This window comes from Manduca sexta, chromosome 7 (genome assembly GCF_014839805.1).
Source record: "Manduca sexta isolate Smith_Timp_Sample1 chromosome 7, JHU_Msex_v1.0, whole genome shotgun sequence".
Classification (NCBI taxonomy): Eukaryota; Metazoa; Arthropoda; class Insecta; order Lepidoptera; family Sphingidae; genus Manduca; species Manduca sexta.
Window position 1 is genome coordinate 9905519 of NC_051121.1, and position 251684 is coordinate 10157202.

Sequence of the window (251684 nt, forward strand, 5' to 3'; positions counted from 1 at the left end):
CAAAACCTGTAACTGTATGTACTTGTGCCAAATATTTTTTTTATATTATATTAAAAAAGAAACGTAAAAAGTTGTTTAGTCATAAAGAGAATACAATATTAAAACTTGAAATATTATTTTCAGACAATTTCGCATTCGAAAGAACCGCACCAAGGTCAAGAAAGGTGAGAGATGTGAACAGCATCAGTGAGAACATAGCTTACTCTGCAAACGGACTGTACGCGGCCCTGGGTTCAGCTGCCTTCATGGTACTCTCTGTCACGCTAGCCGTTTACTTATACAAGAAATTTCATAGACAACAGAAATCAACTCCTCAAGCTAACAGCCCATGTTAAATGTTAAATTAATTTTGTAAAAGGAATAATTGTGATATTATATTTGTAAATGGTCACTTGCGTCACCATTGTTTTGCTATTTTTGTATAAAATGGCCGCGATATAATACGAAATCCTCACTGCCTTAGCTTAATATTTACAGTCGCTTTTAGAATATCTATTTTATACATGAAATAGTGCCATACGGATCAAATATATTATCAATGCATACTCACAAAATGTATATTTGTAATCCCTAGTCAATGTATGTATTTGAAATCATCACAAAAAATTATAAAATGTGTTTTTATATTTGTATAAAATTTTCTTGATAATGAAATGATATACTCATTTGTGATATTTTTGTTGTAAATATATTTGTCAGTACAATTATGTGGCCATTAAATGTATATAACTAACTAACGGTGATTTTATGTACATGTTGCGAATAAATACTAAGAAAATGATATAAATGGAGTATATTGTAGACACCTTTAAGGTATGTAGCATGTACGTAACATCACTAAAATCAATTTTCAATTTGTAATGTTAGTAAGATTACTTTCGAAGTCAATCTAAGTAAAACATTCTATGAATGTCATTGTTTTTTTATTTCCGCATACTTACAACATAGATAATCTATATATATAAAAATGAATCCCTATTTCCCTTGGTCACGCCATCACGCGTGAACGGCTGAACCGATTTCACTATTTTTTTTTTTTTGTTGTGTTTGTTATTGTCAGGAGACGGTTCTTGTGAAAGAAAAACTTCAAAAAATTGCGCAGAAAACTAGAGAATTTAAAAAAAACTTAACGAGAATATTAATTTTATATAACTGTCAGTTGTTTGAAATAACTGTTAGCGATTGACAGAATGCGCGCTGCAAATTCATAGTTAAGACGGGACAACGTCTGTCGGGTCAGCTAGTATATTATAGATATGCTTTGGGTTAATATAAGTTTCTACTGCTGTGCTCTGGCTTTGCTAATAAAGCGATCAAATCTTAGTCCACGCTAGCCTAGTGCGGGTTGCAATACACCACTATATAACGACATTAACATACACCCTCACGCCTTTAACCTGAAGGGGTAAGCAGAGATACAACCAGAACAGCTATTTTTCGCTAAATGTGTTTCATTCCATAATGAAATAGGAGACGAACCCATCGATATTGGACACAAATTCCAGACTCGGATTGATACTGAGTAGAAATATTTCATTTCTCGACCCGTGGATCAAACCCGAGACCTCAAAACTGAGTCTAGAATATTTCATCTAGATTCATATAAATATTTACTATAACTCACAAACAATACAATCTTATGTTTTACATTTAAGCAAAACCTCTCTTATTTGCGTTAAAAATATCACAACCTTCAATAGAAAGGTAGCATAAATAAAGACAAATTAATTTCTTCATTTTTTATTATCTTAACACTTAATTTTATAAGTACTTTATACAACACAATACATATTACATAAATCATCCGTACATTGGAAAAAAATATTATATTTCGCCCAAAAATTTACAATAACTACAACAAAACACCTGTCTATAGATATCTACCGTTCAATAAGCTTTAATCTGATTGGTCCATTCGGCGTATACATTGGATGGACGTGGTAATCCATGGACTCATGATGATACTCCATTTTGAAGGCTTGCACCATCTAAAAACAAAATAAAATTGTATTGCTTATATATATAATATTTATTTAAGGACCTCCAACGAAGGATACACGGCATATAGTAAAAACAATGTCGTATTTTTACAGCATTATTACAATCAACAATGTGACATGCCTGCATTCTGGCTTTCTAGGCTCAGGCTCTGGTCCACACATACTTAGCTTGTGTTGCAAAACACCAGGTCTTCAGAAATATCTTACACATATTATATTGTTGCAAGAATTTGCTAGTCCAAAATCTTTACAATCACTTCGAACAAGTACAAAACCTGAAGATACCTGACCAACATTGATGAATCTAAAGAAATAAATATCGTCTCAAAAGCCTCACAACACCCACCTTACAAATAATCGTGTGAATCTCAAGTTCAGCAAATCTCCTTCCGAGACACATTCTCTTCCCGAACCCGAAAGGTAGGGAGGCGAAGGGATGATGCCGCTGCGTGGGGGACCGCTGCAGCCACCGCTCGGGCCTGAACTGAGACGCGTCCGAGAAGTTATCCTCACAGTTGCCCATCACGTAGTGCTGGAATATCACTTGAGTCTGGAAGAAATTTAAACTTAATGTGTAAGAATGAAGGCTGCTTTTGCAATGCAACGATTACTTTTAAATTACGCTTTTACAATTGTACTTTGGCCTGTTCAAAATCGGATGAGGCTAATGTTATAAAAATTATTTAACAAATGTCTAAAGTTGTGCTAACATCAGTTATTACCTATAATTGTATTTGTTATTAATTATTTTAAATTTCTTTATTTCTGTTTTTTACATTTAATCTTGTATGCAATAATAATGGGGTTGACATTTCAATTTCGAAAAATACCCTTAAATAAATTTTAAAAAAAATGCGACGATAACCGTCACTGGTTACTTAGTGGCGAGGTGCTTAAACTTTTATATTTCTGAGATGTTCCTTAAGTTTTTATGAGTAATATAGTTGTTAGGATTTTATCAAGAACCTACCCTTTTGGATTACCTTTAGTTCTCTTCTTTCTTATGGCCATATAAATATAATATATTTACCAATCTACTTAAACAATATCATACTTATTGACAATAATTAGTGTCCAATATTACAAAATGATATTTATTTATTTAAGGACCTCCAACTAAGGATACACAGCATATAATAAATACAATGTCGTAATATTGGTACAATTAACAATATGACGTGCCTCTTCAATTATAGGAGACCACAGCAAGCAAATATTTATATTAGTGTGGGAAACGGAACGTGATTGTGGGAGTGAGAGGGATGTATGTTTTTGTCTCGGCATTATATCCCACATTAGTAATATTTATATATTAATTACTTACTCCTTTAGGTATGTTATAGCCGCTGATAACTGTGTCTTTGGTTAACTGACGTCCGTTTCCAATAACTACTGGATACATTCTGAAAAAACAAATACAAATAAAATTAACGATGTCCATCGATATTAGTTGCCGATCAGCGCCGCGTGAAAGATTTTCCTCTTAGATTGCTTCCCTTCTAGAATAAAGTTGCGCAAAATGTTAATTAAACTTCAAAATTTTATATCATATTCTATCCTTGATGTTAAAGGCTTTAAATTATGCGCAAAACATAAATTAAACATCATAATTCCATATATTCTATCCTTTATTCCTTTTAAGATACATCTATCAGATTGTTTCACTTTCGTTTTAAGGGATTTTATAAAATAAATAAAAAATAAATGTTATTTTAACTTTGGTAATTTCAAATATTTATAATGTGGATATTGTGTCATTCGTTTTACAATAAAAATGTCACAAAAATATTTGATTCTTTGCATCTCCTAGAGTAGGTACACATCATTTTAATTAGCAACCAACTCTATTAGCCAATTTAATAAGAAATATTTTGATAGTTAAAAATTTGAAAAAGACCTAAAGTAGATATTTTTATGAAACATTTCGTGTACGAAAATGTATGAATGAGATCCGGGCGGATATAAAATATATTCTACCACCAGCAAAAATTGAAAATTACAATAAATAATTGGTTGCATTATTATTCCTTAACACCCTGAGGTACCTACCTGAATACTTCCTTAACACATGCCTTCAAATACGGCATTTGGTTAATGTCGCCTGGCTTCATGGGTCTTCCTTGAAGTACTTTGGAAACTTCCTCATGAATCCTTTCTTGGACTTCAGGCCTCAAAGACAACTGATATAAAATCGATGCTACGGCGTTGGAGGTCTGGAAAGGAGAACATTATTATTAATAACTAGCTTTTGCTTGCAGCTCTGCCACGTGAAAACTGGTTTTCTCTTAATATACCATATTACATACAAACAAACAATAGACTTCATAATTATATAGGCTTTGCCACAATTTGCCGATACATTGTTGGCAGGCGTTCTTAAATATAAAATAGTTTTGTAAACATCCAAGATGTTATAACTTTAAAGCTACTTTACTGCTCTCGAAACGCTATAAATATTCCTACTGTTAAAAAAAGATTTTAATTATAAAAGAATAAATATTAGGCATTTTGAAAGGATTGTGAAAAAAATTGCGTGGTCATATGTAAAAATTCGCTGACTGAAGGACCTTACTTCCTCGTTTAAAAACAAACTCATCTTTTTATGACTTCCTTGTATTGAAAATCCTTGAAAGTTGGATAAAAGTGACAAAAACAGTCTCTCACCGTATCAATTCCAACAAGGAACATGTCCAAAGCCGCCACTGCCGCAACCCTCGGCCCGGCCGCCGTCACCAGATCCTGCAGCAGCGACTTACTGCTGCCGCGGGACCTGATCTCCTCCAGTGCCTTCTCTACGTGGCTCAGAGTTACACTGGCAAAGTTATGGAAACATGTTGGAATTAAGGATATTGTTAAGTAAGAAAGATATGAACTAAATTTTAAATGAAAATGGGATAAGAATTTTAGATACTATTCACAAAAGGTCCTAAAAAGCAGAAATTTTAGCTCTTGCCCAATGTTAGAAGTCTATAATATCAAGCCAACGAGTAGGCACCATTTTATATGAAAAACATTGAAACAATCCACTAAAGACTAGTTTTAAGCTATCTCTAACATACAGAGAGCAATTTTTGTTCTGCTATTTTAGCGGAAGAAGATAGGTTAACATTTTTAATTTAACTAGTATAATATGATAAAAAACGTAGGAAATCGTTGGCAGCGGGCAGCTTCCAACAAGTCGATCTGGAAATCTTTGGGAGAAGCCATGTTCAGCTACTGCTGTCTACTGACAGTCTGCGGCTGATGATAATAGTGGTGTTATGATAGTATCTAACAGTGGAAAAGGGTGATATTTTAAGTTACCCGGCACAACATGAAGGTACTAATGTGTATGAATGCGGTCTGCAAATAGTTTTTTTTTTTATTGCTTTGAATGACGAGACGAACGTTCCGTTCGCCTGATGGTAACCGATACGACCACCAACAAACAGTAGAAACACCATCCAATACTTTGAATTAAAAATATTGTTTGATATTGATAATTAGATTTTTATATAAATTTGAAAGGAAAGCCGATAGGAATCGAGTTATATGGACCCTTCGCCAGTGGTATCCAGATTCGAAAATTTATCGATGTGTAATATAATGTTATATTTACCTGAGGATAGTATCGAGCGCTGCTACATATCGTTTGAACATGGCCGTGGGGTACAGCCTCCACCACGGCGCGCGCAGTTCCAGCTCCCCAACGCATAAGAAGAACGTGTTCACAGCGTCTATCAGCCGCTGGCTCTCAGAGCCTTCGTTTGCATCAAAACAAGCCAGCCTTGTGTCGAGAGCTATCAGACCTAGAGCTAGAAGTAAATAACATATTGTTTACTAGCTGACCCGACAGACGTCGTCCCGTCTTAACTATGAATTTGCAGCGCGCATTCTGTCAATCGCTGACAATTATTTCAAACAATTGACAGTTTTATATAACTGTAAAGTAATAGTTTCGTTAAGTTTTCTTAAATTTTCTAATTTTCCGCGCAATTTTTTGGATTTTTTCTTTCATATAAACCTTCTCCTGACAATAACAAACACAACAAAAAAAAAAGTGAAATCGGTCCAGCCGTTCACGCGTGATGACGTGACCAGGGAAAATAGGGATTCCTTTTTATATACATAGATGAATTAAAAGTAATGTAATAAATATCATTAGTGCTAAAAAGGACGTCTACCCACGAGGTGGACAGATGGCCTATTAAAAGTTACAGGAGGTCGCTGGATGCAGACCGCTTTCATAGCTCAACTGGAAGTCTTTGGGGGGAGCCCATGTTCAGCAGCGGATATTCTGATGATTATGATGACTAAAAAGGCAACTCCTTTAAAGGCTTTTTTCGTGTTAAAAACTGTACATGTGTTAACCGGTTAACAATCGAGTAACATAAGGCAGATTTTAGCATAAACTATTTTGCTCTTCTATTTGGTAATGATTTAGATCAATTAGCAATATTTTATAATTAACGGTTATTATCCGGGTCTCTGCTTTTCATCTATAATTAAATAGCAAAAAGTGAATTTTCGTGAAATGGTAAGCGTAACGCCTGCCTATAAATAGTAGCAACATTATCTAAAACAGAGAATAAAATAAAGTGCCCTACAGGTACACAAGACATTTATGTTAAATACATTGTTTGTTCAGTCAGCCACAAAAGTATCTGTAAAAAATCAAAATATCAAACTTTTGTGTCCTTATCAACAATAGTTTTCTCTTTACTAATTTTAATTCAATAAAAAAAACATGATTGAATCATACTTACATTCTAATGACCATTTGTGAATTTCATTCAAAAAGTCGTCGGGCGTTTCGAATTTTTCATTTCTTATTTCACGGACTCTGTAACAAATTTAATATCTATCAATACCATACTGTAATATCAGCTCAGCAGTTTTCGCTGGTTATTAATTTACTTACTTTACTTTCCCTCTGACGAGGAAATATTTTTCAAATAATATTAATATCCCAGTAACAAGGGTGTGCCATACCTCTGTACAAAAGCATCTGCCACTTCTGAAACTGGCACGGTGTACTGTGCCGCGGCGCCTGCGCTTAATGCGACGCGCGACACCTTGGTTCTGAAGGCTGCCCAAGAGTCACCGTGACTGGAAAAATAAGATCAATTGTACGACTTTACCCTATATTACAACACGCATCCCTTGCCAGGTAAAGATGCTTTGAGCGACCCTTGAACTGATGACTAAAAGCAATAAAAGATTATGTACAGAAGTTTCCTGTGTAAAGTAGATAAACATCAGGAATCCGCCCTGTGGAATGGGGGCGTTTGGAGAATTCCACCACGGTATCCCCTGCCTGTCGTAAGAGGCGACTAATAGGGGCCACGAAGGGGGTCGTCGGCGGGCAGCAGGGGGCTGTCCACCCTAGTGCATTTCTGTGCATCTTTGCACATTTGTCGGTTGACCCCCGGGATGGACGGTAGTGTGTAGATGGCCTCACGCTGCCGTAGACGCCGAGGGCGTCCTTCGGTGCGCGGTAACAATAGGAGACGGACCGCAGGGCGGCACCGCGCAGGGGCGGCTGCGGTCGCAGACTAGACACTTCAACGTCAGAGGAAGCCCGCAGCCGTCCCTAATGCGCCGAAGAGGGCCACCGCGGAGTTTTAGCTGATAGGCCGTGCATAGGTTAAGTTGTACATAGGGTTAGGGACTCGGCCCGGCGGTCGCCCGAAGGTCGTCATCAAATCCGGGCGGCTCAACGCCGGGCCGTAAGGCACAGTTATCCCAGCATAACCGCTCAGTCGCCCCCCACGTAGGCTGGGCGGTAGTAATAAGGCACTTTTTCCGCGAAACCAAAAAAAAAAAAAAGATAAACATCAGGAAAATACTTTTGTTTTGGGCCGAAGGTTGCGTCAAAATGTGACGCACTTATATAAACCCGATAATTTACAACTTGGATAGATACATGCATTGCAACTTACACAGCAATAACTCCGGCACAATCTTCTTCGGCGCCGAAGAAATCTTTCCTCAATGTGTGTTTGTAGTAATTCAGAGACGGCATAGACGGTCTGTAATAAAAAAAAATATTTACTAATGTTACGTCATCATCATTATCATCAGCCTGTTGCAGACTACTGCTGAACATAGGTACTCCCTCCCTGAAGGTACACCACAAGGTTTATAATAATACAATAGTATCAGCCCTGTATTATATACTGTCCTACTGTTGGGCACGGGCCTCCTCTACTACTGAGAGGGATTAGGCCTTAGTCCACCACGCTGGCCTAGTGCGGATCGGTAGACTTCACACACCTTCGAAATGTCTATAGACTACTTCTCTGGTATGCAGGTTTCCTCACCGTTAAAGCAAGCGATAATTGACAAGTCTTGGTCTACTGCTTTATGCATCCAGTCGCTGCGGGCCCTCTTGTGCAAGACGTCCTGTCATCTTATGTTATATGTTGGAAATATAAATTTTAATTAACAAACTGGTCTATACATTGCGAAACCAAGGCCAATATGGAACATATTAGAATATTTGCAAGTTGTATATAAATTATTTCGGTGGACTTTACCTCTAAATAATCATCACACAAATATTTATCTCGAAAGAAGTAGGCAGAAGCGCATCTGGTGTTTCCAATTTCCACCGTGTGTATTCCGTATTATGATGTGATAGAAGGCAAACCTATCACCATGTCGAACACAAATTCCAGACTCCGGGCGGATACTGGGTACAAAAGCCCAATATCATTTTGCTCGACCCGGGGATTGAACCCGAGACTACAGTCGTGCCGTAATACAACTACGCCACAGAGGCAGTCTAAAATTACATCCAAATGCTCGTACTAAATTCAAACCCTTCTATTCACCCTATTCCTTTATTTCAAAGCCGACAGTGTAACCATGTTTCCTGATTGGTGAATGTTTTTTACTGCAGTTGAATCACGAGACTAGCATGCCGCTCGTCTAATGGTAAGAGATACGATCGGCCATAAACAATAGCAACACCATACAGTGCTATGTATAGGAGGTTAGAGTCTCTTGAGATCAAGTTCACTTGCACTCTAGGCTACGAATAAAGCATTAAAAATACAATCCATGCTTTTCAATCGTTTGGCACGAAAGGTGGTCGAAGATTTGATACAGCATTGAAGGCATGAATTGCCTACGCTAGGAATTGAACCAAGGGCTTTCTACTTCGCAGCCTTCGCTGTCACCAAACTCAAAAATCACCTATCACACCAAAACTAGCATATGAATTAAATGACGGAACGAATACACACATTAAATGTCTATATAAACTGATCCTTACCTATGTGGAGAGGAATCCTCTCCTCTAAACACCCTCTCGACCTCGCTAGCATCGAACACAAACAGCATGTCCGGTCTGCCCAGCAGGCCGGCCATCTTGACGCAGTTACCGTACTGCGCGCGCAGAGACATGCATGTCTTATCTATGTGTTCCACTGAGTAGCCTCCTGGAAAGAACATTATAATGTATTTTAGTTCATTATATAATATCAGCCCTGTATTTTATACTGTCCCACTGTTGGGCACGGGCCTCCTCTACTACTGAGGGAATAGGCCTTAGTCCAACACGCTGGCCTAGTGCGGATTGGCAGACTTCACACGCCCTCGAAAATTCCTAATAGAGAATTTCTCAGGTATGCAGGTTTCCTCAGGATGTTTTCCTTCACCGTTATAGCAAGCGATAATTCACAAAGAATACACACATAATTTTTTAGAAAAGTCAGAGGTGTGTGCCCTTAGGATTTGAACCTGCGGACATTCGTCTCGTCAGTCCGTTCCACAACCAACTAGGCTATCGCCGCTTTTTTAAGTTTATAATACAGCTCTATATGTTATAGGAACATAGTACTAAATATTATCAATGAAAAAAATATTTTAACCAGTATATATTTTTTTTGTACAAGATGACGAGAAGAGTTTGCCGATCGCCTGATGGTAAGCGATACGACCGCCCATAAACAGTAGAAACACGATCCAACACCTTGAATTACAAAGTATTGTTTAGTATTCCGCTGCCCTCGCCGTCCTGAGACATGAGATGTTAAGTCTTATTATGTCTAGTAGTTACACTTGCACTTGTTACTTACTAGTTAGAGTTAATGAAATAAAGTTTCAAAAATTAAAGTTAATATTTAGACTTTGCCTAACCTTTGAAGTATACAGGCGTGACCATATATTCATTTTTTATGTTACTGTCTCCAACAATATAATGTTATAATAAAAATAAGGAACCATAATATTAAACGATGTAGGAGTCTATTTTCTTAATATCAGTCTAGAGTAGACACTCAATACTGATTGAGATATTAAGCGTCTTGCGTAACAGTTTATAAATTGCCATATTTATATTTATAGCCTTCAAGCTATATACCTTCAAACCACATCCAACGACTTTGGAACAAATTTACATTGAACTCGTTTTATTTTCGATCTAATATAGATGTACAATTACAATCCATGTTTTCATTTCAAAAGAACGTGGGTAGATACCACCGCAATATCTATTTCTGCCACCAAGCAGCAGTATGTAGTCAATGTTATGTTACGATTTAAAGAACATTGTAGCCAATGTAACTACTGGACATAATAAGACTTAAAATCTCATGTCTTAGAATGGCGAGCGCAGTGAAATACCAAACAAAACTTAGTAATTCAATTTGTTGGATGGTGTTTCTACTGTTTATGGGCGGTCGTATCGCTTACCATCAGGCGAACAGCAAGCTCGTCTCGTCTTTCAAAGCAATAAAAAAACTGTATTCTATGGGTATTTTACCGATCTACAGTATCTGAGAGCCTACATTTATTTTTTTAATAAAATCTACAGTAACAGAGCATTTATTAATGATTAAAAAATTGTTATGCGATAACTTGCCAACCCTAGCAGGGACGCTTCGTAACCTTACGATTTCACTTTCATATCATGTTCACGACTCGTATCTTCCTATAATATTAAATTGAACACAGACACGACTTCGCGACTTTTCATTAGGTTTTACGAACTTCGTCCATGAGTTTTAAACACCTAAAATTTTGTAGCCGATATTAATGAAGACTTCAAGACTTTGAGCTCATTCTGCCTAGATCGGACTGTCAATAGCTAAAATAATTGAAATTTTTGTATAATTGTCAATGAAGATATTGTAACTTGGACTTTTCAATCGACTAATAACTCAGTCTCCCGTGACTTTAAAGACCGCAAAGTTTTCGAAAGATCGGCAGAAAATAATAATATAAAAACCGCAACAAAATCTGTAAAATAGTTTTAACTTAATAGCCGATAGGTTATCTATGAGCCGATATACCCATTGCAAAAAAAAATTATAAGGCGATTTTTTACACTCACATAATTTACTTCTAACATTCACAGAGCGTTATAGTTACCATTTCATTCTATATTTTTAAAATATATTCGTGCGTACTTACTTTTAGATTAACATAGATATATAGCCATACATGACATCATTCCATTTGTACAAACTTCGCATCATAATAATTAAAAACCCATCTACTTTCTGACCATTCGTGATATCCAGTTTAATAGACTCATTTCCTTTAATACACATTAAATATCCATTCCCTGTAATGTTACACCATGATCTAATGAAGTTCATTAAAACGCGCAATGGATATCGCGTCGAGTAGTCATGCATTTTCTCATTTCCCGTCAGAAGGTACTATTACATGAAAGTGTAATTCACGGTAATGAAAATTACACTTAAGGTAGATTGCGTTTTCACTCACTTTATAAGGGTTTCCTACGTTTAGCACTGCAAGGCGTATGTATTAAGGTTAATAAAAGCAGGTATATAAAAATTGCAGCATGATTTTTTTAGAAAGATAATCTGTACTAATATTATATAAAGGAATAGTCTGTGAGTTTGTTTGTTGGTAGGGGCTAATCTCTAGAACTACTGAACCGCTTTTGAAAATACTTTTACTAAAAGAAAGCTACCTTCATTGAGAGCTATATGGTATTTTATATCCGGGGAAAATATTTATCCCGGAAACAAAGTCACGCAAGCAGACCCGCAGGCCAAAGCTATCACACATAAAACACGTAAACAGAAAACACTTATCTAAAGTTATTAATAATTTGTTATTGCTCGCGATAACAAACCTGTAACTTTACTTCGTTAACACTAATTCCAACTCAATATCATATTTAAAACCTTATCTTGCGTAACAATATTGGCGTCCGTAAATAATACTATAAATTAATGCGTGTGTAACACGAGGATTGATACCAAGGGTAGTGAGAGGGAAACCAAAACCGTAAGTCGTAACATATGGCAACTAACAAATAAGTTCAGCGCAGCGCAGTCTAATTAGTAGATTTTGATACATACAGACTGCCTCGGTGGCGTTGTATTGCGGCACGACCACTGCTCAGAGGATACGAGTCGAATCCCGGGAAAGTGATGTTCGTGCAAAGTGATGTTCGAGTTTTCTTAAATATCAGCTCGGAGTCTGGAATTTGTTCCCAATGTGGCGATAGGCGAGACCTTATATGGGATAGAACACACTTGGCAAGTAGTGGCTGCCCTGGTTTCACCTCTACCTACCCTTTTCAGGGTATAGTCGGGATGAGTTTTTAAAAAAAAATATTGTTACGGTCAAATTCGCTTTGCCTATGAATTTTCTGTGTCTATGGGTCAGCCTTAAAGACTTTTTTTTTAATTTTCTCATTTTATTGGAAAGGCAAAGGGTTTTAGCCCATACAGGCTCGTCATTAACAGCTATAAAGATTGGTGACATCTGTACAACACAGAAGCAAATGGCAGCTAAAGTAGTAAACATTTTTTTTCTATGTCATACTGTCCTGCATCACAACATGTGTTTAGTCTTCCTTGCATGTAAGTATAGGGTGACCATATTTTAAAATATTTTTGAGAGAATTCTACTAAAATTTAAACTGCACCAGGTGTTAGGAGAAATTTTCATTTTATTTTGTAAATTGTCTATAAGAAAGCTTTTGTTGATTAACATAAAAATTGTATAGAAAGCGCCTTGTAAAACTGGTCAATATATTTTTGGAGGCAAAAACAACAAATTTGAATGTATTTGCATCATTTTACCATTTCAAAAGAGTTGGGACTTTCTTTTCCATAATATGTTAGGATCCGGTTCGCAAACTACTCAAGAACAGGAAACTGTTTTTAAGCAATTCGTCCATTTAAGTTACCATAATACTGTTCATGGGATAAAAATATATTGTAGCACTTAGTGATAATGAAGCTCCAGTAAAAAAAAATCATCTTAAAATACACACTCACGCCTTTTATCATCATCAGAGCCGCAATTGGTTTCCAACTTTTCACCGTGTGTGTTCCGTCCCATGATGTGATAGGAGACAAGCTTATTAAGTACCTTATCAGACACAAATTCCATACTCCGGTCTGTCCGAGTTGGAAAACCTGATATCACTTTGCTAGACCTGGAGGATCGAAATCGAGACCTCAGCACTGCAGTCGTAAGATAATACAACTACGCCACCTAGGCAATTCATCTTTAAGTAGTAGCTTAATATATTGTTCCTATATTGCTGTCAAATCATGCTTTTTCACTGATGGTTGGATATTCGTTAATAATAAACGCAGAAACTACTTAATGTATTTGGTTTAAATTTAGCACCCAAACAGAGCAACCATGTATTTCGGTAATCTTCCAAAAAAACTACACGGTTGTAGAGTTGTTTGTGTTTTTGCTGGTTATGTATGGGAGTCACAACTCTAGCTATAATGAAGCTCCAAAGATGGCACTGAATATAGTATGTATTTCAAAACTCCAGAGTACGTTTTATTAAACGTGGCGTACTTAGATGGTAATAATAACAAATCGTAAGACGTACTAATTAAACAAAGGCGCACATTGCTTTTATATGGGAGGTATGGTGTGACACAGCGTTCTCGCACAACTACGCACGTGCACTTACATAGCTGCGCAAGTGCGCAAGTATATTTATTCGGAAAATGGATATTCAAGCAATCACCGTTATAATTAAAAAAACTGAAGATATATTCGGCGAAAGAACATAGAGGCGAGCGCAATAACAATAAAAAATAGGATAAATAAAAATATCCCTTGTAAATAAAACGTGTAGCCACCGTGCCCTACGAACCGTAGTGTTGTTTCGTAATAAAGGAAACATGTTGCGTGCACCGGCTCCACTTAGATTCCACACTCATGCACATTCTTACAACCTAATTATAGTTTTGTAATTAACTAGTTTACTAGTTTCGTACTTAGCAAATATACCAGCTCTTATATACTGCCCTACTGTAGCGTGCGGGCTTCCTATCTTAGTCTAGCACATTGGCCTAGTGCAGTTTGACTAATCAATACAAACTAGAAATAACGTTATCATCCTCATTCTGATTCTATTCCAATATAACGTTAAGATAAAAAACTACGTATGTTGCAGTTTGTGTTAGATTTTTCGGTCGCCTATTTGACATAGATTTTCTGTTAGGACCAAATCGTGTCAAACGCAAACCTATAAAAAAAGGAAAAAATCCTCAACCTGGAAGTGAAACTTAAAACCTATCACTTCAAATTCTACCACCTATATGTTACAAAAAAGAAAAAATCGTCAACCTGGAAGTCAAACTTAGGAGTTTTCAGTTCACAATCGTACCAGGCCAAGGAGGCGCCACAGGTCATTAACATCAGCCGAAATTATATGCGCATTGAATCAAAACCACAGCCTTGTACCACATAGTTTTTCGTAACGCCGTGACGAGCATTAGTTATGCCGGCATCGTAACGGCACTTACGAAAACAATGGCATATGTTATTACAATGTAATTACTGATTGCCTTCTGTATGTCCTTGTGCTGTGTCGGTAAGCGATGCTCTGTTGTTTGTTTCATCATCATCATCATCTCAGCCACAGGACTGTTGTTTGTTTGGCTATTATTAAAGAGTTATAAGATTTCTAGTGCGATATTAGCCAGTTAGAAAAAAACAAAACACACATCAAGTATTTATCCCCGAAGAGGTATGCAGAGGCGCAACCAGGGCACCCACTTTTCGCTAAGTGTGTTCCGTCCGTGATTTGATGGGGGGCAAGCCTATCACCATATCGGACACAAATTCCAGACTCCGGGCTGATACTGAGCAGAAAAACCCAAATATAATTTTCTCGACCCGGGATTCTAACCTGGGACCTCAGAGCACTACCGTTACGTGCATGCAGTACAACTACCAACTGAGGCAGACAACACCTAAATATCGTCATTATATAATAAAGAGATATTAACGACATCTCAAATGATATCAGTCATAGTTATACATATAGACCGGATATTAGGAAGATAGAAGAAGATAGAAGAAGAATATATGTATTTTAAAGTTTAATCTATGATAAAAGCTTTTAGTAATAATTTCTTAAAAATAAATAACCTCTTGATCATGACTATAAAATATGAATATTAACTGACGTAAACTTACGAAATAATCAACACGAAAAAACAGCAATTAACCTTGAAGCATAACAACGAAATAAAAATAAATTTAGTTTATTTAATATGCTACCTTTGTTGAAAAAAAAATATTGGCAGAACAATCGCTTCTTACCCTTTCATTCACTCATAAAATGAACACAAAGAAATATTATGATGTTTTTTGAGTATCTCATTTTTATTTTTCATTTTGCAGCGATTTTTTTATTAGAATTTACAATTATATCGCCAAAAACCTTAACACATAATACGATGAAATTTGACGAAATATTGATTAGCTGCGTGATGCGTCTCTGCTCTACCAATGAAGGTTTCAGGCGTGAGCTCATGATATATTTACTTGACATGCAACCGAATACAAATCTGTTACGCATATTGCATAAATCGAGGTCTTATTCGTAATAAAATTGTAATATAATTACCCACAACAGTAGCTGAACAAATCCAAGAATCCAATTATTGTGCTGGTTAAAATTTTTTAAAGTGTTTAATTTTTTAGATAAAAAAAGAATATTTCAATTGATGTTAATGTTCAAATTTATTTAGGTACATTGCACGTATTGCTAGTGTACAACAAAGTGGTAGGTAAGCCGTTTACATACACAATGGGTACTTATCAAAACTATCTATTCATAAAACTTCAACATCTGGAAAATAATACCTAAAATTTAAATAATAGAGCTTAGTTTTCAACAATTTCTAAACTTGAATATTCTTTGCGCTTATGTAAAGACCGCTTAAATTATATTGACAAGGAAGAAGTTAAGGAAAAATTACTACTTTCTATATCTAAAACAAGTATCATAATGCCCGGTTTACTCTGCACTGGTCCTTCACACCGGAACATGGAAGATTTTTTATACGGACTCTTTAAAGTGATCCCGCTGCACCTGATGTTAAGTAGAGTGGGGTCAGATAGAATTTTGACTGACGAGAGATCACCCCACGGCAGTCGATACAATTATGCCGGTCTGTTGGAACCGGATTTATACAGGCTGATCCCGAAATGCACTTACGTGAGCCACTGTGGCGGTTTTTAACACCTTGTGTACGGTGGTCGCTATCCGGGCGGATATAATATTATCCTACCACCAGCCAAACCTAGTTACTTGCACTACCCTGCTTAGTGACTAAAATAGACTAAGCAATTGTGAAACTCTAGCATACAGGGGAGAATCCGTATCAAATAGCGGAACCTCGCCCCCCTCTGTCATTTTTATTACAATAACCTGTAGAATAATTATATTTAAGTAATTATTGCGGAAATACGTACATAATTTGTAACTATGTGGAAAGAAAAAAAAACTAGCATACCAAAGACCATATAGATCAGATTTACACCAGTCTTACCAAAGCTAAACACTATAAGCGAAAATAAGTACATCTTTTGTAACTCTTCGGAAAGAAAAAAAAACTTAGCATACCAAAGACCATATAGATCAGATTGACACCAGCATCGAAAGCAAAACCAACGCTAAAATGGTTTTAAAAATCGTGAATCATTAGATGCACAAATGTCTAGGCAATAGACCTTCACTCATGCAATTAGTCTCAAGATGGCGAGTATTTTTAACAACAAACTGAAAGGTCAACAACTCTTGCGCAATTCAAAATCTTACATCAGTCATTTCGAGAATCACGAACATTCAAACGCCAGTCTAAGTTCACATAATTTGAATCTTCAAAACCATTTACAAAAATAAGTAATTGCGTTTTCACTAGACACGTAATATTCTACATTGCTTTCATGTTTATTATAGTAATTTAAGTGTTGAAGAAGATTGTAACATGAAATACGGGAGATTGTGTCTAGGTGATATATGTAAACTGCCTTTTTGAAAATCGAAATTTTATACGTGCAAAGCGAACTGTCAATTTAGTGATAGAATTTACTAAAACTATATTGGTTATCAATTATATTTCAGTCAGCTTAACAGAAGTATAAATACAGGGTCGATACGGCCCGGCAGTCTCAAGTTCAATCCCTGAACAACCTTTCACTTTTTGAATTTACAAGCATTTATTATCGTTCGTTTTATCATTGTCGGTTGACCTCAAAGAATCCTGTTTACGTAAATACATGAGAAACATAAAACCTGCCATACCGGATACAAGCAGATGGGTAAAAGACCTAACCTTTTTTCATTGGGGTTCTCAAAAGTGGCAAATTTAATACAAGTTTTGGCGTATTTTATTTACCTACTATTATAAAAGGCACTTTGTGAAGATGTTTGTTATAAGTGAACGTAGGAACTGCTTAACGTATTTGGATGCAATTTGGCATATTGATAGAATATATCCTGGATTCATATAGGCTAAGAAAGGAAAGTATACTGTTCTCACAGAACAGTTTATAACGCGAGCGGATTCGCGGGTAAAATTTAGTTGTCATTAAAAACTTAAATGCATATAAACACATACATATTAATTTTGTTGCCTCGCCAAAATTACGGATTACAAGGTTTTCTGCGACAATACTTTCAAACAGTGACCCCAAAAAAAGATCGCGACTTCAATACAGAACTTTTAGCCTTATTTATTCGTAAAATTGTAAAATTTTGTTAAGAAAAAAAACATGCACTTTTTCCAGAAATTATCTCACCCGAAATACTTTATATATTAAAAAGTAGATATATGTCGTATGAAACTTACAAACTCTAACCTTCAATAAAATTCAGTAATGATAAACGGACACAAGTAAATTTCTCGCTGCGGTGAAGACTTCCGTAACACTTTTTCCGGAAATACCGGTATTTCTTCCGCATACTGGTCACCGTGACTTTAATGGGTAGGTAAAAACCCTGCACAAGGTCATATTGGCATTGCGTTAATAAATGATATTTAAGAATAAAGAACATTTTCGCCAAAAATTCCAGATTTACTTTTCTGACTTTTGTCATTTTATTGTTTAGTTCGAATGTGGCGTGTGCTTATATTTCTGACTAAAAGTGTGATGTTGCCGCTAAATTCTCTTAGAATATTAGTAATTACATTAGGACGCGTAAAATTAACATTACTTTTAATTAAATAGTATTTTGTTAAAAAACTTCCGCGTTTTTATTTTACATCTACTGTTGCAGTAAGTCATTGCGAAGTGTTACTTCCAAGAAGATCAGTATGTGGTGTCATTTAGTAACGGAATGTCAACATGATAGTACAACCCTCAGTACAACCTCTACGTTTAAAAATACGAATACTTAATCAAGAAATATCGAGTACTGTAATAAATAATATGCCTTTAATTTACGAATACTTAAAATTAACGATCTTTTAATTTAAACCCTGGTACTCAAAATACAAATATTTCTATGGGTTGTAACTCTTGTATCTGAAAAAAATGCTCTATTCACTTTTTTACTAAACTCATTAAATAAAGTTAATAAATGAAGATTTTTTTTAAACCGACCATTTGATTTGTCGTTTCGATTTCAAAATGACTATTAAAAGGCCTCTGCTGAAGTTGACAAATATACCTCTCTAGCACTTAATTCGCCAAACGTTAGTAATGAAGATAATAACAGATTTCCGGAAACGTTTAGATGCGCAAGCGCCGGCCTTTTTATTACGAAACGTACTCCGACCACGCACAATACTACATACGATTATCGTGTTAAATCACATATTTAATTAGAATTCGTATTTATTTTCTTTAATTCGCAAAGATTTTTTTTATTACTTACGTAGTCAGATCAACAGGGTTTTCTACAAATATTTCAAAAAGGACATAACACCAAAATTCTTGGTTCATAGCCAATAGGCGCCAGATAAATACTATTTTTTTTTAAATATGGCGATGAGTGAACAATCTCTTTATTTGAAGTTTATCAATACCCAAATGACAAACCCAAAAACTACTTAATACAAGATTTACTTGCAATAACTTTACCAAGCAATAAAATATCAGACTGCACCATCAAATTAAACTTACCAATATACGGTGTGAATCGCCACGTGTTCCCGAGAAACGGTAGAGGCTTCGGGCCAGGCACTTCTTCCCAAGACTTCACTGGCGGAGAGACAGTGTCAAATAACGATGTATCTATAGCATGAGTGGATCTTGAACGCTGCCCGTGGACTGGACACGAGCGGGATGGAAGTTTGTTACCTGACGAAGGAGATTCAGTTAAGTATATTATATACATATTGTTACAATAAAAAATATTGTGAGGATATTTGTGACACTCTTCTGCTATAAAATCACTGAGCGTTTTTTATATTCTCACCCAAAAGAATTTTATCATTTTTTCACGTGGAAAATATCCATCTTTTATTTCCTGTGTTTATCTCTCTATTACTTACTCTATGGTCTCTATGGTCTTCGTTCTTTACTTGTATGCGTCCTTTCCAAAAGATCAACAATATTTTTTCATTTGCTATCTTAAAAAAATATTACTTTTTATTTTTTCTTGCTTTTTATGTTTTCATTTCGGTATTTACTTATATAAAAAATGTAACAAAATACCACAGGTCGGATCTTTAGTTGCCATATGACATTCATAGAGTGCATTACATCTACATATTTTGACATTGGCAAAATTACCGATGTACAACGGTGGAGCCACAAACCCAAAAGAAGAAGAAGAAGACACTGAGCGTTTGACAGATCGGGCAGTTGGTCGTGGATAGTCGCATTGAGTAATATACTACGTAAGATAGTCGTAGCGATCGGTTGGATGGTGAATTATTGGCGAAAGTATTTCTGTAGCCAGCGATAGTAATTTTTATTTTTTTAATCTACTCGCTTCAGTTTCTAAGAATATATTCTTTTTTATATGTATGCGGCAAAGTGACTCCACTACACCTGATGGTAAGTGGAGTGGAGTCCAATAGAATGTCGATTGACGAGAGATGACTACCCCCTCCCTCTGTTGGAACAGGATATACACAGGCTGATCCCGGAACGCGACACACGTGGGCCACTATGGCGGGTTTTAACACCTTGTGTACGGTTGTCGCTATCCGGGCGAATATAAAATATATCCTATCACCAGCAGACTTATACTTCTTATATAGCAATGGATATTATAGCAAAACAAAAAGTAGGGATGAAAGGAATGGGTGGGTTGCCGTAGAAAAAAATATGTGTGTCTAAGCAAAAGGAATTAGATGTAAGATGACATTGCTTGACCTACAGTAAAGACCCACAAAAGTACTACAGTAATGCCAAAAATCATAAAACTATATTAGGTGTATGCCTCAGTGTTTTGTTTCATCTCACATATTACGTATTATTGAGGAGATTCCCTTTCTTAGAAGTCTCTTAGATTGATGATTTAAATTTGTTAGTAGAAATCATTTTTGAATCTTTAATATTGTGCTGGTTGTTGACTGTTACAAAATGTAAATAATAACAATGTATGCTAGGTCATAGATTATTAATGAAGTTATGACTGTTATAAAATTATTTCCTATCGATATTTCATCAGTTATTATCTCTGTTTACCCCTTCCATATCACAATAAAAATTCAAATCTCAGTAATATTCTTTACCTGGAATTACACTATATTTAAAATACTATCTTTAAATCACTGTATCTACTGTAGAAAATGATTCGAACAATCTAATGAACTAGAATTCCATAGATTTTATCAAAATTGGTCGATCGTGTTGATGGAACATTAGATTTCTAACATTGTACATTGATTACGAAGCAAAAAATACTGTTTAAATTTTAGATATGCTTTCTTTTTTGTACATTTGCCAGTAGGTACCAGAATGAGAACTGAACCAAAATTGAAATAATGATTAATCATATATTTAGTACTTTTAGTATATTCTCTCAAGAACTTTATTGTCCATGAATTACAGGAACTCTGCAGGGTCATATTGATTTTGCGTTAATAAAGGAATCTCATACTTCTCTTTACTTCTGCTAACACTGAGCCAAAAATCCATGAATAACGAATATTTTCACAAACATCCCGGTTGCACTTTTGAGATTCTTTTATCATTTTGTAGTTTAGTGAAAGTATGGTATTTGTGGGTGTATTTTTGACTGAAAGTCTGATATTGCTTTTTATTGATATTTATTTGTTCGACTCTTCGCTTTTTTATTTTACATCTAGTTCGAATAACTTATTATAAAGTGTTATTATAAAGCAAATAAGATTAAGGCTTTATTCCCTAACGCAATGTCAAGGACCTCGTATATTCAAAAGAGTACAGATATTCTAAAGCAGAAGTCATCATTAACTCAGTATTCTCATAGCAAATATTACCACCGAGGACGAATTCCGAGATTTGCAAATTTTCGATAATCGAATTCCTTTCCTAAAACCAACTCCCTTCCTTTAAGGGCAGTACGCAATCTGACTATTTTGTTTTAAGGGTGCTGATGGATGGCGAAGATCACTTTATTTGATCCACTTGATCATTTATCAGTTCATGCTATACAAGAGACATACTCCAGAGAAATCGTGTGAACGCTACCTACGAACGGATAGCAATGGTTATTGAGAAAGAGGGCATCGTTATGAACCTCCAACAATGAATTCTACAGGCAATCAATCGACATGCATTGTATACCTGTGAAGCGCACGAAACTTTTGCATCGCATACATTATTCATGAGAATGCACAATTTCACAAATTTTTGGCCAAAGAAATCAACTTGAATGAGGCCTTACTTTTGAAAAATTTAAAAACGATGTCGATTGAGGTCAAGGATCATTCGGACCTCGAATAATAATTTTTGATCTAATAAAAATCGTAACGAATTTATTAAGGACAATGTCGAAAACCCAAAGTTATGTTCAACACAAAGACTCGTAACTTTTAACAGCACGTCCGGAGAGAGTTTTTCGATGAAGTCATCATTTTTGTGACACACAAGTGCATTCTTATTTGACAAAACAGGTACAAAAATCAACCCGAATACATCGTTACGATCTGTTTATCTTATATTTAGCATAATTGATAGATCTAAACATTGATCATTCTAAAAAATTATCTATTTTTTTTATTTTTTTTATTCCCTGAAATAATTACACAGTCACTTTATAGTCTAGGTCTGTCTTCAAAAGCCCTGTCACTGTTTTAGAAATATAGGCATTTAAGTACCTTTTGTTTTTCATGGCAAAAATTCTCTTGAATCTCCTACCTGAAAGTACCTAACACTATTTCCCTACGCATGATATAATATGATGCGAATTATCTCTCATAGTTGATACACACTTCACTCACCATCAGGTGCAATTGAGGTATACTGCGTAAAGAAAATAAATCCTTATATCTTCGTCATCATTATACTATGCGAAACAAAATGGAATGAGGTGGATATTACATATAAATTTATTTTATTGTAGTTTATTTTAAAATGGAACGGACTGCCGAGTCCAAGGTCTGCAGGTTCGAAGCCCAATAACAGTAGCAGCAGTGAACAGAAAATAATACGAGGCAGGTATTATTGTAATTAAGCACTGTTAATTTTGAAAGTATTTTTTAATATATAAAAATATATTTTTAGAAATGAATGACCTCCGATGGCGAGGCTCAAGACCTGAACTACCGGTGATTAAGAATTTAAAGTGTGAAATCACCTTCCAATATTATTATTATTATCTTATTTCATACTCCCTCTCTCTACGAGTTTGCCATTGAAGATTATAGTTCCATTCATTTTTATCTGATTGTTTACCAAACTATTGTCTCAGAGTTTGTTCTCAGGCACTATTATTCTTTACGCCACCGCCATTCTCTTAGACTTCAATTCATTTATTTTATTTATACTAGCTTTAACCCGCGGCATGGCCTCGTGAGAGTTTTTCTAAAATAAAATTCCCGCTATATCTTTTCGCGGGATAAAAAGTATCCCAACTTAGTATGCCTACCTCCCTGGGTAGGCATACTTTTTATCCTGGTCGGGTCCCTACTCAAACTAACACCATCAAAAATTTCATTGAAATCCATTCGGTCGTTTTCAAATTTTAACTCTGCATTCGAGCTGACAGACGCGGCAGGAGGCTTTGTTTTATAATATGTAATGATTTCTGAGTTTCGACCTGAGAGACATGTCTCTTCTTCGAATAGCTTACTCAATGGGACTATGCTATTGGAAGTTATAAGTAATATTTCTACTCTTTATAGACGGTATTTACGCCTACATGACGTCGTTTTTAGGGCAGGTATGAGAATCTTTATTCATGTCCTTATTTATGGAAAAAAACCTGTCTGTAATATGCTATGCAAGTCCAGCCTTATCCATTCAGTGGAACTTTATAGTTGCTCTATAGTTGCTAACTATGCTAGCCTATCTCAATCAATATTCACCAACCCAGCTCTAGAAGTATTTTCAGACAATGTGACTTAAAACAAGTGTTATAACTAAAGGTATTTCTTACCAATTTCAATTCCATCTGATGCTTGATAGCAGGGAGGCGTTGTTGATATTGCTCTTGATGAGATATTCTTGATGGACCATTTCACCACGCTCACTCTACTTCTCATTCTGCTTCAAATATCTTCACCCTGAAAGGATCATTGCATTATGATACTTAACTCCTTTTCATGACAGCGAAAAATGCGTTAAATCTATCGTCACTGGAGGGATGAGTGGAACGGTTAATTTGGTTTTATCGGTCTTATAGCCTAATGGCGACCCTCAGGATTATAGCATCGTCAGAGCGAGCATGAGCCAAGACCTTTAAACTATATACACACAGGTATACCGAATAAAACCCTCGGTAACCTTATTCAGCGCATACGAGACCACAATGATATCCTGTTGCACTAAGGTAACTGCGCGGAGCCGTCTCTGCGCGATCTTGCCTTACGGCTAGTCCTACTTGATAGGGATTTAAAGAGCCCCCGAATTCCGAGAGACGCTGTTGATGTCTACGAATACGGGAGGCCAACCACTCGCATTGTCATCCCGCGGTCGCCTCATTGGAGTAGACTTACGGTTCAAAGTACAGTAAAGTACCACGAGCTGTCCTGTGCAATGTAATTCAAAGATCTGATTGCCATGAATGACCAGTTAGTAGATACTGTGCTTCCAAAAATAATGACAGCTGCTCTTGATTTATCATCAGTCACAAGATGTCTACTGCTGAACATAAGCCTCCATTCTCGACATGTTGGATGGCTGCTTCATCTTTAAACCTTTATCAAATCCTCTGACTACCTAATTAATACAAGTATAAAATCCAGTTTCTTTACATCCTTTAAGATAAAGTGTTATAAAACAGAGGAATTTCGACCGACACAACTAACAAGACACCATAAAAACTGGTTTACACGCCTACTATTTTTCCTCATACATTTTAATATCGGGACGGCCACTTACGAACAAACGATATTAAGACATGATAGTTCCTGGAGCATAAACATATGTTTACAAATATGGTGTTATTCAATCAAATGCCACTCACAATTACAGTTGTAAATAAGCTGTTGAAAGCGTTAGGAAATGCAATGACGGAAATAGATGCTGCGTATTAAAGATTTTGCATATTTTATTGATACTAGCTTATGCTCTTATGCAGGATAAAATTCCCACCAAATATCTAGGGATAAAATTGAGCCTATATCTTAAGTTAAACTTCTAGCTACGCATCGTTTAAAACTGCATTCAATTCCATACTTTAGTTTTTGCGTGATGCGTACAGTTTTGTCTGTGTGCAAACATGCAGACAGACAAAACTGTTCTTTTGGCTGCTGTTGCTCTAATAAAGACCTCCATCTCGTCCTCTAATATTAGTGTAACTTCAATATTTATAATGTGAATAGATCGGCCTAATACAATTTTATTATATGTAATGATACGGCTTCTTTCTTTCTATAATATCTGTCAGTAGGTATTTAATATGTATTTTTGTAGCAATTTTTAAGAAATACGTATTTCCGCAAACACTTTATTCGCTGCACTCCACTTATAATTAAGTGCTGCGTATATTGTCCCGATATAAAAACCTTTTTGTTTTATTTATAGTACGTAATGAGTTGTCCGTCACTATTTACGCAACTTTATAATCCTTTTATTACTCTTATATAGTAAAATATATCTAATATTACACACAAAATATGCATTTTCAATCACTGTTTACACAGTTCTTTCATATGATTTAGAATCCAATAATTAATCTACACTGTATATGTACAAATAACACTAAAATTTGAATCACAAAAATAATAATAACGATGGCCTTGAATGACTTTTAGATTGCGAAATTTTGGTCTGAAAGCGCCTCAACAAATCCGTTAGACCGTGACATCAAAAGCAACAAAATCTCAGACTACACCAACCTGTTTTCAACCAAAAGTTTTTTCAACATAAAAATGTATTTAGGCTTGTGTCACATTGCGGCCTACTAAGTCAAATTTTTATTAATTAACAAACGAAAAACATTTCGCTATAACTTTCTTAGAGAGTTAATGGGCAATAAAACTAGTGATTCAGTTTTTTTTTAGGTTTTTTTAGACCGTAGCCAAATTCTTCACGCAAGTTATAAGTTGCAATTAATATTGCGTTACCATAACAGTAATCGATTTATTTTTTTTATAAAAATAGTCGCCAAATAAACTTTTTTTTTTCTCCCACGCACAAAAAATTATGTGGTTATTTTAAAACATATTTACTCATACTTACATACTTTGTAATATATTTTATTAGTGGTAAAAAAAAATATTATAACTCTGAATGATTTACTCAATAAAAAAAAATCGCATACCAATTTAACAGGATGTAAATATAATAACAAGCGAAAATTTTAAGTAAAAATGTGTTAATGATACGTCATTTCTTTCCCAAAAACCCAGCAAACCCAGTTAGCATTTTCTTTGTACAATCATTTAAAAAAATATTTTTAAACAGACAATAAAAAATAACGCAAAATTATTTTGAACAAACATCGCGCGTGACTCATTAAAAAAATACCTTACTTACCTGTTTTTTCCTTTTCAATGTATAATAACAACCAAAAAACTTTCACGGTATTCACAAATTTTATTTCACTTTTGCTGTCTGTACACCCTTAAAGCGCGCCGCACAGCGACTGAACCGCTTCCTTGGAAATGAATTAGGTACTGGCTTTCTGCGAGCGCGTTTCCATTGTGCTCGATGTCGGACGAAGATTTTAGCTTCAAGTTTAAGAATCCATTTCTTTATGAAATGGAACATTTGCTGATGGAAGGATATATGTATCGGTTTGAGACAGTGGTACTAACCCGGTCAAGCTGGCTAATTCATATTTACAAGCTCAATAGTTCAAAAGTGACATATGAAGTTTGTTTAATAATTTTATGACGTCACATCATGGCCGATAGCGTATTCAACTTTCCAAATTAAAAATCTTAATTTAAATTGAAATATGCAGCCATCTTACACTTTTACTAATTTTAATAGAAATATTTTAGTTTCGAAAATTTGTCTGCAGAAAATACTTATTTATTACGTCAAATTTAATATGCGTCGAGTAACCAATGAAAAAAAATGGCTGTAGGAAGGACATATAGTATTTTTTTAAATATTCCTGCAAGGATTAAAAATATTGTTCATAAAGAATTTAATAAGTCTATTTTTACAGAAGTATTTAGCTTTTACAGAGATAATACAATGCAGTCCGTAATATTATTGATTATTTATTTTATAATGTAAGTTAGATATTAAATTTAATCCAAGTGTTTTAAAAAAAAAATGTTTTTATGTTTTTTGAAATAGTTAACTCTAAATAACTTCTTTTTATCATAGTATACTAATCCATTAAGTATTTTAATCGTTATGTTTTATACCGATGAAATATGAGTATTTGAGTAATTTATTTTACCAATGCTTACTTTAAAAACATTTAGTTTCGCAGGAGCAATTAACAAAAATAAACTCGCATATTTATGAGAAAGTAATCGTTTTTAGAAAACAATAAATAAGAATACAAAATTTGAATGCTATACCCTTGCTCAGCGAAAACTATTATGCTAGCCTGTTTTAAAACAACATGCACTTCACGCCTGTATCCTGGAAAGGATAGGCAGAAGTACAAATAGGCCACCCACTTTTCGTCAAGTGTGTTCACTGTTCACGTCAGCCTGTATTCACATTTTCCTTGACTTAATATATTATTTAAATAAAATTGTCGTGACATATTGGACACCATTCTAACGTTACGCACTGACACCGGGCAGTTTTCTCATCGGAGCGGGTTTAGTACAAATCAATGAGATCGAAAGTGCCCACTGTTTCGAGCCGAGACTAATCAACCCGACAGCGAGACATCCATTCAATATAGGTTAATAACAACTAGATCACTTTTTAAGCTGGTCGTGTTGCACTCGAGTGAAATTCTTGCAAATAAAAAATAAAAATTAATCGATTCAATACGGTTGATAGAAGTGCGTAGGGCCGATTTGCGCATTAATTTACCGTTGTTCGTTTATGTTCTATTTTTAAAAGAAAGAATTCAAATAGATGAATACTTTTTTTCTTTAGATCTTAACCACGGAGGTTTTGACATTCAATTCCAAAGAGTATACAATGTTTTTAGGTTTTTATTCGTTGTGTCGGATTTATGTAAAAATACAACTCTTTATTTCAATGTTTTTTTTTTAAACTTGACTATGTCGTTTTGCCATTTATTTAAATAAAACTGGTATGCTCTCTGGATTCTTGTTTTTCGCACAGTGGTTATCAATTTAGCTATATATGATATTTTAAAACTTCAATAGTTAAGTACTAGAAATAATGTTTGTAAACTTCTAACCATGTGCGTTCAATAGTTAGTAGTGACTTTCTATTTCATTACACATAGTAGTGTTAATTATTTGGACAATATGAATGAACGGAATAGTGTGAATGGACGTTCCCAATGTCAGTCATACTTGGTTATGTAAAGCTTTGTAGTTTTTTCTAGTTTCTTCTTTTTTCTTTTTTCGAATATTATTTAATCAGGTTGGATTTCCGGAAAAGAGCACGACGTCTGACAAACAAGTAAATAATTTGCTCTATTCGCAGTATTTCTTGTTTTAAAATTCGATTCCGATTTAAAAGTAGCCATAAATAGCCATAAGCCAATATAAAACTCATGAACAATGTATTTTTCGATAAGTAAAAGAATTTCCAAAATCAGAACAGTTTCAGAGATAAGTACATTCGAAAAAATCATCAATCTTTATATGTATATAATTATAGCACACACAATTCATAAGCTCCTAAAATTTCTGTTTCATAGTACTGTAGTCTCTTGGCAAGAAGACGTCTGCGCGTTGCCTAAGCCATAAACAATTTAGGATTGACATTGCTTTATATAATGAACTTGCGTAAAAGCCATTCGCCATTAGTACAATGGAGATCACTACCGCATTAGCGAACATGCACTGCCGAGCAAAGAAAGTACTCTCTCTTGCGCTCACTTTAGTGTTGCCAGAAATCCCATGTTTTGGAATGTCCCATTTTTTGGAATAATTTTTTTTAGCTGTCTTGAGATCTTCATTTGCTTTGGTATAGTAACAGCATTAGGTGTGGACTGGAAGGTTGACTTCGGTTCCCAAACCGGCAATACTTTGTCATTTTAACACGGTTTTATAGAATTCCGCTGCTAGAAGGAGAATAGTAATATAAAATATGTTTAAGACTTTTCGGTACGCATTGTGAGGAGATTCCCCACTTTGAATCCCTAGACGCCGGTGGCTTTGGTCTTGAACTTCGCCATCGAAGGGTGATAATTTTTTATTATATTTTTATATTCATTCATATAATAAAATATATATAAAATAGTAAAACGGTGGCTTGAGACTTGTGCTTCGCCATCAGGGGGTGATTGACTTTTCTATATTGGTATATATGCATTCATAGCAAAAAAAATATATAAAATAATAAAAAAATAATTTCAAATTGAAAAGATATAATAATAGTAAAACTGTTTAATGTAAAACCGTAGAACATGAAAAATGCAAGGTATGGTACTACAATAGGCTGTCTTGTCATTAGAGACAAGACAGCCTTACTTCAACCTTTGGATGGACATAGACAGCTTAAATACTCGTAGATGCTGACAGTGACTAGAAGTAGAATCTAAGCCAAGAAACTAGATTGATGGACCAACGTCATAATCCCGCATTTTTATTTTAATCCAGGTATTTAGAAAATCTCTTTTTTGTAACATAGTTTTAAGTGCTTTTTGTATTTTTGTTTTATATGTTCCTATGTACTTTGTGTTTGTTGCAAATAATTTTTTTTCGTCCTTTTATTTCTTTATTTCTGAATTGGCAACACTCTCCTTAATGGCAATATAATGAAGTTCATAATGCCAGAACACATATTTCCAATACTATAATTACTTTTACCACTTACGTGTAGATTTGTAACATCGAACTTGAAAGTATAGTTATAACTCGTTTTCGGTTACCATGGCAACCATATCGGATTGCTATGGCAACAGGCAATCTCGTACGGACGAGAGCTCAGAACAATGACAAGCAGACGAGTACCGCGAATTTTTAATCTACTATTCTACTTTTTTTTACAATGGCAAACCGGTAAACTGGATTTTTGACGTTTATTAACATCTACAGCTTTCCTCACATGATAGGGGTTGGTAAATGGCGGGAAAGGGAATATTAAGGATTCTTCCCATTGTATAGCAAACATTTAGGCGAATTAGGTGATAGGCTATATTTTATGTCCGCCCAGATAGCGACCAGCGTACACAAAGTGATAAAACCCGCCATAATGGCCCACGTAAGTGTGTCGTTCCGGGATCAACCTGTGTATATCGGGTTCCAATAGGCCGGCATAATTGTGTCGACTGCCGAGGGGTAATCATCGCTCGTCAGTCGACATTCTATTGGACCCCACTCCAGACCATCAGGTGCAGTGGGGTCATGTAATCGTGCCTGTATTAAAAAAAATCGAAGTTATTAGCTAACAAATAGTTACTAATTTATCAATATCAACAGAGCTATCGGCTATTAAAGCCATTTGTAAGTATGTCAAAAAATACTTTCCAATAAATATTAAACCGCCGTCAAGGACTACTAAAAACCAAAAAAATATTTAACATAACAGGTATACACTAGTTCACAATTTTAGAGTCGGTGACTAATGAAATTGTACTTTGTTTATTGTTTTCAAATATTTGTTCACGTATTTATCTAGCTCAGCTAGCAATTTTATTATTTTGATTGATCCATTTTTACGATGGATCAAAGACCTAATGAGATTATTAATTCAAATCTACTTTTATACAACTAATTTATAAAATATAACTATCGAAAAATCATTGTACTTACTTCGATAGATATGCCTGAGTAAAAATAATTCTAAATTAAAATTATAGGAAATAATGCTTGTTAAGAAATTTATTAAAAGGCTTTTTTAAACAAAAATTATAAAGTTAAATTAATTGAGCAGTTTCAAATTCCACCAGAGTAACAAGCAACGTCAATCTAACGGGCTATAAAGAAATCTCTACCCAATTGACCTTGTTGTTATGGTTTAAATTTGCATATTACAAGCCAAACGTGTCACGTTTTGAGCCAAGAGCCTAATTAGAGACATCATTATGTAAATTATGTCTAGATAATCGTGTCCCATGTCTACAAAGATTTCTTAATTGAAATAGGGTAGGTAATTATAGATTATCCCCATATTGAATGCAAGAAAAAACTTTAAACAAAAAATTAAACCTCCTTCAAAACACAACTAAATAAAATTATTTTACATAAACTATACACCACTTGTCAATTTGGGAGTAGATTACTAAGAAGTAGACTCAACCAAGCTCAATGCAAAAACACAACTAAAAGGTCACAGGAAAGCAGAATTAGCAATTTTGAGAAAAAATTACACGATACGACAGCGCTCTTAGGTCCTGGGTTCAAATCCCGGGTCGTGCAAAGTGATATTTGGGTTTTTTCTGCTCAGTATCAGACCGGAGTCTGGAATTTGTGCATATGGCGATAGGCTCGTCCGCTATCACATCATGGGACGGAAGATACTTGGCGAAAATTGGGTGCCTTGGTTGCGCCTCTGCATACCCATTCGGGGATAAATGCGTGATATTGTATGTGTGTGTGCGTACAAATTACACGGATTTTGAACTAATGTAAAATAGTCTTGAAACGGCATTAAGCTCTGATATGAGGTAAATTAGTTGCATCACTGTCTACCTCTTTCTAAGTTTGCATGTAATTACCATTATAACACTATTACTAAATTAGAATTAATTAAGGTCATGAAGACGTTTCGTTAGCTTCATTAATATGTTCGATCGAGGTTATCATTACTCAATAATAAATTAATGACAATCTTTTTAAAGAACTATTTTAAAAGACAAAACTATTTTGTGTTTCAGGTGTCTCTTCATCAAATCTATTATACATACTAGGTGTTACCCGCGGCTTCGTCCGCGTGAAAAGCCTTTCCCAATACAAAAGTTCATTTGTTTAAAGAATATCTTCATCAAACCTATCATACTAGGTGTTTATTTATTTATTTATTTCTTTGGTACACTAACAGCATAATATATGTACAAAATTAATCTTCTAAAGACATAAAAATCATAAGTGGCTGATATATATGCCTATTACAGTTATACACATTACACAACTATATCTAAATTACAAGTTAACTTCAAAACCTAATCAAAAAATATATATACAACAGAATTTTACTAGCTAAAATGAATTTAATTTAAGTAGCTGATGTAAGAGGATTACAAAAGGTCAATAAAGGTGTTGCCCATGGTTTCGCCTGCATGAAAAATCTATAACGTTACAATAGTGCACAAAACACTGTCACGATTTATAGCGCCATCTATCCGACGCTACCGTCATCTACTGAAAAATCTAATTAAAAATCCCATTATTTCCCATGGGAGCAATTAACCGGGATCAAAGCCTATGTGTTAATCCAAGACATAGACTATCTGTATACCAAATTTCATCCGAATCCGTTCAGGTATTTCTGCGTTTACTTCTAATAAATATTCAAACGTCCATATGTTTTGACAAACTTTCGTATTTATAATATTTGTAAGAGTAGGATAGTAAGATTATTCACAAATGTTGCTTTCTTAATATTACAATTATATATTTTAAATGCCTTAAAATTATAAATGCATAGAAAGTTAATTTTACCTCCCTCATGTCCGCATACGTCTACATTTCCTGTCAACCCTAAAGACTAACCCTCTTATTCATAGACGTTATTTATCTAAGGACTGAGTATTGCTGTGATAGCAAATCTGTTTCTCAGCTTTGTTTTTTTGACAGCCAACTACATTCAAGTATGTCTACGCACTGCGAAGGTTGCCATGCCGTTAGCACTGAGAAACAGACTTGTTATCACAACAATGCTCCGTCCTTAGATAAATAACGTTTATGAATAAGAGGGTAATGCAACATTTACGAGTACAAACCTTTGAACTGCATCTCAATCTAGATAATAGTCAGGTGTTTGGTGGAATTTCAATTTTCAGTCTGTAACGGGCATGGTCACCTTTGGATTAAACCTCGGGTTACTTCGGGAATTCCTCGCTATTGGCTCCCGATGATGCTACATGCGCGTTCAGCCAATGAGAGCGTTCGAACCTTATAGGTAATGTGCGTGTTTTCAAAATTCAAAGAGTAAAAAATGGCGTGGCACATGATGCAATAGAAGTGTATTTACTTTTGCAAGTAAACACTTTGTAATTTGCCTCTGTAAAAAGTCATTTTGTTATAAGCCTTAATATCTTATGTGTAGGTACTGAAGACTTTGGGTTCTCACAGTTTTTACTGAGCAAATCAATAATCAAATATTGGACAATTCATCAATTGGCACGATCTATAACCAAATATTTGATCAAATGGCATGGCAACGGATTTGCGAATACCTTGACATTCTTTAGCGTAGTTAACAATGTACAATACAAATGGAGCTTACATAAGAACTCGAGGAAGCATATTGGCTTTGTGGGCTTGGTCGCGTACGATCCGGTTTGGTCAAATATTTGCTCAACTTAGTCTTACTTTGTTTTCTTTATACATTCTATCTTTCCTGGCTTCGCTTGCATTTTAAAATTATCTTTAACTAGATGTTACTGAAGAATAAAGTATTAAATAAAGTAACTGTTAACTGCCCTGTTGCGTAGGTATATTGCAGTTCAAGTGGTATGCTGAGGTCTCGAGTATAATATAGTAATGTTAGGTTTTTTACGCAATATCCACCACTACTTTGGAAATGTGCCCGCTAAAAAGCAACCTTATTACATGGGACTTAGCAAATGAATTACATTACAATAAACATACAAATTTCTGACTTTCTATATATAAAACTCACAAATCTTAATACAATATTTTTGTACCTCAAACATTTAGACATGTAAAATTTTTAACATCTCATTTCCATCCACGAAACATTTTTTATTACGATTAGCAAGACTAAGTATTTACTTTGAGTAAACCTTAAGGTTTTATGTTGGTTCAACGAAATATTTGCAAAACTTGAAATACAAACATTTGCTGTGAAAAATCTAAGAGTCATTTTTACAATATTTGATTTATATAATTTTTTATTTCATTTTAAAGACGAGACGAGTATGCCGTTCAACTGATGGTAAGTGATACGACCATCCATAAATAGCAACATCATACAGAACTTTGAACTACAACTGCGTGACACTCCACTGTTGCTCCTCACTCTTAGATATAAGATGTCTTAATATCTTATGTCAATGTAAAATTGGTACATTCAAATCTCACTGAGGATGTTAACGATCAAACGAATTTGAATCATCTAAGTAGAACTATAGATGCCGTTTTAGGCCATAATACCAAAAAATAAACACAAAAAACCATACAATATAATCTAAACTTTATTTACATAATATGCATATTACAATAATAGATTGTATAAACATTTCCATAATTCCTAAAATACTATTTCATACATTTATATAAAGCAATTACCTCACAGAATATAAAATAAATATAATTGTTAATCCTCTAGTAATTTATAGCTCTACATATCAATTATAAAACTTATAACCATTATCAACATAACCAACTTTCAACAATGGAAACATGTTAGATATTTTGAATAACAGAGGAATATTTAGAAGAAAGAAAATCAAAAGAAAGATGAATATCACACATAGTAAATAACTTCACAAATTACCCAAAAAGCCTTAGATTCTACGACATATTTAATGTTGAAAGTACGATTCTTTAATAATAAACAGCTACTTTGGTGGCGTATTGAGTCAATATACTCCATAGTCAAGTATTATGTTTGTTCAACCATGCGCAAGCGCAGCGGTCCGTCCGGCGCGTACATGAACGTCACCGCGTACTCCAGAGGCTCGTGGTGGTATTCCAGACGATATCGACGAAGTAACTGCAAACATACATCAGTTTATATATTTACTTAATTTTCACAGTGAATTAAAAGAACATAAAGTAAGTCGATTTTTATAACTTATTCTTGAACAATGAGGAGCATCGTTTGAATAGAACACAGAACAATTTTTGATCAACAGAAAAGGTCTTCATGCTAGTTTCAGATAGGTCGCAGCCTAGGGTCATAATTGCAATTGCAGACATTATTTTTGCTCCCGCGAACTAGGCACCCACACGCAGGCCATACGGGTAGGCACAACCTGAGTACCCTATACTTAAGATAAGACAATTAATTTGGCACTTTCATTTACCTTGGCTAGTAAGATTTGTATCTCGAGATCAGCGAACCGCCGGCCGAGGCAGATGCGGGCACCGAAGCCGTAGGGAAGGGAGGCGAAGGGATGCAGCTTCCCGTCACTCTCCAGCCAGCGCTCCGGCCTGAACTCCTCAGGGTTGGAGACGAACTGATCCATGTTGCCAGTTACGATCGTTGGGAATACGACTTGAACCTAGAAACAAAGAATTTTGTCTGGACTTATTTCATCTGATAATGTGATGATGGTTCATAATTATTATGCTATGCTGATATCTTCAATTAATTGAAATACTATTTGTCTTTAAGTCACTGTGAAGTCAGACTTATTGCATCTGATAATGTGATCATGGTTCATAATTATTACGCTATGCTAATATCTTCAATTCATTAAAATAAAACTCTATCCCCCTTATTCATAAACGTTTTTTATCTAACGACCGAGTAAGACTGTGATAACAAGTCTGTTTCTCAGTGCTGACGGCATGGCAGTCTTCGTAGTGCGTAGACGTAGGGCCGTTGTGATTGGCTAATATTGAAATACAACAATAATAACCAATCACAACGGCCCTATGTCTATTCTCAGTGCCGTTGGGCACTGAGAAACAGGCTTGTTATCACAGCTTTACTCCGTCCTTAGATAAAAAACGTTTATGAATAAGGGGGTATGTCTCTAAGACACTGTGAGCTCTTTTTGCGTAGATCGGACCGTCAACAGCTAAAAAATATTGACTTTTCAGTCGACCACTTCAATCTCTACCCCCGTTCCCATGAAGGCTACAAAGTCTTCGGAATATCGGAGAAAAATGATAATACAAATAACCGTGATAAAATCCGAAAAATATCCAATTCAATCAAATTATTTTTTTTTTTCGATTGTGGCTCCATCGTTACTAATATTTAAAATGCGAAATTTGGTACATCTATAGACCATGTCCTAGATTAATACCTAAATTACTTTTTATAATAGTAACTGGCTCCCTTAGGGATTAACCTGTTAAAGAATCTCAACACACGACGAGAGTTGAATAATAATCTACTCACCCCTTTAGGAATGTGATACCCGCAAATGACGTCATCTTCTTGCAAAGTTCTTCCATTACCAATAACTGTTGAATACATTCTGTAATTTAAAAAGTGCAATTCATTACATTTTCAGCACCTATCAGTGAATTTTTGATTACCTAATCTTGGATTTTTTAAACATAATGATCACCAAATTTATTAAGCAGAATCAGTGCCCAAATTAATATCGTCCTTAAAATATATTTTGACTTTTAGTAGCTTAAGACGAACGGACGGACCACACGGCGTAAAATGGGTGCCACGATTACCAGTGGCAAATGGTAAAGTTTTCCAAAAGGAAACTCGAAACAACATATAGGTACTGATATACATAAATGCAGTCTACAAATCGTTCTAATGATGATTAGATTTTACATAAATTCCGAAAGCAAGAATTGAGTTATATGAACCCTTCGCAACTGATGGGTACACCTCTGTATACCCTTTCATAAAGGCGTGATGTATGCTTGTTAAAAGATAAATAGATTTACCTGAACACTTCTCTAACGAAAGCCTTAGTGTAGTGCAGTTTGTCCAAGTCGGAGTAGTTGATCGGCTTGCTTGGGTCGGGCAGCACTCGCTTTATCTCCTCCCTCATCTTGTCTTGCTGCTTCAGCCTCGTCGCTGCCTGATACAGGATTGAGCACACCGCCATTGATATCTGCAATTGTGTGATCATATTTAGTTGCATACCTACTTGTACGATACATTTAATATAATGAAAGTATAATGGTGGTCTTAATGCTTTAGGCATTTTCTCGCAGTCAACCTTTAAGTGCTGCAGAGACTAAAGAAGGTGTATACAGAGACAGAGAAGGGGGTGGATGAAACATTAATAAAATGATTTCCATAGTACATTAATATAATAAATTTATACAAAATATACAACAGGAAAAAACTGCTTACGTGTAAATTTAAACATATTTTAATATCTTCTATATATATCATTGTCATTGGCAATTAACATCTACGTGAAATGATTAAGTAGCGTTCGTTGAAGATGCGAGGTACGATTTACTCCTACGCTGATGACTTATCAGACCTATTCTGGCCCGAAATATACGGCCGCAATTTTGGGCAGATAAGGAAGGAAGGCAAGTCCTAGATAACAGCTCATTTTGTGCACTAGAAATTTACTAATGATATAAATATGGCTTCGAATTCGTAGGTACCTTAAAAAAGTAACTTACCGTATCAATACCAACTAAGATCAGATCAAGAGCCATGATGGTGGCTATTTTAGGATCTTTTTCACTCTGCAGCACCCTTTCTATTAATGATAGATCATTCTCTGAGGTTACTTTCTTCGTCTTAAGCCTTTCTAGGGCCTCGTTTATGTACCGGCTGCAAATACTGAAAATGAAATATATTTTTACTGTGAGTATATGAATAGATTTTACTTGAATAGGTACGGTTACCCACAAAAGTAGCTAACAAATTCAAAATTTTAAATCGCCTTTAAACATTTGTGTCCTTATCAACAATCGTTTTTATTCTCTAAAATAAACCTCAAACTTTATTTAAGATAAAGAGTAATAAATATTTCAATTTAAGTCAATATTTAGAAGCATTTTCAAGTTTTCAGTTTGCTCAGCTACTTTTGTAGCTGACTGTACATGTATCGCACTCGAAATTTTCATTGCACCTACTACGTTATGATATTTCTGAATTTATTTTGTATGATACATAAAAACTTCAATCATAAGATAATATCATTTGTACGAATAATACTGAACTAGCCTACCTTAAACTAAAATTGATCGAGTATCGACTACGTAATATTAAGGTTGTAGATATTTTAGATCTAAGCTTAAGAATTCATTGTATCGTTCTGATGGAAGCATACTTACTCAACGAAAAAGTTCATATTGTTAACATATTTGGTCCAAAGAGGAGTAGGGACGTATCTCCAGTACGGCGCCTTCAATTCTAAAACAGCAACGTTTCTGAGCGCGTATTTTGCCGCGTCTATTATCCTCTGTGGTTCCGAATCGCTGTTTATGTTCGAAGACAAGCAACCCAGTCGCACATCCAATGCTACTCGACCGATGCCTGAAAACGATAATAGATGGCGCTGTTTGATACCGTCATTGCTTAATAGATAGTAATATCATAGACAATTTATTCGAAAAAGTTTTTTCCCTAAATCTAAACGTAGCGTAATTCTTATAAGGCTCTTGACAAGCACTGTTTATTGGATCTAACGCGTTAAAAATGCTCTATAAATACCCAGTTTAATCTTCAATATACTTTAACGTACGGATATGAAACTTTAGATATTTACCAATTTTAATGACTTAGGCCAAAAATATGTGTTTTTCAAATTTCGCTAAGAAGTTTATAAAAGTACAACAAAAATAAGTTAGCTTTATATTCTAATGAGCTTACTATGGCCTAATCTTGTAGACTCTTATCAACACTTACATTCCAACGACCACCGATGTATATCGTTGTCAAACTCATGAGGCAAGTCTCCGTTCTCGTCTCTAGCATTTTCCATGTATTTAATGAAGTCCTCGGTCACCATCTCTATTGGCGCTACGTACTTCTTGACGGTTTGAGGTTGGAGAATTGGACGCTGGACCTTGGAGCGAAACGCGCGCCATTGCTCGCCGTGTCTGTTGGAAAATAGTTTATTAGTATAAGATCATAGTATCGACATGTTTTGTATTGGACTTGGTAAAGACCGCTGATGCTTGCGGTGGTGTATACCCATAGATTGTGCGAATCCCAGGTCGAGTTAAACTTTTCGACTGTCGTTTAATAGACTCCACTTTAGTCTACTTGCGGCTTCCATGAGCCTATAGAGATCTTTAATTCAAATCCTAGGTCCAAATTAAACGTCTGAAATTTTGCAACGAACTCATTCACAGACGGAGTTTCAAATCTATACTATTATATATCTTATAAAAACACAAAACTATACACCGAAATTCCCACATTATTAAGAACAGGCTCCGTGAGACTCAATGTTGAAAGTTTTAAAGCCTGCTTGATGGCAGTAAAGCGACAGGTGTGTAAAATTACAAACAGTAACCTAGTGAAAGTTGTTGAACATCACATTTTACTATAATAGGCAAGCAGTTTGCATGAGGAAGTCACAATATGCATGAAAAAAAAGAAAGAAATATTTTTTTATTGGGACAAACAGCATAGCCGACTGTCTCGGTGGCGTAGATATATAGATAGTAAATACACGGTACGAGTACGACTCCCACGGTGAGGTCCTAGGTTCGAATCCCGGGTCGGCCCAAAATAAACGTGACTGGTTTTTCCATCTTAAAAAATTACTCAGTCGCACCTCGGAGTCAGGAAGTTGGTGGTGGTGTGATGCATATAACACAAGTATACCAGATGTACCTACAATGGGAAGCTTCATTCAGCTCCTTGCTACACCATCCTGACTGATGCTGCAACATTGATTTTCAATGGTTACGTACGGACATTAAGTTGGTGTGAAATATAAATTTGACAAAAACGCAAATACGAATAAGTACAAAACAGAAACAGCTTCAAACAAAAGAACTAAGTACCCCTTCGTGATCTTTGGATTTATCTATTTCTCCCACCAAGCAAAAGTACACGAGCACTATTGTATTCTGGGATAGTCTTTATAAGCATTATTATGTTTCGGTTTGTATTATATTATTAAGGCTTATTATCGTATAGCAATAGCTTGGTAGCGACATAAATATTTATGAAAACATCAGTAATTATCATAAGAGAGTAGCAAACCCTCATCGTGCGAGAATGGCGTGAAATTTTAAAAGCCGTTAAGTGTTCATAAAGTTTAACTTGCAAATATATTCACTACTGCTTACATTGACAAAACACAGCAATATAGTCATGAGCCTGAAGAGCAATTGAAATAAAACTAAAACTAAAACTTTTTAGTTTTATTTCAATGTCTAACATTCGCGTAAACATAAGAAATCATTACTGAAGAGCAATTGTTATAACTTATAGACGAGGATAAAGTAAAATTAATTTTCAAAATCATATTTTTAGATAAATTATTTAGAGACTACCGTCACTTACTAAACTTGTTTCAAAGGAGTGGTGCAAAAAACTCGCTCAACAAGTTTAGATCTTAGAAATAGTGTCGAATAACTGTGTGTATTGGCGGAGAATTGCGCTATGAACCAACCAGCATCTACTATACCACGTATGCTTTCTATTTCCTAGATATCTTATATTTATATCTCAAGTCAACCTGAATGAGGTTAAAATACATCTAATTAATACATTGAAATCATTATAATCATGATGGACTTCACCTGTAGTGACCTTTGCTTAATTTTTTTTATCATAGCAATAAATAGTAGACAATTAAAGATAAGTAAATATAACTTAGCATTGTTATATCCAAACTAGTTAGTTATCGTTCTAAATTTGAATTTCCTTAAACTGTAATTGAGCCTGTCACAGACAACGTCATGTTACTGGCAGCCAATAAAAAATAAACTTAAAATAAAAAAAAAAACTTCGTTCACATACAAAAAATCCCAAACTTTTTCCTTCTAAATAATAGATTCACATTTTATTACAGCGTTCTTTTACCTACAATGCGCTAAGAATATTGATGAGTAACTAGGCACTGAGCAGCAATGAGGTCGCTCACCTTGTTTTTACCATTTAACATAAGAAGTTAACCCTTTAAATATGGTATTGTTGCAAAATTATTTTTGGGACAGTATATTCAATATAAATTATTTTAGTCACTGTCATAAAGAATATCGTAATATGTCCCTTATTCAATTTTAGTCCAAGGTGGATTACATCTTCCAAATCTATCCTTCGCTCACTTTATCTCCGAAAACAATAGCTTAATTTTTTACAGTGAAAGGACAAACGAGTTATTAAACTGGCTATAAGATATAAAAAAATATATAATGCTAAACCCTGAACGTTTTTTTATTAATTTCATAAAAAAACGACTAAAGTCAAAAACCATGCTGCCAACTAACTAATTATATTTTTTATTTTTACTACTTTTAGTTCTAAATTCAAAATTGTTTTGATACGTTACTTCCATAATTAATACGCAATCCCACCGGTATATCTGGAGTTATGACAGCATTGCTCGGTAGAAATCGCTTGAGGAATTAAAATGTATCTAGCTGATCCGCCATTGGCTGTTGACGCGAACGCGTTCGGAATTACAAACACTTGATCTGGATTCTCGATAATTATTACATAGCCTGCAGATGACAAATGGAATGTTTGATTTCTAATTACAATGTAACTTAACTAATATTATACATGTTTTGTTAGAAATCAATTTTATGAAATTTACCATAAGTGACTCAATGCTAGATTAACGACAGCCTTTGTAAACCAATAAACTTTATGCTTCTCTCGTAAATATTGTAATAACTGCACTAGATCACCATCAGAAACTATCATCATCATCATCCACATAAAATCCACTACTGAACATATGCCTCTTCTAAAAATTTCCAGACGAAACTGTCACAAGCAGTTTCTGCTTTCAATAAGTATCTAAATGAAAAATTTTAATTCACTAAAATATGAACACTTGCAAATCTATTTGATCTCACCCACGCCACTAGAGAGAAAAAAAGTTAACATACTAAAAAGTGTTAAACATTTACATTGAAACGTATTATCATCAATAGCACTTATGTAAGATATTTGCGTAGATTCTGAGAGGTTGTTTGTCTGTTTGCCCACAGTCTCGCCCAGAACAATTGACTTAACCCGCTAGAAAATTTCAAGGCTTTGGTAGTTTAACACTTTCACGCTGTAATAATAAAATAATGAATGCTTAAATGACTTGTAAGAGAAGAATTTTTTTTTATACTAGCACGGCAAAGTGACCCCACTGCACCTGATGGTAAGTGGAGAGGGGTCCAATAGAACGTCGACTGACGAGAGATGATTATCCCTCGGCAGTCGACACAATTATGCCGGCCTGTTGGATGGAATATACACAAGCTGATCGCGGAACGCGACACACTTACGTGAGCCAATATGGTGGATTTGAACACCTTATATACGGTGATCACTATCCGGGTGGATATAAAATATATCCTATCACCAACTACTCACCTATTGACTCAAACTTAACCTCAATAAAAGAAAAGATGCGGACACGATGATAAAGCACGTTAACCTTACATAATGCAAATAAAGGAGTAGTTTAATTTAAAATACGTGGATAAAATTAATAACAATAAGTCTAGTAAAACGATACAAGATACACTAATTAAAAAAAATTCACCATTCATATCGTGTACTCTATAATATCTGATACAAAGTATATTAAACCTTATGAATATTGAAACCGAAAGTAACAATTATCGCAACCTCTCAAACTGTAGCCTAAGGTCTAATTCACAATAACCCTTAAATTTCCACGAGTCACGATGATTCGGCAAAATGTTGACCACAACCTTACCATATGCTAAAATATGAGCGTTGATCACCTAAGTGTATCGCACCGAGATCTTAATTTTTGAATAACCTTTAACCATGGTCATGTTACCATAATATTTTTTTGAATTTTTCCGTGATTTACAGATATTAAAAAATAGATTGTTATTAATTAAATTTAAACTATTTTTCGGATTTTATCGTGGTTTTTATATTTTAATTTTGTCCCGACGTTTCGAAGACTGCAGCCTAAGTGGTCACGGTGGGACTGAGGTGTTGGTCATTCGCAAAGTCAAAGTTACAATATCTACGTACATTTACAATTATACAACTTTTTAATTTTTTAGCTGTTGGTGGTCCGATCTATACAGAATGGTCTCACAGTGTCTTGAAGTTATTCTGAAAATTAAAATATTAAAACCGCGATAAAACCAGAAAAAAAAATTTAATGTCTAACATTCGCGTTAATATAAGAAATTAGAACATTGTTATGGTTTGTTCGCGTCGAATTTTATTAAACTTATTTAACCCTTTAGTCGCAGCGTTCATAATAAACTTAAAAATCTAAATTTATATTACCTACGTTAAAATATTAGATATTATATCCGTTAACAATATTACAAAACGGATACATAAAGCTGTAGCATTATATTCCTTCGACACGCGCGAAGTATAAAATCTTATTTCGCAATTAGTATAATCTGTGGACAGCCGCAACGGTGCCTCGTCCGCCATATTAGATTTCACAACTCTTGACGCAATAAATAAAAATTCTTAGTTGGAACGACTCGCGTCTATTTATTTTAATTACATTAGAAGTTAGGTAATGTGTTACGAAAGCATAACACCACTTTTATCTGTAGAGGGGAAAGCAGAGGTGCCACTGCTGCACCTAGCTTCCACTCTAAATGACAGAATGTTAGTTTAGTCATATGGGGCATAAATTGCCATATCAGGTAACAGATAATAACTGGAATCTAAAAATTTGCAAAGGTGTTACTAGCCCGATCGGCCTGGGGAATTGAACCCTAAGCTAATAGACTTACAGCGTATGTAAATATGCTGCAATTGGCTTAATAGGGCCACTAAACTAGATAGGTAATTTTAACAACAAAAAATCCATCAGTGATTTCCTAGAAATGATTTACTCAGCCTTAATTTCTGTATAAGCACAAATAATTATCTTCCCATGACATATAAATCGCCTAACAAAAAATCGTGTAAACATTCAAAATAATTATAGGTAATTGAACTCAATAAAATCAGTACATCTCAGCATTAAGTAATCTTAGATGGATTGTGAATGTTAATATCGGCCTTGCTGATTACCTAAATAGTTGTTTGCATACATTAAATTTAATCGTACTATTGTACATAATAATCTGTTTTATTAATTAGTTTTGCATGACTGGTGGTAAGATAATTTATATTCGCCCGGATAGCGACCACCGTACACAAGGTGTTAAACCCCGCCATAATGGCCCACGTGTGTCGCGTTCCGGGATCAGCCTGTGTTTAGTCGCTTCCCACAGACCGGCATAATTGTGTCGACTGCCGAGGGATAATCACTCGTCAGTCAATATTCTAATGGACCCCACTCCACTTTCAATCAGGTACAGTGGAGTCAATTCTCCGGGCTCGTATAAAAAAAATTGCGTATTGGAAGGATCGATTTTTTTTTAATTTCTTTTATATCATAATACTTACTACGCCCGTACACAAAGTTAAATCTGAGAATTTGTTAGTTCTGATAAAAAATAAAACAATTTCTAAAAACTCATCAGAAAATTTGGTAGAAAGGCTCAACTCAATGACTAATTTTACCTCACTTTCTTAACTACAAATTGCTGAAAAGGACATTCTAATGCAAATGATGTTAAGGAAAGAATGTAATAGCTAAGGCCATTTTTGGACTTCATTAGTCATTATAGTACGCGCATCACGTCATAGTTCGCTTTCGCGGCCCGCTTGGCAAGTGGGCCAAGTGTCCACTAGAAACTCGATTTTGTCTCTTTAAAATAACGCGTGTAGGAAGTGCGTTAGACATTCATTAATAAAAAAATATTTAAAGTTTTTTTTATTGAATTACGTTATATCCAATGATGACGGATCTGTGTTGTTAAGGACAGTAATTGTTTGAGGTTTATATATAAAACTTCAAATTTATTATCGTCAATATCCAGGATTTAAAATTTCGCTAAGTTACGCTTAATCAAAACACAAATTTACTCGATCAGCTGGTAACCAAACCCGCCATCTTGCCTTGATTTAAATTAAGAACTAGTGATGTTTTTAACTATTTAAGCAATTCTTAACCACGTCTTAAAGCTAAAATAAATTTGTAAGTAAGACTGTATGTTTCCCATGAGTAAATAAAGTATAAACGTACGTTCTACGTAAATTTAAGGTAGAAATGAAAATAAAAATTAGTCAACCGTTGTGGACATTTCCACCGATTTTGGAAATCCCATTCAGCAAAACTGCGTCTTAGCATTAATTTGAATTCCGAGAAAGTCTAATAGCCCACCCATGATGGGAAAGATTTAATTAAACTAACTTATCATAATTAAACAGTTAACATTCGCGTAGTAGACCTAACATGGCGTATACGTGATCATGCATAATGGAAGCGGATTTAAGAATCAAATACCCATACCTCAACATAGCAAAATTATAAGAATTTTCCAGTTTTTATATCGTTTATGAAATGTGGTTGACCTTCGAATATCACAATGTATATTGTCACCAGCGTAATTTGAGCTGTTTGCCTTAAAAAATAAAATACAATGTCTATCAGACAAAAATACAACTAAAGAAGAATAACATTTATTTATTTTTATTTTGTACACATGGTATACAGGCGGACTTAATGCCATGGGCATTCTCTCCCATGTAAGTTGGAGTAGAGAGGACGGAGGCATATTTATGTAAAAGGAAAGAGGAAAACACATTATAAGGGTAACAATGAAACAAATGTATGACCTAGTTATAAAATGTATCGAGTTAAGAACGGTATAAAATCAAGAAGTAAGTAAATAAAATATGTATACAAATATTCAAACTTACACTAAAAAAAAGAATACGTAACGTTTAGTCGTGGTCTTTGACAAGCAACAACAACAAACAAGGTTTTTTTTATATTCTGGTGGTAGGTCTCACATATGTGAGAGTCTGCCTGGGTAGGCACCACCGCAAAGCAGAAGTGTGTAGTCACTGTTGTGTTCTGGTTTGAAGGATATTATAGCCAGTGTAACTACTGGACATAATAAGACTTAACATCTCATGTCTCAGGATGGCGAGCGCAGTAGAATACCACACAATACTTTGTAATTCAAGGATGGTGTTTCCACTGTCTATAGGCGGTCGTATCGCTTACCATCAGGCGAACACCAAGCTCGTCTCGTCATTCGAAGCAATAAAAAAAAATCCCTGTTCCCAGTATAGGAATAAACTTTCCCACTTCTGATATAATCACCTTTTTTGTCAATGCAAGGTAATCAACTCAAACCGGTGCGAATCATGTTTAACGACTTATTCTGACAGGTTTTATCTACACCACTGACTTTACATCAATAAGAACACTGTTTGATATATTAATTTACGTAAAGATACAAATTTTAACATGAAATAATGAGACAACCAATATACTGAATGAATTCTTATATTTACGCGAATGTACATTTAAATAATATATTGGTTATTGAAATAAAACTATTTACAGATTATATCGCGGTTATTCATATTATTATTTTCTCCGGACGTTTCGAAGACTGCAGTCTCCACGGTCACGGGGCGGACTGAAGCCAATGGGCGTAAATATTTTTATTTTAATAATCAATATTCTTTTTAAATTTAATACTGTTTATATTTGCCTCTAAATTATAATAATTAAAAGAGCTATATTTTCTTGCAGTATAGCTAATCTAAACATAATATTAATTCTACATTTTGGGCTCTCAAGAAACAAAGATTTTCTATACATTTTTCTCGCATACATTTTCTTTAAAACTCTTCCTACTTGCAACTCTTTCTGATTTTCCTACATCGCCATTCACATTGTTTCAATAACGTTAGTGCATGTATAAAGAGTGAATATTAAAATTATTCGATAATTTATTTGAGAATGTTACCTACAATAATTATCATTTCATCGGAAGTAATTATCAAAGTCATTCGTCAACTCATTAACAAATTTAGGATGTTATTGTAATCAGGTCAATTTACTAAATGTTAATTTATGAAATAATCCATAAGTTCCCATAGTTAATGACTAAAATGCTCTCAAACAATCGATGCTCTCCCATACTGAATTACTAATAATACTCTTAAACTAATCATCGCTGCCAGAATTCCAAATTTTCAAATTAGATTCGTTATGTTTGTCACTATTCGCTCTTAAGAAATCAAAATAAACTAACCTTTAATATTTATTATACTAGTTGACCCGACAGACGTTGTCCCGTCTTAACAATGAATTTTGAGCGCGCATTCTGTCAATCGCTGACAGTTATTTCAAACAATTGACAGTTATATAAAATTAATATTTTCGTTAAGTTTTCTTAAATTTTGTAATTTTCCACGCAATTTTTTGAATTTTTTCTTTCATAAGAACCTTCTACTGACAATAAAAAACACACCAAAAAAAATAATAGTGAAATCGGTCCAGCCGTTCACGCGTGATGGCGTAACCAAAGGAAATAGGGATTCATTTTTATATATATAATAAAGATGGTTGCGTAAATCATTTGAATACAGCGTTTCTAGAATAACGATGATTGGTCGAATGTAGGCACCAGACATCAGTACAATCAGACACATGATCATTCAGGATATAGAATGCACAAAAGTAGTATTTACTTTAAGATCCTTAACCCACTCAGTTATTTGCAAAGCCCTTTAGCAAGGTGTTTTAAGTGTTTAGATAAAACTGCAAAGCAATTTAACAGCAATGGAGGATGCATGAACAATTTAACATAACTACGCGTCTCTTAAGTAGTAAGCGAAAATAAACACTATGGTTTTATGAAATTGTAATATTTGCTTTGTGATAGATCTAAAATAAACAGAATTGCCTACTGGTGACTAAATAATCTTCTCATCAGTGATAATGCTTGAACCATAGTCTAAGTCCCAATTTGGAAATTTGAACGGAATGTAGTTGGACTTGAGTTGTTAGGACTAAATATTTTGGGACTCCAAGGCACTTGGTATTGTATTGGGGTAGAAATTTATTCATTTTTTTAACAATTGCATGTCAAACTTTAGAAATAGGTAGGTATCCCAGTCAATCAGATCTCGACAACTCATACATTTTGATACAAAGAAAAATATCTGAAGAACAAACAAGTATAACAATACAAAATACCATCTCATCCAACCTTGCACTAAACGAAGCGTTAAGTGAAAAATAAACATGCGACGTTGTTCAGCGTCAATTCGCGTCAATTATAGAAATCGCTGCGTGCAAATTTGTCGTAAATAGTACAGCAAATAGGATGAATAATGTTGTCAATGGAAACATATTTATTTTTATCTTTATATTACACCATTTTGGCCGACATTACGCTTTGTTCTTTCATACAACATGGAAATGCTCCTTGTAAATGAGTTATAAATAGTATGTTAATTTTAAGTTATGGAATATAAAAATTAGTAGTTCTTTTGTTTTAACAAATCTATTATGTACATGGAATAGCCCAGTGTAAATTACACATCAATGACACTTTACCTTTTTGCAGAGTCGGAATTCCCGCCAAAACGAATAGCTTTTTTTAGCTATCGATGAGCAAAGGAAGATTAGGTCATACGGCTTCACACCTATTATTGAATGCAGGGCGAATAATATGCGTAGGGCATACGTGCTTAGATGCTAAAAGGTTACGTCATTGTTACTGGGTCTAGGATGAACTTGTCATGATAATGATTTAGCGTTTAGTTAAATAATACTTGTAAAACAAGAGCGGGTGGACAATATTTAGGTGTTTAGTTTGTGTGTAATATTTAATACCTAATAAGTATATGACAGAATGTTAAATATTTTAGTTAAATGTATCCGATACTCCTGTAATACGAAAATTGTATATTGTTACTTTTTTATTACTTCATATTATATACATAAGTACCTACTTACATGATGCAATTAATAATCCAACTGCTAGATAAAATTAGTTACTTATTGTGCTTTAATTAATTAATTTCCTAAATGTATAACAAATAAGGTCTAAGCTGTAAATAAGGCCAATAAAAAGGCGGAATTAATAGCAAGAAAACTATTTAGTTTTACTTAGGTGTTTTAGCGATATTACCTATAGACAAGACTGGAATAATTTTGCAAATTAACAAAAGTAACGTTGTAATTTTAATTATATTTCTGACTATAATATCGCTGTACCTTCGGGACTAGTGTAGTTATTTTATTGTGTCAATTTACATCATAAGCTGCATGTGAATATTACATTTTAATTAGGTTTAGAACTTTTGTTCAAAATTTTTATGGACCAACTTTGGAGTAAATCTTATCTATGAAAACAAAATTATCAAAATTGGTGTACTGTGAAAAAAGTTACACGTGGTCTAACATTAAAATATATACAGGTACATGTTAAATTGAGAACCTCCTTCGTTTTTTCATCGGTTAATGAAATTTTACTTCGCCTAGACCTTTTACAGTGCGCTGTCAATGATTGACAAATTACCCGTTTCCATTGGCACAAGGTTCAACGACAATGGCACATAACTGTCAAAGTTGCCATTAAATTCATTTTAAAGTCACCTTGGCACTATTTTACAAATCATTTATATGATTTTGGAAATAAATAAGTGTACAAGAGACTCGTTTTGAAATAAATATTAAAATCGTGCTTCATGACAATAGAACCATTATTTTTGAGTAATTGAAGACATAGGTAACTAAGTACATACTTAATTTGGATTTATTATTTACTTGTATATGAGAGTGCTTATACGGAATCCTAACATCTGTGGAATGCAAATTTGCTAAAAACAACTACTAAAAGAAGGCTTTTAAGATCAACTAGTTGGTCTTACGTTTCCGTGAGATAATCTTTGTTCATAAGAAGTTGATGATCTTGCAATTTTTTTTGGATTCTAAAAATCTGTTGACTTTTATGCAATTGATAATATTGTAGTATAAGTATATTACCGTAGAAACATGCGACCCTAGACGATCGGCCGTCTGTCTTGTCAGGCGAATATCAACTGATCCTGGATTCTAATTTAATCGAACGACTGTGAAGGTTTTTTTATGTATGGTGTCCCCGTGATTATATTATAAGGCGATCTCAAGCCAAAAATACTTACTATCAACTATATTCCACAAGACTCCTCCCGATACTACTCTAGGGAAACACATACAAACATAGTATAATCGCAATACAACCAGTCTTCCGATTTAATGACAGTGTTTTATATTTTAATTTTACGCAACGTTTCAACAACACTTTACAGCCTTCATGGTCACAAAGCTCACGGAAGTGTACTTGGTCCGAAAAGTCAAAGTTACAATATTATCTACATTTTACAATTTAAAAACAAAAATTGCTGATGTCAGTCCGATCTACGCAGAATGATCTCATAGTGTCTTGAAGTCTTGCAGTCCGTCTTTTGCGTTCCGATTCAATTATAATATTAAGTATGATATAAAAATCAGCGATAAAACAGGAAAACTAGTTTTATTTCGATGTCTCAATTTTGTATTTATTTCTTTGAATGACCAAACGACCTTGCCGTTCGCCTGGTGGTCAGCGATACGACCGCCCATAAACAGAGAAACACCATTCAACATCTTAAATTACAAAATATTGTTTGGTATTCCACTGCGCTCGCCAACCTGAGACATGAGATGTTAAGTCTTATTATGTCCAGTAGTTACACTGGCTACAATGTCCTTCAAACCGGAACACAACAGTGACTACACACTGCTGCTTGGCGGCAGAAATAGCCATTGCGGTGGTAACAACCTACCCAAGCGGACTCTCACATATGAGAGACCTACCAAAACACGCCTACATGCGCACAAACATAAGATAACTGAGTATTAGAAAGCGTAATCAACGTCTTGTGGTTTCAGTTGATTACACTCTGTCGTAAACACGAGATAGATGTCAGAATGATTAAGTTACATTGCACATTGCAACAAAGTTGATATTATTGGTAACATTGCAATTTCCGACTTGAATTCGATTTAGACCCGGTATTTTTCCCGGTATACAATGACTTATCCCAGTTCGTAGTGGAGTACTAGACCCAATAATGATATAATATAATATCAGCCCTGTATTATATACTGTCCTACTGCTGAGCACGGGCCTCCTCTACTACTGAGAGGGATTAGGCTTTAGTCCACCACGCTGGCCTAGTGCGGATTGGTAGACTTCAACATCATCGAAAATTCTTATAGAGAATTTCTCAGATGTGCAGGTTTCCCCACGATGTTTTCCCTCACCGCTAAAGCAAGCGATAATTCACAAAGAATACACACATAATATTTTTAGAAAAGTCAGAGGTGTGTGCCCTTGGGTATGAACCTGCGGACATTCGTCTAGGCAGTGTGTTCCACAACCAACTAGGCTTTCGCCGCTAAACCCAATAAGTTGTTGGTATCAGTAGCAAAGGGTCTATATAACCCAATTCCTACCGGATTCCCTTTATGTAGAACTAGCGACCCGCCCCGGCTTCGCACGGGTATAACATAACAAAATAACAGTATTTCTCCACTATTTAATGGATGTTATTATACATATAAACCTTCCTCTTGAATCACTTTATCTATTAAAAAAAACACATCAAAATCCGTTGCGTAGTTTTAAAGATTTAAGCATACAAAGGTAGGGACAGAGAAAGCGACTTTGTTTTATACTATGTTGTGAATTATGTGATTTTAATTATCATTAGAACGATTTGCAAACCGCATTCATGCATATTCGTACCTATATGGAATGCCGGGTTCTCTTTCGGTAAATTTCACCTTACGCCACTGGTATAGCATGATATAACTGAGGTTGCTATTAAAGTATTTATTAGCTCCACGAAGTTACTTATTTAAAGGTATGGATAAACGAATAACTGGCCCTTAGATTGAATGAAATACTTAGTCTGGCCATAAATACTGTTACACTTAATTATAAAAAAATATTACATTTGAATTTCGAATCTGTCATTTTTATACGATTGTTCATTGTGTTTTCTCATTTTGGCGCCAATACATTGTAAAATATTTTGCGATATTAAAATGGTGTGGGGTGATAAAGAGAACCGAATCGCTGTGATAGCATTACACAAAGTAGGTATGGAGCCAAATGCAATTTTTAAAACTCTCCATACACTTGGTATTAGTAAAATGTTTGTGTACCGGGCTATTAATAGGTACAATGAGACCTCCTCTGTTTGTGACAGAAAAGATCTGGCCGTCCACGTAGTGTTCGTACGAAAAAGGTGGTCAAAGCAGTAAGGGAAAGAATTCGAAGAAATCCTGTCCGAAAGCAAAAGATTTTATCTCGGGAAATGAAGATAGCACCTAGAACCATGTCGCGTATTTTAAAAGATGACTTAGGACTTGCAGCCTATAAGAGACGCACTGGCCATTTCTTAACTGATAATTTAAAGAAGAATAGGGTGGTAAAATCGAAACAACTACTGAAGCGGTACGCAAAGGGAGGTCACAGAAAAATTTTGTTTACGGATGAGAAAATTTTTACAATTGAGCAACATTTTAACAAACAAAATGACCGTATTTATGCTCAAAGCTCTAAGGAAGCTTCCCAATTAGTCGACAGAGTGCAACGTGGACATTATCCGACTTCAGTGATGGTTTGGTGGGGTGTTAGCTATGAAGGAGTGACTGAGCCATATTTTTTGTGAAAAAGGTATCAAAACATCGGCACAAGTGTATCAAGATACCATTCTTGAGAAGGTAGTTAAGCCCCTTAACATCACCATGTTCAATAACCAAGTATGGTCCTTCCAGCAAGACTCGGCGCCGGGTCATAAAGCTCGGTCCACGCAGTCTTGGTTGGAATCGAACGTTTCGGACTTCATCAGAGCTGAAGACTGGCCGTCGTCTAGTCCCGATCTTAATCCGCTGGATTATGATTTGTGGTCAGTTTTAGAGAGTACAGCTTGCTCTAAACGCCATGATAATTTGGAGTCCCTAAAACAATCTATACGATTGGCAGTGAAGAATTTTCCCATGGAAAGAGTGCGTGCTTCTATTGATAACTGGCCTCATCGTTTAAAGGACTGTATTGCAGCCAATGGAGACCACTTCGAATAAGATTTTATATTTTTAATTGTTTTATATTTATGTATTAAACTGACACACTGTAAAAGTAATAAATGTTATTTGCAGTTAACAATTTTCTTTTTTCTTTATTACAATATTTATGGCAAGACTAGGTAGTTATGAAGCTAGTCTTAAACAATATTTTAGAACATGGCCTTCTGCTTTAAACGTCTTTTGCTAATGATGTTCAAATACTGAGCAGTCATTTAATATTTTGCAATAACACCTCTAAAATATTAATAAGTTAACATTGCAAGCAAATTGCACACAATTTGATCAGACAAGAATGATTGGCAGTTATTTAAATTTGAGATAAATGTTGTTTACCACCTACTCTCATTCCGCTTTGACAGTCTGTATTATTTGTTTTTTTTTTTATTGTAGGTTACGACTAATTTCTCGCATGCATTTATTTTTCCGAATTAATCCTCTAATGAATGCAAAATATGTGCCAATAATGACACAAATATTTTTAGATCTAGAAATCAAATCCATTTTATTATCTGCCATTATAATCCATGGGTGTAACATTTAACAATTAATTTTGGTTAGGAGAGCCTATATTCAACAGTGGATTCATGTGGCTGAAGATAATTATCGTTTATATAATATATAGTACCTATTTTTTTGTTAAATACATCCTTACGCATGCGCGTAATGATACTACCAGTGTGTGTGGGTAACATTTTTTTTCTAGCAATTGTACATTATGCCAATTTCAAGTTGAGAATGTGGGTAACATTTACATATATAAAAAAGGTTTTGAAATTAGTTAGAAACTCCATGGCGAATCTACTTATAAAACAAGTGTCTATGGCTTTCTTTTATCGACATAAACCTGTTTATAGTGAATCGTTCCAGCGTATTCATGTATTTTCTCTCTTGAGTTTTATAATGCTTCGCTTGGTGAAAGTAGTTCTAACTTCTAACCAACCGTCATTAATGTGTTGACTGTCTAATGATATCAAATATTTTCTACGTGTCGGTACATTTAAACTACGCAAAAACAAAACTGTTTAGCGATAAATATATTTATTTCTATATTTATTCTGCCAACAAATAAGAGCATGACGTGAATCATTTAAAAATATCATGTAGTGCGTATTAAAAAATATTCAATGCCAACAGCTTTTCAAAAAACTATCACTACGAACCAGTTGTTCGAAGGTCAAACAGTTTATTATGATTAAACCATAAAAATTCTTGCCTATTTTTTCTTAATGGAGCTAACATTTAATTTTGTTTAATAAATTTTCCTTATACTTTTTTAATATTTTTTCAACAGTTTACTTAAAACATACTTATATATGTATGTATTTTACTAAATAACCATCCAGCCAGTCCGGTACATCGATCGGAAATGTTAGAAATAAAAAAAAACATACACAAATAAAATATTCAAATCCAACAATTTCTTCAGCAACAAACAAAAGACACTTACACTCCAACAACACCGGGAAGATCGCCGAAGAAATCCTTCCTGACTTCCGATTTATATTTCACCAAACACGGCATCGCTGGACGAAACGGCGTCGGACCTTCGCGCCGGTACATCCTCTCAATCTCATCAGCATCATAGACAAACAGGAGATCAGGTCTTCCAATCAATCCACCAAGTCTGACAATCCTACCATACGTATCCAGAAACTGCTTGGTCACTTTAGCAAACTCCGATATATCGAACTGCCCTATTACTGGCACCATTCGCCACGTATTCCCCAGAATCGGGATCGGCTTGGGCCCAGGGACTTCCGAATAGGGTTTGGCGTTGGCAAAAATTTCCTCGTTTAATTCCGCCGTGGGCGCAATTTGGGACCGTTGTCGTTTCGAAAAAGGACACCCGCTTGTGACGTATCGTGCGTTCTTTATTCCGAAGGGACGCGAATACGCGGCGAACGAGCGCAAAGAACGACCCATGGCGGTTAAGGCCGCTGCGACGACTGCGCGCGCGCACGATCGAGATCCACGGATTTACCGTTGGACTCACTATTGCTGTCATGGTCGGCAATTAAATGCCGTTCACTTTTTTATTTCTAATTCTGATGTTTGAAAGTAAAAGGCAAATGTGTTTAATACATTTTATATTTTGAGTGCTCTTCATTTAATTTCCAGACTGCGGAAGATACACGTTTCACGATTTATATGATCAATTATATCCTATTCTAAAGCTATTGAATTAAGCGACAGGCTTAAAATTCTAAGCCATTTTTTATCCTGCGCAGACTGCGATAAGTTGCCTTCGTTGCAGTGGACCAATTATCCTCGGCCTTCCCTAATTCTTTATCCTCACGTTTAACAGAGCATCCTTCTTTTGAAATTACGAGTGATTATAAGCGGTACAAATCATAACATCTGACGACCTGCTCCTTCACTGTCTCTAATAAAAAAAAACCTGAAGCTGTTATGGTGAAAACGACCAAAACTGGTATTTTTATCCTAGCACGACAAAAGTGCAAAGTATAATTTAAAGTGCAGTGCAATCCACGTACAATGTCGTCCAGTAACAGAAATTATATCTCGCGAAGGTCGCTGCAATTACAGCGGCCTGTCTCATTACTTCCTCACATTCTAATAAGAAGGTAAAATTAAATTATCGAACTACATGTCGGCATTCCTTATTGTACGAAACGGTTTGTAACACGCCAGACAATCCGAGTTTAGATTTTGCTTTATACTTATACAGCTAAATGGGGTTGCAATTTTTTTTATACATGTCTGTATAACATTGTGCCACCTCAATGCTGTAGTTGTGTTCCGTGCGCGCTACGACTTTTCAAGTATTAAGTATATACTACCTATCCCTCAGAGTGGATTCGTAGCATAGACTAATAAAGACATAAATATTATATTTTTCTGCTCAGTATCAGCTGGGAATGTGAAATTTGTACCCGATGAGGTAACAGGCTCCCCTCCACCACATCCAGAGATGTGAATTATTTGAAATATATGTATTTTAAATACAAATACAAAATGCAAAATACCTATTTTTATTTAATATTTAAAATACTTTTTTCGAAAAGTATTTAGTATTTTATTTGAAATACTTTATATAAATATTTTGTATTTGTAAGATACAAAATAGTTTTGTTAAATTTTTAATTCATTTTTCTAATTTGTCATTCTTTTAAAATTCAAAATTAGGTTATTTATAAACGCTCTGATCGTTATCCTTGTCACCAAGAACAATATTATGCCAACATTGCGCGTCAAACGAATTTGAAATCAATGGCGATGACTAGATTAGATCTGGAAACACTACAATATTTAAAAGATGAAGACAATGCATTAGAAAGTCTTGAACAGATGTTCAAATGTAAAAAAAAACTCTTCCTTAAATATAATACCTGCTTACCAAGTTCTGAACCTTTTGAACGACTACTTTCATTCGGTGGAATTATTATGAGGCCCCATAGAATTAAAATGAAAGATGAACTCTTTGAACATACACTAGTATTAAAATCAGTTAAATAAGGACCAGGTATTTTATTTGGAAAACCTATTTTGAAATTACGTATTTTGCATTTTGTATTTCAATACTTTTATTTAAACTATTTTGTATTTTTATTTTAAATACTTAACTAAAAATGTATTTGCATTTTGTATTTAAATAGTTTTACTAAACTATTTTTCACATCTCTGACCACATCATGGAACGGAACACACATGGGAAAAATAGTAGGTGCTCCGGTTGCATGTCTGACTAATCCTTCGGCGATAAAGGCGCGATATAAGTTTTGTTTCTTTTAAACACAATCTCCCAAATAAATGGTAAACTAAAGAGTATATTCAGTTTTAAATGACGTATAATACTTACTTTAACGTGAAACAGGCCCTGAAATAAATAAATTCTAATTCAAATAACTATTGTATAAACGAACTGAAACATACATTAGTAACCATACTTCTCGTTGCGTGCATCATGCTACGCGTCCAATAATCCACGGAACGTCGCGTGCCTTCGTTTTTATTTTATTCATGTTCTAGAAACAAGCAACTAAGTATAATGTCTAATGAATTATTTGATATTAATTCATAGAGCCATGTTTTTTTCTTCTCGAATATCAGCCCGAAGTCTGGATTTGTGCTCGATATATGAATATGAATAGATTCGCGCCCTATCACATCATAGGGTGAAACACACTTGGCGAAAAGTGCCCTTTGTGTATCTATCTCTGCCTTTCCATTCGGGGATACAGACATGATGTGTTTTTGTTTCGTTTTTCCACGCCACTATTTTGTCTGCAGGTATATACTGGGAAATACCTAACACTCATAGAACAACGACGCGGCGCAGAGAGAAAAAGCAGGTTTGTGGTGTTTTGAAGACCCAATAAGATCGGGCCCATACTTAATAAATCCGAGAAAAGGGTGGCTCACTCACTATTCCATTGCACACACAATTAGTGTACCTATGTATTATGCTCTTTGGTCTACATCGTTTATGTTTTTTTTGACTCGGTAACCATCGAAATTAGGAGTGAAATTCATTCAGAAACTGTGAACTTCATTACAAATTGGTAGAATTGTGAATTCAAAACATTTTGTGACATAACAATTATTTTATGCGTTATTACTTAATTATAAAAATTTAAATAGTGACCTGTGGCTACTTCGTTAGATAATTTATCAATACACACATACTTGCATAGTGTCAAGCCTTGTGCTCTTTTCAGGGGTATGCAGAGGCATTATAACACATCTATATTTCGCCAGCTATATTAAAGATCAATAGAGGGCGAAAATATTGACATTTACCGGGCACAATTCCAGACTCGGAGCTGATGTTAACAGAAAAACTCAATAACATTTTCCCTAATCGGGCATCGAACGTTAGCGTTTATACCTAAGTATTATAATTGAGATCATCGGCTTAAAAGACTAGTATCCAATATTGTAAACCTGGAAAAAAATACAAGTAACTAACGTCAAATGTCAAATTTGCAATAATTATTTGTAAACAAAAACTATAGTTGTTAAACAAAATGATCTCAGATTTTGCTAAAGAAAAAGTCTTCTGGACAAGAAAAATGAATTTGAAACTTGTTAAATTCATTGAAAGCCGCCCTAATATATGGAATCCTAAACACCCTAAATACACATCGGTTTCGCTCCGTGATCAAACTTACGCGGAGTTTGCTTCGGAATATGGCAATGAGTTCACATGGCAAGCAGTAAAAGACCGGTGGACAAATATACGCTCAACCTTTGCTAATTATTTAAGAAAAATTAATCATAGTCGTCAGAAAGGTGACGCAGAGGTCAGTGAACCATTTGAGTCCCTCCTTAGTACAAATACATACTGCTTTCACATAATCTGTTCTATACCTATATTCATATCAAATAGTTTATCACAAACTAACATTTTTTTTTATTTCATTTCTTTCAGCCATACAAAGTTAACTGGCATTTGTGGGAAGCATGTAGCTTTTTACTAAAAATTAATCGGAAATCAAATTTGGATAATCATGAGGAACAAAATGTTAATGAGACAGAAGTAAGTACTTACTACTAGATTCGAACAAAGAACTAAACATGAGTGATATAAAGAACTTCACAAAACAATAATTTCTTTGCATTTTTAAATTTCAAAATTGGAATAATCTTTGACCTGAGGTTCATAAGCCTGATTTCCAAGTGAATTCCTATGCTCGGCAAGTGTCAAAAAAAAAGTTCAATAACATAAATAACATTTATGTTATTGAACTTTTTTTTTCAATGTCATATCAATTTTACACTTAACCCAATGATTATATTTGAGGCTTAAAATTATTATGAATAGTAAATTGAAAGCAGTAGGTAGATACTGCATATTAGATTCAATATGATAGATTTGAGTGACCGGACCAAGACCTGACTGTCAGTGAATTTGCTTTACCATGAAAATATACCACTTTGAACCTAATATGAACCTACTGCTTTCAATTTATTATTCATAATAATTATTTGGCCTCAAACATAATCATGTATTGTGTAAAGTATAAAATTGTTCATACCAAGCAAATTCCATTTTATTTTATAATATGTAGAATATGAAAATTTTAATACATATGTTTTTGTTTCAGGAAACAACAGATAGGAAAGAAGAGATAAGCGATGAAGAATTTTCAGATGACAATTCAAATAGTTTGAACAGCAGTTGTGTCAATGTAGCCAAGAACTTAGCTTCAGTATTTAGAGGAGTTCAGAATGATGCATTTGGTTTGAATAACTCAAAGACAGGCCATGTAGGACAAGTTGTAGCAAAAAAGTTGTCACAAATGAATTCCTATGAGGCAGCACAAGTGTCCCATAAAATTACCGAAATATTATTATTGTATGAAAAAGATAATCCTGTTAATCCTAATAATTTAAAAAATGAATATTCGTAATTCTAAGTTTGTTTTATTGAACTTTGAACCGAGTAAGGGAGCAATAAATAAATGATCTAAAGCTTTATACGTTACTGAGTTATTATCCTTTAACGCCATCTCTTAGACAAGCTGTAGTACAAAAAAAATAAAAAAAAAAGTCGTTTAGTCTATGGATACTTTAAAAAGCACCAATCATATTATGTGAATCTGCGTCTATGGCGTAAGTTTTGTGACATATACAGTGTTGCCAGAAGGTTACATTTCTTACATTTTTCGTTACTTTTGACCCCCTCGCGTAACATGTAAGTAATTTTTATATTTAAGGCAATTTTCGTAACTTTTGAGGACAACGAGATTTGTAATACAATTTTTTTATTGTAAACAGTTTACGAACGCATTTCTATTCAACGCATCCAAATTGAACGCACCTAAAACTGGCGGGTCTAAAAAGTATTTCATTCCATATCACACTTAGAGGTGGCTCGCCATGACAAAATGAAACGTATCTTGCATATATTAAAATTTGATTTTGCTTGAGTATGCGCGCGCACATTTCCTACTTCGCGAGTTCCCGCGGTTTCGTAGCTACAGAAATGGTAGCCCAAAAACGCGTAAATTAAAAAAAAAAACAATAATGTAACTTTTGCAGCAAAAATGTAACATTTTAGGAAACGAAATGTAACTTACGACTCAAGGGCCCTGGCAACACTGGACATATACTCATTTGACATATTTTGAAAGATACTTGTGACCACTTGTGATTGCAACGAAATAATTGCATTATTTTCATATTATAATATTTAAAAATATAAATAATGTATAAACTAAGTGACTTTTCTAAAACACACGACGAATTCTCAGTCGACACTGTATCTTTCATGCAGCTTTTGAAGTCGAAATGGGATGAACTGCATGCAAAACAAAATGTATTCCGATATAAAATTGATAATTTAAAAGAGAAGATTGTAAATAAGAAATATTTATTACAGGTACGTTCCCTATCCCTATTTTATTATTGTAATAGCAAATCTGTAGTCTAATCGACCGCTTAATTTCTTAAAAATATGATCTATGCTTGATAGTAATCGCCACGAGTCACCTATATTATCTTAATCTCAATAAAATTAAATGCGTAAGTTTGTCAAGTTGTTGAAGTTCTTTGATGAAGGTGGACAGACAACCTCGTAAAGATCTCAGCGATTTTGGATGCAGGTCATTTCCAACAGGATGATCTGGAAGTCTTAGGGGTGGTCACTGGTGAGCAGATCATATCCTGGAAAAGAGTCTTTTTTATTGCTTTGAGACAAGCTTGTCGTTGCCTGATAGTAAACAATATAACCGCCAATAAACAGCAGAAACACCATCCAACACCTTGAATTACAAAGTATTGTATGGTATTCCACTGCATATTTATTTCATTCATACAATTCAAAAAAGAACATGACTAAAACAATATTAATTATATGTTGATTTACTTCTTTGAATGTTTTATTCTGTAACTATTATATTTGACATGATAGTTGAATCCTGAGAGAGGTACTAACAGAAGAATCCCAGAGCAAATCAACAACATTCGCCAAGAATTTGATGAAAACAAATTTAACTTTACCAAAATCTCATCAAAAGAAATATTGTTTTCTTTATGTGAAGATGATGGTGAGTATGTATGATAATTATAATATTTCCCTTAACTATCTGGCAAATCTGAAGGAAAATAAGTGATTTCGATGAAATTGGCCACTACCAGATCCCAAAACAACCCTCACAGACACTTTCTGAGTAATAGAATGGTCGCAGCACGGAACAAGTCACCTAAATATGTTGTTTTGGATTGGAATACCAATATATTCAAGAACAGACTTAACAGATATGTTGCGAATTTGAAGAATAATTAGGGATTATCAGAATAAAGGTGCTTATGAGTATGTTATAACTGCTTGTCTGATAATAAATAAATAAATAAGGCAGGAAATACTTAAACAAGATTGCATGACTAAAACAGGTTCACTCTGGGTTCTTTTACTCTTACGGCTTACAATGCAATAAGATGGCAATCCCACATGATCAAATAGTTCATTCAAACGCTAAGCTTGTATATGTAGTATACAACAAAAATTGTACCAGCTCTGTACTATACGTACCCCTGGTGTGTTGGCAGACTTCACATACCTTCAAAGTTCTCATAATTTCTCAAGCCTGTAGGTTACCTCGCGGTTTTATCCACTTTCAATGTTAATTGATAAACAGTACAAACTGCAGTCACAGGTGTGCATTAGATTTTCATTCTGAGTGCTCTTAGCTGTTGATTTAATTCGCAACTAGGCTATTGTCCACCCTTATGTGATATTTTATAAATATTTCTACACCAGCTTCATTACCTAAGTAGTCTTGTATTATATAGAAAACTAGCTTTTTTGCTCACGGCTTCGCACGCAGAAGGAATTTTCGGGGATAAAAGCCCTGCTATATACTTTCTCGGGAGAGAAAATGGCCTATAATCTTCCCAGGGTCTTAAACTATCTCCATACCCGTTTCCATGAAAATCCATTCAGTAGATTTTGAGACAATGGATAACATACAGATAGACAGAAAAGGGGACTTTGTTTTATAATATGTACAGATATCTATGAGAGATCTTACAATATAAAAGGCTGACTACTGTTTGAAGTATTTTATTGTGAATAACATTGATATTTACTCATGTGCTATTAGTTTTCAAGATAGTCCATGCAAACAAAAAGGTAGCTGGTTACTAATTAATAATTGCAAGCGTTTATTAATCTTTTATTTTTAGGTTTCCATAATATTCTGGTTCAAAATACCTACTCTGAAATTTGGTGTTGTTAATGTGTTTTTTATTTTTCAGATCAAGACACACATCTGCTTGTAATCAATGTGAGTCCAATATCACGGTATCACTCACTGCTGTGTCCATCTGTGAATAAAAAACTGCCACAAGTTGTGACACATGAAAGTCTACAGTTGGCCGTAAATGTTGTACTCATAGCGCAGGATCGGTGAGTGTAGGCAAGTAGCTTTAAATTTTATTTTTATTATTTAAAAAGCCAACAATAATTTCTTTTTTAGAGATCCCTTTAGATAACATAATATAAATTATTTTTTTTAATACAAAGGATACATTTTATTTCTTTAAAAAATTCATAAATGTAACTAAAATAATAAATTGCAATTAGTTCATGTAATTTACTTTATTAGAGTAGCTGTATTGTGAGCACAGTATAACACATTGTCTCAGGTCTGTATCCCAGGTCAGGCAGTAATATTGTGTTTTACTGCTCAGTATCAACCCATAGTCTGGAATTTATGCCTGATATTGGGATAGGCCCACATCCTATTACATTTGACAGGACAAACTTGGTGAAACTGAAATGCCTAGTTTGCATCCTATCATGCAGGAATAAAGGCGTCATCTGTATTTGTTTTGATTATTGGTTAAATTTTTAAAGTTTTAATAATATGTGGCTAATTAATTCACATTTAAATTTATAATTTTTAACCATGATTCCAGAAATGTCAGGATTGGATTCAACAGTCTATGTGCAATGGCATCTGTAAATCATTTACATTATCATCTGTTTGTGGAAAAATTCACTCTACCTATTGAAAGTATGGTAAGATTCAAAATAAAATTATATTTATTATATTTATATATTATAAAAACGCCACTACACAATTACTAACACTATATCATTGCGTCTAAGCATAGTAAATATTTATCATAACTCATAAGTAATAGATAGATAAAAAGTTCATTTTAGCTACAATTAATACACTGTATAACTTATGATATACGTAGACAACAGACAGGTATGCATCAATTTGAGAAATATTGTAGTCACAATAAGGCCTAATTCAGCAATATGCATTACTTCAAGAAACGAAGCGCTAGATTAGAAGTTCCGAAACATTTTTGTTTCATAGACCCCATTCAAAATTTTGCTGATTCTGGTGGAACTTCTTTTTAGGTTTCGCTAAGAAAGAGCATTACAATTTATAACAACCACCTAGCCATCGGAGTATTATGTTGGTGTCATCGTCCCCTCAGACCCCTATCAATATTACCTGCCTGCATTTATAGGTGAAGATAAGCCAACATTTTAGTACATTACTATCAAACGAAATACATTTTTGTGGACCCTCAATTTTGGTGACACCAACATAGACTGTTGGTAATCAATGTCCTAGATAAAAATAGATAATAAATAGACATATTTTAACATTAAAACAAATGTATGTAATATATTTAATTTTTTTTTTTTTTTTAGGAATGGAAACACTTTGAAGGCCCAGTATACTGCTTAAATGAAAATTATCCTGTACCTGCATTCTGCTTTGAAGTTGATCAAAAGTCCAGTCATAAAATGTGCAAAGAAATTTTCAAATTACTGCAGTATTTTCTCCATAATTCCATAGCACATAACATTTTGATCACTACAAGATGTTTTGCCAAGAATGATGGCTCAGCGCAAGTTCTCATATTTCCTAGAAAAGGCACGATTGGTGTAAAACAACTTACTGCATTCAATGTTGCTGTTTGCGAATTGAGCGGATGGTTTCCAGTTTATGGTATGTTTAAATTAAATAATCACATCCTCATTTTATAGAGAATTGATTGCTACAATTGGCCCTATCGATTGAGGACATAAAACAACAGAGTGTTATTTTTCGAATTTCAACCTGTTCGATTTTTGAGTGCGGCAAGTGTATTTTCAAAAATACCTAAATGTAGTTTCGCTTCTTTTTAAAAATAAAGGAGCTTTTCGGTTTCCTTTGAGTAAAATTTGCCATATCCAGTAGTTTAGTTTTGCCCTCCAAGTGCAGTTCAAAAATTCCACCCTGTATATATTTTTGGAACAATCTGTTTTTAAAGACTAGCAGTAAACTGCCGTATTGTGATGGTGCCATCTACTTGGATACCTGACTTGCAGTGGCGAAGGGTGGATATAACCCGATTCCTGCCGACTTCCCTTCATGTAGAAGTTCTGTAGAATCTAATTATCATTGGAAGGTTTTACACTGTCTTGCATCACTATTAAATCCTGATGAAAGCTCTTTTCCTGTTCCTCATTATAATTCCCTATGATACTTGATATAAAATGGTGGAAGTGTTTTTTTTTGTTCACTGAACAATGGTTCATTTATTACATTTTTCAGGGTGCACTAGAAGTGAATTTTAACTTGATAATAAACATAACATTAATACGTTTTCTGAACACCCTAGTTTAAATGTTAATTATTTTATATATAAACTTTGAAATTTGCAAATATACCTAGAGGAACAACAAAAAATATTTGTTTCTGTTGATCTCTATATAATTCATGAATATTCGTTATTCATTAATATTTTTTGGCACAATGTTAGCTGAGGTAGACGAGTATGTGGTTTCATTTATTTTAAAGCAATATCAAAATAACAGACGCAGTCTACAGCTACCAATATATTGTTCCAGATGAACAAGCATTTTCAACTCTCACCGCGGAGGATCTTGAACTAGAATTGAAGAAATGGAAATTAGAAAATTTTGATAAACTATGTGATGAAATAAAAGGATTATACTGATTATAGTTATAGCATAATAAATATTTAATTAATGCTAGTTCAATAAATATTTTTGTTTTAACTTCACTTCCGCTCCATAAACTCATATATACATCAGTATAGACTAACCATAAACCAGCCAGCGTGGTGGACTAAGGCCTAGTCCCTCCCAGTAGTAAAGGAGGCCCGTGCTCAGCAGTGGGCAAGTATATAATACAGGGCTGATATTATTTATTTTATTATCATAGACTAACCGCCATTTTTCATAAACGTTCCCAATATCTTATTCGATCCATCGCGGAAGTGGCTCGATCAAAAGAAAGTTTATTTGGCATGGTTACAAACTACTTATTCTGATTGGTTTATTATCGAAATGGAAACAAGATTTTAAAATTGGTAAGTATTGTTTATTAAAAACAGCTCCAAAAAGAGAACTCGTGACTAGGCCAGGGTGGTGGATACTTATAGCAGAGGCCGATGCCCAACAATGAGACGGCAACAACAAATTACAAGGTTGGGATAATTTAGGAATCTTATATCAATTACTTTAGGTATAATGTACCATTCTGCCTAATTAAGTAGCAGTCACTTTAGCTCTTAGGTATGTTTTTGTTATTTTCCTGGAAAGACAGGTCGTAGAAATAACGATTGCTTTGGAACGTAACTATTTCATTGGTTCTGCATTTAATAGATTGGTACGTAATCCTTGTGAAGAAATTTAATTACTTGCCATCCACACTCAAAAGCATCCTACATACTCAACCAAACTCAGGACAGCGAAACGCGCAAATATAATGTAATGCCTAGGTACTCTGAAAGTGACCTAGATTCCTCCTGGTCCTGATCATTGATCCGCGCACGCGTGTTGGACCTCCGAACCGGTATGTTATGTAATTAGTAGGTACCTGTTGTAGATGAAAGTATGGAAACTGCCCAATAAATAATGAGTTTTCTCATAGACATAAATTGTAGGCTATTATCTTAAATTATAAAATGAAAGGATTGTGAATTACTCAATTGCATCTGTTCATTCCAGTTAAGCTCACCCTGACACCCAAAGAGAATTATAATATACTGACACCAAATAAACGGCTGACGCCTCATTGAGGTGGCGCCAATTGTAATATTCTTATATTTTATTTTCAATTCTTTATACTTACTTCATACATACATGGAGTCCATAGTATTAACATTACCGAAACATGCAGTCCCCATACATTTAACTTTTCCCTTCATTCTGCATTGTTGATTAATGATCAATCTTTGACGGGTAACCCAAAAATCTTATTTGCAATCCTAATAAAAACTGCAATATTGGATTATGAATGTTTATAAGTACTTTTCAAACATAAATATGTAATGTATAGGAACATGAATACTTTTAAGGTTTAAATATATTTTTTGTACCAATAGAAGAGGCAAAATAAATATTGCAGATTTTCATCAGGACTGCATTATGTGCACATGCTCATTTCCACACCACCTTGGAGGTAGAGCATACGGCGCGTTTTTTTTATAGTGGTATCCCCATTAGGCCTAATCCACTTTCATTTAGGTCACTAGTCACCATTAAACGTAAATTTATGATGAGAAATAATCAACATCAAGTCTTTACTTCCAATAGTGACAAATGGCCAACTTATATAAACTTCTCCCTAATATCAGTCGTCATATGAAGGGACATGATACAAGACTTACGAATTCGCTTAGCAACAAAACATGTCATTACATTGTGTACGTAGTCATTTACCTTCATTGAGAGGTTCATTTTTTATAAGTTTTTAAATTCTGTAAAACTTGAACAACTATCGTACGACAATGTAATTTTAGAAATACTTTCGCGTGAAAAAAAACAACGCAGACTATGCCATTGTGATTTCTTTCACGGAGAGTTTAGGATGTGTACCTGGTTATCACCCCATGATGATTAGAGATGGTCCGGAGCCGACATGTATATTAGCCTCGGTTTCCCATTATGCATCAGCTGCTTTAATTACTAGTCAGGTCACGTCGACATGTTTAGTCTTTTCCAGAAGTGATATTCCGCCGTCCGCCATGTTGGTACAATCTTCAGGAGTAATAGAAATTTACTCGTAAATACATAATTCCAACATAATGAAAACTTAATAAAAAGAAAAACTCACTTGAATTTACAACAAAAACACTAATTAAAACATAAAACTATCATAAATACCTGAAATGTTCGTACGGAGATGCAGCAACCTGCACCAGACAGCTGCAGCAAGCGAATAGTGATGTGAAAGGGCGATTGAGATGTTGGCCACAACGAAAAATAAAATTGGCCAAGACGATTGCGCGAAGTTATTGATCTACACTCTAAAGTCGTAGTAGAGACGTACTTACGAGGCGATTCTTATTGTTAATGGTTTATGTAATCGATTATTACAAAACATATATATTATTAATTATTAAAATTATTGATACTTATTATAAACATAAATCTCTTTTAAAACCAGGACTGCAATTTATATGGCCTGGGCGTCACGTTGCGTCGTAACGGCTTTACATCACGCGTAGATATCTGTTTGGACATGAGACTTGAGTAAGAACAGAAATGTCAAGGTTTCAGGATTCTGGAACTCTTCATAAGTATGAAATTATAGTATTATACCTATCATAGTTTTAATTTTACAAAATATTATATCAAATGCACTTTCAAAATATATCACGAATTATCTGCAAATAATTAAATAAAATTAGTCGATTATGAACACACTTTGCCATACTCTATCACTAATCGACTAGTATAAGTTATTGATTTTGTGCAAACAAGGCGTTGGCAGTTGAGCTGAGCAGAGTTTGCGCGTATGATAAATGCGAAAGTTCACAATGTGCTTAAGCTGTAGGTTTATTTTAGGTGTGTCAGGTTTTTTTTATTGATTTGAATGGCGAGCCGCGCTTACCGTTTGCTTGATGGTAGGTGACATAACCGCCTATAAACAGTAGAAAGATCATTCAACACCTTTCAATTACAAAGTATTGTTTGGTATTCCACTCCGCTCGCCATCCTGAGACATGAGATGTTAAGTCTGTTATGTCCAGTAGTTAAGTACACTGGCTAAATTGTCCTTCAAACCGGAACACAACAGTGACTAAACACTGCTGCTTAGCGGCAGAAATAGACATTACGTTGGTACCTACCCAGGTAAACTCCCACATATGAGAGACCTACCACCAGTAACGATGATAAATTATTAAAATCTTCACTATAAGTAACAATTGTGTGATGTTTTGTTTGTTCTGGCAACATTCTTAAGGGTTGTAAAACTGGGTGCAACTCTTTTATCTTACAATGGGCGAAAGGGATAATAACTAACATAACCACTTTAAGACACTTCCATTTCAAATTAATATAATATTATTTTACTTATAATAATGTTTTGTGACAGCAAAATCATGCTAAATTATATTAAAACTAAAATATCATTAGCTAGATTAATAACGTTCATCCTAGAATTTATTAAATATTTTATTTACTGACGCTGTCTAATGTTTAAAGTAGGTACCCAAAACTTAAATGGGTGAAGATTTTACAAGGGTAGCAGGTAGCGATTGGTTGCGGATGCCTTAAGGCGGGATGGTTTGCATTTAGGGTCGCCTACAATAAGCAGGTGCCAGATAGGTCGTGTAATTAACGCTATTAAAAGTGTCTTGTGTGTTTTAGTTGCTGATCGCATCACTAGCTATATTTATCAATTCCTGTGATAATAATAGTCAGGCGCGGTTAACGCAGCTTCCAGACAAATTATAAAATCTAAGTAATCGTTCCACAGCTTTCGGTTATCAAGTGTCGTAAATTAAACACGTGTGATTTACCTGCGATTATAATTTAAACCTGCCAGTAGCGGTTCTGTCTACCCAATTTGGATAAGTGTTGGTTAACCAACGTGTGTATAAACATTACACTTTGACCCTTGTTAAATATAATCACTACAAATAAACATAGGTATTTATATGTAATGTAACAATTCGAACAATATGCAACTTTATATTATTTTAAATAAACATAACATTAGTTTGCGGTTAGATATCTCCGCAAGTAATAATTCCGTGTTATTTATATTACAATAAGACGACACAGTGATTCATAAATCGATATGCGTATACAAAAATGTTTATAAACTAGATCGGTTAGCGTGTTGTGAATTACTCAGTCTCCCCTTGACCTGCGGGTAACGACATAATATATTACTTCAGTGTTGATACGGTTCAGTCGTGTGACCGTCGTTTGTCCAACATGAAGCTGCTCTGGCTCGTGTTATTTATTTCATTATCACAGTTCCAACACGCCGAGTCCCGGTACACATCCTGGTTTCCAAACGTAGTGGACACAGTTACGAACAAAACCGCGCAAATCACAAATTACGTGAGAGAAAAAGGGCGGAGTATCAAAAATTTTTACGTAGAAAATGTGCGAAATAAAATAACAAACTATTTAGGATTTGAAAAAGACAATTCGAAGGTGCCTGATCAAACGAGATTGAAGAGGAAATTCAGTGGGTATGTGAGCGACGCCCAGACTAATGATAACAGCATATTCGACTCGATAGCGCCGGTGCAGATGGAGCACAAGTGCTCGGACGAGGACCCGACCATCCACATGACCACGCCGCAGCTGCTGGCCTACCATGGGTATCCTGCAGAAGCCCACACAGTTGTTACCGACGACGGGTATATCCTCACCATCCACAGAATACCGTACTCCAAGAATTCGCATGACAAAGTCAGCCCTCGGAAGACGGTGTTGCTCCACCACGGGCTTCTGGGCAGTTCCGCGGACTGGATCATCGCCGGGCCTCAGAAAGGTCTAGGATACATCCTCTCAGACGTTGGATACGATGTGTGGTTCGCCAACGTGCGCGGCAATACGTATTCACGAGCGCACGTATCTCGGAATGTTGATACGTTCGCGTTCTGGAACTTCACATTCCACGACGTCAGCCAACACGACTTACCAGCGGTTATTGACCACATAATGCAGATAAAGGGCTGGGACGTAAAGATAAACTACATCGGTCATTCAATGGGGACCACTGTATTGTTCGCTTTGTTGTCCACTAAGCCCCAATATAATAAAATATTGAGAGCCGGCTTTGCTTTAGCTCCAGTGGCGTATATGACGGATATAAAAAGTCCGATTAAACTTCTAGCGAAGTTTAGCAATAACATCGAATATTTAATGAAACTGCTCGGTGCTAACGAGTTTTTGCCACAGAATGCTGTCCTGCGGTGGTTATCGAAACACGCGTGTGAGATAAATCATTACGAGGAAGTGCTTTGCGAAAATTCGATGTTCGTGCTTTGCGGTCACGATCCGAAACAGTTCAACAAGACACTCCTGCCATTAATCCTTGGACACGTGCCTGCTGGAGCATCTACGAGGACGCTGGTGCATTACGCCCAGGAAATCCGCAATGACGGCAAGTTCCAGCAATTCGATTATGGCACCGAGGGGAATTTACAACAATATGGGGAGCCTATCCCACCCGAGTACCCGTTGCATAAAATAACTTTACCGATCGCTTTGTTCAGTTCTGATAACGACTGGCTGGCTAGTGAGATTGACGTCAGCAATCTGTATGTTCAGCTTGTTAATCCGATAGAACATTATATTGTGCCATTGAAAACTTTCAACCACATAGACTTTTTGTGGGCGGTGGACGCTCCGAGTCTCGTTTACAAAAAGTTACTGCAGTTGCTAGAAGAAGGTGTTAGTGAACCGTATTATTCAATAACTAATGTAAATTCGATAAATTCGCTGTAATTAAATTATTTTAAATTTATCTGTTTTTTTATGTTCAAACCTTGGTGATTATTTACTTCTAATGCAATAAAATACTGACTAACTACCTACCTACCTACTCCATATAAATTCACATATGTAATATGTTATGGTTGTTACATTTTATGAACTTCACCTATAAATGGTTATATAGGTATAGTTTTTTAAAGATATTTCCTGAATGATTTTGACATTTTGAATTTAAGAAAGTAGGTATGTATTTTTTTTTAAATATATATTAGGAAGTACGTATATAAGTAGATACACTTTTTTCTTATCTTATTTGTACAATATTTTTGTTTCCTTGTGTGAATTGTAACCCTGACTTTTACTTTAACGAAAATGTAAATTTAACTTATCTTACATAATATTTTTGTTATTAATGCATAGATACTTAGTTCTTTTAAAATCTCATTTTGTAGGATATATCTCAGATCTGGTGGTAATTTATATACCTGTAGAATAGATACCAGCAAATTACACTTTGTGTAGTTTTACCCAGGATTTCAATATGAGATTGACAAGTGACCGATGAATCTGACCTAGTTTTTATAGCATGTATAAGTATGTTATGCTAACTCCTCTTGAGGATGGAAAGAAGTTAAGAATTAATTGGTCACTGACTCAAAAATTGTTAACTTGTATACAGGCAGTTAAATTCTTTTTTTGATTTTTAGTGATTAGTAGTTTTTAAATCGGCTTTAAAAAGAGAAGCAGGTTCCTAATTCGACTGTATTTTTTATGTTTGTTACCTCAGAACAAGAGGTAACAAATATAAGCAAACAGTCGAATTAAGAAACTCCTCCTTTCCTTGAAGTCGGTTAAAAAGAAATAAAACCAAAGTATATCATGGTTACGTTGTCTTGTATCAATACTAGGTATATTTAATATATTTACAAATTAGACAAAGCACTCGTATGACTTTCGGTTATAAAATACACATCTGTAGGTTATCAACAAGTTATTGTTTTTACAAAATATTTACATTATAACTACATGTTTATATTTTATATCTGCTTTATTATATTTAAGATTAAGATTTTACCAGTAGATACATATATGTAATTTATTTTCCCAAATCTTAATTCATATCGCTTCTTTATATTTTGTTTTACGGTATTATTAACTGGCTAGTCTCAGATAAGGAAAACAAACAATACAAACCTATTAACAAAAACAATAACACAATATTATCCACTAGAATCTGATTATTATTTCAAATATCTTGTTCTAAATTATTATAAAAAAAAGTAATCATGTACCTGTTAATGCAATTTGTAAATTATTTGAGTTTTATAATTTATGACGATAACTTAATTTATAAAAAACCACTACGCATAATAAAGTAACTGAAAACTGAACGAAGCCCAACGTTTCCCCTGTTCAATAATGCAGTATGCATATCGTGTTACGTGACCTTACTTACATTGGATTATGCAATATATGAGCGACTGCAAAACTATTTTTTCATCTTAACATAGAAAAAATATGGCGTTAGATTTGATGTTAAAAATATTATGTTTAGAGAGAAGTCTAGCAGTAGATGTTTGTTTATAATGTAAATATTAAACCGATCGCCCGAACCCCTACCCCCCCCCCTTCCCTCGGGTACACCGGTCTGTACTCCAGTATTGATGAAAATCAACGAAAAGTTTTATGTTGTGGTTGTATGGTGAGTGGGATTTTTGGAGGTCTAAACACCTTTCTCTTCATAACTAATAATAAACTCGGAGCGCTCGGTTACATTTTTGCGAGGTCTTTTTACCCTATTGCTGAAAAAAGGGTAATGCATTTATTTCTTTGTGCCCATCGAAGCGCGAGGTACTAGGCGGGTCCCCCATTGAGGCTACCACTACTAATCCCTTAGGTAAAGCGTCAATGATTTGATCTGAATTGTAGATATTTACTTATGTCTAGCAGAGATAACTTTGGTGACCAACATGACCATTTAATTTTCTCGGCCTATGCTAAAAATATACATAATTAGTGTTAAATAGAAAATTATCCAGAATCCGTAAGTTTGTCTACGATAAATATTTTAAAAATAGTTTTAGTTCAAAAATTTTTAATTATCCGAAGTTAAACGGCGTGTTTAAACCCAAACGATTGATAAATGAGAACTCTAAACAAATAATCATTTGTCCGCAAGCTTAAACAATGTTAAAAGTGGTTTTTAATGCAAAATAATTGAAATTATTCCCTTAAAATATTTTTTAATTTAAATCCACAACCTTCAATACTAGAGTAATATAATTTGATAGACATATCTTAGGGCCAATAATAATAAAAATATAATTATAGAAGGCATTATTGCTGCACACAGCGCGCATCATGAGGAGATTCCTCCGTTTGAATACCTAACCGCCTGTGGCTTAGGTCTTAAGCTTCACTATCGGAGGGTGATTCATTTTTTTATATTTTAATAAGCATTGTTGTTTATTAAAGATATATTATACAAAAATGTAAAAAAGAGCTTTAAAAATAAAGAGAAATAAATAAATAAAATACTTAAGTATAAATAACAATACGTTTTTATTAAGGCAGAATTTTTTCTTTAGCTATTTTGCAAGATCTATATAAAAAATGCAGAGTAACACTCATTGTTCTATTTTAATATCAGTTGCTTTTATAATTGTTCTCAATTGACGTGATACGACAGAAGACTAATTTGTAACCTCGTTTCGTGTTATATGATATAAATTGAAAGCAATCTGCAACTTTTCAACTAATAATATTTGTGGGCCACACAATTAAAGTAGTTACACTTACCTTATTAATAAACATATTAACAAGTAGGAGGGTACGCATTACCTAAATTTACATAGTAGTAAATTCTGAGTACTTAAGTTTTATTTATGGGCTGATAAATATCGAAAAATATAATCGATAGCCTAGTTGGGAATGGAACAGATTGACAGGATGAAAGTCCGCAGGTTCCAACCCAAGGGCACACACCTTTACTTTTCTCAAGTTATGTGTTTATACTTTGTGAATTATCGCTTGCTTTGAGGGTGTAGGAAAACATACTAAAGAGATATCTGTATACCTGAGAAGTTCGCTATATGAATTTTAGGAATATATCGGTTGGACGATCCGCATTAGACCAGCGTGGTGGACTAAGGCCTAATCCCTCATTAGTAGAGGAGAACCGTGCCCAGCGGTGGGACAATATATTCTATAAGGCTGATATTATTACGGGGCCCTATATCTAAATTTGTTGGGGGCTCTTCAGGGCAGTGAGAACTTTTGGGCGCCTGCTAAGTTTAATCTAGGTATGGACCAAGAGGGGCCCCAGAACTCGGGGGCCCCATATGACTGATATAGTGATACAGCAGTAGCTACGCTTCTGTATTATTATTATAAATAACATTTTGTCATAAATAAATAGTAACACAATAGACTAAACATAATGAATCTGCTGCGGTCAAATGTTTACAATACCAACGATATGTAAACAACAAACAAGAATAATGGCTGATGCGTCATCAATTCTAATATTGATATTACTACGATTGGACTACGATCGGTTGGTGATTCAGTTTTGCCCTGTGACATGACCTGATAACTTGGCGATATACTTTTGCGCACGATATCAGTTATGTATGACAAATTATCAACAATTAGTCATAATTCAGGACGAAGGTAATGCTTACTATTATTTTTAATATGTATTTACCGTTGGTGGTTGGCCACACCCCAGGTCTTTGACGTAACTAAGGATTTTTTCAATAGGGCAGTGGTGGGAAAAAATATGTCGCCGAATTCAACAAAAAGCCTCTGTAAGCCCGAGGCTTTTTCTAAGGTGGGCAGAGATGTTTCCAGGGTAGGCGCCGACAACTCTTGCCCACGCGTTATGCCGTTGTGTTTTTTTAAGGTATGGACTACAATATATATAGCTATAATATACAGGATTTACTGATCCTGAGTGCGAGCAAGAGTTTTTGTCTTTCAATGGTAGCGTGACCCCAAATGCATTTTTCTAAGTATCGACTATCGAGAGAACAAAGACTTAGGAACCTAATGACTCTCCTGGTTCACTTTATTTGGGAACTGCAATAGAATAAGTTGCTTGGTTTAAAAAAGACATTTAGACTTTATAAAATAGCTTTATAGGTTTTTATCGGAGAGTATTTATTTTACTCAATCTTATAATGTTTTAAACGTGGTCATTTAAAATTAGATTTAATGGGACAATAATTTTATTACTCACATACTATTTGGATATGACTAATCTTCAAATAGTATAGTGTATGATGCAAATATAATTTTTTCTTTTCCATTTTCCTGATCTTGAATAATCTAGATTTTAGAAAACGACGACACTCATCTTCAATTGCCTAATATCAGTTTCCTACAGGATAGGATCAGTTCAATGACATTGTGCATAAAACTTTCAAGATAGAATGAGTATAAAAGTATCGTAATTCTTAAGAATTGAGTTAAATACCTAATAAGCTAGTAAATAATTTTGATCTTATGTTAATTTTATAATTTGCTTTCTATTATTGTATATTGATGTAAATGAGCTGTCTTAACACTAGGGGACGGTTGCCCTGACCCATAAGGTATTGCTATGATGGCTGTTTTACATAATTATTATCAATGTAATATGATAATTACCCACAACAATTATAATAGTAAGTACTTACCTACTTAATGTCTATAAAAATATTTATCTACCTAAACCAAAAGTGAATTTTCGAATTACGAGTTTATTTTATTCTTAAGTTTTTTCTCGTGAACTTCCTTTCTGAGATAAAATTGTCATCGTTAATAAAGATCAGCATCAAGCTTGAATCGAACTTAGGTCCCAAGTTCACTGAATTATAATAGCAACATAAGTATTAGCGTTGCTACAGGAGTTATCAATGATTTTCATACAGTCCCTTGAATGTGCGTACCTAACTATACTCTCAAGATAGTAATAAATATTGTATAATTTTAAAACGATTAAAAATTGTTTATAATTTAAATAGTATTTAATTACAAATAAATCGACTAAAACTTTGCGGTTTTGATTATTCTCTGTGGTCATGATAGGTGCCTTTTACGGCCAATCACAAATTAGAATCGGACTTTTGACAGATAACCAGATGTTTAATGTCAAATGTCATATAGCGGTTTTATTTGTGAATTGTATCTGATAACAAAATTTTGAACTAAATATTGAATTGAATTAAAAGAGTATTTGCTTGAGACATTTAGACAATGGCAATATCAAAAAACGTTCGATACATAATGTTTCTTGGCGGATTTGTTGGTTTAATAGGTGCTACAATGTATCCGATTGCTATTAGTCCTATGATGGATGTCTCTGAATATAGTAAGTATTAGCTTTATATTTACTAAATAAAATGCAAGGAATACGTATGTACTGATTGTAGTTAATTTTTATTATTATGGAATTAACTCTGTGGTACTAGAAATCCACCAAAAATAATATAACCAAATATTCAAACATTTTTACCTTTACATTCCATTACTAGAACTGTTTGATTCTTATAATCGGAAAGATACATTAAGAATAATAATACAAAAATTCTGGAATATAACTAAGTTCAGTTTACAATTATAATGGTTACAAATTCTTGAAAACAAAATATATTTGTGTACTACAATTAGCCGAAGGTCCTTCCCATATGCGCAGAAGGCCACCGCTGGTTTTGGGTGGTATATTGGTGTGGGGTACAAAGGTTAGGGACTCGGTCCAATGCTCGCTCGGATGATATTATACTCCCGAGTGTCAACATTGGGCCTTAAGACCGGTGAAACCAACATAACCATTCCACTCACTCCCAAGTGATGGTAGCGATAACGCGTTTTTCTGCTGCGAAAAAGGGCTATTTTTACATTTTACAAACCATTTTTAAGAATTGGCCTTGTTTTGTCTCATTTAATAAATTTTTATAGGAGTGAGTCAGTAGATTCCAATTTTATGTGTACTTCCTTTACCAATAGTCAATATGTTTTACAGAAAAGATCCAAAAAGAAGCCAGAAAAAACATTCGACAAGAAGATATCCAACCAGGAAGTAAGTAAATTCAACAATTTTCTAATCTGAATCATCTATTTTGGGAATTACTTACTGAAAACGAACACTACTTTGATTTTATATTTGTATGACTTTCCTCTGAAATAAATGGTTAACAGTTATAAAATCAAAGTTATTATGCAAAATAGGTGTTATTGTAAAAAAATATCTTGATAATGGTGCCTGGATAACAAAAAATGTGTAATGTAATTTAGGCCTGTTAACCAATCTTCGCTGAAATTCCAAAGAGGGTATCTAATGACCAAAGAACACAGAGTGGGTTCAACATTACCTCATATAATATATTGGTATTAGTTATATCAGCAGTCGACAGCCTTTTGGTAGGCATGGGCCACACAGTAGCAAAATTAGACATTAAACCTAGAAACCCTGCTTTAGATTCGCTTACTCTTAAGTTAATACATTTATTTTGATGTTTAAGCCTTATTACATAACAATAATGGGCCACAAACAGAACGTTAGCGGGCTGCTTGTTGCCGACCGCCCACTTATATTATCATGTTCTATTTACAGCTGTGATGAATTGTTTGTCTTAGAAGACCACTTAAGAGAGGAAAATAAAAAAAATACTATTTCTAAAGATGATAATTTTCTCTCTCTTTCAGATATGAAAGTGTGGTCAGATCCGTTTGGAAGAAAAAAGCCAGACAGTGAATAGGTTTGTTAAATAATATTATTATTTATTTGTATGTAGAATGTTAACTAATAAAGTTATAAATTTGTTTCCAATTATTTTATTCATTTCCTCATTTAAGTTGTAAAGACTCTTATGTTAGCAAAATTTTAGTTGGATGAAATATTCTTTGTACTCAAAATGAAAGGCTATGCAGTATGCACTATATGCAGTAGAAAAATTATTAACTGTAATATAGTGTGTTAAATTAAAACCTATCCATTATGAAAATGTTACTGAAATTTGACAGATAATCAGTCTTACTTATAAGCTTGTTATAGCGTTACGAGATGGTAAGGTATTGCTTAAATAGCCGTCAAAACCATCACCGGTTTCCTAGTTTAAACCTTGTTAAGAGGCAAGATGGCAGTCTTGACTTACAACTGATTGAGTAAATTTGTGTTTTAATCATAGGCTTGCGAAATTTTTATAAGTAAGATTGTATAATTGAATAAAATACATTACGGTGAAAATAAAACACCGGAATTATATAAAAGAAATTTTAATATTAAAAATCCAAATCGTCCCGTCCAGGTACATCTCTCCAACCTCTAAAGCTTTACAAAACAGTGGAGCTAGTCATTTTCAATTTTATAAAAAAATACATTGTTTTATGAAATATATTTACAGAATGTGCTTGTCCGCCTCACGTCTAGTGTTTCTACAAGCTTCAAGCTGCAATAAATGTAAGCGTGATTTGTCGATTAAAAGTTATATTCCTCAAAATTCACATCCTCTTCATAAATATATATTATTAGTGTATCATTTTGTAACCATAGATTTAGATCAGCGGTCGGCAACCTTTTGGTAGGCAAGGGCTACAAGGTGGTAAAATTAACGTAACGCGGGCCATACGTATAACATTAAACCTAGAAAACCTACTTTAGACGCGCTTACTCTGAATTTATTTTGATGTTTAAGCCTTATTACAAAACAATCAGGGGTCACAAACAGAACGTTCGCGGGCCGCATGTTGCCGACAGTTGATTTAGATTATTAAACATCTTATATACCAAAGACAACTATTATTCTTAGTTTCTGATAGGGACACATATCAATTTGAAAGGCATTAAAAATAAAGCATGTTCTTTCTTGAATCTTTTGCATCGACAAATCAACCTTACATCCTTAATGTCGAAAGTACAAAAACTATTAATGTCTCTAGAAAAAATATTTACATAATTACATACACATATAACTTTACACACAATTTTACATGAGCGGGTGTACAATCCCTCTTTGATAAGTCTTCGATAAATATGAAATAACTATAATAAAATAACTCAGTTCCATAATAAAATATAAAAATTGCAATTTTCATAAATACATTTGCTAGCAACCCAACAATTTTCTTGTTGGCAACCCCTTACAGCAAGGATATACAGATCTATATTTGTTATGTTACAAATGAGTAAATGTGGTATTGCCAATTAATATTGAGCCCCAATTATCCTGCACTTCAGGGATGAGAAATAAAATTCAACGAAATCTAGAACTTAATAAAGCAATATATTATGAAGATATGTTTCTATTAAAATTAAATAAATATAAACTATGAATCTATCTGAACTAAATGTTAGGTTAAAATTCAAATAATATTAATTCAAACATGCATGTATTTAAAAGGCGTATCACAAGTTATAAATATGGATATTTCCCGATAAGCCAGAATGCTCTTTACGTTTATATTCATAAGGTACTTTGCATTTAAACAATTAATTTTCATTTAAAACATTATCATTAATATGTAAAGATTTACAAAAAATATATTTCAATAAAAATTATGATTTACATTTGAACAATTTCCGTAACCATTTTAGATTATTTTTCAACGAGGAAGTACATGCAAAGTTATGTCTTAACATAAAAAATGCATTTTAGTGCCTTTTGTCTTTTACCTTTAAACTTATTGCATCAACCTAAATTTAATATACAATCTAATATCTACTTTATATATTAAGTCCATGAGTCGCAAATCCTTGTGACGGCGTGCGGTAGAGGGCGTATATTTTTTGTCTCTTTCTTACACGTATTGCACGACCCTGGAACGCGTCGGTTTATAAAAATTAAAATTGCTCAACTAACATTAGATAGACTACTATAATTTTAATAACTACGGTCATTGCATTTCACAAATAAACGATTTTCTATATAATGTTTCTTTATATTTTACGAGATTAGTGAACGCTCTGATATCTGTAGATCGGTCGTGAGATTAAACAAAGCAAAATATGGGAGCCTAACAATCAAACTTTATTGGTCAATACGACCAGAGATATTGATAAAAATCTTACAAATGTTAAATGTAATCGAAATGAAACGATCCAGAGATATCGACCGATAAAAATCATTTACTAATGCCAAATAGAATCAATTTGCAAGACATAGCTTACTTATCCATGATATTTAGATTGGTATGTAGTTTAATAGAACTTACCTCACAACGAATTGACTAAAAACAAATTTCTAGTTATTACCTCAAACCATTTATAATTTTCAACAAACGATCCCAATCCCTTTTTTCGATCTATCTCAAAAATGGACCAATCAAAACAACGGATTTTTAACATGCCTACAAATGAGTTCACCTATTAGTAACACACATATCAGATACTGTACCTTTTTGTTTTTTTTTTAATATTGATGTAATATGTAGTGCTGTTGGTGTGCCTTATTACATATAAATAAATCAATAAATGAGTCATTTTGATTGGTTCATTCTCGGAATTAGATTGAAGATTGAGATAGCGATCGTTTACTAAAGCTGCTTAAATATGGTCCAATCAGAATAAAGTTTGACATTACAGAATCATTTTGATTGGCTTACACCGATCGATCCGAAGATATGGATTGAGATCGTTTTTGAATCGGCAAATGAATTCGGACTCTTACATTCAAACTTAAATTTTAAAGAAATAACCTAAGAGTATATAATTATAAAGGTGCTTATACACTGTTCGGTCGCGCGATTAAAATGGCGGTGTTCAAAGCGCAACTAATTTCTCTATGTTTAACAAATAATTTAGGAAATCACGCATTTAAAAAAATAATTACGATATTTTCTTGACTGCACATACATTTCGCAAGAAGTCTGGAAATCTGATGTTGTTCAGCAGATGTCTTAATACGTAAATAATAAAATAATAAATCAAGACACTTCACTGACTGTAGAAACCATTTTAAAGTCACTGTCCCTTCAATTTGGATTTGCACTTAGCTATAATTGCTTCATTCCGCCCGGTGTGCACACCACGTTAGAACTGGTCAGGTAAGCTTCATTAATCTTATAGCACGACACTGTGTTATCACTTATAGGCGTATTTGAGTCCGTTATAGTCATAATGTATATTAAAATAGATCATTGAAGAAATTCGTCGTCGTCGCCAACCTGAAATAAAAACATCTTTTTATTGTCTATGGCGAGCTTTGGCATAAATAGTCAATTTCTATATGGCCCTGTGCATCAGAGACTAAATATGGGACTTCCATATTTTATTATTCTAGATTTCAGAAATATTATTGAATTTGAAGTATTTTTTACTTGTATGAATATCCCTGGGTGGTACGGAAAGGTCTAGTCAGATCTATGATAAGATATAGTATCAATACAAATAACATACCTGCAGGAAATATTCAAAGTCGCTGCGATGACAATTCCCTTCAGCTGCGAACGTGAACTTGTGGAACGTTCCATCTTCACAAATTACTGGAAAGTCAATAAAAAATTCAATTAGCTCAGTTTAATCGTGTTGCAGATAGATACCGACGATTGAAAGGCCATAATATCTAAGCGACAAATATACCAAAAATGTATTCTATAAATATTTAGAATCGCCATATGTTTCTGCGTCATTTGATTTAGGTTTTGTAGGTCTAGGACAATTTTAATATCATTATGCTATGTTTTTGACATGCTTAAAATAAAAAGTCGAATTGTTATGAATTTTCATATTAAAATCGAAACTTTAAATCACTCTACTCAAAAATTTACTGATTGTCGCTTAGATATTGCCTTTCAAGCGTCGATGTGTGCGCGTGTGTGTGTATGTGTTATGTGTGAGTGCGTACCGACAGCGCTGGCGTCGTCGGTGAAGGCGCAGAGCGCGCGCGTGTCGTGGTGCGCGTGCGCAGCCGCCAGGTGCGCGAACGAGCCGCGCGCCGCCCACACGTGCAGCGTGCCCTTGTCCGACACGCAGCACACCAGCGACCCGGACGGGTTGAACGTTATGCTGAAGACCACACACAGTTACGTTATCAAATAGTTAAATTATTGAAGTATAATCGATTATTGTTTGAATTTTCATCTCTGGGGTCTATTGCAAAAATGAACAAAACAGAACACAGTTTGATATGCTTATCCTTACAGATGACACGATTAATTTTTCAAAATCGATTTGGAGATAGCAATAGATTTATCGATTCCAGCTGTTTAAAAATCGATTAGTTTCAAAAACTATACCAATAAACATCAGCGTAGTCGGAGCCTCTGCGTAGCTCGTGCAGCATGTGCTTGGTGTGCGTGTCCCAGAGGCGGATGATGGTGCCGCGCTCGGAGGCGGTGGCGAGCTTGCCGCCTCCAGGAGAGAGGCTCAGGCAGACCAGGTCCGTCTGGTGACAGCCGAGCACCGCTGGGGAGCTGGAGTGGGCTCCTTTTACAGCGCGGGACACGTCCTGGAAGAGAGTTGTTAGGTATATTAACGGTGTGACTGGAAATGAAATCCTTTCATCAAGTTTATATATATATACTAGCTTTTGCCCGCGGCTCCGCCCGCGTTATAAAGTTTTTCAGGCTAAAGGTTTTCGTTATAAAAGTGGTAGTTTCCCGGGAGCCTATGTTCTTTCCAGGGTCTCAAACTGTCTCCATACCAAATTTTATCTTAATACGTTGGGTAGTTTTTGAATTTAACACGTTCAGGCAGACAGATGCAGCGGGGGACTTTGTTTTATAATATATTTATTAGAACTTTTTAAGAGGAACAATCCCGTCATACATCATTGTTGCATAACTTTAACCGTTTACGCAGCGCATGCAACGAAAGCTCTCAAAACTAATAAATTGTCCCCTTTTTTGCAACATGTTTCATTACTGCTCCGTTCCTATTGGTCATAGCGTGATGATATATAGCCTATATCACTCCACAAATAAAGGGCTATCCAACACAAAACGAATATTCCAGTTCAAACTCGTATTTCCTGAGATTAGCTATTACTGCTCCGCTCCTATTGGTCATAGCGCGATGATATATAACTTAGAGCACTTCACAAACAAAGGGCTATTCAATACAAAAAGATTTTTTCAGTTCGAATCGGTAGTTCCTGAGATTAGCGCGTTCAAACAAACAAACAAACAAACTCTTCAGCTTTATATAATAGTATAGATAGGAAGTATGTATATGCTTCCTGAACTTGGTAAAAGGGTGACCACACAAAACTAACACACTGAAATTAGCTGCACGCGAAACTGCGCACAAATTTGTATAGTAAAATACTAATTCTAATTTAGAATTTTAAGTCTTTCTAAATAGGTATTTATTGGAACAATTCTGTAAACCAAACGCCAGTGTCAATGATTAAGCCGAACAGCGTATCCATACCAGTATCTGCAGCGATCCCTTCCTGTGCGCAGGCGCAGCGAGTAGTTGCGGCGCGTTGGGCTCCGTGGCGAGCGCGCACAGCGGCCGCGCCGCCGCCGGCGTGCGGAGCAGGGCCACGCGCTGCAGCGACGGCAGCGACAGCACCTGGATGCTAGATGTTAGCACCACCGCCACTCTGCCAACACGAGTTTTAGATGAATTTTCAATGAGAACAGAATTATATTGTTAGACGGGAGGGCAGCTGTTCCCTTCCTTCCCCTGCATTTTGTAAGACCGTGTACAGTCAGCTAAAATAACGTCTGAACTGAGAACTTGTGTTAAATTATTGGGATTAACTGAAATGAAATGAAATGATTTATTTTATTGGGATTAACTGAAATGAAATGAAATGATTTAATTGTATCTGTAAAATGTTATACATTATTTAGATTCCGTCAATATTGACTCTACCACCAGTTCGGAAAGCAGTTTTCACCAGAGAAGAACGGGCAAGAGACTCTGGTGTTGCTCTTTTAAGAAATTTCCGATTTGTCCTCCATTCCGTTGACCAAGTGAGATTTTAGCCTCCCTCTGTTTAAGCTGGGTATAGCATTGTGGCTTGGTGCCACGCACCAAATTCCTACTCAATTCCTGAAACTTTGTTGTGCAACAACATTCGATTTAAAGTATAACATATTCACTATATCCTATCGAACAGTAAATTATAATTAATTTACATGGCTTACACATGATTTAGGTCAAGTATAGGCGACCTACCAGCGTCATAAAATCATTATTCTCAAGTCAAGGCACTACGTATTCAGTACAATACTTTATCAAAACCTATCTTAATTCAGTCGGTTTTTTAACCTGACTGCAAAAGACCTGATGGTAATTAAATACGTACAGCAAATATATATTTTTGTATGTAGCACATAATCGAAGTGTATTGACATTTGACTGATTTAATTTTATATGATTGATTATGTAATATATTACACCATTGATATAATATATGTACTACGTACTAGATTTGGCGTACCGAACATTCACTGTGTTCAACTGATTTGAAATGATATCCATTCAAACTAACTTTATTATACTCAATATTGACAGCTTGTGGTTGTGTACGGAGTGGCGCTCATGATATAAGAACTCGAGTCTAAGTGTAAACCTGGATTTGAATAAAAAATATTAGTCAAATAAGTAAAATTATTTCTTGTTCAAGTGACTAAACAGGTTACAACAGTGACGTTTTGGTTGCCATTTTAGTTCAGATTTTGAACAGTTTAAATGGAAGTTCGTATCTATAGAATATACGTCATTGGTGTGCAATGAATTTGTGAAGACAGCGCCTAGACGCGTATAAATATTAAAATAACTTAAAGCCGATAAGATAATGGAAGCCTTCACCGACTGGCCCAGTATCACGCATCATTATCGTTTCAAATATTGATTTTTATGTCCGTTTGTAACTGCATTGTAGATGGCGGTCTTTCGTTAAGTTCATTGTTAGTCTAATTCTTTTGAATTACGTGTTATATTATGAATTATGATTTTTGTTTGTTCATTTTTCACTGGGAGGTGCTGCGTTCGGTTCCGAGATCGGGTCTATGTGTAGAGTTTTTTATTCGCTCTATTTAGGTATTAGGTGAGGCTTGATACCCATAGAAGAACGATTGAATGGATTCGCAAACCACTGCGCTTTAATTATATTAGCCTACTAGCTATCCGGGCATGCGTTACAATGCCACGTAAAGTATAAATGAGAAAATAATTTCAAAGCATGGTGCTAAGGTTCCGTTAACAAAGAAAAAAATAATTGTATGTATTTTTTGGCCCAGGAACCCCCGCTGACGTCCACAGAACACCCTACTAAAGTCTCAACACAATCTGTTCAATTATTTCGGAGTGTATAGAGATGTTCTCTATGCGTTCCGAAATCATTGATCATACTAATATTGATTTTTAACCTACTCCAAAAAAAGGAGGAGGTTCTCAATTCGACTTTATTTTTATGTTTGTTACCTTAGAACTTTTGACTGGGTGAACCGATTTTGATGATCCTTTTTTTATTTGAAAACTAGTGCTTCCCGTGTGGTCCCATATAGATTTAATTGTTGTTGGACCCTTAACTTTGGAGATAAATCAGAAAACTCTTATAATGATGTCGTCAATGTATACTGATTTCTACTGATTATATTATAGATGTCACCACAGCATGCAGTTATTAAGACTCACTTGTCCTTCCTAGCGCGCAGTGCTCGTATCGGCGATTTGAAGACCACCTCCGCGCGGAAGGCTCTCTGCTGGTCGTCGAGCAGCATCAGGCTGCACGGGCGCCGCGCCTTCACGACCAGCAGCCAGTTGGTACGAAATATCATCTCGCACAGCGACACCTCACCCAGCTCCTCCTTGCCTGGAGGGATTAAAAAAAAATTAAGTTCGCAGACCCCTAGTTCACCTCCGGGAGAAATTTGAAGTCAGCTGATTTTAAATGATCTACTCTACCTGTACACTTATTTCGAAAGAATTATTAAAAAACGGCGGCTTAAAGAAACCTAAAAACAATTAGAAAAGTAGACAGAGACATAGCGCAAATACTTCGAGAGTGGCAAAATTAGAGAAATTGTATAAAACAAGCCTACTGGTTTACCACCTAGCGTGATGAGCGAACTGATATTATATATCTGCAAACCTCATAAACTTCACCAATTCCTAAAGCAATAGATTCGCAAAATTCAATCTATACTAATATTAAAGTTTGAGTTTGTAGGCTTGTAGGGGCTAATCTCTGGAATTACTAAACGGATAGGAATCTACATTACTGTTTAGTGCTATAGGCTATTTTAGAACCCAGAAACTGTTTTACTGGAATACTTTTTCACACGGGCCGCAGACAAAAGCTAAAAATATATAAAGAGAAAATTATATATTATATATATTTGTGCCCGATATGGCGATAGGCTCGCCCCCTATCACATCATGGGACGGAACATACTTGGCGAAAAGTGGGTGCCCTAGTTGCGCCTCTGCATACCCCTTCGGGGATAAAATGCGTGATGTTATGTTATGTTATGTATGTAGAAAATTATAAACAGAAAAAAAAATGTATTATAAATAAAATTTGAAACTATTAAGGTGGAACAACAGGAATAGTTATTTTTTACTTTGAAAATTTTAACTAAACTTAACTAACTTAGATTTAACAATAACACTAATAAAACTTTATTCAAATGAATGCGCTCATTATATAAACAAGTAGATATAAAAACAATTGCTATCATTTTAACAATGATAATGACGAAGCAAAAAAATTATGATTATAAACCTTATAAAGAAAATATTTGTTTTTGTAACCAACTGCAACACTTATGTTTTAAAACTACCGGTAATAAAGAAAATATTGTTTTTGTAACCAAGTCCAATATTTATGTTTTAAAACTACCGCTGTCTAACTATCATGGAAAGCCACAACAATTAACTTGGGTGAGATATGGTCGCGTGTTTTAAAGAAATTAGGAAAGTCGAATTACACGAGGTTAGTTTACATGTGGAGGCAGAAACGACGGTAAACGTTGCCAAAAATATAAATGCTATAGAAGATACCAGACATGTTGGTGAGTTAAATATTTTACGTGATACCTACTGCGAACAACAATAATTTTGGACCTTTTTTTACTTCGAATGACGAGATGAGCCTGCCGTTCGCCTGATGGTAAGCGATACGACCGCTCATAAACAGTAGAAACACAAACACCTTGAATTACAAAGTATTGTTTGGTATTCCACTGCGCTCGCCATCCTCAGACATTAGATGTAAGTCTTATTATGTTCAATAGTTACAATGGCTGCAATGTCCTTTAAACCAGAACATAACAGTGACTACACACTGTTGCTTGGCGGCAGAAACAGACATGGCGGCGGTACCTACCCAGGCGGACTCCCACACATGAGACACCGACCACCAATAAATTACATATTGAAGTAGTTACAACTTGAAGTGCCTTTTAAGGATATTGGGTACTTCATTTGATATTTTCCATTAGGTATCAGTTTTAAAAAATAACTTACTGGCATTTTCAATAAACGATCCCTATCTCAATCTATAATCCGATTCCGAGAATGAACCAATCAAAATAACTCATTTATAAGCATGCTAAGAATAAGTGCTCTGATTGGTATTTTGAGATAGATCGAAAAAGCGATTGAGATTGTTTATTGAAAATAGCGGTAAAACTGACAGAATAAACCGCTCATAAATTAATAAACTGAATTTCTGGTGGTTGGATATAATCTATATCTGCTGGGATAGCGATCACCATACACAAGATGTTAAAACCCACCATAGTGACCCACGTCAGTGTCGTTTCGGGATCCGCCTGTGCATATTTGGTTGAAATAGGCCGACATAATAGTGTCGACTGCCGAGGGTAATCATATCTCGTTAGTCGACATTCTATTGAACCCCATTCCACTTACTATCAGGTGCAGTGGGTCACTGTGCATGGTATTTGGTGTAGTTAATTTGAGGCTTTGGGAAGGAGATAGGCTACTTCTTACCCTGGGGAAATATATAGCGGAACTTCAATCCCCTAAAAAAAATTTCACGAGGGTAAATCCGCGTGCAAAACCTAGTGTTTTATAAATCCATGAACCCATATAAAATTTAAATTGCTTAATCTCAGAGCCTTACTGATTCTACAGCGATTACAAGTACGCCGCGGTTAGACAAAGTAACGAACAAAACATCTCTTTAATAAGGATGCGAAACAATGCAAAGCATTTCCTGCTTCAAATTCCTAATTTGAATTTCAGCCTCGCATGTTGGCTACATTGTTTGCATAATGTATTGTTCGCAATGTTGGTACTACGATATAAACACTCATTTGCGTATTCACTGGTGACCTTTAATTTGGAAGCTTAGTGTTTGGCGAAATATTAAGTAGGCTTGGTTTAGATTTTTAATGCGACTTGAAATTTAGTTGATGCGGCTTTGTTCTTTGTATCTGTAATTACATATATGCGTATTGGAAGGTGAAAAAGTAGTAGAAGGAGAAGAAGACACAAACGTTAAGTTATTAGAATGTATGTTTCGCAACAGTTGAATGCTAGCGAATCCTCTTGTCTGAGAAAAGAATGGAAAAGTATGTCAAGCTATTATGAGTTGTAACTCCTTATAAATTGTAATTGCTAATTTCCGATCTCATAACATATTTATAAAACTAGTCAGATAAATCAGACAATGATTATTGTCAGTATTGCATAACAACAATATTTCTGCATTTATTTATTTTGAGATGTTAATAAATCTAAACCTGCTAAAAACTGCTTCATACAAAATGTCCGTGAATCACCCGTTCTAAAAACTGAATATTTGAATAATAAATTATATCATTTTGCAGTTACAACAAAGAAAAAACATCTAAATATAATAAACGATTCCAATACAAACGAATGCAAAGTAATACGCGAACATGCGATACTGATTGCTTCACCTGATATTGATGAAGATTTTGCCATACATATTTCGCAAGAATACGTCTGTCTAGTTCTACACATAGATTTATGTATTCGAACGAGTCTAAGACGTAATAGTTTTACCATCAACTTTGTAAATATGGTATTAGTTTTTGATCGCGCCTATGACTACTTACATGTCAATGCCTAGGATAAAATGTCTGCAGTACTCAGGGACAACATAGTTTTCTGTTAGGTTGACAAAGATTTTTCCGAATCGGAGCTTTTTACAAAATTTGGCGTGTTAAAAATAATATAAATCTTCTACGTTTCTTTTACAGCTTACTAGGGTCGATGTCAGTCGACGTCAAACTTCTAGCTTGATTCGCTCACTGTCTATACATATGCAAACATGCCGCCTTTGTAAATCCAGACTAAACGAAGAGACGTTAAAATAGAAGCAATAGCTATACTTTCAAATTCTAATTACTGTACAGTACATGCTACACGCTTGATGCAGGCCGCTTTCGAAAGGTCCGTCTGGAAATCTTAAAAGGAAGCCTATATTCAGCAGTGGACTTTATATGGCTGATGATAATGTACTGTTCATACTTTGAGCAGTCGTACCTTACTTTAAAACTAACTCGTCTAACAACAAAACATTCGAAAAACACAAAAAAGACCAAACAAATCACCGTTTCATTCATTCTCGATGTGTGAGTCACAAATCGAATGTCCTTTCGATTTGCATTGGCTTCACAAAAAAGGTAAACAACTTTTATTCCTGTATGTTTACAAGCGTATCGTAACGGACTTCGCTTGTGTTCACAGGTGTTTAGGAGCGTTAACCTCTTTTGTATGCACAGACGTTCGTATTCTTTAGAGGTAAATTGATATCATGACATTCTTAGACTCAGATTTACATATTTATTTCGGAATATTGGAGACATTGTTGGGACTGGCGTGAAGTATTGATAAAGGGTAATGCATTAAGCATACAATAACTTCACTGATCACATGAGCGCCTGGAGGGAAGGGGAATACAAGTAGGTGCATGTGCACTCCCCTGTCCAGAAACAAAACACAAACAATATGTCACTGAATATATCTGCAACAATGGGAACTATCGACCAGAGGTTTTTTTATGATAAAGTATTTTAAAAAACCCGCGCGATTTGAATTTGAAAAAAAAACTTAATTTTATGATGTATAATAGTGCGTAGGTGCAGATGCACCTTCATAAAAATTATCTTGGCGGCGCCCATGACTGATCATACTAACTGTAATAACAATAATTATTTTTTTATAATAAGATGTAGGTATTGGAACTTTGACTTTTTGACGATAAACACCTCATTCCGTCCCGTGGCCATCAAGGCTGATCTTCGCAACGTCGGAAGAAAAAAACAACACGATAATATGCAAAAAGTAGTTTTATATCGATGTTTGACATTCGCGCAAACGTAAATCATTAAACAATAAAGCCGTTAAAGGTGGTGGCCCTCACATATAAGTGCGTACTTCTGGATGAAAAATTCTTCACAGCATTCGCCATGATACAGACGGTAGAACACACTTAGAAAAGCGACATCCTTCAAATATATATCGCACTCTTAATAAAAAAATGACTCATTCCAAAATTGCTATTTGTGGGAATCGTCAAACAACCAATTTCTGTTTGCGACCTTTTACTTTCTTCCCTTTTTTTCATGCTATATGTTTCATTTTTTACCTATCTTTAATAAGCTCAATTGTATAGCAACTTCAAAAGAAAAGGTAGCAAACAAAAATTAGTTTTACGACGACTGCCACAAATTAACAAATTGGAAATAGATCATTATTTTATCAAGAGTGCGATATATAGAAGCCAGCAGTGACGAAGAGTCTATATAATCCGATTCCTACCGGCTTCCTTTGATGTATGCATATTAGTACTTATATGTAGCGGCTTCTCTTACGGAAATTTTCACCTTTCGCCACTGGAAGCCAGCAAGCTGATATTTACAAATACAAACAATGATAACGCATAGAGGCTTAAATTTCACATCAAATTAAAACACAATCAATCAGTGTTGGCCGCAGTTCAGATTAGATTTCAATCAGATTTGCAAAGTCGTGCTAAATTTAGAAGTTCATTCACACGTCCCCCCTAACATTCAAGCTGTACGTTGGTGTGCGTCAGTACTTGTAGGTATAATGCAGTTACACTTTCTTTTTTTTACAGACACGACATACCTAGAGAAACCCTACCTGATTGTTAGTGGGTCCTGAGAGAGTCGACTGAAGAGAGTAATTACAGTTGAAATTCTAATACCTGGACCCTACTTCTCTTACCATCAGGTGCACCGGAGTCACATTGGCTCGTCCGTATAAAAAAACAAAAACGATCCAATCGCAAATAAATTCATGTCTACCCGACTTAGGAATTCAACAGAGAATCGCATAATTTACAACTCAAAACGTAACCATTAGACGAATAAGGTTCAAAACAAAATAGTATTCAAAAGTGACTCATTCTTATGACGTAATGCGTTTTGAAAAGTCTTTGTCTCAACTTAACAACAGCCTCCTTTGAGATATTTATTTGGGAATTCTTTGTTTAATGAGAGAGAGCATTCATACCCACGAGATTTTAGGAATGGGGGTATGTGTAAATTTTTCGAGTCGATAAACACACATGATTTTAATTGTGCCTATTATGCTGAGGGGCTCGCTCCCTGTAGAAAGCGAGTCCAGTCATCATGGAACGAAATAATTAACATGGCAAAAAGGAGGTACGTACAGCTCTGCCTACCCCTTTAGAAACAGTCATGATTATACGTGATAACGATAAATTATGACATGGATCTTTTATAAATATGTAACAAATAAATATGTGCAAAAACAACTATAACAACAAATACCTATTTCATCATGACATTGTACTCTTTAAATATTCAATGAATTGGCAATAAATATTTATTGTTGGACATAAAATTACTATTCACATTCTTTAACTGTAAGTTTCATCTATACGATTGTCAGCAACACTAGTAAATAACTATTAGAAGATATAAAAAATCCCTTGGCAATTGAATTGGATTTGGAAAGATATATTCTTATATATTTATGAGACGGATACAAGCTGGGTGAAAAGTGGGTGCATAAATTTCATCTATGCCTACCAAGGAGGGACAATTATAAACATCACATGAAGCTTTATTAATGAGAATGCATATATGAGAAGGGAAATGGAATCAGGAAAAAATCAATTGATTAGATAGTTTACAATATACTTTATAAGGGTGTGTTCCCACTATAGATATGCGAGGTAGCTATGCTATGCTATCAAATAGCAAGGCTATCAATCATTGTGACATTTTCGTTTAGCCCTTACACTCTAGACCTGAGCTAAACTAGATTAAAATAGAAATACTATTGGTGGATTTTTCTAAGCATAACACTTAAGCTCTCCATTTCTGTGGCATTTTCACTGTTAACATTTCATTTTAAGAAGTTATATAGTTTAGAAATATTACTCGAATAGTATTTTTAATTATTATTATTCATAGAGCTTGCCAGCAAAACAGGCAAATATCCCATGTACATAAGTACTACTTTTGCAAGACATAAATTTGATAATATGTTAATTTCCACAACTGCATTTGGTAGTATCTTCATTAACTTCTGACGAACATTTAACATCTTTATGAACAATCTTTAAAATAGAAGGACGAATAGAGACTTAAAGATACATACTGTAATGAGCTTTCTCAACAAGCGGTTCAACATTGTAGACGCGCAGGCCGGTCTTCAGGCAGCAAGTGAAACACCCTGGAACAATCACATACTGTTAAGTCTGTAATCATTAAATAGCTTTGCAATGTACTTGTATGTATTTATTGCTTTTATTTGTGTACCGCAAAGTGACACCACTACATCTGATGGTAAATGAGGCGGGGCCCAATACAGTACCGGCCTCATTTTTGTTCTTAACAATTATCAAATATTTACATAATATAAATTATAACACCAAAGAAATTATTAAAATCCAGTGAAAAATCAACAAGTTATAAGCATTTGAATTTCGGTGGAAGAGGTAATTAACAAGATACAGAAAAGAGACAAAATATCCACATGTGACGTCATCGGGAATTACGACGCGTGCGAAAGAAAGAGATGAAGCGATATCCCCACATCGCGCCCATTTCTGCACATTACAGTATTTTAAATATGGATTACTCTCTCATTTTTTAACCAATTTTTATGCAGTTTTCGCAGGAGTACTTCTTTTTCATATTATTAACCATTATATATAGAATAATGGACAAAATCAAGTATAGGCCGGTCCCCTATTGAAGGTAAATGGAGTGGGGTGCAATAGAATGTCGCCTACCAAACGATGATTACCCCTTGGCAGTTGGGTTTTCAATTATGCCATCCTGCTACACTGGATTTACACAGGCTGATCCCATAACGCGACACACTTACTAACTATTATAGCGGGTTAAACACTTTTTGGATGGTGGTCGATATACATGCGGATATAAAATATTTCCCACCAACGCATAAATAAAAGAAACAAGACACAAACATACTTAATCAATATAGCTAGTGTAACAAAAGGCAGTCTTATCACTAAAAAATATTTCTTCCAAACAACCATATAATTGAATTAGTTGTGTGGAGAAATAAGGGTGTTGTGTGATGTATGTATGGTATACTTGGACTATTGAATCACACATCATTCTGTGGATAAAAAGCTAATACTATTTCTATTTTATGATGTAAATATAGTCCAATCACTTTGTATTCCAATTTAATAAATATTTCTTTCTGCAAAAGTTTTAGTAGATACAGTTATGACAAAATTTAGTTCTTTATTATTAGTATGGATGTGTTTTCGACTTTTGATATTACAATACATTTTAGTAATATTTCATTGTGGTCAATAGCTTTCTAAATAACTAGTGTATAACACAAACAATGTAGAAATATTTTATACAAAAGAATTTATGAACAATGTAAACAAACTTTGTTTAGCAGCTAATGCATCAATAATGGTTAAGAGATTTGTATTTTAAGTACTTTATTTTGAAATTAGACCAAAACATAGAAAATCAAGAAAATTGTAAATTACATTTGGTCTATTGAAGATATTAGGTATCTTTAGACAATGTTAAACAATTTAGTTTGTATGCTTTAGTTTGTATGCAAACGAACAAAATAATAACTTTAAAATATAAACTGAGTTATGGTATTTGCTAAGTCTAAGCTAAGATTGATAAATACAAAAGAATTCAAAGATGTTCCCTCAGAGTACGAACTAGCACAAACACTGATACAATTACGTTCCTTTACACAACTAAAATAACTATTGTTTTCATCATAAATCCACTTGAGTAGAGCATTAACGTATGTAACGTAACGTCGTATATTCAACGTGTTATAAGCAGTAAACTGCGTTTTACATTACTTACTAACGCACGTGTGCGAGGTCGCATCCGAACGGCCAAACAATAGTGAACATCACGTACAACGCGAATAACGCGTGGGCGAACTAAAAATATAAACAACACGTGGATTGATACTCAACACGAATGCGCAGCTTAACACGCCTTAACTAGGATATCCAGCCTCTCACCACGCGAAGACACCACCACGTCACCGCGCCACGATCAACCACCGTCAAAACTCCCCCACACATCTCAATCTTGAACAAAGAACTCAGGTTGTCGAACTAGGAAGTAACACAAACCTTGGTCCTGGTTGAAGCCCAGGCTTGTTATGCCGCTGCTTCTCCGGCGCGCCATGTCTATCACACCGTGAATTTATCATAAACATCGAGTTGCTTTTTTATCATTTGCCTCAGTGGACATTTTCACACGAATAATTTTAATACGCACATTTATTTGTTACATGTTCCCTGTGTGTGATACACAGCTGATTTGATGACGGGTGACAGAATAACAACGGGGTTGTCACTTCCTAAATAAATAAATGCGATTGCCAGGTTAAAATAAAATTAAAATGTAGAGCGTGGTTGTTTATGATCTAACCAAAAAGTTTATGATATGTCTGTTTTGTAGAAAAATGTATATACCTACATAACGTAATCGCGTGAGATATTTTGAAATTCAAAATTAAGTACCTAATATGAAAATGTAGAAGATTAACGATAGAAAGAGTATGATTTTCAAAATCTAAGTAGGTAGTACCTGTTTAATAAATATAGTACTTATCTACTGCGGTTTCAACTCAGTAACAAAATTTATTATTCCAAAAATAATAAATTGATAGCTTTTAATGGCTTTTAGGCTTTAGCGCTTCATTAAATCACTTCGAGGATAATATTATTATTATGTAGAGTCGAGAGCCATGTTATATAGAGTAGTATGACTGTATTAAATTTACTCCAAAGAATGTACTATAAAGAGAGCAATTTAGAACGCTATAATCGTACGCCATTAATTGGAATGCGTTGTCTATGCGTATACTTTATTTACTACAAAGAAGGATGATACATTTTTAGACAGAAAAAAGAAAAAAACTTCAAAAATGTTTTTATCTTCCCTCATTGAAGAAATATTTTTACAGGTCAAATTTTTGGCATCAAAAGCAATTTTAAATTATGTAGGGTGTCAATTAGCTAAAATAGTAATAATAAATCTAAAAAATATTAACGTGATAAACTGAGGTTCGTGTTTATGATATTAAATTTTAAATTGACATATTGTGACTTTTGGAAAATAACAAGTACCTACAATTCTTTTCCAGATAAATTCTTCCGTGCCATGGATTTCAAAACAGCTACAAGCAATGACTTCCAATGGCCATTTCCAAAGCCAATAGTGGGAAAGTACGTGACACCTCCTATTTAAAACACAAGAGCAATTACTTTTGAATTACAATTTATAAGCGTTACAATAAAAAGGACTAATAATAAGTTTGAGCTGAATAACTTTTCTAGTTGCCGTTACTGTAGTTGACTCTACTGTTTACTCTACCTGTGTTAGTCGGAATTTACAGACTCGTGTATTTGGCCTGTAAGCAACGACATGACATGGCATGATACCAAAATTATAATAGAGAATTAAAAGAACGTTAATCAGAATTGTAACTCTCTAGCTGCAAGGAATTGTTAATAGAGGTCTATTTTCAACCGTATTCATTCCTTTGAAATATATTGTAACCATTTTTTATTATTTATGAACGGCACGGCTTCTCTCCACCCACACGAAAGCAGAACTTTTATAAGAGTTACTATTTCGTAAAACCACTTGTGAGTGCATAATCTTTGCATACTGGTGGTACGTACACTCATATGTGAGAATCCGCTTGGGTAGGTACCACCGCAATGTGTATTTTTGCCGCTAAGCAGCTGGTATAGGCACTGTTATGTTCCAGTTTGAAGAACATTATAGCCAGTGTAACTCGTGGACATAATGAGACTTAACATCTCATATCTCAGGATGGCGAGCGCAGTGAAATACCAAACAATACTTTGTAATTCAAGGTGTTGGATGATGTTTCTACTGTTTATTGGCGGTCGTACCATTTACCAGCAGGCGAACAGCATAAAAAAGTGCATATGCCCAAAGACCTCATTTTCCAGACCATGTGAGCCTCCGCAGCCGTCGGCCGCGGTTACAGTCCGGCCGGTCCCCGTAGCGCCATACTGCCACTGCGACGCGCATTCCTACTCACCGCGGGTAGAGCAGTACAAACAACTGTTGGAGAAAGAGCAGAAACTGTGCCAGGATTATGAGCAGTTAAGGAGACAGGTAATATGATGTATCCATCGATATAGTATGTACTAGATTTGGCGTTCCGAACATTTACTGTATTCAACTGAATACAGATTTGAACTGATATCCATTCAAACTGACTAGTATGGTTTATATTGACAGCTTGTGGTTATGTACGGAGTGGCGCTCGTGATATAAAAACTCGAGTCTAACCCCCTTATTCATAGACATTTTTTATCTAACGACCGAGTAAGGCTGTGATAACAAGTCTGTTTTTCATTGCCCAACGGCACTGAGAAACAGACATAGGGCCTTTGTGATTGGCTAATATTGTTGTATCTCAATATTAGCCAATCACAACGGCCCTATGTCTACGCACTGCGAGGGCTGTCATGCCGTCAGCACTGAGAAACAGACTTGTTATCACAGCTTTACTCCGTCCTTAGATAAAAAACGTCTATGAATAAGGGGGTAAGTGTAAACCTAGATTTTAATAAAAAATATTAGTGAAATAAGTAAAATTATTTGTTGTTTAAGTGAATAAAAGGTTATAACAGTGACGTTTTGGTTGCCATTTTAGTTCAGATTTTGAACAAATAGTTTATATGGACGTTCGTGTCTATAGAATAGACGTCAATGGATGTACCATTGTTTAGTAGATATGGATTTGATTTTTCCAGATAATTTATTAATATCATATATTTTGATTATTCCAGATAATTTATTAATATTATATATTGAGCCATAGGTTATTGAATATGTTGCATCTGATGCAGTGGCAAAAGTTTAAATTTTCTGAAAGGAAATCCGATGCAACATATAGGTACTAATATGCACGAACGCGATTTGTAAATCGTACTAATGATACTCAGATTCTACGTAAAAGGAAGCCGGCAGTAATCGGGTTATATAGATCCTTCGTCATTGATCTGATGTTAGTTATGCAGCTAATGCCATGAAATTAGCTATAAGTGTTGCATCAGGCGTTAAGTTCAGTACAGTTCACTAAATGAACTTAATTATGTTTAGGGTCGAGGCATGCTAAATGAGTCACTTCGCAGTTGCTTCTTGAGTATATTTTATATCTATTGAAAACGGAAAAATTTTGTATTTTTATCCAGAGAAGAATCTACGTTTTTGTCTGGGAGTCATAAGAGCAAATTGCTGCCGAGTTATCAGAATTAAAACAAATCATAATGATTGTAAACATTTTCTCATATAATATTATTCACAAGTTAATGTGATTATAGATGGTCGAGGTAACAAACGATATTTTGGATCATCCGTGCGATGACCTGGACAGCAAAATGGTGACCATGTACGAAGCCTCATATAAAAAGAGATGTAAGTTATACGTAATGATTTTTAATGTACAGAATGTGGGATGGTAGGACTAACTATTGAGGTTAACTTCACCATTCTGCCGTGGTAATGGAGAGGGCCGTCAGAAAAGGCGGTTCTGCTTTATTACGTGTTAACTAGATTATCTTATCGTTCTAACTGCTGTTTACCAAACAAGAAATATTTTTAAGATTTACGTAGATGTATGAAATCTAGATAGGAAGAAAGCTCATTTAACATACATTCCAAATCAGTAATAAAAAAATGGCCGTCTTTGAATTTCTGCCGTCTCGATTACCACGGCAGAATTGGAATCTACATTTTTTAAATGATTTTAGGACGTGTCCGTGTTTTTTTCCCAGAACATAATAATAACAATCGTCTTTTCGTAATTCAATATATAAATAACAAGAAATATATTCATTTCAATTAAAATTTACGAGAACCAGCAATTTTTAACTCCATTTATCATACAAATTTCTTCCAGCTTTCCCAACAGCAGATTACAAGACAATAATGGTGGCGTCGCAATCCAGCGCCGCTGTACCCATGGAGGGCAACCGGCTTGGCGTACTGCGCTGTTACAAAGACCCCACTCACTTCACAGAGAACCCCCCAGTGGTGCGACCCACGATCAACCCTCCTGGGCAGGTGCACACGGGCGTCGCGCCCAAGTCCGTCCAGTCTTGGTTCACAGAGTACCCAGGGAGGACAGAGTATATGGACACGTACAGCGCTTCGGCGAAGGCTTGTTGGCGGTCCATGCAGAGGTACAAGGAGCCGATGCCTTCTACAAGAAGAAGGGCGGACGATACGTGTGTTTAGTGCAGTTTTGTCGGAAGAAATAAAAATAAGGGAAGATATTTTGGTGTTTTATTGGTTTATTTCTAACCTTCACAACGTTATAAGTTTACTTGGTTGTACTTGCAGCTCTGTCCGTTAAGGTCCTGTCTTAAACAAAACAGTGTCTAACCGTATTTTTAGAAGTATTCGATATTTAAAATCCATACAGAAAAATATTAAAAACAATTCGATAGTATTATATTATCTCTACTTTATTTAGCTTTTAGATTTATGATTAATTTTATAACGAAAATTCCACTAAAAATTCTATGCATCTCCTAAAGTACACATAATTTTAATTTGCAACTAATACTAGTAGTTAAACATTTTCAAAAGTCCCAAAATAGATTTTTTAAGGTTTTCCTTAAATTTCGGCATTACCTGGGGCACCGTCAATTTATAAGAAGAATGCTCAATGTACCTATTCTTTAGTTCTTTTTCATATTAAATACCTACTCATTGCGTGCGTAATTTTACGATATATAGAGTAACGTCAGTATTTGAAGATTTGGTCTATTGTGTAGACATCCAAATCTATTAATCTGTTCTTGCTTTTACATCTTCCATTAAAATATCTTCGCATGTTATGGAAATTAATTAAAATGATAATTAATTACGTCAATCCCAATAATTATCGTTGCTGACATGAATAACACTCATTATATTATTAGTGATGAATTGTACTCTGTCACAAGTTCAACGACATTTCTCTGGCTCATTACAAGGTACTATGTTATATTTTTTGCACAAATTGAAATATATCGCTCGTTTCTATGTCTGTATGCTGGTGGTAAGATAATTTTTTTTTAGATGCAGACCCAAAAAAGAAGAAAAAAGCGAATGGGATGCTGGAATCCCTCAGCTTAGCGACTGCACGGCCCTAGAAGAAAAATAGGAAGGAGAAGTTGAGGAAGGAGAAGGGACCATCTTAGGAGTCCCTCATAGGCATTTTTTTTTTTTTTTTAACGTAGGTAAATCATCAGATGACTATCTCCCGCCTTTCGTGTCAGACTTCTACTGACTAAAAACCTACGGTGTTCCCATCCTTTGCCTATGTGCCTAGGTCCAAGATCCGATGGCATTGAAACCTAGGCAGGCACCGGCCCTAAAGGGCCCCGTCAATGACACTGACACTGCTCTTCGAGGCGCGGGTGGAACACTAGGCGCCGTACACACGGGCCGTTGGGGTGTTTCGGGCGAAGAGCTACCCAATGCTCGTCACCCGACGGTCCGTGCCTACGGAGGCTGACGATCCTCAGCAGACGTCCGACGCCCGCGTCTTGTACGTCAGCCGTGGCGGATGGGACGTACGCCCTCATAGGCATCAATGTGTTGTATCGCCTTATAACCATGAGATATGTACATTTGGGACAATGTGCCTAAATTAATATTTCCAGCTCCTCCCTATCTTTCTATTTGATTAATTTCGTTGCGGGATAATGACATAGTAGTTTTCCCTGAGACTCGCCGAGCTTCACTGCTCGGTTTCATAAAATGCGTACCACTGCTGATCCTGGCTTACAGGAGTTGTAGTGGTGGGTGTGAGGGCGGGAAAGTCTCATATGTGCCTAAATGAGGCAAATGTCCCCCCGTGCATTGGTCTGTATTCGGTGTGGAGACCAAGCGCAACTATTCCCTTGGGAAGAAGGGGGTCAGGATATATTCTATATCAGCCTGCATAGCGACCACCGTACACAAGGTGTTAAAACCCATCATAATGGCCCGGAAATGTGTCGCGTTCCGGGATCAGCCTGTGTATATCCGGTTCCAAGTTTCAGCAGGCCTTTTGCCTGTCGACTCTTGCGTTTGGCTGTTTGCCGGTCATAAAAATCAAATAATTTCTCCTATGTAAGCGAGTGTATTAATAATTTGAGGTATTGTGAATAAAGCCAACAACATATATTTGTACAAAATATAATTATAATAAGTTAATTAAGTATACGAGCAATTTTAACTAATAATAATACTATTGTTTTAAATACATTAATAACAATCGTTTTATAAACTTCGTTATGCTTTTCACTTCTTGAGTAGTGATGTTTACTTTTTCTATATTTTTAAGTAACATTTGGATTATTTTCTCTAAATCTACGCGCACAACATTATCTTCTTTATTTGGGACCATATTAGGATCCATTTCTGATATCACTTCAATATATTTTTCCGTCCTTTCGTTTATCTCTATCACTTCCGGATATACAGTGTAATAATCTTTAGTGTTCGGTAGATTTATTGTTACTCCAGTAGCAGATGCTATTAGGAATGCTAGGATTACCTGAAATACAAACAATAAAATTATGATTAATGATTTCTTATGTTTACGCGAATGTTAGATATTAAAATTAAACTATTTTTCGGATTGTATAGCGGGTTTTATATTTTAATTTTCTCTCGACGTTGCAAAGACCCTGCAGCTTTCGTGATCACCGGGGAGGGGGGGGGGGAGTTCAAATGAAATATAGACAGAGCTGATATCGAAAAGGGAGTAGATTAAAATGGAAAAGAAATAATTACTGTGCAAAACGACTTGTGTGAGCTAGAGCAAATAACTTAGGATCAGGGCAAAAAATAACAAAATATGACTTACCTTATAAAATACCATGATTTCGCAGTAATTGCTACGTTTTTGCTACAAATCGTTTGCTCGTTATTTCCAATCTGAGGTGGGTTTTGGATTTACCTAATTTATATATGACTAGATGAATCATATTCTTAATTATTATTTTCTAATCATTAGTTAATTTGTGCAATTTGAAAATCGAACCATCTATTTTAATTAATGGAGGTAAGTAATATTAACGTTTTTTCAATTAAGCACCGCTCATAAGCACGTATAAACGTAAATTAATAATCATTAATTACCTCATGGAAGCATTAGTTAGGCCTCTGCCCATCCTTTGGGGATAAAGGCGTGAGTATGTTTCAAGGATAAAACATTTATTAACGATGAAGTTGAATAGCAATAATATAAAATAAATTATATAGTAATGAATAAATTTATTTATGGAAAAAAGTAAATGGTCTCATGTAAGTACTTATTAATTAAGACTAACAAGTCGTTGTTATTTATTACTCCTGTGGCGAAAAATATACTATTACTTTTTTGGTTTAATAAATACTGAAATATACAAAAAATCATCGTTATATTAAGACATAAAATAATTCAAAAGGTACTGAAATTAAAAGCATAACATTTATAATTTGTTTATATTTTTCAAAAATAATTCCATTTTATATGTTTGGTAAAATCTTAATCAAATAACAATGTCATACAACAATAAATATTTTAATACATAGTAGATAAATACTAACATAAAGCATCATAAATCTAAAGGTATGTAGGACCAAACGTTTTTTTACGTTTTACGCCTTAGTATTTGTATGTAAGGAAGAAACTTCTACCCTTGTTTCGTCAATTGAAATTCTTAAAACATTGTTAAATTAAGTCTAGAAATTACTTGAAGTAATACTTCGATGGCTCCTAAGTATCGAATCTGAAAAAGGAGTGATATTCACATTTTAAAGTTAAGTTATGTAGGTACTGGTTACTGCCAAAACCCATTAAAAAAAGTTTGTAAATGATTGTTATTGAAGTGCTTTTTTGTTTATTAACATTTGAATTAAATGGGTTTGGTAGTAATCAGTGCCTAGATAACGGAACCAGAGGCGGCTTTAGCTCATGTGCCGCCCGTGTGCAAGAAATTCTTTGGCGCCCCTTAGGAGACAATGTGATCTTTAATAATTTTTTATAATATTAAAAGTTACTGTGCAAATAAAAAATGAATGAATGGAATGACTTCTGCAAGTTTTCTTGCTAATCTTATCTTGTGAATACAAATTAGAAATAGATAAATAATATCATCGATAACCTTTACAAGTAAGGTAAATTTAAAAAAGAATTTATGTTCGTGGCAGTTATAAAGAAATTCTTTCGAGCCGGCAACGACTGGATGCATAAAGCAGCAGACCGGGCTCTGTGACGTACCTTTTGAGAGGCCTATGTCCAGCAGTGGACTGCAACGGGCTGATGATGATGATGATGACAAAGAAATTCTTTCATGTCAAACACATTAAACAGTACAGTTAGTTATAGACCGAACATCTGGACCAAAGTGCGCCAAAGTAATTACCAATTGATAATAAATCGTTGTCTTATTTGAAATGTCCGTTTGACAAGATATCACAGCGTCCTTAAATATTAATACAAAAATAATATATTTACGGAAAGTATGTTAAAATGCGCAAAAATATTAATAATTTTACATAGGTGATTTGCTGTTCCGCGGTAGACTGATAACCGTCGCATGAGCGCAATTACTTTGTATGTAAATCTTTCCAATGTCCGCTCTATATAATCTTAGAACTCTTTGGTTAGTGTTAATTTCAATAATCCCTTATACGAAAAGTTAACAATTATAATAAAACTTTAATGCGCGTCTAAGTTCCACTCTAGATTCACATGTTATAACATTAATAAAATAAAGTTAAAAAACTTTTAATTCACTTATTATAAAATTAATAAAATTAATTTTATAATAAGTGAATTAATAGTTATTATATAATATATTAAAAGTTTTAATAGAAATACAGTTACTGGACCATCGACATACCACTATATAATATAAAGAAAGTCGACTTTCTACCTGGCTTTAAAGTAAATACTCATACGGAAAGTGAAAGAGATAAAGTAATCATGCGGCCTATAGATAAATTTAATGTATATAGAACTATAAAAAGAGATATTGGCCGCACAGTCGCTGTATCACTTTCCACAGTTGTATCTTTAGCAATTTCTTGTGCTGTAGAAGAGAAAAGAAGGCTGAAATACATTAAGGATATTGTTTCATTTAGACAAAGGCGATAGAAATTACATCTCATTTTAGTTGTTAATGGATAACCTCTTTTATTTTAGATATTATTAAGAAAATTTACTAAATATATCGTCATTAACACATTAATACATCGAGATTCCAGTCTATACAATTTCTTTAAAAATGATTTCTTATCTTTACGCGAGTATTAGACATTGAAATAAAACTATTTTACGGATTTCATCACGGTTTGTTTATGGCCTTTACAGTCGGGCAGACTGTCCAAAGAGGATTGTCAAAGTCTATATATATTATAATTCTCTTTGGTCAAAGTCTTCGAAACATCGGGAGAAAAATCTGACAAAAATATAATATAAAAAACCGCCTTAATTCCGTAAAATAGTATTATTTCAATGTTATCGAAACACATTATATTTATTTATTAGTAATGCGTTAGATATTTATCACAATAAAGAGCATACAGTATAACTTGTTAACAATAATTCACTGTGTACACTCGTAACTTCTACGAAACGGCAAATGATTGCAGTAAATAATACATTCACATGTCATGTATAAAGAGTAAATCTATTTGCATATTAAATAGTTGGATATACAGTCAGGAAGTTCTATTCCGTTTAAATATGGGAACTATCTTTTTGAAATTTCAGGCGTAATCAATTGGAGGACAACTTTGATTGCCATATACATTGACTTATATTCTATAGACGCACGTCCATATAAAATATTTGTTTAAAATCTGAACTAAAATGGCAACAAAACGTCACTGTTATAATCTATTTATTCACTTGAACTACAAATAATTTTACTAATTTGGCTAATATTTTTTATTCACATCCAGGCACTTAGATACGAGTTCTTATATTATTAGCGCCACTCCGTACACAATAAGCTGTCAATATTGACCATACGAGTCAGGTTAAATGGATTGCAGTTCAATTAAGTTGAACACAGTGAATGTCCGGGACGCCAAATCTAGTACGTAGTACATATATATCGATGGCTATATAGATAAAAAGCCAAAACAAAGACATTAAACAGTATAGTTAAAATCAAAAGATCCCCTATTTACCTATACAGCTATCAATGCTCTCCTGTCAATTAGAACGTCCGTAATTTCAAAAAAACTCATACGTCCCCTAGACGGAATTGAGTCTCCTGACTATACCTTATTTAGAGAAGGTAACAATAAAATGTAAGCTAATAACCTTTTTAATCATCCCTAATGTAGTATTTAATGTAATTGACCTGAATAAAAGAATATAGAAAAGAAGGTACATTCTTTGTTTACATTAAATTTTGTCTCATTAATACAATAACTATGAAACTGTGTTCAAAGCGGCGCTCCGAGCCGAAACATCATTCACATTTTATACTTGTATATGATAGAGCTAAAAAGGTTCTTCGTTGCAACTATACCTTCCCTAAGCCGTGGCCTACACGGCCTATTGGTAAATCCATTATCACGGAGCAAATAAAATGAGATTCAATGCGTTTCTAGTCCACTTGACGCGGCGCCTTATTCATAGTTTGTGCTATAAGTAGGTAGTGATGATGAAGTTATATCTCCTATAGTCTTCAGAGTGGCGTGGAGGCTGTTCGGTCTGTTTGCGCAGGCCTTGGACGGTGTCCGTGTGTGACGGTAACACAAAACCGCTCGCACCAATTAGTACTAACAATGCGAGTATCGCGAATATTATCTGGAATAAAAAAAATATAAATCGATAAATAATAATTGTATACAGCTACCGTCTTAGTGGCGTAGTTGTGTTGGTAAAGCAGTGCAGTCTCGGGTACCATCCTCGGGTTGGGATAGGTTTTCGAGTCAGTATCAGTACGGAGTTTGGTATTTGTGATATGGCGATAGGGTCTCCCGTATCTCATCATGGGACAGAATACACAGGGTGGATAATACACACAATAAACCCTTTCGGGGATAAAATGGGTGATAGCGTGTAATTAATTACAATACTCTATTTGACGACTGCAGTTGTACTGAATTACAACTGAGCCACCGAGCCAGTCTAAAGTTATATTATAATCCCAGTACAAAATCATTTATCAGTGTTCTTAATTATATCAAATTCTTTGAATTTTTCCAAATTCAAATTGGTTCCTTCTAATTCTTAATTTAAATTTGATTTCTATGTTTTGTTGTTTTTAGCAAGAAATAAAAAAAATATTTTATTGATTAAAAATAATATTCTATGCAAAATTCTCAGCCTTTTAATTGTAATGTCAAAAAAAATATTATTGCACAAGCATCAACAATTAAAATACTTGCAATTTAGTAATATAAATTTATTACAATAGAAATAACTTAAAAATTAAGAGTCAATAAAACTGCACATGATGTGCTTCAAATAAAACATTCCATATTTGAATTCATTAATAAATAAAAGTAATAAAAACAAAATGTAGTGGGTATTGCGATTCTCGTATTTCCTACTGAGCGACAGTTTACGAATGATTGCACGGAATACGTGAGTCATTTTGTGTTGTTAAGCAAATTTACAACAAATTAGGCCCTTTGTGCTGATCTTTTATGTTTCCTTTCATTGAATGTTACATGTGCTTTAGACGGTAATATTTCATATTCAGATTATTTACTGCATTATTTAAACTGGGTGTAAATATAAATAAAATATGAGAATTTGTGACATAAATAAATACACACGCACGCACACCAACACAAACTTTCTTGTGATTGGTCTATTTTTGAATTAGTTCGAAAAACGTTTATTGAAAATGGCGGTAATTTACTCATTGAAAATGTTTGTTGCCAGGGCACTATGCTTATTATTGATAGTAGGAGTGTACTATGAATATCGTGTATATTATTTTAATAAATATTGTCTTTAAACAACAGAGATGAAAGTTCAAATTTGATTGACACACTAGTGCATAGACAAAGAAGCCATTATGACGAGGTATTTAAACGTATGGAAATTTGATGTCAAATCACTTCTAGGGTCAGAGTTCTAGTTATTTTGGGAAGTCAGGCTTGTATTATATTGTTCTTTATACTATAAGTATTTTTCTATTTATGTTATCGAAAATAACCTGAGAACAGGTTTTAACTTTATTAATATCAGCCCTGTATTAAGTATATACTGTCCCACTGTTGGCCTCCTCTACTGCTGAGAGGGATTAGGTCTTAGTCCACCACACTGACCTAGTGCGAATTGGTAGACTTCACACACCCTCGAAATTCCTATAGAGAACTTCTCAGGTATGCAGGTTTCCTCATGATGTTTTCCTTCACCGTTAAAGCAAGCGATAATTCACAAATAATACACACATAATTTTTAGAAAAGTCAGAGGTGTGTGCCCTTGGGATTTGAACCTGCGGACATTCGTCTCGGCAGTCTGTTCCACAACCAACTAGATTATCGCCGCTGGGGTTTAACTGTAACATGTATATTATTATAGTTCCACTAGTCTTAGTTTGAAAGGTACTACAAGTATAATTACTAGTGTATTACAAGATTCCAATCCACCGTCTCAGGATAATGTGCGCAATTACCTAATGTTATAAGTCATAATTAAAATTATAGATACTTTATCATTCAAAATGAATCCTGTTGTTACTGCTTAGAGGCAGACCTGGCATTAAATACTTGGCGAGTTTTTTCTATCTAATTTAATACAAGCTTATATAGTCAAAACTCAAATCTTGTATAATACTTATCCTACAATACATTTTGTACATCTACGGCGTTATTTACACCTTAATAAATGGACAATGCCTTAGTCCAATGGCGATATAATATATAGCATGAAATTATAGTCTTCCCCCTTATCCATAAACGTTATTTATCTAAGGACGGAGCATTGCTGCGATAACAAGTCTGATTCTCAGCTTTGTTTATCTGACAGCTTGCTATTTGTTCAGCTTTGTTTATCTGACAGCCAATTAGACTAAAGTGGTATCTCAATATTAGCCAATCACAACGGTCATATGTCAACGCACTGCGAAGGCTGCCATGCCGTCAGCACTGAGAAACAGACTTGTTATCACAACAATGCTCCGTCCTTAGATAAATAACGTTTCTTTGAATAAGGGGGTTAGTGTCGAATAGTCACGAAATCAATATAAATAAAAATACAGTGAAAACCGGTTATAGCGACATGGAAGGGATCACCGAATCCGGACGCTATATCCGATAGTCGCTATATACAATACGCATTTTATATGCATTTATTTAAAGAGTCGTTAATAATTAGTCGTTATAACCGGTGCGTCGCTATAACCGGAGTCGTTATAACCGGTTTCTACTGTATCGACACGGAAATGTATTTTTATTATATTATTTAGTTGGAATGTGATAATGACCCTTATCGCATATAGAGTAATCTCGGTTTTTGCGTTTTCATAATTGTCTTTTCTACCCATTCGTTAAATATCGATTATTATTTCATATATTACATTTGTAACGGTTATTATTTTGCCCGTGACCTCACGTCAAGAATAAAAAAAATGATAACGTTTACTGATTATATTTAAGTCAGAAATAAATTCAAATTAACATCATTATTACATTTAGTTACATAGATCGATAGATAGCTCTGTAGATTGTTAAAGATAATAAAACTAATAGATAAATAGTATTTAATGTGCAAAAGTTGTACGGGCGTTGGTAGGTATAACACAAGTTGAATCTTACCTTTTGTACGAGAGACCTATACCCACTACTTATTAGAATGCATGTTACAACTGAGCATATAAAAAAATATTAAGGAAAAGTTTCAAAGTGACATTGTTTTTTTGCATTTAATGACGACACAAGCATGCCGATCGCATGATGGTAAGCGATACGACTGCCCATAAACAGTATTACCATATACTGCCCTGCCAGGCTCAAAAGCAGTATAACAAATAAAATCAAAATCTTGATTTTTATCTCGTCAGCTTAAAGAAATACCCATCCAATAGCTAAATAGCGGTATCTCGTTTAGAACTTTTTAAAAAACCTTAAAAGAGTTTGTCTATCTCAGTTTTACATACAAATCTATAAAACTATATTTACAGAACTTCGATTATCTCGAAATAAAGTTTCCCTGATATACCGCTTTTGCGCTTAGCACGGCAGTACAGAACTTTGAATTACATCTACATGACACTCCATCTCACTCGTCACCTTGAGAAATGAAATGTTGACTCATAAGGCCAGTTACAGTGGTTGCAGTGTCTATTTATTTATTTAAGGACGTCCAACGAAGAATACACGGCATATAATAAATACAATGTTGTAGCATTTGTACAATTAGAAATGTGACGTGCCTCTTCAATTATAGGAGACCACAGCATACAAATTTATATATTAGTACAGCGGTAAAAATAATAATAATGTTTGTTATTAATATATATATAAGTCCTTCAAACTTGCACAAAATAGTGTATGCAGGCTTCTTGGTGGTAGAAATAGACAATGTGGTGGACCCACACAGACCCACCGACAATAAATTTATATTTATATTTATCGTTATCCAAGATATAAGAAAGCAATTAAGAAAATATTTTATTGTTATGAATGAAGCAGCGATAGCCTAGTTGGGAGGATACGGATTGCCTAGACGAATGTCCGCAGGTTCAGACGCGTTTGTCTCTTCTAAAGCTATGTGGGTATACTTTGTGAATTATCGCTTGCTTCAACCGTGAAGGAAAACATCGTGAGGATTGTTTTAAATAGTTCTTAATAAGTGTCCGCGACAGTCTATATCTACCTTTTATGTGGAAGCCACTATGACCAAAATAGGGAGCCATAAATATAATTAAATCGGATATTTTTTAGCGGGACTTTTATCCCAGGATCTCCTTCTCGTGGGCAAAGCCGCGAACAAAAGCTAGTTATTAATACATTATTGAATGTTTTCCATAATTACGTGACTATTAGTTTCTCGCGCGGGAAGATCTAACTTGCATTATGAAATTACCCGACACTAACATTAATTACTTTATCCATTAAAAAGTAAATGATTTAAGCTATTAACACACAATTCAATTATCCATTCAATAATTATATGGGAAAGTAAATAATTATAACAGTTTTAGGTTAAACTAATTTCATCGATTAGCCTTAATTCTACCGCAATAGATGTTAATAATATTCTAATTAAATAATTCTTTCTAAATATTCGTCAGACTATGTGAGAATGATTTTACCTTCACTCGAGACATGTCCGTCAGATGTTATCCAAAACAACAATAGTGATCACATACTGTTTATAAAAACACATAAAGACAACGTGCGACTCGCTGGCCGGCGGTTAGGGTAGTGTCACTTTGTTAATGAGCGGCCTAAATACGTATCTTGGAGATCCCTTGGCGCGCGTGGACCGTTTCTATTTAAATTTCCGCATCTTATTTATTTACTAATAAAGACAGAAAACAGAATACAGACAAGATAACAATATACAAATTCATATTCTCAAATAGCTTTTGCTCGCAGTTTCGTCCGCGTAAAGGAATATTCCGGGATAAAATTCCCGCTATATATTTTCCCAGGATAGAAAGTGGCCTATAACCTTCCCAGGGTCCTAAACTATCTCCATGCCAATTTTCATAAAAATCCGTTTAGTAGATTTTGAGAAAATCGATAACATACAGACAGACACAAAACTTTTTTTTTAATATGTATAGACTGTACGATACTCGAAAGTATGTGTCCTGATGCAATTCAGACAAGTTTGTTTCTGTTTATCCTATTTTAATCGTATACATCGTGTGTTTGGTATTCTACTGCACTCGCCATCCTAAGACATGAGATGTTAAGTCTTATTATGACAATTAGTTACACTGGCTACAATGCCTTTTAAACCGGAACACAACAGTGTCTACGCACTGCTGCTTAGCGGCAGAAATGAACATTGCGGTGGTACCTACCGAGGCGGACTCTTATATATGAAAGACCAAACAACGGTCGGGTTATTTATTGTTTTAAAATTGTACTTCTATTTTTAAAGGGATTTGTCTAGATCACATTAGGAATTTCTCATCTCACAAATAAGTACGTAAGTGCGTACATGTAAAAAACAAAATATAATATTATATTTGACCATTAATGAAATATCTCACTTACAAATGTTTTTTTTTTTACAGCAGCATAGTAACCCACTGCACCGGTAAAACAGACTGACAAGAGATAATTAATGTCAGTCGACAAATTTATGCTGGCTTTTAAAACCAATATGTACGGAACACCGCATGTTTACCAATGATTCGTCCAGTTCGTAATCATTGGAATTCCGGGACGCCGGCCATACCGTCCCCTTTATCGCTTAGTATTTTTAGAGAACGAAACACATAGTTTGGTATTTGGAGCCATGGGATTGAAGATAAGGTGTTATCTGTATTGTCCTGTACTTATTAGTCCAGCGATAGTCTTAATGATATTAAATATGTAGCACGTGTTTATTTATAATTATAACTATAGTGATAATATCAATAAATGAGTGGCTTGTGTTGTTTGGGTCTTGAGCTTCGCTAGCGGAGGGTGATTCATTTTTTAATATTTTTATATGCATTGTTTTTGTATTAAAGATATGTATAAACTAGTGATGTAACGAATATTCGCATTCGCATTCGCATTCGCGAATATTCGCATATTTTTGGATATTCGCATTCGCATTCGCAAAATTTCTGCGAATGTTTTGCGAATGTCAATATCTGAAAAAAAATATTTGAAGATAATAGTAGACTGCCTCGGTGGCATAGTTCTACTGCATGTGCGGTACGGCAGCGCTCTAAGGTCCTGGGTTCGAATCCCGGATCGGGCAAAGTGATATTTGAATTTTTCTGCTCAGTATCAGCCCGGAGTGTGAAATTTGTGCCCGACATAGCGATAGGCTCGCCCCTGTCACATTATTAGACGGAACACACTTGGCGAAAAGTGGGTGCCCTGGTTGCGCCTCTGCATACCCCTTCCGAGATAATATTCGTAATACTGTGTGTGTAATAGTAGGTTAATAAAATCAAAATCTAAACTAAAACAATATACTTCTACAATAAACTATAAATATAGTCTAAACAAACAAACAAAAATTATAGATTCTCAAAGAAAAATACCTCTCTTTCTTAAAACATACCAATTAATTAACTATATTTACCATGTTTTTAAGTTAGTATTTAAACTTGAGTAGAGGAATATTAAACTTTAAAAATAAACAAAATTATTTCGTTTACTTTAATAAAGCTTAAAAATGTAATTCCCCATAGAACTTGTAACACAATAGCAACTAAGAAATTAAAAGCAATTGAAAGAAACAAAAACAATATCTTCTATAATTTTTTTATCAGTCTTTACATAACTTTTTAATGTTTAAATAATTATCATCTTAGATAATAATAAAATTTAGATAATCATCATAGAAAATTGGCGCCAAATTTGAACAAAAACTAAATATTCGCATTCGCATTCGCGAATGTCGGTAGCAGATATTCGCATTCGCATTCGCGAATGTTCAAAAAATGACATTCGTTACATCACTAGTATAAACATGTAAAAAGAGATTTAAAAATAAAGAGAATTATATCTATAAATAAATGAATATAATAACAGTCACGCTGGTATGGCGTACCTTGGGACAGACCTATGTCTAGCAGTGGACTGCAACGGGCTGATGATGATGATGATGAATAGTCCGTTACCATGAAAAGGTATTCAGTGTTTTGTTTATTCGCCTATTGTTAGTTGATTAATCGTCTTAAGATTATTTCTTATTATATAAACATAATTTATTACGTATCTATAGTTTTACATAATAAGTTATGTGGCTGTTAGAAATTGAATCTTTGTCATGGTGTTATTATATAAAATGGTTTACTACAAAGCTAGAATGAAAACTTACAATATAGAACCCAACTATATTATAAGAATATTGTCTGTGGAAATACGAATTTCTATCGTCAAAATGACGAAATTGATTTATATTGATTTTTATTTATTTATTTGCAAGAACAACAGTTACAAGTTTCACCGACTTCACGGCATGCTAATTTATTGGTAGATAATAATATTAATTAAAGTCTTACACTAGTTCTTACATAAAGTTACTAAATATATTTTTCAAATAAATGTTGTGGCCTTTTCAGTACTAGGAATATATTATAAATAGACAGCAAATTTCTCATTCCATGACTGATAATGACTTTAGAATCTCGATGTTTTAATAAAAATGACGAATGTTGACAAAACCAAAGCTTTTCTTTTTAATTTAAATTCGTATTTGTGATGTATGGTACATTTATGAAAATGAGCAATTTGTTATGCTATTATACACCTTATGGAATCATTGTTATCTGGACCTAAAGTAAGTATAGGATATCGGACGCCTTATTATATACTAATCCTTTCTAATATCCTATGATGTCGAAAAAATTTGTGCCCTTGTTACAATTCTGGCTACTCCTTAGGGGATAAAGGCGTGATGCGTGTTTGTTTTATTTTAAAAAAATATTATGTAAATTTGTAATTTTTGGATGTTAAAAAAATTGATTAAATGCTAAATTGTTAGGGATGAATGATATACAACTAGAACATGGCTTGGATTAACCTAAACTACTGTTTGTATTGGGAAATTGCGAAGTGGGACTTTTACACCGCATATGATCTTAATGGACATCGCATTCTAAAGTATACATAATTTTAATACGCAACCAACAAGATTAAAAAGCCAATTTAATAAGGAATAATTTTGGTAGTTTAAAATTTTCAAATGGACCCAACATTGATTTTTTTTTTGGTTTGATTTACTCCTTAAGGAGAAAGCAAAGGCTCTCAGCCATACAGCCTAGTCTGTCTTCTTTTATACGTCTTCTTTATTACAATTGAAAGGCCGGAGCCATGTCTGTAATATTCTTGAATTATAAGGCCGAAGCCATGTCTGAAATATCTAAGATTGATGCTTTATTTAAATTATTCATATTTTTAATGCACCTTAATGAACTCGGTATTTGAAGCAAAATATAGTTTAGATAAGATAGACTTCGACTACATAACATATAAATGTTTAAAATCAAGATAAGGTGTTAATAAAGTACATAATGCTTAGAACGTGTTCAATTGTGATTACTTGTGTAAATTGGAATACGTGAAAGTATGGACGTGTAATAGAGTTGATAATGGCGTTATATTTCTATCTAACGTAGGCCTCTAACTAAGCATCAGGTCTGTGCAGTCCTGCTCAAGAATATAGACGAGTTACTTATATAAGTTAGTGGAAGGAGTTCAAAAACATTTTTTACATATCTTATCTTTAAATTTCGTCACCTGCAATTATCTTAGGTTTGGAACTCAGGTTGGAGATCGTTTGCAACGGTTTGGAGAATATGATTTTCACGGTACTAGATTCCTCTGTCCTCTACTTCTGTAGATGGCAGTTCGGCGGTGGGTCGTAAAATTAAGTTTCTCCTCCGTGGAAAGGGCCTTCGTTCCATACATTTTTGGCGCACGAGTTACAGCGGGAATGTGCAGATTTACAGATAATTTAAATAAATAATCAATGTTAGGTCTTATTGAAAATTTTAACTTCCAAAATATTCATTATTAAATTATTTATTTAATAGTGTTGATTGAAAATTAAAATGATGTATTTTTAGATATGTACGGAATCATTAATTTTAGTGTCATTTTTTTAGTAAAATGAATGATACAATGTCCGCTTTATAAAATATTAAACTATCAAAATTGACATGACATGTTGTAGAAACATGATGTTTAATGTTTTTTGCTATATTTTTTATAAATATTGACTAAATAGCTTCTAAATATACGACCAGCTCCGTTTTACTGGGGGAAGCACCTTAAATAACAATACATGCGAATTTTTTACATTAGTTTTTTAATTCATTATATGATGTTTCTTGCGTGATGAACTAATAAGATGTCGGGTTACCCAGGGTTCAATATTCTTCAATAGCCAAGGACTTGTTTTTGCGCCTGTCAGGTGACCACATAGGATAATTAATTATCCAAAAAGTATAGTTATGCTATACGAGTATTAGTCCATTGAAAAGTTACATTTGGGGTTGCGTTTTTTAGAGGACGCAATTTTATTTTTTTTAAGTGTAGGGGGGGTCAGTGTAAAGCTAAAACCAAGTTTGTGGGGTCGTCATACTTGTCCCACGGCCGCCATCTTGAAAATAGGGGTTGAAATAGTTTTTACAATGTATCTCTTAAACTATTTATCTGCCAAAAAAAATATATAAACATTTTTGTTGCAAATTAAATTCTCTACAACTTTGGTCCAGTAAAATTTTTGTCGTAGAACTATAAATAAAAAGTTATAAGCGAAAATGTTAAGAAATTCAATGTTAAGCAATGTCCATTGCAACGTCATCAGAACGTGTGTTTATAAGGTTCATAATACTTTTTTTTGTACTCTCATTAATACCCAAATACCCAAGGGACCATTAGGGAACAAAAGAACATCTGCCTGCTATTATTATTATTATTTCTAACCTCTTATTGTAAGAATAATGAATTTTAGAGCTGATAATATTGTGTTGAAGTTATCGTTCAACTTATATCTTTTAGTTGTGCTACATATTTCTGTACGTGCGGATGTATTTTATTCTGTTTTTAATTGTGAAGACGATTTCGAATGATTTTAGACACGATTTTAACTTTAGTGACAACTACTTATTTTTAATTAGTATTTTGATTTTTAATTATTCCATTATGAGTGATTGTTTTATTTGTAAAAAACCTTTAGGTGAAAATAAAATAAGAATTGTGAAGGCAAAAGGTGTAAAAACTTTAATAGAGCGAGCTGTAGCAAAAGATGATGAGGTTAATGAACAATTTTTACGAACTGTTTCGGAAGTTACTGTACATATTGCGTGTTATTGTTATTACGTGTACAATCGAACCGATAATGTTGTTCGTCGTCGCAGCAGCAGCTCCAGTAGTTTATCGTCAGTTTCAGAAGCTCCAGAGCCAGACATTGATTTTGTGAACAATTGCTTCATCTGTGCCAAAGCGATTCAGGATCCAAGTAATTCGCGTACAAGCCGACAACCGCGGGTTTGTGTTGTACGTAATGAGAGTACAAAAAAAAGTATTATGAATCTATAAACACACGTTCTGATGACGTTGTAATGGACATTGGTTAACATTGAATTTCTTAACATTTTCGCTTATAACTTTTTTATTTATAGTTCTACGACAAAAAGTTGCTGAACCAAAGTTGTAGAGAATTTAATTTGCAACCAAAAATGTTTAAATTTTTTTTTTTATCAGATAAATAGTTTTAGAGATACATCGTAAAAACCATTTCAACGCCTATTTTCAAGATGGCGGCCGTGAGACAAGGGTGGCGACCCCACAAACTTGGCTTTAGCTTTACACTGACCCCTCCTACACTTCAAAAAAATAAAATTGCGTCCTCTAAAAAACGCAAGGTATGGCCTAAAAAATGTAACATTTCAATGGACTATATACTAACAAATTCAACGAAAAAAGAGCTCCACACACACATACACATTCTTCCTCAATTCTTCATATTGACGTATTTGATGGACGTATTTAAACCAGCACGAACAAATAGTATTTGTCATTTACGCGTAGTTTGTGCAAAGTCCCAATTGAGTCAATTTTATTAAATGTTTGTTGGCTCAAACTCCGTTATTTATTAACCAATGTACTAACTAGGCTGTATGGGCTAGAACCCTTTGCCTCTCCAAGATAAAGTAAAAATAAAATTTTAGTGATTTGTTTTTTTTTATTTACGCTTTCTTTTAAGCCTTCAGATTGCGTTTTCTAACAGTATAATTACCTTTTTATCATAATATGTAGATATATAATAATAACATCACAGTTCACATCAATATTTATTTGTCTATATTTTTATAAAGACTTATTTTACGTATTTAGAATTTGTGTAATGAAATTATTATCATGATTTTGTTGTATAAGAAGATAAGCATAGCCTATAATATTGTAAGATATCAAAAACGTTATTGTTTGTTAAAAAGGAACGGGAAGGGCGGAAAAGTGTTACTAAAATTTAACTCCACTACTTGTAAAAACATGGATATTTCAATAATTTTAGGTATTATGATCTTTAGGAAAAGTGTAGACGATTAAGACTCCAGTCTTCAGGTCTCCAGAAAGCTTTGAGCACAAAACGATATAGAATAGCGGTCATACCAAAGTAAAGGAATAATTATATATACTTAGCTCTTTTCCAAGTCAATCAGAGTCTTTCGAAATATAATTCTGCAACATTGGGTACAGCATATGTTTATCAGACTTCAGTTAGGACTTCATCACTTCACAAGTAACTAACTATACGTTCATAATATAATGTTAAGTTTTTAAATAGGTCTGTTGATCTAGATTTATAATCTATTATTTATATTATTTGTCAGTTTGTCAATTTGGTTTGTCAGAGTTAGTCATTTGGTTAGTCATCTAAATTAAAATTATGGTGTAAAAATATACAAAAACATACGTAAAATCCAAAAAAAAAAACAATGATCCAACGAATAATGCTATTAATTTTGTGCACCTTAAACATCCATCCGAGACCACAATGCAGGTTACATTCGCGAACACATTTTCGAGAACCACTCCCTATAATCATAAGGAATGGAAGATTGTTGGAACCTACGGATAACTTCGGTGGTGTTGAATTGAATTATGGAGAAACATTAACTATAAGCTGCGAGGGATCGGAGCTCATACGACATGCAAACGCAAATAGGGTTGTTACAACTGCAACTATAACTTGCGTAGGTGACGAAATGTTCAGAAATGATGAGTGGCTCAATGCTCCTGCAAGATTTTCCGCCTTCACTTGTCAGGAGGCACCACGTCACACCAGCAGACGAACTAACAGAACATGCTTTGAGGGAAACAAAATCTTCGAAGTTGGTTATACGGTACAAAACGAATTCTATCCAGTGTACGAATCCTGCTTCGACGAATCCAGACTCAATGCCGTCTATTCTAAATATACTCAAAAACCTTACAACGCTTTCTATCAAACTCGAGTTGAGCGTCCATTTTTCATAGCTGAAAATATATATGGTTTTACGCCAGTGGAAACGTTATTCTCGCCGCGGGGATTAAGAGCTTCTGTGGCGCAATTAGTCGGCACTATGATTGATAACTATGTCACGAAGACAGAGAGTCTATCTCGTGGCCACTTGGCAGCTAAAACAGACTTTGTGTTTGCTTTTGGAGAACGAGCGACGTTTCATTACGTGAATTGCGCTCCTCAATGGACAGGATTCAACGGTGGAAATTGGAATACGTTGGAAGTAGACCTAAGGAATCACGTGCATTCGGCTGGTTACGATACTATAATTTACACTGGCACACTGGGCGTCACGCAACTCTTCAATCAGTACGGTGCGAGGATTGATATCTACCTAGACACGGACGAGAACAACAATCCAGTGATCCCAGTACCTCAATATTATTATAAAGTTGTTTACGAGCCTTGTACCCAACGTGGCATTGCTTATGTAGGGATAAATAATCCGTACTACACTCCCGATGAGGCAAGAGAGTTGTTCTTCTGCGAAGATATTTGTAGGACGTTGAGGAGTAACTTCTCATGGTTGACGTGGCATCCAGATAACCCCAGTGAAGGATATACCTTCTGCTGCTCTGTACCTGATTTCAAAAATACCGTCAATCATTTGCCATCTTTCGAAGTGAGCGGACTGCTGATTTGAATTTGTTTCGTCTACTGTGTTTGTATATATATAATAAATCATGTGTTTAGTTCATTTGCCTTGGGTCATTGTTCTTAGAAACGTACATTGTATAGCAACAGTATTGCCTTTATCAGTTTGACGTAATAGCTTGACCTAAAGATGGACGATACTGTATTTATATAACATTTCCGTTGTTTTAGTCAGTAATGCTAACTTACATAAATTCTAACCCTTTAAAGTCGTTATACAATTAACCAATTAAGCAATTAAGGTTTCTGAGAGATGAAGTTATGTATAGCAATCGGATGTCGAGTCATAACAATTACGTAGTCTACGATGAATTTCAATTGAATTTATAAACGGCACATTAGCAGAAATCTAATTATATTCGCTGTTAATGAGTGATTTGATTGAGGTATTTATAGCGACAATAAAGCTCCACTCCCTTTAGTACTTGTTAGTGCTTTTCAAAGTTCAGAGTGCGAGGTGTTGTGCTAGGTTGATAAAATGCGTCTAGTGCTGGTAAATATTCCTAGGGACAAATATTTGACAATTGTATATCTTGGCTACTAGATAAAGTCACCTTATTATATATTTAATTATGAATTTATTTTGGTGTTAGGAATTAAAACATCTATGTCGTTGAGATTGAATTTTTTATTATCAATTCATATTTTTATTTCCAGATATTGTGTATTGCAGTAATAATAATAAAATATATTGAGGCGGGAGTGATAACGGGTGCATCAGAAATATGGAACAATAATAATATTGACTCATCGGGTACATATCCTGCAAGCAATGCACTCCTTGAGGAATATAAGTTGAAGAAATCAATGACACCAACAAAATTTTGGATGTCTAAAAATATACCGCTGTTCAAAAAAATACCTAAAGACTTCGCGAAATCTGTTAACGCGCGATATCCGGACACATTTTACAAAGAACTTTACGGCATAAAAAAATTAGAAGAAAAAGTAAAGATTCGTTTACATAATATGATGAAAAGTAATGCTAAATCAGAAATTAATGATGCATCTCTGTTATCGGATTCTGTTGAACAAGTAAATAAGGATATTGACATGCAAAATAACGAAGATGCTGTTGAAATTTCTTTATCACAGGATGATACTACTGAAGATACATTATCGAACATAGATCAAGAGATGGAAGATGAAAGTAAGAGGCTCATAACAGATTTTGTTCGATCTCGTACTGTGATACCCACTAAATCTGACTGTCACAGTGAGTCTTCGGAGGAGAAGAAGGATTTGGACGAGTTTATTTTCATGTTGAACGAGCAGGGTCCATGGGAAGACGTGGTGGATGATGTCGAAATGACTACCCAGGTTTTCATAGAAAAACCAAGGTCTAAAAGGTATATATAATTTCTGCCAAATTGAGATTTCATTTATAGCTGAATATTTTGATTTATGGTTTTAATTTAGAGTCTATTTCTTAGTAATATGTTTGATCTTAGTGGGTAATATGTTTGATTTTGATATTTTTGTAGAATAAGTATGTGATAAAATGGACAAGCCTTTATAATTCCTAAAATAAAACCCGGGACCTCGATACTGAAGTCTTAAAGCAATGTGACAATGCCACCGAGGTGTAAATTTTCTCCACCGAGAAGTTTATTTTGATTGGTCCATTTTCACTATCGCAATAGGGGACCGGCCTATGCTTGATTTTGTACGTTATTCTATATGTAATGGTTAATAATACGAAAAAGAAGCACTCCTGTGAAAACTGCATAACAATTGGTTAAAAAATGAGCGAGTAATTCATATTTAAAATATTGTAACGTGCAGAAGTGGGCGCGATGTGGGGATATCGCTTCGTCTCTTTTTTTCGCACGCGTCGTAATTCCCGATGACGTCACATGTGGATATTTCGTCTCTTTTCTGTTTCTTGTTAATTACCCCTTCCACCGAAATTCAAACACTTATAACTTGTTGATTTTTTACCGGATTTTAATAATTCCTTCTGTGTTATAATTTATATTATGTAAATATTTGATAATAGTAAAGAACAAAAATGAGTCCGGTACCCTATTGGTATATTGAAATCTGTTCATAAGTAGGTTGGATATTTTATGCTCTAACAAAGAGTTCTAAGATTATATAGAGCGGGCATTAGCAAGATTGTCATACAAAAAATTTGCGCTTATGTGATGGTTACTCAATCTACCTTGAAATAGCAAAACACCAATGTAAAATACTTCATATTTTTTGCACGTTAATTTGAACGTTTTTAATGCGAATATTCGCATATTTTCTGTAAATATATTATTTTTGTATTAATTTCTAAGGACGCTTCAGCATCTTGTCATACGGACATATCAATTAAGATTCTGATTCTGATCTCCGGTCTATAACTAACTATATAGTTTAATGTCGTTGTGTTCTAAACTTTTCCCTGCATTTCAGAAGAGTGAATATGATAGAGGAAGAGAACATGGGGTCTACCGTGTCCGGATTCAAGTTCACCGGCCACGACATGAGGCTCAGCAACGATTTGTATTATAAGAATATTAACTCTTAGTTCATCGTGTTTATTTTGTCAATAAAACGTTAATTAATTTTAGTGTAGCGATAATTATTAGCTATTGTAATGTAATTGGAATAAGTTTGTGGTTGACACTTTTTTGTCTGATAATATACACGGTTTAATGCTACTTGACTTAATAAGAAGAAAAAAGTGCTGATTTTAAATATGTATGAAATTTGTATTTTGTTGTTTAAATATGTATGCGGCGATAGCCTAGTTGGTTGTAGAACGGACTGTCGAGACGAATGTCCGCAGGTTCAAATCCCAAGGGCACACACCTCTGACTTTTCTAAAATCATGTGTGTTTTCTTTGTGAATTATCACTTGCTTTAACGGTGAAGGAAAACCTGAGGAAACCTGCATACCTGAGGAATTCTCTATAGGAATTTTCGAGGGCGTGTGAAGTCTACCAATCCGCACTAGGCCAGCGTGGTGGACTAAGGCCTAATCCCTCTCAATAGTAGAGGAGGCCCGTGCCCAACAGTGGGACAGTATATTACAGGGCTGATATTAATATTATGAAATTTGTGTCGCATAAGTTAAGTAGCCTTTCAACCGTCAATATGTATTCTAATCACTATTTAAGTATTGACTCATGCAATTCACGTACAATATAAATAAATACCACTCAGTTGCGCTCTCAAGCGCGATATCAGATGAGACGCTGTCAAAATAAAATCGGCATTTTATGATAATTCTTATTTAATAAATCCATACATCACTTTAAATGAAGTGTTTCGTCTTTTATATTTGCTGTCACAGTTTATCAATCGGTGATTTTGCCAATGTCGAGTAATAATAGTGGATACAAAACAAAAAGAGACTATAAAATCAAATCGCCATTTTTACTTTCAATATATGTGACAGATTTTGACAGCTGACTTTTGTGTGTAAGAGCGCGAAACTCAACTGAGAACAAAGTCTCAAGTGTCAGCTTCAGCTTTATTTATGAAATACTTCAATACTTGTCTATTTAAAATTTTACTCAACAATAAAATCGGTTTTTTAAATGGCCTTAAGTTACTTCATTATGTCATCAGTTTTTAAACAATTAACGGATTGTCACCCTAGTTCTGTCATATAATTTCACAGATGTAGCTTTGATAATCACAATTTTCGTTTTTAACCGACTTCAAAAAAAAGGAGGAGGTTATCAATTCGACGTGATTTTTTTTTATTGTCACCATTGCATGTAGTCCAACTATCTATTTAAAATAAAACAATCATAATTGTAAATATTATTTATTGAGTTTTCTACAAAAAAATCTTACATTTAAAGGCACCTAAAATGTACACACTTATCCTACGTACAACGTAATGGCAAAATATTCATATCTTCACGCATGTTACACATGAACTCAGGCAGCGAGCGAAACATAAATAACATGTAACCTAAGGGCAAGAGATACGCACCGGCTGGTAACTTCTTTCACACCATTCGAGTGGAAATATACTAAGAGCGCCCGCGAACGGTCAATATGGACTGATGGTTTGTATTAAGACTTGTTTGTCCTGAATGAGGGTATTATTTAAAGCTACTATTGTTATGTATTTTGTATTAAATAGCGAAAAATTAAAGAAAATATTTTCTCTACCATTTTGGGGCCAACCCCAGACGTATCCTATCACATTTATAAACAAAACATTCATATTATCAGTTTTATTTAATATTCTAAATTTCCATATCAAAGCGTTTATAAGTTAACAAACTAATCTCGATTGAATTACTCCAAACATTAATAAAAAAAAGACACTATCATACATAAAAATTAAAATACTAACTATACATTGAAAAATTAAAGCATCAATCGAACCGTCAATCCGTAAAGTGATATTGACCGTCCAGTGCGCTGTGTGTGTTGTACTTGCGGATCCTAACTGACTGGGCTAGTTGTCGTTTCGGCGCGCGGTTGATAGATGGCGCTATTTCTTAGTTAGTCTGAACACGTCGTTGAGTGGCGCGTACGTTGTCCGCGATGTGATCGCGTTGTACGCGTAGCTCGGTTGCGCATCCGCTCGCAGGATGACCACACCTGTATTATGAAATATGGTATTAGATGTTATATAAACTTTTTTAAATCACGTATGATATCACATTATTGATTATTTTAAATGATTAAGAATATTACAGACATAAAAAATACCTTAAATAAATAAATAAATAAACCTATACGTCCAGTTAATTACTAGCCATGTGGACTATTGACAGCATGTTGATGATTATCTTTTTTATTAAAAACGTATTTATTTAAATTATTTATCGAAGACTTGTTTGAACTTAGGGTCGAATGACATTACATTAATTCAGATAAAACCTACGCTTTGTATTTACATTAAGCCATGACTTATTTGACGACGGCATTATTTAGAATTTGTCTTTTCTTATTTGATACGTCATTTCAACTTAATTAAGACACATAGCAGTATTTTATACTAATTCGTAACGGTAAAGAGCTAAACCTCAACTTTAATGGAGGTTACAATACAGGCTGTGCCTAGTATGAGGACCACTAGCAATGTACTTTTAATGTCTTGAATTGTTCTCTTATTAATTATAAGACTTGTAGACATTATGTAACGACGTTGAATAGTAATAAATAAAAAAAATGAATCCCCAACATAATATAGACCAATACAAAGTTGATTAACTTATTAAACAAATCAATCTAAAAGCGTTAATGGTGTTATCCGACCACCGCATGCGCTACAGAACAAGTGCGACACTTTCTACCTGACGGGTTCACTTTCACTTTGATCTTCGTCTGCGGCGAGAGCACGCCGTAGTCCACGTCCTCGTACAAGTCCTGCAGATTAAATCTATACTATTATATAAAGCTGAAGAGTTTGTTTGTTTGTTTGTTTGTTTGTTTGTTTGTTTGAACGCGCTAATCTCAGGAACTACCGGTCCAAACTGAAAAATTCTTTTTGCGTTGGATAGCCCTTTATTCGTGGAGTGCTATAGGCTATATATCATCACGCTATACCCAATAGGAGCGGGGCAGTAATGGTTAATCTCAGGAACTACCGGTCCAAACTGAAAAATTCTTTTGCGTTGGATAGCCCTTTGTTCGTGGAGAGCTATAGGCTATATATCATCACGCTATATTCAATAGGAGCGGAGCAGTAATGGCTAATCTCAGGAACTACCGATTCGAACTGAAAAAATATTTTTGTGTTGAATAGTCCTTTGTTTGTGGAGTGCTCAAAGTTATATATCATCACGCTATGACCAATAGGAGCGGAGCAGTAATGGCTAATCTAAGGAACTACCGGTTTCAACTGAAAAATTCGTTTTGTGTTGGATAGCCCTTTATTTGTGGACCGCTATAAGCTATATATCATCACGCTATGACCAATAGGAGCGGAGCAGTAATGGCTAATCTCAGGAACTACCGGTTTGAACTGAAAAAATATTTTTGTGTTGGATAGCCCTTTGTTCCTGGAGTGCTATAGGCTATATAGCATCATGCTATAACCAATAGGAGCGGAGCAGTAATGAAACATGTTGCAAAAACGGGGAAAATTATGAGTTTTGAGAGCTTCCGTTGCCTGCGCTGCGTAAACGGTTAAAGTTATGCAACAATGATGTATGACGGGATTGTTTCACTTAAAAGTTCTAAATAATATAACAAAAGTCCCCCGCTGCATCTGTCTGCCTTAACGTGTTAAACTCAAAAACTACCTAACGTATTAAGATGAAATTTGGTGTGGAGACAGTTTGAGACCCTGGGAAGAACATAGGCTCCCGGGAAACTACTATTTTTATAACGGAAAACTTTAGCCTGAAAAACTTTATAACGCGGGCGGAGCCGCGAGCAAAAGCTAGTAAATAATAAAAAGACTGCTAATAGTTTGCGAAATTAGGTTAATATTCGCGATCATATAATATCAGCCCTGTATTATAATACTGTCCCGCTGTTGGGCACGGGCCTCCTCTACCGCTGAGAGGGATTAGGCCTTAGTCCACCACGCTGGGCTAGTGCGGATTGGTAGACTTCACACACCCTCGAAATTCCTATAGAGAACTCCGCAGGCATGCAGGCTTCCTCGCGATGTTTCCCTTCACCGTTAAAGCAAGCGATAATTCACAAAGAAAACACACATGATTTTAGAAAAGTCAGAGGTGTGTGCCCTTGGGATTTGAACCTGCGGACATTCGTCTCGGCAATCCGTTCTACAACCAACTAGGCTATCGCCGCTAACCTTCGCGATCATATAGGGAACCACAATAAAAAAATATGATAAGTAGGTATGACCTCCTGTTAATTCAATGTATATTTTTTATTGGTTTTTAGTTAAGCCATTGTGAAAGATTTTAGCTGAATAAAAGTTCCATAATATATTGTTCTTACATAAAGAGTAGCCTATATCTAAGACATGGTCTAGAGTTTACTTCTAACATTCACACGCTTACAGTGCACCACACTGGCCTAGTACGAGTTGGTAGATTTTACTTTTTTATGAAGATCTACCAGGTCAACAACCTATTCTCCATGTGTTAAATTGGACGATAATTGATAACTAATTTACACAAAATTTCAAACACAATGTTATTTATTTACATATTAATTATAGTCTAAAGTTTTCAAGAACAATCAATGACAACCCGACCTTAATCGTGAGAATTAATCTGACACGGTTGACTCAAGAATATGTCAATATTATAAGGATATTGACAAATAAGTTATGTTTACTTAGGACTCGAATGACCTGCGTCCAAGATCAAGAGAACAAAACATGTACTGCGCACTATCTGAAATGTATCATGGTCTCAATAAAATCTGTGGCCGATTATTTTATTTCAAATGAAAAACGAACATTCCCCATTATCCGAGTAATATGCCAATATTTAGAAAAATATATTAAATTTGTCGATTTTTATGAATTTTCTAGTTGCACCCGATTTCAAAAGATTATTTATTTCGACGTATTCTGTATATATTTTAAGATCTTAAATTGTAAATTCTTCACTTCAACTTTTAAGAATTGCTTCCTACAATGACAATGATAGTCTAGAACCTAAAATCCGAAACATCTGCACCGCAGTTTTCCTTTCATAAACACATCCAGTCAGTGCCGGATTCACTACCGCCCATAGGCCGTGGCCTATACGGCCTATTTACAAATCTATGACTGCATCCAGTTCTATTTAAGGTTTTAAAACATCAATATCAACGACAATATCCTCTCGAATATAAAAATCATCATCCTTACCTCAACCCTGTACCCGGACGGGTTGTTGAGTCCGAGCTCCCTCAGAGTGACAGCCACGTCCGAGGGCGTCCCGTCCGTCCGTCTGTTCACAAACGCCACCGCATACGAGTAGTACTGGCCCTGGATCGGCAGGATCGGCCTAGACCAAATCTCGATGCCTCGGTGCTGGAGAACGAGAGAGGAACAATTAGTGGAGTCAAATGTAGGATCAGTAGATACTGTATTTCAATGCCCCCATACTGGGGCATGAGATAGGAACAATAAGTGAAGTCAAATTGGATTAAGCAGTTGCAACATTTTTAAAACCATCTTCACTGCTGAACAAAGGCCTTCTTTTAATATTTCCAGGACATTCCAAACCAAATCTAAATGTCTCAATAAAAATGTATTTAAGCAGCATACAATTTGCTCGCTGACAGGAGTGGGTATCTACTTCCAATGGCTTATAATAAAATGGCGTAATACAAAAACTATTTATTTTGCACAATCAATGGTTTCAAATACCCTATAAAGAAACCTTTCAACAAGCCTTTTTCTCAGGTCAGTAATGCATCTATGATCGTTCTGAAACTATTTATAAGCGGTGTTAAAAATTGCTTCCATCGTTCCAAGTCGCTCGGTATCTGAATGCCTCATTGCTTTATAGCCAGATAATGATCTATTATGAATTATTGAATGCTCCATTTAAATATAACGTGACACAACAATTACGTATGAGGTAGTAATGACAAAGCACTTGGGAATTCCAACCGTAACTTAATTACAATTCTTTGCACGCTCATTCCTCCTCTTACGTTTAGCAGTAGATTTCCTTAGGCTGATGATGCTACTTCCTCACCTTGTATATCCTTCTGCCCTGAATGCCGAGCGGGTCCTGGTCTACCTCGATGATCTTCCTGTTCTGCAGGATCGCCTTGTACTCAGGCCTGATGGTGCGCAGGTCCACGCTCATGAGCAGCGGCGCCGCCAGGATAGCCCATATCGCGAACTGAGTCTTGCTCTGTTCGTATGACAGGCCGAAGTTGCCGATGATCAGCTAGAAGGAAAATATAGTTGTTAGGAATTGTGCTAAGTTAGTTGGTTAATCATAAAAAAGCATTATTTGTAACTCCCTTCAAAAATACTTATATGGTATTACGAATTCTGATAAAAGACTAATTGCAATGTGAATACGAATGTGGCGTAGGCAGCATTGCTATGAAACTATTCTCAAAGTAAGCGTTAAAGGCACAGCTATGATCAGTAGCCTTAGAAGGTCTGGAACTGACTAAAACGGGATTAGGATTTATGAATAAAGTTGTAAATATAAATTTTTAGTCATCTTACTTCGCAAACATTAAAATACGTTTCGGTCATTTATTCGGTCATTTCAATATTTTACATACGTATTATTCTGTCTGGACACAAAATATTTTGCCCTCTAATCAAATGTGATCATAGCAGTCATGTCACGTATACGTTGTATTAACATTAAACCAAAAAACAAAAATATCTGTATTGTTACAAAAACTCTAAAAATCTAATAGCAAATACGCCAGGAAACAAAATATCATCATAGCAGTCGTGTGACTGTGTCACGTATGCGTTGTATTAATATGAAACAAAAATAAAAAATCTGGATTGTTATTAAAACTCTAAAAATCGAATAGCAAATACGCCAGTAAACAAAGAATCTCACCATGTCAGGGTCATTCCAATGTCCTGGTCCAGCATTAGGCACGATAACGTCCTGATGGTTTCCGTAGTAGTCTATGATAGACTCGACGGACGCCCACGAGTCTTGGATGTCGTCGAAGTTGCGCCACAGGTTGCAGTGCTCTATGATTGACGAGAAGTTGGGCTGGAATTTATAGACATTAGACAATACTTTGACGAAATCGAACGATACAATAAATAAAATAAAAAAATATTTGACTGTAAAAATGTTTTACATAATTATAATTTGATTTCGGTCAATATTAACTTTATCACCAGATGGAAAGCAGTTCTTACCAGAGAATAACGGACAAGAAACTCTAGTGGTTTTTTCATAATACTTTTAAGGTATAAGCTATAGTGCATGATACAAGTAAAAATACAATTAGTTTTTTTATTATTGTTTAAAGCAAGTATGCAGTAATCAAGAGGCCGAAAAGTGTTGTTTATTATTTCGAAGTTATTTAAGAATTTATGTTTCTTTACGCTAGGCAAATTCTTGATTCACATGTTGTTAACTTGTGCAATAAAACGTTCGAAAAAAAATTACCAGCTTATTATTTTTTTAAATTACAAAATGAACTTTTATTATTCCATTAGAATCAAATTTGGAAATAATGTTTGTATACATTTACTAAACGAGTCATACATATGCGCTTCACACGCAACATTACTTGTAACTAGGTCAAAGTGATGATTGACAGGTGATTTCTCCTTATAAGCAATTGAATACAAATCTAACAGAAAACTATAAACTGTTTCTAACACCTCAAATTTTAACACAAACCAAGTTTAAGTACATAATAAGTAGTTGATTCATATTCTTTGATCACATCTATATAATTTACTATGGGAAAAACATTTTGGGATGTTTACAAAATTCTGTACTTATACAGGTAAACACAAAAAAATAAATTACACCAAAGATTTATCTAAATTCATTGAAATTTAGAAAAAAAACAATGATAACAATTAAGATCTTGTAAGAAAATTAAAAATATATATTTTTTATTGTTTTGAATACAAAACGAGCTTGCCGTTCGCTTGATGGTAAGCGACAAGACCGCCCCTAATCAGTAAAAACCCCATCCAACACTTTGAATAACAAAATATTGTTTGGTATTCCACTGCGCTCACCATCCTGAGACATGAGTTATTAAGTCTTATGTCTAGTAGTACCTTACGCTGGATGAGGAGAGCGGAGGACCGAATAGCGTGGCGCGCTTTAGGGGAGGCCTATGTTCAGCAGTGGACAGCTGTAGTCTGATGATGATGATGATGTCTAATAGTTAAACTTTGAATAACAAAGATCCTCACCTGAATACCGGCGTAGATCTGGTACACAGGCCAACTGCAGGAATACACCATCTGACGGCCAGTCAGGTTGAGCTGGCGTCCGAATTCGGGGTAACCGTAGTCCATGTCCACAGGGAGAGCGTAACAACCGTCCAGTTTCACGTAGTCCACCCCCCAGGATGCGAACGTTGATGCATCTGTAAAAGACAGTGATGTTAGTGGAATTGTGAAGAGAGTACTGCAAGCATTATTGTGAAAACACGATGTGAACGAATGGGTGTGGTTGGAGTTAGTTGTGTGGAAGTTCTTTCATGATTTGGAAGACTCATTGTGGAATATTCCAGGAATAAGCTTTCCTATACGTTATTTCTGAATTAAAGACATCTATTTGTCAAATTTGATTTAATTTTATTCAGTGGTTTGGCTTGTTTTTACCATTTTATAAACTTCCGCATTTATAACTCCCTGGCAAATTATAAAAAGGTCCTATGTTAGTTTTTATATATATGTTGAAAAATGAGACTTAAAATTTTCATGTTAATAAAAATTAGGAAAGACCATCATTCCTACTTGATTTATCTTTTAGGGTTATTGCATTTGTTTACTGAAAAACACATAGAATCGTGTGATATACATAATGAAATTTGTACAAGAAATATAACATAGCACCAAGTAAAAGTGAACCAGCGAATTCATATTTAGTAATATGAAATTTTGAGGCACAGTATAAACCATCAAGAATTGATGAACTTTATTTATCACTTTATGACCATCATTTCCATCTTCATGATATTTATTCAACAAACATTAACAACAACATTGTCACCAATCAACATGTTTACAGCTCGTTTATATGCGACATTAACTACGCTAATGAACACTACCGAATACAGTATACACATTAATAAGTAAGGAAATCCGTAAATCAATGAATATTAATTCCTAAACAATTTGTGACCAATAAAGCGTGCACTTTTATGTATGTATCGTGTTTTGAACACAATAATAACTATGACTTAGAATATTTGACATTTCCTAGTTGACGTTTTATATTTTTAAAATTCAATTATTAATTAACATTAAGATTTAATGAGACGTCAGTTGTATAAGCATTTGCATCTAATATACTACAGGCTCATCTACAACAATTTATATAACTGCACCTATCCTTTCTGAGGCACTGGCGCGAAGTTATTTTGTTTTTCTTATATTATGATAAGCGATACGACTGCCCATAAACAGTGAAAAAACCATCCAACATTTTGAATTACAAAGTATGGTTTGGTATTCCATTGCTCTCGTCATCCTAAGACATGAGATGTTAAGTCTTATTAGGTCCGGTAGTAACACTGGCTACAATGTCTTCAAACCGGAACACAGTGACTACACACTGCAGCTTGGCGGCAAAAATAGCCTATCCTACCTATCCAGGCGGACTCTCACATATGAGAAACCTACCACCAGTAGTTTTTGTATTTAAAAAGCAAACATATGCCATAGTTACACTTGCAATAAAAACTGTTGTTATTAGATAATAACATAACTCATTAACTAACTCGAAATAGGCCGTCAATTAAATAAGATGATCGCATTATATCGAAGCAATACACAATGACGCAAGTAATTTTGCAATAAATCCAATTTAATTTCAATGGTGAAGTGTTAATTTTTCTTTGTACTCGTCTTAAGGCGACGAACGATTAGTATCAAACAATCTATCAAGTTGATATTATTAGGATGTATGCTCACTGAGCATTTTACTTGCGTTTGTAGTAAGTCGTACGCTCGTAGAAAATAAACCGTCTGCAAATGTCTTAAGGTTGACATTGATAAGAGCAGAATCAAAGTGCGCCAAATCGAATCACATTAATTCAAAATGTGGTGATCCGACTCGGCTCTTAGCTTATCTAATGGACCCATAGCAAATGGTATACCAAACACCTAATGGAAAGTCCAAAAGTATTCTTATCATAAGTATCCAGTGCGTATATCCAGGCGCAGCATCTGATTATCGACCTCAAGATAATGTCGAAATAATGATAATTTTTCGTATTGGATGTACAACTTTTAATTTATGCACGACTCTTCAAAACGCGCAAATTTATCCAACTGTCACGGTTCTATACAAGTCTTCAGTTGGCTATTAAGAACTACAACACATTTGCGAGCCAACCATCACAAAACATTTGCTTCTTGTCAGCAGACTCAAAGTCCATCGCTTCACGACTACTGAGTAATTATCTACCTTTCCATCATGTATGTATTTACATTACGTGAAGCCGCGTGTGAGGAGCATCGCGTGCACGGCGAGTCAAACGGCGCGGCGCGGAGCTGCGCAGACGCAGGCGAGGAAGTCACGATCCGTCATTACCGCTTACAACTTGCGAAATGTTGCTGTTTGGCCAAATTGGTTTCGGAGTTCAGTAACGTTAGATTCGTGCTTTTACTAGTGGGTAACGAATCTCTTCTAAGTAAAGTATTGCTCAGGCAACCGCTAGCGGCCTCGCGCGACTTTTATTCGAAGGCCGCTGTTGCTCAGTGTTAATAATATTTTTGAAGACATGTGAAGTTTATCAAGACGGGAGGGCATCACTAATCAGTAGGCGAGGTCCTAACTAATCAGGACGGCATGCCGAGTGAATAAGTAATCAGTGTGCGATACTAGGTTAATTTATAGAATAATTTTACTGTATTCAGATGCTCATTAATTTACTCGCCCAAACCAAGACAATCTGTAATTTTGAAACACTACAAACCTCATAATATCCATTTATGCAAATACTAGGAATCCTGTATTTCTCAAAAGATTTACGCTCTTGCAATCCTAGATCTAGTTTAACATACAGAACCACTTAACCAAACACTCACGTGCACTTAATGTTACACGTTGTTACGCAGCTATACGAATTTAAAGCATGTAACCGTTCAGTGTTAGGTCATTGGAGAAGTTACATCAATATCATTTCAATATGTAGGCTGGTACGTAATGTTAGATGCGTTGGGACACCGAACCATTGTTTTGTAATTGAGATTGGACTTTAATGATAGGAATTTTGTATGTGGATTTTTTTTTATTGCTTTGAATGATGAGACGTGCTTGTCGACGACGTTGGCTGTCAATAATACTAGCCTAGCTAATAAGTATTTCAAGTTCTGCTTTAAACACCCAATTTCGTAGAAAAGACGAAACTTTCTTACCTTGCTAAAAATGTATGTATCTAAATTGTTTTTGCTGGTAGTAGTACATATATTCTATTGCTGGGATAGCGACCACCGTACACAAGGTATTAAAACCCGCCATAGTGGCCCACGTAAGTGTGTCGCGTTCCGAGATCAGCCTGTGTATATCCTGTTCCTGGCCGGCATAATTGTGTCGACTATCGATGGGCAATAATCTCTCGTCAGTCGACATTCTATTGGACCCCTCTCCACTTACCATCAGATGCAGTGGGGCCACTTAGCCGTAAACGTATACAAATATTTGAAGTAATATACCTCCAGCCAAGTGTCCGACGACGCCGGGATACCCCGCGCATGTGAAGTTACCGTAGTCCTCGTAAATTCCGAACTTGAGGCCTTTACTGTGCACCTGTGGACAAGGGAATAAAACATCTTTAGATGACATATTACAAAACATCAACAAAATCTTGAGGATTAGCATTGTTTCCTTATGGAATGTAGAAGAGTTCTTTGCTTTTAGATGGTGTTTGAGTTCAGTAGTTTGAATGAACAGTCAACCACGTAAGTAGCTGAACAAATTAAAAACTTCAATTCACCTAATAATCCCGAAAGTGAAATAAAGGGGGGTAATGAATTATTGTTTTTTCAATTTTTTATCAACCTATCTACGTAAAAATTGACCTAGCACCTTATAATAGTGAGCCAGCGAAATCTACCAATATAACAGTATATTTGAAACTAGCTTATGTCTACGGATCGGCCTCCATGGAATGATTTTTCGGTATAAAAAGCATCCTATAGCATTCAGAAGTAATGTAGCTTCCTATTAGTAATAATACGACGATGACTTAATAAAGGTCACAGGAACACGCTGAATGCAGGCCGCTTTCGACAAGTCCGTCTGGAAATCTTTGGGGTAGGCCTATATTCAGCAGTGGACTTTATGTGACTGATGATTAGTAAAAATAAAATCAAAATCGCTTTAGCAGTTCCTGACATTAACGCATTCAAACTGTCAAACTCTTCAAATTTATATTAGTATAGATATGTACGTACGCAAGTGCCAATTACGCAGAAATATGTATTCGCCTGCGTATTTAAAAGGAGAACATTCATGTAGGAAGCTTTGTGTTGAGGTCAAAAGTGCAGGGTCGGGTCTCCGATGAATATCAACTAGATGTAACGGCCTTCTTATGATTTTTATAGTAATATTTGTCCATGACTTCGCCTTGTTTATTCTTACCATCGTTGTCTCATTTGTTGTGGTACAATAGTTTAAAGAAACTTCATAAAAACACCTATTGGTTTATATATATTTATATAATATGAAGTTATAATTAGGTACTAGTACTCAGTGAGCATTAATCACAAACATTTTTGGTTTCTAAAATACAGTGAATTAGTTCATTCATTGCAATAATACTGTTGGCCTGATCTTACCATATCGCCCTTCGCCCACAGGGCTACTGACAAGCGACTCGAAGTTTTGTAGGCGTATCGTATCAGTCGCCATTAGCTGCCGTATTTCAGTAATTTCAGATTCCAAACGTGTTATTGACTCTTTTTTCTCTTGAACAAGACTAACGTTTATTAGCCTGACAAGGGTCGGCTTATACAAATACACACTGGAGTTTTGGGTGAGCGATTTAGGCGCTCGCAACCCTTAGAAATTAAGTGACTATGCTGAGAGAAACCCACTAAAGGTTTACAAACCTCGGCTCTGGACGGTCACTGGGAGAGGATGAGATATTAACGATTCGGTACTCGTGTCGCGTGCGGAACATATAGAAATTGTATGGCGCCAATTTACGACCCACTGTTAGAATATGCACACAAAACTTCAAGCCGCTTGGTAGTAGAACTGTGTGTGAAGAGCCTAAGAATTCAAAACCGTATATTTCATGAGCAAATTACATTCAATCAAAAATATTTTTCCACACCAACTAGCCGAAATTAACTATTCGTTCCTAAAACATTATTACAAAAAGCACAGTTGCATCATTACTTACATTTACATTCAATATACATCGCAATAATAGGCGATTATTATAACATTAGGCGACATTAATAAGATATCTAATGTAATAATGCTGGACAAAAACAACGAAACGTGGCTTAATTAGATCGGAAGATATAATTTGTTTGTTGCGAAACGATTCGTGCAAAATGTACTGGTTCTTTATGGTTGATATAGACCGGTCGCCGGCCGAAATATCAAGGTTAGGGTAGGGTAAAGCTTACGAAAACTGATAAATTACTCGCTAATACGTTCAGTGTATACTGATTTATTTAGATATCGCCTACAGCTCTGATTGCAATAGGTTGAATAGGAAGTTTAAATAGTTCGTTTTGATTTATTGTTGATTTTAATCGTGTAGTATTGAAGAGTCAATATTGATGGTCATATATAAGGGCGTATTAAATATGCTTAAATCTAAATATGATATTACTGAATTTAAATTCCTTAATGAATATGAATATTTTTCTGAGGTGGGCAATATTTAAAATTAGTAAATTACTAATAAAACTATTTTTCGGCTTTTGTTGTGTTTTTTATATTATATTATACCCCCATGGGAGGAAAATCATAATATTAAAAACCAGGATAAAATCTGAAAAATAGTTTTATTTCTATAGTAAATTCAATTAAAGAAAAATTTATTGAAGTTGAGACATCTGGAAGACAATGACTCCTGCATAAGCCAATAAGATTCTAAAATGATCAATGTTATTTCGATATTTTTACTCCCATGTCGAATAGGTAATATTTTAATACTGGCTACACAGCGTAATTTATCAACCAGAGATAAAAAACGCGCCGCATGTCAATGTCAATCGCAGCTGTCAATGTCAGTTACGTCATAGAGCTCCGGGCATAGAGCATGGCGCATTGTTGACTGTTTAATAACAGTATTTAATAATTGCACGCCTACACTTCGATTATAATGTTGGCGTAAATGAGTTCATAGATAATACTATGTTTATGATTTAAACGCTATAACGACGTAATGTAAGGGAATTAGTATTTTATTAGTATATTGTACTCTTCGATAATTTATAGTTATGATATTATTATATAAAATGCTCTGTTGAATCATTAGTTGCCACCTAAGTTAAATCTATTATTAATTTAATGACAAAACTTGCTACATTTAGGTGACGTAATATTTTTCTGTACTTCATAATGGAAATCCCTTGTAACTATTAAGAATGGTTGCGGAAGCCTTTAAGCTATGGCAGTTATACACTATCAAAAGACTATGCCGGCATAATTGTATCGACTGGTGATAAACATCATTCCTCAGTCAACAATATCTATGGCCCCACTCTACCCACCATCGTAAGAGGTCATTTTGCAAGTACAAAACAACATTTTGTATGAAATAATATATAGATAAATTCATATTCTGGACAGCGGCTGTGATGAAAACTCCGCCATACCTTGCGACGCGTATAACGGTTCCGGGGTCAGCCAGTGTATATTCAATAAGGCAATCTGACATAACCCCCATCTATCGTTCGAAGACGTAACATTTCCTACATAAGATTAACATTTTACCCTTAGAGAACTTGCTAAATCAAAAAAAAAAAAATTTCATTCAAAACAGTATTTTGTAATTCAATATTATAGTGTTAGTATTTGTGACATACAATGGCGAATGAATATTAATAAAATTAGAGGCCTTTAACCTATAGAGGGGTTTCATTTAAATATAAATTAAATCATTAACATGTATTGGAATTACATGTTAATCATTAAAATTTAATAATTAACATGTAATTCCATTTAAAAATGAATATACATGAAATAACTAATCACATTATAATATGGTAATAAATCTATACTATTATATAAAGCTGAAGAGTTTGTTTGTTTGTTTGTTTGTTTGTTTGAACGCGCTAATCTCAGGAACTACTGGTCCAAACTGAAAAATTTTTTTTTCGTTGGATAGCCCTATGTTCGTGGAGTGCTATAGGCTATATATCATCACGCTATACCCAATAGGAGCGGAGCAGTAATGCCTAATCTCAGGAACTATCGGTCCGAACTGAAAAGGTCGTTTTGCGTTGGATAGCCCTTTGTTTGTGGAGTGCTATAGGCTATATATCATCACGCTATACCCAATAGGAGCGGAGCAGTAACGGCTAATCTCAGGAACTACCGGTCCAAACTGAAAAATTCTTTTGCGTTGGATAGCCTTTTGTTCGTGAAGTGCTATAGGCTATATATCATCACGCTATACCCAATATGAGCAGAGCAGTAATGGCTAATCTCAGGAATTACCGGTTCGAACTAAAAATTCATTTTGTATTGGATAGCCCTTTGTTCGTGAAGTGCTATAGGCTATATATCATCACGCTATGACCAATAGGAGCAGAGCAGTAACGGCTAATCTCAGAAACTAGGAGTTTGAACTGAATAATTCTTTTTGTGTTGGATAGCCCTTTGTTCCTGGAATGCTATAGGCTATATATATCATCACGCTATGCCCAATAGGAGCGGAGCAGTAATCGCTAATCTCAGGAACTACCGGTTCGAACTGAAAAAATATTTTTGTGTTGGATAGCCCTTTGTTCCTGGAGTGCTATAGGTTATATATCGTCACGCTATGACCAATAGGAGCGGAGCAGTAATGAAACATGATGCAAAAACGGGGACAATTTATTAGTTTTGAGAGCTTCTGTTGCGTGCGCTGCGTAAACGGTTAAAGTTATGCAACAATAATGTATGACGGGATTGTTCCTCTTAAAAAGTTCTACAAAAATATATCATAAAACAAAGTCCCCGCTGCATCGGTCTGCCCGAACGTGTTAAACTCAAAAACTACCCAACGTATTAGGATAAAATTTGGTATGGAGACAGTTTGAGACCCTGGGAAGAACATAGGCTCCCGGGAAAATATATAGCGTGACTTTTATAACGAAAAACTTTAGCCCAAAAACTTTATAACGCGGGCGGAGCCGCGGGCAAAAGCTAGTTATATTCTAAAATTAAAAAAAAATATTGTGATGCGGCATGAACTTCTAAATTTGAATATAAACCTGCATGAACAAAAAAAGGAAATAAAGAGGCTTATTAATATTATTATTTATTACAGTAAGGCTTACCAAAAAGCGAACGTCATTTGATTAAAAAAAAAAACAAAACAATCACAATGAATATTAATTACACGGATAAATCTCTCAATGGAACACGATAAATTTAAATAATCTAGATAGCGAAATGTACAGTGGGTGGAGGCTTGTCCGGGCGTGTATAGCGTGGGAAAACTCCACGAGTTGCGAAACTAGACGCTACCGTGAACAGCTTCCTTTATCTTGAACGCTCGTTAGTGGGTTGGAGAGTGTGACGTAGAGTTATTTGTTTATGGGCGGATTTTACTACTCATTAATATAAATGCGAAAGTTTGTGGAAATGTTGGGATGTTTGTTAGAAGGAAATGTAGAAAAAATTAAACGGAGATGGATAGTTTTTGAGACGCGGTTGGACCAAGTCCTGCGTTAACACATAGGCTACTTTTTATTTTGGTAATTGCTCTCATTGGATATCAAAGAATCAAAGAATTTTTAAATATTTTTTTTCCGGATTTTTAAATAGATGGCGCTAGTGTTGTTCAATGTTTTAGCGACTTTTGTAGCGGGAAAGGTTTTTCACAATGGCGAAGCCGCGAACGGTTGCTACTATTCTAAAAATTATCTATAAAACTAGATAATATTAAATTTCAGTATCTATGTAATAAAAATAAAGGCCTTTTTCATCGTGCATACTATAACAACTTCTGTTGTGTCGCCACACCCACAGCTCGCACGAGTTTCACATTTTGTTTATTAATTTGTCCGGGTTCACCTCTGAAACTGTGGCACAAACTTTTTTGGGCTTTTGGTAGAGATTTTTTGTAGGTTTTATATAATCCTGAGAAGAAACACTTCTGAAAGATTTACGAGTAATTGCTAATTGAAACTTTTACTGTGACAGACCTGCGAGTAATAGCTAATTGAAAATGTATTTAATAATGCTATAATTAATAAACCAAATCGCACAAACATGGCCCTGCGCTTTTTGACATCAACTCAGTTTTCAGATACCATTCATAAATGATATATTGCATGTCACAAAATCTCCTGACAGATCTGTGGAATGGATATCAATGAAATGAGCATTGTACCTCGATATTAACATGAAAAGGATTTGACTCGCTAGTCTTGGACATTATGCTGATTCGTGTGATTATTTAATAATTGCTTTACTGTCTAGGAATATTAATGTATTAGTAACTGTCATGGGAATTTAACCTTTAAAGGAGTGTCAGGTAATATAATTGTTCCATTTTGTAACCTACTATTGTATGAATATTATATATTATGTATTTTAAACAGCACTTACTTACATTTCTTAATAACTTTTCTCTAAACGCTAGTCGTAGATAAGTAGGTACTAAATATATTTACGCTTGGAAGGCAATATCTAAGCGACAGTTAGAATATTTTTGAGTAGAGCGATTTAAACTTTTGATTTTTATAACAAAATTCATAACAATTAAGCTATTTACTTTATAACAATAAAGTCTAATAATATTAAAATGGACCCAAAGACACAAAACCTAGATGAAATTACTTAGAAAAATTTTGCCATTGCAAAAATATAATTAAATTTCGGTATATTTGTCGCTTAGATATGATGGCCTTTAAGTGTCAATACGTTCTTTTACTATATCATTAAGTTTTATTGTAAATTAATTGCCCAAAAGTGTCATGAATTCGTGTGGGTTTGGATTGATTCATATTCAATTCGGATTCCACGGGGACACTATACGATTCTCGATAGAGACGAGAAGCGATTAGTGTGGGTTTGAATGGATAAATTCGTTACTTTACTTGCTTATTGCCTACTTACTGTAATTACTTGGAATTGGTGATATATATTTTTTAAATCTGTGTCAAGGCGCATTTAATGCGAGGGCGTTCTATAACATTTGAGTTTAGTATACGGGCATTTAATAAATATGATCATGCGTGCAAGACTTTACATTTAAAATACATGGAACAATGGCCAATAACTTGAAAAGTATTACACATTTCCAAATTTTATAGTTCCTGATAAAGCGTTTTTGGATGTTGGAAACTTTAAAGAACTTTATTGCATTAGTAAAGTAACAAAACTAATTTCACAAGATATGTTTCATAAGACTCCCTTCAGAAATATCACAGAACTTACTATACATTATAATCTATATACATAAAATTAGTTGCCACTTGTATGTATAAGCATTACTTGAGAACGGCTCGACCGGCTTGACTAATATCTTTTTCGTTGTATTCCTAATTATCAAGATTAGCTTAGTATCAGGGAAAAGTTGTCAATTTGAGTAATATTTTTGTTAGGCCTTTTTTTTGCAGATGCTTATCTCCAAAATCACATAACTGACTTAAGTGAAAATTTTTGTAAGAGTTTAGTCAGTTCCAAATTGAATCATAATTTTGGACCCGATAGGTGGCGCTGTTGACAACACCTAAAGGATGAAAAGTAGTTTACATAAAATGCAATCTGTGACGCAGACTAGTTTTAAATAAAATAAACTATAAAAACTGATGCAACAATCACAAAAAATATTAGCTTTACGATTAGGAGATTATTACCAATAACTTATTATAATTAAAAGTATGTCAAACGTTTTGGCGAAAGTGCAGTTTTGCACAAGTCAGTAAGATTTCTTTTTGTATGCCATCGAATTTGGGAATGCAAAACGAGTTGCAAAAATGATGACTCAGTTATATTTGACATTTGGTATGTGTGCCAATAATTCGAACCAAGTTATTTATAACATATTTATATTGCGTTATAAAGGAAATTGTGTTAATACAAAAACCACTTTATATACTGAGCCAAGGTTAGTTTATTGAAAATTGTTTTTACACGACTCATATCGATGTTTTAAAAGCAATCATATCTAAGCAACAATCAATTTTTTTTTAATAACGCGGTTTAAACTTATGATTTTAATAACGAAATTCAAACACAAACAAACACCCATCTCGCATTTATCTCAAGGAGGTACGCAGAGGCGCACCAGGCCACCCATTTCTAGCCAAATGTGTTCCGTTCCATGTGATAAGGAATAAAAAAATCATGAAAAGACTATTTATAAAAATAAATTCTAATTTAAAAATTATCCTACAGATAATAGATCTAGATCAAACAGAAACGTCTGTCAGTTCCAAATATGCACATAACTCATGTTCGTTATATTTGTCGCTTAGATATTGCCTTTCAAACTTCGGTATAATCACGCATACCTACACCGCATAAATGAATTTATTACGGGAAAGGCTCGAAGGTAAATGCAGTTATTGCGACATCGGGGTCCTTGCTGGCACAGCGCGGGTTATGTATCACTTCCTTCCAATCTGACGCGGGACCAGTTTGGATTTTTAATTGAAGTTACTGCAATATCGTTAACTCGGTCTGTTTGTTGTCGGTGTGTGGTCAATACGATGGATTTGTTTTATATCATAGAGCTAAGTTGAAAATGGCAAGTTCTTCCAGCTGCGTTAATAGTGGCGATAATTTCAACAATTCTCAACGTATATAAATTGCTACGAGCTTTAAATTTACAGAAGCCAACTTGACATGATTGTTCATATGGTAAAGATTGCTTGCGGAAGTCAACTCCTTGAAGTATATTTGTTAATCTAAACCTGGTTTATTGTTTGAATGTTGTCAGTGGGAGGATGACATTTACATTTGAATGGATCTGATGTCGATAAGTTTTTTTACACACATATTTATTAAAATATAACAAAAGAGACATCTTGGAATCCTATACTATATTCAACTCATAATGCTTAATATTTAAACTAACTACAATATTTTCAAATTGGTAGGCTACAATACACATTAATACCTCATTAGAAATAGACAAAGTATTGCTACTTAAACGACTCTACGTCAAACTTACTACCTCACAAAGATTAAACTAACATAAAAAAAAAATTACATGCATACGCAATTCAAAATACAAAGTATCACAATCTGATACAATAGAAATAACTAAAGGTCATAAACGCATATTTAATCCAATTCCAAAAGGTCGCTCTACATAAATATCATAGAGCATTGTCTCGGAGGCGCGGCGAAGGCGTGTGAACCGACTGATACCGCGAAGGACCTCAGATCAGTGCGTCGATAAGCCGACCGACTGTTCTGTACACTTGTACTGTGTAGGAGATTAGGGATAGGGAGTAGAAACAATGTCGATAGTTTCGTTGCTAATGATATCGATGGAAAAAAAGTAGTAAAGTATTTTATATTGTAAGGCTTTACTGAAATGCCAATAATTTATTTACGAAGGTTTCTTAGGAAAAAATAAAATAAATATAATGTTTTTTGATACCAATAGTAATTAACTTAAGGAACATTTTACAGATGTAGCGTCTAGATATCTAGCATTTAAATCCATATATATGTCTAAAATGAATATCTATATTATAAATACTATAAAAAATACACGTAATGAATAAAATACACTGCCCATAAATGTAGATTCAAATGTTGAAATCGATCAAGCAACATTGACGTACAAACTACTTGACCTAAGTAACCTACAAGACACTCGTTTTTCCCATATGGCCACTGATATTTCATTTACTTACCCGTACCTACTTGAATTTAGTTTAAAATAATATTTTAAGTTCAAGAAACTCTATACCTACGTAATAAAATTTTATATTTTCTTTTCAAATATTTCTTCGGTTGAGACCTGTCAATTTATAAAACAAAAAGTAAGTAATTATTGTTTTTATTTCATATTTACAATTACGGAATAAATTAAAGTAGTTATTTTAAAAAATGTAAAGCTGATCCATCGACTACATTTTGTTATCGATAAAAATACATCCAACCTACGATATTTCCCATCTCTAGTACAATTGTTCGTGCGTACCATTGTGGCTCGTTCACATAAGGGCCATTGCGTTACCGCATTATTTTAATATAATGAGTGTAACGCAAGCGTACTGTAAAAAACCGCACAAACAGTATTGCAGCGCTGTTAGACAGTGTTATATTTGCCGTGTGAGTGAAACGTCTTGTTAGTACTATTGTTTTGTCAAGCGTGGATCCAGGATATAACTTTATTACTGGCAATTTTGTTTGATTTCCTATGGAGAGTAATTTTTAATTATGTTTTTAATATGTAGTAATATTTTTTAAATATTGAGAAATAGCATTCGTTGCTACCATATTTTTAATTCGCCTTATCCGAATTATGATGAGAATAATACTGAGATTTTGACATTCATGTAATTAACATACAATTAAGTTTTTAGTTCATTGATGTTTATGCAATCCTTTTGTATACTAATTGTCCTAATCTCTTAATAGTATCTATAACATTATATGTATGTTTATTTACTGAATACTACTTACAAATTGAAATAATCAGCGAGTAAAGAAATGAAATTCACTTTAGTCTACACTTCAGCGAAAAAAGGCGTGAGTGAGCGAATGAGTGAATGACATTCATTATTCCATCGACCCAAAGTAGTGTCTGCGGAACCCTCATTCATTCACAATAAGCTGTCATCTCATTCACGTTTTCATTCAACGAAACACGTCAAACCCTATTAATATTCTAAATTTAAACGACTATGCCTATGTCGTAACGACACAATCTAAAGACGGCGGATGTTGCGTCAAGTTCAGCATATCCTAAACCTTTGAGACGCATGTCTCTAATTTCCGGGATGTTACTGCTATTAAAGGCAAAGATGCAACATATTACTCTCAGTGACTATCGGTGAATATTTTTTTTTCCACATGGCCAATTTCATAATACTTTGTATTTATCCGCCATAGCATATTGGATAGATAGGATTTGTTAAGTACAGTATAATACAGTGTCTTTCATAGATTCACTGATCTACTTAACCCTATTTTTCTCTGAAATCTCAAACTTTTATAACCTATTTCGTGTCACAATCGTTCATAATACTATGTCGTTTAGCAATTGTTACTGTTGAGGGGTTCTTTTTTGCACTTAGCCAGCAGAAGGTCGTGCTATTGTGCGTAATATGCCAGCTATAAGTCTATCCAGCACTCGTTCTAAAAGCGCAGGGTCTTTTTTATTTCTCCCCAGAATTTTCAGAGTGACTTGGTGTACCGAGGATTTCAGCCCGTTGTGAAGCAACTCCTTCGCATTCCAAGATTTGTCGCTTAACAAAAGATACATAATAATAATAATATCGACGATTGGCTAAATTATGATGATCTATTATGCCCTTCTCTGGTTCACTTCTAAATTCTAATTCTTTATCTACAACATCACAATTCACAACTTTCCTAGCCATGTTGCACACTGCTAACTTACCATCATATTACACGCTTGTTACCGTGTTTCTTATACAAAATGCCCTTTCGCACCCTTTCTCTGATATATCACGCTATCCCGATGTAGGTATCGTGGTCATCAGGAAGATAGTGACAATTATGCAACTCTTCCGTGCGTGTAACGCCACCTTTCCACTAAATTTGCACCAAACCTGGTCGGTTAGACAAATTATTTTGACCTTAACATGTCTTTAATTGATTGCCTCGGTCCGTAATGTTTGTTTGTGTAATAAATAATGGACCTTATGACCACGATTACAATGTTTTGATTGATGAAAATGTTTTTTTTTAATTGCTATCTTCCGTTTAGTTAGTAGGCTACCGGCACGTATACACCGCGATTTTATAGTCGTTTTAGAACTAAAATTTGGTTACTTAGTACAATTTGAAGGTCCAAAAAAATTGTGAATTAATTCTACTGTTTATACTAACAAAAATAGTGTGTGATAATATTTTTCACTCGTTCGAGTTTGATAATGGTAGTAACATCGCGAAAATTAATTATTTACTATTATCTATACTATTATATAAAGCTGAAGAGTTTGTTTGTTTGTTTGTTTGTTTGAACGCGCTAATCTCAGGAACTACCGGTCCAAACCGAAAAATTCTTTTTACGTTGGATAGCCCTTTGTTCGTGGAGTGCTATAGGCTATATATCATCACGCTATACCCAATAGGAGCGGGGCAGTAATGGCTAATCTCAGGAACTACCGGTCCAAACTGAAAAATTCTTTTTGCGTTGGATAGCCCTTTATTCGTAGAGTGCTATAGGCTATATATCATCACGCTATACCCAATAGGAGCGGGGCAGAAATGGCTAATCTCAGGAACTACCGGCCCAAACTGAAAAATTCTTTTTGCGTTGGATAGCCCTTTATTCGTGGAGTGCTATAGGCTATATATCATCACGCTATACCCAATAGGAGCAGGGCAGTAATGGCTAATCTCAGAAACTACCGGTCCAAACTGAAAAATTCTTTTTGCGTTGGATAGCCCTTTATTCGTGGAGTGCTATAGGCTATATATCATTACGCTATACCCAATAGGAGCGGGGCAGTAATGGCTAATCTCAGGAACTACCGGTCCAAACTGAAAAATTATTTTTGCGTTGGATAGCCCTTTGTTCGTGGAGAGCTATAGGCTATATATCATCACGCTATATTCAATAGGAGCGGAGCAGTAATGGCTAATCTCAGGAACTACCGATTCGAACTGAAAAAATATTTTTGTGTTGAATAGTCCTTTGTTTGTGGAGTGCTCAAAGTTATATATCATCACGCTATGACCAATAGGAGCGGAGCAGTAATGGCTAATCTCAGGAACTACCGGTTTCAACTGAAAAATTCGTTTTGTGTTGGATAGCCCTTTATTTGTTGACCGCTATAAACTATATATAATCACGCTATGACCAATAGGAGCAGAGCAGTAATGGCTAATCTCAGGAACTACCGGTTTGAACTGAAAAAATCTTTTTGTGTTGGATAGCCCTTTGTTCCTGGAGTGCTATAGGCTATATATCATCATGCTATGACCAATAGGAGCGGAGCAGTAATGAAACATGTTGCAAAAACGGGGAAAATTATGAGTTTTGAGAGCTTCCGTTGCCTGCGCTACGTAAACGGTTAAAGTTATGCAACAATGATGTATGACGGGATTGTTTCACTTAAAAAGTTCTAAATAATATAACAAAGTCCCCCGCTGCATCTGTCTGCCTTAACGTGTTAAACTCAAAAACTACCTAACGTATTAAGATGAAATTTGGTATGGAGACAGTTTGAGACCCTGAGAAGAACATAGGCTCCCGGGAAACTACTATTTTTATAACGGAAAACTTTAGCCTGAAAAACTTTATAACGCGGGCGGAGCCGCGAGCAAAAGCTAGTATTCTTATAAATCAAAGATTTACAAACTATAAATCCATTTATCTCATCATTAAGTAAAAGGATATTAAACGCAGTAAATATTTACGACATCACCAAAACGAATGCAACATATTCATGTTTGATTTATAACAAGTACATTAAAGTGGCATTTGAAACTAATGCAGTCTATAATATCTGGGTATGATTTTTTCCGTGGGAACATATTTGCAATTTAAATATAGGAAATATAGTGGCCGTTTCCACTAATACGTTTTAAATTACTACGACTATATTGTACTAACTTTTGCACGCGGCTTTGCGTGTTTGAATATTAATTTTCAGTACATGTTTATTCTTAGAGGTTAGACTTTAGGCTATACAAGTGAATAAACTAATCAGATAATTGATTCTATTTTCAAATTAAGCTCATTTCTTGCTTTGGGTGTTCTGTATTAGTTTTCGGATTTTATCGTGGTTTATCATATTTTTCTTCACGACGTTTCGAAGACTGCAGCCTTCATGGTCACGGGGCGGACTGAGGTATTGGTCGTCCGAAAAGTCAACGTTACAATATCTACCCACATTTAACAATGTAATATAATCAATATACGGCCTCGATGTTTTAATCGGGTGATTGTTTTTTGCGTTGGAAAATATGATCTAAATGGGTACTAAATATGAATACCTCCTAGTCGAATTTCGGTCACGGCGGCCAATCTCAACGGAGACCAGCCAGGTACGCAGGAGACATTGTAGGTATCACACCGCCAACTTCCTAAATCCGAGATGTGTCCGAGTAATTTGTAAGATGAAAAAACTCAGTCACAATTATTTTGGCCCGACCCGGGATTTGAACCCAGGACCTCAGCGCGGCAGTCGTACTCGTACCGTATACAACTACAACACCGATGCAGTCAAATATATTAATTAAGTTCTAAATAAATTAATACGTGAGCTTACGATAAAAAAAATATATCAAAAACTATACAGTATTTTAGCCGTGAAACCACCAACAGACAACATCGTTCATAACATTCACTATAGAATGTGAATAATCTTAAAACGATGTTTGTATGACACGGACGACTTAAGCACGTCGTCGGGGTCAGAGTGGGTCGTTTGCATTACTAGAGAGGAAGTTTTTGTTTGAGTGAAGTTATTAAGGCTATCATAGCCTAGAATAGACCATTTGATGAATAGCTAAGAGCTTTGTGTCGGTCGAACATGACTATAAAAAATTTAAATTAATATCGCCGGTTGAAAGTAAACGATTCGGTTATTCTGTGCAGACTTATTATTTAATTCCACCCACATTTTGTTACATTTTATATATTCACGTTGTCATGACATAGATGTCGCTGTTAAGTATTTGTACATTTTGATACAATAATACAACAGAATGGCTAATTGTCTTAAGCGACATTCACCCGTCGATACATAAAGTTGAATAGTGTATTTGCTTGAACGCGCTAATCTCAGGAACTATTAAAATAAACTAGTTCAAATTTATTAACTCTAATAGGAAACTACAATACTCCTGTGTGCATTAGGCTATGATTTATCTCAGAAAAATATAAAGAGCGACTTTTATCCACCGAAAAACATTTTCACACGGGCGGAGCCGCGAGCTAAAGCTAGTGAATACTACGCATGTATATGTCAAGGTTCAACAAGAAAAAAAATAAGTTGGTATAGTGTTTTATATTGTTTATGCAACTATATTTTACTATACACGTAATATTAGGTTTACGTATGTTAAACTACAGGAACAAAATTGCAAAAAGCTTTTTTTTTACTTGCGTTTTGTAATATGTGTAATGCAACATTCAATACATAAATCATCTTATCGCAATGGTTTAATTAAAATAATAAACAAAAACATTAATCCATCGCCGAGCCGTTGCATCGAATCGATTCGAGATTTAATGAAAGCGTGAATTCTAATCGAAATGTTTGATTTTCAGCTCTACATCCGTACCGTTCGATACAATAATCATATTATAAATAAAATAAACGTAATTAAATCCAAATTACATTTAAAAAATAATTGATTACATTCTCCCGACACTTACGAATAAGCTCAACCATTCACAGTTCGTTAACCTCTACCTACATCTGACAATTTCAAGGAAAATCAGCGCCAAATCAAGAGTAAAAAGTAGATAATTAATTAGTCTATTTATAGTTTCCGAGAGACGTCAACCTGCGGTTTTCGGTTGCCGAACTTGACCCACTTATGTCGGACGTTTTTGTTACCACTTTTACCGCGAATCGTGACCTTCTGGACTTGAGTAGTCGTTTTTCTCACGGCGTACGGGTGTATGGCAAACACGTATGTTACGTGAACATTATACATGCAAAATTAGAGCAATAAAGGTGTGCACACAACGTTTTTTAAAGTTGTAAGGCCACTTTTGATACATATCTTTAGGGCGCACGTTCGTTCGTAAAAAAAAGTAGTATAACAACTATGTTTGCTACGCATTTTATGTTTGAAATGTTCATATTATTTAAAAGCCTTGTATACCTATAGATAAACTAAAATCTAACGGATCTTACTAAAAAAAAATGGCGCGTGTTAATACGCTATAATGCTTACTGTGTCCAAAATTCGCATATTTACATACCATTGCCAGCGAAAAAATCATAAGAAATATAGAATATAAATTCATTTCTACAAAAATTACGTTACTGTTCCATATTTAAAATTTAAACGAATTACCATAAACAGCACGCGTGCCAAATATCGACATTTCTTTTGCAGACGGCACTATTGCCGAATACCAAACACCAACATCGTACGACAGTGTTTTATCGACTTTTGATTGTTCGATAAATGTCGTGCGGTTGTTTATTATGCGATATTATCGACTTTAACGTCGTCGCCGCGACTTGTTGGGCGGAAGGTTGAAGTTATTAAGGCTGAACGTAGGTAGGTTGTGCAAACTTGTATGTGTTTTGTGCTTACATTCTATAGCAGTTTTAAAGCATGTTGAATTTATGTGACAATTCAATAATTTTTTATAGTTTTTGTTGAGTAAATTTTTTATGTTTCTTTTTGATTTTATAGTGTTTTATACAGAGAAGGAAAGCATTATTCATTGCACAAACCTATAAACCCCAGAATTGATGGTAGGAATTGCGAAGGTATGTAATGTCTGCCCAAGTGGTTTAGAAGACTGAGGCCTAAAGTTCTCAGTATCTAGTAGAGAAGGTTTGTCATCAACGATAGAGTATGTAATATAGGACTGAATTATTTTCATACGAGCATAACAAAGTGACCCCACTGCCCTTGATGGTAAGTGGAGTGAGGTCCAATAAAACGTCGATGGACGAGAAATACCCTCGGCAGTCGACACAATTATGCCGGCCTGTTGGAACCCGATATATACAGGCTGATCCAGTAACGCGGCACAGTTACGTGCGCCACTATGGCGGGTTTTAACACCTTGTGTTCAGTAGTCGCTATCCGGGCGGATAAAAAAATATCCTACCACCATTATATATACCATACTATCATTTATGATTAACAGATATAAACACAATAATAGAAACAAAATCCACAAACGCCTACGTTTTATCATGCTAATCACTTTTTCCCACGCGTACAGACAATAAAAAAATATCCCTCTCTTTAAAACAGAGCCTAATATATTTTCTTCTAACTACATGCAAATGAGCGGCAAACAAAAACCACATTTACATGCTCATACAATAAGCTCTTATTTGGTATACAATGACCGAAACATGTGGTAATTGTTTTGTATTTGTTCACCAGTCATACGTAATAAGTGAGTATAAATGCTCATAATTTTATTCGTCCTTTACAACAATCGATTTTGCATTTGGAGTAAGGTCGTCATTAATTATCGCATTTATGTGTTTATTGAATATAAACGTGTTTAATAATGAGTAAAAATATGAGCGAAAAGGCTGCCATGAAACCATAATTAATTTAAAAGCCAGATGGCATTTTATCAAAAATCTTAGAAAATAATTTCATGGTTTTTCGTTAGAAATTATCGGAAACAGATCTTAGCACTCAGATTTAATAATGATAATATAATGATTTTAGCTTTGTATTATATACTGTCCCACTACTGAGCACAGACCTCCTCTACTATTGAGAGGGATTAGGGATTAGTCCACCACGCTGGCCTAGTGCGGATTGCTACACTTCACATACGCTCAAAATTCCTATATATAACTTCACAGGTATGCGGGTTTCCTCAAGATGTTTTCCTTCACCGTTAAAACAAGCGATAATACACAAAGAATACACACATAATTTTTAGAAAAGTCAGAGGCCCATGGATTTTCGAACTTGCGGACCTTCGTCTTGACAGTCCGTTCCACAACTAACACGGCGATTACCGCTTTACCCAGACTATATTTTGAGGAAATTCTCAATGATTATTCAAAGGATGGCATTTACAACTTATGCAAACTACAAAGGTTCCTTCATAGCTAATTGCTTATAGCTTTACTGAATCCATTGCAACAGCCACTTTAATCATTTTTTCGATGATCGATACCGACACGCCCCACAAAACAACAAACATTTAAACAATTACGAAATGTAGGCCGACAATCCACTTTAAAAACGACAAACCAATTTCATAGCGGACCTAACCCACTCGGGGGAAGATCAGAAAGTTCTGAACGTTCAATTTGCTGGTCGCCAAGCGTGACGACGTTTCGTGGAAACATCATCGGTCGAAACGCGGACTATTTGGTCGTGAAAGCGGGTTAACAGCCCTAGATTCGGTTCTGATTACCTCGATACGGTGCGGGATTGAAGATGAGTGACATTGATAGTGTAAGGCCTCATTCCCATGGAAAATAGGTGACTGAGCGTGTTTTGAAACTGAATCGACTATATTGGGAGTACTTTGTGTGAGATATAACGTTATATTATTTACTAATCATAGCGAACTAAATCTCCAGCGAATGCCATTCAACGAAATGATATGTTACTTATTACTATTCTTACTTATTAGTTTGTAAAAAGGGTTATATCTTTTTTCAAAAAAGGTAAACGCAGAAAGGACTGTACGGATTTGGATGAAATTGTACAAACGCGTAGCTAAAAACCTGGATTAACACTTAGGCTAGTTTTATCCCGGTAATTTACTCATATGGGAAATAACTAAATTATTTAATAATTTCTGAAATAGATGGCGCTAGCGACGTATATTGTTTAGGGACATTTATAACGGGAAATATTTTGCACGCTTGCGATACCGCTGGTAAAACCTAGTTACAATATTAAACTACTTCAAACATTACGTTATGGAGTTTGATTGATTTTTAAACCACAGTAGGAGAGTCATCCAATAAATAATGAACGATATAATTTCCTTATTGAAATACCATACGAACAAATTACACGCACCTATTGCACATACTCGCGATACTAAAGATTATATAAGTACAAAAGATTTTAAAGACGTTTGGGTTTGTTCATTTTAAACGTTGACATCGCTGAACTGATTTTACTGAAATTGGACACACAGATACACTAAATCGTAAATTAATATAATGGCTACTTTTTATATCGGAAAACTGCAAAGTAGGACTTTTATATAAGAAAAGGTTAAAGGAAAGGGTATCCAAATCATGCGAAGTCGCTAAAAAAATTCTACAGAATTTCCTTATTCATAACTAATTCAACGAGTTAAATACGATATAAAACATATGGTCGGTTGAAAAGCTAATTGAGGTAAGCTACTTTTTTTTCGAAAAAATTGTTAGTAAGTTTTTTTTTAAAAACTTAAGTGACATTAATTTTATTTTAAAGGAAATATGAATGAAACTCAGTGTCGCAAATAAATATCGCTTGAGTCTATTTACCGTCCAACCGTCGACTTTGTATAAAAGTCTATTACAACTAGTGATGTGAACACCGCAACCGTGCGACCAAGGAAGCCGGTGAAATTGAGCCGAAACGGGAAAATTATAGTCGTTTGCATCGCAAACAGTGTTTATATGTGCGGAACACAATAAAATGGCGCTGTAACATTTAACCGCGAACCGAAAGTCCGCGGCGTACCGACTAATCGTTCTCTTGTGTAACCTAACGTGAATACAGACTTCTTGTGTCGAAACTAATTAGACAGTATATTTTTATTGATTTTTTTGTTTGTTTAGACAAAAAAAAATAGATAAAGGCGATAATTCATTATTCGTATTTTTTTATGACAATTTGCAATATATCATCAAAATACATAACGTTTCTTCAATGTTAGATCTACGTAGACTGTAACATTGTAACATTTAGTTAAACGTATAAAAACACGTATGTGTTGAAACCACTTACCATCACGCAATGAAAGCTATCTCAAATTAAAAAAAATTCGGCGCCAAATAATTATAACAAACATTTCATCAAATTCAATCCACTTATCACTGTGTAAACTTGTACGATAACCAGTAATTGATTTTTATTTGCGACCGATGACAACGAACGGTGCTAAGTGCTAATACAAACAAAACGGCACTCGCGTTGACAAAGTGTATTCACCTCAGTCAATGGGTTAAGTTCAAGTGAAATAAGCAAGGTTGAAACGAACAGAAATTTCTATTGTACCTATTTATAACTAACTTTAGCCTGCAGCTCCGCCCGCGTAAAGAGGGTTTTCTGAGATAAATATAATTCGGAGTAAAAAGTAACCTAGCACTAAAAAAATCAAAATGGGTTTAGTAGTTTCTGAGATAAACGCGTTCAAAGAAACAAACTCGTCAGATTTATATAATAACATAGATTACCATTTAGAGAGAGTTGATGGGTTAATCATTGGTAAAAAAACTGGCATCAATGATTATATTTTATCCGTGCCATATAGTATTGCCACTATAAATAAAAACGAGAAGGACAAGCACAATTAAACATGGTTAACCGATCAATCATCTCTTTAGTGTTGAAAACTGCCGTTAATACGCAGTAATCACTGATGACTTAACTAAGATATATGTATCAATAGCGTAAGAAAAACTTGAGAGTGAGCTATAAATAACACGGTTTCATTTACTCAAACCCAGATCGAAACTGTGCGATGTCACAACACTAATAAATTGACGCTTTTACTTGACGACATTTTGTCGACGAATGCCGAAGATTGTAATAAAATACGAATTAGACCTACAAACAGATAAAAATGTACAGAAAGATTTATTTAACGCCTGTAAAAAAGAAAGAAGATTATCATGTTTCATAAGATTTTAGCCGATTTAAAAAACATTGGACGATATGTTGCCCTGGTTAGCTCTCAACCGAGAGAGATCATAATCGAATCTCGTTCGGAAACAGCACGAAGAAAAAAATTAACCTCCCAAATTGAATTATCTACCAAAACATTATTTTCGCCGACTTTCACTGATTTCGATAATCCAATGCCGCAAAATTGCGTTACAATTCGGTCAATACCAACAATAATACGACGTAAAGTAAAAGTTTTGAACGAAAACTAATGTCGAACATTCGAACATAATTTACTTTTGGTAATGTATCTATACGTACTGTATCAGAATGCACTTTCACTTTGCCACTATTGATCTTTTCCTCAATACATTCAGTTTATGTATTATACATATAACCGTATTTTCATACGTAGAAAATTGCATCGTAACAAATTATGGTAGAAATTGAAGTGAAGAAAAGAATATTTCGTTTTAAAAGTAAGTATATTTATTGCAAACTTGTTATTTATTAGGATTTATATTTTTTGAGTGTTTTTAATTTTTTTATAATGTCTTCTTTATGGTCATATTCTAATAAACTTAACAATATATAATTAACAATAATATTCTTTCTCTTAAATAATATTCTTAATTCATACAGTATAAGCCGTTTTACTTGTTCGTCCCGTTATTTTTTTACTTTTTTTAATTTCCAAATAGGTATACAAGATAATTTTTTGTATACTATAAAGCCGAAACACCCAAATTAGATTTTGGTGTAAAATATCACATAAAAATACAAAAATAATAATAGCCCGCGCAGCCACAAGGAACGGGCGGGACGTGTGCGGGGCCGCGGAGTGGGGAAGGATGTGTTTGTAACGGTCGGCTGTAGTAGTAGGTATCAACATGCGCCAATTTTTTATTAAAGGGTTACCAGCTTGACGAAATTTTAATATGTTTTTGGGATAAAATAAATGTTAAATTATTGCTATTTATTCTCGACAAAGTAATTTTGGTTTTGTACTATACTAAAATAATGTTGTATAATTCCCGTAACTCCGTACTTTATATGCAACTTAAGATACCTTTTAGCATATTTAGATCATGAGGTTAAATTATATGGACATCAATTACTAAACATATCGTGGTTTAAAAGACTAAATATCAATTTGCGTAGTTTTACGTTGGCCTATAATAAAAACGATTACTTACATCTATCCATTTAAATGTTCCCTTACGTATTTATAAAACAAAATTCCCCGTGGTGTTTGTTTGTCTCAACGCGATAAACTCAAAATCTCGGACGGATTTTGGTGAAATTTGGTATGGACATAGTTTAATACCCTAGAAAGGACAGGCAATTTTTATCCCAGGAAAATATAAAGCGGGAATTCTATCCCGGAAAACCGGACTTTCTAGAGGACAAAACACTTTTACACTGGCGACGCCACGAGCAAATCTAAGTATATTTTAAAAAGATTTTGACCATTTGATTTTGTTTATCTGGATTGACAATAAAAATTTCAGTTGCGAAAATTATTTACTTTCATTAAATGTAAAGTACAATTTCACAGAGTTTTACAAGTAATTATTTTCAAGAATTACTTCTCTGAAGAAGCCTCGAGCGTAAGCTAGGGCTGTATATACTATATAACATGATATAGGATTTATGATATGCTGCAGAGATAAATAAGATAACCCACTTATTTGTTTGCCAGCGTACTAATAGCTGAAAGATACAAGGTAACGCCGCACTCATTGCAAGATCCAAATCTGTTTCAGCAATGGCATTGGTGGAAAAGTAATTCAACATAATGATCAATAATTACGACGCATAATGCCGCAATTACGAGTAGTTCTTAGTTAATTCCACTTACACGAAGATACGCACATAGATTGCACAATTGCCGACAATATACGAGATTACTAGACATTGTTACTCGCGTTATGTTTTCTATTTTTACAAATGAAGGTGAAACGGTATGCGATTATATAAATATTTACCATGGAATTTATTTATCTACTAATACGAGGTATGTTGTTTTGTTTTTGTTTTACGTAAAAACGGGTATGCGTATTTCGATAAATGTTTACTGTTACGCTAAGTTACGACTGTTGCAACCTGAATTCCCCACGGCGGTTAAACACGACAAAAATCCTGGACATTTAGGCGAAATGGGTTTTTTCCTGGACACCTCAGATGTATTTTTTCAAGGCACGGGTGCACTGGTGAGGGCGTTCGATCGTCGACTATTTTGCCGTGCCTTCTTGAATGCGGGTTATTATGATTTTATCAAAGATTTATTTCCATTTATCGCTTATCTAAAAGAAATATTGGATTTCCCCTGACGACAAAAGTGTCCGGGATGCACCCAAACTAGGACAAATCCGGGAAATTCCGGATGTATGACAACCCTACGCTAAGTAAATCTCACTTACATATACACAAATGGTTTTGTATTTAAGAGTTGCGAAAAAGTAATCAAGCTGTTTGATCAAAACGAAATCTTCTATGCATCATTCAATTCAACTAACAACAAATAAATCACAACACATTTAAGCCTTTATATATTTTTTATAAATACAAAATATAAGTTTGCGCTTGAGGAAATACCTATCACAGTGATTTATAACCTTAAAAAAACAGAAAAGAAGTTGAAAATATTACAAAATGATTAAATAAACATACATTTTATGTTGTGCAACGTAACCCTCGTAAATTTTGTCAGCTGTCGGATGTAAGAAATAAAACTATAAATTATATATATTATGGAACCGTACCTATTATTTACTTAATCATTCTAAATAGATAGAAGGATATATAAAGGTCAAGATCGGATAATACTGACGCAAGAACGGAAAGCGAGATGCGAAAAAGAAGTGGCCTATGTCGAGGAGTGGACAAAAGAAACAGGCTGATTTTATGATAAAATTTTGCTGTTAATTTGCAGTTAAGTGGAATGTTTCTTTTTTGTAAAAATATTTAATATACTGCTGCGTGATGGTGAACTCACTAAAATACCTAATAATCGTGAGATTAAAGTTATTCGTTGTGTAAAATGAAACACCAACATAATATTCAAAATGAAAATTAATTTCTCAGTTTTATATTTGGCTAGGCTATGATTTACTTTATGGATAACTTTTTGACAATTGAAAAATTTCCCGTAAGGGTTATAATACCAACCCTGTATTATATACCTACAGCCGGTCACGGGCCTCCTCAGCTACCGCGAGGGTTTAGGTCCTAGTTCACCATACTCATTTTGTGCGTATTCGTTCACTAGCCATTATGTAGTCTCATTGTAAAGGCCATGACAATATCCACGCTGTCCGCTACAAAAGGTATAACGCCAAAATGCGTAGGTACTTTTGGGCATGAACAAAAACAAAAAAAACATAAGTAACATTAAAAAATGACATAACTTTTTTCTTTTTCAAGTCAATATGGGAAGAAACTTCATACTCTTTTTTATTTACCCTCATTACAACGAAATAAGTTTTCAACACGTTGTCCATGTTCTTACATAATATTTAAATATCTAACAGATCAAGAGTCAATTGCTTAGTCAGATGATAATTTTGTAATAGTATTTATTGGACACGAGGCACCGATTAGCATGCTTGCTTGCAATACTAGATTTAATTATTGTTACAATTTAATCTCAAACGAAGTATATAGACATTAATAACGACACATACAAAGTATTAAATAACATAATGTTTTCTTGTGTTTACACGAAGCATAGACATTGAAATAAAACTATTTTCGAATTTTATCGCGGTATTTTTTATTATAATTTCCCGACGCTTGTGAAGACTTTACAGCCATGGACATGGGGACATGTTCGGGGGGGTCTTACATAAATTAATATATGTTTTATATAAATTAATATATGTTTTTAAATTTTACCATTTATTTAATAAAAATATAATTTAATCAGTAACTACTATTGTGTAGTATGAATTACTGTCATTCGGATAAATAATACATCGAAAATTTCTCAATTTATTTAAATATTCGATTATTTTGTAGCCATATAAGTATACCTTATAAAGTACAAGTTTCCACAAATAAAAACGATTAAAGGCATCTGTTGTCATGCCATTTTTAACCGACAACGAAAAAGAAAGCTCATTGTATACATCTTATGGGCGAAGGGTGAAAAGATTCCATAAGGGAAACCAAAATAACATATACATAGTTACTAATTTGCATGTGAATGCGGTCTTCATATTATTCTATTGGTATATAGATTTTACAAAACATATGCAAGGGAAGCCGGCAGGAGTTGGGTTTTATGGACCATCCGCCACTGATACATCTATTTACATTATATTAATCTAAGATGTTTTTATTACATAGATACGTTGTCCGAACTTAATATTGGCAAGAAGAAAGCAAGGTAATTGTTCGACATTCACTAAGTCAACCTCCAACCACTGTCGCGGCTAGTCGGCTTACTTACTTTTGGTATTTTTATAAATAAAATGCTTTCCTGTGTTTTTAGACGATGTACAAATTATACTCTAACTGTGAATCGGAAAAAACCTTTCACGTTCGGGACGTATCAATGCGAACTGTAACTGTCGATGTATATATATCCTTTTCTAACGAACGTATTCCGAATCTTTGTATTCCTTCTTCGAGCTAATTTGTAATTATATGTACAGGTATGTGACTATAGTGAATAGTTCGCCGTTTTTATGTGCAATTTTGTTAGTGTATGACGCGTCTATTTGTAAAACGTCATTGATATTAACCAATATCTCAATAATGATAGTAAAATGACACTTTCTAGGCACGCGACAGAAGCTGTGGTTTGCAGCATCTTCACTGCGGTTTTGTGATTCGGTGGCGCATCTCCATATTATTCCTGCGGTCTACGTAACGATAGATGACTGCTCAATTCTTGTAATAATTTCCTTGCAATTGTGACATGACTTTTAAGAAACATTTTATACGTTATTTAATAAGATTAAACGACTTTGGCAACAAGGAAAGGTAAACTAATAATTACGTTTTTCTTACATTCTTGATAATAAAATACATTTAAAAAGTTTAGTTGTTTTTCTTAGGTACCTACAGTTTAGTCTTGTCTGTCATGAATACGAATTATTTTTGTAATAAAGGCTTCAAATGTTCTTCAGGTGACATTGTAAATGGCAATTTTTATTATACAATAGTAAAAAATCGTAATCTGGCAATGGATCGACAACTTGAGCTGGGTGTATGCTGTCGCGATGTCGATACAGCGTAGGCCATTGATTCCCAAGTGGTCCAGCTGGACCTCCAGGGGTCCACAAGAGACTTGATGAGAACGTTGGCGTTACCAAAAATGGGGGTCCACAATTCATAAGCGGGGGTTCAAGAAAACTGATCTGGGTTGATAGTAAAGTACTAAAATGTTGGCTTGACTTCACCTATCAATGTAGGCAGATAATATTGATAGGGTGCGTAAGACGCACGGTAACCCCAACATAACCCCCCGCGATGGCGATAGTTGTTAGACCAACGTATATTTTGTAATGTACAAACATTTTTGTATAGCATTGAACATACTTACGTTTAAAATAACATGATTACTTGTCTCGAATATTTAATCCGCGACCTCTAGAACTGAGTAGGTAATAAATAAAATAATTTATGATTTGACTGTATGTTAATTATATAAAAAAAAATATGCTATACCCACATATGAGCGAATTATTCTTCGAAAACATGAGATTTTATCACAATTTTATTAAAAACGTAAACAGTAATTTAACAAAAAATATTTTAATTACTACAGTATTTATTTATTCTCGCGTCTGCCAATTTGGTAGTAGAATATATGTTATATCTTCCCGGATAGCGATCACCGTACACCAGATGTTAAAACCCGCCATAGTGGCCCACATAAGTGTGTCACGTTCGGGATCAGCCGGAATATATCCGGTTCCAACGGACCGTCATAATTGTGTCGACTGCCGAGGAGTCTTTCTTTAGTCGACATTCTATTGGGTCCCACTCCACTTACCATCAGGTGCAGAGAAGTCACTGTGCCTTGCACGTATGAAAAAAACTAATACACCATCATGTACATTGTACTTAGGTATAATACCTCTTAGAGATAGGCTCGTGCCCATAGTGGGATAGAATATATATACACACGTTGAAAAGAAAATAATAATTAGTACCAACTCTATTTTATCTGTGTTCACGTATTATAACATTTAAAGTCATTTGCATAAAGCGTAAATCATAATAAAAATGATTACACCAAACGGTTTGATATAACATGCGTGAAATTATTTATGTGTGAAAACGTGACTACGCGTGTTCATTGCTATTTTAGTAATATACTTTGATAATTGGGGTTTGCTATTCATATTAATCAAATTAAAATTCTACGCAGACTTGCTGTGGCTTAGGCTTTAATTTTTAAACTAGATCGGCCTACGACTCCGACCGCATGCAAAAGATTTTCCGGGATAAAAAGGAGCCGATACCATATAGGACTATTGTAGCTTCCTATTAGTGAATAAAGATTCAAAATCGTTTAAATAGTTCCTGAGATTAGCGCGATCAAACAAACACATCAGCTTTATATATTAGTATAGAGTATACTACCCATATTTAAGATTATAGTATCCTAAGGAAGTTAAAAAAATAAACCCTACGGTAGAGCTTATTACCGCCCTATGATGTGATAGATGCGTCAATAAAGTAATATGGCACACAGAAACATCATTCTGTATTCATATATGGCTTTTTACACTGATGTTTACTATTATAGGAAAAATATTTCAAGCAAGTGGACTCGCGAGCAACAGTTAGTTTGAAATAAATGTTTTATCTAAATATATTATTTAAATGCATCACGTGCAACATTTCAGACATATTAAAAATTCAAATGTATGCATCATTACCAGATGGACATCTTTGTGGTATTATTATTGCAATATACCAAAGTCAATTCCGGGTATGATATATCTAACATATCAAAATGTTAAACATCTTGTTATATCAAAAGCAAACATGTAATAATTAGTTAAATGTCAACATTTTCTTTACATACTCGCCATCTTGAATTTATAAAAAATTGTGTTAAACGAGATCTCAATTAATAAAATTAATTGCACGTATAATAAAAAACTTAAGGCGATACCTCAAGGTCCATTTTCATACATTTTGTTTCGGCTTTAATCTGGGTAACTAAACAAGTATTGGCAAGTAAAGAATTTAAATTCACGTCTAGTTAGTGATTAGTTCTCGCAGTTGAAGAAAAACGTAAAATAATTAATAATCATGGATATTTCGGCCTTTAAAATTTAATATGACGAAATTTTAAAGGCAGAAATATTCATGATTATTAATTGTTTTTCTTCAACTGCGAGAACTAATCACTAACTAGACGTTTGTTTAGTTACCCAGATTAAAGCCGAAACAAAATGTATGAAAATGGACCTTGAGGTATCGCCTTAATGATTTTTTGTCATAGATTTGTTTCTCGTAATAAAGATTTTAATTACAGTTCTATGTTCAAAATTAATCACTAAAAAAAACAAAGTTATCTATGAACAATTTAAGAAACATACATCCGTAAATACTGACTGCCATAAAAAAAAATACTTTAAAAAAAGAACGATCAAGAGATACGCACGTGGGTGTCTTCCGAAGGATAGCAACTTGTTGGCAACCATATTTTCACATTATGATAAATCGTTCTGACAGTTATTAAATTAAGAGACTACCTACAATACATTATAATTGAACTTTTACTCGTCTAAATATTTTTATCGTTATTCATTAAGACCCAGCTCAGAACAAAACAGCTTTGAGCATTCGTTCCATAAATGTTGGCGTATGAGTTACGTAGGGAATATGTAAAGATTTATTAAAAAAAATGTGGTCTTTTCGAAATTCTATGTACACGTACATATTATAAAACAAAGTCCCCTTTTCAGTCTGTCTGTATATTATCGATTTTCTGAAAATCTACTGAACGGATTTTATGTAAGTTGGTATGGAGATAGTTTAAGGGCAAGGAAGATTATAGGCTACTTTCTATCCCAAAAAAATATATAGCGAGATTTTTATCCCGGGAAACTCCTCCACGTGGGCAAAGTCGCAAGCATAAGCTATTTTTAAATGAAATGAGAGAGTGATTTTTGTTTGTATCAACGCTTTCATCTGCGTTAATACTACACCGATTCTGAAACTTGTTTCACTAAAAGGAAAGAAGTTTTTCTTGAATGCTTTCTGAATAGGAACCAATTATAAAGCTGGCGAATTCATGAGTAGAAATTATAAATCAGCATACAAACGAAATTATTTTGTCATAGCATGACCTGTTTCACTATAATAATAAATATAGACTTCTACTAATAACTTTGGTTCTTTAATTACCAGTTCGCCTTGATACAAACCCACACATACTATCTAAACTAGTAGTCTAGAAATCTAGTTTTATTACATTAGGATGATCTTTACAATGTAAATTACAATAATTTATTTGTGCTATTAACATTCGCATTTATCAGACGTGTTTTGTAATTTTTATAATCTCTAGTTCGATGACTCGTAACGGGTCTAAAACGTATATATTAATTTGGTGTTTCAAGAAGTTAATAAATTATGTTTATGTTTTTGGGTTTTTTTGATTTTATTATTAACACAAGGCGTATCCGTTTAGAAGCATTTATATAACGAGTTTAGTAAATGATTGCATCATAAACTACGCTAAGAGATGTTTGGTTTTAGTACTTATAGTGAAGGAGCCTTATTACGTCTACGTATATCCGTCATTTCGCAATAAAGGGCGCTATTAAGTATTGGAAGGACAGCTTTTATAGCTGTAACAAAGCTAACAAAGCTGTCCTTCGATTAGAACGCCTCTAGTTGCAAAAATACGGACACAACGTTATTTTCATGTATGTAAACTAATAAATACAGATATATATTGTACCCAGTGTAACTACTAGACATAATAAGACTTAACATCTCATGTCTCAGGATGGCGAGCGCAGAGGAATACAAAACAATACTTTATAATAAAGGTGTTGGTTGGTGTCTACTGTTTATAGGCAGTCGTATCGCTTACTATCAGGTGAAGGTAAGCTCTCGTCATTCAAAGCAAAAAAAAAAAACTAAACCTGCCATACACCAGGAAAACTGACCCAACAACACCAATATCGCAAATAATACAATATTATGAAACAAATAATTGAACAGATAACAGAACTTAACAAGCATAATAACAGTGAACCACTCCCATTGAAATTGAGTAACGTACAACACTCGACAAAAGATATCCATTAAAATAATTCACCTGTTAGTAAAGCTTGGAACACATGCGAACGTTTTCTTGCGGGTTTGCGTTTTCTTTTGTAAAACGGCTTAAGTAATCTTTAAAAAAAATAAAAATTTCAGAACATTAACTTTTCATACATTCACCTTTAAGATAGAATATATAACTGAGTATTTATGTAGTAGCGTTACAATAAAAATACATTTTAGGTCATGCATACATTATCTACAAATTGAATATATTTGGTAGAATATTGTAACAATATTATACCAAATATTGTAACACATAACTGTCGTTATGTATTATAAGATCGTCCGATAGTCGACTAGAATATGTTATGACATCTGCATTTGGAGCAATACGTGTCTCATGTACTCCTCTAAACTAACAGCGTTTATAGTGTGTAAAAGCAAATGGAACGTAAAAACAATATAAAAACGTTGTCATGTAACCCGATCTTAATATATTGTTTCCTTATACTTTAGAAAAGGAAACTATTACATTGGTAGCATTGTGCAATCATGAATTATGATCACTGATTTCTGAATCGATATCTGATAAGACCACTAAAGGTTGTATGTAACAGTAGCTTTTATTTTAATATTTTTACGACATAATAAGTAGTTTGATTTAAAACGCAATATCAAATATAAAAATAGACCATATTACAAGCGTATCAGATCGTACTAGAGACACCTAAGAGCTCGCAGATAAACTCAACAACTCTGACTTTAATTCTAGAGGAAGATTTTATAACACTAACCAGACTTGTTATCACAGCAATGCTCCGTACTTAGATAAATAACGTTTATGAATAAGGGGATAAATCTTCGTAAGATATACAAGATTGGACGAAGCGGAAGCGTCTAAAGAAGCACTGGACACTAATCTAGTATAATATACGCAAGATATACGCACTTATTAATCTACTACCACAATCGTTAGTTTCTCCATATTATCTACTAACAAATACCTAACTTTCTTAAGCACGTTACACGTGACTAACTAATCGCATACACACAAATGTTAAAAACAACTTATTCGATTGTGACCTAGATTTTTATATTAGATCATGGTACGGACCTACATTTAACAAGGCGAGGCATAAAACTGACATGTATGAATACGTTGCATTGACGCGTTATAAGTAGTCTATTGATCAGAGGTGTAAGAGAGGTGGGAGGGGATGGCCTAAAATCTTTTTTTCGTGAGGAGAGGTTTATATAGGGTTTAATAATAATAATAATAATATCAGCCCTGTATTATATACTTGCCCACTGCTGAGCACGGGCTTCCTCTACTACTGAGAGGGATTAGGCCTTAGTCCACCACGCTGGCCTAGTGCGGATTGGTAGACTACACACACCCTCGAAATTCCTATAGAGAACTTCTCAGGTATGCAGGTTTCCTCACGATGTTTTCCTTCACCGATAAAGCGAACGATAATTCACAAAGAATACACACATAATTTTTTAGAAAAATCAGAAGTGTGTGCCCTTGGGATTTGAACCTGCGGACATTCGTCTCGGCAGTCCGTTCCACAACCAACTAAGCTATCGCTGCTTTTACTAGGGTTTTTTATATAGGGTTTGGTTTACAATAAACGATTATATTGTTTTCACCGGTCTTACAACAAGACCGATACGACAAACTTGACAAGAGCAACACGAGTTTCTTGCGCGTTCTTCTTTAATAGAACCTGCTTTCCGAACTGATGGTAAAGTAAAATTTGACTGACTCTATAAAATGTTTAACATTATTATTAAGTAGCTGACCTGACAGACGTTGTCCTGTCTTAAATTGTCAGAATTTTGTCTATATATTGAAGACATCTCACAGTCTTCTGTCTCATTCGAACACTCGCTTTTCTAAGATTCTTAAATATTTATTGTTATTATTCATATAAACCTTCTCCTGACACATATAAAAGAAAGATTTATCCAATTTGGTACAGTTGTTTAAGTGTTGAAGTTATGCGCGTACAAACAATTCGGTAATTCATTTTTATTGATATAGATTTCATCCCAACATAATAAAATCTGTATTCATAAGACCAGGGACATTGGTCCGACATGCACCCTCCCCCCCTTGAAAATAACTAGCTACGCTCACATCCTTATTGGTGTTTTTTTTTCATGCATGCTGATGCCTTAGAATGTTGTACATTTAAGTCTATAATTACTTTTATATGTGTAATGTAACAACTGCAGGTTGTCCTAATAATAAATAAACAAATGTTCTATCTTCTCTGAAACTAATATTGTAATAAACTTTTCTACGATTGATTTCTCTACAACTGAAACGTGATTGAAGCATTGATTGCGTGATGTTGAATACAATGAATTAGTACCATGTTATCTTAAATAAATCATGTCTCCTGTATAGATCTAACGGCTAGCGTGATATCTAACACATTGTGTCACACGATTAAGTAGATTTGGAAAATTTGTGGTATAAAAACATTAATTATGCAATATCGAGAGCAATATTAGATTTGGCAAATTAACGAGGTAATGAACATAACTTAATACTTATGCAATATAACACGAATAATATTATACAGATTCATTTATAATATCGTTGTCATAATTTGGGTATATGAAGTAGTTGTCCATTTGAATTTAGTATTTGAACTAATTTTATTACAATACTGGCTTTTGCTCGCGGTTCGGTTGAAAATGTTTTTCCGGCAAATAGTTTTTAAAGGTCCCGCTATATATTTTCTCGGTATAGAATACTTTCTTGAAGTAAATAGGCTACTGCCTCGGTCTATAACTGACTATATTGTTCAATGTCTTAGTTACCATAAGATCGTAAACACATGATAATAAGGCCCAGAAATAAATCGATGGATGGTAACAATTACAGTCTAAATTCATTCACGAATCACACCAATCACAACAATTGTACACATCAATCGTATAGCAAACGATAACAGTTCAACGTACTGCATCTCATGCAAGGAGCGGTAGCACGCGACTCATGCGCATCTGAATTTCGTGATTAATGCACTGGCAACAAGGTGCGGGCGCTAATACAGATCATTACACGGCGCGTCGCCTCGCGTGAGGTGACGAATTACAGCGTGGTTCATTCTTGTATCGTCGGTTGTTGTTGTAATTTAAATGTATGCTAGAGTACGAAAACAATCCCGTGTTGCAATTATCATACATTTCTATAGTGTTACGAATCATAAAGCCAGTATATATATCAACAATGTATACTGTCATACTGCTGAGCACGGCCCTCCTCTACTACTGGGACATTTAGGCCTTAGTCTTCCATGTTGTCCTATTGCGGACTGACAGACTTCAAATACCCTCGAAATTCTTATAGAGAACTTAAAAGGTAGGTTTCTTCACGAATTATTAGCATTCTTTTCCATCGATAATTGTTTAGGATTCCATAGTCTTTCAGAAAAAGGAAAAGATACCTGACGTATCAACGCACCGAACTTTCATCCATGATCTAGAAACTAGACTATCCTAAAGTAACTAATCTAGACTGGTCTTTCTTCTACCTTTTTTTTCTAGTATTTTCGTGGATCCGACTTCTTCATATACATTGCATACTACACAAATAGAATTTCTGTTATTAATTACAATACTTAGGAATTTCGAAGGTGTGTGAAGTCTACCTATCCGCACTAGGCCAGCGTGGTGGACTAAGGCCTAATCCCTCTCAGTAGTAGAGGAGGCCCGTGCTCAGCAGTGGGCAAGTATTTAATACAGGGCTGATATTATTATTAATTACAATACTCACGTAATCAGACAGGCTCTTCATGCCATACGGGAACCTCTCCCGATCCGGCACCAGCTTGCCGTGGGGGTCACGCTCCCTCTCAGGCCAGCAGTCGTCTACATTGATGTACTCGTAGCCAGCAGCTGCGTATCCCTCGTTTACCAGGATATCGGTCATCGTGCGGAACAGACGGTCACTGGAACAGGGTGGATAATAAGGCCCGTGTGATCGGAACGGGTGGGTAATACGGCCCGTGCTAGTGAAAGTAATTTACGTTGAAGTTTACTGAAGTAAAATCCGCCAAATGTAGAAAAACTGAAGTTTAGTGTAATGTATTAATGGAGAGATAAGTTATACAAATAATATGGACTTTGATAGATTTTTAAATTTTAAAAGTTAAACTATTTGCAAGTATATTTGAGGAATGTTATGATAACTAAGGTTTTGTAACATATCTAAAAAGACAATCAAAATAGGTCTTAACTAAAATACTTATGATTTTATAATTTATGCTTAAGAAAAAAGTAAGAAAAAAGCAGCGGATAAACTAATTGATAATTTTAAAACTAACCCTAAACCAATTTCACTGAAATCTAAGAATATAAATTAATAATATGACATTTCTAGATCATTTTAAATTCCAGCAATATAGTAATATGTATGAGCACTCACCTGATACAATTATCAGGATCATTCTTGCAGTCGGTGTTACATCTAAACCTTTCCCAAGCCAGCCATCCCATGGGAGGCGTCAGGGCTAGCCCATTGTCCAGCCCCGAGATGTTCCCCAGCAGCGCTACCACCACACACAAAGTCCAAACCACGATCGACTTCCACGACGCCATCACAAATTTATCACAGAAAAGAATTTAATATTATCTCGCCAAGGATCGTATCCTCATAATTTTCGACACTATTTTTGTCGCGAAAGCAAAAATAATTATAGGCGCGAATGTAAAATTTTAATGTCACTCAGCTGTCATTTCTTTTGAGGTTATGTTAAGGAGGTTGGTCGGTGTAGGTCCTAATCCGAACAGTGCCGCATCAGTTATCTGCAACAAAAAGGAAACGTGTTAATTACAATGATAAGATTAATTGACCTCCCGCGGGTCAAATGCCGTTTCCTCGTAAACAAACCGGTTGTTTCGACCTTGGCTAATGATGTAAATAGACAAGACCCGGTTAGATAACAATAAAGTTTTTCATAAATTTTTTTTATTCCAACGGTGACAGATTGAACAACTTGATGTGTCAACCTTTTTTGCGAATGGAATGAGGTTGATAGATTGAGTAAGGTCCTGGGGCACGGTCTAATTAAAAGTCTAGTATGATAATGAGATAATAATATTAGTCATTGTAATAGAATTGAATCATTGATATTCTATTTTAAGATTTGTCTAACTCCTTTACAGAACGAGTTTAAATGTAGAGCAGGTACTATCACAAAAAACTATATTACCATCTATTTATTTACTATCATTATTTAAATAGCTAGTAATTCAAATACCTGTAAACGACGCGTGGGCCATCAGTAACATATTTAAAAATATGCAATTAAAACTGACGTTAACTTCAGCAGATGCAATCACTTAGGATGTGCGCTATCATTGTAATTATAGTTGTGAAGAGTGTGTTATGAAGTATTCAGATATATTGGACCTTGGGGACGTTGCGACACTGATCTTTATCATGTAACCTATTGTGGACACTTAACAATTGTTTTATGTGAGAGTCACATAATTAGGGATCATTGCAAAATTTCCGTTTTTTGTGGTAATATTTGGGAAAATCACGTCAATTAAATATAAAATAAAATCCAGCAAAGTTTCTACCAAAAAACTAATACATACTAGAAGAAAGTAAACGGTAACAAATACTAATAAATATAGAAATAATTTACAGATTACAATTATAAAATCATGATTGATAGCAACCAAATCAAACACATTACAAAATCAAACAAATTCTGGAATATTAAATTATAATAAGTAAAACAATTCCCCGTTTATGTATCTTTTGTATTTTTGAAGTTTTCACTGAAGAATACTTAGAATAACTCAAAAATATTTGTCATATGTGATTAAATTTGGACATCAATTAATATAGCATAGAAACGTGTAGGTAATAGTGAGCCAGCGAATTGTAAAGAAGGCACCTTGTCCAATGCCCTTGGAATTTAAAAGCCCTTTCAATATAAACAATGTAACTGTCTTTGTGTCATAAGGTAATAAACAACACAATCGTCCTTAAACATCAATTAATAAGCATTAATATAATAAGAGTAATTCTATTTTGCTTTGTATAGAGATTTTCGCACGTAATCGTTTTTAATAGAGCGATCTAAGTTGTTCATATGGAAAGTAAACACTATCACGCATAACTCACAGTCTTAAATGGCTTGTGGAAATTTCATAAAAATATTGGCCGTCGATCATCCTTATGAAAGGGAAAATTAAGAGGAAAATTGTTACTTCCGTTTTCTTTGAGATTACATTATCTAAGTATTACTGGCTTGCTGTAGGCAATCTGTACTAATATATAAAGCTGAAGAATGTGTTTGTTTGTTTGAGCGTGATAATCTCGGGAACTGCTAAACTGATGTAGATTTTTTTAAGAAATAGGAAGCAATATTACTTCTGAATGGTATAGGCTTCTTTATCCCGGAATAAACTTTTATACGCGGGCAGAACCTCAGGTAAAAGCTAGTATTATATATATGCATGTTCGCGATTTTAGCTGAACAAATACATTTCAAATCGCCTTTACTCTAATATCCGTTTCAACAATCATTTATACTTCACTTATATAAATTTTATAGGATTTACTTCATTTTAGACAAAGAAAATTAATATTTCGATTGAAGTTAATGTGTAAAATCGTTTTGAAGTTTTTAATGTTTTCAATTACATTTGTGACTGACTGTATATTGTAATGAATACAATAATGTACAATTCGATACGGCTCATAAGTGCTGTTATGCAACATTACTGCCTTCACCTAGATAGTAAGTGTCCATTAAGGTTCATACAATATAATACGTTCGATATCAAATAATATATGTGGTAAATGCTCCATTGGGTTGACACCTTCTAATATTTAATTTAAACACGATGGATTTATTATAATATTATTATTATCGAATATATGCCTCGGTGGTGCAGTTGTACTGTGCGGTACGACAGCGCTGTGAGGTCCTGGGTTCGAATCCCGGGTCGGGCAAAGTAATATTTGGGATTTTCTCAGTATCTGCCCGGAGTCTGGATTTAAGCCCGATATGGCGATAGGCTCGTCCTCTATAACATCATGGGACGGAACACACTTGGCGAAAAGTGGGTGCCCTGGTTGCGCCTCTGCATACCCCTTCGGAGTTAAATGCGTGATGATGTGTGTATGTATGTTTCAGTCATGTGATTTCGGAAGTTGGAGTGTGTGCACTTATATATAATGAATGAATAAAAGACATTATTATATATATTATTGTCCAATGTTTATCGACAAGTTGACGTCTGCGCAGTGCTTAATTCACCGGCTGAGCGTCAAGATTTCATCTCTATTGCCTCATATTCCAATTAAGATGTCTATATATGCCGGTCACTTGTCATGAGGATTATTTAAGAACTTTCTCTGACATATTGATATTCTCTCGTGACGTCTGTCGCCGGCCGAATGAAGGCATTGTAATTTTGTAATATTAAATTCAATATTAAAACAATGCCCGCCGCATCTGTCTGAACGCGATAAACTTGAAAAATAACGAACGGATTTCTATGACATTTTGTATGGAGGTAGTTTTAATTCATGCCGCTTTCGACTGATCTCTCTGGAAATTGTTAGAGGTCTATGTTTAGCAGTGGACTTTATGCAGCTGATGATGATGAAGATAGTTTCACGCCTTGAGAAGGACATAAGATACTTTTTATATTAGGTAAATATATAACGGGACTTTTATCCCGGAAAACTCGATCACGCGGGAAACTACAAACAAAAGCTAGTTTAATATAAAGTAATCGTTATATTTCAGTCAATATACATAAAACCGTAATTTACTATTAACCTAAGCCTTACATAAGAATTGCACTATCTTTAAGTAAAAACTTTACAAAAATCCGTTCAGTAGATTTTGGGAAAATCGATCACATATAGATAGACAGCTTTTGGAGACTTTGTTTTATAATATGTATACTTAGATGACATTTGAAACAAATAAAATAAATTTATCAATACTTTACAAAACCGTTGCTCTATAGTTTATGAAACAAACTTAACAACTTATAGACTTAATAGCTAATTAAGGCCCTCATACATCATTAACGTGTTAATATTATTCATAAATTAACTAACGTTTCGAGATATCCATTGTCCTTTTGATCAATTTCGTAACAAACCGACGTATGAAACCGTTCGATTAAAAATAGCATTAATCAAAAATTTAATTATTAAACAAATGAAACACATTCATTTTTAAAAAGGATGACTTCACCGTCTACCGATTTAAAAGACGACTTAAATTACTTGCTCGGAAAGGAATCGACGAGTTTGGATCGTTCTGCCATTTAAGAGATTAGTATTTTGTAAGTGATTTTCCTGTTTCATCTTACTCTCCCTTATTCTATATCAAAGGTGACATTTTCCTAAAGGAAACCTGAGACAACATATATATGTCTACATATAACTATCGCAAATTCTACTTCAGAAATACCCATCTGACTATCGCATTATATTAACATATATAATAAACATCGCATTTATATATTTGAATGATAAAACGTGCACTCGCGTGTTGACATTTTATGTTTGCGTAACATTTCGCCTTGTGTCATCTCATCTTATACTTGCCCGGTAGTATTAAGTATTGCAAGGTCGCGATATTTATTTGCCTAATTTGTATTTAGTTCAGATGCTTCCTAAAACGGCTTGCTAACTGAATTTTTAGAAGCCATCTTTTCCAAATTTAAAAATATAAAAAAAAATTAAACATAATTCTATAATTTGTTATTTTAACTTTGTAAGTATTTTTTATGTGGATATTTTGTTATTTAAGTCACTATAAACAGCCACTAAAATACTTGGTTTAGTGGAACTCCTAAAGTACACATAATTGTAAGTCGCACCCAACACTATTAAATAGATAAATTAATAAGGAATATCTTGATAGTTTAAAGTTTTCAAAAAGACTACATTCTTAAAGGACTTCAAAATGGGAAAGGAGCTCCATTGGTATTAACTTTTGTAAGTAAAGTCGCAGACAAAAGCTAGCAACACAATGTTCCAATGTCATTTCTCAGAAAGTATCACATTAACAAGCGTGATTATGAAAGAATAGAAATCAATTAAAGTACAATCAGTAGGATGTCGGTAATTAGTTTTGTAATAGAACAATTGCTTTTCATAAGCCGTGTCCACACAAACGGTAGAACTTTGTGAAGACTGTTGTTAGGGCGCACACTGCCTTAACTGCGTGTGGTTGTAACGACAATGTGAAACAAAAGTGTAAAGTTCAAATTCGAAAGAGACATCAATTGATTGGGATTGGAATGAATGCTCGATATGGTAAAAGATTTGCCCCTTTGCACATAAATGGCCCGCATTAATTGTGCCTTATAGGGGTAGTATTTTACCTTATAGGGGTAGTTTCGTATGTTTGATTTTGTACATTATTTCATATGTAACAGAAAATAACACGAAATAGAAATTCCTCGGTGAAATCAATATCAAAATTGGTTGAAAAATAAAAGAGTTATTGATACTGAAATACTATGAGTAAAAGTCGTGGTGGATATATCGCGCTATTTTTTTCTCACGCACGGAGCATTATGGTCGGTGACAGTTGGTGACGTCACAGTTTGCTATTACAAAGCTTTTTAACTTATTATTGCGTAGATTTTAAAAATTCCTTTTCCGTTACATATTTGAAAAATGTAGTCAACTACCCTATTCTATTTGAAAAAGGTCATCAACTTATGTTTACATTAATGTGCGCATCACTCTTGAGAAATATGTCAGACCAATTATTTGGAGCAGAAACCGAGTGTTATAGGCAGAAAGTATTGTCAGTGCGGTAACAGCTTTACTCAGACATGTGAGCCACCGATTATTTTTATATCAGTACAATCAAATCGCTTTTATTATGCCGTCATTCGTGATAAATATGGAGACGTATTTTATAGTTTACAATTTGCATTCACGTGTTTATAACTTGTATATTTTTACAAATTTAAACAAGGATGTAGCATATAGAAATAAACTTGAAAGTTGTATTAAAAATAGATTTTTAAGAACAAATTATAATATCTATAAACTAGCTTTTTCTCGCGGCTTTGCTCGCATGAAAGAGTTTTCCGAGACAAAAGTCCCACTATATATTTTCTAGGTGGTCTATAAAAGGTTATAGACCACCTGAGAAGGCCCAGGGTCTTAAACTATCTTCATACCAAATTTCATAAAAATCCATTCAGAAGATTTTGAGAAAATCAATAACACACAGAAGAGGGGATTTTGTTTTATAATATGTATAAATAATCCAAATTAAATGAGCAAAATGGTAAAATATAGTTATATAAAATAGGTAACTTTAGAAACGATAAGTGAAAGCTTAAGAACCATAGTTAGATATTTTTTACTCGAGACGAGCTTGCCTTTCGCCTTATGGTAAGCGATACCACCACCCATAAACAGTAGAAACACCACCCAACACCTTGAATTACAAAGTTTCACTGATTATAATATGATTAACAATATATACACATAGCTAGAAACATTTTAAGGTAATAGGATGTCAAGCAGTTAGCACTTATATGTCCTGCCACTTGATAATACAAATTGAATATTTTGTCCTATAAGTATATCAATTAATTGTGCAAATTAATACTTTAAACCTAAATTATTATATCATAGGCACAGGACCGTGGGTCAAAGAGTTCTATGGACCATTTGTCGAAGTCACGTGAGACAAGTAACAATGTCGTGCGCAGATTAATGCAACTGTTATGTCGGCCGCGACACCTGTCTGCTTGCCGATTTCACTTGCCTCAAGTTACTTTATACTTCAATTAAATGAGAGATGAGCATAATATATTGAGTTATATTTTGAACTGTCATTAAAAGTTTTAATTTTGATACAAAATATATAATTATAGATTTCAAGACAGCTATAGAAGGCATTACTAGTTCAGAGCGCATGTCTCTCGTGTACCATATAAGTTAATCGTTCCTTTCCGTAAACAGATAAATTAGTACTTCATTCATTCGGTCTATTTCTAATTAACCGCCATTTTCAATAAAACCCAATCGCACTTTTTTCCTTTATGGCTTCGTAGTTTAGTTGCATTTAGTCAATATAAAATTGTTCCCAGTCGCTCTTTTCGACCTAAAATAAATAAATAGAACAAAGTTTTTGTGACACGCTTACATATGCCTTATTTTGATTGGTTAATTTTTGGAAGATTGATATTAGAATCGTTTATTGAAAACGGCTATTGACAAAGTATTAAACCAAGTTTCATTCATTTTTAACTTCTTGTTTCCCCAAAATATCTTACATTAGATCGCATAATTGTCCCATTTGCAACTGAGTTGCGATAGCCTCCGTAATTACTGTTGCACTCCACTGGCCCTTACGACATCTGGCGGATAATTTTACATACTACTTTGCCTTCCTTGACTTGGATTCTTTTATCAATCAGGATCATATTAAGTTTCAAACTTCTATATTTTTGACGGTATACAGCACAATTTAATGAATATTAAACTGTTGCAATGATATGAGGAATAACTATGATTACGAATGTAACAAATTCTCGATAAATCGAAAAGAGAGAAGTATGGAAGAATCCAGCACTATATCAATGAATGAATTGACATTTATAAGTCTGTTCAATTTGGATTCAACATTAAGTAATAAAGAATACGATAAAGAATGTAAATCCTTTGTAAAAAGTCTCGGTAAGACTGTATGGAACTTGAATTGACTGATTTGTATTTAATATAACATTCTCCGTTAGTATTTTTTTATTTGAATACCTCTGTTGAATCTCGTAATAGCCAATTTCACCAATTTAAATATTTTAGATACAGCCGGATCATATTAACGCCAAATCAGCATATTAGCCTTTGTACTTCAATTAATTTATTTCATTAACCACTTAAAGCCGTTGGTCCTGCGCCTGATCTCTCTCCAATCATGTCGGATTGCTGTCTTGCCGGACTATGGAGTGAATGAACAAAGTGCACCTGCGTATTGCACACTTATGCACTACAATATCTCCTACATGACTGATCTCTGTTCAGTTTGGCCGCCATGGCCGAAATTCGGTGAGGAAGGAATTAAATCAATTTATTCCAACAGTTCAAAGAGTAAATGTAATGTCGTGCGCCATTTGAACCTACGCTTTGCTTTTACTTTCAATGAACGTTGGAGTAATCGTAATATCGCTCTAGTTATGTTTACTAGGCGTCCTTAACAGATTTATTTCATTTAGATTGTTGTTTATTAATGGTACAGTTCGTGCTTAAAGTTAAATCTTTTGTGTTGTCAATTTGGAATTCGTTTGATTTATGATTGTACGTAACAAAAAATAAATGACCGTCTATTTTATTAGTTCCATGCTTGAAATATTTGGTTTTATTCATTGAATATTTACATAATTTGCTTTAATTTTGTTTAGAAGATGAAAAAAATTTGTAAAATTTATTATAAATCTAACAAGGTATTTCAGTTGTCATCAAATATTTACGAAATTTTCGCCACACCATTAAAAGCTGAACCTCTTCTTTTTAATTTTTATATAGTAACTTTAAAAGTCAGTCGACACAATTATGCCGGACTATTAGAACTGGATATACACTGCTTGATCCCGGAACGCGACACGCTTACACTAACCAATATGGCGGATTTAATACCTTGTATTCAGTGGTCGCTATCCGGACGGATATAAACTATATCCTACCACCAGCTAAGTTACCACTATTTATATGAAAACATGATCTAAATATGTAGATAATATGAAAAGGTAATTGATAATTCATAATACCAATGGCGAATGCAAATTGCACTATAATGGGGCAAATTGCAGCTCATAAACGTCTGAATGGAAACGCTGGGCACAATAGCGACATATTGTAGCTGATCATTAAGTCATCATTAGAATGATGCTTTGGTTCCGTGGAATTGGATGTAATTGCTGTAAACTGTGTTTCTGCTACTGTTAAATAGAATGGCAGAGGTTACAATATTATAGGATAGAATTATATATCTACTTCTGAGGTTGTTTTTTCGTAGGGTGAATTATTGATATTTTATAGCAGTGACCTAGGTTTTTAGTACACAAATTAATAAATTGATTTGAATCATAATATATCTGTATAAGTCTATGGTGTTTTCTCCCCCGAAGAGAAATCCAGAGGCCCAATTGGTACACCCACTTTCCGCTAAGTGTGCGAATTTATCGCCATATCTGGCACATATTCTAAACTCCGGGCTAAAATAGAATAGAAAAACCCAATATCGCGCAACCTTAAGATCGAACCCGAGACCTCAGCACTGCAGTCGTACCTTACACAACTGCGCCACCGAGGCAGCAATTATTACCTGCGTATTATATTATTATGTATATAAATTATTTTAAAACCTATAAAAACACGAACAATAAGACTGTCAAAACTTGTAACTAATATTTCCTTATACGATACCGTTAAAAATAGTAATCGATCTATTTTTTCCATACAAATTACATTGGTATCACGTACCATGTGAACATTAGGCGGTCACGTGACCAGTAGGCTGATGCTGTCCACGCCTTACGTAATGTTTATGTAAGAGACCGGACCAGTATATACTTTTACGTCTCCACACAGCGAGGGAAATTAACTCTTGATAAACAAATTAGAAATTACACTTGTTGCATGCAGCCACGCTTGACTGAAAGACTCTCGAGATAGTTTATGAATTTGTCGGGAAAAAAATTATTTGCCTAATTTAAGCACCAAAAAAGTATTGAACGTGTTTAATATATAACCATAGAAACACCCCTAATGGAAGAGCCCGTAGGAGTCGACTGCTCCGAACCTTTAAATGTCAGATATTTGTTAGTAAAGGCCAGGTCAAAAGTACCCTGAACTGGCGGGAATGCATGATAAGATTGATAAAGGTAGAGGAAGCGAGAGAAGTATGCCAGAATCGTGCAAAGTGACAAACCATACTCTTTGCCTATCCCTATGTGATAGTCGCGTGATACTAAGTATGTATAGTAAACACGAATTAAAAAAATATATTACAGTGCTTTTAATCATTTCTTATTAGTTTAGTTATTTTTTGGATTATAAAGGGTTTTAGAGTCGTTTTTATGTTTTTATTTTTGGCTTTTTTGTTAGTTGTTAAGCACATATAATTTAACCCAATAAAAATAATCTTTCTAATCTTGATTTATTTTGAGGAGTTCTCTGTTGCATCTTGGATATTCAAGGACAAACAACATTTAGTAATATAGTAGTATGGTGAAGCTATACTAAATCCAACACAAAATAGATTATCAAAATCCTATTTGATTTTGAGGAGTTCTCCTCTGTATCTTCTAAGGACAAGTCCTATATCAGTTAAATTAAAATGGGGCCATTCCAAAGCTACACAAAATTGAATGCAAAATTATTTAAATCGGACCACGGGAAAAAAATATCGCTAAACATAAATAAAAATAAAGTACGACAAATAATCAACCTTTCTCCGTAGGCGTCGTTTAAAAAGTAACATGTTCGTTAATCCAGACCCTGATCTATCTGTGACCCAAATTTCATTCAAAACAGTTCAGCAGTTTTACGCTTACTTCCAACAAACATCCAAACACCCATACTTTTGTGTTATATTAGTAAGATAATTTGGTAAGTATGCTAGATTTCAATACATTGCATAAATATTTATAAGCCATTAATCCAAATAGTGTTCAATATTATTATGTTAATAAGTATCTTATGTTGGCCAAATATTTGAATTTATGCGCGAATCGCTGTAGAAAATATCGCGAGTATATAGTCTGTGGATCATCAAATTTTAAATCGTATTTTTACTGCTGGTAGGTCTCTCATATGTGAGAGTCCACCTGGGTACCACCGCTACGTCTATTTCTATCAAGCAGCAGTGTGTAGTCACTGTTGTGTTCCGGTTTGAAGGACATTTTAGCCAGTGTAGCTACTGAATATAATAAGACTTAACACCTCATGTCTCGAGCGCAGCGGAAACTAAATGCATTCTGTTTCATGCAGTCGTTTTGCGTGATACGTGTACAAACATACAGACAGACGAAAATTGTAAAAACTGTTTTGGCTTCTGTTGATCTAATAAAGACCCTATATTAATTTTTATTCAATATGTATATTGTACAATGTACAGACATCGGCCTGTTACAATTTTATTAAATGTAAATATAGTAACTGTAATTATGTGACTATATCTAATGCCTTAGGATATAAGCAGTGATTTTAATTCAAAGTTCTGTTTGTCCACTCAGAGTGCAACTTAATGCTACTTTCGTAAACGTGTTCAGAATAATGCGCGTGAGTTTATCGCTAGCATTCCGGATTTGGCAGCTTATCCAGATGGCACTCTGATTAGTAAGAAATACCTCTTTAAATTCGTCGGAATTTGCAGTCCCAACTATGCCAAAGGCGTGTTTATTTTGATACGGAGACAATAAAATTACTTCGCAAATATTTATGTATAAACATGCTTGGCTAGTAGTTTAGAAATGCTGCGGGCGGTAAAGGTGCCTTTCCGAAGAATGTTGCAGACTGCATTTGTTGTGAATGGCGAGTACTGCCTATATATATTATTGAAAATATTCAAAACAAAATCTGAAGCAGGGGCTTCGCTGCCTGAAAATATTCAATACAAAGTCCAAAACAGGCTTTATGATTATGTCCGTAACTTTTTTACAATTTAATTAATATAATAATATTTTGAAATAAAAATCACGCATTGCATTGCACTCTGGTCGTCTTTTGGAATATAACTATTTTTTTTAGAGTAAAAATTGCTAGTAATCTATCCCTATACACAGAGCGACAGTAGAAGTATCTGCATGTTAGCTGACGTAGGATATTTCGATCTACCCGGATAGCACAACCGTACACAAGGTCTAAAGTTGCATTAGACTCACGTAAGTGTGTCGCTATTATTTTGTTTGGAACTAAAAACAACCGCACGAAATGTCATAAATCTAGTAAACATATTAAATAATAGCTAATTATTGTACAGTCACCATTGTCCCCATATTAATTGTGATATAAACAATAATCCGCAAGTCCATTTTTAAATTCGAAGTAATTTTAAACAATTAAGTTCCTTCGTTCCGTGCGTTCCTTGAACAGCCTGTGTATCCGATATCAAACAGGTTGGTATTATTCTGTCAACTGCATAGAGATACACATCACTCGTCCGTTAACACCATCTGGACGCTTATCATCAGGTACAGTGGGGTCAATTTCCCGCATAAAAAACGTATCGATGTTCAAAACCGTACCTTAAACGGTCGCAGATAGCCAGTGTTGCAGTTTTGAGCTCGTTTCTCTATAAATGCCGCAATATGGGTCACCGCGGACCGGTCCGCGATTTCTGCACCGACACGCCTTGCACGAAATGTTTAACTTGAATTGATATCACTTTGTTTTGAAATTCGCTTTTGTATGCTGGCAATAATTGTATTCTCGCGACTTTGCTTGTGTTGAATTAAAACAGTTGCAATGGAAATGTTTGATTATTTATTGCTTGATATTTACTTAATTTTTTATTGTATACATGTACATGGAGAGAAAAAGACATCGCATATTCACTCATTAATAGAGTACAGTTGGTGATCTTGTCACTCGAAGCAATATCTTACAGACAACATGGACATTGAAAAAGGAAAAAAAATTTTTGATAATATAATGATGGACTGCTCCAATACTATCAAACTTCGCAATCGCAAACGTCGTGACTTGATTATCTTGTTTTATGCAGGGATTATTTTTAAAATATTCAGTGTTAAGTAAGCAAGATTCTATAGCTTAAGCCGATTGGTAATTTTTACGATTGTATTCGCTTTTTCACATCCATTCTAGGTTATTCAAATAATATGTAGAACGAAATTAGCTGTAATCTGTTCCGCATTAGCCTGTTATGGTAATTTTGGATATCTGCAGATTTTATTAAATTGTTGCAGCTATTCCATTTTAGGCATTATGGAGCGAGCAAGCGTTTTTAGTATCATTTGATATTTGATCCTTTTACGGAAACATTTGTTTATGAAGACTATGTTTTTATAATTTAATGTTGATATTCTCTTGCGATATATACTTGATGAATATATAGATAATGGAACGGACTGCCAAGACGAATGTCCGCAGGTTCAAATCCAAAGGGCACACACCTCTGACTTTTCTAAAAATTATGTGTGTGTTCTTTGTGAATTACCACTTTCTTTAACGGTGAAGGAAAACATCGTGAGTAAAACCTGCATACCTGAGAAGTTCTTTATAGGGATTTTGAGGGCGTGTAGTGAACTAATGCCTAATCCCTCTCACTAGTGGAGGAGGCCCGTCCCCAGCAGTGGGACAGTATATAATACAGGGCTGATATTATCTATATAGGTATATAAAAATGAATCCCTATTTCCCTTGCTCACGTCATCACGCGTGAACAGCTGGACCGATTTCACTATTTTATTGTTTTAAATAGCTGTCAGCGATTGACAGAATGCGCGCTGCAAATTCATAGTTAAGACTGTCGGGTCAGCTAGTTGTTATATATCTTCTCTTACGATATATACTTGATAAATAGATAGATAAATGTTTACTCATAATACCTATACCAGGAATGGAACCCAAGGTCCATTGTATAAACAAGAATCATTTCGTTAATCGAATTGAATTTAAACCCAATGTTGTTTACCTCATTACTTCATTTTAATGTGACTTGATCCAACTAGTTTGGTTACTTCTTGCATAATGAGCTTACGACTTCGTAGCTCAGTGAGAACGGATGTATGGACATCGTCTCAGGTAAGCGATAGTTCTTCTAGGTCAGAGGTGCGCAAACTTTTTTCTCATAGACCCCTTTCAAACTTTTTCTGGGTCAGATGGAACTTTTATTAGGTTATGCAGAGAAAGTGCATTATACCGTCCAGCAATCGCGGGGGTAATGTTTGGGGCCTCTTTCGACCCATATCAATATGGTCTACCTTCAGTCAAAGGTTCATGATTACAATACTTACATATTAAACTGAGCGGTTAAAAGTATATCGCGTGCCGAACTCATCTGCCTTTGAAACCAATAAACACTAACAATAACAATAACAGTTAGTATTCAATAACGAACCAGAATCTATGACATGTAAAGTGCAATATTGAATGCAGTTATGTTGATTAGGTCAAATGCTCTTCAGTTATAGCTCATTAATTAGTATGACCTCGCATCCTTCCGCGCTACAAGTACTGAGTTCCTAGTTCGATACCAATACTTCATTGGAAATATGGATGATTTTTTTCTATTTAATTATGGAGTTATTTAATTGAGGGCTGCCATTATTGACATAATAATAATTGTATTATATTTCTTTATTTTTTTCTCTTTTTTATTATACATGTTATATTGTCATAAAATCTTTGTTTCTTAATAATTATAATAAACCATATTTTTCAGAACAACGTGTATTCAATTGGTATGTTATGTAACAAAGCTGATTGAAGTAACTTTGTTGGTTATTTGGCGTAATTTGGGATCAGTAAGACCTTTTTGTGTATAAATATTATACGAATTTGCCTGAAGATCATAAATTACGGTGTCGACGCATATCCAAAATCCAACCTTACCTACTGGTGCTTACGTACCTATTTACTTCAAACGCTATTCCTTGGAATGAGACGCCATATCGCGTAGGGAATAGCATACAAAATACGTATACAAAACAAAACAGACACATCACGCATTTCTCCCCGAAGGTGGTAGAGGGGTGCCCACTTTTCGCCAAGTGTGTTCCGTCCCATGGTGTGATAGGGGGCGAACCTACCGCCATATCGGTCAAATTCCAGACTCCGGACTGAAACTGAGCAAAATATTCCAAATATTACTTTGCCCGACCCGGGATTCGAACCCAGGACCACAAAGCGCTGCCATACCGCGCATCTGGTACAACTGCGCCATCGAGGCAGTCTAACGTATACAGCTTTCAAATCTATTTACTATAGCTAAGAAATTCGATATCGAATAAATCATATCCAAACAAAACCTTCACAATTATCTCTCACTGCACGAATTTTACATGCAGTTCGTATTAAATCAGCATTAATTATTAAATGATTCGTCAATGCGAATTGTATTCACGATGACATTATGATACATAATCGATTTTAAAGATTGTAATTAAATGTTAATATCGATTAAGTATCGGTAATTTTCGTATTCATTACGTATGTTTACGGTGAATCATTGTTGAGCAGAATTTAATGTTATATTGCTTGAACACGCGAATTACACAAGTTAATAAATTTAAACACATTATATTTATTAGGTGCTGTCTTGACTCGCTCATAAAATAATTAATAAGTAGAAAATCGAAGCAAAAGTAATTCCGACTGATATGGGTAATTTCTTAAAACCAAAGACACGAAAATGATTAACGAAACTATTTTTTTGCAAGTGCATTCTCAAACTTGTTTAATGAATACCAACATTTAAATTACAATAATAAGCTGCGATCCTTAAAGATAATTTGTCTAGTCACAGAATAACTTCTTCGTAAAAGCAAATAAGTATATTCACATAATAATAACTACGTATTACGTAACGCAATTTTTGAAGATTTTTGACCTCCCCACCATCTATGTAACGCGCGTAATGTTTTCCAGTACACACCCACCCCCGCTCCAAAAGTTATGTAACTCCAAATTTACATTTTTTTTTCCAATATTCACAATTATTTTACGCCAAATATCGGAAAGTCGCTAAAATATTATTGTTTTGAAATAAAATAAAAACAATGTTACATAGCGCTTTGTACGATACCCCCTCCCGCCCCTGTAATGCATCGTAACGTTTTAAAAACACCCCCAAATTGCGTTACGTAATACTTGAACGGCCCCTTAGAATATGTAGTTTAACATTTCCTACCTTTTAATAAATAACTAATCAAAGAACATTTTCACGGCGAAGACGTCCACAGAGATGGAACGCATTCTATGCTAAGAGCCGAGCCATGACAGCGTCAATCATTTGTCATACACGAGCGGATTCCTGGTTGAAATGTAGTTGAAATGTGCACGTGAGCGTTGATTAGCATATTATTATGGTGCTGGCGGTACACGCGACGCCATAATGGAAATTTTAATAATAGTTAGTGGGAACGATATCCGTTGGAATCGATAGTTGGACGCATCGATTTGATGTATGTATCGATTTTTTTTAAACATATAATTACTATAGTTGGTTTTATGCTCTGTTGGTTTTATATACTTAATCGAAATTCTTCTTAATAGATAGACAAAAGACACTGAAAGAATTATACTTTTTTAACCTGTTTGCTTATGATTAAATAATTAATATTATGTGTCAACGCATGATAATATAACTGTTACATTTATATTCTAATTCAGTAGCAGTCTGACAGATTTAAACATATTTTGTTATCGATAAATCATTAAACTCGATACCACAAACTATAAACAGCGCATCTCTAGCCGCGCATGCGCCAACTAAACACGGTCACGTTCAATACTAGAATGATAATAAGGTGCATCTGCGTTTGTTTTAAGGACTTGCATCGCGTTTTACTGCGCATCGGTGTCTATGCAAATATAATCATACATTGTATTATGAAATTATTGTCGATATAAATAATGTAATGTCACCTCTCTCAAGTGATTAAACATAATGGATTTTAAAAATAGAATTTCTGATTTTAAACATTTGTTTTTTTTTCTTTCATGATTAATTTTACTGGCACGGTGTTAGTGAATTTTAATACGAAATATTAATTGGTGCTATATTTTTTTGGAAAGATATTTAATTTCTTTAAAATAAAATTGTGACAAGAAAAAAATATCCTTAAAAATCTGTTCTATCCACACACACACCATCACGCATTTATCCCCGAAGTTGTATGCAGAGGTGCAACCAGGGCACCCACTTTTCGCCAAGTGTGTTCCGTCCCAGGATGTGACATTGAGCAGAAAAAACCCAGATATCACTTTGCCCGACCCAGGATTCCAACCCAGGACCTCAGAGCGCTGCCGTACCTGTAATCTGTTCTATCCAAAGACATTAAACAGTATACTTAGTTACTTATAGACAGAACATCACAGCTAAATTTGAGCTCCAAAAGTTATTACCAATTGATGATAAGTCGTCTATTTGAAATGTCCGTGTGACAAGATGTCACAGCGTCCTTAGATATTAATACAAAAATAAAATATTTACAGAAAATTTGCTAATATACGTGTTAAAAACGTGCTAATTACGATATTGAAAAATATGGAATATTTTACATTGGTGTTTTACTACACGGTACATTGACTAACCATCGCATGAGTGCAATATTTTTGTATAACAATCTTCCAAATATCCGCTCTACATATATAATCTTAGAACAATCTGTTTCTCTCAATGTTGTTTTAGTAACATTGTTAAATATATCAAAAATACGCATTACTTTCTTGTCCTTAAAAGTAAAATAAACTTAACATTGTGTGAAACCTCCATTGTGTACAAGTTCAGCGACACAATAACTTGTTATTAACTTAGTTATCTGTCGATCACATTCTCAGAGACGCGATTTAGTCCGATTAACAGGACTTTCACTGTAAGAAGTTATGTCGTATGTATATAGTACAGTGTCGAAGGGGGAAATTTTTCTAAAGGTAATCAGAGACACTGCCAAGACGAATGTCCGCAGGTTCAAATCCCAAGGGAACACATCTCTGACTTTTCTAAAATCATGTGTTTATTCTTTGTGAATTTATCGTTCGCTTTAACGGTGAAGGAAAACATCGTGAGGAAACCTGCACATCTGAGAAGTTCTCTATAGGAATTTCGAAGGTGTGTGTAGTCTACCGCCGCACTAGGCCAGCGTGGTGGACTAAGGTAGTCCCTCTCAGTAGTGCAAGTATATAATACAGGGCTGATATTATTAATATATATTATTATAATCGGAGACAAAAAAAAATTGCCTTAACATATCGCAGCCAATTTACCAGAAAACAAAAACTAAGACAAATATAAGTAAACCTAAAAGGGAAGCCGGTAGGACCGGGTTGTATGGACGCTTACCTACTGATATAGTATAGTTCTGTAATGGGGCAAATGAGGGACATTCCCAATGAAGTATCTGGAGGCAAATGGAATCTGAGGTTTACAAATTAGAAGAACAGTATTTTTTTTTTATTGTTTTGTTTGACGAGACGAACTTGACGTTCGCCTGATGGTAACCGATAAGACCGCCCATAAACAGAAATACCATCTAACACCTTGAATTATAAAGTGTTGTTTGGTTTCCACAGCGCTCGCCATCATGAGACATGTGAAGTTAAGTCTTATAATGTTACACTGGCTACAATGTATAGTAGCTGGTATGTAATAGCTTGTTTACTATCCCTCTGCTGGACACGAATCTTAATATTAAGGACTGTTGCAGAGATCACTCTCTGAAAGTGTATCTCTATTTGTCGGTCATAAGCGGCAATAGCCTAGTTAAAAGTAAAAAGGATTACCGAGGCGAATGTCCGCAGGTTCAAAATTCACGGGCACGCACCTCTGACGTTTTTAAAGTTATGTGTTTGTTCTTTGTGAGCTATCGTTTGCTTAAATAATGAAGGAAATCATCGTGAGGAAACCTACAAACCTGAAAAGTTCTCCATAAGCATTTCGAAGACCATCGTGAGGAAACTTGCATCTGAGAAGTGTTCCATAAGAATATCGAAGATATGTCAAGTATGCAGACCCGCAACAGGCCAGTGTGGTGGACTTAGGCCTAAACTCTCGATACTAGGAAGTCCGTGCCAGCAGTGGGACGTAATAATTAATACGGGTCTGATGTTATATATAGGCCACAAATCTTATCCTAGAAATATTGTATATAACATATCCCACCTCCCTGATCACTCATTTATATTATCAATTATAATTAAACTAAAACACATTAAATATTACCAATATCACTATCACGATACTACCTTATACGTCAAATTGTATTAATGAAGTCGGCAGAATGTCGTGCGCAAGCGCAGAATTGAATCAAATAAAATCGAAAGTGCAGTGAAAACAAAGACCCGCTCGAGTTGTGTAACTGTACATGTTTGAACTTCTGTCTGTTTGTTTAAAAGCTACGTAGGTCAGTATCTTTGAAGTATAAAAAGAATGCGACGGTTTAGTAAACTTGCCAAACGTTTTTGATCTTTATTGCCAGAATAGACTAAACTGTACTAAAAATATGAATTTGCTGTTCCGAAGCGAAATATTCTTTAATAAACTATGATGCGAGATTATTTTAACTAATGGGTTTGTTTGGATGGAAATCTTTCACAACTATTATATTGAAATACGATAATATGGGTTTTGTTATTGACAGACAGGTTAGAACTAAATTTATATAAATTAAAAACAGTTTCCACATAAATATAAGGTCATCAATAGAGAACGGCGCGGCGCACCAACTTGATTCATTCCTGCTTTCTTGTGTGCCTAACTTGGATGATATTTTTGTGTACGCTCATCTCCGAAATAACCTAACCGATTTAACAATGAATTCCGAAATAATTGTACTAAAGCAAATTCAAGCGAAACTAATCTGTATTGTGTATTGAAAGATGCCGCATTATAAGTTGTTTAGAATTAAACGGTGTATCCATCGGTAATTGAAAGCATAAATCGTTCATTCAATGTCATTCAAATTATAAATTGAATTCTTCGTTGTATTGTTAAAAACCATAGATAAATGTTTTTTTTTAATTGTACATAACGTAAAAACATAATAGTTGCCGTTTGTCTACACCGATATGAAATAACATAAATCGAATTCTTCTACAATAAATTGAAAATAACATTAAGTTTGAGAAGTGTAAATACGCATATTACGATTTGGGAATGCTGCAGTTTTTTTTCCCTTTTGGCTTCGCAGTTTAGATGCATTTAGCCAATGTCGAGTTATTTGGATAGGATAGGATCATAGAATACAAAGGTTGGGAAACTATAAGAATATTGCACGATATTAATACGGAGGAAGATATATTGGTAATAAAATTGCTGCTTTTTGATTGTGTGTAAACTTTTTTTTACAATTAAGGTTTTCAAAATAGGTTGCACTTAATCGTGAAAGTATAATCAATAGTTTTACACTCGTATTTATAAAATGGAATATTATTATGCACTTTAAATAAGTACAAATACTGCTGATTATTTTATTACTTTATTATTTATTAAAAACTGTTTATTAAATAAAACAGACTAAATGATTTCAACAAACTTTACGAAAATCAATTTATTAATTTTGTAATGAAAATTACAGAGACATTAAAAACGTATTAAATTTTATAACTTATAATCTTTATTACATACAAACAAAGGAAGGTATACAGTATACACGTTTCGTTTCATAATGTAGGTATTTTGCGGCTTTTGGCGTTAAAATGAGTCAGAGTTGATTGTTAATTGTTACTTGCAGTATTTCTCTTGTAAGACGTAACCAGTTTGAAATCCACGGTTATACAATCGAACCTGTTCGTAGTCTAACCTTAGACGTCCGATAGGTTACTTTGATGCGTCACTAATCACTAGATTATGTCCATTGCTTCATTCTTAAATGTAAGCAGAACTGTAGCAAATTAGCCAAAATGCTATCTGTCCGACGCCTTCCTACAATCTTCAATTATTAATCTACTTTCTACAATTCCTTTATAAATGGCATATCCAAGTAACAGACTTATCACTAGATGATTCCCATGCGTATATTTACAAACTATTAGCGTAAACGATCAATAAAAGGCTTCTTGACAACGGCCTCTGATTGATAGCGAGGTTGTCGTATTAAACATTCTCTTCGTATCGATAGCCGTATAAGTAAAATAGTCGAAAATAACTCCTTTTTACCTATATGGCTATCAAAGCTGTCCTTCAATTATAACGCGCGTAATTGCAAAAAGACGGATTCGCCCCCGTCGACGGAAAAGGGTCCTTCGACGGGACCTAAACCGAAAATTAACTCCTGTTAGCGAATCAAACTTATTTACAGACTGTATGCTCGCGGTATAGTAAGAAAATATAGATAAAAAATTAAAAATAAAATCTATTCGTTTTCATTATTTAAAAAAAGAACATAATATCAATTAATGTAAATTGCAATATCCAAATCTAAATTTGCAATAGACAAATTCATGAGAGTAATTTGTAAATAAATAATAATAATAATATCAGCCCTGTATTATATACTTGCCCACTGCTGAGCACGGGCCTCCTCTACTAATGAGAGGGATTAGGCCTTAGTCTAGTTGGGTGTGGAACGGACTGCCAAGACGAATTTGTAAAGATAATAGTTTATTGTGCATGTACTCTAAATACATAAATTTTAATAAATTAATATGATAATATTGAAATATTTAATTGAGTCACTTTTTCCCGCGCGTTGTATGAACAAAACAAAAACATAACATGCGATGTGATCATCACATAATAGAAAACCTAACCATATTTAATTATTCAAAGAAAATATGGAGAAAACGAGTATTTAATTATAATTATTTTAAACAATAAGTGATGATAAGTGTTGTCTCTGGTTATTAAGCTATACAAAAATGCTGCATCTGTTATTCAGCTGGTGGTAGGATATGTTTTATATCCGCCCAGATAGCGACCACCGTACACAATGTGTTAAAACCCGCCATAGAGGCTCACGTATGTCGCGTTCCGGAATCAGCCTGTGTAAATCCGGTTCCAACAGGCCGGCATAATTGTGACCACTGCCGAGGGGTAATCATCGCCCATCGGTCGACATTCTATTGGACTTCACTTATTAATACTGACAGAGTTATGTATAAAATTTTACAGTTTCAAAAATATTTTTTTTTCATTTCAATAATGTTGTTATATTTCAATGCATGTAAAATTACTCTTTATGCATTTAAGTTAGTTATTATTGATATATTATTATAGCTAGTTATAATATAAACAGCATCAGGTAATTCTTATTAGTTTAGCGACCAGAGCTACAGAATATGCCACACGACTCTGTACTTTATCGACATTTCAATACTAAATATGTCAGAATCGCATCAAAACAAGAAAGCTTATATTACCATACAAAACGCTTTCCCAATACGTTGTTCTAAACACAAGGACCGTGCAAATGAAGTGAATCAGTGTGTGAATTCCACAAAAAATTAACAAAGGCCAGTAAGAAGTATGAATATCTAGTTCTCTTCGTTTCTTTATTGCATAAGCCGTTCGTAACGTGCCATGGGAATGTATTCCAAATGTGATCTTGAAAGCAAATATTGCGCCTTATTGTATTCCATATTTAAAATAGCTACGTTCCATTCTTGAAATTTTATTTAAAAAAATACTTGTGTTTTCTTATATTTACATGTATGTTAGATATCGAAAAAAAATTCAAGTCGAATTGATGGTGTTTTTTATTTATCATATAATCTTAGTAAATAAAAAGTAAAAAGTGAATTATTTGAAACTGTTTTTTTTTGCTTACATGGATTTGTGATTTCTTACCTATTATTGTACTTTAGGATATTTTTAATAAAACTTATTGGAATTAAACCTTTTAGGACTAAACCTACTAATCTTTTTATCTATTGTTTTTAACTTATACATTTTTAATCTTCAAACATAAATGCGTAAACAATTTACCGGCCACAAATAATAAAAATATAATGACAAAGATATTTTTTGTGTATTTCACACTTCACTTAATGTTAAGGTTATGTTGCGGTTGGATAATTATGATTCAGGATATGTCAATATTTGTTCATCTCTCATAAAAAAACAAAACACTTCAAGGAGTTTTCAAGAATTAATATCTGCCAAAACGTATATTTATTTTTTTTTACTTTTTTTCTGTCGCGAAACATATTTATTTTGTTTCTAATTTAAGATACAAACCAACACTGGACCAAATTTAAAAAAAGTTTTAAATATATAATTGTTGATTTTTTTTTATGTTTTAGTGGCGTAGTTATAACGATATTACAGTTCTAAAGTCTCGGGTTCAATCTAATCAATAGAGTGATATTGGCTATATATTGTGTAATATTTAGTTTACTATCAACCCGGAATCTAAAGTAGATATGGCGATAGGTGCCGCCTATCATATCATGGGACGGAATATACACGGCGAAAACGATGGGTGCACTAGTCAAAACGCGTGTGTATATTTTTACGTGTGATTTTTTATTGATTAATTTATGCACAATAATATTGCTTTAAATGACGTAACAAGCTTGCCGTTCGTTTGATGGTGAGCGATACGACCGCCCATAAACAGTAGACTCCATACAACACCTTGAATTATAAAGTATTGTTTGGTATTCCACTGCGCTCACTATCTGAGACATGAGACGTTAAGTCTCACCATGTCCAGCTACACTAGCTACTATGTAATATTCACATACTAAGATCTTACGAGTGACAGATTTCTACAAATTTTTGTGTTTACCACATACAATCTAATATTCACTCACAGCGATCTTATGAATGATTTTAGCTATTTTTTGTGTTATCTAGTTTTAAAACACAGTCTCAAAACTATTACAGCGATTAAAACATGACCCGGCATCTTGACTTGCATACGAAAAGTTACATGAAACAAAAGTATTTAGATCACGTTAGTTAATAAAAATGTGAATTGCGCGAGTTATAAAAATCGCGTAACATTACGCTTGTGAGCATAGAGGTTAAAATGGAGTATTATTTAACCTAAAGTTTCTTTAATGTTTTAATATGTCTCAATCAATTCGAAGGGCTTAGTGAATTTGCACTCACATTTCGGTTATATTTTAATTTAATATTAACTAGGTGTTAGACTTCCAGTATCCAAAAACCTATCTATCAAAGTAAGAAAATAGTATAATTTACAGTATAATAGTAGATATAGTATAATTTACTACTTTTCCTACCTCCCCGCCCCCATCTATACTACACTGCTCTAACAAAATCGAAATAAAACAGATAATTTATTGCTTTTTTTACATCCCCGCAACCTTAATTACTTACTCATAGATCTTTAGATGGCAATTTTGGTACACATCATATTTTCAATCTAATGTGCGCTTTACAATATGGAAATGATTATGAAGTTAGCGTGTAGTAGAGTTGTAGTGTATTTGACCTTGTTCCTCAGCAATATTAGTTAAATACTAAATTAAAATTACGACAATAGATCCCGCACAATTCTTAACCTCCAAAACAATGTAAAAACATTACCCAATTTCGTAGTATTCCACCGTGAAAAATGCGTATGAAATGGACTATTGTCGCTTTAGACGCACCTCTTGCGACAGATAAACAGCAAACAAAGCGAGGTGTGAAACCCATGTGATGTTAATATGGATAAATAATCGGCATTATGAACACCTTAGTTTGTTATCGAGCATAAGAAGGAGTTGGGGTATTTTTGACATAAATTGATAGCTGAAAAATGAGTGAATGAAACTAAAGCGAACGTATGGAGCAAAATAACGTGAAAAGTGTGTGAAAACCAGTGACAGCGGATATATGGTGCGACATTGTCGTAAAATTACGACCAAGCTTCTTAATTAAAGATAAAAAGACCACGTCTTTTCCGACTTAAAAAAAGGTTATTCAATTAATTATGTGTTTTTATATGATTGATGTAGGACGTGTTTTGCCATGGTTTGAATTTACCCAGAACTTCATCGCCACCTATAGGTAAAAACTAAACTAAATGCTTTTATTTTTAGAAGTTAGCTAAAATATAGGTGAATAGATAGATTCATTCAAATCTGCTCACAAATATCAAAGTAATTGTGTATAATGTAGATACATACAAATTTGAAAAAATAAAGAGTTTTAATTATTGACATTAGATACCGCACCAATCCTCCAATCAAATTGTATTGTTGTAAATTGTCGGTAGACATTGTAACGTTGACTTTTCAGACCACCAACACCTCATTCCCCCCGTGACAATGAAGGCTGCAGTCTTCGAAACTTCGGAAGAAAATTATAATATAAAACGCTTCGATAAAACCCGAAAAATAGTTTTAACTTCGAGCACCTACTGTTCACTATAAATCCAATGATATAATTCTAACAATCAATACGATTCAATTCGATTATCAATTCGCTCCACATTCGTCTGACCGCATCGGAACTCGCCACCAAGGTTTCCCTCTCGATTCGCGTAACACTCTATTTAAAACATAGATTCAGTAAACATGGAACTATACCGACCGTGAAACATTCGGGTGAATCATTAATAGAGCTGGCAGAATTCGGTTGCGCAAACCGAATTCGGCTGTTGCGAAATGGCCGAATATTTAGACAGCGTGAAGATGTTATACTTTTTTTTTTAATTTTGTTATAAGAATAATATTATTCAAACTTTGGTAGATTAATTCATAATATAATTCTAGTTAACAATATAAAGAAGCATCATTATCGAAGAAAGACGGATATTTCAAAATAATACAATTTATTGCACCAGTCCGTAATTAAATAGGTTTTACAATTATTAGTAGACAAATATGCTACAAAACTCAATTGGAGAGGCTTACCTTGGCCAGTAAACAGCGATCAAAGGCTTGTAGAATAACGAACCGTGAACCAGAGAAATAACAAAATTAAAGTGCAGGAGAAATTTACATTATTCTTCTCTTACACGAATTTCGGTATTCGGGCAGAAGCCAGAATTATAACATGCCTATTAACCCGTTTAACTGTTATTTGAAGATTCTGTAAAAGATCATAACTATATTTTCGGGTGTTTGTATATTTTATTGCCACGCGGAAATAGCTCATAAATACCGTTTAGTAAATAAATATACACATTTTTTTAAATGCTTTTATATAAATTCGTGCTTTATCCTTGAGAGAGTAGGAAGAGTTCTAAGAACATATGAGACAGTAGGCTTAATTCTGTCCTTTCATAATGAGGCTAACTCTTTTGCAAAATCGTATTAACTCTTACCCCATTGCTACTATAAATTAATGAATTACTCCTAGCCAAATTTCAGCCACGGTGGCCGACCTCAACGGACACCAGCAAGGTACGCAAGGGATGTTATAGTGTATAAATCATACTCTTTGTCCCTTCACTCTCATGGTCCGGTGAGACGGCAGTCCGACATGACCGGAGAGAGATCAGACGAAGCACTAATGGTTTTACGTGCTTTCGGAGGCACGGGGATTACACCGCCAACTTCTTGGCCCCGAGCTGAGTAATTTTTAAGATGGAAAAACTCAGACACAATTATTTTTGACCCGACCCGGGAATCGAAACCAGGACCTCAGCATCATAGACGTAATCGTACCGCGTACACATTACAACTACGTCACCGAAGCAATCAAAATTGTTACTATAAATTCTAAATAAGTAAAATTTGTTTTATAATATTTGATTCTGAGACTCAGAATTTCACTACCTGAATTCAGATAATCCACGTGTGATGTAAAACAAATTAATTAAACATTTTTTTATGATTTATGACATAAAACGATATCTGAATGCAATGCGGAAGAAATACCAATGTTATTAATGTTTGCATGCGTAACCGACACCCATAGTTTCCTTTGCTTATTCGTGGGATGATATAAATTAAAAAATATTGTATTTAAAAATAAGCTCTAATTTTATAATTTAAAAATTTATTGATTTCAGTTTAGCCTAGTCCAGACTGCAATTACAAAAATAAAGAAAATAAATTTTAATAACCTCGTGTGTCGACTATGAAGAGAAAAAATTAATCTCGTGTAAAAATTATCAAAACACCACATATAACTATCAGAAATATATTATTTTATATTTAACACTTTATCACATCGTTTCTTTTAAGTTTAAATTACTTCTCATTCCGGATGTTCTATTACTCAACAGTTGTTTAAGTATTAAAAAATTATATAAACGTTAGATTTAATAATAGCACAAAAAATAGGTAATTGCTATGAACGCAGTGGAAAACCATAATAGCATTGAAAAAACTAATTATTTCTCCAAATATAATTCACATGTAATTTGAGGTTGAACATCTTGAAACTTCGTGCTTGGCAACTACCTCTAATTATTATAACACATCTATTTTGACTTTTAAATTGTTTTACAGTTTTTGATTACCTAACATGGGTTTGATACTATAAAAAAAAATTCGCCGAAAACCGTAAATGTAAGATAACAAAGTGTAAGTTTTAAAAAAAATAAATGTCAATAAAATATAAGTATCAATTTTACGCGTCCTAATGCCACTACTACTACTCTTAGAGAATTTGTCAATATCACACTTTAGTCTGAAATACACTCAAGCGCACACCATATTCGCACTAAACTACAAAACGATAAAAAGATCAGAAAAGTAAAACCAGGTTTTTTTTTGTGAAAATATTTGTTATTCCCGAATAATTTTTGACACAATCTTAGCGGAGGAAAAATCGAAGATGTGGTTTCATTTATTGACGCAATATCGATGACCCTATATAATATAAGATGTTAATAATACAAATTAAAACGTAAAATATGCACATTAGTATAGAACAAATTACTGCAAATGATATATCGAGTTTAGGTCAAAAGTAGCCATTTTATTCCTTAATTAATTTGTCATGTACCCTGTAAAATGTCACTTCAATTGATCTTTAACCCTCGTAACTACAGCACAAGGAAGACAATTGCATATCTCATTTCGGAAGTAGTTTGCTGTCTATCATAATTATTGTTCGGTTAATTGAAATCAAGACTTTATTCATTGCTGCATCTGGTTAACAATAATGTATCCTTATATGTACGATTAGAGGTTGTGATGACCTGAGTTTTATTCTCGTAAATAAAAAGCTATAGCAGTAATGGCGTGGTATTTCCATAGTATTTGCATATTGGAACTGATGTATTTTAATATTTTTCTTAGGTCATGTCCAAATTTCAATTATGATTATTTTCATGATTTATTAACACCAATTTTTATTATGATGCAATTAGGAACAAATATATTATAAATTAACCACAGGTATAGTGACGTACTGCGAAAAGTCACTGGTAACATTGGATGCGGCAGGCAGAAGACAGGGTAATATGGCGCATATTGGAGGTCTATGTCCAGCAGTGGGCAAAGATATAGGCTGATGATGATAGAAACCATCAAGTTCAGTTGAGGAACATCGCTGTATCATATAAAAAAAAATACCTAAAAAATTAGCTTTATAAGTATAAACAATAACAATAGCTCATTTTTTAGGTACAAAGTCACACACACTTCACTCGTAAGTTCAAAATGAGAGCAACCAGCTCGTCAAACAAACCTGTGTATCATTACCCAACTAGCTCATTACGTCTTGACAGATTAACTTTCTACTTGCATTACATCTTATTTATAATTAATTCTCAAGAAATCGATCACTAATTCTACATAGAAGCTTTCACTTATAACCGGTACATTTGAGAATTCCACCTGACGTGTGGTCACAGCTCGCTAGTGTCACCACACTGACATTACAACTTGACATTTTAACAAGGATTATTTAAATTGATAAAATTAATTATATATTGAATGTCATTGCTGAGTGTCAAAAGTCTTAGTTCAATTTGTAAACACCTAAACTATTGACATATATACGAGGGGTAGACAGATGCAAAATTAGTCCGATGATATCAAAAGAAGAGGAAAATAGATGAGACTAGCATGAGACCGAGAGCTATGGAAGACTCTGGGGGAGGCTGAGTAAGACAGCCCGATCAACACCAATGGTGAGTATTTTTTTTTAATTGTAAATGGATGTAAAGAAGCTTTTATTATATTATTTTTATTGTCATTTCGATGCGGTAATTACCTGCATTCTCCCGTTTATTTGGTCAACTTTGTCATGGACACCGTCCTTAAGTAGCACTATTGGAATCATTAAAACTAAATAGGAAGCCCGGCAACTTTCAACAAGACGAGAAGAACCGGGTTCAGTGCCTTAGCAACGCTATCTGACCGCTAAATTAGTCTGTATGACTTTAAATACCTTTATCTTATAAATCCTAACAGACCGGGTTGAAACTTTCACAGATTACGTGTTATTAAAATTTGTATCTTAATAAATAATTATATTAAGGTACAGAATTCTTAGTGCGTAACCGCCATTTCTAATAAACGAACCTATTAGTTTATTTTTCGAATCATCCCGAAATGGACCAATCAAAGCAAAGTATTTTTGACAAGTTACAAATGACGTATTTTGATTGGTTTATTCTTAGCACCTGATCGCAGATTCAAATATGGAATGCTTATTGAAAATGGCTGTAACTCCGATGCGCTTTTGGCCAGTTTTTAAGATAAGACGTGAGAAATAATAATTCAATAATTTAACTTGTACCGGATGACCTGACCTTTAGAAGATGCGATAAAAGTTATTAACAATTTAAACTTGTTTAAAAAGCATTTATGTGACAGAATATACTTAATTATAAGGAAATCCTTTTGATAAGTTTGAGAGATAATTGGTTTCTATTATGTCATGGATGAAGGTCGCTGCTAACAGGTCTGTCTGGAAATTTTAGTTGAGTTATGTTCAGCAATGGACTTTATGTAGCTGATGATAATGATGATTATGCAATATTGTAAGTTTGAATGAGAAGAACTCAACAAATGTATTTTCTAAGACACATTATTATAGGAGATTGTAAGAGTCAGCGCTGACGTTAACTGCAGTCTTAAAAACTATATAGTCAGTAAGTTAATTCTTCTTAGGATCTTTGAAGATTGATAACGTTTGAGTACCGATTCATTACAGGTAAATTCAATAAAAAAAACTCAGGAAGATATTATGGGTTTTACTATCACATTCTAAGCTATCTCGCTCTACACACAGACACTGACGCTTTCGATACAAAGGGAGACGGAGTCGCAACTATTGCACCTACTCTCTGCCTACGTATTCCGTCCCATGATGTGATAGGGGTGAGTCTATCACCATATCAAGCATAAATTCCAGACTCCGGGCTGATAATTATAATGAGTAGATAAACCCATTTTCACTTTGTTTGACTCGGGCATAGAACTCAAACTGCAAGCATACCGTAATACAATACGCCACCGACGCAGTCCCGCCTTATTATACAATTGAATAAACTAATTGAAACCTTCAAGTCACTAAGCGCTTAAACCATTCCACTCATCACGATTTCCAAAAACTCGCAATTCAAAATATTATTATCCCCGTAAAACCACCAACATGGCGACCCTACAAGCAAGTTCGCAATAATATTGGCAACATCCGCGGCACGCATCATCGACCGCCCGCAATGAAAGCCGTTGCACTGGATTCCGCACCGCGCATTTCGGATGCGGCTTGTTACGTGACAGCTTAGTAGTGCGATCACGTGGTTTATGATATTCTATTTTTAAATTTCGTTTTTATTTTTCTGTTTGGTAAAAATGCGTTTTTTGTGCCAGTATTTTGTTAATGTTTCTCATCTGTTATTACTTTAAAAGTCGTGATGGAATGTCTTTTTCTTTGTTGCGTCTTTATTTTTAGTATATTATTATGTCCCTGTTATTGCCAAAAATATAATAAGTATTTTGTTTTTCAGTATGATTCATAATAAATTTCTATATCAAAATAAGTACCTACGTATAGTCAGCCATAAAAGTAGCTGGACAAAATTATAACTACAAAAACGCAAACACAATAATTTCCATCGAAATATTATTTTTCTATCTAAAGAAAGACCTTAGTCACCTAAGGTAGGGGCACAAAAATTTAAAGCCGATTTGAAATTTTGATTTTTAGCTACTTTTGTATCTGCCTTTACATACATTAATCCACAGCTCCATTAAAAACTTTATGTATTGTCATTAGGGTCTTAAATCAATTAATTTTACTTTTAAACGTCCGTTATTAATTATACGATTAATAAAACCACACTCGTCAGAATCCAAACATTTACACAACAGCATTAATATGACATACAAATATTTTATTGTCCATTCACAAGCGGTTTTTTATTAGAGTAATCCGTTAGTGCCAAGTAATAAATCCTTGCGTTGCGTTCACACTATTCATGTTGACATGTGAAATTGTCTTTGGGAAAGGTTGACGACTCCGCATTTGATATGCGGAGAAAATAAAGTTCCTAGCTGTTGCAGAGGTTTGTAATATTTTTTATTTTTTCTTTACAGTTATTGTAGAAAGAGAAGTGGTATTCCGTTAAAGACTAGATTTTCTAAGAAATTGTAATAATTCTGATTGGTATGTTCTATATTTAATGTAAATCTGGAAAATTTTTCGACGTAGGGTTTCATTTTATGACTTAACTGCTTATCTAATATTAACAAGTGAGGTGTTCTTAGATTTATTATGATTCTTTATCATTGAAATAAAACTATTTTTCAGATATTATTGCAGTTTTTTTTATATTTCAATATAAAAACTAGACTAGGCTAGACTTTGCAGCCTTTATGACGCCCCGTCCCCTCCCGTGTGACCATGGACTAAGGAGGCTTCAAAGTCTTCGACATGGTCCTCTCCTCCCCCGCCACCATGAAGGCTTCAAAGTCTTCGAAAATTATAATATAAAAAACCGCGCTAAAATCCAAAAATTGTTTTATCAATGTCTAACATACGCATAAACAAGAGAAATCGTAATAATTCATTATCGTTATTGGGTGCCTATGTTTAAAAGCAAATTAATAAGGCAATCCTGAATGAGATATTGTTCTACCAAAGGTACCTACCTCTACCACCAAGAACCACCACCAGGTAAAATTATTTTATTTATTTTTCTTTATTGTAACATATGACAAGAACGCACATAAAGACTTACATATGGCATGGAGGAAAGAAAGGGCTGTTATGGTTACATTGTACGGATAGATATTTTTTTAAATTTCATCTCTAAAATATGTTACCACGCAAACGAGCTGGTTTCTATATAGAGAATAAGTCAGACTGTGTACGACATCTTCGTGACATTTACGTAAGACATGCATACCACGATAGAAAACAAATAAGTCGATTAAGGTCCCCGGCGTTCCTCGTTGCGCGACTTCACATGGAAATAATAATGTTGTGTCATCTAGTTTTGTATTGCTTTCTATAATATATATAAATATATGTACTAGTTGTATACTTATATAGTTTTGTTTGAGAAGATTTTTCGAAGTATGTTTTATTATTCACATTTTTGGATTTGAGTAAGTAAAATAAATTAAGGAAAAAAACAATAGGTATGAATAATGTTCTAATCGCTCTAGGCAATATCTTTCCGACAATCATGGCATACAAGAAAAGGAGAAAAAGAATGCATACTAGTGAATTCAAAAATAGTACTGGTTAATAAAAAATAATAAATAACAATATTTTGTTAGAAGTAACGCAGGACTGAAAGGATTTGTATTAAATTTGACTCAGATAAACCGTGTTTTGAATTAAACTTGTATTTTTATTCTGGGAAAAGTTTTTACTGGAAAGGTTTTTAACATAATATACTTAAAAATATTTTTCCTAATTTCTAACAGTCGCCTTAAAATCAAATGCTAAAATAGGACGCCTGTATAGCATTGTCATATTAAACAATACTATAATTTTGTTTTAAAAGAATGTCTACCAAAGTCTTCAAACATTTTCATGAGAACTTCATAATACCAAATAATGTCACAATATTACCCATTAACAACTACTTAGTTAGCAAAATAATTATTTTTAATTAAATTAATAATTTTGAAACCAATGTTGCAAAGCCGCGATAAACCGTACAATAATGAGGCATCGTGGCCCCTTTTATAAAGGTTTTATGCTTTTCGTAATTTATCATTAGGAAAAAACATACACCGTGATTTAATAATCGTTTTGGATCTGTAGATTTTAAATTCTGTATCAATAAAAGATGTTAAAACGCGACATGACAAAGAAGAAGGTGATGCATTGATGGAGACTTGAGTCTCATATCCAATAAAATTACACTGGCTACCATGATATTTAAAGGCTAGGAGTAGCATTATAAAATCTAAGGATTACGATTTCTTTGCTTTATTTTCCCATAAATATTTTTAGTAAACGATAAATAATAAAATGATCACCTGTTCTCATTGCTTGGTCAGTGACGAATGACGAAGCGTCGTGTGCAAATAACGGTTTTTCGGACAGTCATACAAAATCGATACATGCGCCCACGCAGTGATATATGCCGTATATACCAAGATATATGCCAATCGCGTATCATAAAATTACCTGTTACCCTGGATTATTGGCTTTATCGTCACAAAAATCGAAAACACTTTTTAAATTGTTTGTATTGAAAAATAAATTCTTTTTTCAAAATACGAATACTTTCCTTTACCTTTAAAAATACACACGATTTAATTATTTTTGCTAAAAATATTTTTTACAACTTGAAAACGTTCCTTTTACCTTTCAAAAAACTATAAGAAGTTTTAATATAATTATACAGCGCTGTTATCGGCGCATGCGTTTCCGTCCGGCTCAGCGAACATTTACCTTTTGAAAGTTATATAAAAAGAGTAGTAAACAATAATTAGTATTGTTTGTTTATATACGTTTTTAATAGCCTCGTATTGGGTTTCGATTTGATTAAAAGTTTTTAAATAATATTTTATAGCAATATGTGATAATTTTATTTCAATAGATTTTGCACGCGGCTTCGCCAACATGAACAAGTTTTGCCGTGATAAAAGTCCTACTTTTCTTAGGGTAATAGTATACTATGTTCTTCCTAGAGTCCTAGACTAACTTCCCTACGAAATTAAAGCGTAATACAATCGTTTTGAGGTTATCGCGTTCAGATAGACGCGGCGGGGAACTATGTTTTATCATATGTAGGATTTTAAATTTCACATATAGTGTGCCTTGAACGATGTTAACAAGTATTATAAATAATTTTTACTATACTGACACTTTTTTATATGAAATATTGGGTAAAGTAAAAGACCATAAGATATTCATAATGAAATATGTAGATTTTTAAAACTCTTTGTGACCCTTTACAAAAGCAGTGCAGTCATGGTATCTATACTTATATTATAAACGCGTAAGTTTGGATGTTTTTTGCTTAATCACGCCGGAACAGCTGAACGAATCTAAAAATTAAAAAAAATTGCATAGAGATAAATTATAATCTAGAATAGAATATAAGCTACTTTTATCTGTAGAAAATATATAACAGGAATTTTATCTCGGAAAAACTGTAAGCAAGCTAATTATTTTATTATTATAAGTTCAGAGATGTTGTTTAAGAAAAGTCGTGGTATTTTCCATCAAGCTAACGTCCTGTCTCGTCATCCCGTTGTAAAAAAAATGACCGTCACCTTGCAGTACTAAGGACAAAAAATATGTCATGTAATTTTAATTAGTTACTATTAACTTTGACGTGTCAGTCGCAATCCACTTAAGAATTATAATAACAATCAATAAGTTGTTATTTCTATTTAATTATGATTATTGCATGCCTATTGTGTATTGCGTAGACGTAGTACATTTGTCTTTAGATAAAAGATTTCTTTATTTATTTATTTTTTTCAGATGTCAACCATGAAGGTTTGTATTCGATATTTAAAACTGGCCACTTTTTTTATGACTTTTTATTCTTATTTTAAAAATGAAACATTCTACTGCCAGTTTCTTTAATTGCTAGTGTAATATAGAAGGTAATGAACCATTTGAATTATGATAATTCGCATTTGTGAAAAAAAACCTATTTATATCAATAAAAAAAACTTACATATCATTAAGTATCTTAAATTCTTATCTTCTAAATTATCTACTCCGGGTAATAAAATTAAAATACCGTCAATGAAAACGTCAAATCTTTACTTAAAAATAATTTAAAAGCGGCAAAAATAATTTAATTTAAACATTTAAGTGTTTAATTTACTAAACTAGTTGACCAAACCAGTATCGTCTCATTTTGTTAACGATTTGTAGATATAAATGTTAATAATTGTTAAACTAAAAATTCTAATGCTTAAATATATGTGATATAAGTATAACATATTATAATAAGGTTGAATTCGCGTTTGAAAAACATTTACGGCATGTAAGTATAGCAATAAACATTAATTCTTACATAAAAATAAAAATGATATATTATCATTAGATACGTTATATTAACTTATATACATTTACACTATTTATTTACTGTACTAAAAATAGTGTTTTTAACAATAAACATTTCGCTATAAAAAATATAATTTGAGAGTTAAAAGAACAAAACATTAAATATAACTATCATTAATTTTATTATAATAACTCTATATTACAAGTGTCACTTATATTTTTACCGCAAACCAAAGCCTCATTTAGATGGATCAATGCTAGAATTAATCGTACGAAATTATTGGTTAGAAGTTAACCCATCTGAACTTGCGTAATGGCGTGGCGGGGCACACCTCCCTAGCATTGACATATACGACTATTTTTACTAATAATCAAAAAACTATTAATGTTAGCAATAATTGATCAGTCTAAAGTTTTTTTATACCTGCGCGACTAAATGACGTCACTGTACCTGATGGTAGGTGGAAAAATTCTTTTTTGTCAGGAACGGCAAAGTGACCTGACGGTAAGTGGAGTGAGGTCCAATAGAATGTCGACTGACGAGACATGATTACCTCCCGGTAGTTGAAATCATTATGCCGGCCTTTTAGACCCGGATATACACAGGCTGATCCCTGAACGCGACAGACTTACATGAGCTGCTATGGCGGGTTTTACCACCTTGTGTATGGTCGCTATCCGAGCGGTTATACTATCCTATCACAAGGAAATAAGGCATTACTCTTTCTAAATTAAATATAATATATTCCAATTGAAATTAATACTTACGAGGCTAACAAATAACAATACTTATATAAGATGTTTTAAATACCGTCTCGTCTATATTACATCGGCCTTGTATTTTCAAATCACTTTCGAAATCTGATTTATATTATTTAAACACATAAAATTTAAACACCCAATTTGGATATCCAATACCACTGTACTTTCCATTTTGACGGTCAAACCATTATCTTTACGATAATTATGTAATAATATAAATTGGCTACAATTATATAAAAATGTTTTGATATCTGTTAAATGTAAAAGTTAAATCATACGGAAATACACATTTTCTACAGAAGGGTTAAGGGAATATAGCTCATGCACACGCCACATACGGTGTAACAAATTTAATTCCCTTCTACATCTCTATCATAAACAATATTCCTTAAGTTTAAATTATAATTATTCTATGCAATCATTAATTTTGTCGGTAATTCTTTAATCTATAATAAATTGCAAAGATTCTCCAATTTTAAACCTATGCATTAAATAATTAAAGGCTTTTTTATACCTCAAGGAAATTCATATATGATTTTTTATCGGAGTAAATTGTCATCATTTTTCGGTCTGTGTCATTGCTCATACTAATAATTAAAAACCTCACTTAATATAACCTACAATAAGAATTAGACTTTGTGGAATTTAAAAATTCCGCGCGGAATTTAGCTATAAGCAAACTAAATATAGGCTATACTCATCAGAATTCTAAAGATCGCTTTCGATTTCATCTAGGGCGAAGGCGACAAGAAACATCAATAGAATCTGTATCAATACGTTCACACGTGCCAACTGTTCGTGGGAACCATTATTCAAGGAATACATTACAATCGTCATACTTTTTTACTTTTCACGTTTTTCCTTCTGTACAATGGTGGGATTGTGACGCAATTAATTTTAATACTGGCCACTTTATATTTTTATTGTAATGTTAATTTTTGGTTGTCGAAAACATTTCGTTTTATTCGAATTTCAGATCCGGTATGAATATGGATGTTCTTTTTTTGAAATTTTATTGCGGTTATGGTTTTTATTTTATTAAGCTCGAATTATGTTGTTTTAAGTAACAGTTAAAGTGTGGTACTTTAAATTAACGATTGTCAAAAGCCAAATAATATAGGATATTATTTTATTTAAATTACTACTAAATGACTATTTCACATAAATTAATTTGGACACTCAAAGCGTGTCATGATAGGTAATTTTACATAAACACGTAATAAAATTGCAAATATGACCCACATACACAAAATATATAATAAATGGTCACAATCTTTCGTTATAAATTCCTCGGGTTCTATTATTGGCTGTAGTTTTGCAAAACAGCCTCGACATAATAACGCGACCGTAACAATCTAAACGTAACGGACAGACAGACAAACATGCACCAGTTTGTATGGGTAACAGTAATTTTGTTCGTTGTTTTGTAACAATTATGCAATATGAACTCATGAGTGTTCGTTGATGTCTTTTATGTGCGGCATGCGTACGCGCAGGAAGTATTGCACTTTGCATATTGCATTTTGATATTAAGCTTTTACGTAGATGTGAATTTAATTGCGCTTTTCGCAAACCGGATGTTATTTTCGTTATTAAAAGATTTCTATTGGTCAAACAGTTCGTATTAACATCTTTGTGAATAACATTTTAATGCTTTACATGTTTTGTAGTATTAAAAATAATTATTTCATAATTTATTCTGGCACTTGCAATTATTCTGAAACGCTAATTGTAATCATATCAACGTTAAATAAAACGATTGACGCAACACAAACGCGACAATACGTGCAAAAGAAAACGAAACTACAACCCGCACGCTCTCGTCAAAACATAATTATATGAAATTAAATCCTTCACTCACCAAGGAGACTTAAGCGCTCACTCCGCCAAAATCCTCCAAAACTTATCACCGATATAATTCACGAATCACTTTCTCGGATTTCGAGTGTTCGGTACGGAAGCGAGCGAGCGGCCGCGGTCTCCGTGTAGCGGCGACTGAGAGCTGAGAAGGCAGCGAGCGAGCGTTCCCCCACAAATGGTCAACACAGGTCGACAACTGAATAACCAGCCAAGTTTTTTTTACACCACTACACGATATACATTGCTTTCTTTATTTACTGTTTTAATACACCTTTGTGGAAAAACTAGCAATGGATAGAGTGAAGAACTCTTGCCGATAGCGCATGCGCGTTTGAAACATTCAATGAACGAGCAAATAGAATCAGTTCTGGGAAATATGGTATTGTTATAAATATTGATCTGTCATCAGTTGCTTGATTTATGTCGGTATCGATGGTCGTTAGTATGTATTGTATGTGATGTTTAGTAATTACATTTGATAAAAATAGCATTGGATCAAAGCGATCTAAAATTATTCTTTGTTAGACAGTAGCTAATTCAACTGAAGCGGCGATAGCCTGTTTGGATGCGGCACGGACTGCCGAGACGAATGTCTGCAGGTTCAAATCCCAAGGGCACACACCTCTGACTTTTTTAAAATCATTTGTGTATTCTTTGTGAATTTTCGCTTGCTTTAATAGTGAAGGAAAACATCGTGAGGAAACCTGCATACCTGAGAATTACTCTATAGGAATTTTGAAGGTGTGTGAAGTCTACCAATCCGCACTAGGCCAGCGTGGTGGAGTAAGGCCTTAATCCTCTCTGTAATAGAGGAGGCCCGAGCTCAGCAGTGGGATGTTATATAATACAGAGCTGATATTATTATTATTAGACTCCATATTCGCATTAAACTACAAAGTGATCAAAAAATCAGAAAACAAAAACCAGGATTTTGGGGAAAATAATCGTTATTAATAGATAAGTTTTGGCACAATATCAATAAAGACGAAAACGAGTATGTGATTTTATTTAGTAACGAAATGTCAAAATGACCCGTATACAGACTACAATGTCCTTCAACCTGCAATACAATGCGTGGCGGCAAATATAGACAATGTTACCTACCCAGACGGACTCTTGCAAGCATACAATCTAGTTGCAATATCACATGGCACCTACGCCTTCGCAAGACATTTCGAAAGAAAGGAAGTTTCAATAATTGTACACCTTGATAGTTGATTAATGTGTATGATTTCACAGTATATACGTGATTTATGGTATACTAGCTTTTACTCGTGGCCTCGCCCGCGTGATACTGTTTTTTCCGGGATAAAAGTCTAACTATATATGTTCCCGGAACAAAAAGTAGCCGAACAATGCATCAAATTGAAGAGAACTGAATTTCCCCTCCAATTCCTGCAATAAAATTAGTTCGCATCTAATTTTAAAATGTGTGAGCTATATTTTACCACTGATTTATTACTTCCACATCCATTACGTCATTCTGATATCAATCAATACCGGCTCTATTTAAAGGACACAACTGTACAGCCAATGAGTCAGAAGCAAGACAGGATATCGTTTCACAACTCTACGTCTAAGCTGAGATCCCCACCCTTACTATGTCGACTCTACAATCTCACTTGGTTAATCTCAATCTTACTTGGTTACTTATTTCAGGTACAGCTAGGTGACTACACTGTACTTGACAGTATAATACACATACACACACATACACGTCACACGTCTTATATCCCTGTAGGGGTAGACAAAGGTGCAACAAGTGCGCTTATTTCTTGCCATATGTGTGAGGAGGCGAGCGCTAGCCTATCGACATATCGACAAAACAAAAAATCTAGTATCTTTGCTCTAGGATTCGAATCTGAGACCTCAGAGCGGTATAGCTCACGCAATATTTACGCCATCGAGTATTATAATGCTCTCTTAATAAGCTGAGGGTTCTTATAATAGCGACCTGTCTTGCTCGGGTCCGATGTTGACTCTGGAAAGGTACGTCGTCAGGTAGAGATTGGAACAATTTTTCAAAAACCAAACAGTGGTGTGCCTTGTGGTTATTTCTGGAGACGTACTCGTCGGGTAGAGGCTACAGTAGTTTTTCAGCTTGCAAGCGATAGTCAATGTTTGAGTTCTACTTTCAAATAAATACTACACGAAAAAGGGTATATTATGTAATGCTTATAATTGCTTTTGTGTCCTCAACTTACATTGTAGGCTTCTGTTGATTGAACTATGCATTTACATTCTTTTCATTTCGGTAAATGAGTCATAACATATCGATGAATGAATTAGCTACACGAATAGGCAAATAAAATAAATTACATCCGTATACTATCTCTATAGCATCTACTCAATATAGTACAAACTCAAATAAATATAAAAAATTGATTATTATGAAGAAATAAAAAAAAGAAAGGCTACAAAATATGACGCATGAAAAATATTATATGCAATTTAAAACATACAGGACATAAATAAATATATAGATTGCCACTAGAACAAGGATGTGACATAGAGGAAGTATTAATGCGTGTAATAAAAATAGAGATGAAATAAAAAAAAATGTCAACAGATTTGGATAATGTTACGTTGTTCCCACAGTTTGTTAGAACTGGATATTTAGTGCCGGTTTTATACGATTCATACGTTATCTAATGATCTTAAACGTTTTCTACTTACCCACATACTACATTATACATACTTATACAATTATTACTATGTAAAAAAAAATGGTTTAAAATTAAGTACATTCAACTACAAAAGCAGTAGAATTTTTTTTTTTCATACGAACTCAATTTAATAGCGTTTAGAATTTCAATATATATATTATACAGAGGATTATTTGCAATAGGACTGAAAATCTCGGGTAGTAAAATAATAATAAGGTCAGCCATATATTGTATACTGTCCCATTGCTGGGCACGGACCTTCTCTACTATTGAGAGGTATTAGGCTTTAGTGCGGATTGTTAGACTTCACACACGCTCAAAATTCCTATAGAGAACTTTTCAGTTATGTAGGTTTCCTTACGATATTTTTCTTCACAGTTAAAGCAAATTATCATTTGCGTTCACAAGGAATACACCCATAAATTTAGAAAACTCAGAGCGTTTGGGTTTTGAACCTGCGGACATTCGTCTCGGCAGTCTGCTCCATTCCCGATTAGGCTTTCTCCACTTTTGTAAATAAGGAGTAAAGCTTATTGAAGACGAGGCAATTGTGTCACTTCGCACTTTCGATTTTTGAAAAGAATTAAAAAGGTTACCCCATCTCAATACAATACTTGCCTCAAGAAAGCTACAAGATAAGTGCTCCGTCTATATCATAGTAAAGGCACGCAGAGGCTAACAAATTATAGCCGCGAAACACTACAATGAATTGATAATTGCTAAACTATTTGTTACAAATAATTTCATTACTAATACTTCTTTACAGTTACGTAACATTAATAAAACAATAACAGCGTGTATTAATGTGAAAGGAATCGTGTTGAAACGTACAATTAGATGCAAAGGAAATGATCAATCAGCCAAGATGGAATAGATCAGAAATACTTAAGAAATTAATAATTATAACGCAGTGTATTTCATATTATCTCAGTACATAGAATCATTAATCTTTTTTTATACAATTTAATGATGACATTGCTGATGACATGGCTTCCCTTAACTGTACCAATAACTAATACCATTAGAAACCTTATATCTAATATATTAAAGGCGAAAGTATGTAAAAATTTTTGCTTGTTTGAATGTTTGTGACAGATTTTGACTAAATTTGGTGTATAGATAGAAAATGGTTTGACATATAGGCTACATTTTATCCCGTCAATTTACTCGCGTAGATTATAATGAAACTCTATAATTGGATGTGGCTTAGATACCTGTTAAAAAACACATAGATTTTTCACAAGATATACTGAACTTTTTAACCTAATAAAAAATATACACCTATATACACCTTTACAATTAAAAGATTTGCCTAAATTATGTTGAACAAGATTGCTCGACGAACTGGATATTTGTATATAATTTTGTTGGTTGGTTTTTAATTTAATTATTTGATCTCGACTGTAGTTTTAGTTTAGTTTAGTTTTGTGTAGTTTATCAATGTTTGCTCTAATAAATTATTTACTCGTGTTTTATGAACGCTCTACCTTCGACAGGCATGAGCATCAGAAATGTTAACGATATTGTCATTTCCCGTAGTTTCGCTAATGCATATGCTGCTGGTGTATCAATTCTTTACATAAAATAAAATGAACAAGACTCAATAAACCACGCCTTTATCCTACCATTTAACCCTACGTTAATAACTACCTTGAAGTTGAAGTTATATAAATTACTTGTAAAACACGCAAGCGGCTCTTAGATGCATAATGTTATATTTACCTGCTATGTAACGGCTTTATACGTCTCTCAAGTTTCACTTTCAAAATGCAACTGAACTTCAATCCATATTTTAAAACAAACACTCATAATTACTTTATCTTATGGGTAAACAGAGGTGCAACCAGGGCATCCGTTCTTCACCATATGTGTGATATAGCGTAAATCAGTCACCATGTTGAGCTCAAATACCAAACTCTGTCATAATACTGAGCAGAAAAACTCAATGTCACTTTTATAACCTAGGATTCGAATTCCGGGCCTCATAGCGGTAGTCTATTTATTTATTTATTATAAGTTCTCCAAAAAAGATAACACATAAATCAATTACCGCTTAACATAAAAATAAAATATGGTATAAAACAATGTGCATCTTACATCTAAGGAGACACAGCATGCATTAAGTATTTAAGAAAATAAAAAGAAAGAAAGACATAAACGTATCGAACAAAAAAAAATAAGTAGTTTAAACATGACATATTTTAGAATTAAGTAAGAACTATAAAAAATATATAAAAATTATAAAATCTCTAAAATTATTAAAATTAAAAACAGAAATTTACAACAATTTAAATAATAATAATAATTCTTCTTTGGCCAATATAAATTATAAATTAATTAATAATACAGAGAATAGCAATTTTTAACATAAACACGCACAATTAAACATTTACAACTAGTTTTTTTTTAATAATATGATGTTTAAATTATAAATTTAAACATTTAATTAAAAATTTAATTAGGTGTACGAGCCTATACTCGTACACCTACACCACTGAAGCATATTACGTTGACACAGGAAGAATTCCTTATGCAATATAATTCTAGCTACTTCATATTAACTATCAGTATTAATACTACGCTTATGACTCTAACTTCCCATTATTGTTAATCTAATATAATATTCTCTGAAGAAGGTAATTACATTGTAGCTAGAAATAATTCCGACAGGCTTGCCGTAATGATGAGGCCACACAGTGGGCTGTGTCAGGCATTACTATTATATATTCTGTACAGTATATTTAAAGCAATAAAAAAAGAAAAACAACTATTGCTTTTTATTGCAACACAGAGGGCCGTATTAGACATTATTATTATATACTCCTTAGCCATACCAAAATCTATTGATTTTTATTGCCATCAAAAGCAGATGGCAGCTCACTCAGTTAAGGCCTTTAATTATAGACAATGAATAGTCATGGACAATAATTATCGCGCGATGGTATAAGCGGCGATAGCCTAGTTGGGTGTGTAGCGGATTGTTGAGACAAATGTCCGCGGGTTCAAAACCCAAGGACACACTCCTAAATTTTCTAAAATTATATCTGTATTCTTGAATTATCGCCTGCTTTAACGGCGAAGGAAAACATCATGGAGTAACCTGCATACCTTAGAAATTCTATATAGGAATTTTGAATGTACAGTACACACACAATACCTTCATTTTAATTCGAATATTGTTTCCTTCGTCCTTTCTACTAAATGACTCAAGAATTGAATTCTATCAGCAAAAAACTTCTACATCATCTATTGCTTATCTGGAAATTATTAATATTGTCATTAATCATATCCTCAGCTGTCTGAGCGTATTAAGCATACAGAACTATGAATTAATGATTACAAGTTTATTGCTGACTGAGATTTTGTATTGAATTTTACAGCAATTTGTACTTTATTATGATGGAATTTTTCGATTAATGGTTAATTGAATCATTTTGGCAATCTAATTAAACGATTTTTAATATAAATAAATCGGAACCCAAATAAAAATATATTAATCTTATAAATATTAAGAGGATTTATAAGTAGTCATCTAAATTCTACCGTCGAATACTTGTAACACATCATATCGTCGTTGTAGGTGGAGAACTAAATAACTCCGGATTTTGGCCATTTTGGACTTTCATCACTTTTGTGTTGCCCAAAACATAGCGCATATTTTGGCCTAACAAGCATTTCATTATCTTATCCCGTTTCGAAATTATAGCTTTTTTTATGTTAAAAGTGGAGAAATAAATATATTCAAATAATATATATTTTGTTGTAGAAAAAGTAAATAATTAAATAATAAAATCAATAAACTGCGACTTATAATCTGTTCAATAGTGAAGAAATTAAATAAAATGAGTTGTTTAATTTTTCCTCGAGTCTATTGTTTGTAAACAAAATTAATCAAGTGTGTAGAAGAACTAAACAACTTGATTTGTTTAATTTAGACATTGAAAATCCTAATGATATTCACTTTAATAAACTCTATAATTGTAATTATTTAACCTTATAATTACTTTACCATATGGTTTCTAGTGTAGCAAAACTAAATAACTATACGAGTTATTTAGTTTATTTCAGCAAACTTACAAATCGTTGTGGCAGAATTAAATAAGAAGTTTTTATTTTTTATATTTTTATTCTTCAGGTCAGAGTTTTTTTTGTTAATACATAATATAATAGATAATAATACCCAAGATATAAAAAAATACCGACATTAAAATTATTTATAGTTTTTTTAGTAATGCTTAAAAATAACAAAAAAAAACAGTTAATCGCGTTTATCTCGAAACTAGGAATTTTGAGTTATTTAGTTCTCCACCTACAGCGACGATATTATACATAAATATTGTATTTTTTACTCCTTCTTGATTTGAAGTTTAATGTTTAAAAAGGGGTATAAAGATTTTCTTTACGTTTTAATATATAGATTATAAGTACAAGAACCTAAAACTAGTTAGCATTTGATGACTTATGGCACTCACTGAAGACGTCATAAAAAACCAACGTCACGGACTTGTTTCTTAAAGATTTCGCGGTTAGTTAAAGTATACAGTAAGCAAGTATAACATAGATTTTATATGACAGATATTTAAACAATCCTATTCCATAATATCCATACCTTTAAGGACGGTGTAGCGTATTCATCATTCTTTTGGCGCAAAATATTTACGGTCATCGAACATCACTCGTCAAACTGACCCGCTTGTTCGTTTCTTTTAAAACAAATAAAAATACTACCCCTTCATCCCCGAAGATAAAGCAGTGGTACAACAGAAACACCAACTTTTCCCCATGTGGTTAAACCCATGATGTGATACGGAGCGAGCCTATCGCCATATCAGGCTGAAATTCCAGACTCCACGACACTGAGCAGAAAAGCCCAACTACACTGACCCTGGATTCAAATCCAAGACCTCAAGCGGTACCACTGACACCACCAATCATTTACTTTAAACATTGTTTATGATAGCACGTGGGACATTATTAGATTGTCAAAGTTCTCACGTGTATGCAAACTATATTAGAAAGGAATGGATTATATTCAAGGTGGATTACTAAACTGCACGAGACACTATACTACGTTATAGTTTCAACGACGCGATAAATAACTCGCCTCTTTTCTTTTAACTTAAACTATTATTGAGTTTATGTGCTCAGTAAAGTCAATGGTGCCCATCGAAATAATATATGTACTACGTACTAGATTTGGCGTGCCTCACTTTCACTGTGTTCAACTGAATTGAACTGCAATCCATTCAAACTAACTTTAGTGTGGTCAATATTCACAGCTTATGGTTCTTTACGGAGTGGCGCTCATTATATAAGAACTCGAGTCTAAGTGTAAACCTGGATTTGAATAAAATTATTAATCTAATAAGTATCATTATTTGTTGTTCAAGTGAATAAATAGATTATAACAATAACGTTTTAGTTACCATTTTAGTTCAGATTTTAAACAAATAGTTTATATGAACGTTCGTGTCTATAGAATATGTGTCAATGGTGGTACCTATTACAATAGGTATGCAGTGCTGAGGTCCCGGGTTCGATCACCACGTCAGGTAGTATTATTGGATTTTTTACTCAATATCTCAATCAGGCTGCCCCCAGCACTGCTGAGGGTAGGTCTCCCCATGTGAGCGCCAACCATTCCGGTATTCTAGTATAATGATGAATATGTTTAGAATTAAAATAAAAAGTTTTTTCGGATGTAATCAATTTCATCAAAATTGGCCCAACTGTTTCGGAAAAATATTTATTAAAAATAAAACAACAGTTTTTACTTAATTCACATCAATCACGAGCGAGCTGACGAAACGCGTCGAATTTCTTAAATTTTCCATTTTTCATTATTCTTTCCGTACGAATCTACAAAATATAAGAAAACATTTAAAGGAAGGATGATTGAAATCGGTTAACTTCTCAAGTGACGAACTAACGAAAATAGGTATTGATTTTTATATATAGATAGATGCAGGTGTTATATACACGTGAACACAACTAATTCACTGAATTATTTAACATTCAACCTTTACTTTCACATAAATCTTAATATAAATAAAAAAAATATGAATCAAGAATTTTAAAATGGTTAAAACGACCGATATCCGTCACAATCTGTTTCGACGGATGCCGAATTCGGTCGAGGGTATCAAGTTTAATAAAAATATTAACTTTCACTATGATTGAATAATGAAAAATAAAAAACAAAAAAGAATCCTTCGAGCCGGATTTGAACCAGCGACCTATGGATAGCCATTGATATACCTCTACAGTCCACCGCTCTACCAACTGAGCTATCGAAGGTTGTGGGTGGCATGGCGAAATATACGTATAGATTTTAGTATTAAAGTAAATAATAATTTAATTATTTTTATTATCAATATTACGAAACCATTAAAATAATGAGTATAATAATTCGTTACGAAAGATTTCTATATTAATCAATAAATCATTTCATTAAAAAAGTGCTTTATTAAAATTTTACTAATAAAAATGTGATTTAACATTACTATTACAATATTTTAGTCGATTTTTTTTTTATTATATTTTTATAACTCAATAGCGAAGCGAATTCGTTTCGTCTGATGGAATGCAGTGTGGGGTTCAGATAGTCATTATATATGAGAGATGACTCCCTCGGCAGTCGACACAATTATGCCGGCCCCTTTGATTTACACAGGCTGATCCCGGAACGCAACACACTTACGTGGGACACTATGGCGGGATTTACACCTTGTATACATGGTCTCTATCCAGGCGGTATATATCCTACAACGAACTACATTGTAAAATCATGATTTCTTTATTTATTTTATTAGTTTTCAATCCATATTCTACTCTGGCTCTTTGAATGTTTGAGTTAAGATATTTTAGTCTCCAGATTAATAATTTAGGTCAAAACATTATTCGAACTTCTATCAAATAAAATATTATCGAACTTGAGATAAGATTAAATGTTCGTACTTACATTTTTGTTGGCTATATTATGAAGCTACTCGGCAGTAGTCCATCATGTAATGTATTCAGAGGGTAAAGGATAATGGCGTAGATAAAGTAATGTGTAGTTACCCACATGAGTAACCGAACAAAATCAAATCGCCTATATACGATTTTGTGTTTTTAGCAAAAAAAATTTTTTCTTCCCTTAAATAAAATAAAAGAGATTTAGTTTCCTTCATAGACAAATATTTTCTATTAAATTTTACATATATAGGCGATGCCAAGATATGATTTTGTAATTTGTGCCTTCCACTCATAAAAATTAGTGATTTGTTAGAAAAAAAATTAACTCTACTAATTTTACTGAGTTTAGTTTACATTAAAAGAAAACCTTTAAAAGAATGATAGAAACATTTTATAATTTTTTTATGCCATCTTAATACAAATAAAAATAAATCTATACTATTATATAAAGCTGAAGAGTTTGTTTGTTTGTTTGTTTGTTTGTTTGTTTGTTTGTTTGTTTGTTTGTTTGTTTGTTTGTTTGAACGCGCTAATCTCAGGAACTACCGGTCCAAACTGAAAAATTCTTTTTGCGTTGGATAGCCCTATGTTCGTGGAGTGCTATAGGCTATATATCATCACGCTATACCCAATAGGAGCGGAGCAGTAATACCTAATCTCAGGAACTACCGGTCCGAACTGAAAAATTCTTTTTGCGTTGGTTAGCCCTTTGTTCGTGGAGTGCTATAGGCTATATATCATCACGCTATACCCAATAGGAGCGGAGCAGTAATGGCTAATCTCAGGAACTACCGGTTCGAACTAAAAAAAATATTTTGTATTGGATAGCCTTTTGTTCGTGAAGTGCTATAGGCTATATATCATCACGCTATGACCAATAGGAGCAGAGCAGTAATGCCTAATCTCAGAAACTAGGAGTTTGAACTGACTAATTCTGTTTGTGTGTGTTATCCCTTTGTTCCTGTTATGATATAGGCTATATATATCATCACGCTATGCCCAATAGGAGCGGAGCAGTAATCGCTAATCTCAGGAACTACCGGTTCGAACTGAAAAATATTTTTGTGTTGGATAGCCCTTTGTTCCTGGAGTGCTATAGGTTATATATCGTCACGCTATGACCAATAGGAGCGGAGCAGTAATGAAACATGATGCAAAAACGGGGACAATTTATTAGTTTTGAGAGCTTCTGTTGCGTGCGCTGCGTAAACGGTTAAAGTTATGCAACAATAATGTATGACGGGATTGTTCCTCTTAAAAAGTTCTACAAAAATATATCATAAAACAAAGTCCCCGCTGCATCGGTCTGCCTGAACGTGTTAAACTCAAAAACTACCCAACGTATTAGGATAAAATTTGGTATGGAGACAGTTTGAGACCTTAGGAAGAACATAGGCTCCCGGGAAAATATATAGCGTGACTTTTATAACGGAAAACTTTAGCCCGAAAAACTTTATAACGCGGGCGGAGCCGCGGGCAAAAGCTAGTATTAATATAAATATCATAAATAAATAGTTTTTTCAAATTCTATCATAACAATTTATATAAAAAGTGCCATCTAGCGGCAAAACGATGTACTAAATCTCAACAACTGGCTGATAGATAAAACAAAATATGCGTACGATATTTAAATTAACTGAATCTTCTTTAAGTTTTGACAAAAGAGAAAATAAAATACAAATTATCCAAAAATAGATACGCCCCCGGGTGGGCTCGAACCACCAACCTTTCGGTTAACAGCCGAACGCGCTAGCCAATTGCGCCACGGAGGCAGATGAGCAGCGAGTTGAAATTAACAATAGGGTTATAAAATCATTTTTTTGTGACAAAATAAATAATTTAAACAAATAATAAATATTCATAAATAAATATAACTATGAAACATCCGGAAGAACGAAAAATAAATTGGACAAATAATAAATATTCATAAATTATTATAGAACATTATTTTTCAATAAAATATATTGATAAATGATTTTCGACCTTACGGTATGGCCTTTGCGACTGTGTTACGTGTATTTACTATACCTACTACAGGTAAAAGTAACACTAATACTGGTTAAGTAGTACGTAAAGATATAGCCAATGTCACCCCAATTTGTTCACCTTTCTATAAACCAATTAAAATAAATACTTTAATTCCAAGACTGATTTTCATTATAATTACAATAAGTACCTTTAAACAGGTCATGTGTTTTAATATTAATATTGGTTCAAACATTAAAGCTACTGGTGTAGTTAACACTGCAGTAATAATGTTCGCGGTTCCGCCTACGTCAAATAGTTTTTCCGGGATAAAAATCGCGCTTGGTATTTTCATAAGATAAAAAATAGCTTATAGCACTCATGAGTAATATAGCTTCCTATTAATGATAAAAAATCAAAATCAGTTTAGTAGTTACTGATACTATCGCGTTCAGGCAAACAAATTCTTCAGTTTTATATAAGTATTAGTATCAAGACGTCTCACCCCCCCCCCCTCGCCTCCTCCCGAGGTTTAGGGGCCCCTCTTAGCCAATTCTTACATTTATCTTATGTGAGAGACAAAAAGTTTAGGTAGCATTAAACGGACCCCAAAGAAATTTTGATAATGAGCACCTCTATTAGAAGTTATGTCCCTGATTAACTACACCTTTCGCCTGTGTGTTTCATCCCATAATATGATAGAAACCGAGCCTATCGCTATATTGGGCACAAATTCCAGACTCCAGGCTGCTAGAGGAGAAATGCCCAGCCGGGGATTTAAACCCGAGAACTCAGTGTAGTAGCACACAATACAAATTCGCCACCGAAGCAGACCACGACTACGATATTTATAGTTTAAAACTAAACGTATAACGTATATATATCGTTTCTTAAAATATAATTGTAATTAAAAAAATCTGAATAATTCATATTTATATATAAATCATAGATTAATCACATTTTAAGATAATTCTAAACACGTAAATATTCGATAGTTATTGAACTTTAAAAAATGTCAAAAGTATATAAGTTTTCCGGAATCAAGTAGAGAATTAATTGGAATAATATACCAAATAACGTCATAAAATCATAATAAATTAGTATTCAGTGCATATCGTATCAATGTACCTATTATATAGAAATTTTGCTCGCGGCTTTACCCGCGTGATGGAGTTTTCCGGGATTAAAGTCCCGCTATAATATATTTTCCCGGGATAGAAAGTACCCTATAACCTTCCCAGAGGCTTAAACTATCTCCATACCAAATTTCATAAAACTCCGTTCAATAGATTTTGAGTGAATCGATAACATACACACAGACAGAAAAGGAGACTTTGTTTTATAATATACTCGTATATAGATGATTTAAATACATTTTATGCAACGATCTATCTTCTAAATACAACTCGACCCTCATGGATAATTATAATGCAATATTTTAATAACTTATAAATATTAATTACATAAAGTTATTAAAATCATGACTCATGTAAAATATTTAGATACTGAACTAAAATCTAAAACCTAGTTTTGATTACGCGCGGCTGTTACGCGCGCTATGTTCGTGCTGACAATAAAATAAAATTGCGTCTCTAAAAACGCAAGGGCAAAATGTAACATTTCAATGGACTACTATGATTTTTGTCCAGAGCGCGCTGTGTCCGGCAAACGCTCCGCCTCAAGACGGTACTTTTCTGTATATACTGTAGGGAGTTGGGATAAGTTACTTTACGCGCCAAATTAAAATGAAACAAACCTCCTCTGACAAAAATGTGCGCGGATGCCGCGTGAGTCGCAGTTCGGGTATTTAACGCGTGTTATTAATACATGGCTTAATAATTTCGTCTAGTCAGGGAACATTAAGCGTCACATATGGAAACTAATCTATTCTTCGGAGTGACAACCTGTGGTATCACGCATTTATCCCCGAAGTATGCAAAGGCGCAACCAGGACACCCACTTTTAGTCAAGTGTGTTCCGTCCCATTAAATGATATGAGATGAGATGCGAGCCTATCGCCATATCGGGCGCAAATTCCAGACTCCGCATACTGAGCAGAAAAACCCAAATATCACTGCCCGACCCGGGACTCGAACACAGGACCTCAGAGCGCTGATGTCCTGAGCACCAGTACAACTACGCCAAGGCAGAAATTTAATATTCATCTTTTAATAACGAGCAACGTTTTAACAGACCAACTTATTCATATAGCCATACAGTTATACTAAAATGTCTTCATGTGTTTTTACAAACTGGGTTGATTTCGGAATTTACGCAACCTTATAATATAATCATTATGATCAGGCAGTAGCATAGGTCAGAAGGGCTTGGTTCGTAATGGCAAGCTTCGGTATTTCACGACCTGCTCTACATCCTACCTGGCCTTGTAACTTGTTGCTATGCAGGACAATGTAGCTTGGAGTTATAGGGAAATGTAGCTTATCTGTGGTGGAAGGTGAAATTTTCCGAAAAGAAACCTGATATAACATATAGGTGCCAGTACGTATAAATGCAAATCGTTCTAATGATAATTATATTTTACATATACAAACAACATCACGCATTTATTCCCGAAGAGGTATGCAGAGGCACAATCAGGCCACCCACTTTTAGCTAAGTGTGTTCCATCCCATGATGTGATAGGAAGCGAGTCTATCGCTATATCGCGCACAAAGTCCAGATTCCGGGCTGATACTAAGCAGAAAAACCCAAATATCACTTTGCCAGACCTGGGATTCAAACCCAGGACCTCAGAGCGCTGTCGTACCGCGCATGCAGTACAACTACGCCACCAAGGCAGTCAATTAGATTTTACATGAGTTACAAAAGGCAAGCCGGCAGTAATCGGCTTATAAGGACCCTTTGCCACTGCTGTACTAATAAGTTACCCAACTGTCAAAATTCACAGCTTGATCGAAATTCAATTAAACACACGCATCGCTTTCACTGCAGTACTCAGAATATATTATGATTATAAATTCAATTGTCATTTTTATTTCGTAATTGAAATTTGCATGGACTTCATGGTTTGACTCTCATTATAATATATAATTCTGAGGGAACCGCTATAAATATGGTTGGTATGTGGGGCCAGTAATGATAACTACACGCGGATCAATGGGCGAGTATCAGTACATGCAGACAATCCCGGGAAGCCGTGCCACACCCGGACTCGTCTGACTAAGCGCCTTTTATCTTTGACAGGGCATCCCTACGCATAGTCGTAGGTACCATTACTGACATTGCCCACTAAACAAACATTTATATGTTCTAGGTATAACCGACAGCCCCTATGGGATGTCTGTTGACCGATGAAACAGCTTACCACGTCATCCTGAATGTGAAGGAGTAGCTGCGCAACGGGCAAAAATCCTCGATTCGCCGGGGTCACTCCGAGAAGCCTGTGGAGACACCAGGAGGATCCTGCGCTTCTGAAGGAGTTAGGCTGGCTTGCTCTGTAGCCGGCATGCACGTCACGCACAATGGCCCGACTTTTTACGGGCTAAGTGCGGAAAAGGAGCCCATAACCAATACCAATACCAATACCAGTAATGATAAAATATAATAATAATGCTGTGTTTAAACTATACATTGTATCTCACCTCCTAATATCAACCTCTTCTGAGAGACCCCGATCCGTGCAATTTGTGTTATTAAAACGCAAGCACAAGTCGATGTCAAATCAGATTCAAACCAAGGAAGAAACGAATTTTAAAATGTATTTAAATATATTTAATCGTCTCTTTACCTCTTGTGACTTTGATGTCGCCATATTCTTTCCTTAATACCAATTACGTTAACCCATTAAAAACGTTTAATTTGCATAATTTCCCGATCCAAGTCAGTGAACCCACAGATAAAAAAAAACAAAGAGTTCTAAGATAATATAGAGCGGACATTGGGAAGATTGCCAAACAAAAATTTTGCGCTCATGCGATGGTTACTCTACCGTAAATGAGCAAAACACTAATGTAAAATATTTCATATTTTGTCCATATCGTAGTTTGTACGTTTTTAATGCGTATATTAGCATGTTTTCTTTAAATGTGATTCATTCATTTTTCTTTAATTTTTTTATTAATATCTAAGGACGCCATGACATCTTGTCACACGGATATTTTAAATAACACAACTTATTACCAATAAGTAATGACTTTGAAGCACAAATTTGGTCCTGGTATCCAGTCTATATCTAAATGCTATAATGTCTTGGATTAAAACCTAATTCTTAACAAAACAGGCCGGTGTGCCAACACTCTCACGGCCATAAATCTCCGAAGCTATCCGAACTAGTTTCTAATTTATTGTAGAATTTTGTATCATCGCATGAGAAGACAAGGTCGGTTGGCTCAATATGACATCCATAAAAATACCTCAATTTACGATCCGCAATAAACTGAAGAGTAAGGCGTCACGCACACTGACGGAACGGTATGGCACGGGATATTTTAACATCTCTACCTCTAAGTGCATAGTGAAGTTAATTAATATTCTGCAGTTCAAGAAGCACGCCTAAACTGGCGGAGTCTTTGGTTTTTACAATAATATTGGCATATTAATGCTCTGCAGTAAATACTATTATTGCGTTCTTGATATTGGTGTAAAATATTCTTAAAACTCTGTTTCTAAACTAATAACCAACCGTAATGACCTACTATTTACTATTTAAATTGTAATGTACTACTTTTGTTTATCATTGGTTGTCCCTGTGTATAAATAAAATAGAATATCGAACATGGTCTTTGGAAAAACATAATAAGAAGTAAAATCTTATCACTCAAATTCTACAGCAAGTATTTTTATAAAAAAATATAACAGCTGAAGTAATTGCCACAAAAATGCCACAACAAAAACATCATAATCTCAGTAAAAATAAAAATAATATTGACTGATATTATCTATCAAAATAAATCTCGTAAATGACATTGTCTTTAAAAACATTACTGAGTATTTACTGTAACTATACATCGGTCCGTCCGTTCCGTCGGTGGGCGCCAGGCCTTAGTGTTTTGAGATAGCGAAATGCTAACGAACTCGGCCGTGGCCATAATTAGGAAATTATGAAATCATCTTCTATTTTTTGTTTTTAGCGAAACGAATCGATTCGTAGCTACCATAAATATGAACCGTGTGCAATTTAAATTATTTTTTCTGTTTTTTATAACCAGCATAACTTATTAAGAATCAAAATATAGTCAGTGCGCTTCTGTTAATTGTAGATATAATTTTTAATTGTAAGTTACCTGTAGATCTATTGATATTGTTTTTGCTTTTTATTTACTGACAGTTGTAAAATATTTTTTGGTGTACAAAATATGTCAACCACTTTTTAACATAATCAAATTATTTTTTTTTCCTATTTTAATTGTCCAAGCAATGATCCACTTATTAATAATTATTGAGATAGTGAATATGACCTAAGTCTTAATGAAATATCTTAATGACGAAAGGTTAAGTAGGTACCTACATAGGTTCCATACTTTTGCAGTACCTAGTAAAAAGTAACAGCAGAAACTTTCCGTAGTGGATTGCCAACCTTCGAGGTGATGTGGGTGGAATTTTGAGTTTTACCGCATTATACGATGATGGAACTCAGCAGCAGAAATAAATCCTAACAAGGCTTCATAGCACTCATGTACGCGACGTACAAATCTGCGGTGTATTGTTCTTAAGAACGAGCTATCATGTTACTAAACCTTGCGTCACAGTCGAATTTATTCCACATACATCACGCCTTTTTCCTTTCCAGGGATAGGCAGAGGTGTAACTTTCACCAGCTACCACATACGCAATACAATTATTACACCACTAACGCAGTCTATCTCATTTGCAAAGGTGTAGGCAGAGATGCTAATTCTGCGACGGTTGCGATTGATCTGCTGTGAATGAAAACTGCGCCAATATTTGCCAAAAACAGAATGAAGTATTTGACGAAGATTGATAGGACGATGTAAACATGGAAAGTAACCGTAAGCGTCTGATTTCGGAGTGTTAAAGTACAAATAATTCCCTGTTTCGTTAATGCTATAACTTTGAGGACCGTATCCACTAGCAGATAGATTGACCTTTGCCTCCAATTATAATCTATGAATTGGGTGTGGTGACCTTTATCCTCACTTCCTCTTTGCCTTCACCTTTTTAAAGAAAATAGAGCGTGATCACAAAACATCACTATCATTTCAATTCGTGACATTATTGGTTTTGCTTTCGGCTTTTTGGTCCTTCAAACCGGATGAACTTTTGGTCCTTCAAACCGGATGAACTTTTTGGTCCTTCAAACCGGATGAACATTGATAATACAATGCTGTATGACGGAAAAAAATACACTGCATTGGTTCATCGTAATTGTTCATCTAGTAAAGATCTAACCGTGGCAAATAAAACGTATTTTTACAGTATTACACGAACATTACTAGCCATAAGATATTTGATGAAATTGCATTTAAATATCATGGGAAATAAAAAGTATATACTCAATCGCCATATTTATATTTTATAATAGTGAGGTACAGAAAGAAATTGAATCACCATAGATAATAAAAAATAGTGCGGAGAATACAACTAAAATAAACATAGATAATTACTATTCTACATTGGTGTACAATATTTGAGTATATATTCACATACAATAATTTCAACAATATTTGTATCCGCCCGTATGGCGACCACCGTACACAAAGTGTAAATTACGCGTGGTCAAAGTAAGAGTCGCGTTCCGGGATCAATCTGTGTTTATCCAACTTCAAATAGGCCGGCATTATTGTGTCGACCGAGAATGACCATCACTCGTCAGTCGCTAGTCGCTACTATCTGGAACCTGCTTATCATCACGTATAACTCACGCATATGTGTTGACTGCCTTGGTGGCGTAGTTTTAACTGTATACGGTAAGAAATAACTTCCACGCTAAGGTCCTGGGTTTAAATCCCGGGTCGAGACAAAAATAATAAAGACATGATTTTTCCACCTTAAAAATATTTATTCATTCGCAGCTCGAAGTCGGGAAGTTGGCGGTGTGATACCCATCGGAAAGCATGTATAGCCTTTGGTCCTGCGCCTGATCTCTCTCCGTTCATGTAGGATTGCCGTCTCACCGAACTATGAAAGTGAAGGCACAAAGAGTGATTGAGAGAGATTTATTTGTTTATCGGTACAGATACAGACAACAGATAAATTTTACACACAGTTACATTCATAACAAACATGATATAAATCCGGCGTCCATTTACTACTACTACTACTACTACACAGCATTCAATTACACAGCTTCATAGATATAAAAAAAACAATAGTTACATTAAGTTTTACAACTAATTCTAACAATAAACATTAATTAATTAAATTACACCAATTTGAGATCTTAAAAAAAAACAAGAAGCATTAGGTGATTTGATTTAAATATCTCTGGCATTACGTTATACACGTGTTAGATCTTAGACGGTTTTAAATTCATTCACCATCACATGCAGTATTGTTGAGGTTTGTATAGACAAATACAAAGCCTTTTTAATAATGTAATGTAAACTGGCCGTGTAACAGTATGTATCTTTTTGAATTATTATATTTGGAACAAAATAACAATGTACTGTTACTAAGCAATGTGTGCTAGTCTAATACGGTTGTCTAACGTGTTAACTCTATTGAAAATATAAGTTCCTGTTCGACGGAAAACCTGGTTTATTTTCCACACTTACTCTGCAAGGGGCGACTCGAAGCCCAAGAAGTATGCCTATATAAAAAAGGAAAAGTAACATTGACCAAGACAAAAGATTTATTTCCCTTAGAATTAATAGTTTAGCAATCCATTGTTCCAATAAATTGTAATTATTTGGACCTCCGTACAGAGGCCATTTGCATTATGACTATGTGTTATTAAATAATATTTTCCTCGTCTCGAAGAACGCGATCTTGGTAATACGAAAGGTTATTATAATGATAAATTATGTCCGTATTGGAACAAATATTGACTTCGAGGCGATGTTGGTTTGACATCCTCTAACTGTGGAGGAAAATGGAGAGAGATGATCGTTTAATTACTAGAAATTAAAATTGTAAACGCAAAAATATCATAAAAATGTGTATTCTAAATCACTAGAAATTGGAATTGTAAATGCAAAAATACCATGAAAATGTGTGTCTTAAAGCGAGGTACAAAACGACCTCTCGAGACACAGCCGGTGTTGAACACGATGAAATTACTGCACAGACAATCTAAAGAGACAAATTAGTGACGAATAGGTAAATCTACACTTAAAAAGCTTCAAGAACATAAACAGTCTTACTTACAAACTTATTTTGGCGTTAAGAGGTGGTTAAGAATTGTTTAAATAGCTGTCAATACCATCACCGATTACCTAGTTTAAACTGTATTAAGTGACAAGATGGCGAGTTATGACTTACAGCTGGTCGATTAAATTTGTGTTTTAACTAAGCATAACTTTGCGAAATTAATAAGTAAGACTGAAAATGTTCTATTTTCTTTTATTTAACAACTTTAAAACAAACATTTAAAGCGGGCCATTCGGTAACAAACAACACTAAACTCATACATTCAGAAAAGTATCAAAAACATCAACAATCCTAACTGTGCATCTGTAGGACATAGGGATTTATGTAATTAACGGTATAACAACGTTAATTAAATTAGCGATACTCGACTAAATCAATATAAACTTTCTTTTCTGAGAATTCGTAAATACAATGGTGCCACGCCTCGCAGAAGTGGAACAACGAACTGTATAAAAATTGCATGCATATTCTTAAAATTCGTAATTAAATAATCCTTGCTGTCACACTTAGTAGAAGTGGTATAAAGAACTGACAAACCGCATTTTAAAAATATCATCATTGTATAGACAGTAATAAGCCTGATCAGAAAAAATGAAAACCTCGCATTGTGGTAAAATATAAAACTAATTTATTGTATGAGTCAATTTTAAAATGATAATTGCGCTTCCGAAGAAGGCTCTTTGATTTCCTGTTAGGCTACAAAGAAAATATCCATTAGTAAATGAAAGCCGGAATAATAGTATTAATACATTTTATAATTACCCTTCTATTTTACAAGTTACACTTTGATATCCTAGTTTTTCAAATGACCATAATATAGGAAACAAGGGTTTACAAAATAAATATTTTTTTCCGCAGGTAGGCATTAAGGAATTGAAAAGAGTATTGTAATTAATAACTCCTATTAAATGAAACAACACAAAACAGAAATTATAAGAAAATTGTTATCCACAATTTAAATAAATCTTTTCTAGGTAAAGTAATGTTCAAGTGATCATGTCAATAATTCATCAAATCACAAAGCCGATAAAAACTCAAATAAAAACAAAACAAAAACGATTTAAACGATTCAATAGACACAATGTGAAAACTGCAAGAAACTGTCGCAAAAAATTAACACAAAAAATATTGATTTACGAAGCGGATTGAGGCAAATGTATTGGGAATGGGTTACTCACAGCAATATAACAAGGGTAAGTATAATAATCTATGAGGTAGTCTATTCCTTGCTCAAAGAAAGGTTACTAATATGATAATGAAAATGAAAAATATTTATTTAGTTAGTATATTTCATTTATTTAGTTATACTTGTGTAGGCTTTCAATTAAAAGTATGAAGTGTAATATGCATAGAACTCAAACTAATAGGCTTATTATGTAGTAATACTTACTAAATATTATTTTAGTTTAAGACCCAAGTCTTCTAATACAAGCAATAATATTTTGCTTAAAAGGAAAGCAAAATTCCAAAATAAAGCCTATTAGTTTGAGCTCGATGCATATTATAAAAAAAAAACTTCTTATTATAAATCCCTACAAGTATGTAACTGGCACTAATTGATATTACAAATCAAATCGTGTAATAGCCTTAAGTTAAGTTAAAAAGCAATCACAAAAACTGTCAATGTTTAAGACCCCCATTATATTTCCAAATCCGTCCTACATTGATCAACTATTGTAAAATGTCCATCACTGGCGACCTTACTGGCGAGTGCACATCCTCAAAAAAACCCATGGGGTCAAAAAATACATAAAAAATAACCTCCCGCCATAATGTTAATAAGGTTGATGACATAAAAAAACTAATAAATTACAACATAAAAAATATTATCGAACTTGCTAAGAAGTCATAGACAATTTTTTATATCAACTTCGGTTTTTCACCTTAGATTTTACATAAATTTAAAAATGTTAAAAAACTCATTTCCAGTTCGATAATCCCATCCTACAAATAAACATATTGATGAAATTATGCTAAATGTATGTAAATTTAAAAAATATAATTTTGGTATCCAATAGAATATGCTATTTATGTAAACACAAATATATTTGTAATTTTTCAGGTTTAACATATTTAGTCATTATAAGAAATTAGTGGCGATAGCCTGGTTGGTTGTGAAATGGACTGCCGAGACAAATGTCCGCAGGTTCAAAAGCCAAGGGCACACACACCTCAGAATTTTCTAAAATTATGTGTGTATTCTTTGTGAATTATCGCTCGCTTTATCATAAAGGAAAACATCGTGAGGAAACCTGCACACCTTAAGAAGTTATCTAAAGGAATTTCGCAGGTGTGTGAAGTCTACCGATCCGCACTAGGCCAGCGTGGTGGACTTAAGGCCTAATCCCTCTCAGTAGTAGAGGAGGCCCGTGACCAGCAGTGTGACAGTATATTAATACAGGGCTGATATATAAAAGAAAATACACGAATCATAAGATCTTAAGAATGGAAGTGAGGTCAGTGCCCTTGAGCGTTGACCTTGGGCGCTACACAAAAGCTAACTAGATGGCGGTACGTGTAGCTACACGGTATTGTACAATTACATCCTTGATTATCAAAATATTAGGTATGTCAAAGTTACGTTTGAAAATATTATATACTAGCTTTTGCCCGCAGCTCCGCCCGCGTTATAAAGTTGTTCGGGCTCAAGTTTTCCGTTATAAAAGGCATGCTTTATATTTTCCCGGGAACCTTTATTCTTCTCAGGGTCTCAAACTGTCTCCATACTAAATTAAAAATCGCATTTGTATAAACTTATAAAAATATTTCCGCTAAGATAAACGTGTTTAAAAGTTCTTATGCCATATAGTACTGCGAGAACTTGCTAGTCGAAAATCGGCTCTAGTGTGTACTAAACTCTTGTTTTGTGGTCCAAAACATGTCCAGGTATCGACTTTAAAACGGAGCCCAAAATAATAATATTCAAAATGGTGGCCAGCAATACCAAATCTAACATATGTTTCTGTCTAGTGACCATTGATCCATAATATCAATATTTGTATTAAAATAATTCAAACATCCACCCACACCTAAATTCCAATTATTCTAATATATCGCAACACTGAAATTTCCTTAGTAACCGAGTGACTGCGAGTGACAAAATATACATAGTTACCTAAAAATATTGTAGTTTGTCAAAAACCTTTAGTATGGAAGGGTAAGGCATTTAATATAAATTAGACCAAGTTCAAATCACATGTTAATATTTCTTAATTCTTATTTGTGTTTTCTAATTTTAAATAGAGTGTATATAATATTTTAAAATATTTAATGTTACTTAGTACATAATATACATATCCTAGATGAAATGATGTCGACATCAATTTGTTAGAGCGCCTGACGGCGCGTAACCGCAAATTTTCCTGTTACTATAAGCCGTTGTTTGAGTAGGCGTTTATAAAAATAATTAAATATTTTGTTATATATAACGGTATTCAAAAAAATATAAGCAGTGTGTATTTAAAAATAGAGTATAGAATTATTTCAGAATATATTAACTCAAGTAAATAAGAGAGATATCGTAATGTTAACGATGTAAAATTCTTACCGTTGAGCGATTTTTGGCAGATATTAATTATGATTTCATTCACGGTATCGTGTTTAATAAAAAAAATACGCAGCTGTGCAAAAGACCATAAGCTAAACTACTTATTTCTTGAAAAATATATACAAAGAATGCTTACATTATTTTTTGCAGGACGCCCAAAGTCGACATAAAGTTGAGTTTTACATATCTTAACCCCTTAAGAGTATATCATATAGTATCATATGCCATACAAATCTATTGCAAACAGAAACAGGAACAAAAACTAGTGCTCAATAAATCAAAAGATCAATAAACCCTTCAGGTAAATACCGGTAATCAAACGTTGAACATAATTTTTTTTGCAAATCTCATAATTTGTTATTCAACATTAAATACCATATTCATAGGACAATGACCTTTGGTTATGGTACCTCTAAAAGATCGCTATCACTGTTTTCCATCAGTTGACCTCACACACCCCAAAGGTCATTAGCATTCTATTATGTTAACCATATTGTATAAATCAATTTAATTTTATTGATAATAATTGTAAAGTATAAAAAACGTATTAAAATTCTCATATTTATGTGAAAGTTTTGTTATTACTTCAGACTGGTTTACCTACGTGAATTTGAATGTAGACGTCTTAAAAAAAAACTTTTTTTTTTTTACACGCATGGTAACGACTTCATTGTATCTTAAGGGGAGTGACCTTCTATAGAGTAACTATTGACGAAAGATTATCCCTCGCCAGTCGACATAATTATGCCGGCCAGTTTGTTATTATATTCTTGACCAAAAATTTGAGTTTGGTGTTCTCGGCATATTTAATTAAATCCTCCTCTTATTGGAGAATATGTCTTATAAAAATGTATTTTAAGTATGGATATCCCATTCATTTCTCTGCGTGTGTATACCCATACTGGAGCATGGATTGTCTAGGCTGGCTTATTAGAAATAATACCACTATCTTGCAAAAACAACGTAAAGTAAAACTTTTCTGATAACTTTATGGCGAATGAGCTCACTATAGGCCAATACGTCCCTATGTTCCCTTATCCTCATTCCTTTCGTTTAAGGTCAGCTGTGCATGTTTGATTATTCCTCTATAAGCCGCACGATAGCGTTGTCTCTTTCACACTTTTCTGCCTGGTTATCCATATGGCAGCTGCTGAATTTGAACCCCCAATTCTATCTTTAACTCTTCTAGCAGCGTCCTTGAATGGAGTAGAATAGCAGACAAAACTAATACTTAAAATTTTGCGGTTACTGCCATCTAGCGATGATTATATGAACTAATTTAAAAGCCATTTGAATAAAGTTTGGTAAAAAAGTAAGTGTTTTTATCATAAGAAACTAGATGCCGCTATCAAGAGTTTTGTTCATGTAAACAATGTAACCACATCAAATATATTCATTTATGAATTTATTTGTAGTCTCTTACGTAAGAAAATAAAATAAGACACCATTAATACGAGAACGACAATGCTCTATCTAACATTAACTACATAAGATACCAGTACATTGTCTCGAAATATATTTGTTTTTAAATTGACAATAAAACATATAATGTCCACATTAATGTCACTAAGAAACAATATTTTATAAATAATAATTATTGTAAACAAACAAAACCGGTCGTTTGAAAATAAGTATACCCTTTACAAAATTACGTTCCAATAAATCGTATCCACTATTCCGCAACTAGTGCTAATTCGTGGCGCCTTTTCCTCCGACGGCGATTGGCGGGCGCGGTGTGACGTCATCGCGCCCACGCGTATCTTGTGACGCAAGCCGATCGATGCCTATCGCCATCTCTCTCGCTCTTAAGGATACAACAACTCGATCCCAGCATTCCATCTCTGTCTAGCATGTATGAATGCTCGAATCGCAAACCCGTGGGTGTTTCATACGTAGCCGGCCGGCCTGGCGAACCGTTGATATTTACGATGTCTTTTAGAGTTTTGTTTTGTTGGTAAATAACTTCGAACTAAAACGAATGTCGCGATAGAAAATATCTAATCCCGTCGTGGTAGTTACGATCTAATTACAAATGTGGTAAACACGTCAAAAGTTAGACTGTAATACAAAGATAGGACATTAGTGGCTTCAAACTGTTGAAAATGAGAGTTGTTAAATAGGTTCACAGTTAATGATAGTATGAGTTGTGACTATTGCAGTCATTTATAATGCATTTATATAGAACAGAAAGTGCGTTACTATTTTCGTATAAGTATAATTCAAAGAGCAAAAAATATTTAAACGTTTTTCTTTGCTCCAAATAAATTTATATATTTTCTGGGGTTTAGTTTTGCTATCGTCTCCGTCTGTATGAAAAAGTTTTCCGGAATAAATATTATCTTCAAATAAAAAATAGCCCATAGCACTCAGAAGTAATGTAGCTTCCCATTATTGAAAAAGCAAAATCGGTTAACTAGTGCTTGAAATAGCAAGATCAAACAACCCGGTTTATATATTGACATAGATAATAAATATTGACCGACATAAGATCAGAGTTATTATTAATTTGACCTTTATCTCAATATTTTTTTTTTTATATTGCTTTGAATGCCGAGACGAGCTTGCCGTTCACCTGATGGTAAACGATACAACCGCCCATAAACAGTAGAAACCCCATACAACACCTTGAATTTTTTTAGCAAAAAACGGCAAAGATTAAGATTCTATTCGAAACAAAAACGGGAGACTGCAGAGCGAGTCCCAGTTTAGCATATAGGGGTTTTCTTCACGTCTTCAATTCGCTAAAAGACTCACGAACAAAATCGTGGTACACTAGCAAAATATAATCCGTATCTAGTTCTGGCTCTAAAATTGCATACGAGTTGTGAATTTCTCATAACAAGTAATGAATGCGCGTCGCCGACATGTCTGCATCGTCGAAGCCCTGGTAAAGATTTACAAATCGTATTTATTGAAGGAATACTATTGTTAGACGCGGATTTACTTCTATACCTGATGCAAAATATAGCTAAATTGGTTTTACAGCCAACTTTCTAAGAGAAACAGATATTGTTGCTATGCTTATTAGTGGAATTACCAATCCGCACTAGGCCAGCGTGGTGGACTAAGGCCTAATCCCTCTCAGTAGTAGAGGAGGCCCGTGCTCAGCAGTGGGCAAGTATATAATACAGGGCTGATATTATTATTATTATTATTAGTGGAAATTTTCCTAAGGGGAACCCGTTACGACATGTAAGTACTAAAAATGTGCATAAACTTCTGTATTTAATGCAAAACACTAGCTAAATTGCTTTATAAACAACGTTTTAGAGAAACAGACATCGTTGCTCTACCTATCAGTAGCGAACAATGACATTTTCCGAAAAGGGACCCCATATACCATATAAGTACTAATAATATGGATAAATGCAGTCTGCTAATCGTTCTAATGATAATAAAATCTATATATATAAAAATGAATCCCTATTTCCCTTGGTAACGCCATCACGCGTGAACGGCTGGACCGATTCACTAATTTTTTTTTGTTGTGTTTGTTATTGTTATAACTGTCTGTTGTCTGTTATAACTGTCAATTGTTTGAAATAACTGTCAGCGATTGTCAGAATGCGCGCTGCAAATTCATAGTTAAGGCGATACCTCAAGGTCCATTTTCATACATTTTGTTTCGGCTTTAATCTGGGTAACTAAACAAGTATTGGCAAGTAAAGAATTTAAATTCACGTCTAGTTAGTGATTAGTTCTCGCAGTTGAAAGAAAAACGTAAAAATAATTAATAATCATGGATATTTCGGCCTTTAAAATTTAATATGACGAAATTGAGGTATCGCCTTAAGACGGTCCAACGTCTTTCGAGTCAGCTAGTTTTAAATAAATTACGAAAGGGAATCTAGCAGGAATCGGTTTATATGGACCCTTCACCACTGCTATCTAAAAGATCATAAGGGATACCTTCTTTCTACAAAAATGTATGAAAGCTATTTCAAAAAGACGACTTGATAAATGTCGCACGAACACGTTGGATGCAGGTCGCTTTCGACAGATCCGTCAGGAAGTCTTCAGGAGAGGACTATGTTCAGCAGTGGACTTTATGTGGCTGATGATGATGATGATTCGATAAAAGAAGAAAAAAGAATTGCATAAAGAAAAGAAAAATTTAGACTCCTTTGCTCTGACGCGCCGTCGCCTGAACGCTGCGTCGACGCCATCGCGACCTCGCTTTGACTCTATGATCTATCTCCTTAGTCATAGTTAATTTTTAATTTTTTCACTGTTTTTCTCATACCAAAAACAAATAAATATAAAAGTTATAACATTAGAAGTTTATTGTAATCTGTAGAGAATCGTTTCAACATTGCTGCAAAGTATTAGAACAAACTCTACCTAGAGCCGAAATCGTCTATCGATAGCAATTTTTATTTGGAAGTATAAAATGCGGAGAATGATCGAAAACTAGTCAAGTAGGATTAAATATAATATTATTAATAACCTTAATCCTCAGTCCTTTGGGTTTAAATTTATAAACCAACTGACCAACCAACCAACTTCTTGTCTTTGAATCAGCGCATATTATGTGAGCGCATCTAACACTTCCATAAAACTGTTGGTTATTTTCGTTAAGTGACTTCTACAATAAAACCAGGGGGTCAATGATCCCTCATACTTCGGAAATGGAAACAGAATATCCACTGAGCAGTTGTAAATTGCGATCTCTAATCTCTATAAAGTTAAAGACGTTAAAGTCTGTCCAGCCCTCACACCCGCTAATGCAAATCTCGTAGACTTTACTTATGACAATACTCTAACATCTCTAGTAATTATTAGTTTATGTGTACCTATTTCTCGTAAATTATCATTATTTATATCACCTAATAAATCATTTAAATAGATGTAACAGACCGATGAGGAATGTCTTTCGAGAATACGCTAACAGCTGCGCGGTGCTTAGTATCATAATACTTACCAGGCTATCAGTGGCGAAGAGTGAAATTTTATAAAAGGTAACCCGAAGCAAAAAAAAATCCTTAGTTAACATATAGCGGTAACAGAAAGCAAAAACTAAGACAAACGTAAATAAACCTAAAGGGGAAGCCGGTAAAGGGAAGGTTGTATGGACGCTTCGTCACTAACCTTATAAGATCGCCAGCCCTACCTACATATCCCAACTCTTTCACAAATAAGAAAAACAACGATAATTCTTACGTTACTGTGTTTATCAGACATTAACCACATATAACGGAATAGCTAGTGTGCCCTCACTTTGATAAAATTTAGGGACTACTGTGTACACTCTTGTGTTTCATCATGAAGGATGATGATAAAGAATATTACACCCATTCATTATTAAGCATTATGACGTACAATACAATTTTTTAATAAGCATTATTATTCATAGTTTTTCTTATTGTTATGACTACAATTGCAAACAATCGATCTAGGATCATTTCCAACACCTATAAGTGGGTCACGTTCTAGAAACGCCCGGTTTCAAACATCGAGGAAGCGAGGATCATCTCTCGTCAATTTAAACTCTATCTCCACTCTATTTTTCATGTGTAATAGTCACCTTGCCATGTAATCATCTCTCGTCAGTCGCTCTATTTAGATCATTACCAACAATAGCAGCAGAATCACCAGTGGCGAAGGGTGGACCCTATATGGATATAACTCAATACTTGCCGGCTTACCTACCTATCTTATTATTATTAAATCGATTTGCAAACCGCATTTATGCATATTAGTACCTATATGTTGTGTCGGATTTCCCTTCGAAAATTTTCACCCTTCGTCACTGGGAATTCCACTGCTATTGATGGTAAAGAGCTTAATAAGCTCTCTTAATAAAATAATGACTTATTCCTAAATTGTTAATTTGTGGGAATCGTCAAAGAAACGAATTTGTGTTGGCGACCTTTTTTTTAAGTTGCTATAAAATTTAACTAATAAAGATAGGTCAAAAATGAAACCTGATATAGCATAGCATGAATAAAAGGAAGAAAAATAACGGTCGCCAACAGAAATTAGTTTTTAGACGATTCCCACAAATTAACAATTTTGAAATAGGTCATTATTTTATTAAGAGAGCGAATAGAGCGCTGACTAGAGATGATAACATGATAAGGTATCTATAACACCTGATGGAAAATAGAATAGAGATAGAGTAATTGACTTGATGATCCCTCGCTTCCTCCTTGTTTGAAACTATGCCGTTCAAAAAGGCACCATTGAAGATCGTCGCATTGACGTCACAGACCGCATTGGCAAACATAAACTTACATAATTGTGTTTTTTGGCTCGTCTGAACTGCGTCTCGCCGGGCCGGCGCCTGAGTGTCTCCGTCTCGTCTGTGCCCATCGCACTGCGTCACACTTATGTAAACACGTCACTGATGATAAGGTTCATTCATTTGTCATTCATTGTTCTAATATCAGGAATTTGGTATAAACCGTCGATATATATGTACTACGTACTAGATCTGGCGTTCCGAACATTCACTGTGTTCAACTGAATTGAACTGCAATCCATTCAAACTGTCTAGTATGGTCAATATTGGCAGCTTGTAGTTGTGGACGGAGTGGCGCTCATGATATAAGAACTCGAGTCTAAATGTAAACTTAGATGTGGATAAAAAATATTAGTCAAATTAGTAAAATTATTTGTTGTGCAAGTGTTACAAATAGATTATAACAGTGACGTTTTGGTTGCCATTTTTGTTCAGAGTTTTGAACAAATAGTTTATATGGACGTTCGTGTCCATAGAATATACGTTAATGGTATAAACTCTATTTGGCTAACATTACCCATCATCCAAGGATGTAATCTCTTGCATATCGACTTTTATTTTGGGCTTCACTTTACTTATTTGTGGTAGGTGTCCTATATGTGAGAGTCGGCCTGGTACCATCGCAATGTCTATTTTTGCTGCCAAGCAGCAGTGTGTAGTCTTTGTAACCAGTGTACATACTGGACATATAAGACTTAACATCTCATGTCTCAGGACGGTGAGCGCAGTGCAATACCAAACAATACTTTATAATTCAAGATGTTGGATTGTGTTTCTACTATTCATGGGCGGTCGTATCGCTTACCATCAGGCGAACGGTCAGCTCGGCTCGTAATTCAAACAATCAAAAAATATTAAAAGTAAATAAAACTTAACATTAGGTGCAGTGAGACTACTTTGCCGTGCCTTTGATAAAAAATCTAAAATATATATATGCATACTTTGCACATCGGTGCGGAGGGTGAAATTTTCAAAAGGTAACCCGAGACAAAAAAAGCCTCAGTTTACATATCGCGGCCAATTTAAAGGAAAACAAAAATTAAGACAAACGTAAATAAACCTAAAAGAGAAGCCGGTAGGAATCTAGTTGTATAGACGTTTCGCAACTGATACACATATATGTACTTAAGTATGCACATATGTGTACCTTAACTACAGAGCTCTATCCTACGACGGTAGGTAAGGACATGTCGAAGTATTAAACAGGATCTGAAAATTTCTTACAATACGAATATCTATGGACTGACCTGAACATACTTGAATTCAATGTAATTACACATGTCAATCGATAAGTAATTCCTTATCCCTTGCTTCTGATACCTACATAAATGACTTTCTACATCTGGCTTAAAATATGTTGCCAAAAATATACTGAAAAGCTACATTTACTTGGCACTCTTTAGGAATGATAACTTATAGCACCCTAATTATGTGAAAATGTATTATCGTAGCAAAATTTTGCATTGAATCTTCCCAGTTGTTCTTGAATCTAAATTTGTAAAGGTTTCATTATTCATAGCTTAATACAATAATTCATTTCGCTACAAAAAGCTATATTGCATTATATTTTTTTTTTTATTGCTTTGAATGACGAGTCGAGCTCGCCGTTCGCTCCATGGTAAACGATACGACCGCCCAGTAGAAACACCATCCAACACCTTGAATTACAAAGTATTGTTTGGTATACCAATGCGCTTGCAATCCAGAGACATGAAATTTTAAGTCTCGGTATGTCCAGTAGGTACACTGGCTACAATGTCCTTCAAACCGAAACACAACAATGGCTACACACTGCTGCTTAGCGGCAGAAATAGACATTGCGGTGGCACCTACCCAGGCGGACTCTCACATATGAGAGATCTACCACCAGTAGGTAGTGTTATGTATACTAATATACAAATTTGAAGAGCTTGTTTGAACGTGCTAATCTCAGGGGCTACTAAATAGATTTTGAGTTTTTATCCAATACTTTGTACACCGGGAATATATATATCCTGAAACCTTTTGCATGCACGTGACACCGCAGTCAAAGGCTAGTTACTAATTATATTGTTATTAATTTTGTGTTAAAACACTTTTATAAAACAGTCCTACTAACGATAAACATAGAGTCACGTTCTCTAGGTACGGAATCACCGCCTCTAGTAACCACTGATCCACTACATTGGTAAAGCATCCATACACGGGTCGTATACATATTCCTACCGGCTTCCTTTTTAGCTTTATTTAAGTTTGTCTTAGTTTTTGTTTTCTGTGAAATTGCCCACGATATGTTAACTATGGATTTTTTTGCCTCGGGTTACCTTTTGAAATGTTTCACTCATCTTATCCACGAGGCATGAAGATCTTTGAACTATCATGAGGATAATTATCTACCGCTATTCACGAGAATTAAATGTAATTGCAGGTAACGTTAAAGGTCAACTCTGGAACCTAACTTAACATTTCTGCGCGATATTTTCCGTTTCCTGCGCATTCAAGAGAAGGTGAAGTGTCAACGCGTTGGTTGATAATTTCAAGAATTCCAGAAATAGATATATACAGCTTTTGCTCGCAGTTTTGTCCGCGTGGAATCTGGAAATAAAATATAAAAATATAGCCTTGGAGTATTCTTGGAGTTCGAAATTATTTCAAACCAAATTTTATTAATATCGTTTCAATGGACTGTACATTTATATATGAATTATATTTGATTATTATTTATATGTAAATGGGTTGAAAAGCGATTATTTAACATTAATACTAATACTAGTTTATGTCTGCAGCTCCGCCCGTGAAAAATTTTTTCTAGGATAAAAAATCTCGATATAAAAAGTAGCTCGATGTAAAAAGTAGTAGTAAATAGGAAACTATATTACTTCTGAATGCTTTAGCATTCAGAAGTAATATAGTTTCCTATTACTGAAAAAATCGGTAAATATATAATTTCATTATGCATTTTCTCTTTTTTCATCTCCTTCATGTCAGCTAGGATTTACCAATACTTTATGTTTTAAAAGCTATAGTCATTAACAACTATGCAGTGTAATAATGGCTAATATATAATTAGGAGTTAAATAAGATAATTGCTAATATATACGTATAAGGAGCAAAATAATCGAAAGAACTTTCAGTATTGAGTTTACCAGCAAAACTATTACAACCAATGAACGTTAACAGTGGCGAAGGATGAAAATATTCAAAAGGTAACTCGAGAAATGAATGCCTTAAAATATCACTTCACGGCCAATTTAATAAAAAACAAAAACTAAGACAAACGTAAATAAACCTAAAAAGGAAGCCGATAGGAATCGAGTTTTATGAATGCTTCGCTACTGATCGTTAATCAATTGTTAATTGTAATTTGACCGCGCCAGCTTTACAAAAGTTCAAAAGAATTATACCGACAGGAGAATCATATTAACACGAAATCAACAAATTCATTGAAAAACTTGAATGGCTCACGTTTCGTGTCCAGATATATTTCTAATGAAATTTATTTGAAGGCCTTCAAGTCTCTATTTATAGAGTTCGCCCCAAGCTTAATGTTTAAGGAAACTTGGGTTATTTATAAATAAACCACTCAATAAGGATTAGATTTCATTGTAGATGCCATCTCATTATCTTTGTTTGATTTGTAACACAATTATAACTACTTAACTGTAATATAAAGAGTTTCCGTCACGAAAGAAAATTAATTTGGAAAAAACTAATTCAAGGTAGTATCGTAGCGCGCTCGTAGCGAACCTACGCCGTAGTTGTCCGTAGCGCAGGCCGCGTAGAACCGTAGCGCGCTACAAACATAATGCATACAGTACTGGTTATACAATATCAGCCGGGCTGGGAGACCTACTTTTAAAATGCGAAATGCATTGTCTCCAGATTAAAAATAAAACAGTAGATATAATCTGTGCAAGTTTTGAAAGAGATCCCGAGGCTCCGTCAGTCGTCACGCATACATGCGCGTAGGTGTGTTTTGGCGGGCCGCAGGGCGCATGCGCGGCCTCCGCTGTCCGCAGTCCTGCCACCATTCTTCAGTTGCACACAATCGCTCGTGGTGTCCTAACGTGGCGAACTCGCGCGCGGCATACCACCGTATTGCCAACAAAAAACAAGCTTAAAACGCGTTTCTTTCGTTAACGCCAGTGTTTAACCCTTCATATCGATCGTGTGGAAGTACGCAGCATCATCACAAGTACCGTAGGGTGCGCCGAGGAGCGCAAAACGGTAAACAAATAGGGCCTGTGCCTTAGCGATTTTTTGTGAATGAAATTTAAGATGGTGGACGGGCGCGTGAGAGTAGGGGCGCCGCGGTAGGGTTCAGTGGTGACGCGCTCCGGCCAGTGGTGGCGAGTGGTGGCCGATGGTGGCGAGCGGTGGCCAGTGGTGGTGAGCGCACGGTGGCCGTGTGTGCGTGCGATCGAACCGATGAATGACGATGACGTGGGAGTAGGTCCCGAGTGCCGCCAATGTTGATAACGCGTCGCACTGCCCGCGCCCGATGCCGCCTCGCTCCTCGCTCCTCGCACCCCCCTCGCCCCCGCATTATTTTTAGCATCACCCCCGATCCAGTCATAAATTTACGTCGATAGGTGCGCGCGAACAACACTATGTCGATGGACAACCATAACTTTACAACTATATTATTTACGGGGCTTTTATACAAATTACAATTATAATTACATACAGTATAAATGAATACATTAATAATTAAAATAAAAGTTAAATAAAATTATAATGTCCTTAATTATTAAAAGCGAAAATCCCGAAATAATGAATGAAAAATCTATAAGAAAAATAGATTCGGTGAAATTGGGCTCTAGGGGGGAGGTGGGGGTGCTAGAAGGCCGCGACGCTCCGAAGTCACTGAACAGACGTTTCTTGAATCGATATTGCAACCCTGTGCGAAATAACTCGGCTCGTAATCGCGATCTACAATTATGCATTTAGGTTACACTGCTAATGTCGAGAATCAACATAATTGTAATACCGGTTCATGTTGAACATAAACCTTTGTATTTTTATGTTGTTATTGTTTGGAGAATAACGATTTTAGAATTCGGTTGTAATTGCAAATTTAATTTTAATTTCTTTTGTTTATTTCACGGTTATTTTAAATATCCTCAATTAGTTATTCAGATATATTTATAATCATAATATTATTATTTATTTAAATTATTGCCTTAACTCAATAGAATTTCGATTTATGGCATCATATTGTTCATTGTTCACTGTTTATGGCATCATTTATTTTAATTAAAAATAATTTATTGCCATTGTATTCCGAAATTAATAACAGTATCTTATAAAAAAAGGCCGGTATTAGTGAACAATTAAAACCGAGATTAGTGCATCCATAATTAAACACACCTCAGTGGCGTAGTTGTAATTATACCCTTTACGAGTACGACTACCGCGCTGAGGACCTGGGTTCGAATCCCAGGTCGGACCAAAATAATTGTGACTGGGTTTTTTCATCTTAAAAATTACTTAGTCGCAGCTCAGAGTCAGGAAATTGGCGGCGTGATACCCCGTGCCTCGGAAAGTAGGTAAAGCCGCTGATCATGCGCTTGATCTCACTCCGGTCAAGTCGGTCTGTCGTCTCATCGGACTCTGAGAGTGAAGGAGCAGAAAGTGCACTGTGTATTGCGCACACTTGTGCACTATAATATCTCCTACGGGCTGATCTCTGTTAAGATTGGCCGCAGTGGCTAAAATTCGGCTAGAAGAGATTTCAATTAGATACATTGTATAAACTATATACATTATAAGCACATATTACATCGGATATATAAAAAAAAAAAAATTTCCGAACCTGCGGTGTCCTTTATTTAAAATCGAAGTACCACTGATCTAATTTTATTAATTGTTAAAACATTATCATGGACAACTAAGCACTATTTATAATGATTTTAGGTCATTTCATTCCCAATTTAAAACAGCGCACCGATTTCTATCTAAATATATTTTAGCGCAGATCGGCAAAAAGGTAAACAGGTCACCTGATGTTCTTAATCGTCCCTAAACAGCCACAATGTTGAAAGAATAATGGGGGCGCTGCCGGCCCTGGAGAATAGAAATAGTGGGGGGTTCGACCCCCATATATCTCCCTATGAAAATCAACAGTATACTGTCGCTTCACGACTTTCTGTAACGCAGTAGTAATACCTCAATCATGTACAGTATAACTACTACTTAACAGTCTGTGGAGAAAGGTCCTTATAACCCGATGTCTGCCGGCTTCTCTTTTGTAATTAATATAAAATTATCATTAGAATTATCTGCAGATCGTATTTATGCATATTAGTCTAAATAATTGCGTCGCGTTACCTTTCGGAAAACTTCACCCTTCGCCATTAAACATAATGATTTTTAATAAGTGAAGCCTAATAAAAATGTAACAAAGTTATAATCAATGTTTTAAAACACGAAACAGAATGCAGACTCGAGTGGCACTCAGTGTAAGAGGCGGAGGTATTGTGGGAATAGTCGTTATCCAGAAGTCGCCGTCTCTAGGGCCCTTCACGCGACGCTATGTTATTTTCATCGCAGCCGAATAAATCTTGAATACTCGGAGTTGGCCGGTGTGAAGTTAGGCAACTGTGTGGCGGAGTGGCCATACGATTCCTAACGGCTTACATTTTATAAAGACTTTTTTGTTTACGCGAGTAATTAGACATTGAAATAAAATTACTTACCAGTGACGAAGGGTGAAATTTTTGGAAGGGGAACCCGACCCAACATTTTGGTATTATGCATAAAAGCGCTCTGCAAATCGTTCTAATGATAAAAAGATTTCACATACTTAAATTAAGAAAGTGAAGCCGGCAGGAATCACGTTATATAGACCCTTCGCCACGATTACTTACGCATTTTTCGCAGTTTAGCAACCACCATGGTTATGAGGCGAAATGTCCACCAAGTGTCAGAAGTAAATTAAAAAAAAAATCCACTACATAATTCATTAAGTAGGCTTAGTGGCTTACATTTTAAATTTAATACTCGACCTATATCATTCCCACTGCTTTGACAGTGGACTCGGGACTTAGTTTAGTCCACCACGATACCTAAGAAGTTCTCTATAGGAATTTTGAGGGTATGTGAAGACTGTCAATCCGCACTAGGCCAGCGTTGTAGACTAAGGCCTCAGTAGTAGAGGAGGCCCGTGCCCAGCAGTAGGACAGTATATATACAGGGCTAATATTATATGTAAAAACATACATCAGATTGTTAAAGCGCTTAAATTTATGTAGATTGCATCCTTCGCGTACATTGTAAACATGTTTATCCGTTCGCCATCTTAAATTTCATTTCACTCTTCTTGCAATATGAATTAAATTTACCAACGTTATAAGATGATCTAATTATGTCACAGCATATTGACCCCTCTCCAGCTGGTAAGCGGAAAAGTGTCTAACGTCGATTGACGAGAGATGATTATCCCTCGCCAGTCGACACAATTATGCCGGCTTTCTTCCCCTTAAATCGAATCTTATTTACAGTAACAATTTTGTGTACAGGTACTTAAAGTGAAAGAAAATTGACTAAAGTGACATAGTGAAATGACATTGAATTAATCAGTCGTTCGTGTAGACATTTTGGAACTCAAAGTGAACGGAATAACAATGATTCGATTGGAGGGGTCATGACCCACGCGCACAACCCGCTATGACTGGACTCTACAACAGGCTCCGAGGTGCCTCCAGAATATGATAAAGGTATGTTTTTTATATAATCATGAAACGAGTTTATTTAAAAGTGCAACCATGTCACATTCGGATACGGTTAGACATTGTAACATTCTACAAAAGTATAAAATCAACAATATCAACACTTAAGATGGACCTACGTTACTGAATTAGCTAATTAATAAAATCGTTCTTCTACTATAAAATTTGCCAATATTCAAAATACTTTTTTACAAAGACATTAAACAGTATAGTTACCGGACATCTGAACCAAAATTGTGCGCCAAATATTATTACCATCTAGTCGACCCGACAGACGATGTCCTGTCAACTATGAATTTGCAGCGCGCATTCTATCAATTGGCGTAGGGGCGTGACGACCCCCACCGCCCACTAGTGGTGCTCACTACCACTAGTGCAAGTAGTCCACCGACTAATGGCGGTAAAACCATTCCAACACGGCGGAAGGAAGTGACAAGACACAAGACGGGCAGCAGCGTCTTGTGATGAGACTTCCGCCACTGCGATCGCCAACCCGCCTGCCAAGCGTGGCGATTACGGCAAAACCCCCCCCTATGGTAAGGCCACATAAAAACCGGCCCCTAGTCCCCGGCGGCCCCGCTATTCCTGGCTACGGTAGCGGTCATGGTAACGGCGGGGCAAGGGGTGCTAAGAATCCCCGGCAGAGACCAGGCTACCACAACCGACGAAAACTGGCCCTGGCAACATATAACACGCGCACACTGCGGACCGACGAGAAGTTAGTCGAACTGGAGGAAGAAGTGAGCAGGTTACGGTGGGACGTTATAGGATTATCTGAAGTCCGAAGGCAGGGGAGGACTCGATAATCCTCAAGTCAGGTAACCTGTTCTATTTCCGGGAGGGCGACCAGCAGTCCCAAGGTGGTGTCGGGTTTATCATCCACAAGTCCCTCGTAAACAACGTCGTGAAGATCGAGAGTGTGTCGGCAAGGGTGGCGTACCTGATACTCAGAATCACCAAACGGTATTCGCTGAAGGTTATTCAGGTCTACGCCCCGACCTCGGCACACTCCGATGATGAGGTGGAGGCTATGTACGAGGATATATCTCGGGCTATACATAGCTCCCAGACCTACTTCACCGTTGTTATGGGGGACTTCAACGCGAAACTGGGCACACGTAGCGGCAACGAGCTGAAAATGGGGAAATTTGGGTATGGGCAACGGAACGCGCGGGGTCAGCTGCTGGCCGACTACATGGAGAGGGAGGGACTCTTTATGATGAACTCCTTCTTCAAAAGCGTAGTCAGCGCAAGTGGACCTGGCTGAGTCCCAAGGGTGCTACCAGAAATGAGATTGACTTCATCATGTCGACCAAACGGCGTATATTCAATGATGTCTCTGTGATCAATGCGGTGAAAACCGGGAGTGATCACCGAATGGTAAGAGGCACATTGAATCTTAACGTATCGCTTGAGAGGTCTCGACTGATGAAGTCCATGCTCCGACCAGCATCTGCCCATATCAAAACCCCGGGAGCTTTCAGCTCGAACTCCGGAACCGCTTCGAGTGCTTAGGTGAGTGCGTAGATGTGGATGAGTATAGCAACAGGCTCGTGAAAACTGTCCAGACGACTGGGTCTAAGTTCTTTAAGACCCAGCGTCCAAAAAGAACTCAAAAGATCTCAGATCCCACTCTACAGCTCATGGTAGAAAGACGCAAGATGGTCCTGCAGTCTTCTGGTGACGTGACAGTCTGCCGGAGGCTCAATCGACAGATCTGTAAGTCCCTGAAACGTGATATACGCCAATTCAACACTAAATGTGTTGAAGAGGCTATTGAGCGGAACAGGGGCTCTAAGGTGTTCGCCAGGGATCTGTCCATTGGGCAAAGCCTGCTGACCAAACTGAAGACCGAGGACGGCAGGATTATATCTTCCCGACCGGAGCTCATGGGTGAGGTAGAGAAGTTCTACGGACAGTTATACACGTCAACACGACGACCTGTTTGCAGTGCGGCCACAGATCCAAGAGCCCCACTAATCCGACACTATACCGAAGACATCCCGGACATCGACCTGTGCGAGATTAGTATGGCTCTCGGGCAGCTGAAAACAACAAGGCTCCGGGTGATGACGGAATAACAGCAGAGCTTCTAAAAGCGGGCGGACAGCCAATATTAGAGGCTCTCCAAAACTATTCAATTCCGTCATTCACGAGGGTACCACGCCCCAGGCATGGCACAGGAGCGTGGTGGTGCTCTTCTTTAAAAGGGCGATAAAACCCTTTTAAAGAATTACAGACCCATCTCGCTCCTGAGTCACGTCTACAAGCTGTTCTCGAGAGTCATCACGAATCGTCTTGCTAACAGTCTCGATGACTTCCAGCCTCACGAACAAGCCGGATTCCGAAAAGGCTATAGTACCATAGACCATATACACACGCTGCGGCAGGTTATACAGAAGTCCGAGGAGTATAACCGGCCCCTCTGTCTAGCGTTTGTGGACTATGAGAAAGCCTTCGATTCGATCGAGACCTGGGCAGTGCTTCAGTCTCTCCAGAGGTGCCAAATTGACTATCGGTATATTGAAGTGTTGAAGTGCCTATACGAAAACGCCACCATGTCAGTCCGCCTCCAGGATCAGTACTCGAAACCTATCCAGCTACAGCGTGGCGTGAGACAGGGAGATATAATATCTCCGAAACTGTTCACCGCTGCACTGGAAGACGTCTTCAAGCTTCTGGACTGGAGAGGACTCGGCATCAACATCAACGGCGAGTATTTGACTCACCTTCGATTTGCCGACGATATCGTAGTCATGGCTGAGACCCTAGAAGACCTTAGCGCAATGCTCGATGACCTCAATAGCGTTTCCCAACAAGTGGGTCTCAGAATGAACATGGATAAGACAAAAGTCATGTCTAACCACCATGTCAGACCCACCCCTGTCAAGATAGGAGACGCTACACTTGAAGTTGTCGACGAGTACGTCTACCTGGGACAAACAGTCCAATTAGGTAGGTCCAACTTCGAGAAAGAGGTCACTCGTCGAATCCAACTCGGCTGGGCAGCGTTCGGGAGGCTCCGACACATCTTCTCGTCCCGAATACCGCAGTGTCTCAAGACGAAAGTCTTTGACCAGTGTGTGTTGCCAGTGATGACATATGGAAGTGAGACGTGGTCGCTCACTATGGGCCTTGTCAGAAGGTTGAAAGTCACTCAGAGGGCAATGGAGAGGGCTATGCTCGGAGTTTCCTTGCGGGATCGAATCACAAACGAGGTGATCCGCAGGAAAACCAAAGTAACCGAAATAGCCCTTAGAGTTGCGAAACTCAAGTGGCAGTGGGCAGGGCACATAGCTCGTAGAACTGATGGCCGTTGGGGCAGAAAAGTTCTGGAGTGGCGACCACGAACCGGGAGACGCAGCGTAGGCAGGCCCCACGAGATGGACCGACGATCTGGTCAGGGTCGCCGGAGTCCGATGGATGAGGGCGGCCCAGAACCGGTCCCTGTGGCGCTCAATGGGGGAGGCCTATGTCCAGCAGTGGACGACTCAAGGGCTGAAATGATGATTCTATCAATCAAAAGTTCATACTTTTCTTAAATTTTCTAACGTTCCGCTTAACTTCCTTATTTTTTTCTTTCATAAGATCCTTCTTCTGGCTATAACAGACACAATAAAAAAAATAGTGAAATCGGTCCAGCCCTTCACGATGGCGTGACCAAGGGATATAGGGATTCATTTTTATATATATAAATAGATTGGTAATAAGTCGTCGTCTTTTTTAAATGACCGTGTAAAGATATCACAACGTCCTTAAATATTAATACAGAGATAAAATATTTACAGAAAATATACTAACATGCGTATTAAAAACATGCAAATCACGATATGATAAAATATGAAGTATTTTATATTAGTGTTTTGCCACTTTACGGTAAAATGAATTATGGCATGAGCGCAAAACTTTTGTATGATAATCTTCCTAATAGAAAGAAAAAAAATTGTATTCGCACAATATACTGGGACGTACACAAACATTTATAACAAGATACAAAAAAAATAAAAAAATATATCCCCTCTATATAATATAAGAACTCTTTGCTTTAATATTTATGTTTAATATTCCTCATCGAAATATGTAATTTGTTGGTCCAGTGATGGAGCGCCTAAACAATAACATCCAGAACTTTAAAACACATTTTATAAAAATCTGATAAAGTTACAGATCTGAAATCGGTATCTGAAAATCTAAACACGCATCTTTCCCTAATATTTTGTTTTTAATTCCTATTTTCTTTAAAGTCAACAATGCATCCACAATTCTTTAAGTACAGTCAAGCACACAAGTAACTGAACAAATAAAAAATTAAAGCAACTATACAAATTACTACATTAATCCTTGATGTCTTATCTTCCCCCAGTGACTGTCCTGAGGCGAGGTTCGTAACCCATTAGTGGGTAGCCCTCAGCATAGTCACACAATTTCTATAGGTTGCCTTTATGTTATGTTATAGAAGGCAAACGAGCATACGGTAAGTGATCACCGTCGCCCACGAACATTTGCAATACCAGGGGGCAAAGAGTTGCGTTGCGGGCATTTTAGGTAGGCCACAATTCCGGTGTGTTTATAAGAGCCAAACCTTGTAAGGCTACCAGTCAGTGGAATACCAAATAACACTTTGTAATTCATGGTGTTGGATGGTGTTTCTACTGTTTATGGCCCGTCGTATCGCTTACCATCAGGCGAATGGCATGCTCGTCTCGTCATTCAAAACAATAAAAAAGGCTAACAAACGTATGGCATGTAAAAAAATCACAATATTTTTGTCTTTACCTAAAATAAAATATATTTTTAAGTTCAATATAGTGAAAAAGAATTGGTAAGGATATAAAAATACACACACGATTTGAACTTTAGATATATTTAAGCTATTTGCTACTTTACTATAGGATCTTATGAACTCTTTCGAACCTTAATCCCAACTTCAGACTTACCTGGTCCATTATAACTAAATAAACACCTATTAAAGTTAAGAAAGACACAAATGGTTAAAATAGTGATTCGTTATCATTCGCGTTGACCCCAATAGATAAGCAATCTGTTATCATAGATTACGTCAGTACTCATTATAAAACATTTTGCATTAGTTCCCCTACTGATTAGAGTTAATATTCCGACAGGTCAGTTCTGCAAACATATAAAAAATACATAGAAAATAAATAGAAAAAAAATATAAAAAATAAATATAAAATATAAAACTTTACTTTTCAAGTTAATTGCATTTTTAATATTTTTTCTGTCGGCCGTCTTTAGTCTGTTGTTTCCGAACCTCGTCTGTTATTCACGCTTCTCTCTTCATCTCGCTCACTCACGTTATATTCCATTCCATGCATCACACTAGGCTTCTATTCCCATATATATAATATCACGCCCTTTTCCCTTTTCAAGGGTAGACAGAGGTGTTATCACACCTATATTTCGCCAGCTATGTTAGAAAGAGGTTTTTTGTCATAAATTCCAAACACAAACCTAAACTCTGGCCTGTTTAAACTGGCTTTTTTTTATGGATCAGTGACGAAGGTTCTATATGACCCGATTACTGCCGGCTTCCCTTTCGTAATTTATGTTATATCTCATTATCAAATGATTTGCAAACCACATTGATGCATATTAGTTATACTATTTCTATATTGGTACCCTTTCGAAAAATTTCACCCTTCGCCACTGCTGGGTAATTAATACGCAATTTTTATATCTGCCATCAAATAAAAATGTGCACTGTTTTAACTAAACTTCTTTTTTTATATATTACGGCTGCCATCGTTAATTCGGCGGTGATTTTGCCAATGTCGAGTAATAATAGCAGATCCAAAAAAGAGACTATAAAATCAGATCGCCATTTTGTAATTTTTCTTAACTAAACTCATAAACAAAGAGAATTATAATATATATGGACTTATAAAATTGTCTCAATGACGCGTGCAGTGGAGTGTCACGCAATTTGTAATTCAAAGTTCTATATGATGTCACTACTGTGTTTGGTCGTATCGCTTGCCTTCAAGGGAACGGCATGCTCGTCTCAACATTCTACTTTAATAAAAAATACCTTAAAAATAAATTCACCTGCAGTTAAAATATGCATCGATTGACGTAGATCAATTATCTTCTACGTATGCATCGCCCGCGACATACACCAGTCCAATTTACCACTTAAATAGCCAGCAATGGCCAACCGTCATGCCTAGTGACGTCACATAATGCGTTGTAACAGCTTGATTGAACTTTATCGATATAGCATCCAGTGGCGAATCGTCCACACAACCCGATTCCTACCGGCTTCTTTTTTGTCTTTATTTACGTTTGTCTTAGTTTTTGATTTTTGTTAAATTGGCCATGATATGTTAACTAGTGTTTTTATTTGCATCTGGTTAGCTTTTAAAAAAATCACTGTTCGCTACTGATAGCATCATACAAAGGTCTGCGCGTGACTATTTTGACGTGGCGTTTCTAATTAATTAAAATTTGTAAACTAGTTGTTTCGCGCGTCTTCGCCCGCACCAAAGACCTTTATCGGTATTTAAGTCAGACTGCATAACTATCAGTGAAGGGTCCATATAACTCGATTCCTGTCGGCTTCCCTTTGTGTAGACTCTATTTTTTTTTTTTTTTTTTTTTTTTTTTTATGGCAACCGATTCCTCTATACTGAGGAGTATTACTGCCAGTGTCAACTGTCATGTGACGCATTCATGTCTAAAATTATTGTCAAAAATAAAAATTTTAGGGTAAATTTAAGACAATGTGTTACTATTACTAAAGGTGTTAATTAATGATGCATGCAGACACAGAGGGTTAGTTTCAATCATAAATGTATATTATGAATCGTTAGGAATGAAACAAGTGTTTTTATATATATTTTGTTACTTAGGCTGAGGATGGATGATATATTAGCAGGGAGAGGAGCCCCATTATCAACCAACATGTCATAAAAAGAAGGAGATGAGTAACGGGGACAGCTAAAAGTATATGTGGAACGGATCCCTCATCCAGGCCACACTCACATATAGACGAGTCTCTTATGTGTAATTTATATAAGTGCACTGGAGACGAGCAATGACCAATTCTCAACCGAGATATGGTGGCAGAGATATGTTTGCTGAAACGTAATTTGGAAAACCAAGGCCTAGAAGTTATGTAAGGTTGAATTTTGTACAGGTTACCTCCTTTAAGGGTACTAGAGTTCCTCCAACTGGTGTTCCATGCCAGCTCTAGGTCTTGTTTGGCCAAAGTAGGAAGGTCAAAAGAATACACTGAGAAGTACTCATCGTTACCATGAACAATAGCATCTTTGGCTAATTGATCTACTGTTTCATTACCTTTAATACCTATATGGCCTGGAATCCAAGCCACCGACACTTGAATGTGTTCTACATTACATAATTTAATCAAATGCTTAATTTCTAGAGACAGTGGGTGAATACAATTTTTAGCAAAAGGGTTGCTAAGAAGAGACTGGACACAACTTTTAGAGTCGGAAAAATTATAGAAGGCGAAATATTGTTAACTCTGATGTATTTAATACATTCCCTAATAGCTAAAAATTCACCAGAAAATACCGAACAATAGTGTGGAAATTTATATGAAAAGGATATATTGGCATTCCAGTGTAAAAAAGCAACACCAACAGGGCTTTCTTTACTTAATTTAGAGGCATCTGTGAAAAAAATCTTAGCTTGGGGCCAACGTTTCTGAATAATGAGTTTTAATTTAGAATCTGGATTAGCAGTCTGTTTATCTATACCAAGAGATAACTCCACAGAAGGGGTTGAAATTTTAGAGCTAAACTCAACTGAAAATGCTGGATGTATTTTAAATTTATTAATAGCACAAGATATACCTTCTAGCCTCCTGTAACTTTCAATAAGACAGGGTAAGGGTTTATGATACCAGTAAGAGTTAGAAATAATAAATGAATTTAATAATCTAAGTTTAGAGAAAAGAGGATGAGAGGAGTAATTAGATATTTTATAAATATATCTGTCTGACAGATATTGACGTCTGAGATAAAGAGGAGGGTCAGAACATTCCACCTGTAAGGCATTTGTAGGTGAGCTTTTCATAGCTCCAGCTACAATCCTAAGTGCTTTATATTGAACCAAATCTAATTTTTTTAATGCTTTTTTATTGCAGGGAGGCAGCAAAAGGGTGGCAAAATCTAAATGACTCCTCACAATAGCATTATATAATAATCTGAGGGAGTAAGGATGTGCTCCCCACCAGACACCCCTTAAACATCGCAAAATATTAATGTTGCTCACATTTATTAACAATATGGTCTATGTGCGCTACACCATTCATTCTACTGTCAAATATTTTACCCAAAAATTTTACCTCTTTCTTTACTGGAATTAGGGTCCCATTGCACTCAACATCAATATGGGGTATCTGACGTTTTCTAGAAAAGACAACGACTACACTTTTGGAGGCTGATAGGTCTAAATAATTATTATTCAGCCATGAGGATAGTACAGTCATGCCACTTTCAATATTATCCTTTGCTACGCTTATAGAATTATTAGAAGAATAAATAAGGAGGTCATCAGCATACTGTAAGATATTACACACATCCGATATGTTATGATCTATATCGGTAGTGTAAACATCATACAGTAGAGGGCTGATTACAGAACCTTGAGGTAATCCTTTCCATACAGTTCTAGTGGCAGCTTGAATGCCTGGATGTCTCAATGATATAGTCCTACCTGATGAGAGGTTAAAAAGAAAATTTGTTATCTTTTCAGGAACCCTTAGCTGAACTAATTTGTTCCTAAGGACCCAAAGATTAACATTATCATATGCCGCTGAAACATCGAGGAAGCCAGCTACCACTGACTTGTTTTGACTAAATGCCAACTGAATGTCAGTAGTGAAAATGGCATGACTATCGGAAATACTCCGGCCTTTCCTGAATCCATATTGAGAATCTGCCAGTAAAGAATGGTGCCCAGGAACCATTCTAATCTGTTTTATCAAGTGTTCTACTACTTTGGGCATGGTAGATGAGAGCGCTATAGGCCGATATGAAAGTGAATTACAAGGGTCTTTCCCTGGTTTGGGAACGGGTACAATTAATTGATGTTTCCAATTTTCCCGGAATAACTCCAGAATCAACAACTAAATTAATCAAGCTTAAAAAATAACTAAGGGAACTATTCCGGATTTTGAAAGAAAGGAATAAGGGATACCATCAGGACCAGGGAAGAGTCCCTGATATGGCTGAGTACTAATTTTAATTCTTGAAAAGTATAAGGGGAGTCTAAAATAGAAGAATTAGCCCGGGGAATATAAATAGGAATTTGATAGAAATTAGGAACTGAAGGGGAGCTAGCCTGTCTAAAAATCATCTACCCAGCTTATTGAGTAGGAAGAAAGGGAACGGTGATTACGAGACAATCTATAATACTTCATTTTTTTCCATACGAGAGACGAAGGAGTTTCAGGCGTTATAGACGCACAAAATGTGCGCCAGCCTTGACGTTTTTTTTTACTTAAAAGTCTTTTCGTAGCAGCACTCGCATTACGATAGTTTAGGAAAGAGTCAAGGTTAATGTCAGTGGAACAGAGTGCTTCTGCTTCATATCTCCTTTTAATAGAATCAGTACACTCTGAATCCCCACCAGGGGGGGGGAAGGGATTTTGCCTAAGACAACATTTTTTATTAAATATCGCCTCTGCAGAAGCAAGTATAGAATCTTTAAATCCCTCACAACATTCTTTAATATTAGATAACTTAGGTTCAGGAAGCAACTTCGTTTTTTCTTCAAGTAAAGCGCCATAGAGACCCCATTTGGAAGAATCTATGATGTAAGGTAGAAGAGGAGGAAGAATAGGAACATTAATATTTTGAGAAGGAAATGAAATTAGGATAGGAAAATGGTCGGAACCATGAGAGTAAGGAAGACGTGACCACGATAATAAGGAAGCTAAAGAGGGAGAGCAAAAAGAGATGTCAACATAACTGGGTTGAATATTGGGCGGAGTGCGGCGAGTAGGGGACCCATCATTTAACACACATAGGTCAAATTCGTCTAGGAGATCCAAAAGTCTGTTACTGAAAGAGTCATTATTTGGAGCACCCCAGATCTGGTTGTGGCAGTTGAAATCACCCATTAATAATATAGGAGGGGAAACAGAAGATAAAATCTACGTAACGTGGGAATTACCGAATTATCCCGTCTCGAAATATATACAGAAATAAAAGAAATATTATTAAAACGAAGACACACCAATTGAATGAGATTGCTATTATTTAGAACTACATTTTGATTAAAAGTTAAATTATTTTTTATTAAGAGAGCTGCACCGCCCCACCCATCACTTCTATCGTCTCGTAACAATACATACCCGGGTGGTTTATATTTATTTAAAATAAAAGAGAGGTCGGTTTTATTTTTAATTAAACTTCTACAATTCCACTGAAGAACTAGGTCCATGTTTTAAGTAATTAAAATAGAAAGAGTAATCGTTTGAATAATATTACAGGCAACGTGGTTCGGTAGATTAGAGTCAGTTATAACTTTAATTAGAGAAGATATTAAATTTTGAATAGAATTAGGTAACAAATCTTCTTTCGATGTATGTTCAATGGAGGAATCACATTTTTCATTGTTGCTACTCAGTGCACAACCGTTAGGAGAGGAAAATTCAAAAGATTTTAACAATTCTCTATGCGCCTTTCGGTCAAAGGATTTGGGAAGCGAAGGTCTTGAAGGGGTTTAAGAAGGACTGTTTTACGATAGGACTTAGAGGCAGAGGATTGACTGTCATATACGTGAGATGAAGAAGGGGTTAAATGCGGAGATGGATTAGGGGAGGATGATAATACGTTGGCATAAGACTTTTGTGTCGAAGGAAAATTTGACATTGCTTCTTGATAAGAAACATTGTGGGAAGACATAAATTTTTTAATATTTGCTTGCCTATTATGCTCCACGCAGGTTTTATTAATTGCAAAATGATGCCCTGCACAAAAAATGCAAAGAGCATCAGAATCCTCCACAGTGCAAGAATCTCCAGTGTGATTTTCTGTGCATTTATAACATCTGGGTTTAGATCTGCACTGTGCACGAGTGTGCCCAAACCTACAGCAATTATAACATTGGATGGTTGGATATACATATTGTTCAACGTGTAACAGTGTATAGCAGCAATATATTTCTTTAGGCAGCACTTGGCCGTCAAAAGTAATGACGACAGTTTGGGTAGGAACCCAACTAGAACCTTCAGGGAAGAAATTTTCCTACTAAGCCTACGAGTTTTGATTATATTACCCGATTCAGGGGAGTTGAACTAATTCAATTATTTCATTTTGCGTCCACTCAATAGGTATTCCTCTAATCAAAACCA

The 251684-nt window shown here is 34.7% G+C and overlaps 11 protein-coding genes, 3 long non-coding RNA genes and 2 other non-coding genes across 24 annotated transcripts; 8 read left to right on the forward strand and 8 right to left on the reverse strand.

The window, feature by feature from the left end:
• Positions 1-123: 123 nt before the first annotated feature.
• Positions 124-915, forward strand: LOC119188443 (vegetative cell wall protein gp1-like; the record flags this gene model as incomplete). Its single annotated transcript, XM_037447526.1, is given in 1 exon segment — positions 124-915. A coding segment is annotated over 1 exon segment (212 nt), but the record flags the coding sequence as incomplete, so codon positions are not given.
• An 867-nt stretch (positions 916-1782) lies between these two features.
• LOC115446071 (probable cytochrome P450 49a1) lies at positions 1783-26439 on the reverse strand. The gene is made up of 13 exons (XM_037447697.1): positions 26319-26439; positions 23776-23902; positions 19365-19541; positions 9259-9424; positions 7922-8011; positions 6972-7088; positions 6746-6822; positions 5599-5794; positions 4665-4812; positions 4050-4213; positions 3325-3403; positions 2347-2550; positions 1783-1988 (listed from the first exon to the last, which is right to left on the reverse strand). The coding sequence occupies exons 2-13, from the start codon at positions 23879-23881 to the stop codon at positions 1881-1883; spliced, it is 1632 nt and encodes a 543-aa protein (XP_037303594.1). The 5' UTR covers positions 23882-23902; positions 26319-26439; the 3' UTR covers positions 1783-1880.
• A 7759-nt stretch (positions 26440-34198) lies between these two features.
• On the reverse strand, positions 34199-54785 carry LOC115446072 (probable cytochrome P450 301a1, mitochondrial). The gene is made up of 8 exons (XM_030172630.2): positions 54260-54785; positions 38547-38740; positions 37973-38174; positions 37313-37475; positions 36614-36783; positions 36102-36180; positions 35056-35253; positions 34199-34742 (listed from the first exon to the last, which is right to left on the reverse strand). Exons 1-8 carry the CDS (start codon positions 54733-54735, stop codon positions 34632-34634), a joined length of 1593 nt encoding a protein of 530 aa, XP_030028490.2. The 5' UTR covers positions 54736-54785; the 3' UTR covers positions 34199-34631.
• Positions 54786-57724: 2939 nt separating this feature from the next.
• Positions 57725-59189, forward strand: LOC115446078. Of its 2 annotated transcripts, XM_030172634.2 has the most exons (3): positions 57727-58076; positions 58205-58312; positions 58881-59189. In XM_030172634.2, the coding sequence occupies exons 1-3, from the start codon at positions 57801-57803 to the stop codon at positions 59184-59186; spliced, it is 690 nt and encodes a 229-aa protein (XP_030028494.2). In that variant the 5' UTR covers positions 57727-57800; the 3' UTR covers positions 59187-59189. The 2 variants fall into 2 exon arrangements, with proteins under 2 accessions (XP_037303595.1, XP_030028494.2); XM_037447698.1 differs by lacking the exon at positions 58205-58312 and having other exon boundaries at positions 57725-58076.
• A 710-nt stretch (positions 59190-59899) lies between these two features.
• LOC115446077 (GDP-D-glucose phosphorylase 1) lies at positions 59900-64792 on the forward strand. Its single transcript, XM_030172633.2, has 6 exons — positions 59900-60157; positions 60689-60824; positions 62035-62185; positions 62698-62800; positions 63455-63755; positions 64640-64792. The coding sequence occupies exons 1-6, from the start codon at positions 59984-59986 to the stop codon at positions 64747-64749; spliced, it is 975 nt and encodes a 324-aa protein (XP_030028493.2). The 5' UTR covers positions 59900-59983; the 3' UTR covers positions 64750-64792.
• A 1959-nt stretch (positions 64793-66751) lies between these two features.
• On the reverse strand, positions 66752-67051 carry LOC115446075. Its single transcript, XR_003938879.2, has 2 exons — positions 66923-67051; positions 66752-66796 (listed from the first exon to the last, which is right to left on the reverse strand). It is a non-coding gene; the product is annotated as an uncharacterized LOC115446075 (long non-coding RNA).
• A 1380-nt stretch (positions 67052-68431) lies between these two features.
• LOC115446074 (gastric triacylglycerol lipase) lies at positions 68432-70532 on the forward strand. The gene has a single exon (XM_030172631.2). It carries the CDS (start codon positions 68987-68989, stop codon positions 70511-70513), a length of 1527 nt encoding a protein of 508 aa, XP_030028491.1. The 5' UTR covers positions 68432-68986; the 3' UTR covers positions 70514-70532.
• A 5072-nt stretch (positions 70533-75604) lies between these two features.
• Positions 75605-77312, forward strand: LOC115446066 (small integral membrane protein 20). Its single transcript, XM_030172623.2, has 3 exons — positions 75605-75854; positions 76506-76562; positions 77189-77312. The coding sequence occupies exons 1-3, from the start codon at positions 75740-75742 to the stop codon at positions 77239-77241; spliced, it is 225 nt and encodes a 74-aa protein (XP_030028483.1). The 5' UTR covers positions 75605-75739; the 3' UTR covers positions 77242-77312.
• Positions 77313-77742: 430 nt separating this feature from the next.
• Positions 77743-94244, reverse strand: LOC115446063 (WD repeat domain phosphoinositide-interacting protein 4). Of its 2 annotated transcripts, none has more exons than XM_030172619.2 (8): positions 94027-94244; positions 92028-92102; positions 85071-85248; positions 82851-83025; positions 81716-81927; positions 81325-81485; positions 80877-80962; positions 77743-80644 (listed from the first exon to the last, which is right to left on the reverse strand). In XM_030172619.2, exons 1-8 carry the CDS (start codon positions 94079-94081, stop codon positions 80615-80617), a joined length of 972 nt encoding a protein of 323 aa, XP_030028479.1. In that variant the 5' UTR covers positions 94082-94244; the 3' UTR covers positions 77743-80614. The 2 variants fall into 2 exon arrangements, with proteins under 2 accessions (XP_030028479.1, XP_030028481.1); XM_030172621.2 differs by lacking the exon at positions 94027-94244 and adding an exon at positions 93865-93889.
• Positions 90592-98220, forward strand: LOC115446065. Of its 2 annotated transcripts, none has more exons than XM_037447635.1 (5): positions 90592-91063; positions 95046-95127; positions 95884-96052; positions 97267-97360; positions 97845-98220. In XM_037447635.1, exons 2-5 carry the CDS (start codon positions 95063-95065, stop codon positions 98180-98182), a joined length of 666 nt encoding a protein of 221 aa, XP_037303532.1. In that variant the 5' UTR covers positions 90592-91063; positions 95046-95062; the 3' UTR covers positions 98183-98220. The 2 variants fall into 2 exon arrangements, with proteins under 2 accessions (XP_037303532.1, XP_030028482.2); XM_030172622.2 differs by lacking the exon at positions 90592-91063 and adding an exon at positions 94924-94965.
• Positions 98221-101391: 3171 nt separating this feature from the next.
• Positions 101392-109372, reverse strand: LOC115446073. Its single transcript, XR_003938877.2, has 2 exons — positions 109199-109372; positions 101392-104732 (listed from the first exon to the last, which is right to left on the reverse strand). It is a non-coding gene; the product is annotated as an uncharacterized LOC115446073 (long non-coding RNA).
• Positions 109373-116396: 7024 nt separating this feature from the next.
• LOC115446079 lies at positions 116397-120484 on the forward strand. Its single transcript, XM_030172635.2, has 3 exons — positions 116397-117697; positions 118387-119078; positions 120133-120484. The coding sequence occupies exons 1-3, from the start codon at positions 116510-116512 to the stop codon at positions 120245-120247; spliced, it is 1995 nt and encodes a 664-aa protein (XP_030028495.2). The 5' UTR covers positions 116397-116509; the 3' UTR covers positions 120248-120484.
• Positions 120485-121479: 995 nt separating this feature from the next.
• On the reverse strand, positions 121480-203118 carry LOC115446055 (alpha-N-acetylgalactosaminidase). 4 transcript variants are annotated; one of them, XM_030172606.2, is made up of 10 exons: positions 202965-203118; positions 165775-166154; positions 165124-165298; positions 131954-132047; positions 128480-128655; positions 127146-127307; positions 126306-126503; positions 125468-125632; positions 122982-123057; positions 121480-122286 (listed from the first exon to the last, which is right to left on the reverse strand). In XM_030172606.2, the coding sequence occupies exons 2-10, from the start codon at positions 165945-165947 to the stop codon at positions 122177-122179; spliced, it is 1329 nt and encodes a 442-aa protein (XP_030028466.1). In that variant the 5' UTR covers positions 165948-166154; positions 202965-203118; the 3' UTR covers positions 121480-122176. The 4 variants fall into 4 exon arrangements, with proteins under 4 accessions (XP_030028466.1, XP_030028465.1, XP_030028468.1 ...); XM_030172605.2 differs by lacking the exon at positions 202965-203118 and adding an exon at positions 166610-166737; XM_030172608.2 differs by lacking the exon at positions 202965-203118 and adding an exon at positions 166610-166735 and having other exon boundaries at positions 122985-123057.
• An 8719-nt stretch (positions 203119-211837) lies between these two features.
• On the reverse strand, positions 211838-211926 carry Trnay-gua. Its single transcript is given in 2 exon segments — positions 211838-211873; positions 211890-211926. It is a non-coding gene; the product is annotated as a tRNA-Tyr (tRNA).
• A 2358-nt stretch (positions 211927-214284) lies between these two features.
• Trnan-guu lies at positions 214285-214358 on the reverse strand. Its single transcript has one exon. It is a non-coding gene; the product is annotated as a tRNA-Asn (tRNA).
• Positions 214359-246940: 32582 nt separating this feature from the next.
• Positions 246941-248580, forward strand: LOC119193839. Of its 3 annotated transcripts, none has more exons than XR_005114078.1 (3): positions 246951-247129; positions 247207-248385; positions 248469-248580. It is a non-coding gene; the product is annotated as an uncharacterized LOC119193839 (long non-coding RNA). The 3 variants fall into 3 exon arrangements; XR_005114079.1 differs by having other exon boundaries at positions 246952-247129; positions 247207-248208; XR_005114077.1 differs by having other exon boundaries at positions 246941-247129; positions 247207-248580.
• Positions 248581-251684: the final 3104 nt, after the last annotated feature.

Bases quoted from the DNA above. Each gene is read 5' to 3' on its own strand.
- LOC115446072 (XM_030172630.2), bottom strand. From the start codon at position 54,735: ATGGGTCGTTCTTTGCGCTCGTTCGCCGCGTATTCGCGTCCCTTCGGA. The intron at 36,784-37,312 runs GTAAGTTACTTT...ACACAATTGCAG, and splicing joins TCTTAGTTGGTATTGATACG to ATATCAATGGCGGTGTGCTC. The intron at 34,743-35,055 runs GTAAATGAAAGT...GTATGTTTGCAG, and splicing joins TACAAATCTTACTAGCCAAG to TTACTTCGTCGATATCGTCT.
- LOC115446071 (XM_037447697.1), bottom strand. From the start codon at position 23,881: ATGAGAAGTAGAGTGAGCGTGGTGAAATGGTCCATCAAGAATATCTCA. The intron at 5,795-6,745 runs GTAAGTATGATT...ATTTACTTCTAG, and splicing joins TCACAAATGGTCATTAGAAT to CTCTAGGTCTGATAGCTCTC. The intron at 3,404-4,049 runs GTAGGTACCTCA...TTGTTTTTTCAG, and splicing joins TGTGTTAAGGAAGTATTCAG to AATGTATCCAGTAGTTATTG.
- LOC115446066 (XM_030172623.2), top strand. From the start codon at position 75,740: ATGGCAATATCAAAAAACGTTCGATACATAATGTTTCTTGGCGGATTT. The intron at 75,855-76,505 runs GTAAGTATTAGC...TATGTTTTACAG, and splicing joins GATGGATGTCTCTGAATATA to AAAAGATCCAAAAAGAAGCC. The intron at 76,563-77,188 runs GTAAGTAAATTC...TCTCTCTTTCAG, and splicing joins AGAAGATATCCAACCAGGAA to ATATGAAAGTGTGGTCAGAT.
- LOC115446063 (XM_030172619.2), bottom strand. From the start codon at position 94,081: ATGGCGCGCCGGAGAAGCAGCGGCATAACAAGCCTGGGCTTCAACCAG. The intron at 92,103-94,026 runs GTTTGTGTTACT...TGATTGTTCCAG, and splicing joins GGGCTTCAACCAGGACCAAG to GGTGTTTCACTTGCTGCCTG. The intron at 83,026-85,070 runs GTGAGTCTTAAT...TCGTGTTGGCAG, and splicing joins CTGCGCGCTAGGAAGGACAA to AGTGGCGGTGGTGCTAACAT.
- LOC115446065 (XM_037447635.1), top strand. From the start codon at position 95,063: ATGGATTTCAAAACAGCTACAAGCAATGACTTCCAATGGCCATTTCCA. The intron at 95,128-95,883 runs GTACGTGACACC...CTCATTTTCCAG, and splicing joins CCAAAGCCAATAGTGGGAAA to ACCATGTGAGCCTCCGCAGC. The intron at 97,361-97,844 runs GTAAGTTATACG...AATTTCTTCCAG, and splicing joins AGCCTCATATAAAAAGAGAT to CTTTCCCAACAGCAGATTAC.
- LOC115446078 (XM_030172634.2), top strand. From the start codon at position 57,801: ATGATCTCAGATTTTGCTAAAGAAAAAGTCTTCTGGACAAGAAAAATG. The intron at 58,077-58,204 runs GTCAGTGAACCA...CATTTCTTTCAG, and splicing joins GTCAGAAAGGTGACGCAGAG to CCATACAAAGTTAACTGGCA. The intron at 58,313-58,880 runs GTAAGTACTTAC...TTTTTGTTTCAG, and splicing joins AAAATGTTAATGAGACAGAA to GAAACAACAGATAGGAAAGA.
- LOC115446077 (XM_030172633.2), top strand. From the start codon at position 59,984: ATGTATAAACTAAGTGACTTTTCTAAAACACACGACGAATTCTCAGTC. The intron at 60,825-62,034 runs GTGAGTATGTAT...TTTATTTTTCAG, and splicing joins TTCTTTATGTGAAGATGATG to ATCAAGACACACATCTGCTT. The intron at 62,801-63,454 runs GTAAGATTCAAA...TTTTTTTTTTAG, and splicing joins CTCTACCTATTGAAAGTATG to GAATGGAAACACTTTGAAGG.
- LOC115446079 (XM_030172635.2), top strand. From the start codon at position 116,510: ATGATCCAACGAATAATGCTATTAATTTTGTGCACCTTAAACATCCAT. The intron at 117,698-118,386 runs GTGAGCGGACTG...TTTTATTTCCAG, and splicing joins ATCATTTGCCATCTTTCGAA to ATATTGTGTATTGCAGTAAT. The intron at 119,079-120,132 runs GTATATATAATT...CCTGCATTTCAG, and splicing joins GAAAAACCAAGGTCTAAAAG to AAGAGTGAATATGATAGAGG.
- LOC115446074 (XM_030172631.2), top strand. From the start codon at position 68,987: ATGAAGCTGCTCTGGCTCGTGTTATTTATTTCATTATCACAGTTCCAA.
- LOC115446055 (XM_030172606.2), bottom strand. From the start codon at position 165,947: ATGGCGTCGTGGAAGTCGATCGTGGTTTGGACTTTGTGTGTGGTGGTA. The intron at 128,656-131,953 runs GTATATTACTTC...TGTCTTTTACAG, and splicing joins CGTCGGACACTTGGCTGGAG to ATGCATCAACGTTCGCATCC. The intron at 125,633-126,305 runs GTGAGGAAGTAG...CTCGTTCTCCAG, and splicing joins AGGGCAGAAGGATATACAAG to CACCGAGGCATCGAGATTTG.